This window comes from Acomys minous (genome assembly GCF_964271855.1).
Source record: "Acomys minous genome assembly, chromosome: 11".
NCBI classification, from domain to species: domain Eukaryota; kingdom Metazoa; phylum Chordata; class Mammalia; order Rodentia; family Muridae; genus Acomys; species Acomys minous.
Genome location: NC_140492.1, coordinates 98,917,027 through 99,205,384, shown reverse-complemented (window position 1 = coordinate 99,205,384; position 288,358 = coordinate 98,917,027). Strand labels below are relative to the sequence as shown.

Below are 288,358 nucleotides of genomic sequence, written 5' to 3'. Positions count from 1 at the left end.
GAGGGAAGAGGTGAGCATGCATCTCAGCCTTCTAGCCTGAGTTTTAGAGGATGTGGAATGAGATGCACTGCCTATTACCTAGCTGACGTCGTACAGAAACTATAAAAGCCAAAGGCTTTGCATTCCTACAACATAACTGCTTCGCTTGGCCACCACTGCCACCCCCCTGTTTAACAAAAACCAGTGGTTCTCAGCCATCACTGGGCCTCAGAATCTCCCAAAGAGAGTTTCAGAATCTGCCCTTTCTAGAGACATTATTTTATTTGGCTGGGGTCGGAATCCAAGCATCAGTACCTTAAAGGGAGTTCCCCAGTGATCCCAATAAACAACCAGGTTGGGGGGAGGGCCCAGACTTCTGTTAGTAATTCCGGCCAGTGGTTGTGAAATGCTCGTTGTGTTCCTAGAACAGGGCCATGTGCGTCACTCGAGCATCCTTTTGATGCTCAGAACAACCCCTGGGATGTTACTGCTAGTCTTTTCTGTACAGATGAACAAACCGGACGCCTGTGGAATTTGATTTGTAAATTGTTCAAAGTCATAGACCTCAACTAGTGGTCAAGTTAGTAAAAAAAAAAAATCTACCGGGGCAGTCTGACCCCTAAGCACAAACGCTTGAGTATGCAATCAAGCTGCTACCCGATAAACTTGACCTTCATCTTGCTATCAACCCCGGGGCCACTTGGTTGATAGTCCAGTTTCACTTCTTCAAACCTTTCTGTGCTTAATAGGCTTTTAAAAATACCACTCAAAGTTTTTTCTAGTTTATTAACTCCAAAGTTGTATATTCGCATATTTTAAATGCCCTCCCTCAAAATACATACATTGCTTTAGAAGCATGTATTAGCCCTAACTTCATCCTTTCAGAGTTAATTAGTCAGCCTGATCCTATTGTTGGGACCAACAAAAGCTGTATCCTGTGTCATATATATATGAGTACATAATGCTGTCATGTATACATAAGAGTATATTATTCTCTTGGATCCAATAATTAATCAGCCGGCACAATTGGTGTCACAGTTAGCTCCTGTGAAACATCCCAAGGACTGGCCCTGGGAATTGCCTCAGCATCTGTGTCTCAGTTAGGTTCCTGTAGCTATGATAAACACCGTCATCAAAAGCATTCTGGGGGGAGGAAGGAGCTTGTTTCCTCTTACATGTTACCAGGTCATAGTCCAACACTGAGAGAAGTCAAAGTGAGACCTCAAGGCAGGAACCTGAAGGCAGGAACTGAAGCAGAAGGCAGAGAAGGATGCTTCTTACTGACTTGCTCCCTTAGCTTGCTCAGCCTGCTTTCTTAAGCATCCCAGGACCACCTACCCAGAGATAGCACCACACCTACAGTGGCCTGGCCCCTCCCACGTCCATCATCAATCAAGAAACAGTCCAAAAGGCATGCCTGTAGGTGGTACTAATTGAGGTTCCCTCCTCTCAAAGAACTCTAGCATTTGTTAAGTTGACAAAACAAAACAGCAACAACAACAATAAAACAAAACAAAAACTGGCTTAACAAAGGGCCTAGGGCCACACTGGTTTATTAACTGTAAGGGAAGAAAATAATGCTAACCGTGGAAAGATCACAGTGCAAACTCATTACCAGAGAACTTTTGCTTTCCTTAGGGTGTGGCACACCTTTAAAGGGGCCTTTGAAAGGAAGAAAGGGGGGGGACCCCAGAGTGGATGTAAGCTAAACAGAGGGGTTTCATCTTTTTGGCCTTTCTTTCCCACTTTTAATAGCACATTTACAAGTGCTGACCTTGGCTTCCCGTCACATTTCATCATTATTGTTTTCAACCCCTTGGCTGTCTTCTCCCAGCCTGTCCCAGCCAGCAGGGCCATGTTCCCTGGGCATGAGATTCCTCCAGAAGAGGAGCCACAGTCAGAAACCTCCTCCAAGGTGCAATCGACTGACAGCGGCCCACACCAAACTGGTTTGTGCGGCCTTGCTGGCATCTCAGTAATCCAGAACAAACAAATGCTCAGCAAGTGGTTATTTCACTTGCCATATGGGTGCATGACTCAACTCTCAAGCAGGTCTAAAGAACATTCTAGGCAAAAAGCGCTAATTAACAGACTCGACGTTAAGAGCTGGTCCAGAACCGACTGTGCAGTAGAGCTGGAAAAAATTGCTAGGGACCGTGGCAGTGTGTCAGAAGTGGCCGTTGGGAGGATGGGAAGCAAGGAAGTGAAGGGTGAGGCCAGTAGAGAGGTTGCAAGTATTAGCTATCTATTCTTTGTTTTAGATCTTTTTTGGACTTTGCTAAAGAGTGATTTCAACCACAACGTCCAGAAACCTGTTCTAATTCAGACAGGCGGGTGGCCCAGTCTAACCCAAGGCCAGTTGTATATTACAGGCTTCTCCTACAGTGAGACCTTGCTCTGATCTGCCTACAGTTCACTCTTTGTGTTCTGGCGACATTCTATTCCTTTGGTCCCTATTCTTCTGTTTTGGTCCCCCCTTTCTAGCCCAGAGTAAGTGTTAAGGTATTTGAACCTAATCACTTGCTTCCTGTCCCTGGGGAACAGAGCAAACAAAATGTTGCGTTACATGAAAAACAGCATTCTTCACCCTTGGTACCCTGGACAGAAGAAGAGTCAGGGCACATACAAATTGATCTTGATGGGGCCAGCTTGCTGCTTTTAAAGGGTGACATGATCAAAGCCACTCTTTCCCGTTTCCGGCAGAGAGAATGATGGCTTAACCTTCGAAAGTTTACTATACACAAGACGATGTTAAAAAAACACTTAAAGCTGGGTGCAGTGACATTCAGACATGCTCCCTGAGTGTCAGCACTGACCTCCAGCCTAAGTCCTTTGATTTCTAAGTGCTGGTGCAAGCTGAATTCATTCATGGTTGGGAGACACCTTCCCAGGTCAGAAAACTCACCCACTGAGGAGAACTTACCCTGCTGCTCAGTCAGTGGATGCGAAGGCAGAAGAGAAACTTCTATCATTTTCATGTGATTTTGTGCTGTCTTTTGGCCTCTGCCTGAGGGATTGTGGACTTGTGTTTGCCTTGTTTCTTCTTTTAGAATCCCCCCACCCCCTTTTTTTTCTGTGTGAGTTGGCCATGCCTTGAGATATTATGCATTACAAGATACATTCTTCTGGCCTAATGCGGACATACAGGTTGCAGGGAGGTGGGGCTAAGGAACATCCTGAAGGCTTGAATCACCGTCAGACACCCGCCAAGAGAAACAACTAGGAAGTGACTCACACTTCTGAGCACACACAAGCCAAAGAGAAGAATTTGGTGCAATTAATGAGTGGTCCTGCAAAAGTTCCCTTTGTCTCTGCTTGGAAAAGATAGGGTGCCAGTGAGTGGTGGAGAGGCGTTGTAAACTATGGCCCCCTGACATCTCTGAAAAGTCTAACTTGGAGTCTTTATGACCAGTGGGCCTAGGGGGCACCTCCTTTTCTCGACTCCCTAGTGATTATGTCACAGTAGGTTCTCCTTCCAAACATTGGCAACAAGGTAGCAGCTTGTAATAGCCTTGACAGGTGTAGGCTTGGATTTGAACATACTCATGTTGAAGGGGGAAAAAAAAAAGAAAGGCCCTTTGGACCTTGTTTTGTGGGCTGACCCCACATCATGGTACCAACCTGCTGTGTGTGCATGCTTTCTATTGAGCTTGTAAGTCAGACCTTCTGGAACAGTCTTGCCCAGCTGTGCCCTGAATCTAAATTTTTCTAAATTGTGGGTTTAATAGCAAAATGTCTTTAAAAAAAAACCATGACCTATTACAATCCTTCATAACCTTTTTGTCTTGTTGTTTTCTTTTTCTCCCTGTTTCTAGTTCCCTCTGACGCATGGTGAAATGATAGGTTTCTGCTTTGGAGAAGGCAAGTTTAATGAAGAGAAAGAAAAACAGGAGAAGTTGCTCCGAGACTCCTCGAACACCATCGACTGCACCTTGTGAACACTCCGAAGTGGACATGAAGGAAAGGGGTGGGGGAGGGGCGGGTGTTTTTTTTTTTTTTCCCCTTCCCAATTGCAAGTAGCACATGGTTTAAATACGAATGACTGAACCTGTGATCTAGTCCTTGTCTGGTAATTGTGGATTAATGTCAGCGTTAATCAGCTCCTCAAAGGGAGAGAAAAGCTGGGCTTTTCCCTCGCTGTACCTCATTCAGCGTTTGATTTCCACGGCTCCACCATTTATGCGCAAGATTTGAAATGGTTGTCAGCTTCCTCTGAAGACTGAGCTTGAAGCCTCCGGGCCAGCTGCTGCTGGAGCCGCAAAGGCAAACAAGGGTCAGGAGGGAGGCTGGCCTAGCTGACTTAAGAATTGGGAACCCCAGGACTCTCTTGCACTCTTCTCGAAGGGGTTGTGGTGCCCCCAGGAACGTCTCTTGAACAATGGGGACATTGTTGGTAGCTGTTTGGGTAGATGCTCTTTTGCTATTTATAAGTGACTTTAAACCTTCTCTTGGCTGTTAAGAAATGTGTTCTAGACCCTAACTATTTATTGTTTGCGGCCTGCATGCTGAAACAGTGCTTGCGTTGTCTCCACGTGGACCGGCGTATGTGGATGGTCGTATGTTTTGCACAGTTTGTAGTTGTTGATGTGCTTTGCTGCACACACACACACACACATAAGGAGAAAACTGGGGGGCTATAGTTTTGAGGATAAGTAGAGGGTGGGTGGGGGAGGGGCACATTTGGGAGATGTTGGGACAGGGACAGATTCCAAGACAAAAAGGAAACTTAAATTACATCCCAGAGGCAGAGAAACCATGAAGTCACCGATTCTAGACGGCCCTTTCCTGAGGTCACACTGATGGCGGGTCTCCTAAGAGCAGGGTACTGCCCTGCCCTCCTTTCTCCTGTCTGTCTGATTTACCTAACTTTGGTCTCAGCTGCTGACACTTGGAAAGGACCAAATTACTTTGTAGCATTTCCTCCATTTGTGTAATATCCCGAAACCCTGGGGGAGATTCCAGAGTAGTTCTGTATATATAAGGCAGAGGTGACGCCATTGTCCAAAGCTTATTTATTTATCTATTTATTTGCCATAGGTGAATAACACCACCAATGGGGAAAAAAACTAAAGTGTGTCCAGTGTAAACAAAGTCACTGACCACACCCCTTAGCCTGCACATGGCTCTTGGACCTTGATTTAGAAAGGCTGGAAATTCTCCCAGGAAAACACCCATTTTTGATACAATGTAAACTTCAGCGTTCACCCTAAGATACATGTTGAAAGAGCTCTTAAGACGGAAGTGAGGTAGCATTGGGTCACACAATGCCAAAGTCTGTAAGCGGTGGCCCATGGAGAGGTCTTCCTGTCCTGTTGGAATCAGTTGTGAATACATTCTTTGCTCCTCCAAGTGTTTATTTACTGAACATGTGCAGTGGTAGGTGTTAGTGCTGGACCACAGTGGGCACTTCCCCAGGTGGCTGGGGAAGACCAGAGCTTGCAACTCTGCCTGCTTTGATTCCTAGTTCTCACAGTGTTGTACTTAAAAAAAAAAATAGGATTTAAGACAGATAACCACCTTTACATTGTGAGCGTGTTTGCCTTGTCTAATGACAGATAATTCCCTAATTTCTCTCCACCTTAGTACTTTAGGCTAATTGTATATGTCTGTCTGTGCCATGAGTAAGCGGACTATATTTGGACCAAAATAACAAGTGAGCCGTTGGACTGAAAGCATCGCAGACGATTCTGGTAGTCAATTTCTAGTCCCTAGGTGTATTCTAAGCAGCATAAGTGTCTGATATTACCCTCGTGGTATCTGTGTGGTTGTCTTGTAGCTGTCCCGGCTCCATAGTTGATGATGCAAATCTGTCTCAAGATGTGCCCACATCACTGCTGCTGCCAAGAGCAGGGAGAATTTTCTGCAGCTGTTTCAAAGTGGTGGCCTATCCCTTGAATCCTCTATTAATTACTGTGTGAGCCGGAGGGAGCTGCACCACAAGGGTGGGCCCCTGGCCCGCAGGGGGAACTTTCTAGACTCCTGCCTCTTTCAATTGATGTAAGCATTTGGGCTTGCTACTTGACCGTTCTCACCCTGTGAAACGGCCCACGCTTTGAAGCAAATACAATTCACAGCACAGCACACACAAAAACCTTGGCGTAAGACAGGGGAGGTTCCTCTTATTTTGTGAGCCGGTTGCCTTAGAAACGGATAACAAAGGGCAGCCTTCCACTTCTGGTATAATGGCAGAGCCTCTTTTCTCAGGCTTGACACCTGTCTGAATAAGAGCGATTAGAACTGCATAATATCCCTCTCTTGGCTATTGAATATGTGGTTCACGCACCAAACCCCGTAGAAGCTAGGAAATGTTCGTGTTTGTATGTTCTTGTTTGCTACTACTACATTTTTTGAGGTTTTGTAAAACTGTTATTATTTTTTTTTTCACAATGTGAAACTGAAGGTCAATAAATTATTAGAGATTTTCTCTTCATTGTATGTGTGAGTTTTATTTGACAGCAGTGTAATTTCAAGCATTGGAAACCTGTTTTCTCATTTAACCAAAATGAAGTTTATCTCAAGTGTTTTCTAAATGTTTCATCTCACCATTTAGCACCTATTTCATGAAAAGAGTTGTGAACATAAAAAGAATCATTTGTGTGTGTGTGTCTCCCTCCCTCCCTCCCTCCCTCCCTCCCTCCCCCTCCCCCTCCCCCACCCTTTCTTCCTCCTTCTCTCACTCTCTAGCCTTATCTGGCTTATAAACTCTCAAATGTAGACAAGGCTGGCCTTGAACTCTGCTCCTCCCATCTCTGCCCCTGTGTGCTGAAATCATGAGAGTGGATTCTCTTTAAGCAAAGCAGAGTGTGCATCATGTCTGTGTCACTCGTAACCGGAATATTAGAATCTAGACTTCGCCCCTTGGTGGGTTGTACTTTGGAGGAGAGCTGTTGGAGGAGAAAGGGTGGCGCCTGGTCTTCCCCCCCTGTGCTGACACTGACGCCCCACTCAAGTTGGAAGAGTGTGTCAGTCATTCTCTGAAAGGGGACAGAAAGCCCTGCGTGACCTGCAGGCACACACTTGGCTGCCTCTGCGTTGACAGCTGGCCCTGTGTGGAGCCAGATGATGCCTCCTGCCCTCACTTACCACGGCTTCATGTCACACTGATGACCCTTTATCACTTGGGCCAGGCCCCTGATTGTTCCTGTGTGCCCAGCAATGTTGGGCACAGTCTTTCCCTGGCCAGAAACTAAATGCTACCTAACTGGGACTCTATAGTGCCATGAGTAGGCATTATGCAGTCACAACTGCTGGACTTTGACCAAGGTGCCCGCAGAAGCTTTGAGTCGACAGAAGGCCCAGTTGGTTCCATGCTGGGTGAGGCTGGGGAACAGCCACGCTTTTGGGAACACATGTCCAAGCCTTCAGATTCCAAAGGCGTGGTGTGTATGACCTGGGAACCCCAGTGGTTAGCTCGAGTATGACAACAGATGACAGGGAGGCGGGAAAGTTGGCACAAATTAAGTGCAACTTAGAAGAGTAGAGAATAATTGCTCGGGAGACTGTTACGGGCAGCACTTTTAAAATTGTGGGTGAGCATGTGCGTGCATAAGCCTACAGTATGCACGTGTGTGTGCTGGAGGACAACCTCACATGTTGTTTATCCACAGGTGGCCACCACTTGGTTTTTTCCAGGTGGTCTTTCACTGGCCTGGGGCTGGCTCACTAGGCTTCACTGCCTGTCCAGTGAGTTCCAGGGGTCTGCCTGTTGCTGTGTCCCCAGCTCTGGGATTCCAAGCATGCACTACTGTACTTGGCCTTTGAAGAGGGTTCTGGGGGTGGAACAAGGACTTGTGTTTGTATGGCAAGCACTTTACCTACTGAGTCATGTCCCCAGCCCTGGACAGTTTTTTTTTTTTTTTTTTTTTTTTTGCTGTACCTCAGCTGGGACACACGGACTGTACCTCAGCTGGGACATAGATTGTACCTCAGCTGCAACATGGGGACTATACCTCAGGTGCAGACACGTGAGCTGTAGCTCAGGTGGGACACATGGGTGTGTCAGGTGGGACATGTAGGCTGTACTTCATGTGGAGACGTATGGGCTGTACCTCAGGTGGGACACGTGGGCTGTACCCCAGGTGCAGACATGTGGGCTGTACCTCAGGTGGGACACGTGGGCTGTACCTCAGGTGGGACACGTGGACTGTACCCCAGGTGCAGACATGTGGGCTGTACCTCAGGTGAGACACGTGGGCTGTACCCCAGGTGCAGACATGTGGGCTGTACCTCAGGTGGGACACGTGGGCTGTACCTCAGGTGAGACACGTGGGCTGTACCCCAGGTGGGACACGTGGGCTGTACCCCAGGTGCAGACATGTGGGCTGTACCTCAGGTGGGACACGTGGGCTGTACCCCAGGTGCAGACATGTGGGCTGTACCACAGGTGGGACACGTGGGCTGTACCCCAGGTGCAGACATGTGGGCTGTACCCCAGGTGGGACATGTAGGCTGTACCCCAGGTGGGACACGTGGGCTGTACCTCAGGTGGGACACGTGGGCTGTACCCCAGGTGGGACACGTGGGCTGTACCTCAGGTGGGACACGTGGGCTGTACCCCAGGTGCAGACATGTGGGCTGTACCCCAGGTGGGACATGTAGGCTGTACCCCAGGTGGGACACGTGGGCTGTACCCCAGGTGGGACACGTGGGCTGTACCCCAGGTGGGACACGTGGGCTGTACCCCAGGTGGGACACGTGGGCTGTACCCCAGGTGGGACACGTGGGCTGTACCTCAGGTGGGACACGTGGGCTGTACCTCAGGTGGGACACGTGGGCTGTACCCCAGGTGCAGACATGTGGGCTGTACCCCAGGTGCAGACATGTGGGCTGTACCTCAGGTGGGACACGTAGGCTGTACCTCAGGTGGGACACGTGGGCTGTACCTCAGGTGGGACACGTGGGCTGTACCCCAGGTGCAGACATGTGGGCTGTACCCCAGGTGGGACACGTGGGCTGTACCCCAGGTGCAGACATGTGGGCTGTACCCCAGGTGCAGACATGTGGGCTGTACCTCAGGTGGGACACGTGGGCTGTACCCCAGGTGCAGACATGTGGGCTGTACCCCAGGTGGGACACGTGGGCTGTACCTCAGGTGGGACAGGTGGGCTGTACCCCAGGTGGGACACGTGGGCTGTACCCCAGGTGCAGACATGTGGACTGTACCTCAGGTGGGACAGGTGAGCTGTAACCCAGGTGGGACACGTGGGCTGTAACCCAGGTGCAGACATGTGGACTGTACCTCAGGTGGGACATGTAGGCTGTATCCCAGGTGGGACATGTGGGCTGTACCTCTGGTGGGACACGTGGACAGGTGAAGATGCTTCATCTTACTAATTTTTCACTGTCAGACACTAGAATCAGCTCAAACAAAACCATTTCAACAACTTCTGGCTGCACGGCAGCAATCCACCCACAGTGGTGAACCGAGTGGTGCTTGGAACGTCACCACTGTGGACTGCCAGGAGTCTGACGCGCTTCTCTCTACTTTGTCTCCCTGGGCTTGGACCTTACTTCTCATGATCACAGAATGGCAGATAAATCTCTCAGAATCCTATCTGCTTTCTGGGGAGTCAGAGTGAGGCTAAAGAGGAGGAATATTGCTGAAGAAGTGCTCTCTTTTTCTTAAGATAGTAATGGTTTGTCCAATACGGAACACTTTTGATGTCTTGGTAAGAACCAGGTCACCTGAAATACCAGGATGAATGGCTAGAGAGAGAAGCCCTTTCTTAGGAGCCATTTGCACCATCTGATTTCACCAGCAAGGTACAGGGACAACAGAGAAATGACACCGTGAGCGCAGGTTACCCACCTGACTAAGCAGAGCCACTGCAAACTGCAGCGCTGTTGATAATGTCCTGTCTGGGTACCATGACAAACTGAGGATACTGCTAGCGATGAGCTTGATGGCCACGGAGTCATGACAGACATGACAGACTTAGAGACATGCAGCCATTTCTCGTCATCTCTCAGCCTCGGTTCCTCCGTCCTGACGTAAGCGTGACCAACTGTCGCAAACAGCAAAACAAAGCTGCACAGTATTTAAGAAAAGCGCCAAGCTCCTGCTCGGCACATGGTATGTTCTCAGTCATGTCCGGCAACACACTTGGGAGGAATACATGAGTGCATCTCAGTGTGTTAGAACTGGCTGGTGAGGTGAAGGCTCTGCACTCTCGTGGCTTGACCTGTCCTCACAGCTACCCTTCAAGTAGCCTCTGTGATTGCCCCCCTACCCAGTAAACAGGGGGAGAGAGAGAGAGAGAGAGAGAGAGAGAGAGAGACAGAGACAGAGACACAGACAGAGAGAGAGACAGAGAGAGAGAGAGAGAGAGAGAGAGAGAGAGAGAGAGAGAGAGAGACAGAGACAGAGACAGAGACAGAGAGAGAGAGACAGAGAGAGACAGAGAGAGACAGAGAGAGACAGAGACAGAGAGAGACAGAGACAGAGAGAGACAGAGACAGAGAGACAGAGAGAGAGACAGAGAGACAGAGAGACAGAGAGAGAATATGTAAACGAAGACTCCTAGGAGGTTGATCAGTATACTTAGTAATATACTAAGCCAGCCAAGCCTCTTTGCAAACAGTCTTGGAGGAAGTCAGATCACATTGTCCAGCAACCAGTCCAGAAAGCCAAACAACTCCCATAAAAAGTAGCCTCCAATGGGGCTGGAGAGATAGCTTGGTTGGTAAAGTGTTTGCTGTGCAAGCACGAAGACCTGAGTTCAACCCTAGTATTCAAGTAGGGGATACCAGATGCGCAAGCCAGTGCTGGATCCCCTGGAGCTTGCTGGTCATCAGCCTAGCATATCTGGCAAACACCAGGCTAGTTATGCTCATGAGGGATTACACTGAGGTTATTCTCTGGGAGACACACAGAGAGACAGACAGACAGAGAGACAGAGAGAGACAGACACAGAGACAGAGACAGAGACAGAGAGAAAGGCAAGAGAGAGGTGGCAGGGGAAGGAGGGAGGGAGAGAGGAGGGAAGGAGGGAGGGAGAGGGAGAGGGAGAGGGAGAGGGAAAGGGAGAGAACCTCTGCTGGCCTTGATTAATAACTGACAGGTTCAAAGTTTTCATCCTTCAGATGAAGAGGAAGAAGGAAGAGGAGGAGGAAGAGGAGGAGGAGGAGGAGGAGGAGGAGGAGGAGGAAGCGGTCGCCAAATGCTGGCATCTGTGGGCCCACCTGCTCCCTCCCAAAGCTAATGGGCTCTGTTCCACTCCTGCCTTCCCTCCCCCCACAATAAAGCCTTCCCACTTGGCTTCCTTTGAGTTTCTGCCAGGGACAGTGGCCTGGTCCCTTGCTGTGTGAGCCAGCTCTGAATGAGCTGTGGTTTCTTGTTCTCATCTCACTAGCTGGCTCCCCCCCCCCGCTTCTTCTTTTTATTTCTTCTATAGACAAATGTTTGTTCATTAAAATAAGTAACTATCTCAATGGATGGGTTCCCAGAAAAGAAGTGAAGACCAAATTGTGGGTTCCGGACATGCTAAGGTGTTCAGAAGGTTGCTGCTGTTGTCCTGAATGTCTGGGTATATATGAAGTGTACACAATTTGTACCACATGAGAAAAATGCATCTTGAGTTAATGGGGTTGAGAGGAGGGCATCTGGCCTGGCACAGGGAGAGTGGTTGCTTTGTTTGGGAGTGTTTTTGAATAACGTGCGAACACAAGTAAGTTTCACAGCCACATTCATGGTGTGCACGAATGTATGAATAAATGCAAAAACTTAGCAGCTAATTCCTGGTCTTGCCTGTCGCAAATCTTAAGTGCTTTGCCTGTCTGACACGTACTCAGACTTAGCCATCTGTCCCACACTTGAGTTTAATCAGACACAATGAATCTCAAAGCTCTGTCATTTGTTGGACATTGGAAAACTCTAGCTTTGAGACCTAACTTGGGGGTGGGGGTGGCGGTGGAGGGAGGTGGATTGTACACTGTGCCATGACTGAATTAAAAGCAATTTTACTAAGTAAACGATAAATCTACCATAAATCCACCTTATGCATGTTCAGCTCCGCTTACAACCCGGCTCTCTTTGTGAGTCTTCAGAAGCCAAAGGAGACAAAGTTTCTGTCTTGCTCCCTAGTCCCGTTTCCTTGGCAACCATAATCTTTATCTGGGCAAAGATGGGTGGCTGCGGTGGGGGAGCCGCAGCTGGGATTTGAGCAAGCCGCTCTCCACGGATCCTTCGCTGTGTTATCGGATGATTTGTTTTGCTCCCAAGTTATTTTACAACTTCTTGGGAGAGTGTGCTGGGAGTGAACTGGCTAGCTGAGACCCACCCCTCCCCAGCCCTGGAGATGTGCTAATATTGTGACCACAGAGGTGAACCTGGTGGTCTCTTGGTAGACATGACTAAGGAAAGCACCGAGAACAGCGTCGGCTCCCTCTGAGACTGCACAGGATGCAGGGCAAGCTTCAAACACCCACGGATACTCAGCGAGGGCAGCCATTTTGAGAGAACCTAGGGATTTTTTGAAACAATTGATATATTTGAAGAGTAGAATGAGAGAGAGAGAGAGAGAGAGAGAGAGAGAGAGAGAGAGAGGAAAGAGCTGATGAGAGCTTGGGGGTATGTGTCTGTGGGTGGTAGGCCTCTTGAGGGCCTTTCCGGGTGTTTCCTGAGCGCCCACCTATTCGAGAGACAGAGGAGGAGCCAACCAGGACCCTTGTTCAAAATGGAGGCAGCTACACTGTATATGAGGTCTACTAGTCAATCTACAAACAGCACTTGTCGGTTATAATATCTCAATAAGAGCGTCCACAGAAGTGAATGTCTCCGGATCAGGCCGTCGTGAAGGTAAATAAATAAATAAATAAATAAATAAATAACACAAAACCAAAGTACCATGAAAATGCGGAGCTAAAAGGAATCTTGCGGAGGTTTGGCATAAATTGTTTGACCGGGTAAGACAGGATGTGTATCTATCACCACTTTGTCCTGGAAAGAGAAAAAAACGCTCCCTCTGGCTTTCCAAAACTCATAGTGGATCTTCCACCGAAGTCAATGGACTCTCTAGTATGACCTGTGGCTCTTTTACGTGCTAGCGAACCACTTGGTAGTTTCAGTAATAGAGTCTGGTTCCAGGAAGACCAAGGCAGGATGGGAGGGCTGGGAATTTTCCCTTGATGTGTGGGGGAGTGGGGGGGCGCTGCAGGGGAGGTTGAGTAGCAATGGCCGACACGCCATCAATCCATCCATAAAAAAAGATGCCCCTAAGACCCCCAAACACTGGGTTCAGAAAGGTTTCAGGACCCCGAATCAGCACGGCACCAGAGGAAGCTCAAGAGACAGAGCCATGAGCTGGGGTGTAGGTCAGGAGTACAGTGTTTGCCTGGGCTCTGCAAAGCCGTGGGTTCTTAACGCTGTGGAAAAAGAAAGGGAAGGACACGAAGTCCTGATGGCTAAGAAGGAGTCCAGGCAGTGCTCAGGGCAATGTACAGCTCACTGTGAAGACCCACTCACAGCTTAGTGCTGGCCACGTTACTTATGCGTGAGGATCCGCACTCCAGCATGAGCGCTGGCCTGGAGGATTTTTGCATTGTTTTTTCTCTCACTGTTTAGTAATTGCAATATGCTGTGATGTTCCTTGGGGCAGAGGGCAACGGTCATAAATGCCATGGATTTGTGCGTCTGTTCATGTGTGCCTAGAAACCCACTTCTTCGTTTGGTTGGTTGGGAGAACGTGGCCCAAAACAATCAAGGGATCACTGCTGGTGCCAATTGGAAAGAACAGTGTTTTTTTTGTTTTGTTTTGTTTTTTTCTCCTCTCCCAAGAGTTCTGCTCCAGTTGTTAGTTCTCTTGGGACGTCTGGCCCGGGGCTGTTCAAACATTCAGTGAAGAAGCCCCTTTCAGCCATCCCCGACCCAGTTTGAGCATTTCTTCTATATAGGAATTCTTCATTTTCTGGTTTATATTTGAGGGGATGACTAAAAATATCTACCTATCTATCTATCATCTATTATCTATATCTATCTATGTATCTATATATCTATCAAAGCTATCATCTATCAATCAATCATCTATGTATCATGTATATAGCTAATCTATCTATTATCTATCTACGTATCTATCAAATCTATTTTCTATCTAATTTATCTATCCTCCCTGTATCAATCATCCATCTATCTAATCTATCAATCATATCTCTCTCTCTCTCTCTCTCTCTCTCTCTCTCTCTCTCGTGTGTGTGTGTGTGTGTGTGTGTGTGTGTGTGTGTGTGTTTGCTTGTGAGTGTGGGTACACATGTCACTGTGCATGTAGAAGTCAGAAGTCAACCTCGGGCTTTGCCTTCCACCTACCTCATTTGAGACACAGCTCTCGTTCACTGCTGCACTGGACAGGCTACATGCCCTGATGACCTCGGGATTCTCCTGTCTCCACCTCCCACCTTGTGGTAGGAGCATAAGGCTACTGATGGGCACTACTGCATCTGGCCTGTGTGGGGTCTGGGGGTCTGAAAACTCGTGACGTCACACTTGTGCAGGCAGCACTTTACCCACTGAGCCATCTCTGTTGAGCTGGGGTGACTAAACGTTAAAAAAAAAAAAAAAGAAACTTCTAGCATTTGGCACTGCCTGCCTGATACAGGGATTTGATTGCTCTGTTCACAACTAAGCTGCAATTCAAGCAGGATTTTTCAGAGCACCTCAGCCTCTAACAGCTCATAAAAACCTGGCAGTAATTTTAGAATGCATAACATCTGCTTATTTCATTTTGTTACAAGTCACCTGGGCAAAACCTCTTCCTAACTCTGTCCCATAAATGAGCTAATATCCAATTAGGACACGGTGAAGAGCAGTAGCAGGCACCCTGTGACAATCTGTGATGACGCTTGAAGGATAGCGGCACTTCTCCATGTTTACAGACCCAAAACATTATGTCGGGTCTCTTTTTGCTTCCCCCTTTCCTCCTCCCTCCCCCCCCCCCCCCCCCCCGCCCCCGTGGCCTAGCTGGGCTCTTTGCTAATAATATCTTGCCAGCTCTTACAGGGTAATGGCTGAAGAGGAGCTGGTCTTGGTTACTTTGAGAGGAAAGTCTTCTTTTTACCTGGGGGTTTGCAGTAATAGGATTTGGTGGTCATTTACTGTGCCTTTAAGCATACGGTGGCTTTTCGACTAGTGGCGCCTTCTGCCTAGTGCATCTGAATACGATTTTTCCATGAAGACCTTTAAGAGTTGTTATGAGCAGCACACTGAATTTCTGTCCTTTTCCTTTTCCCACTTATTTTATTTTAATTATTTTAAAAGTATTATTATTATTATTATTATTATTATTATTATTATTATTATTATTATTATGAATCTTGATAAGTGGCTTGAGCTTGTTTGAAATTGCTGGCCCCTCCACCTCAGCATCCCGACTGTTAGGATTACAGGTGTATTCCACCACACAGTTTCTCTCCTCCCATTTGGAAGAGCTATCGTGTTACCCATGAAAAACACGCTGATTGAAAGGCATTTTGCAAAAAAATGTACTTGCAAGGATCTTCCTGCTCTGGAGGCCATAGAAGCTTCCATCTGTCCTTTATTTCATCCTATATCCTAACCCCTGCCAAGGGTCTTTCTTCATGGTCACTTCTGTCTGTCTGTCTCTGCCTATGCCTGTGTGTGTGTGTGTGTGTGTGTGTGTGTGTGTGTGTGTGTGTGTGTACAGCTGCAGGTGTTGTTCCTCAAATATTATCCTTTAATTTTTGCCACGTCACCTAGAACTTAAGTAGGCTGATGGTCCAGTGAGCCACAAGGATCCTTACGGCTTGCAAGGCAAGCATTTTACCAGTCCAGCTATCTCTCCAGCTCCAGCTTTTTCTTTCTTATACATAGTTTCTAAGTTGGGAGGCAGGGAGCTCAAAAGCTCAAGGCCAGTCTGGGCTTTATGAAACCAAGCCAACACTAAAGCAAGGCCAGGATTTCTGAAGATGCCCAAAGGAGCAAGCCTAGGAGACCCACTCTGGTTCCATCTGGTAGCACGGGACGAATGACGCTGGCACTGCAGCCTGTAGTGCCTGCCTTGTCTCGGGCATGAAATGACTGCCAACAGTGAGAATCAGGTGTGGCCTGGTCTGAGGTAGAATCCTGTCTTAGGTCAGCTTCTGCTTCCAGTCACTGAGCTGTTTCCCCCCCCCCCCCCTCCAAACCTCTGTTTACTCCCAACACAAAGCTCTCTGCACAAGGTAGGACCTGCTGGTGTCAGGTTTATAGTTGACCTTGAATCCTGACTCTAGGCCCAGTGCTTAATTTTTCTGTGATGACAAAACTCCTTAAAACACAGACATATTGTTTGCAGCCTTTAGCTGATCATCTCTGCTGTTCACATAGGAGACCTAGGGAGGGTGAGGAAGAAACCATTTTAGCCCCAGAGGCAGTAAGAAATTGGAGGTACCCTCTTTTCTCCCAAAGCTGCTGTAATCTGATTTATTAAATGATGTTTACTATGTACTTATTCCTCCCATTGAAGTGTGAAAAAGAGATGAACTTAAAACTGCTGGTCTCTACCCAGATAAAATATTACTAAGGAACTAGAGAGAATCATAGACAGCCCGCACTTCAGTGCAAATTTATCCCCAGAATTTAACTGACGGGAAGAGTGACAGATGATGAAGAAAAAGTTATCTGAACCCCCCGAAAAAAAGTTGACTGGATCTTTTTCATGTTTTCAGTCCCATAAATATACTTTCAATCTTCTTGTTCTTCTTTTTAAACCAGAATTAAACTTAGTAACTTGGGCTGTTCCCTTTATAATGAGGTGCATAAAACTCCATTGATTTAAATAGTAATAGGCTCCGGCTCAATGTGCCACTTCACTTGACAGCTGAAGTTTCAAATGAGAATATTTCCCAAGAAATTGAGATTTTTTTTTTTTTGGTGGAGAGGTTTTGGCCTTTACATATCAGCTAGGGCCTGAGGGTTCATGAAAATGAGCTAAAAGACCAAATGCCAAATGATGAAAGCATGCCAGCTTACCAACAGGAGGTCTCTCTCTCTCTCTCTCTCTCTCTCTCTCTCTCTCTCTCTCTCTCTCTCTCTCACCCCCTCTCCTTTCCCTTTTAAAAAAATTTATTTTATTCATGCATGTACGTATAGGTGCCGAGTATGTGCACACATGTCTGTGCAGATGTGCACACCTGTGCATTTGAGGCGGCCAGAATAGGGTATTTCTCTGAGCTGGAGGTACAGGCATTTGCGGAATGCCAGACTTGTTAATGGGTGCTAAGATCTGAACGCTGGTCTTCAGGATTGCTAAGCACTTTAAACCAATGAGCCATTTCTCCAAGTCCATAGCAGGTGACTTTTCTTAATCTACTGAGACTTTTAAAAATAAAAATCACCTGTAATCCTACCAAGCAAGAGGCTGAGGAGGAGGGTGTTAAGTTCAAAGGCAGTGTGGGTGACATCTCAAGACCCTGTTTAAACAAAGGCAAGTCCTTTGCTAACCCTTGATATCTAATGGCACTTTGGGAAGTGCTGCTTTACCGGTTGGCAAGATTGATAAATTCATTGCTGCTGGTAACGCTGTCCCTCTCACATTGGCAAAGTCCTATATTAGGTCAACAGAGCTGCCCCTATGGCCTGTGTGACCAATAATTCTCAACAGCAGGGAGCTCCTGGCTGCACAGTGTCGCCTAGAGTCATCTAGGAACGAACCTTGACAACTGTTGATGGCTGCCTTCAGATCCCGAGCTCTCCTCCAGCCGTCATCCAATCCTGACTTCCTGGCCCTGCGTATATGCTTTTGAGTTTGTAAGTCAGCAGAAGGGCTTTGCTGAGCAGGACAGGTACGTGTCCCCACGAGCACCAACAGCAGTGAGGAGGTGGAATTTGTCTTCTCGCCTTCTCTCTGGGAGCCACTGCTAGTGCCCTGTGGTCATGACCAGACCGTTCACACGTGTGCCCGTGACTATGTGTGTGGTGGGTAGCACTGAGGGGTGCCTCGGGTATGTAGAGTTTAAAGTCTTCTCTCAGGCAGCTGGGGTGGGATTTTTGTTTGTTTGTTTTTTGTCATTTCTATATACTACAGAGATTGAACTGGAGTTTTGGACTAGCTGCTTATGGTCCAAAGACTGTGGAGTCCTGATTTCAGTGACTGTGTCACAGAAGTATTTTAGTTATGTTATTCTATGAAAATATTCTGCACTAAGATGGATGAGAAGTGGGATTTTTGTTGTTGTTGTTGTAACAAGCTTTTGTTTGTTTGTTTGTCTAAGTCTGCTTGTCTCTTATTTGAAGGGAGGGGGATTTCTTTGTTATTATTAATGATGTCATCTAGCCCGGGGTTGTGTGTTACTCAGCTCTTTGCTGATGTAACAAATACCCAACATGGCCAAATTAAGAGAAGGAGTCCTTACGGCTCGCAATTTCAGACTTCCAGCTCATGGTTACTTGGCTTTAATGTTGTATATTTTTAGACAGGGCGTTACTACGACGTAGCGTAGGCTGGCCTCAAATTTGCCATCCCCCTGCCTCCTACTCCCAAGTGTTGGGGTTACTAGTGTGTGCCAGCATACTTGACATGGCTTCAGGGCCAGGGGGCCTGTGCAAAGACAGAACATGCAGTGGCACTGTTTGGGGGGAGCGGCTTGTGGACTCCTTAGTGAGGAGAAAAGTGGCTGATAGAATAGTTGAGAATGAGAAAGATGATGAATGAGTGAGGTCCCACTGTCCTCTTCAGGAACAGGCACCCTGTGACCTCATTTCCTGATACTAGGTCCACAGGTTAGATACAGACCCTTTAGAACATGTGCATTTGGGAGGGGGACGATTTATTTCAACCATACCAGGCTGGATCTGCAGACTTCATGAGCTCAAAGTAGTTGCAATAGTTTACCTTCAGCTGTCAACTTGATATAAACCTTAGAGTCACCCAGGAAGAAGGAGCCCCCGTTGAGGAACCGCCTCCCCCAGATTCACCTGGGCATCCCTGTGAGTCATTTTCTTGATTCCTTAATAGGTCTAGGAGTGTCTGGCCCACCGCGGGCTGTTTAAGAAAAGTAGCTAAGCAAGCCAGAGGCAGCTACCAGTAAGCAGCCTTCCTCTGTGGTTTCTGCTTCAGTTCCCGCCTCAGGCTTCCTGCCTTGATGCCTCCCTCTGCACAGTTTATGGGTTGACTTAACTATGGACAAGAGGAACGAGGAAGAGATGGGTCGGGAAATCTCTGTAGGGGCAGGTTGAAGGCATCCTGGAGGAAGAAACCATGGCTCTGATGGTGTCTGCACACACTGGTTGTAGCTAAAGGCCAACCATTTGTCAAATTCATATCGGACCAGAGGAGGGTTTTACCAATCACTCCTCTGAACTTGACCTGGGGGAGGCCTTGCCATTCCCACACATCTGAGGCAATAGGGTCCTTGACATGGCTGTGCTCACGTCAATAATACACACTCAGGACTGTATTTGCTCCCCACACCTTGTTTTCTCACAAAGTTGGACTGTAACTTGTAAGCTTAATAAAGCCTTTTCTCTCCAGGTGTTCCCCACCCCCCACCCCCTTTCAGTGTTTTACCACAGCAAAAGAAAATGAACGAGGACAGAAATAGTGAACAGAGAGCTGAAGAGATCACTGCTCTTCCAGAGGACCTGGGTTCAATTCCCAGAAGCCACATGGTGGCTCACAACTGCCTGTATTAACATAAGTCCCAAGGGCTATGGCTTCCCTCTTTTTGATCTGTAGGCACATAGGTGGTATGTGGACATACATGCAGGCAAAATAGCCATGCATTTAAAATAAATAAATAAATAAATATTTTTAAAAAGAAATTCTGATCATATTATGGTGTCCATCTTTAGGAATGACTTGTGCGTCTGGGGCTCAATGGTAGAGCACTTGCCTAGCATATGTGGAGTACTGTGTAAAAAAGAAGGGCTTGTGAATTATTAAGGCCAGTATGTAAGGATTATTTGAAAAAGTGTTAAATGGATAAAATTCCTATGTCTGCCCCCAAAGTTTTGCGGCCCAAATGGAACTGATTGTGGATGGAACAAGGAGAATCAGTCATTCCGCGTGTAACTTGTCCCTTTAAATAAAAAGGTGTCGAATTCTCTCAATGTGATGCTTTTTTTTTTCATTGTTCCTTTTTCTCCTGAAGGAAGAGCAGACGTGCATTCCAAATATTAGGAAGAAAATGTATCCCCCCGCCTCCCAAGCCAAGACTATCTTTCCTGCAGTCACCAGATACAAGTAGAAACAAGCGTCCATTCTTTGCCCCCCAGTGCACACTGTATTCACTTCTAACCGACTTCTATGGTTTCTTGGTCCAGACCAGGGACTCCAAGCCTATTTGAACAGAGTCGCCAATTACAATCAGTGGTTTGGCTGTGAGCAGACCCTTCTCACACAATCTTTTGGAAGCGGATTTTATGGAAGTTGAGTCTGTTGGCAAACTGCTCAGCCCTCCAAGCCATGTTTCTTGAAAGTCACCTCATCAAGTCAAAGACATGATTGCAGTTTATAGACTTGGCTCTGCTGAATTTCTCGTCTTCAGGAGGTGGGGGAGGTAGCCAGTAGGTTGCTGTCGCGACAGGTGTCAGAGCAGGTATGTGACCAGACAGTGTGCTGACTACAGACGGGGAGAGAAGGTGACCCACTTTTCTCGGCGAGAAAAGAGCACGCGCAGCATTTCCTCGGGCTGACTGAGGCACCGCGCACAGCCTTCTTGTCTTTAGGAGCAACGCTAAGACTTTCATAAAAGCCTTCTTTGAACTACAAAGGGAGAGATGAACAAGTAAATGTACTATTTGTTCTTGAATCCATTCTTAGCTGTGGACTCAGCGACCACGGAAGAGATTGTAGACGTTTATAGACCATAGGAAAGCTGAGCGACGAAGGCAGTTCTTTCTTGACTCTGTGCTTGCTTTCCCAGTGTCTATGGCTTCTTCTTATAAAGACGAGACGCTAAGGTGAGGGAGTGAGCCAAATGGCGTTGCTTCCGCTGTGGAGCTACCTGGCTGTGCTCGTTGTGCTAATTTTTGATTCCATACACCTGTGCTGCGGAGACCCGAATGTGCTCCATCCCATAGTGACTCTAGAATGGCTCTGCACTTGACAAGCATTATGGCTTTGGTCCTCTCCACACCCCTGGGAAGAGCAAGTGAGTACTCTACCCGGCATCCCTGGAGAGCAGACATATGAAGGAAGACATTCATGTGGTGTGAGTCAGACTCCGTAGTTCTCAGACAGCTCGGAAGCAGTGGGCAGCGGTAAGGAGTAGGCCTCAAGTTCAGGGGCTTAGCTCTGTTGAATGCCCAGTGGCCAAAGTGGTTGGTGACGCTGCAGCACACTGAAGTAGACAGTCAGTTTGATTGGAGGGAGATGCAGAGTCAGGTGAGTAAAACTCACCCCAGCTTTATTGGGTATAAAAAGGCACTTTGAAGGCACGAAGGAAAAGGAAAGCATCTTCAAAGGGTTTACAAGCGCTGGACTATGTATCAGCCTGGCCAGAGAACAGGAACATTACTCACTGAATCTTGTGGTTTGAGTATAAAATATCCTTTATAGGCTCATGTAGTTGAAAACACTTGATCCCTAGCTGGTAGGTAGGGCTAATTGGGGGAGGGGTGTGGGACATTTAGGAGGCACAGTCTTGCTGTAGGAGGTGAGTCACTGAGGGACTGGCCTTGGGATGTTGAGAGCTGTGACAATCTGTTCTAAATGTTAACTGGGTACAACCCAGGATCACTGGGTAAGAGAATTTGAGTTGAGGAACTGTCTAGATCAGGTTGGCTAGTCCTCACGTCTATGGGGGACTGTCTGGATTGTTGACTGATATAGGAAGAACCTGCCCACTGTGGGTGGTACCATTCCCTGGGCCGGGCCCAGAAATGTTACCGTGGTTTTGAATAAGGAATGTTCCCCCGTAAGCTCAGGTGTTTGAACACTTGGCCTCATTTGGTGGCACTGCTTGGGAGGGTATGAACTAGTTTGATCCTGTTGAAGGAATTATGACCCTGGGGGGCAGCTATAGAGAGGTTTTAGCTTGCCCTACTTCCACTGTCTTGCCTTTATGTTTGTGGCTGAGGAGGTAATATCTCACTCTCTCTCTTCTGCCACCATACCTCATCTTGCTGTCATGTCTCACCTGACATGATGGCTTTGGAACTGTAAGCCAGATCAAGCTCTTTCTTCCACAAGTCTGCTTATGCTCTTGGTGCAACAGAAAAGTAACTAATACAAATAGGCATGAGTGAAGAAAGCTGGTTTAACATAATGACAAGCAAGCAGGCAGCATGGGCGCGTTTGTTTTTCTCTGTTCTTGACTATCTGCAGGAGTTCCTGCCTTGACGTCCCTGAAAGGATGGACTGTGATATGGAATTGTAAGCAGAGTAAGCCTTTCCCTCCCTAAGTTACTTGCGACTGTATTGCTTTTAAATGACTAGTATTATTAGTATTATCAGTAGGCCCAGCTAGTGACCAGTAAAGACACTGACACTTGTTATATTTTAAAATAGCCTTAGTTAAGCTGGGGCAGGGCAGACATTAATCCTGTAAACTACTTCCCACAGTGGGGCAGTTATACCATACCTGCCCCAATGCTATGCCGTCTGTTTCTAATAACTTCTATCAAGCTACCTCCCATCCATAAGCCCAAATACTTGTTAGTGTTCTTCATCTGGGCCTAATGCTCCATCCATGCTGCTGTGTTTCTCTTCCATCTAACCCACGGTGGCTTTCTTCTTTCTCCTCTCGGTCCCTCTCCTCTGGTCTCTTCTTCTTCTTCTCCTTCTCCTTCTTCTTCTCCTCCTCCTCCTCCTCTTCCTCCTCCTCTTCCTCCTCCTCCTCCTTCCCAGAATTCCTTCAAGCCCCACCTATCTCCTTTGCCCTGCCCAGGTGGGATAGCTTTTTATTAATCAAAAGGTGGGTCACAGAGACAGCAAACAGTAATTAGCATCAAAATACACCAGACTATCACCCCAGTATCACTGTGCTATTCTAATGCAACAAGAAACCAAAACAAAAGAAAAAAAAAACCAAACCCAGAACAATGGTTGTCTATTTCCTGTCTGCGCAGTGCTTCCTGATTGCTGAAGCAATGCGTCCCAAGCTGTTGGCACCGCACCTTCCCCTGCATGCTGTATCCCTTTTTAAACTGGAAGCCAAAACAAACCCTTTCTCCCTGAAATCAGGTATGGTCTTGCTTTCGGATTCTCCTCTATTGATCCTTGGCTCAGCCAATCAGCTCTCTCACATATACACAAGAGCACACACATATGCGGAAGCACACCCACCCACACACCACACTTTCAGATGTGTGCCCGTGTACTCTTCAGCAGCACCCTGGCTTTGTGGGTCTCTTCCAGTGGGCAGTTTAAGAGAAGCTGTAATTTATGATACCATGAATCTACATTATCTAAAAATGTCCAAAGGCCAAATTGCCTGTAATCAACCCAGCTTATTACCTTCCTTGGCATTTAATATCTCTCCAAGAGTTAAAGATCCACCTGGACCTTTTGGTGTGACTTTTCGGTCCCCTGCAGGAGAAGCACTGTTCTCTGGGCACGTGCGAGCTTCTGCTCGTTGTACCGCACACGGCAGTTACTTCCCTGGAGATGCACTGCACAGCGAGAGGGTGGAGGATCTGAGGGAGAAAACTGCTGATGCGCTCTGAAGCAGCAGAGGACCACTTATTTTATGCAAGTTCTTGCAAAAAACAGTTACATAAGGTATTATTTTGAGTCTTGGCTGATGTCAGCATCTAGCGGAAGCATGTTCTTACCCCGCAGGAGAGAATCTTAGGGTAAAAGAGACTAGAAACTATTTAGCCCAGAGGTTCTCAACCTGTGAATGGAGACCCCTCTTGGGTCCCATAGAGATACCTCGTACACAACACATTTACATTATGACTTATAACAGTAGCAAAGTTACAATTATAAAGTAGCAACAAAAATAACTTTATGATGGGGGTGGGGGTCGCTGCAACACGAGGAACTGTGGTAAAGGGAACCTAGGGGACATGCTTTCAGGGTCAACACAGGTGACTTCATCAACTGACCCAGAGGTTTGGATAGGGGGTGATCTTGTGGAATCACATCTAATTGGAGCCTTCTGATGCCCCAGTGTGCTGTCAGTGGATGACAACTCCTCCTGGAGCAGAGATGGGGCCAAGACCTTGGGCAAGCATCCCTCTCGAGGAAGGAGCAATTTGGGAGGAGGAGGTGGCTCACACCAGGCCTCTCTGAGGTGCACACTCCCAGCAGCTGGAGAAAGCAGGTGTCTGTGACATAGGCAGGGCCCAGAGCAAACTGAAATAGAAAGGAAAAACAAAAGGGAGGAGTTTTTTACTAAAAGCACGCGTGTTTTTGACACGACTAAACTAGATATGTGACGTCTTGTGATACAGCTATTTATAATGAATTAGTTTGAGCTTACCAGAAGCAAGCCCACTCCAATGAATGTTGTCAACGCTATATTTTTGCATTTTGCAGCAAGGGCTAAGTAAATCTATTTCTGTCAGAGCATGACAATGACAGTCTCTCCCATGCAGGCAGGTGTTCGCTGTCCTCAGAGGTTCGTCAGCGGCAGTGGTGGTGATTCCTGGCAAAATGACTAATAAAGTGAGAAGCCGGGGCCAATTGTGGCCTAAATTCCCCAAGTGAGGTGTTTAGACCCAGTGTTTACAAATACGTGTTGGTGTCTCCACTTCTACAGTTGTGGGAATGTGCTTTGCGCTTGCGTGACAAGCAGACGTGAGACACCGAGCTCAGATCATTACAGCAGCTTTTCCTGCTTGCGTCACTGCCTGGGCAGAATATAAGGGAGTGATGAGATGGGGACTAAATTTTGCTGGGTGTTCACTGTTTCTGGCCCCACAAATCAGTGTCTAATGGTGCTTTCCAATCTGAGCGGCATTCAAAAATCACCTCTACAGATCTTTGTACTTTGCCAGGGGCCAACTCCCCTCCCTTTGAGGCCTGAGCTGAACAACCCTCCTCTTCTACTTTGAAACTGTTTTTCTCAGGATTTCTTGAAGACTTTGGTGTGGGAACTTCCAGAAGATCATTTTTTTTTCTAACAGAGTATTGAGACCCCCTAGGAGCCCATGGGGCCACATGGTCAGGAACAAAACCCCATCCGGGACCCAGAGTCTTGGCTAGCTTTCCCATCAGGCCTGGGGATGTACCTTTCCAGTGTTTGACCTTGTTTTTTTATTGTGAAGTCCACAAAGGCCTTTGCTGATGACTAAGTAGCTTTAGGTTTGGACTGTGTGCTGCCCGCTGGCCTGCTTCTTGCTGTGGCAAAGCTTATTCGGCCTCTGTATCCTGAGGAATTTGCATTCAGGAGAGTTGGTGCTAAAAAGATGGGCGTGGCTTATCTGCAGACCTGAAAAACACACATGTCAGGAGAGACAGAGGCTTCAGGGAGGAATGAGTCTATGAGACATGCTTGAACATAAACAGGGGAGCTGGTGGATGTCTCGTGAGCCAAAAAGGGGGCACAGGGTCTGTGTCTTCCTTCACAAACACAGGGAAAGTGCCCGGCAGCAAGGAATGATGGGTAACGCCACAACTAAGGGAGTGGAGTTAGAAAGGGGAGAGACCGATCGCTGAACAGATTTGAAACGTAAGGCAACATCACCGATTTGAAACTTAGCCAAAGCCAAAACAAAAGAGCACAAACCCTCACCCTTTTAATATAGATGACTTCACATAGAATATTTTATGCTAATTCATAGCTTAGGGTTTGATCTTAGAGCTCTGGTGCAAGCAAATTGTCTGCATGAGGAATCACGGGACTCCAGGGGTGGCTGCCCCCACCCTGGGGTAATTTGAATTCACTAGAGTCAATACGAAGGAGATGGGAGTGCTGTGTTTGCACACCTGAATCCCAGACGGACCACTGTTAGTCTCTGCGTGTTTCCATTACCACTCGTCTGCCAGCATACGGCCAACATTTCCTTTTGTTTTGCTCTGCCCCCTCTTACAGACTGTGAGGGACAGCCTGCATATGCCCTCATGTCTCTGCTGTTGATGCCTAGGGTTTCCTCCTGGTGCTTAGAGCGAGAGCTTATTGATCTTTCGAAGACAATAGCTTTCTGATGCTGACATGCCCAAGAGCGGTTTGCAAATGAATAATCAATCCCATTGCTGGTTCTGCCTTTGAGGACAATCATCGTAGGAATTTATAAACAAATGTGTACTGACATGGGCACCATTTTAGTCAGAAAAGGTCACACTGTAATAATCTCTTCAATTGGGGTATTATACTTTGGCAGATTTTTCCTGTCCATGTTTCCTTAAAAAAAAAAAAAAAGAAAGAAAAGAAAAGAAAAAAGAAAGAAAGATAAGAAAAAAAAAGTGGTGCTCAAAGGTGGACAGACTGAATAAAAACACATGGACACTCATTCCAGTTTCAAAACTAAAACCAGTTTAGTTTTCATGTTGCCCAACTTTTCCAGGTTTTTGAAAAAAACAACAACAAATCAAAATATTTGAGTGAGGGGCTCAAGGTGGATTTCTCTGATGAATCTTGGGGAATTGGGGCTTTCACTTTGGGTATGCAGGCCATGTTTGCTTGCAGGGACAGATGTAGGCAGGTAAAGGTGGTCCTGGTAACACCTTTAGATGCTCTATGAGCATCGTCTTCACCTGCAGATCCAACCAGTGGGTTGAAATATTTAGGAAAAACCTCTGCACCTCTACTCAACCTGTATAGACTTTTTCCCCCCTGTCATCATTCCCTAAAGAGCACATTATGGCAACTATTCACTTAGCATGCCATAAGCTTTCCATTATAGTAGCAGAGTCCTGAAAGAATCAACTGAAGAACAGAAAAAAGAGCTGGGTATAAAACTCAATGACAGAGCGCTTGCCAAACATACATGAAGACTTGGGTTTGCTCTCCTCACCCTAGAAATGAGAAGAAGGATAAGGAGAAAAAAGAGGAGAACACAGAAGAAAGGTTTCTCTGGCTTTTTGGAGCCTTTCTACTCGCATTTCATTAGTCCAACTACGGTGGGAGCCTATGATGAAATGCTCAGCTCATAGAGGCTGGGAAGCCAAGAGCTAAGAGAGGCTTGGAGGTTCCAATGTCTCTTTCAAAAGAACACCTGAGCCAGCTGTGGTGGCGCACGCCTTTAATCCCAGCACTCGGGAGGCAGAGGCAGGCGGATCGCTGTAACTTTGAGGCACGCTTGGTCTACAAAGCAAGTCCAGGACAACCTACAACTAGAGTCCACTTCCTAAAGGTTCTACCTCCATCACCCACTGCACTAAGTATATAGATTTTTACTTTATTTATTTGTGTGTGTGTGTGTCTACACGTTGGTGTGGAGGTCAAAGGATAGCTTGTGGGATTTGAGTCTCTTAATTCCATCATGATAGTTTTGGGAGCTGAACTCAGGTCATCAGGCTTGGTGGCAAGTGGCTGTGTTACTCTGAGCTATCTCACTGCTCGGCACTAAGTACATTAAATGATGTGGAGGTGATTTCAAATGCTGTGTATGATCTCTAGGCAGCTGCAATGCCAGTTTGCATATGGAACTGAACATCCAAGGGGCTGTGTTCTTGTGGGTACATGGAGCCAGTGTGCTGAGGATAGCAAAGGACAGTTGCACTTTCCCCCCAAAATGCTTTTAGATTCATGCTTAAGGTTTTGAGAATACGGGCAAATGCAGACACGTCACACACATCATGGCAATTCTCTAAGCCTTGAAAGAAGGGGAAATTCACCATTGAAACCCTCCCAAAGTAGCTCAAGTCAAAACAGGTAAATAAAACCACCCTAAACCTGGGAAAGGTAAGTTAGGACAAACATGACGATGACTCAGAACTGATTCTGAAGGCAATTTGAAGCGAGGTCCCAAAGATACTGTCAGTTAAATCAAAATACAAGTTTCTAACTAGTTTTTTTTAAAAAGAGAAATAATTGCCTTTTTTAATGTGCTTGGGCTGGAGAGATGAAGTCAGCTCTTAAGAGCATGGCTGCTTTACTTTCCAACGCCTACACGGCAGCTCACAACTGTCTGTAACTCCATTTCCAGGGGGGTGATGGCTTCTTTGGCCCTCTGAGGGCAGCAGACATGCACGTGGCACACACATGTGTTTCTAGACAAGTATACGCAGGAAAAGAAATATATCATTTAAAAAACAAAATGTTCTCAGCACTTATTATGTTTATTCTACATTAATTTCATAATTTTCCATGTTTCTATGGGAAATATATCAAATATCTGAGTATTTGAAACCTACAACTTAACCAAATATTTTTATCGAACTGGTGACTAGATAAAAGAAAGCAATTTTATCTTCTTTATCTCTATTTAACTCATATTGTGTTATATGTGTGCGTGTTCCCACATATACATATAGATATTCATGTAGCTAAAATCAAAGAGGCAGCTGGGTATGGCTTCGAAGGCCTACCTAACACTCAGAAGGTAGAGGCTCGTGGAGCTCTGAGTTTGAGGTCAATGTGATCTACATAGTGGGTTCCAGGCCAGCCAGTCTAATAAAAAGTTATCTTATAAAATCAGTATAATAGGATTTGAATTATTTTGGAATAAAAATGAATTGTGTTACAGTATCTCACATGAAAATGGTATTATTGGTTGTAAGTTCACAGATCAGAATCAACACAATGATTCTCTATGTAAATACAGGGTCTTACTGTGTAGACCTGGCTGGTCTAGAACTCACTATGTAGACCAAGCTGGCCTTGAACTCACAGAGATTTGCTTGCCTCTGCTTCCTGAGTGCTGGGATCACAGCAAAAACAATTTTAAAAGTATAAAAGATGGGCCAGATGTGGTGGCACACACCTTTAATCCCAGCACTCCAGGAGACAGAGGCAAGTGATTGCTGTGAGTTCGAGGCCAGCCTGGCCTACAAAGTGAGTCAAGGACAGCCAAGGCTACACAGAGAAACCCTGCCTTCAAAAACCCAAAAAAATAAAAAGTATAAAAGATGGTTAACTAAGAATAGAAAAGGACATGCACATCAAAAAGGAAATAAAAATAATGCATGCAGGAGAATAAGCAGCATCACAGAATGCAAATTAAGACAAGATACCATCTTTTTCTCCCCCTTTTGCCTAACAAATTAGGAAAGGCTGAGAACATGCAATGCCATGCCCTGACAAGGGTGCGGTTACACCGGGGCTTTTGTACATTGTCAAGGGAGCATGAGCTGATGCTTATTTTAAAACAGGTGGCCAGTAAGCTTCAGACATTTATTTAAAAGGTTATAACTCGACCCGCCTGTTCAGCTTCGAGGATCCCTGCTGTAGAACTCACCTCGGTAACTGGGGTACTTCTGGATGAAAGGGAGGCTACCGGGTGCCTTAACCGTGTGCCCTGTCACACACACTGTGCCACAGGGGAGGGAATGTGATGACAGGGGCTTAAATGGAAAAGCAGTGCTCTGAATTGAATGTGCAGTAAGTCACTTACATTAAAAAGGTGGGCTGGGTACGGTGGCACACATCTTTTTTTTTTTTAAGATTTATTTATTTATTATGAATAAAGTGTTCTGCCTGCATGTATACCCAGAAGAGGGCACCAGATCTCCTTATAGGTGGTTGTGAGCCACCATGTGGTTGCTGGGAATTGAACTCAGCACCTATGAAAGTGCAGCCAGCGCTCTTAAACTCTGAGCCATCTCTCCAGGTCGGTGGCACACATCTTTAATATCAACATTTGGAGAGGCAAAGACAGTCAGATTTCTGTGAATTCAAGGCCAGTCTAGTCTACATGGTGAGCTCCAGGCCAGTGAGCTCACTATATAGTGAGACCCTCTGAAAAAAAATTAAAAAAAAAAAAAAAAAAAGAAAGGAAAAGAAGAAAAGGAGGAGGAGGAGGAAGAGGGAAGAAAACACGAGACTCTGGTGGCTGGGGATAAAGACTGAAAAAGAATAGAGCCAGATATAAACTCTAATCTTAAAAGCCTAAACCTACTTTCAAAATCATGTCATAGTTTGTATTTTGACTGTCCCCGAAAAGGTCCAGTAGGAAGGTGCTGGTTTCCAGGATGACCTATTGAGGCCTGAAAGGACTTTTGAGAGGTAGAGACTAGAGAGGACGTCAGGCCTCAGGGTTTGTATTGATTTCTTTCCCCTTGCTGTGGTCAGACACCTGACCAAAGGGACAAGGGATTCTTTTTACTCTTGTGCTCAGAAGTTTTAGCCTCATGGCAGGAAGGTGTGGCTGAGCGCATGGCCGTAGGACAATGTGACCAGGTCACTTTACATCATTGCATGTTAGGGAGGAGAGAGCTCAGAAGCAGGCTAAGCTAGTCTTAAAGGTCTCCCAGTGATATTATCTGGAGACACGTAGGCTTGGAAGGGGACACTCTGAACCCACATCACACTAGGGAATAGTCTCTTGAAGGAGAGAGTGGCACCCTTCCTTCTACCCTTCCTGATTTTGCTTCTTCCTCTCGAAGTGAATGGTTTTACTCCATCACGAGATACTGCACACCCCTGCTTGACCATGGACCGACACCTCTAACACCAGAAACCGAAGAAACCCTTTCTCGTTATATGTTAATTACCTTGGGTATTGGTTAGAATGCTACAATGCTGAGGGGTATAAATTATAAAATATGAAGCCATCACTCACCAAAACATTAGGGCTGTAGGCTATAGGATAAGTTGAGTGAACAACGAGGGAATAAGGATTCTGAAAAAAGATGATTAAAAAAAAAATACCACTAAGAGGAATGGGTGAATTTTCCAAAACTTTTAGACACTGACATAATTTAAGCTGAGTCAGGACAGTGAAGCGCGTGGCATATAAATGACAATTACCTAGTCACATTTGTCACGCACTTTCCCTTTTCAGTTGCCTGACAATCTTCTGACCATCACACACCGCTGAGCCACTTCTCAGACTTTTTAGGCCACCCCTGCATCATCCCTTTTTCTTTACTTAGGAAGCCAAATGCTTAGATCCCTCCTAGACCGGATGCTAGAAAAAAACCACCCAGGAACTCCAAGTATTAATTCTCAGAGACCCATCATTGCTTGGCTTACAGGGATCGGTGACATCAGAAGTTGTTATGGCTGGAAAATTTACAGATTTTTTATTTTATTTTTATTTTTATTTTTTAGCTAAAATGAGCAGGCTGGGCAGATGTAACGTCAAGGTCTGGAGCCAGGAAGACATTAAAAGACAACAATTAGGAAACACTGGGAAAAGGTTACATCTCCTCTTCTCTCCTTTCTCCTAGTTAATTCACCTACTCCACGTCTCTAAGCACCGTTTGCTCCTTAGACGCTGTCCTTGACTTCTACACTAGGGCCGCCTTACATCCTACGGGTCACCCTGTCCACAGCCCACAGCGTGCAGCACTTGCTTAGTCCCCTCTTTTCCTGTTAAATCCTAAACTCCCATGCGGGCAGAGGCTTTATCTATCTTGCCTCTCGGCATTTCTCCAGTACCTAGACCAGACAGAGGCCTGCTATGTACTGGCTGCTGAATAAATATTTGTTTAATGAATGAATTTTCTGGTGTGATCTAAAGCAGAGAAAGAACTCTTGGCACAAAACCAAATACTGGTAGCTCTGGGAACGCAACTACTAAACGCTTTACTTTTTTTTTTCTCCACCCTCCCCCCCCCTCAGCCCCCCTCCCCGCCCCGGCTCCTCCCTTAAAACGTTTCATTCCGGTTTCACGCGTGCACGCACAGCCTGCAGGTACAGGCGCGTGTTCTCGCATTTCTTTAGCGCTAAGTTCAAGAAGATCGTACTTGGCCTGAGAGTGGTGAAAACATACTCGGGTTTAGGCAGACATTTGAGAACTCCCCTCTAAGCACTCTCTAAAGCCCCTTAGATAACCAGACGCAGGCAAATGGTGCATTCCTGTAAACGCTGGCTAGCGCAAGCTAAGGGATGCCAGCGAGTCCTGTCCACATTCTGGAGGGACCCCCCCCAGCACCCCCCAACCTCCCTACCCCTGCCAAGTCTGTTCCCAATCAATGCTCCTACTTAGCATATCTGTCATCCGCCACCTCCACTTCCTTAACTTTTGTAAACTCAGGATTCTTGGAATTCAACTTAGAGGCACAAAACACCTTGTAATTCTTTGCACTTAACGGCTACTGAGCATGTAGCTACAGAGCTGCCCGTGGGCCCCTCTCTCCTTCTATTCCCCCCCCCCACCCCTTACCCCTTTAATCACACAGAGATTGTAATCTTTCAAATGAGACTCCACTCTGCGTCTCTGCTCTGAGGAAGCAAAGACAGTTTACCGAATGGTTAGCTCCTGCTCTAATTGGCACTGCTAGTTCTTGTGAGGAAATCCTTGGCCTGGTTGGTCTTAAGGCACCATTTACTTGCTTACTTATTTTATTTCGTCCCTTTCGTGAAAATGACTGCACACTGTCGAAAGGAAAGACGGGAGGAAATTTTCTCAGAAACTGAGGCAGTCCTCCTTCTGTGATGAGCCTGTGTACCAGATGGAGAAAGCATTGGTCTTCCAAATATAACAAGAGAGACAAGTGAAAAAAAAGTTTCTCTGTGTAGCCTTGGCTGTCCTGGACCAGTCTGGCCTTGAACTCACAGTGATCCGCCTGCCTCTGCCTCCCAAGTGCTGGGATTAAAGGTGTGCACCACCACTGCCTGGCCGACAAGTGAGAATTTAAAAGCAAGGTTTAAGAAAGAAAGAAAAGGAGATAAAGGTTTAAGGGTGGGGTGGAGTGGAAGATATAAGTTTAAGGAAAAAAAAAAGATATATAAAAAGAGATAAGGAAAGAAGAGACAGCAGAATTTGTGCCTACCCTTTATGGAACTTTGCAGGAGGAGGGGTGTGAGGCGCTCAGCTCACCCCAAGCAAGAGCGAATCCCCTGCTTGCAGGGGGGCACGCACACTGCCTTCCACCTCCGTGTTCAGTGGCCGCAGCCTCACGACATGAGATCTGCCACGCAGGTTCTAATGACACCATGGAAAGCCCCTGGAAGAATCCTGCATGTTACTGCCCTAAACCTACTTTAATGGGAAGATGGAGAGACAGGAGGAAGAAGAAGGAGAGGAGACAGAAAGAGAGAGCAGGAGGAGGCCCTCCTGGTCACACTCACAGCCCTGGACTCTTCTTTCAAACAGGCCTCACTTGCAGTCTGCGGGCCTCATGAACAATGAAGTAGCTCTGAGTGAGTCTCTCAATGCAAACTCATATCTCTTTCAGGGGTACCCCCTTCTCTCCCCCCCACCCCATGCTCATATAATAAACTTTCCATATCATATTTGTTGTATGGTACATATTTTTATATTTTATATTTCATAATTCATATCTAAAAATGAACCCTTCATGGGGACTGCAAAGCCACAGTTCTGACAGTAGCCTTGCGAGAGGACAGCAACAGCGGAAGAGAGTTCTGGCTCCTGGCTTCCGGTTATTCTGGCCTTGCCCGGAAGCTATATGTGAGGGCGTGACAGACAGGCACTTGGGTACCCCCGCTCCTCACCATAGTTACTGCCCAAGTCCTCTTAAAAGCCCCCCAGATTAGCAGTGCAGCGCACCCCACTTCCCGGCACCCACTCCTGCCCTTCTCTCTTACGCTTCCATTTGTCTATAAACCAATTTTCTCTACAACATACCCTCCGTGATCTGCGGTCTGTGAATTTCACTCCTCAAAATTTTCAAGACAAGACGCTAAAGGTCAGTGGCTTCCAGAATGGTGCTGGTGGGAGCCGTCAAGTTTTCAGCACCCTAGTTCACCAAGAGCCAGGAAAGGCTTGGCCAGGCTCAAAGGCAACCCCCAAGTTCCTGTAGATTGAAGCGCTCTCTTGGGCGCTTCCCCTCTGTCTGTTTTGTCCAGTTCTGATGTGTTAGACTTAATTATTATGTTATCCAGTAGGAGTCTGTTTGTTTCCTAATGAAAGACAGAAGGGGAGTGGATTCGGATGGGATGGGAGGATGGAAGGAGGCAGGGAAAACCTTAATGAGGATGTATTATGTGAGAGAAAAAGATTTTCAATAAAAGGAAAATAAAAAGAGATCTTAAAAGACAAAGCAAAAAACCAAAAAACAAAAAACAAACAAACAAAAAAATAAATAAAGAATTAAAGCACCGCTAAGGGGCCCGGAGTGGTGCATTTAATCCCAACACTTGGGAGGCAGAAGCAGGCAGATCGCTGTGAGTTCTAGACCAGCCTAGTTCTACAGAATGAGTTCCAGGGCAGCCAAAGCTACACAGAGAAACTCTGTCTCAAAAAAAGGGGGTTTGGGGGGGGGCACTACTAATGGAGATCTGCAAGAATAAATTCTTTATTAGGGTTACAGTCTTTCATACTTTCATACTTGGAGCTGTTTGCCAAGGCAGGGATATATGCCAAATATCTGGAATCTCTGCTTCATGCTCATCGAGACAGGTTCAGTGCCTCACCTCCAGAGTTTTTAGCACATCGGTAGCAGAGCCAGAGGGAAAAATAAACCACAATAAAACACAAGTCTCCACGTGTGGTCCCGGGTCCTGATAAAATAACGTGAAGACTACTCCAGCTTTGAACTGGACGTCAGCGTAGAGGATTCCCACAGTGCCCAGTGGGGTGAGGACAAGGCCCAGGGAGAGGCTGGCACCAGGCTTTTCACCTGCAGACCTACAGGTCTTATGTAGAGAAGTGGGGAAACCATAGATAGGGAAATTGGAAGTCAGGGTAAGTGAGGTGGAGGAGTTTGTCCAGAGTTAGGGCTCAGAAAGCAACTAGAGATGTTTCACAAGGCAGCACTGGGCAGGAGCCGGGGTTAGCGTTCCCCAGCGGGCACTTGACCCACTGGGCCATCTTCCATCTCCTACTGTTTGGTTTTTTAAAATAGCATAAAAGATAAGAGGTGGAAAAATGCAGCCATCATCATCTGGCAGAGTTTAGTAAGTAGAAAAAAACTGAAATTAAATATCAAGGTATAAAAGAAAACAAAATGAGCCAGAAGTAGCCCCAGACTGAATGGACGTTTTAGTCAAGCAATTAGCACAAGACAGTGTACATGTCTGAGTCCTGGAAATACCAGCGGTTGTCTAGGATGCTGTTTTTACAGATCAGTCTGATAACCAAAAGATAGTGTTGGGATGTTTCTGTGACTGATAAACCACTGCAGTCAAAAGGCAGATCCAGATTCTTGAATTCGTTCAGTCAGCATTTCACTCAAGCATGTAGCAAGCACTTGCTGAGGGTCCACCTTGCGCCACTCTCTATGCTGGCCATGGGAAATAAGGAAGACATACTTGGTGCGTGATTGCCCTTAAGAAAGCCAATGTCAAGAAAAGAGACCGTTAAAATGGGACTTTTTTCTTGGACTGCTGGCTCCCAAGTAGTGACACAAGACTTTTTATATTTATTTATTTATTTTTATTTTTTATTTTTTGGTTTTTTCGAGACAGGGTTTCTCTGTGTAGCCTTGGCTGTCCTGGACTAACTTTGTAGACCAGGCCGGCCTCGAACTCACAGCGATCCACCTGCCTCTGCCTCCCGAGTGCTGGGACACCACCACCCGGCTTATATTTATTATTAAAGCTTGGCCATAGATTTGGCTTGTTCCCAACTAGCTCTTATCTTAAATTAACCTCTTTATATTAATTAATTTATGTTCTGCCACGTGGCTCATTACCTCTCCTCGGTGTGTCTCATAGGTGAATCCTCTTAAACCTGATCTTTCCCAGAGTTCCTATCTCTGCCCGAGAGTCCTGCCTCCCTCGCCGGCTTTTGTTATAGGCTGTTCAGTTCTTCATTCAACCAGTCAGAAGGTGGCAGAGAACAATGTTTACAAAATACTGAGGCAGGTGATGCTTCAAAAATGACAATACCAAAGTCTGGCCTGTACTCCACTCTCTGGGTACAGAAACCAGCATTTGACTATTACAAGGGCAATCTCTACACAGTGCATAAGAAAATCAAGCCACCAGACAGTGGCTTGGAAGCTGCATAACTGCAAACCAATGCCATATGAGCTACAACAAAGGAAGCTCCTAGACTGCGGCATTGCATTTTGCAAAAGGAATCCTAGGTCATTTCTAAATGATGTGTTCATACACCGGGAAAGGACATTTTCCAAATTCTCTACTCTCGGGCAATGGAAGGCCATGTCAGCATCACTCATGGTTGCACAGAGAAGGCACGGTTATGACAGGGAGACAGGAGAGTGTGATGGGCAAGTGTGGTGGAGAAGCTCATTTCTGTAGAATTCAGCAGAACTCGATACTGAATAGTAACGCTTTTGTCTCCAGAGCAGCTCTTGACAGATGGCTTTCCTGTTTTGCACAATGACATGTTTTTTTGTCACAAAGGCAAAATACACAGTGGAAGAGCGAGAGGTTCGGTCAGTGAAGAGGTGATCTTGTTAAGCTGATATCAAAGACATTTAATTTTTGAATTGAAGCATCTTTTTTTTTCCCACAGAACTGGCTAAATTGGAGGTATTTAGGAGGTACTGTTTGCACAGCCGAGAACACTTTTAGAATCTTGTTTGAGAGGAGCAAAGAGAGACTGAGCAGACAGATTGGCTGGGAGAGGGCTTTCAGGGACATGTGCCTCAGAAGCCATGTTTAAAAAGCCAGGGGTGGTGGCACACATTGTAGTCCTAGTGGATCCCTGGGGCTCACTGGACTGCTTGGCCAGTTCCAGGCCAGTGGGGGACTCTGCCTCAAAAAATAAGGTAGATACAACCTGAGGAACAGTCCTGGATTTCACAGGCATGTGCACTTGTATACACACACACATTCATACTCACACACAGCCATACACACTCATACACACATTCACACTCACTCACACACAGTATCACACACTCACACACACATTCAAAAACACATTCATACATACACTCACACTCTCACACACACACACACTCTCACATGCGCTCACATAGTGTCACACACGCACTCAAACACATTCACACACATACTCATACACATTCACACGGTATCACACACTCATATGCACAGACATATGCACATGCACACACACTCACACACACTCACACACACTCACACACACTTACACACACACTTCCACATACACACTTATACACAGTATCATACAATCATACACATTCAGGTACACACTCACACGAATACTCACACACATTTGTACACACACACACACACACACACACACACATTCACACATACACAGACTAGCAAAGATAACATCTATAAGTGTTCTAGAGCGCTTGGGAAGCTATTCCACTAGTACACGCACAGTGCATAGGATTCCATAGCATGAATTCACGATAGATACATCATGAAGTTCTTTATCATGCATTTGTCTCAACTTCCAGCTCACGCTCCTAGACAAGTGGCTTTTGTCTACACACTTGGGGCTGTGAAGACCAAGCCTTGTAAGGCTCCTATCAGATGACCTCAGTGTTCTCTGAATTGCAGCTGCGCACATTGATACAAAATGAAGTTGAGAACAGAAACAAGTCACAAAGAATTCCGCAAGAAAATATCTGATTCGCACAGATGTGTATTCTGTTTTGTTTTGTTGGTTTTTCGTTTGTTTGGTTGGTTGTTTGGTTTGGTTTGAGACAGACTGTCTCTTCATAGTCCTGGCTGTCCTGGATCTTACCATGTGGACTGGGCTGGATTCCAACTCACAGTGATACACCTGTCTTGGCCTTCTGAGTGCTGGGGTTAAAAGCGTCCTCTACTGATGCCCAGCTACACATGGATAGTCTAAAGGAAATACAGAGACATTTCACAGGTCTAGTGCTTAATTTGTTCAGTGCTGGAGATTTAACCTGGGACCTAGCGCATGTTAGGCACAGGTCACTTTTTTGTTAGTAGTTAGAAAATACCAAACAACATATTATAATTTGCAATATAACAAGAGCTAACTATAATTGAAATATTCTATGATAGATGTGATCAAGTGGATTTTAAATACTGTCCTGAAACTTTTTTTTTTTTTGAGTAACAAAGAATTCAAATAGAATTTCAACCTAGAATGTTGACCTGTAAAGCACTGGTGACTGTAGAAAACATTGTATTTCAATGTCGCTCATTAATTTGGCCCCCAGGACTTCAACCTCACAGTAAGAAAACAATGTGATGGGAAAAATGGGAAGGGGTGGGTGTGAGGATGGTGGAGAACAGCTTGTGGTTTTCTGTTTTAAAGTGCAGGCTTTGTTATCTTGAAGTGTTATGGTAATATTTAAATATTTACCTATTTACCGTCATTGCTGTGTGTGGGCATGATGGCGGAGATTCTGGGTGTGTTGTGCCCTTGTGTGTGTGTGTAGGTGGGTCAGAGGATGTGTGTGTGTGTGTGTACTTTGTAGCAGCACTAGCCACACATGTGTATTTGTCTTCTTAATTGAGTTCTGGTCCTGAGCAAGGATTGCTCTAATACAGTCTCCCATGTCCCCTTCAGCACCTACCACAGGCCTGCTGACATGTCAAGTGGCTGATTGTCCTACCTTAAGAATAAAATAAAATAAAATAAAATAAAATAAAATAAAGGTTAAAAAAATAACCCCCCCCCAAAAAAACCCCAAAACATTAGATAGGAAAGATACAGTTGGCCAAAGGGTGTGTGTTTGTGTGTGTGTGTGTGTGTGTGTCCCATCTGTCTCTCTGTCTCCATCTGTCCATCTATCTGCCTGCTTGCCCAAGGAGTTTGACTTTGTCTCCAGTCACAGCTTGGGAAACCATAGGAACCAGACATCTGTGCCCCTTAGCTGCAAGGACAGTGGCCGTGTGGGTGACTTGCAAGCTGGCTTGTGTTTGTGGAACAGCTGTGAATGTACAGAGCCACCCTTTTGTCCAAAAATAAAAGAAAAAAGTCTCCATGCCCAAAGTGTTTGAGGTAAAGGGAGATTTTAGTTCCTTCTATAGGAATTTCAGAACTTCTAATCAATGATGTCATGTGGCTGGTCATTAATCTTTTCTTTTTCAATTTTTCTTCAAAGGATGATTAAGATGTCTTTAACTAACTATTAAAACTGAAGTGTTCTATTATAGAGGACAAGCATTAGAAAATCCTTTTAATTACTGGAACCAGATTTTCCTCCTGGTTTGTAAATACCAGTTTATTCCTTAACCAAATTTGGCTTTAATTAAGCTAGAGGTTGGGGGTGCTGAGTGCTAGAAAGTGCCTCAATTTGCATCAGCTCTGCTTTTAATGGAGCTGGCTTTACAGTGAGGATGGGAGGCTCGGATAATTTATTGTTGAAACTGGAAAATCGGGCAAAATGGGATTTACTTTCCATATAGGAACTCATGGAAATCACGCACAGCTTTGCTACTTCTGATTTATTTAAATGGCGTAGCAATGGGATTACCAGAGGGTCCTTCAGTCCTGTGAGATTAGGACTCACTCCCTCCCTTCCCCCCACCCCCTGACCCCTCCTACTCTCGAACTTTCTCTCTCTCTCCCTCTTTCTACATCTCTCTCTCTCTCTCTCTCTCTCTCTCTCTCTCTCTCTCTCTCTCTCTCTCTCTCTCTCTCATAGACACATACACACTCCCCACTGATGCATTGAAACTAACAACTAGGCCTTTTCTTCTAATGAAGAAAAAAAAAAAACAAAAACAGAAAACAAACCAGAGCTTCCTGTCCTTTGTTCAGTTTCATGTTTAATATTCAGTCCGATGCACAGTTTGTTGAGAAAATAAGGGCCATGTTTTGCCATCCCCTTACAGATTTCAGTCAACACGTGGAGGTGTCTGAAATGATCTGCTAAGCCGGTTTCCTTGCCTTGAACCATCTGGTTCAAATTCTACCTGCTCAGAGCGCAGCAGTTCTGTCTGCCTGTGTGTAGTACAAGGAAGTCACAACTCATTAACAGTTTAAGGGACGTCCCCGTGGAAATGTACAACCTCACTATTGTGGTAGGTCTCCCCCGGGGAGCAAATCTGATAAAGTTTTGATGTAAACCAAAGAAACTTTGGGCATTTTGGAAGACCTGAGAAAGATCCTGGGTCGGGGGTGGGGCAGAGGGGAACTAATCTAAAAGTTGTTGTTGCGGTGGTTGCTTTGTTTTGTTTTTGTTTTAAAACGAGAACAAAGTGGTTGTGTGTCATAAACTGACTGGTAACATAGTTCAGCTGTTTCGGTTTTGTTTTGTTTTGTTTTTGTTTTTTCGAGACAGGGTTTCTCTGTGTAGCCTTGACTGTCCTGGACTCGCTTTGTAGACCAGGCTGGCCTGGAACTCACAGCGATCCGTCTGCCTCTGCCTCCCGAGTGCTGGAATTAAAAGCGTGCGCCACCACGCCTGGCTACATAGTTCAGCTGTAAGAGGCCAAGTGAAGTGGTAAGCAGAATGACAGTTCTGTGACAGGGCTGTCAACCCAGCTCCTGGAAGGAATATCCCCAAACTGTAACTTACTAGCCAAGCTTTACCATTGACTAAGCCCTATGGCTTTAGCGACTTTTATCATCACATTTGACTAAACATCTGACAGGAAGCAACTTAGGGGAGAAATGGTTTGTCTGCTCTTTCAGTCTGAGGAACACAGCTCACCCTGGCAGGGTAGGCATGGTGACGTGGGGGGGTCTGAGATGGTTGGTCACCTTGTATCTATACTACAGAAGCAGAGAGAGGCTGCGGCTGATGCAATGGGTCCAGGCAGCTTTAGGGCACCCACACTGAGATTTCAAGGTTCTTGGGTTCGGGAACAATAAACTAAAATAGGGACACATGAATAGTAACAGAAGCAAACACATCGGATCTCAGTCTCCTACATGAATCAAAATCCAGATGGAGACCAAACACCACACCTGTTGAGTCTTCCTGTCTGCGTCACATGGCTTCACCCAGAGTGTGAAGTCAGAGCCCACTAGTGGTTTCTGGAAAACGCTTCTCTCGTTGCAGCTTGGAGGAGGAGAAAGACTGGGCATGAGTGTCATGTCAGATGATTGTCCGAGCAAGGTTGTACAACCTGCAGACACCAGGCCCTAAACTGAAGTCAGAGGCTGCCTCACACTAGATTTCTTCTCAGCTGATGGCTGAGAGCTGAGCTCTTCAGGTTCTTCATTCGCAGATCCAATCCACTATGGATCAGAAATAGCTGGCGGGAAAATGTGTGCCTATGCTAAATACGCATAAGTCTTTTTTCTTGTCACTGTTCCCCAAACAAAAGAGTATCATGACTACTTACACAGCGCTTAGATATACCAGGCATTAGAGGTCAACTAGAGGTGAAGATAGGGAAAATATACATAGCTTATATGCAATGTGTGGTGTATGTATGTGGAGGATGTAGTGTATGAAATGACTATAGCATTTTACATGAGGGACTTGAACACCTGCAGCTTTTGGAACCAGTCCCTCATGGACACCGTGGGAACATTCTGATCATGCAGGTCCCTTGAGAGGGACCTTGAGCCTCATAGCTTGTGAACTCCACTTCTGTGACCATGCTACCTGGGTTCTCCGTGAAGGCCTGGAAGTGGCTGATGATGGGATAAAGTAGCAAAGGATGGGAGTACCTTAGCCTGTACCAAAGTGTGCCAGCTAAGAAATGATGCCTCTGATGCAAGAGGTTTGTTAGGGGAGGGCGGAGAGCAAAAGGCCATTTAGGAATGGGGACATGAGGGAGAGATGGAAACAGACATGCAGACAGACAGACAGGGAGACAGAGAGAATGAACAGGATTGGGGGAGAGAGAGAGAGAGAACTAGAGAGTCGAAGAGGGGGATGGATGGATGGATGGACGGATAGACAGACAAGACAGACAGATCTGAGGTGCACAAGGGGTAGTGTTTATGCGCCATACCTGTTGTACCTGGCGGTGGTGGCAGATGACATAAAGGTGCCAATAGGTCCCTGAGGTAGGCCAGGATTAATGCCTGATGGCTAACAGTTGGGTCTTAGCAAATGCTGGTTGATGTGGGATTCCCTGAGTGAACAAACCAAAGATTCAAGAAGAAAGATGGAATATTCTTTTAGTGCCTTCATGGAGGCAATGATCCATTTGAGCAATTCCGTGCTATAGTGGAAAATGAAAAGTCAGCTTTTCCTCCTCGGAGGATGTGATGCACCGCCTCAGAGGCCCATTCTGACACCTGCTTCTCCCTCTACTTCTCTCTTCCGGCTTCTCGAGGCTGGTGCAATGATTTGTTAGTTTATCATTATTGTCATGGCTGACTACTGATGCCAATTTATACTCCTTTCCTGGTCCTCTCACCTTTTCATTGTTTCCTGGAGGCGACACTAGTTGAACACATCACTAGTTTAAAGGTCCGGTATAAACTCAAGAAGAAAATCATTGGTGACAAGGAAACGAAGGGAATCCATAAAAGCAGATGTGGAGGCGGATGTGGATGCAAATTTCCTGATGTAAAATTGGAGAGGATAGCACAAAGAAAAAGCTGCCATAACAGCTTTACTCTTTTCTGAATTGGATTTTGTTTGGGGGAGATAGAAAGGGAGAGAGGGAGAGGGGAGAGAATGGGGTGGGGGATGGACGGGGGGGGGGAAGGAGGGAGGGAGGAAGGGAGAAAGAGAGGGGGGCGGGCGAGGGACACTTTCCACTGACCTAATAATACACAGAACAGAATAGAAAATAAGGCCACAAAAAAGTGACCCCTCATTTTGGAGTCTCCCTAGAGGTGTCTTGCTAAAGAACAAGCCTTTTCTTTCCCCTTTGCCCTGGAAACAAGGCAAAAAAACAGAGCCAAGTCTAGCAGGTCAAAAGCCCTAGCTAGCTACAAGACTTCCTTGGGGTTTTGGACTCTTGGCAGAAAGTAGCCGATTTCCTCTCTGGTGGGAAGTCTTCCAGCAGCAAGCAGGTTGGGGAGGGAGAGGGCAGCCCTTCCTACCTCTCACATTGAGCATTTAAATTGGAAAGGACTGCTGAGAACTCAGGTCCTGTCCCTGGGTTTGTGGGATGGGACGTGTGCTGCCTCCCTTTACGCATGCCAAGGTGACTCTGACAGGTGTGCCCGGTGACACTGGAGGCTGCTGGGGAAGAAGGAAAGAGCCCAGGAGTGAAATGCCCAGGAAAGTGTGGGCAAAGGGCATGTTGGTGTTTCCTAAGATCTTAGACAAGTCCTTTTCCTATAGTGATTTGTTGAGACAGGGTTTCGCTATGTAGTCTTAGCCATTCTGGAACTTGCTCTGTAGTAGTCCAGGCTGGCCTCACAAAGATCTGCTTGTCTCTGCCTCACAAGTGCTGGGATTAAAGGTGTTCACTGCCTGCTCACAGCAGCCACCACCCCCCCCACACACACACACCACCACCACTCAACTCCCTATAGCATTCAGCATTCTCAGCTTGCTTGATGAAAAAACTGTATGACTTCTATTCTGCTTTTCACTGGAGATCAAAATGTTCCCCCAGGATGAGGAAATGGTACAGTGAGAACTCTGTTGCTTCCTTGCACAAAACAGCTACAAGTATGGGCCACCGAGACTTACCTGACTTGCCCCTTACAGAGTTCTCCAGCAGAGAGGCAACCCTTCTCAGCTTCCACTTAGGAGATGGACCCTTCAGACACTGAACTCGAAGACTGTGGCCTTACCCAGGGAGAACACAGAGACTGCACACACTGATCTGTGGCTACCTACTGACAATGCACAGTTCACCTTTCTGAGGTGGGGACGCGCTGCAGAGAGTGTGGTGGTGTTTGCTTGTCCACTGGAAATGATTGATAAAACTGCAGCTGCGTTTCCCAGAGCCTCATGAATTACCCACTGCATTCACAGAAAAAAGCTGCGTGCGTCTTCCTTTTCTGTTTGGTCTTGCAGCAAGACCTTGGATAATTCCTTTGTTGGGAGAGAAATGAATTTGAAAACGATTGTTCCTTTTTTTCTAAGAAGAAATTACTTTTTTTTCCTTCCTTTTCGCCAGCTGGGATAATCCCTGAGGAAGACATTTATTCTTTTTCATATCCTTAAAACACCCCTTCTCCCAACAGCCTGCAGGCTTTTTCTTTCTGAGCTCCAAACTCGTGTGTACAACCACCCACGGCACAGCTGCCCCAGGACACCCCAAGGAGACAGGGACTCATCAATGTGTATGAGACTCAGATAACACATCCCAAAATATGGATGCCTTGGTACACTGATTACTTTGATCTGAAAGACAAGGGCTCTTAAGCAAGATGATGATGATGATGATGATGATGATTACCTTTTCCTGCTCCCCTTTTTTCCACAGCAGGGCATAGAAACTAGACAGCCACAGACCCTAGAATAAGTTCTAAACCCCTCCCTCCTTCCTGGGACAGTGTCTATCAAATGGAGGTCTCCAACCTAAGTACATCTCTCTGGAAGTGTCCTGCTATACACTCAGGAAGAGGTAGTGCCATGTAGGGAGGCCAGGAAGAATCTGGAGGGAGGGGCTATCACCACTGGGCCCCTTTTGTTCCTTCACATCCCTATGACTGTCCATTCTCTGTGGAATCCGTGCATGAAACAGAAACTCCACCCCAGGTCTCTGGGTCTTTGTTTTCAAAAGCTCTCATGCCATTGGTTAAATTCCTCATGGCCCTCTTTTGCTGGCCTGTCCTCTGTGACAGGACTGGTGGCCGTCACCCAGAGGAGGGATAAGGAGTGTGCTGCCTCAGCTTCCTCCTCCACGTGTGTAATTTTGCACCTTGCCCTCCCCCTCCCTGCCCCTGCCATTCTGATGGCTGCTAATACTGTGATTAGCTAACCCAGGCCAACACTACAAATCAGCCTCATCTTTCTCACTCTGGCCTGTCCCACTTAATTGTCAAGTCCATTTCAATAGAGCCTGGGGAAATATTTCTGTCTTCTCTGTTGTCTTTGCCTGGCCAGCCCTGGCCTAGTGTGTCCTGACTCTGATCAGCTCTCCCTGCTCAGAATCAGAATTAGACTCCACCCCTCACTCCCAGAGCAGCAGTTACCAGAGCAGCCTTTTAAAACAGATGAGGTCGGTAGTGGCTTCCTAACTTCCTGAGCTCCTTGTTGCTGCTAGGATACAACTCAAATTCCTTATTTCTGCTTCTCAGCTTGCAAGGTCTGACTCTCCCAACCTTTCTTGCATCACCTTGTGGCATCACAACAGCCTCTGGAAAGCTCACCAGACCACCTTGTTTCACATCGCTTTGCATTCGACCCTTCATTTGTTTTTCTTCAAACAGCTGCTTCCTTTCTTTGCCTAATGAACTTGCAGTCTCTCCCTTTACCCTCCGAAGGCTCTCCCTGAAGTGAACAGACATCGGCTTGAGTAAAGGAGAGAGGAGATACAGACTCATTAACATGCTCAAAGTCACCACAGAAGTGGGACTCAAAAAGCGGATGAGACCGAGACACGTATAATGCCATCCTCATAGGGAAAAGAATGAGAGAAAGTTTACGTTAATTAGCTTGACACAATCTAGTGACACCTGCCTGGAAAGGGGAAACTGCAATTGAAGACTTGTCTCCATTAGATTGGCCAGTGGGCATATCTGCTCTTTCCTGATTGGCCCAGCCCACTGCAGGCGGTACCGTTCTTAGGCAGGTGGGCTTAAGCTGTATATGAGCAGGGAAGCTGAACACCTGTGCATAAGCAAGCCTGTAAGCATCATTAACCTCCCTCATTACTGCCTCCAGGTTCCTTCCTTCCTTGAGTCCCTGCCCTGACTTCCCTCAGCGATGTCAGACTGGGTGGGTGGGTGGGTGGGGGGGCGAGGTGGAAGTGTAAAATGAAATGAACTCTTTCTTTGGGTCATGGCGTTTATCACAGCACTAGAACTCAAACGAGGCCAGGAGGTAAAGTTAAGGAGTAGCGGATGGTTTTCAAGTTGAATGTTGAATGGATCTGAAGAACTAATAATGGTTTGTCAACGATTCAGGAAGCTGAGTGGGCAGAGAAGCAGACAAAGGCTTGTGACAATGGCTCCCTAGGTGTGGGGACTGCCTTCTCTCTGTCTCTCAGTTTAATTTTTCCTGGCTAATGGTGCCTGGGAGGGGGATAGAAGTGAACTTTGCCCTTTTGCTGGGTCTGGTAAGGTAATTTTAGAGAGAAACCCTTTGCTGAGCTTGGGGATCAGGGAGAAACAAGGGACCGTTAGGGAGGCCTTCCAGGGGCCTTTAATAAAATGCTCGGCGGGTCCTAAGGCTGTATTTGGGTGCTTCATTTTCTGAGGTCCGACTGACTCCTACTGCAGCTCTGAAACTTAGATCAAGTACTATGTGTTTCCTTCCCTCTCTCTCACCCAACCCTGACTCTCTTGAGACAGAATCTCTCGCTATAGTCCTGGTTGGCCTTGGGTGTGCAGGTCTCTCTCTTTAGCCTCCTGAGTTCTGGGATTGCAAGAGTGTGCTTCCTTAGGGTGACTCCTCTGAGAAAATAACAAATGGCCAGCTTGGAGTACCATTTGTACCTCTACTGCCCTCGCATCACAATCTTTGTTTTTGCCTGGATGTATAGCATTGTCAGATAAAATAAATGTTTTGTTTTGAGCATGGGGTATTACAAATACAAAGCAAACTGTTACTCCCATATAATAGGTCCTTAATACATGTTTAATGGACAAGTAGGCAATTCCTGAGTGTACCTCATTTGAAAGAATTCATTCTTTTTGAAAGTTATATTTGAAAGCGTATCTTATATGAAAGAAACGGAGATGTTTTAGGATGAAGTTCCCTCGCTTAGTGTTGGGGATTGCTGGAGGTTTAACCACTGTGACTTTGCCACCTGCAATTGTCCATGGGCAAATGGCAGAGGGTTGCCTGCTTTGTCAGCCTCTGCCGAACTGGGACTTGGGATGCTCTGAACTCCAGCCTCACAGAACTGGGACAAGATGGCTTTGTGGCCAGCTGGGTTCTTGTGACTTTTAAATGATCAAATAAATATCAAGGCACAAGTACAAAGTCTAATACAGATAGCACATCCTCTAAGTGCAAGTTTGCTTATCTTGTCTTTCTTTCTTTCTTTCTTTCTTTCTTTCTTTCTTTCTTTCTTTCTTTCTTTTGAGACAGGGTCTCTCTCTATAGGTCGTTGTCTTGGAATTCTCTATGTAAACCAAGCTGGCCTGCAACTCACAGAGATCTATCTGCCTCTGCTTCCCAAAGTTAGGAATCAAAGTTGTCTCAATCAACTCTGACCTTCTAATTGTCTAATCTAATTTGTATCTTGTCCTTGACACTACTTTGCATTCTTTTCGTTTGTTCTTGAGGAAGGGTGTTACTGTGTAGCCCTGGCTGGCCTGGAACTCAGTCTATAGATCAGGCTGGCCTTGAAGTGGGAGATCCACCTGTCTCTGCCTCCTGAGAGCTGGAGTTAAAGGTGTGTCCCACCATGCCAGAACAGTGCCTCTCTTGGAAGGTCCTCTAGACTGTGTGGGAACCTCTGTCTTCCTGTCCTGCTGTTAACATCTCCTCTCAGATCTTTCCTTTTTCTACCTAAGTATTGATATCAAAATCTACCGAACATTTAAAACGCAGCCCAATCTTTTCTCCTTTCACAGCATCAGAGGACACCTCTAGAGCTCTGACCTCTGACATCGTTATTATCCCATTTCTCTGTGGGTCATAGGAGAAGGCACTGCAGAAGGTGAAGATTCCATGTATGGATTTAGCATAGTGTTTGCCTTTGACTAACATGGACCATTATAAAACTGTTTTCTGATGGAATCAATATCTTTATCACTTTTCTCATGAATGAACATCTCTCCAGAGAGAAAAACCCAGAGGAGGCTGGGGAGGGAGTTGGTTTACCCATCTTTTTTTTTCCTCCTCTTTTAAATAGATAGAAAAAATATTTTAAAAATTTCATTTGTATGAGTGTTTGCTTGCATGCTTGGTGCCCACAGGGGCCAGAACAGGGTGTCTGATCCTCTAGTACTAGACTTACGGGTGGTTGTGAGCCACCACACGGGTGCTGGCAATCAAATTCAGGTCCTCTGGAAGAGCAGCCAGTACACTTAATTGCTGAGCCACCTTTCCATCGCAATCACAGCCTCTGGCATATTTCTCATATTTATATTTTTCTCATTCATAACCAACTCTGTAACAAGAAGTTGTGTGTTGGGTGAGAAGGTGATAGGCTGGACTTGGGTGTACTCGAGGAAGAACCAGTCTTTTTTTTTTTTTTTTTTTTTAGATTTATTTATTTTGTATACAGTATGCATCAGATCACATTACAGATGGTTTGTGAACCACCATGTGGTTGCTGGGAATTGAACTCAGGACCTCTGGAAGAGCAGTCCGTGCTCTTAACCACTGAGCCATCTCTCCAGCCCCCGGAAAAACCAGTCTTGTCATATAGAGTTCCGGTTAGGGCTGGAGCTAGCATGGGTACAGACTCACCCTCTTCGCTTGACTATAGGTTTGACTCGGTAGCTACAATATGGCTTCTGCCCTAGTGTTTGGTTTGGGTTGAGGCGTAATTCAGTGTGCAGCGATGGCCACACAATTTGTCAGCGGGACAGCTCAAGTCTCAGAGGCGAGCGAGTGTTACGTCATGTTTGGGTCAGCTTTGTCGCTTAATCGTTGCTTCTCAACCCTTCTTCTTCTTCTTCAAGGGCGGTTCTTTTGGCCAGATAGCCAAGCCGCCATGCTTACCGTTTGCAGGAAGTGTGAGACACATGCCCTCAAGTGGCTCTCCTGGCAATGAAAGGGAGTTGGGATTAGATGACCTCTAAAATCCTTTCTGACCCGGACACTTGGTGAGAGTATGACAGGAGTCTGAATTCCGGCGGTGGCATTGATGCTGGCCTGTTCAGCTGGGCCGAGTTAATCAGTAAACGGTTGCTAGGACAATATTTGAGAGGTGGATACTAGTGGATTAAAGTGGGGGTGGGGCAGAAGAAAGTGCTCTCTGAGAACAGCAGTCAGAGGGCTGTAAAGTAAGCCCAGGGGCTGCTCCACCTTCTGCTGGAAGCGCGTCATGTTCGCATACCAAACTCACCGGGGAAAAACACAGCCTGGACTTAGACCACCGTGGACCTCTGACCACACAGTTTCACTTGTGGTTTTGAACACAATGTGTATTTGTTTTATAGCCAGCATGGGGATTTTAATCAAGTACCTAGATTAGAGACCTTTGTTTTACACATTCTGGGCAAATGTTTCGCAGTGCATACTTTCACACTAGCGTGTGGATTATATGTTCCCTAAGAAAGGCAATTGGTCAGGAGCCTGAGAGTGAAACTTTCTGAGGCACTCGCTTAAGCCTTCCCTGTGGCCAGAGAGCACCTGGGCTCCCATATCTCAATGCAAGGATTGTAGAGGTAGCCTGGACGAGCTCAGGTTTGGCAGCGGTGTTTCTCCAAACTCTTGGGCCTCCAAATCCATTGCTACTTGGACTGAGGCCTTCCATAGTTGGTTTCCAAGAAGAATCAATCAAGCACAAAAGATGGATTGAGAGACTTTTCTTGGAGGCCAGGAGAAGAAGGGTGGGCAGAGCCTCTGTTTTTCCCTTGGGGAGTAAATGCTTTGTTTCCAGTCCCGATTTCCATTTCTGATCCAGGTCCCATGGATATGCTGGTGTTCCAGGATAAAAGTAGGCATCCTGATGTACTTAGTTTTCCAAAAGTGCATTCAAAGTTTTATGTTGGATAGTTTCTGTTAGAAAGAATGGGCCCATTGCTTTAAATATCACCATGTTAGCCTCCCCCCCCCATACTAAAAGCTATTAGTTTATCCACAGTTCTGCCACAGAGGCTTTGTGGGGAATCATCCATTTAGCAACACGTAGATGGCTCCCAAAAGGCAGAGGAGGGTGGGGCAGGACATTTGACTTGGAACCTCAAACTCAAGGGTGGGGCTCCAAAGTTAGCCTTTGGCAATAAACTTGCTACACTCACACACTCACACCACGCACTCACACACATGTACTCACACACTCACACGCATACAAACACACTCACCGTACAACCTGAGCCAAACAGGTAGTAGCAGAGAGTAGTTCTTTTGTTCCTAAGAAAAGAATTTGCTGTCCTCAGAAGGTCAGGGGTTCAAGAATTCTTGCATCATATGCTGTCAAAGTGTCTAGAGGAGACAAGAAGTTTACTTCTGTTTTCAAGAGTTGGGGCATCCTGACTATCGTGTAGAATGCTCCTGTGAGCAAGACATCCGAAGTTCCTGTGTTTGCTACCTGTGGGTTGAAGAGATTAGGAGAGAAAAAGATAAAACAAAACAAAACAAAACAGTTGTGTAGTAATGGTTTTAATTATCATTATCACCTTCTTCTTCTTCTCCTTCTTCTCCTCCTCCTCCTCTTCCTCTTCCTCCTTCTTCTTTCTTCTTCTTCTATAATGCATGCTAAGCAAGCTCTCTAAAGTACCAGAGTATCGTACTTTAAGAATGATAATAGATCATGTTACTATTTACTACAAGCTAGGTATAGTGTTAATTACTTCATACACATTAAATCTGTAGCTGTTACAGCTGTAAATGAAATGCCTCCCATAGGCTTATGTGTTGCGAGTGCTATTTTGGGATATTGTGGAAATGCTAGGAGACGCAGCCTAGGCCAGGGATGTAAGTCACTGAGAGCGACCTGGCTGCTTCCTGACTGATTAGGAAGTGGACTGTTCTCACCCCATGCCTACCTAGCAACGATGTTCTGCCCAAGTGCAAGGGCCAAGCGATGAAGGACTGACCCCCACGGACGTCATGAGCCACAATAAAGTCTTCTTCTTCAGAAGTGATTGCTGTCAAGTATTTTGTCATAGCAATGAAAAAATAAGTAGTTTAGTGGCTCCAACAAGAAGCTGAGAACTTGCCTAAGGGTGACAGCCTGTTAGTGACCTACACAGAGTCAATGTCTACTGATATCTTCACTTATAGTCCAAGATAATTTTTATGGAATCAAATTCAGGAAGTGAGAATGGGGTCCAAAGTCCTCCAAACAGAGGCCAGGAAGAGGATTAAGCTAATGACCTATTCCTTTCATCTTAAGTCTAGATTATTTAGGGGTGTGTGTGTGTGTGTGTGTGTGTGTGTGTGTGTGTGTGTGTGTGTGTCCCCTAGGTTAGTTGAAATAGGTTATTTTAAATAGTCTATTGGGAGGCCCTTCCACACTCATGCACTACAATCCCCCACTCCCCACACAAATCAATGGGCCCCATACACCAACGCACACAAGCCCCAAACACAGGGAAAGCTAGCGTGGTTGACCGCAGAAGCAAATCGCTTCCTAATCTATCTAATAGGCTTCGAAGCCTGAGCAAATACGGAGCCTTTGTGAAGCCGGCCTCCCTGCAGCCTAAGCAAACAGCTTCTGCTGTTGATTTTGTCCTCCAGGCTGAGGTGGGCTTTCCAATTGAGCCCTATGGCTAAGGGTTGTGCGGATGGCCCGCTGGACGGATGTGTGGAAGGCACTGAACAGATGCCTTTCTGGGATTCAAGGCCTAAGCTTGGTTCCTGGCCAGGATGTTTTCTTAGAGTTGGAAATACCCTCCCTCTTCTCCCTTACTTTCTTTTGCTCCCCACATCACTACCCTAAACTTGCACTGCTCAGGGTGGGGAGGTAGGGTAGGGTAGGGTGTGTGGGCGGGGCTGTTCTGTGGTGCTGAGACCAGCTTCCCTCTGCCGCCCAGTCACTGAGGCTGGTCCAGGGGAACATCACACCATACGACAGCAAAATGACTAAGCCAGTTTCTCATACAGGACAATTTTGTTTTTTTTTTTTTTTGTTAAGCCAAAAGGATTGCTTTGCTTGAAGTAATTTTAAAAGGATTTTGAGGCCAGGCATGGTAGCTCACGCCTTTAATCCCAGCACTCAGAAGGCAGAGGCAGGTGGATCACTGTGAGTTCGAGGCCAGCCTGGTCTACAAAGTGAGTCCAGGACAGCCAAGGCCACCCAGAGAACCCCTGTCTCAACAAAACAAAAAAAGTTACAATTCCAACTATAAATTCCATTTTTGGACCCCAGACTTTAAAAAAATATATTATTTTGAGATAGGATTTCCTCATGTGGCCACAACAACATCCCATCCTCTTGGCCCGGCCTCCCAGGGAGCTGGGATTGTAGGTGCGCGCCACCACCATTGCCAAGTTTAAGTTTTAAAATTGAGATGGCTGATTTTCTATCATGACACAGGCAGGGCAGCGTTACCATCTTCATCTCACAGCAACCTAAGGGGCTGTATGTAGCCTTGCTAAAGTTCACAACCAAGTGGGCTTAAACGCAAACTCTAATTTCTATCTCCACCCATATTACCCCCACTTCTCAAGGCTCAGGTAATGGTGTGTATGTGTGTGTGTGTGTGTGTGTGTGTGTGTGTGTGTGTGTGTGTGTTCGTGAGATAGGGAGGAGCCTTGTTAAATGTTCTCTTCTGGGTCTGACATAGCCTTTGCCTCCATGAACTCATTTTGGCTTCGGTTACCTGCATAAGACTTGCACAAGATGGATCCAACAAGGCCAGTCAGCTTTCCAATAGTCAGCACTAATTGGACTTAGTGGGAGGAGAGGACATGAAGGGTGGTGGGACATGGTGGGGTGCCTGGGAGGCGTGGCAGGGGGGACATTGGGGTAGATATGATCAAGACACACTGTTTATATGTATGAGATTGTCAAAGAATCAGTAAAAGCTAATCTAGTCAAAAATTCTTGTTTCCTGTTATCAACTCCTGTGTGCTTCCTATGAAAAGTTCTGCCCAACTGCGTCATCATAAAGTCCCCTTTCTTAGCTATTTCTTAAAACACTTCAAATGCCATAGAAGTCCCACTACAGCTGGCAGTGCCGTGGAGCAAGCGAGCCTTGGGTTCACCACCCTGGCGCTCATGCCCTGTGGCTCCCTGCTGATCTTTGACTAGGGGAAGTAGAGGGCGGGAGTCACCCCTGACTTACAGTTCTCAAAGAGACTAAGCCAGAGCTTCAATGATGGGAAATGAATTATGTGATTGCATTATATTAGTCACTTAAAGGCAACTAATTATAGTCATCTCTGTCCTTTGTAATCTTCTTAACCTCACGGTATTTCCTGACTCTCACATACTTGGTGCGATTATAACTATCAGCTGGGATGTGACTAATTCCTTCAAGCATTCTCCGTCTGCCTGTTGTTCTTATTAGTGACGGGAGACTGTCTCTTTGTAAAGCTTATCCCAAAGAGCAATTATTATTATTATTATTGCCTTTCCAGATGTAGCTTAACACAGTCCTGGGACATGGTTAATGCCCCATAAATGGTGGTTATGGTAATTAAAAAATCTAGGTCTGCCTAAGCACCTGCCGAGCAGGTAATTTTTGAAGCACCGTAGTTACATCATAACTTGGGAAATCTGTGAAGGATTTTCAAAAGTGGCCACATCCGAAACTCAGAAAGGTAGCTAGCAGATGAACTACTTCGTTTTAGTGACTCTTTAGATTTGCCTTCATCATCATCATCATCAAAAAGACAGACTGTCACTTCTCTAAATTTCCATGCGCTTCTTATAAGTAGCCATAATTTGGGGACAATTATTAGTGCGATATACCTGACGGAGTTTTTGGTAGGTTTTTTTTTTTTTTTTTTTGGTCATCATCTTGTATTGATCCAGCCCTTCCTGAAGAACATTCCAGGCTGGCACCTGTTTGCTCCTGCCCAACTTAATTCCAGAGATCAAAGAACTGTCATAGGAGGCCTGACCCCACCGCATAGGTCCTGAGCTGTCAGGACCAAAGGGCTGAAAATTAAATATCAAATTCCTATGAGCAGGTGAGGCATAGAGTGAGCTTTGCATGCCCACTGAGTTGTAGCCTCCCTGACTCCCACTGTGAACATTGCAGTTTCTGATGTCTATTTCCATCATTTTAAAGAGACTTGGAGACTTCTAAGCCCCGAAAATTACTGGGAATCTGCATTTAAAAATTCATTGTGAGTGTGTGTGTGTATGTGTGTGTCTGTGTACTTGAGTATACATGTGATATGTGAGTGTGGGTGCCTGAATGCCACGTGGGTTCTAGGCTTTGAACATGGGTCATTAGTCTTTCACGACAGGGACTTTTACCCTGGGAGCCATCTTGCTAGAGACAGCTGGATTTTTAAAGAACAGGGGATGAGTGAAAGGAAGTCAAACTTAGTCTTTTTTTATTTTTATTTGTTTTTTCAAGACAGGGTTTCTCTGTGTAGCTTTAGCTGTCCTGGACTCCCTTTGTAGACCAGGCTGGCCTCGAACTCACAGTGATCTGCCTGCCTCTGCGTCCTGAGTGCTGGGATTACAGGCATGAGATAAAGGAGATAAAGCTATCAATATCCACCTTCCTTCCCTATTTCTTAAACACATACTTTACTTTTATAGCACTGCACCATTAAACTATTCCCCTAATCAGACATGTTCTTACCTAACGTTCACAGGCAAGACCACATGCTTCCAGTCTAATAAATGAAAATTTTCACTGTCTGTTTCTTTTTTGGTCATGATTTACTAGACTTATTTCATGACTGTTACTAAAACCACTTTTGCCTTATGCAGAGGACAGTGTTAATTACTGAAGGATTCAGATACTCTGGATGCAACCCTGAGTCCGAGCTTCCCACAATGCTCGGACACTGTGATCTGAATTACAGGCCACATACCTTCACTAGTGTAAGGGGAAGCTTCTGTTTACATTGCTAGGCCCGCGGCCGAGGTACCGGTGCTAGCTAGCTTTCCGTCACTATAACAAAATACTCGAGGTACCAAGTTGTAAAGACAGAAGGTTTATTTTGGCTCACAGTTTTGGAGCTGCCAGTCTGTGACTGCTTTGGTCTTTTGGTAAGGAAGTGCATCCCCGGGGGAGCACGTGGGGAAGCAAAAAAAAAAAAAAAAAAAAAAAAAAAAAAAAAAAAAAAAAGGAAAGGCTTGGGATGTAAGAGCACACTCCCAGAGATCTAAAGACTTTTTTTAAGGTCTCAGTTCTCCACCACCTACAAAGAGCATTACCTTGGAGACCACGCTCTGGGGCTTTGGGAGAAATTCCGCATCCAGACACAAACACTTCTACAACAGAAGATGGACTAATAAGAGAAAAAGCGAAACATACACACCCTCAACTTTGAGCGACGCAAAAGACTTCAGAGACCGAAGACCAAGGCAACAGGGATAGCCGCGTGTCCTTCCTTGTGACGCTGATGGAGGAGCGGGCGGCTGAGCAGAAGTCTGACTGGGTGAAAAGCACATGACCTGAATGGGGGTCGGGGAGAGCTGCGTGTCCAGATCCTTCTCTGCATCTTCAGAGACAAGGATGTTTCCTTCTTCGGGAAACAGGATTCCTCGCATCTTTCGGGTGAAGCTCCCTTGAACTGCCTGCGAGGGAGAGGGTGAGGCTGCTCTTTTATGCTTCCGCCCTGGCCTCTCATGCTGAGGTGCTGTGTCCCGAACCCCATCACTGTCACGCGTATTAGTTACTTTCTCTGATTCTTAGCGTGCTTCTCTGCTTTGACACCAGCATGCCTTGTGGCAAAACTACCAGAGACGTTGGATTTATCTGTATCCCACGCTGGTCTTTAAACCTGATGCTCTTGCCTCGGTCTTCCCAGCGCTGGAGTTACAAGTGTGTGTACTACAGGAAACTGAGCGTCCTTACTAGGAATTAACATTTTAAAAAGTGTGTTTATGTGTGTTCTTATGTGTGTGTGCATGCATGTGGAGGACATCCTGAGTTTTTTTATTTTTTTAAAGGAATCCTCTGCCTTGGTTTTTGAGACAGGCTCACCTTTTTTTTGTTTTGTTTTGTTTTTTGTTTTTCGAGACAGGGTTTCTCTGTGTAGCCTTGGTTGCCCTGGACTAACTTTGTAGACCAGGCCGGCCTTGAACTCACAGGGATCCGCCTGCCTCTGCCTCCCAAGTGCTGGGATTAAAGGTGTGCACCCCCACCGCCCGGCGCCATTTTTTTTTTTTTTAAATGTGTGTGGGTGTTTTGTCTGCATGGAATGAAATCTCTGGAGCTGGAGTTACAGGTGGTTGTGAGCCACTATGTGGGTGCTGGGAACTGAACTCATGTCTCTTGCAAGAATAGCCAGTACTCTTAACTACGGATCAATCCTTCCAGCCCCAACCATGCTTTAGCTAGTCTGTTTTGTTTTGTTTGTTTTAACAGTGATGGCTTCAATAAGAGTGCCGCCGTCCTTCCCCCTTCCCCCCCTCCCACCCCCGCCCCTCCCCCGCCTCTGGCCTTTGACTACTTCATCTTCAGTAGATGGTGCTCCTTGGGGAGGCTTTGGAGGTGTGGCCTGGCTGGCGGAAATACGTCACTGGAATCCAGCTTTCAAGGAGGTGTGGCCTGGCTGGCGGAAATACGTCACTGGAATCCAGCTTTCAAGGAGGTGTGGCCTGGCTGGCGGAAATACGTCACTGGAATCCAGTGTTCAAAGTTTCAAAAGCCTGTGTGACTCCCTGCTCCTTGCTTGTGGTTGAAGGCGTGAGCGCTCAGCTTGCTGCAGTCACGGTGCCTGCCTGATGCCGTTCTAAGCTGGTGATATATTCTTTCTCCTCTGCAACTGAAGACCTACGTAACCTTTTCCTTTGGTAAGTTGCCTTGGTCGTGGGGTTTTATCCTAGCTAGAGGGAAGCAGCCGGTGCAGTCTCTCACTCGAAGCTGAGGCTTACAGTAATTCATCTGGGTCTGCCGGCCAGGGAGCCCTAGGATGCGCCCGCCTCTGCCTCCCCAGGGCCTGGATTTACCAAAACAAACTACCAGACCTGGCTTTTCACATGGAGACCACCGATCGGACTCGGGTTGTCATGACGGTAGGGCAAACGCTTTATCCACCGAGACGTCTCCCCATATCTCTACTAGAATTTTTTTGACACCGAATAGAATCAATGACCATATTTTCCTGTCAGGAGGTGATGGCATGGAACAAAACCCCCATACACCATTTGGATCCTTTGTGTACTCAAAAGGTTGGTTGAACACGTTTATCGGTGTAATGGCAGGGCCAACGACAGTCTGGCACAGCTTTCTCTTTCAATAAGACTACAATCATCATGTCCGTAGGATCCTGGGTGAGCTTCCTTTTAGCACCACAAGTTCCCAGGATCGCCTAGTTATACAACTGAGGCTCCGTGAGGCCCAGTTTTGTGGCAGTTAAAGAAACTTTTAGCCAACAGAAACATGTAACTGATATCAACTAGGTTTTTTTTTTTTCAGACAGGGAGTCGATATATAACATAGGTGGCCTTGAACTCATGAATCTCCTGCCTTAGACTACTGAGTGGTGGGATTACAGGCTTGTGCCACTATACCTGACTTTAACATTAAAAAAAAAAAAAATTAACATTCATTCTTTAGCCCAGGCTGGCCTGAACCTCACTAGGTAGCCTACCCAGGCTGGTAGGCTCCAAACTTGGCAATTCTCCTGGCCCAGTCTCCAGAGTGCCGACGTCATAGATGCAAGCCACAACACCTGGTACTCATTTCTTAACTCCTGTCTAGAGAAACTGCACAAAGAGAAAAGGAAATGTGCTCCAAATATATGTTTGAAAGCCCCGTCTTCCTATTTCAGATGTTCTCGAGTGCTGGCTGTAGGGAACTGCTGCCTCCTCCCGTCCCCGCTTCTCTCGCTTGTCCTCTCAAATCCTAACCAATACACAGTCTCAGGTCCTGACAGGACCAGGTGGCCCCGCCCCCTTCACCTGTCCGTTTCCGGTCCCTTCCATGCCTTCTGCTTCCCAGTGTGAGTCACACAGGTTCAGAGACTGCACTAGGATGAGCAAAGACCACTTTATATATATATTTATTTATTTTTGACTTTTTTTTTTAAATGTTGCCAGACTGGCCTCAGTCCGTGGCCCTGTTGCTTCACCCTCCCACAAAGCTTGAACTGCAGGTGTGTGCCATCAGGTCTACCTAAAAACCACTTCTTGGTAAGCCTATAGGAAAAGAGGGACGACGCGGACACATCCTAGCTACTTCTGTGTCGCAAAATGAAAACAAGCAGCCGTGGAAATTGGACCTTCCTGAGTTTAGTATCTTTAAAGGAGTCTGTTTACGTTGCCCCCTTAAATCTGGACATGGAGAACCGAACAGAAACTGTCAAACGCCAGGAGATCGTAGGCTGGAGCTCAACAGACTAAGACGCCTGAAAGAGTGCGGTGATTCAGGTCCACCTGAGCCCAGAGTCACGCCCATTTAATGGATGCCTGCACATGGCAGTTCTCTGGTCCCATTCGGCGGTTGTTGGTCACCTGCCTATGACCAGTGGCCCCTTTGTTCCATGGTGAGGGGGCTGGCTGCTGGGGTGTGTCCAGTGTCCTCTCCGGGCTGACTGTGAGCTCAGGTATTGCACAATGGCTGGGGGACGAAGTTTGGGAAGGAAAGGACATTTTAAAATGTGCAATTACTCTTGGCTATTGCGCGCGCGCGCGGGCGCCTCAGGGGACCAGAAAAACAAGTTCAACCAGTGTCAAACCCCAAGCGGTATGTGATTCTGTGTGTTCCTGTGCAGGCTGGGTGTAATCAACTGGCGAGAACAGGCAGTGTTTGCAGGTGGCGGGCTCCGAGGAAAAGCCTCCTGATCTGCCCGAGTCGGCTTCCTAACACACTTAGGAAATACACAGCTGCCCTCGCGCCAGGCTAATCTTCCCTAAGGGTGTCCAGTGTTGTATCTGGGGACAGTTAGGTTAATTTTACTGGCTGTGTTGGCTTTTTGATCAGCAAACTCCCCCTCCCTCCCCTATGCCTCCCCTTTTTCTCCAATTTCATGGACCGGTTTCCTAGTTGGCTTCCTCTTGCCTGTCCACTCTGTCAAACACAGTCTCAGATGACTGGCATTTTGTCTTCATCAAAGCCAAGGAGTGTTTTATGTCCCCTATGTTTTCTGGTTGAAAGTCACTGGGGTATTTTTTTTTCCTTTTTTTCCTTATACCAGTGAAACAGCTAGTCACACAAGTGCTTTCTTACTTGGAGATCAGGGAGGAACTGAGCTGTGGGGAGCCTCAGAGGTTCCAGGGTAGGCTTTATTAAAGGAATATAAATTCAGGATATAAAACGCAAGACTAATGGATACAAATTGTGTGTTCTTCCTGACAGAATGCTTAGCAACTTGCTTCAATAAAACTCCAATAAAATGCAGAGGAGATGCTTCTAGTCATTTTCCCACTTTTATTTTCTCTGGAGTCAGTGACCTGTCGACCCCTGGGTTGGAGGGACCCAAGGGCTGCAGTGCAGCGGCTCTCCTCCTCCCAAGGAGCTCTCCTGGGCCAATAAGCTTTCACTTCTGACCCTTTTTTCACCAGCTCTAGTGGGCCATGAAACTCTGAATGCCGTGCCTCTCAGATGCCTGGGAAGCTCCAAGCCTCTTGAATCAAATTCTCTAGAGGAGTTTTACTCCCAGATCTTCAGGTCACTGATCCTGCAGTAACAGCCTCCAGTCATCTGTGGGAGTCATTTCTCTTGGGGAGGAGAGACAGCTGAATGGGATGCTGGGTGACGTCACTAGACAACTACAGCTTTCTCTGAAGACAGGAAGCTCTCACTTCCAGTGTCTGGGAGGCTTGAAAAAGCATCACCAATAGGCATGCTGATGATTATCTCGGTGGGAAAATCTGAGCCAGTAATCAATCAAGTGAGTTACTAATTACTTCAGAGGCTTAACTAAAGGCTCTACCTCTGTGTGTGTGTGTGTGTGTGTGTGTGTGTGTGTGTGTGTGTTTTCCTGAGCGTGTACACATGGAGTCAGAAGTCAACCTTGAGTGTTACTCCTCAGGAGCATGCATCTTACTCTTTTAGTTTTCTGTTTGTTTGTTTTTGAGAGTCACTCACTGCTGGCGTAGAGCTCCCCAGGTAGGCCAAGCTGGCTTTGTGTCTCCAGTGCTGGGGTCACAAGCATGCAACTGTTACTCCTGGCTTTTTCATATGGCTTCTGAGGTTGAGACTCAGCCTCCTTACCCTCCCCCCCCCCCTCAGGTGGCAAGCGCTCTACTGACTGAGCACTCCCCAGGCCTGACCTACTGGGATTTTGGTCCTGGGATCTTATGGACAATACTTAGGTTTTATAACCAGAGAGCAGACCTTGCTTGCCCATTCTCTCAACATGCTTTTGATACCCACATGTTCCGATTTGATGTGATTTGCATGGCAACATGGCATGGGAGAAGCATGTGTGACAATGGATTGTCAGAGGCTGACTGTAATCCCAGGAGAGTTCAGCCTGCACAGGGACAGTTTCTCTTTGCCCCCTAAGTGACCGTGAAGGCTGTAAACAGGGAGCTGTTTTCTATAAGGTTTGTCTAATAGGAAAATTAAGTAGCCTTTTCTAATTGGGAAACTAGTAGTTTCCCAGTGCCTAGATTAGGAGTCAGCCTATACCTGGATTCTAGCCTTGACCCTGACAGTGTTTAGCTATACAGTCTTGACCTTGGACTTGCTATCTCCCAATTGCGTTGGTGTGATGGCAGCACTGCCATTTGCTAGCTTATTTTGTAGGGCGATTGTTACAACCGCATGAGAGGTTAAAATGTTTCAGAAGAAGTGAAGGCAACATAACCATTGCATTTCTAGGATGCAGAAATATTTTTCAGATAGGGTTTCACTTTGTGGCCCAGGCTGGCTTCAAACTCAAGCAATCCTCCTGCCTTAACCTTCCGAGTGTTGGGACCGCACACATACCTCACCCTGGTTGGCTCTATTCCAACTTTCTTGACAGTGTCTTGAGAAATGAGTTTCAAAAGTCTGCTACCCAGCATAGGTATGCAATGGGTCCTCACCTCTCTGCTCTTTGGGGTCGGGGAAAGGAGAAAATGAGGTTGCAAAGCTTTCTTGTGCTTTGTCAGTGAGAACTTGATACAAGATGCCTTTTTACCATCTCATTTCTCAAGGAGAGTTGTCAGAGGCAACATGTCAATTTGCAGCTTGGATGGTTGAAAAATAAGCTGATTGCTATAACCTTGATAACCTCACGGTTGTATCTGTGCTTCTTGACGCTTGAGTTACACTTCTGTTGTGCCCTACAGCAGGTTTTTGAACACGAAGTTAGAAGCTGTGAAAACCTTAGGTGAGCTGCTCGGCCTCCCTGTTGCACTCTCACTACCCTGCTGCAGGAAGATTACCTGGTAAAGACACCCTTGGTTGGGATGGGCCAGTGATTTGGGTTGATTCGCTTTGCCTGCCTGGTAGGTAGGTTCAGTTGTAGTAATGAGTTGAGACCCTCAAACAGGTGATGAGTTATCATTAATTTGACCAGCCAGGCACACCTGATTTCACTAGAACATGCAGCCACTGACTCGCTACAATTGTTGCCTTCCAGGCTTTTTTCCCCCATTATAAACACAATGGTCTCTTTATTGTTGAAATGGCTGGGAAATGCGAGGAGAATTCTATTGCTATCAGTGAACTTGTCTCAAGATACATTACTCTTCTTTAATTGGGAAGATACATCTCATGGGACTTTCTAGTCATTCCTTTAAAAAAATAAATCCACATTTAAATAGGCCATAATATATACTACATCCTTCTTTAAAAATACTTAAATAATACAGGGAAAAAAAACCCCTCTTCTGCAAAACCATCCTGTTCCCCCCACCCCCACTCATACTTTTGTGTTTGTGACTATGTATTTTTATATATGTAAGAAAAATATATCTTTTTGTCTGGTATACATGGGTATCTACTTTTACATAAGTGGGGTTGTATTTGCCATTACTTTTTTTTTTTTTTTCATTTTGTCCCCCTTGAAGCTATTTCGGGGTCTCTCCAAGTCATACTGTAAGAATCTGCACAGGCAGCATTCTAAAGTGCAGGTATATAATTCTTTAACCAGATGGTTACATACATTCTGAATTTGCAAGCAGAAGTTTTGGGCAGAAATGTATAAGGATTTCTGTGTCTTAGATGTAAATTTATTGTTTTATCTGACAAATAAGAGCATACAAACTGTACATTTTATGAAGTACTGTGTGATGGATAATTTTATTTGATGGGGCCAAGGAAAAGGTAGTAATAAGTTGCATGCTGGCCAAGGTGTATCTCTTTTGTTTGTGATAAAGACAGATTCTGGTTTCTGTTTCTGTTCTCATAATGGTTTCCTCCTGAGGCCCCTTCAAGCTGTATTTACAGTCATCTGATGCCAAAGAATATGTCCATTACTCAAAACAATCCTGTCCCAGGAGCATGTGGGTGAGAGTGTTGGACACTAAACAGTAAACACCCCCCCACCACCAACAACAACACACAGAGATTCCCACATGAAAAGTTTCTTTGGAAAGAAAGCTCCTTTGGTGACGTGACCTTGAATTTGATGAAAGCTTCACTCTCCCTGTTTGGAGTTGGCAGAGGTGGCTGACGACCAGGCAGTGGATTGATGTTCAACTCACAGGACAGCTATCCTCAACTCTACACTACGGAGTTTGATACCCAAGTCACCTGGCACTAGCCAAGGGGGCAGGATGGCATAGGCCACCTCCAAAAAAGAATGCATCCTTTCTCTCCTTGCCATATGACTAGATTAGTTTGCTATCCAGGGGCTGGAGAGATGGCTCATAGGTTAAGAGCACTTTGTGTTCTTCCAAAGGTCTTGATAAGGACATTTTTTGACTTTATAGAGAATCAGTGGGATTTACCTATTCTTCTTCTCCTCCTCCTCTTCCTCTTCCTCCTCCTTCTTCTTTTCTTCTTTTTGTTTTTTTGAGACAATGTTTCTCTCTGTAGCCTTGGCTGTCCTGGACTCCCTTTGTAGACCAGGCTGGCCTCAAACTCACAGCAATCTGCTTTCCTCTGCCTCCTGAGTGCTGGGAGGGATTAACCTCTTCAAGTGGAGGAATCATTGTATAATATAGAAATCGAAAGCAAGCCAAGAAGTGTCTAAAATAGAGATAGCAAAATCAAGGAAGACGCGACAAACACAATACTTGCATTTGCTCAAATGCGTTGAGCACATTTGATGAGTCAGATTCTGTGGAAGGCAAAGAAACAGACTGACAGAAGCTACTTAGCCAGATCCAGGTCAGCCACTTGGCTTGTGGTGGGCTTGCCTTTGCTTTTAGAGTGTGTCATCTCAACCAGACTCATAATGATGGTTCCCTACAGTTGGCTCCACTTGTTCTGAGAGACAATTTCCCCCTGCAAGGACTGTCAGCCCCAGGCACCTTTCTCTGCTGAACATGACGATCTTGGTAGATCTCTGAAGGTCTCCAGGTAGTCAACATGACAGAAAGAAAACCAGCCCTGGTCCACATGTCAGGCAAGTTCCTTTAGAGGAGAAAGAGGACTTCCCAAGTGGTAATATCTTGATAAAAACATCCCTCAACTTATACTCTCTTGGCAAGAACTCCTTTCACCAGAAAAGTTTCTACTTGTTTGACTTTCCAGATGGCAAAAGAAGAGTCCACCATGTTAAAATGAGATAAAGTCATCTTGGCCATCGTCTCCATCTCTGTGGTCATTAGGTCCATTGTTGAAATCAGAGTGAGGAGAAAAGGAAGAGTGTTTTCCTTGTGGCCTGAGACATAGCACGATGAGTACATGGATCCTTCCGGGCCTTGAGAAAAGAACTGACTGTCTATGGGCCCAGGCACTTCTCTGTTTCTGTGGGGGCAACTGGTCACTCTTGTATGGTAGCCTAGACTTGGAGAGGGACTCGTGTGCAGGTGCCAGTGGGTGCTCTGGTTTCCTGCCTCATCCACTGCGTTTCTGTTTCTACCATTGCTCAGCTCCCTTAGCCTCTGGCTGGTGTGGGAGGACCTGGTCATCACAGGTAAACATGTGTTTCTGCAGAGTCTCTCAGAGAGAGCTGCATTCCGGTGCACAGGCTGTCAATGACTGATGGCCTCAGGCCACCGTAAGGGCCACAGCATCCCCTGCTCATTTGTAAAGCGTACTCTCCTACCATTTTCCTGCCAGGGCAAATACGAATCAAAGATTCAGCTTCTTGACTGAAATAACATCTTCCCCTCTTCTGTGAAAAGAGATTTTCAGAAGCATTGGCTGTGGGCTCCAGGCTGGTAAAATAGCAGTGTGCCCTCTGACACTGTGGGAGCCATAAGGATGGCTAATCCTGACTAGCCCCTTCTGGAGCTGCACTTGACTGCATCCAGGTCTGAACAGAGATGAGATCTTTGCTGGCAACCCCTGGGGCACACACTCTAGAACTGTGTGGAGGAGGCCTTGAACCCTGGGCAGAATGACTCCAGCTGCATAGCTGTGCACATTAGAGAAAAGCCCAAACCTGGCTCAGGGGGATGCATCTGCTCATATTGGCCACACACACAGATATTCCCTCATATTGGCACACACACAACACACAAACACATACACTACATACACACATACACACACATACCATACACACTGTACACACACACTACACAAACACACCATATACACACATACACACACCATACACACAACACATACACACAAACATACATGACACATACAACACAAACACATACAAGCACACACATACCACATACACACACCACACACATCCACATGTACTCAAACACACATACACACATACAGGCACACACAGAGGCATACACACATGAAGGGCACGCACATAAATGTGCATGCACGCGCACACACACGTGCATACCTGCGTACACTTCTCTAAATAAGACTCTAAGGCACATTTGTGCGGGCGCTTGTTTTGAAGAGCCACTTGTGCTTCCTTTCATGCATGAGCTTGGCTTCTTTTAGGTGCAGAGGACACAAACAGGGTGGAATTTGCTGTCCTTGTGCTGCTCTCAAATCAAAGATCTTTCAAACAGGTGCTGTGGTTATTGTACTTTTCTAAAACAAGCCAAGCAACCAAACAGAGATTTGTGGGCTTTTCACTTTGTTATTGTTCAGAGTAGGAAAGAAACTGGCTACCTTAAATCAGTTCCTTCTCCCTGCCCCCAGTTATCATATGTTTATGATAGGCGGAAAGAGGGTGGGGCAAGGCCACTTTAATCTTCGAGCTGACCCTCTCTTTGTGATTCCTTCAAGCCTTAACAATTTCCCATTATGTCATCCTCACCAAGATAAATGAAGGTGAATTCCAAGTCTACAGGGGTTGAGCAATCGGGAGGTGAGCTGAGGGAGAAGGGAAGATTGGGACGCCTAGAGCAAGCCTGCAGGCTAACCTGAGGGCCTGCTGTCTCTAGCAAGGCCCAGTGATTTACAGTCCCAGTATTGCTACTCAGAGTGCACATCTCCAGGATGTGAGGAATGGGGGGAGGGTGAAAACACCATTTGTTCCTGGCTCTCTTGATGTATAGGATTTTAAGGAGGTTCTCCCGGACAGCAGGACAAGTCGCCCTTGACTGATGACTTTGCTACTGTGTTTGATTTCAGCTTCCCACCAAGGAGTGCCAAACAAAATCCATTATGGTTTAAATTGTCCTATAATTTCTGCCGGCTTCTTGTGACTCTACTGTGTATCCAATCAACGAGTAAGTCACACCCAAGGCTTGTCACCACACTCTTACGAAAATGAAAGAAACGTGGAAGTATTTTTTTTTTTTCAAGCTGACACTTGAACCTTTCTTTGGTTCAGGGAGATCCTTGCCAGGTGATGTTCAGTTTTGTTTTTTTTTTCCTGATAAGTCAGTCTTGTGAGAGCATTTTAAGGGGAGGGAGGTGGCCGCAAAGCTTCCTTTTAGCCTTGGCATAGACAAATGAATCCCACTGACATTACAAAGGACTTTCTAGCTATCTACCCACTTGCTGAGTGGATTGAACCATCAGCAAAGGTGCTGCCTCTGCTGAAAAATCTAAACCGTGTGGCCCCAGAAATAGCTTTCTCAACCCAAAGGATCAGAAGAAGAAAAGGAAGAGAACATCATAGAAACTGGGCTTCTTTTTCTCTTGAAATCTCTTTGTTAGTCTGTCCCAGAAAATTGATTTTTAGGAAACAGTATTTTCATGCCTGGGAGATATAGAAGTTCTTCCCCCGCCCCCCATTTATCCTATGTTCACCTTGAACTCACTTTGCAGCTGAGAATGACCTTGAACTTCTGGCCTTTCTGTCTCTACCTCCTAGGCCCTAGGATTACAGGCGTACACACCACCATGGTCCCCACTGGAAACGCTGAGACATAAGGACTGCCCTGAATTCCAGCCAGCCTGGGTTAACATTGTCCTGTCAGGCAGACTACATTGCAAGACTCGATCTAAACAAAAGAAAACAAACAAATATATAGCAAAACAAAACACTGGAGGCGAGAGAGAGGGTCCAGCTATTGAGATTATGTACTGCTCTTGTAAAGAACCTGGGGTTGGCTTCTGGTACCCATGTCCAGGAGCTCACAACTGCCTGCAACTCCAGGTCCAGGGACTCTGAAGGCCTCTGGCCTCTGAAGGCAATGTACTCCAACTCACAAACCCATACACAGGCATACACACACACATATACATACATATACATACATACATACACACACACATACATAGAAACAAAACAAAAACCTAAAAAAACCCCAAACCTTTCAAACAAACAAACAAACAAACAAAGAAAACAAAACAAAAAACAAAATAACAACAAAAACCAAATCAACCAAACAAAAAGGCACATAAAGAACATATACAGTAATAGTACACACACACAGATGGTTTCTTGGGTCAAGGAAACAGATATCTGAGAGTCAGTCTGACTTTGTAAGGGTCCCTGGAAAGGCAGAACGTGTTTGTGGAATTTGAAAACCTCTCATCTTAGAAATTTTCAAACACACACACACACACACACACACACACACACACACACACACACACACACACACTCTCTCTCTCTCTCTCTCACACACATGCTCACACACCTTAACCCTGTCCTTTCATTACCCTCTCAGTTATCAGCCCAAAGAGACAGTGCTTTGAATAGTCTCCCCTGTCTCTCTCAACTGGATTGCTGGGCATACCAGATATAATTTTTATCTTAAATAGCTCAGTCAATATGTATCCATGTAAAAGGCATGAACTCCTGCCCCTCTCTCCCTCCCTCCTTCCCCTTCTCCTCCCATCCTCCCTCCCCCCTCACACCCACCCCCTACAATATCACTACGACACCTAAGACTTCCACCATTTGTTTCTCAATATTGTTAGTATTTCATGCTTCTTCTTCTTCTTCTTCTTCTTCTTCTTCTTCTTCTTCTTCTTCTTATTCTTCTTCTTATTCTTATTATTATTATTATTATTATTATTTGGCTTGACTCGTTTGGGAACTTTCAGGCTGGGCTGGGGGCTGGGGGCGGGGCAGCGACACAGCAGGTCCTTGGACACCCTGCCCATACTGCTTTTCTCTTTGTCCATAGCTATAATAAGGCCATGACCTTTGCAGACCCCCACACAGTACTAAGCAAAGGGTGAAGCCAAAAAAGAAAAAATCCGCACAAAATCCCAGACTCCTTGGCTAAGGAGAATCTCCCCCGGCATGCTCTGACCCTGGGGCCTCTGGGACGGCACTGTCGATCAGCCTGCACTGCCTGCTCACGGCAGCTGTGGGCACCATTCGTTGTGTTCCTAGGCCTGCCACTTGGGTGGGATCCATGGCATTCTGGGAAAATTTCATATTGGATGGTAATTATGGTGTGGTGTTAGTCCCCCAGATTTGGGGGAGGATGCTAATGCTTAGATTGAAGGAAGGGACAGTGAAGACAGGAAGCCTTTGTCCTGTCCCCAACAGGGTCGGTATGGGGTGGTCGGGGGTGGGGTGGGGTGGGGGTGGGGTGGGGGTGGGCCGGCAAGACAGACCACTGAAACAAGAGCTTCCTCACATTTTTTTTTTCAACATTTCAGACGGAAGTTTTCGGACTGGTGCCGCATGGAATATTGAACTAAATTAGCTAATCAAAACCTCTTTAAGACCATTGGTTTAGGTTCATTTGTTTATTTTCTCCATATTTGGGCCTAGCCACTGATATCTGTCAGCAATAATGGCCACAGGAAGTGATGTGGCGATTTCTCTCGGTTGTGAAATGTTAACTTGAAATAAGGCCCTGTCTTAGTGTTCTGTGCTGTGAAGAGACTGACCATGGCAACTCGCAGAAAGCTAAGTGTTTAGTTGGGGCTGGCATATAGTTTCAGGGGTTTGGTCCATTATCAGCCAGTCAGCACAGTGGGGAGCATGGCGGCATGTAGCCAGACACGGATCCATAGGCTGCAGGAAGAGAGAGGGGGGGGGGTGAGGTGGTGGGGAGGGAGGCACTAGGCTTGGCTGGGCTTCTGACACCTCACAGCCCATCTTCTTTCAACTTCCTCCAACAAGGCCACGCCCACCCTCAACAAAGTCTACAAAAGTGAGTCCAGGACAGTCAAGGCTACACAGAGAAACCCTGTCTCGAAAAACAAAACAAAACAAAAAAAGGCCACCTCTCCTAATGGTGACTAAGAGTTCAAGTCTATGAGCTTCTGGGAGTCCCATTGTTATTCAAACCACACTCAAGCTCTCAGCAGGTGAAGCCATGAACCTCATGAAGAGTCTTAGGATATCTCAGGCTCAACAGGGGTACATCATCTCCCCCTAATCCACTGAGAGAATAAACATTCAATGACATTCCTAGCACAGTGGTTCTGCACAGGTGGAAGGTACCAAAGAGACAGAGTTCCCTTCATGTCTTTTTTTTTATATATATAAATATTTAATAAATGTATTTGCCTTTATTTTATATGCATTGGTGTTTTGCCAGCATGTATGCCTATGTGAGAGTGTCAGTCAGTGGTGAGCTGCCATGCTGGGCCTCTGGAAGAGCAGTCAGTGCCCTGTACCACTGAGCTGTTTCTCCAGCCCTGCCTTCATGGTCTTATGCTAGGCCAGGATGCTTCTCAGTGGCATCAACTTCATCTGCTCCCTCCTGGGACTGCCTGGCAGGGTGGGGTCCGCTGCCCACCCCTCCATTTCAGATAAGGTCTCTTGGAGCCCTGAGTAGCCTTAAGCCCACTATGTAGCTGAATTTGAACTCCTTTTTTTTTTTTTTAAAGAAAGCATTTATTGGCCTTACTGTTGCAGAGGATCAGAGTCCATGTGGCAGAGTAAAGCCAGAGATGGCCTCAGGAACAGCTCAGAGCTTGAATAGCAAGCAGGAGGCAGAGAGCACAGAGGGGATGCCACGAGTCCTTTGAAACCTCAGGCTCACCCTGAATGACAACCCACCTTCTCTATCAAGAGCACACCTACTCCTTCCAAACAGACCCACCAGTTGGGGACCATACACTCAAAAATTTTAGTCAGTGGGAGCCACTCTCATTCAAACTCCCAAGGACTGTTCTGTAGGGTGAAGCCCATCTACTTTGCTGGCCTGAGGCCAGGTGACAATTCTTGTTTTCTCTACTTTTAAAGTCTTATCTAGGGCCGGGTGGTGGTGGCAGCTGCAGCGGCACATGCCTGTAATCCCAGCACTCCACTCGGAGGCAGAGGCAGGCAGATTGCTGTGAGTTCGAGGCCAGCCTGGTCTACAAAGGGAGTCCAGGACAGCCAAGGCTAATACAGAGAGACCCTGTCTTGAAAAAACAAACAAAAACAAAACAAACAAAAAAGAAAAAAAAAAGTCTTATATAGGAAACCCACCTGTGCCAGTATCCTGAGGTGTTTTCCGTACATCTTATTTTGGTTCCAATATGATTTTGCTTAGGTTTCCTTGGCCACTTGAAGTCTTTTGTGCTCGCACATATATTTTGGGACGTTTTCTCCAGTTACACAAAATTATTCTTGGTATTCAAAGTCACCCACTATAACATTGCGGCTTAAATTTCCAGTTTATGTCCAGTGGTGTTTTGTTTTTATAAGATTGGATGCTGTTCCAACACTTGGCATATAAATTCATATCTTATTCTAAGTTTCCTCAAGTAGCTTGGATATATCTTGTTTATTTCTGTTCATCTGATAAATTTAGAATTATAGTTTATTATATTAGTATTTCTTAGTTTTCATTGTTGTGGCTCTGCTTTAAATTTTTGTATTTCATATTTTTTATTCACATTCTCGATGATATTTACTAAATTCTTTCTGTTCTGGCTATAGAATCCCCCTAAGCATTTTTTTTTTTTTGGTAATTCTGGTCTAGTTGTCTCTCTCTGTCTCTCTCTCTGTGTGATGGGTCCCCCTTTTCTCTCCCTTCCTAGCCCCCCACCTCTCTGCCCTCATGGCCCACTCACTCTATCCCTTCTCCAGACACCCTCTCCCTTTCCCATAATAAATCTCCTTTGTACCAGATCTGTTGCGTGTCCTGTAATTCCTCAGGGGGTACACCTTGGTGGCCTGCCATGGTGTCCCCACTGCCTTGAGTTATCCTCGTCCTGGAATATCTCTTCTTCTTCTTCCTCCACTGTGAGGGAGAACCTTGCTGGGTACAACACCTATCTTGTTTGTGCGCTATTTTCTTCTAGGACCCAGAATGCATCACTCCATGTCTCCTGGTATCTAGAGTTCCTCCTGGGAGACCTGCTGTTAGTCTAGGGTGCTGGATCAGTAAACAAATGCAAGGAAGGAGAAACCAGCAGGATTTCCTGGAGACTCTGCCCTATCTGTTGGCTCCTGCGGGTTGTTCAGTGAGCTCCATGACTGCCACATTCATAGTCCTCACGGTGCTGGGGTGGACTGCCTTTGAGTCCCCCATGCTTCTGAATGTAATCTAATGAACCGATGGGCTTGCCATACTGGACTCTAGTGGGTTTGTTACTCTTGTCTGATGTTGATGCGGTATCTTGGGTGAACAGACGTTTGTTCATATCTCTCCAGATAAAGTTAATGTATCAGGAACTTGGCAGCTGTTGGTGAGGGTGAGAGCAGTCACAGATGATCCAGTGTAGTCCAATGCAGTGGTCTACTGGCCTCTCCAGTATCTCCGGAATAAGTCTAATTTCTCCATAGCCATCACCTTCCAAGCACCATCTCTTCTTCCAGCTTCGTACAGTGCAAATCACTCTGTGAGGTGCCTGGGCTCACCCTCTCTTGTGCCTCATGTCCTGCACAGAAGTCAACAAAGCCACCTCTTCAAAATGAAAGGTGCTAAACCACTGCCGAGGTTAAAGGCTAAAGAGGAAACTGCTTCCTAGGTTCTCAAGGCCCCGTCTGTGTCCTTAGTCTCCATGTCTCCATTTCTAGCACAGACGCCCACTGTCTTCAGCCTTCCTCCACAGGCTGCTTCCGCCACAGTGCTGCCACCTACAAGAAAGTTCCTTCCCGGCTAATTACTTCCCGTGGTCCCTCAGCTTTCGGTTCATTCTTCACAGGACATTTTGGTTTGAATGTAGAATGTTAATTACAGGACAGTGTGCTTGGACGCTTGGTGACACGATAGTTAAAGGCCGTGGATCCTTTAGGAGCCTAGCAGGCACAGGTGGCTCTCTGGGGGGTGAGGGGCCTTAAAGATTCTACTGTGGTCTAGATTCTGGATCAAGCTCTTTCCTTTCAGGTTCCTGAGATGTGAGGAGATCCAGTGACATGAACTCTTCCGTGACTTGACTGCCAGATGTACTGTGAGCAAAAGTAAGTCCTCTGGTGTTTATGTCTGGGGTTTTTGGACACATCAAAGAAAAACTAAGAAATACTAGGGGCCTTACCAGACAGCCACATGGCACCGTGGGCCTCTCCTTTATAAAACCGATCACATCTCTAATTTCTACAGTGATTGTGAGGTTGTGTGGTGTATACCCATTTCTCCTCATGTGTTAGCATATAGACAATTGAGGCCCACAGACAGGAACCATGGCTACGCCGTTACTCTCTCATCCTTAGGGCTCAGTACAGTCACTGAAATGCTTTGTGGAGAGAGTGTTTGACTGGCACTCCATCTAGGGAGAATTCTTGCTGGCAAAGGTGGCACGTTGGCCACGGAAATGGATGGGAGACGAGGGAGGGGAGAGAGAGAGGCGAGTGGGACTTTTGTGGAGGCACAATCCAGTTGATTGGCGATGGCCGAGGGCGAGAAGAACTTGAAGCTATCTGTGGATTCCAGGATCGATGGCCGCCTCCCCTGCAGCTTGTCGCTCAGCCCACCAGTGCCAGGAGTCGATCCATTAAAGAAAAAAAAGCGAGCCGTAAACAAAGTCTGCCAGTCTCCTCTGGATTTGCATGGCAGAAACAGACGTGCTGAACTCTTTAAGGTTATGGGGAAAAAAGCTATCTGATGGTCAGAGGAAGAGCTGACTTGGGGTGGGAGCTCGGGGAAGAAGACGACCCCTTTCAACCCACCAGGTATGGTGCCGGTACCGGGGGACTCTCTAAGTGGGCATTTTAAGTACCACAAATGCAGGGCTGGGGATGAGGGTGTAACTGGTGAAAATGTACTCGCAGACGGCAAACTCCACCCTCAGTCAGAGCGTGCCGGTCTTTTATGAGAAGGCGCTTGGTGAACAGCTTTACCCACACGCTGAGTTGGAGGAAAGTTCTGACACGGGAGCAGATGTGTTTAGGAATAGGGAGGCATTCTGGTGAGACCCGAACTGCTCAGTGGAGTGCTACTACCTCCGCTGATTGCCTACCCAGTACTGCTCCCCCAACCCCATGCCTTCTTATTTGGGACATCATCAAAGATGTCTAGGTAGAAGGTTCCTTTTCTTACACTTCCTACCGCAAGAGGTTTCCACTGGGGGAGGAGCAGCCGAGTGACACATGCGACAAGCTCTTTGAAAGCGATACACCAGGGTTCATAGCACTGCCACACAGAGCAGATAAAGGGTGGAAACAACCCCAGTTCGTGTACAGATGAGTGGACCAAATGTATGCACGATAAAATATTATTCAGCCTTCAAAATGGGGGGAGGGGGAGGAATTGCAACACATACATACGGTGTGGATTGACCTTGAAACTATTATGCTCACTGAAGTGTCAGTCATGCAAGGGTGCCTGTCTTTGAGTCCACTTAGGGGCGGTCTCTAGCGAACTCACATTCTCAGGGACAGAAGGTAAGAGTGGTGGTTGCCAGGGGATGCGGGGACAGGGGAATAAGAGTTAATATTTAACAGCTACAGGGTTTCAGTTGGTAATGACGAGAACATTCTAGAAGCAAGTGGTGACAGCTCCGGAACACCGTGAATGCACGGTTTAATCTATTTATGTATAAATAGATGAAACAGAAATTTTTATTACTATTTTGAACCACAATAAAAACAAGACAAAAAGATGCAAGCATTTAGGCTGGGTACTTTACCTGACAAAAAGCATCCTAAGGGAGGGGTTATTTTGGCTTATATTCAAGCAATTAAAAAAAATATTCCTTTAATGCATGAGCGAGGGTGCAGTGAAGGGTGAGAAGGGCCAGGCCATGCTAAGACTCTTGGCCATTTTCTAGTGGCTATGAGAGCAGAGCTAAAGGGGCGCTCAGGACAAAACACTCGAGGAGGCGTCCATATTCATTACTGGGTGGAATGTGACAGCGGAGATGCCAGTGGCTGGATGCAGCTCCCTGGATGCAACAGATAATCATCTTCCTGTCTGGCATCATCCCCTTAAAGCAGAAGAATGACTTCACATGTCCTATCGTCCCTTGTCAAGATGCTCAGCGGAGGTTCTGCTCTGCGCTGGGCGGCACTGCAGACGTGGGGCCTTGCACTCATGCTGACCTGGGTCAAATCCCAGGCTCTTGGAACCTTGGCGGCTTAACTCCTGGGTTCCCAGTTTATTGTCTGTGGAATGAGGCTGACAGTGCCTTACCCTTTAGGATCATGGGAAGCCAATCACAGCCAATGACTTAGAATTTGTGAATGAAATGCATGTGTGCCTGTGATTTTTAAAAAGCAACCTCCTTCCCTACTAGACTAGAAGGTTCTATGGAGGCAACAGCTCTGCTTCTGTGCCTCTGTAGGTACGGTGTCTCAAATGGCACCTGACAAAAGATGCTAATGATGTGATGCTTTCTTTTCTTTTTTGTTTGTTTGTTTGTTTATTTATTTATTTATTGTTTTTTGAGACAGGGTTTCTGTGTGTAGCCTTGATTGTCCTGGACTTACTTTGTAGACCAGGCTGGCCTTAAACTCACAGCAATCCACCTGCCTCTGCCTCCAGTGCTGAGATTAAAAGCATGTGCCACCACCGCCCAGCTGATGCTTTCTTATAAAAACCTATTGGGTAATAAATGCCACTCTTTTAGGAAATATATATATTTCTAGCCTCCATACGGCCTCATAGGCAGTTGTGTGAGTTATGTGTATACTATTAAGTTCACAGCATCAGAAGGAGAGAGCCCTGGGGCTTGTTGGTTCATTTCCCAAGTTAAATCCATCCATCTATTATCATTGCAGCCTCCAGGCCTTGAGACTGATGCTCCTTCCATTATGGCTCTGTTTTCCTTGGAGACCTGTCTCTGAAGCAAAAATTTTTTTCCTTTTTAAAGTAAAGTTGGGATTTATTAAGGAAAAAAATAATACGGATTTAAGCATGAGCGTTAAGGAAAAGGGGTGGGGGTGCTTAAGAAAGGAACAATTGTACACACCGAAGTGTAAGTATAGAGTTCGAGCGTGAGAGAGAGTTTGCATTAATGTGTCTTAACAATAGAATTTTATAGGATTTCGGTGACTTTGAAGGCTACATTTTTCAGAGGCTTTAAAAGATTAAGTAAAAATGTTTTGGCATATTTATTTTTATTTGAGGAACTTCTCTTTGGTAGATGAGACCACAGGTGGTTTACAGTGCATTGTACGGGTTATTAGGCTCCAAAGAGAAAAGCATAGGTCGAAAAACCCAATCAAAGGAATCCCTACAATACATGTATCAGTAGCAAGTTAAGACGTATTTTGTGAGATTCTTTCTTGAGCAGTAGGGGTGTGGGGCTCCTCTCCTTTCCCATGTCCCCTTAATTTTCCATCTTCCCATCCTTGCTGAGACCTCAGTCACCTAATCTTAAGATAATGGCTGAAATTCAGTTTCCTGAAGCTTCTTTATTATGAACAGGGATGTAGATCCTACCTGTCAAGGGCAGGTCAGAAGTCTGAAACTCTGCAGGGAATTTCTGAAGCGTGAAGTTTCTAAAACTTGTACTGTTAGGGTCTAAGAGATGCTAGCATGAAAATAGCCACACCCAGATGTTCTCTGCACACTTGGAAGTTATAGACAGACTACATTTAATCTATCTCAAAGTTTGTTATTTCAGGCATCACTCTCATTAGGCTGTTGTCTTAGCTACTTATCTGCTGCTGTAAAGGGACACTGTGACCTTAGTTTATAGAAGAGATTATTGGGTGCATACAGTTTCAGAGAGTTAAAATCCATGACCACCATGGTGGGGAGCATGGCAGCAAGCAGGCAGGAATTGCACTGGAGCAGTTTCTGAGAGCTTACATCCTTATTCAAAAGCTGGAGGCAGATACATAGAGACACTGGCAACAGCATGGGCTTTGAAACCTTTAAGCCCACCGTCAGTGGTACACCTCTTCCAACAAGGCCACACCTCCCAATCCTCCCCAATGCACTAAATTGTGGGTGATAGAGAGATGACTTCACTTAATGCATAGGGCAGGTGCGAGAAGGCAAGGGAAGAGAGACTGTGATGGTGGAGGGTGTTGTCTTGGTTGCTGGGGTCTTTCTGCGTGTCCCCAAACACCACTCATTGCCACTCATTAATTGGATTAAACCCACCAAGTTGATGAAGAAACGAATGAAAGAGCTAATGAGAAGGCAGCATAGGTGAATGGAGAAACAGATGCCAGGAGATTCCATCCTAGTCCTCTGGGAATTGGAAGTAACAGAGAGAAGTACTTTGAATTTGCAGCCCCACCCCCCCTACCACCCCCTCTCCTGGACCCCCCTCCTTTTCCTTACTCTCTCCTTTCTCCCCTCCCCGGCACTGCTTCCTTCTCTCTTTCAGTTCCCCTCTGGCTCCTCTTCTTTCCATGTCCTCTCCTCCTCCTCTTGTACTCTTCCCTCCCCACCCCCACCTTCTCTCTTTTGTTGGCTTAGGAAGATCAAGTCAGGTTTCTTGGAACTCAAGGGACAAGGAAATCTACCTGGCCGCCAAGTCCAGCAGGCTTAGCGTCGACGCCACTAAAGCATGTATGCCTTCCATTGCTTTGCAGCCACTTCTCCATGGTTGCCATCTTTGTCCAAGCATAAACCCACAGTTGAGTAAGGTCTTTGTGGTTTCAGTGATAGGGTTGAGCCAAGACCAACTGAAGAGATGCCCAAAATAGGGGCTTTTCGTCCAGCCAGCCGTTCGCCTGCAGTGGGTAATGTCTACACCTGAGCCTAGACGTCAGGCTTTCAGGTGCTGCTCTCATGGTGACCAGCTGATGAGTCTTTGACACATCTTACAAAACTCTCAGCTTCAGTTTGCTTTGGTGGGGTTTCCATCTCTAAACAACGTGGCTGTGGGAGTGGGATGATGAAGACGAAGGTGCTTTGCCAATGAGAACTGACCATGGAAAGGAAAGGGTGAGTGATGGCATTGCCAGCCTGGCCACCCCTACGAGCTGTTGAGCTGTTCAAGGCCGTGGGCTGGCTTTTGTTCGAGGCCATATCACTTTGCTTAGGACGGAGCCTGGTGCAAAGAATATGCTCATCAAGGCTTTGCTGAATGAACACACACACACACACACACACACACACACACACACACACACACTCACACACACACACACACACACACACTCACACACACGTGTGAGTGTGTGTGTGTGTGTGCGTTGGGATAATCTCTTGTGCACTGTGTAAAAGTTTTCTTTGCATTACTCAAATGTTTTTTCCTATTCCAGCAGAGAGTTGAGAACAGGCTGGACTTTGGTTATTTTTTTATGAAGGATCACCTGTCTCAGCTTTTTGTAAACATCTTCTCCATCACTTTCTGATTGGAGAGGATAGGTGGGACATCCGGCTGAGATAGGAACTATGGGAAAGAAAAGAAAAAGCAAATTCGCCAGCTGGAGGATAGAAGAGAGTAAGAAACAGGTGCAGGCTGCGGGGGTGGGGTGACAGGGAGGGAATGACCCACCCTCTAAAAACAAAAAGGGAGAAGGGTCGTTAGCCACGTGGCAGAATGTAGATTAGTATAAATGGGCTAATTTAAGTTATATGAGCTAGGTGGGAACAAGCCTAAGCTAAGTCCCCATGTCATCACTTGGGTGGCTGGTGGGTGGAGACAGTCCTTCGAGATTGTGTGTGTGTGTGTGTGTGTGTGTGTGTATGTGTGTGTGTGTGTGTGTGTGTGTGTGTGTGTGCGAGCGCGCGCGCGCCCTCGAATTAGTGAAGTTTAAGGAGGAGGAACACAATCACATACCTAGCACTGCAGGGACAGCTTAGTACTTAGGAGCACTGGCTGCTCTTGCAGACGATTTCAGGTAGGTTCCTAGCATCCACACGTGGGTCACAAACATCTACAACTCACAAGGCAGGCATGTGGTGCCTATACATACATGCAAGCAAAACATACACATAAGATAAAAATTGAGAGAAATTCAATGGCAATGGATTTGAGAGAGGTTGATGGGCTATTTTGAATTAGCTGTTTAGTAGTGGATTTTCTTAAGAGGTAACAGTTAACCCGAGATCTGTCATAAGAAATGTCAGTGGTGAGAAGGTCTCGGGTAAACATTTTCTAGATGGAATATAATGAATACACTAGCAAGGTGAGCATCCTGAGAACGGATCAAAGTAAATGCTCCCTCAATTCAGAATGATCAGAAAGCTTGAGGTAAGGACCATGCCAGCTCCCTGACACAGAGCAGGGGGCTAAGTAGTTGCCTGATTAAGTATGTACAAGGGACACAGAAGGTCAGAGGAAAGCCCCAGAGAGCAGAGAGTGTTCCTATCCGCTGGGTAAGGGTGGAGCGACTGAGACCAGACACGGAGCATGCAGGTTGGTCCTGTGGCTTCGGCTAACATGTTTTAGATGTAAGTTTAGATGTGATGGAATGGAAGACCTTTGAGGGGTTTTAAACTAAGCAATGTACTCCAACTTATTTTAAAGTGATCAACTCAAGGGCTGGGGCAATGGCTCAGAGGCTAAGAGTGCTTATTGCTTTTGCAGAGGGTGTGGGTTCAGTTCTCGGCACCCACGTGGTAGTTCATAATCGTCTGTGATTCTGGTTCCAGAAGATTGCTGTCATCTTCTGACAGGTGCACATGGACATATATGCAGGCAAAACACTCATAGACATAAAATAAAAATAAATCTTAAAAAAAAAAACACCCCACAAAACAAGACACCTTGTCTGCTGCGCAGACAATAGGAAGACAATCAGGCAGAAGCCCCGGGGCTAGGTAGAGCATTGGAGTAGTCCAACAGAGTAGTGGTGATGGGGTTAGAAAAAGAAAAGGGTTCAAGAAGGGAATTTGGCACCTCCTCTGCAGATGGTGGTGGTAGCTGGGAGAGTGATGCTGCTGCAGAGAGGTGGGAGATGCAGGTGGAGTCTGGGTCTCAGCCTAAGACATTGGTGGTTAACTAAAGGGAGGAAGACAGACATGAAAGGCATGGGCTATTGCTCCAGACAGGGGAAATCAAAGCAGGGTGGGCTTGTTGGAGGTGCTGCAAAGAGCCACATCTGGAAAGAGGATAAGAAGGGAGGAACAGGTGTGTCAAACTCCTGAAATGGAGGGGCCACTGTGGACACGTTCAAGTTCATAGCGTCTATGAGATCTCCATGTTGCGTGGTATCTAAAGTATTTCCACTTACATATTTTTATCCGTACGTTTCTTGGTTTTGAGACTGGTGAGGAAACAGTGAGTCAGGGCTGTGACTGGTTTTTCTTGTGTCCCTCACAGTGCTGGAACAAAGCCTTCTGCGCATGTGGAGATAAGGAAAGATATTTGATTGGCAGAAGAACTAAGGGCAGGGAAATGAAAGAGACAGAAAGCGAGCATTTCCCAGTTAGCTGCAGCGATTTGCTAAGCTCCTGCATTAGGTTCTGGCACTGTTTGGCCCGGGTGAGAGAAGGGAGCTGAGAAGGGACAAGAGACCAGAGGCCGCAGCGAGGGGACTCCTTTCAGTCCTCTGACCCCCTTCCATCTCTTTTTTAAAAATATATTTTATTAATTTATTCACATTACATCTAAATTGTTATCCCATCCCTTGTATCCTCCCATTCCTCCCTCCCTCCCATTTTCCCCTTACTCCCCTCCCCTATGACTGTGACTGAGGGGACCTCCTCCTCCTGTATAAGATCATAGGGTATCAAGTCTCTTCTTGGTAGCCTGCTATCCTTCCCCAGAGTGCCACCAGGCCTCCCCATCCAGGGGACATGGTCAAATATGGGGCACCAGAGTATGTGTGAAAGTCAGACCCCACTCTCCACTCAACTGTTCATAGCAGCCTTGTTCATAATAGCCAGAACATGGAAACAGCCTAAGTGTCTTTCAGTAGAAGAATGGATAAAGAAACTGTGGTACATTTACACTATGGAATACTACTCAGCTATTAAAAACAAGGAATTCCCGAAATTTGTGGACAAATGGATTGAACTAGAAATGATCATAATGAGTGAGTTTAAAGGCCTCTTCTGTACATAGTTGTGCTGGGCTTGACTGCTGCCACCTTGTCTCTTATGGTATTCCTTTCAGCTCTCTGGGCTGCGTTTGTGACACCACTGACCTGTTTCTGTGTCTGAGGAACTCTCTTTCATCATCACGTGTAGTATTACACCATTAAGTTTTGGGTGGTTTTTTTTTCCTCCCGTTCTTAGCTTCTGGAGACTCATGAGACTCATTGAATCTTATACAAATACCTAGGCCATAGAGCTAGGCTTTTCTCTGGCTAGCTCATAATTTAAAAGAACCCATTTATACCAATTTGCATTCTGCCTTGTGGCTGGTTACCTGAGTTCAGGCACCATACATCTGTCCTCCTCACATCTCGCCATCTGAATCTTCTTGCACCTTGTTCTATCCTAGAGTCCCTTCTGCCAGCTGCTGGGAGTCCCACCTATTTGCTGCCTCAGCCATAGGCCATAATTGGTTGGTTGTTTTAAATAGACTGTTGATACATTTATACAATATACAAGAGAGTCCTTCTACAATCACGCACATTTAACCAGCTCTACCTAGTGCCCCATTTGTGTCAGGGAGTTAAACCAGTCCTGGCCTCAAACTTTTTGATTATCCCAAATCTTTCCTGTACTGTGCTTTTTTGAAGAAAATGCCATGTCATAGTTATTATTATCTTCGGTGTTTCTGGCATGTAGGGGTCTATAGCATCTTGGGAAACGGATGTTAATGGAAAGAGATGCAGGGCTCTTGGTGTCATGTACGTGTGGCAATGGGCCAGTGTTTGGAAGGAAGACAGGAACAGGGCTGGAATACTGTCTGGCACATTCTAGCTCCCTGAGTACTGGGATTAAAGGTGTGCACCATAATTCTCTGCAATTTTCTTTTTCTTAAAAAAGAAAAAAAAAAGTAGAAAGGAAGAAAGAAAGAAAAAGAAAAGAAAACCATTGTTGGGTGTGGTGGCAAACGCCTTTAATCCCAGCACTTGGGAACCAGAGGCAGAGGAAGAGGCAGGTGGATTTCTGTGAGTTCTAGGTCAGCCTGGGCTACAAATTGAGTCCAGGATAGCCAAGGTTACAGAGAAACCCTGTCTCAAAAGTCCAAAAAAATAAAATAAAAATCAAATGACTCACTGATTATGAGGGGTGTGTGTGTGTGTGTGTGTGTGTGTGTGTGTGTGTGTGTGTGTGTATGTATGTATGCACATGCTTTTGTATACACATCCATGGAGGTCAGAGGAAAAGTAAGTTCCTTTCTTCCACCACGTGACGTTGGGCATCTAACTCAGATTATCTGCCTTAGGATGAAATGTCTTCACCTGCTGAGCTATCTTTCTGACCCAGGAAAGATGTTCTAAAACTCTCCCATGGCTCTTTGCTCAAAGGTAGAGAATTCCCAGGGAAGCCAATGGAAGCTTTATGGTGCTAGTCTTGCAATTATTTCTTCTTCATCTATTTCTCTCAACAAAGGTGCCAGAGACCTTGGGGTTTGGGGTGCTGGGTGGAGGCCAGTAAACTAGAAAAGGACAAGGACCCCGCCTTCGGCTTTCACTTAGAGCTAGAGAATTGAGGGGCCCTGGAGAGCAACGAACTAGATTAGTCAAATAACGCAGATCTGTCCTCACAGACCCTGCTTGGTGAATTTGAGGCGGAAAAGATACATAAAGCGTGTGGGGCATCCATAGGAAAAGGCTGCCTTTAGCTCTACGTCCAAAGGAGTCAGTAAATTCAGCACCACTATGTACAGAGAGGAGGAAGGGAGGAGGAAGGGGGACTGACTGTAGAGTTGATGGAGGGTGATGCTTTTATCATCCAGTGGAAGTCCTGATTCCTGCACGTTCCTGTGTCTTACTGTGGTGCCCTCTTTACAGTACTGTCTGGAGAGCCATCTGGTCCTACTTATAAGTCTGGTGCAAAAGAGAAACCCAGGGCATATGATTTCGATTGTTGGGGAATAGCTCTAAACGGATGCTTGTGGCGCCCTTGCCACTGTGGTACCGAGTCAAGGGTGAGGGACTGCGGATTTAACACACACACACAAACACACACACACACACACACACACACACACACACACACACACACACACACACACTAACACAGAGGGTCCTTCGAGCTAAGAGAGCAGCAGCCACAGCAGCGGTTTATTATTCTCCTCCAGAGTTCCAAAGACCTTTCTTATAGGCAGCCAAACAGGAATCCTCCTCCCAGGTGAAATCCCTCAAGAAGTGATTGCGCACAGGAGGAAAAGTCTCAAGGAGTGGAGGGGCGCGCCCTCAGAGCAGTAAACATGACTAGCTAACCAAGATAAACACAGACATGGAAGCTGCTAGAAACAGGACATGAAACAGCAAGACAGGCAGGCAGCCCAGTCGGGCCTGGTTCCTACAGATGCTGCTCTTTGACAAAGTCACTCTACTTACATTCAAATGAGGCATTTAACATATATAGGTGGAGTGGTCATGGTTGGTGTAGTGCTTGTCTCGCATACGTGATGACGTCCTTGGTTTGATTCCCAGCATGGGGGCTCATGGCTCTAATTCCAGCACTTGGGAGGTGGGAGCAGATGGCTCAAACATTCCAAGTCATCCTCAGCTACACAGTGAGTTCCAGGCCAGGCTGGACACATCAGATTCTGCCTTCCAGAGAAATTAGTGATATATGGCAGAACAGAATACGAGCATCAATCAGTTGGCCACCTGGGCTATTCAAGTTGCATCCCCTTCTGTCTCCCCACAGCCTGTCTTCCGTTAGGGTTAGCGCGAGCCTGTCAACGTTGGAGGACACGGCAGGTGCTGCAGGAAGCTACTAGTGAGTGTTGAAGAGAGATGAGCTACGCATGTGCTTTTTCTTGATTAACAAGGGTACCCAGGTGACATCACTTTGCCTTCCTGTTTTAGGTCACTGCTAGCCCCAAGATGGAGGGACCTTCTAGAAGCCTCAGGGAATGGTAGGAGGTACCCATGGCAAAATTCTTCTTGGTGTCTCAACGGTTGCCGCTGCTCTCGCGTGCCTTCTATCAATACCCCTCCCCCACCCCACAAAACCCTTTCCCCACATACCCCTCCCCCACCCCACAAACCCTCTTTCCCCACATACCCCTCCCCCACCCCACAAACCCTCTTTCCCCACATACCCCTCCCCCACCCCACAAACCCTCTTTCCCCACATACCCCTCCCCCACCCCACAAACCCTCTTTCCCCACATACCCCTCCCCCACCCCACAAACCCCTCTTTCCCCACATACCCCTCCCCCACCCCACAAACCCTCTTTCCCCACATACCCCTCCCCCACCCCATAAACCCTCTTTCCCCACATACCCCTCCCCCACCCCACAAACCCTCTTTCCCCACATACCCCTCCCCCACCCCACAAACCCCTCTTTCCCCACACAAAAGGTGTTTAGGAAGCAGAAGCTAATTTTGCACAACGACTGACACTTGGTGGCAGGAACAAGCATTCGGCATGGTGTTTACTTTCCGGAAATTGCCAAGTGGTCTCCAAAGGTAGAATATCCATTACTAATTTAAAAAAAGAAAGAAAGAAAGAAAGAAAGAAAGAAAGAAAAAAAGGCTGAGACAAATACTGCATTGATGTTTGAATCTGGAATATCTCATCCTCTAAATTACCACTGGGCTAGCCTCGGAAGCATTCAGATACTACCATGGTTTACATTTTCGAGTCACCCTTTGTAATACTGAAAGCCTACAAAATACTCTTTCCTGGCTGGTGCAGGCCTATAGCATCAGCTATAGAGAAAGCCATGACAGGAGGATGACTGAACCTAGGAGCTAGAGACCATATAAAATAAAATAAAATAATAAAATAGAAGCAAAGCTAAAACTCCTAGGAAGAATTTGTCCTTCCCCATTATGTGAGATGTTGGGCTGGTTCTCAGGCATGCCAGAAGCTGAGGGTAGGGTGACGATGCACAAACGCCTATGTGAACGGCTGGGCCTGACCTTACATCCCAGCCTTGGAGGGCTGCCTTCAATTCCAAATATTTAGACCTGTGGTCGGACAAGTATTTTGATTTGGGGGGGGGGGTGGGTAGAAAAACGACGTCTGCCTTGGGGAATAAGCAGGTGGCTCATCTCCGGCTTCATTTGAACAGATCCCAGGCAACCCTCCAAACCTCAGAATATGGGTTATCTGCTTAAAATTAGGAGAATTACCAAGCTGGCCATGTCAGGTCTTTCTCCTGCTTCCCATCGCTAGTTTCAGTGACCTATTTGGCAAGCCTTTTCTGTCTCCCTCTCCACAGTGACCGATGAGCCACTGGTGACGGGTCCAGGCAAGGCTTCAATCATCTGACACCAACTGCTAGGTGTGACCTGGCTCTGAGCTGGATGTCAGGGACGCGGGTATGCTCCACAGACGCTGAGCTATTCTGTTGCAGCAAAAATGCTTCCCTTTTCTAAAGCAGAAACGATAGTTAATAAGTTCTGATAATAGCTCCTCCCACACACATCAATTTATCCCTTGGCTGGAGATCAAAATGAATTAGCCACGGAGCCAAAGGGCACGGGTTCAAGGCCTGACTGTGAGAACAAAACTTTAATTAGGAGTTTTGATTACTTCTCATAAGATATGCAGGATTCCAAGCTTTATCAACTTTTGGGAGGATCTAATGGATTGAAAAATAATTTTTTTTTTTTTTTTTGGCTAACAGGAAACAGAGTGAGACTGATTTTTTAAAAAATAACCTGGGGTCTGCTGTGAATTAGAATGACGCCACCGGTGCATTTCCCACGGGCGGCTAAACAGTTTCAGATAAAAATAACTCTCAGTGCCTTTTCCCCTCTTGTCCCAAGCAGGAGCATGTGTTTCCTGCTGATTAACAACAACAACAACAACAAAAAGCCACTGTATTTCCCAGTATCCCCGAGCCAGCCAACCCCTGTTTTCTGTATGCTTCAAACCAGTGTGGGGTTGGTCTAAGAAGGAAGCTGCTTAGAGGCTTAGGCTACCAACTCTCCCCAGTCTGGGGGTGGCACAGGGGCTGTGGTGAGCTGCAGTAGCCACGGAAGAATCCCCCAGGTTCCACCACACAAGGTGTTATAAGTATCTCCTCCTGTTCTCTCTCTCTCTCTCTCTCTCTCTCTCTCACACACACACACACACACACACCTTTTGCCTTCATAGTGAAAATGGTAGAAGAGTACACCAATGAAGTTTTGCATGAAATACATAGTTTCAAATGGTATGAAGACAAGGAAGAGTTTGTGACACTAGCAGGCTCAGTGAGTTCCAGTGCGAAGAGACAAATGTCTCATTCATGAGCATAAGACACCCAGAAAGATAAGGGAACGCAGGACAGCTTCTCCTCGCCCTTTGTTAGGTGGAAGCCAACCAGCTTTCCATCTCCTCTTGGTCCTCCCTGACAGTATTTAGAAACATCTTTTTTTGTTTTTGTGTTTTTTTGTTTTTTTGTTTGTTTGATTTTTTTTTTTTTTTTTTTTTTTTTTTTTTTTTTTTTTGGAGACAGGGTTTCTCTGTGTACCCTTGGCTGTCCTGGACTCACTTGTAGACCAGGCTGGCCTCGACCTCACAAAGATCCACCTGCCTCTGCCTCCCAAGTGCTAGGATTAAAGGCAACATCCATTTCTTTAATGTCCACATCTATCCTCCATGAAGCCCTCGAGGGCAGGGATGTGTTGAATTCATCATCCCCAACAAACCAAACGCACCGCTTCTTTCCACACCCATAGAAACGGTTCCCTGAGAATTTATCGAATGATTAATGCTGAGTACTTAAGATGATCTTTAGGGAGATGAACCATTAGAAAGGCTGGGCCAATTTTTGCTTGTTTTATGGCTTTGGCTCAATGGTTGGCTATAGGAAGCCCATAATTACTACTATTAATAACAACAACAAAAAAAATGGCCGTGGTAGAATCTTTTGCATCATTCCTTTGATGCAGCCTTTGGCCCAGTGACAAGAATATCACCGAGGCCTGGGAACCAATCGTCAAGCTGCTTGGCAGAAGTCACAGCGGGGAGCCACTGCATCACTCTGCTGTGATGTCAAGGAAAGCCTGAGCCTTGGGTTCCCAGTAGAAGGCAGGTGTCTCTGCTTCCAGTTCAGATGGTAACATAAGCCTTGTATCCTGTATCCTGACCTTTGCTCTAGAGGCTCCAGGCCAGTCCTACCAGAGGCAGGCAGGCCCATACGGAAGTATACGCAGCCCCAGAAGGTCTCAGAAGTGCAGGTTAGCCCTGTGTCTATCATGCAAAGCTTGGAGGAAAAGACTCCACCACTCAGCAAACCCCCCCTTTTTTTTTCCCAAGCAAAGAATAAGAATTGAAAAAGAAACTGAGCAGCAGGCGTGGTGATGTGTGCCTTCAATTCCAGTACTCGAGGCAGAAACAGGCAGATCTCTGTGGGTTCCAGGATAGCCTGGTCTACATTGCAAGTTCCAGGATCTGAAGGTCATTGATGAAATCTTGCACGTCAATCCTTGGCCTCCAAACCCAAAGCCGTTTTTGTCAAATGGTGGTAGTGGGTGGCACCCAAGGACAAGACCTTCCGGCATGGTGGGTTCTAGGGTAGCTCCTTGAAGTTTTACTGTGTTTTGCAGGTATGTTGTTACCCTTATAGTCAGAAAAGACTTGCTCGGTGGCAGGGAAACCTCTAGAATCTGACAGACAATGAGGTGGTTGTAGGACAGAAATGGGAGATGAGAAGAAAGATTATGAAAACAATCATTTGTCACTTGGCTCGCAGCCCTAGGTAAGCACTCAGCCAACACCCAGAGAAACTGGGCCGCAGTTAACTAGGTTTGGGGCCAGAGGCAGTAGGAGAATTTATTAGCTTATGGAACAATTTTGTGCTGAGGAGGAAGAGTTCAGGAGTGATAGAGAAGCTTCCTTCTTAGGGTATCTCTTTCTGAAGACGCCGTACGGCCTGGTCTACTTTGGGTGTCAGATGAAGTGAGGAAAAGACCCAGCATCCTTCGGGCTGTGTGCTTTCCCCTCACCCAAAACACAAGCTGCAAAGGGACAGGAAAGGGAAGGAAAACAAAACCCGATCTAATCAAGAAGGTCCCCGGACTTTGGACTCACAGGGAGGGTGAAATCTCAACAGTGAAAAAGAAGAAAACACCACAGTTTATCATGTTTGGCTTCAGAATCAACAAAGGCCCAATTAACACCCATTTTGGAGGTTAGTCATTTTGGGACTTGCAGATAGCTTTTTAAACAAGACAGCTTGGAGTCTGCAGTGCTGGGGTAGCCCAAGTGTTGATAAAAAGGAATGTCAGAACAAATAAAGATTTCTACAGTAAATGCTGCAAACTTGGTGAGCTCCCGAGTTTGGGTTGTCAGCTTAGCTGCTTTCACTGCTGGAGGGGCCCTTGCTTGCCGGAAGTCAGCCTTTAAGCTGAGGCCAGTTGCTCTCTGAGAATTATTTTGCTACCTGTTCTTCTTGCCAGTCTTCCTGGGGACTCGCATCTTCTGGGATTTGTAGTTTGGGGTTGAGTCCAAGATTTTTTTTCCAGCTTGGGAATCAAAGTTTTATTCTTCTTGCTTTCCAAGTGTTTTGACATCACTGGTGTGATTATGACGGTCACTTGCCAGGAGAGGAATTCTACCTTTACTCACCCTTTGCTCTATTTGCTAAGTTCGTTCCTTAGGGAACGAGTGAGCGCTGAACCAGGAAGGTGGAAACTGGTTGCGGAGGGGCGATTTGTTGTAATCCTTGCGTCTGCTGCTTGTGTTTGTGTGTGTGCGTGTACGTGCCTGCGCGGCCCTGATACTGCATGGTAGTCCCCAGACAGAATCCCGGCTGGGTGTCTCCCCAGGTTGCACCTCCCCTTGTCACTCCCAGGGAGATGAGGACAGTTTCTTTTTCACTCTGTCATAATGATGAAATTAATTGAATGTCCACGCTCCCATTACTTACTATGGAGCCTTATGGCCAAATGGGATTGATGCAGCCTTGTTTTATAGTTGAGGAAACTGAGGCCAGGAGAAGAAAATAATCCCCTGTCACCGTCCCCCCCCCCCACCTCCCCACCTTCCCTAGAACTAGACCACAACTATTTGCATTGTGAGACTCAGAGTCCACAAGTGTTCCCTCATTAATTAGGACTGTCATTGTTCCCAGAACATTGCCAGAGCCCGTGGCTCTAAGTCTGGTGGTCAGATCCCCCCAGAGCTGCCTGGCTCACTTTATCTTTGCTTTTCTCTTTCTCCATCAGCATGTCAGACATTTGCAGCCTATCACCTGAGTCAGAATGATCAGAAATGCCACCACCCTCTCTGAAACTTCAGAGGCAGAAGCAGAAACTTCAGATGCTACTCAGGATATGATATTTTTAAAAACAATTTTCCCCAGGAAAAACAATTTATGTATCCTGAGAATCACTCTAGCTGGCCCAACAGCAACTTCCGGTCTCTCATTGATTTTAAAATACTGACATGTTTTGTAAGCCAGGTGGGACCGTATAATCAATTGTTAATATGAAAAATGTGTTGTAAATGAATGGTTTATCTTAAAACAACTGGCATTTAGGGCATTTGAAGTCTCTCTTCCAAATCCTATACTTACTAAACAAGCCAAAAATTCACTGTTATGACATTTGTTTATTTCTGGGGTTAAAATCCTTCTAGTAACTAAGAAGAGATATTGGCGGTTTTGTGTTCTCTGGCCATGTGAATAGTAACAAAGTTACCTTTTCTGCCTTAAAAAAAAAAATCACTTGTCTTATGTTGTTGTGAATGATAGCTTATCTGGGTAGAGAAGCCCTGGCTGACAGCTGTTTTACTTCAAAGGGGTAAAAAGAATTCTCAGCTGTCTGCTAACTCACTGCAGGTGGGGGTTACCTGTCTCTTCTTTGGATGTCAACTCTCTTTTCTTTGGTAGCTTTTAAAATGTCCTCTTTGCAGCAAATTTGTTGTTGTATGTTCACTATTACGTGTTTTCTTCGGTACTCAAGGTAACTTTGAGAATCCATATAATTTAATTATATTTTCTTTTTTGTTTTTGAGACAGGCTCTCACTGTGTAGCTCTGGCTGTCCTGGAACTCACAGAGATCCGCCTGCCTTTGCTGAGATTAATGGCATGTGCCTCCACTCCCAGTCCTGTGAAGAGTTCTATGTCTTTGAATATTCACAGGTGGTTATCCTAGTCTTCAACTCCTTACGAGGCATATATCAATATCTCCTCTTACTCTCTAACCGCCAGTTATATTTTCATTTTATTTTATTGAGACAGGGTCTCACTATGTATCTCTGGCTGTCCTGGAATTTGCTCTGTAGACCAGGCTGGTCTGGAACGCACAGAGATTAATTGCATATTTGTTTGATTGTTTTCTTCAATTTTTTAATGCCACATTCTAAGTAAATTCTTTAATATCATGTTTCAATTACTGAAATTGTTATATTCAAGACAATGAATTTTACCTAATAAGTTTTTTTTAAATTCAAACACTTTTTCTTTGTTTTCTTTTTCTTTCTTTGCTCTTGTTAGGTCCTGCTGCACGGTGTGGCTGGCATGCCCTGCCCTCTACCTAGGGGCATGGCTTCCCCTCTCCCACAGACTCACTGTATAAACCAGACACTTTGGTTTCACCGCCCCTTTTTGTCCCCCTTGCCACCCTTGTCTCTTGCCCTTTTCCCCCACCCCTGCCCTCTCTCCTTCCCTTCCCCCAGCCCCCAGTGTGCGCTCCCCCTTCCCCTCTCCCTCCTGAGCTACTTCAAATGAGCTTTCATTTATGTATTATAGCTTCGTCACCATTAGCTCATTCTGATTACTTAATCAACCTCCCCCCACCCCCATATGACAGGTTCTCACTATGGAGCTGAGGCTGGCCTCAAATGTAATGATCCTCTTGCCTCAGCCTCCTAAGATTTACAGAAACCCTGTACTTTTCATCATTAGGATTTCCAGTTGTTTTCTTTTTATATCTACCTGTTTGTGTTTCATTTTTCACTTGTTTTATTTCACAATTTAAATTATGATCGCTTCGCCAAAAGTTTTTCTTTCTGTTTTTTGAGGATCCTAACTATGTCTATTTTAAATTCACTTTCAAGATCTGCTATTACTTTCTTTTATCCCAAACCTTGATTTCTTTGGTTCCAGTTCTTGGTTTTAGAACTTTGATTGCACAACATATATTTGAAGAGACGTCACACACTCTTTCTTCTCCTGTGCATTTTCCTCCTTGCATATTTTGTTCTGTCTAGCAGGTTTTGTTTTGTTTGGTTTGGTTTTTCGAGACAAGGTTTCTCTGTGTAGCCTTGACTGTCCTGGACTCGCTTTGTAGTCCAGGCTAGCCTCGAACTCACAGTGATCTGCCTGCTTCTGGCTCCCAAGTGCTGGGATTAAAGGTGTGCGCTGCCGCCGCCGCCACCACCCAGCCTGTCTAGCAGTTTTGAAATTGCTCCCATTTAGGCCTTGGGCTCCAGTCCACAGCTCGGCTTTATGTTGATGGGTTTATGTATATGTTTATGATGCCTGTCTTGTGATGATATGGAAATATTGCACACTTAGTCACCGAGTCAGTTTCCTGGTTAGCCCAATTCCTTGTCATATCTGCTGTCCCTAATGTTGTAGGTTCATTTTCATATAAGCCCCAGTCTCACTGGCAGCTGCAGCTCTTAGAAGGCAAGACTTCCTTACCATATTCAGAACCAGGCAATAAGCCTAGATTCAGCCTCCCCTGAGGTCATCAACTTTATTCCCCCTCTCTAGCTGCCTCCAGCACCTACTAAACACCACTGCCTTAGTAAGCAGATGTGTTTGCTCTCTGTTCATATCCTAATGCATAGAGATTTGCTTCTTCTTTACATATGTCAATGCATATGGCTCATTTTTTTAAAACTATGCTCTAAATTTACTCTTAAAATATTTTCTGTGATCCCTGTGTTCATATCGCAGAGGAGGACTTCAACGTGTGAGCGCACATGCCACCGTGATGCCCAGACTCTAGCTTTGGGGACCAGAACAGCATCTAGGATGCTGCCTCTGAGACATCACCTCTTGCTGCTCCTGCTGGGCTGACTCTCTCCTGAGTTTCCGACGTTACGTGCTGTTCTCCTAAAATGGCTCCATGCCTGGCAGAGCCCACTCACTATCGATTAGTTCTCTCCTAAATGACTTTATTAAGACCATCAATGATTCGCTTAGTGAGCTTTTGTAATAAGTTCGTAGTATCCTCTGAAGAAGTGGATCTGGAAAGGAGCCAGGCCAACCCGGCTAGAAGGAAACATGCTCAAAAGAAGTGGCTGGTTCTCTAAGGCACACAAGGTGGCTGTCGAGATAAATTATGTTCCTAGCTGGCTGCAGATTGCGTTGACGTTCTTTGCAGACAATGAGAGAAGTTGTAGAAACTTCCTATAGGTTGACACTTCAAAGGGTTTTATTTGTCTCAGTTCTGGGAGGGTCGCCATGACAGGCAGGGTGCTGAGTTAAAGCAGTGAGGAAGGTGGGCATGAGAGTGGGGATTTGGTTCTGCAATGCAATTTGCAAATAAAATACAGTCCAGAGCCAAAGATGGATCTGGCAGTATATATTGGACATTTGCAGAGAAGCTTCTATTTCCATGTTGAAAATGGGTTTATATAGTAGTTTCCCAAATCATTTTTAGTCAGCGACTATTTTAAAGTAATGTCTCTTATGGTCCTTTACAATTTCTCCCAGGTTTACGCTTCGTAGGTAGGCTTGTTCCTTTATTGATTCACAAGCCACCACTTCACCTGTAATTGTGGAAGAGAAAAAAATAAACAAATTCATTTTTATAAGAGAAGTGATGAAGAGATGCAGATGAAGGGTCTAAACACTACCCATGAAAGTCAAAGACGATTCACCAGAGGAGATGATGTCACATGGAAAAATCAGGGTGCCACAGGGATAATAGGGTAGTGCTGGGTGAGTGTGTGTGTGTGTACTTCCGGTATGAAGAAAAATGGCGGCCAAGACCTTTAGTTCTCATATGACCCTTTCTGTAGTCTTTCCTTATCTTATACCAATTACTTTTGGGGGAACACCTCTCTTTGTGCCTGCCAGCCCCCCACTATATTAATGGCAGGAAGGACTACCCATTGCCTTTTCTTATAGCAGGAAGCTGAAAGAGTCACATTCAACCTGAAGTCGGTATAACGATGCTGTAAGCTGCAGTCCACCGTTGAGGTATTTTCCCTGGAGCTTTGCTCTGGCCCCAGGGCTGGACAGCAGATAGGCAGGAAGGCCACCGCCACTGGCGACACACCTGTGGAACTGATGCCTCTTTACTCTCGGATGCTCCCCCAACACCCATGGATCCTGCCTCTCTGCCTTAAATACCACATCCTTCCAGTCACGTCTGTTTTGCTTCAACTGACTAAACCATTGCGTTTAGGGGATGGCAAGAAGCCTAGCATGGGGGGCGGTTACGGTGATGCAGGGTGGTGGGAGGTGGTAGCCCTCAGGTTTAGAGAGAAGGAGAGATTAGACAGTATCTCATTTGGGGCTGGAGAGATGGCTCAGTGGTTAAGAGCACTGTCTACTCTTCCAGAGGTCCTGAGTTCAATTCCTGGCAACCACATGGTGGCTCACAACCATCTATAATGTGATCTGATGCCCTCTTCTTCTTCTTTTTTTTTTTTTTTTTTTTTTTTTTTGTGGGGTAGACACAATTCTAGGCTTTTTATTTTTTAATTTTTTAGTATTTAATTTTAATTTTTTTGTGATGCCCTCTTCTGGCATGCAGATAAAGCACTCATATACATAAAATAAATAAATGCATATTTAAAAAAGAGAAAATGTCTCCTTTGATGCACCACTTGCTTCCCTCATGGCTGTAACACGTGCAGTCCTAAGGTTGGACCAGAATCTCCTCATTTCTTGCAGCAGCAGTGAGAGTGCTCCTGTTGGCTGTCCATGGTGTCTACTTGCCTGGTCCATCTTGGGGACTTTGGAGGGGCAGAGCTGGGAGCTTCATGGAGAGACAAGTGGACACAGAAGGGTGGGCCAGTGGGGAGCTCCAAGAAGCTCAGGTCTAAGAAGCCAAACATGTTGCCAACACACACACTGCTTCCTCCGATCCCTACCCTTACCCCACACCCCTGCCCTGGCACACCTCAGGGTCACCATGTCTTATTCTCTTCTCCATGAGCACATCTGTTGCCACACCAAGACGTCCCCCAGTGACTCCTGGGAAGATTCTCATGACGATGCTGAGTGGTTTCGAATTGGAATTGGACTTGGGCCCACACAAAAAAGGGTGTGGCTTTCTTGGTGACAGAAATAGGGCTGGGAAATAGACCTTCAGAGAGGCTTCTTGTTGGAGCTTGACTAACCCATGGGTTGGAGCCAAGTTGGTCTGAGGTGCCGGTCTGAGTGTCCGGGCTTTCCCACCTTAACAGCCTGAGAAATCCTTATGCTTTGGCAAACTGGCTTTCTGACAAAACTCAAGTTTGCAGAATAAGGCATTCTGGAAGCAGAATTTTATCATTTTATCACTCCAGCATAGTGGTGGTGGCGTTGTGTGTGTGGGTGCTTTCCTCTTCTCATGTTTTCTGAGAAGCAGAAGGCAGCATTGTCCCTTGTATTAGTCAGTATTCTCTAGAGGAACAGAACTTATAGAGTTTCTCTCTCTCATGACACACACACACACACACACACACACACACACACACACACACGAGATTTATTAGAATGTGTTACAGGCTGTGGTCCAGACAATGGTTGCCTATGAACAGAAGGTCTGAGAGTCTAGTAGTTCTCCAGTTCAAAAGGCTGGATGTACCAGCTGGTCTTTGGTGTACACCAGAATTCTAAAGAAGTTGGTGCTAACACAGTGGTTCTCAACCTGTGGGTCGTGACCCCCCTCACCAACCCCTCTAGTTCCAAAAATATATTTACATTACGATTCATAGCAGTAGCAAAATTACAGTTGTGAAGTAATAGCAAAAGGAATTTTATGCTTCGGGATCACCACAACATGAGGTACTCTGTTTAAAGAATCTCAGCATTAGGTAGGTTGAGAACCACTGCTCCAAAGCTAGTGAAGGAAAGGACTTGCTAGCAAGGGCGAGAGCTAGCAGCCAAGGAGAGAGCCCTCTTCAGTTCCAGGTCCTTTATACAGGCTGCCAGCAGAAGGTGTGGTCTGGATTAAAGGTGGATCTTCCCATTGCAAAGATCCAGATTAGAAGTGACCCTTCCCGTTTCAAATGATTTAATTAAGAAAAAAAAGTTCAGTCATTTGGGTTTTAGTTTAATTCCAGATGTAGTCAAATTGGCAGCCATCACATGCCTGAAAACAAAATATCAAGATATCGTTGTCTTAGACGTAACTGTGAGATGCTTGCTCCAAGGAGCTGGGGTTTTTTGTTTGTTTGTTTTAGTTTTTTTAAAAATGTGATTTGGCTTATGTGTTGCCATGGTTTTAATGGTGTCTGCTCTGGCCAACTCAAGTGTTGGGAACTTTGACCTTGCTGTGACAATACTGGGGGTCGGGCCTAAGAGGAGATGACTCTGTCTGGGGAGTGGGGTGTAATGGGTCACCGCTGCTACCACTCGGTGGCTTTGTTAGAAAGGTGTCTTCTCTCTTGTTTATGATCTCTTGTTCCTACCCTCTCGCTTCTCATGTATGATCTTATCACGTGACCCTCCGCATGCCATGGTGCAGCGAGAAGGCCCTCACCTGTGAGGTGCACACCTTCACCTTGAACTTTCCAGACTCTGGAACATTGAGAAGTAAATGTCTTTTCTTTATAAGTTTTCCAGCCTCGGGGATTTTGTTGTAGCAGCACAAAATGCATGAAGCCAGAGATCTAAGAGATGTGACGGGACGGGACAGATGGCAGAGTAGTGTTTAAAGTGGAGCAGTGCGGTCTACCAGGGGCGTGTGCTTTCTTCAAATAAATTCCTTTCTGGGCTTTCAGCCGCATAAGAACATGCTAAACACATTGGAAAATATCTGCCTGTCAGTTGTGTCTTTGCCTAGATTAAGAACTTTTGTAAGCCGGACATGATGGCTCACTCAAAAAACTAAAAAAGAAAAAAAAAAAAAAGGATTTGTTGTAGGCACAACCTCAATTTTATTCTTTTCTAGCACTGTCAGATTGAGTGTAGAGCCTGATATCCAATGAAAATGAATTGTTGGTGAGTTACGTGTGAGTGGTTTCCCCAAATGCTTCTGTTCTTTGCTTTGCTTTGTCTGGGGACAGGGTCGCATGTAGTCCAGGTTTGCCTTGAACTCCCTCTGCAGAGGAGGATTACCCTGACCTTTTTTGATCCTCCTGCCTCTGCCTCTTGAGTGCTGCCATTAGAGGTGTGTACCACCACACCTGGCTTACATGGTACTAGGGACAAAGCCAGGGCTTCCTACGTGCTGGGCAAGAGTCCTCCAAACTGAGCTGTGCCCCTGCCTGTGCTTTTGTTCCTTTTCCCTTCCCATTTCAGGAAGGCCGTGGCTCATCCACGGGTAGGGAAGGGAGCCGACTATAGCGGAGCTCTAATATTGCCTGTGTTTCTCCCTTGCCTTTGGCCCAGTGCCCAGGAACCTCTGTGCGATGAGTTAGCCTTAAGGCCCTGATAACTGCTAAGCATGCTTCCTATTAGCATAAGCCCTACTGTTAGCATAGGGTTCTGGCTTTTTCCCTTTCTCTTCTTTTCCTTTTCTGGTTTTTCTATCATTTCTGTCCATCTGTTCTCTGTTTCTTTCCCTAACCATTTAGTTAGCAAGGGCCCGAGCAACTCCCAGGCTTGGTTATTAGTAAACTCTCCTACAGGAGTGATTAGGAGAGACGTGATGGTGGACATTTATATGAACAAGCAGGCAGATGGCACGCTCTGTAAGTAAATTCGGCTTTCGAAGAAAGTGACGGCTCTCTGAGCACTAGAACTGAGGCAGGGACCCGTCACACACACCTGCATTTGCTGCCCTTATCTTAGAATCAGGAGCGAGCACACGCCTTTGATGTTTTTTTTTATGTGCTTTATTTTCCTCTCTAGTTTGTCCCGAGAATCTTTAGAGGAGGCCTGTCTGTGGAGGCCGAGCCAAGAGGAAGCCAGGAAAAGATTTTGTGCCTGTCCGCCTTTGCAAACAGAACTGGTGTGTCCTAGAGCAGGGATTTCTGACTTTGGCAGTTTCTGAACTCCTGCGGGACTCTGGGACACCAGGGGACACACATTTCTTAGAAGAGTGGGCACATGAACATATAAGTGCATGTTCAACCTTAGGGAGTGAGCCGGCTCTGGAGGTCCTGTGTTACGTACGAGGCCTTTGTTTGGCAGGAAGGGAAAGCTACAAGCGAGGGGCCCTTGTGAGTTGGGTCCTTCATCCCTTCCAACCTCAACCAATCCCTTGGTGAGTTCTGCTTCTCCTTGGGCTATTCTCTTCCATAAGTAGCACGATGGCGGAGGGCCCACGTTTATTTAGTATTTGTCAGCACGCGATCTCACCTGATCCTGTCACAGCCTAGAGCCGAAGCCTTGTGAGGGTCCAAATCCTGCCTGTGCTAGCATCTCCATAGTCCTTATGCTCTGTTGTATTTAAGGGTGAAATTCCATTAAGCACCCCGGTTATGTGGAATATGAGGCTATCCTTCCTGCCTTTTCTTTTTTCCTGTCTGGGTGCAGCCATGCACATTTGCATCCGTTACCATGGCTGCCATATTCCTAGGAAGACCAGCTCCTGTCTGAACATTTCCACATTCTGGAAAAACCCATCCTAAAAGTAAGCACAAAACGTCATCAGGTGCAAGGTTTGGTCTTTTTTTTGCTTTCATAGCTGTTAACTGGGCACCTACTGTACACCAGGTGCTGGTCTATGGCCTCGGCAGATCTGTCTGTGCGTTGTTCACAACTTAGTGTGCAAATAGCCAGTCTGCTGCTGCTGAGACCAAGGAAAGACTGGATGTATTTCACAGCGAGGCTCCCGTAAGGCAGTGGTTCAGGAAGCTTGGCCCTTGCACTCTAAATAACACAAACTGGGTGATCAGAGCTTGAAGGAGACGGTTTCTCTCTTTACTGGCACACATTTCTCATTAAGGAATAGAGAAATGTGGACTGCGGCCCGGCCTGGCTTTCCAGGCACTGTCATTGGTTCTAGCTTGTTAGCAGGGAAAGTCCTATACCCCCACACCATGGACGGCAAGCACGCCTGGCTCTGCAGGATGGTGCGCAGCTGCCATATGATGAGAGCTGGTACCAACCATGGGCCAAGCTATGTTGCTGATCATCACAGCGTACAAGTAAGATGTGTAAAATTCTAGGTGGGAGAGTGATATTAAGAGCAAACTAATATGTAGACGTCACCATTCAGATTTTTTTTTAGGAGCCCCCCTCCGCACCGGCCCTGTCCCTTTTCCTAAGCACGCATATACAGCAGTCTCCAACCTCGTAGAACATGGCTTGGAGGGGACAGACAAGTCTGCCCAGGTGGCTCTTTTAAAACAACCAATTAAGACTTTAGGTCCTGCCAAATACAAACACGAGGAGAGGGCGGTCTCTGTGAGCTAAGCCCTTGTGAAGAAGTAACTTCCTGAGGCATTTTATCTTGACAAGTGACTACACAGTTCCCAGGGAGAGCAACGTATTGGAAACGGCACATTTCCTTTTGATTGTCAGTGGTCCACGTCCACAAACATTATGTTCCTAACAGAACACAGAAGCACAAAAGGCAGGAATGTCACCAGACATGTGGATGTTGCCTCCTGTCTTCCAGGTTGACATTTGTTTTGCCAGGGGTGGGAAACAAGACGGCGCCAATTCCACTGTTAGCTTTTCTTGAATTCTGGGTTCAGCCGCCTGTGCAGCTTATGCAGTGAAAATGAAGGCTAATGCTGCCTTTGGATGTGGCCAGGTCCTTCCTACATTAGGAAAACACCAGGGAAGTGCTTTTCAAATGTTCAGGATGCAGCTGTTTTTTTGGAAATGCAACTGTGTGTGTGTGTGTTAGAGGAAAGCTTATAATTAACGATCCTTCGTGTCTTTTCACGAAGGGGGTCAACTCAACTCAACAAAACCGACAACCGGTTATGAGGCAGTCAGTGGACAAGGTAAGAGTGGGTTGTGAATGTGACGTCAATGTTCTACTCTTGTAGATTAAACACAGATTAGAAGGTCTCTCATGCTGAAGATGACCAGAGGCTCTCTGAAACGAGCTATGTAAGTAACTATAGGCGTGTTAAGCAGCCTGCCAAATTTTCATTTATAATCAGGTGCAGCTGATCATATGGCTTGGCCAGGCTGCATGCAGTTGTCTGTGTCGCGGTGTCTTTATCCATCAGACGGAGGCAACTATCGGCGTCTCCCTCATCGAGTTGCAAGGATTGAGAGGAAGTGGGGTCTGTGAAGGATGCAGCATGCAGGAAACGCTGTTTGCTCATCTTCCTCCTAGCTGTCCCCCTCCCCTTCCTCACAACAGGCAATTCTCGCTATCAGACCACAGAGGACAAAAATCTGCCAAACCCAAATAGGCTCAGCAATTTTCTACAGCGGGGAATTCCGCTGAGAACGGAAGAACCTAAGGAAGACAAGGGAAGGCACTGCCGGAGGGGGAACGGGAGGGGGGGAGGGCAGTGGGGGGCAGGGGCGGGGGCGGGTCGTTTCTCTTTAGAAAGGAAGTAGAAGCAGCAGTCCTCCATGTAAGGGCCCAGCCGGCCCCGCCTCTCTTCAGCCCCTTGCAGTGTCACGGAGCCTGAAGATTGGGCGCCATTTTCCTTCTTTCTGCCATGGAGACCGAGCTAGCACAGGGAGACCAGAGGAAGTGGCCTTGAGTGGAGGTGCAGGGTTTGGCTCTGGACGTTATTCTCACTAACTCTGGGCATTGCTGGATAAGCCACCTCCCCTCCCCGGGACTCATTACCATCCACTCCGAGACTGGGACAACTGCTGCATAGCGAGGTTATCTCCTGACCAGTTCAGGGTCTGTGCTTCCAGGGGTTGGCCCATCTCGGCAGCAGAAGCCGTGCCTGGCCCAGCACTGGGCTGCCATTTACCCTCAACCGTCTGGAGAGAGCAGGGCCTTGCTCGTCTCTGCTCTCCATACCTCATACCTCGTCGTCTCAGGTGCTTCCTGTATAATAGGTGGTGGTTGCCTGTAGTCACAGAGGGGACAAGGCCTGGGTGACTGTGAGGTGCTCTCCTGCAATGGAGCCTCCCTTTGGCCTAGGGCAGCAGCCAGACTTGTGGAGGGCGTTGCTGAAAGAAGCGCGTCAGTGACTCCATGTTAGCAATGGGGCTAATGAGTTTCCTGTAATTGGGGACCGGACTAGAACACATTCCTGAGCCCCAAAGCCTTGAGCCTTTCTGATTTGCTAGGACCTCTACAAAAAAGGAGAGAGCGCCTGAGAGCCTCTTATGGGGGCAGGGCAGCTTCTCAGAAATTGACAACCTGGGTGTGTTCATTCACCATGTCCCCTATAGAGTAAAGCACTTCACTGCTCGTAGCCCCTTCCAAGATCCTAAGCAGGCACTAGTTATGCTAAGGGGGCAGGGGCAATGCAGAGGAGAAAGAGGTAATGTTTGATCTGGAAGGATACAGAAATTGAATAAGCCTGGAGAACAGTGGATTCTGGGGAGAGAGGATGTGAGACCATGGCAGGGGTTGACTCAAGCAAAAGAAGATCTCTTCAGGCTTCTGTCGTCACTGGGGTGATAACTGCCTGTACTCTGGAGTGTATTCTTGGGGATTCCTACAGCCACGTGACCTGGATTGAGCCTGCCCAGGATGACCTCTTGCTCGCCCGTGTTTCTGCTTTCCTACCCTGGTTCCTGGTCCTCACCACCTGCTCCCAACTGGCAGGTTTCCTAAAAGTCAGTTTGGTTATGTTTGTTCTTACAGGCACGAAGCTGGAAGTCCACAGAAGGGAAGAGATCAGGGTCACACAGCAAGGCAGGACCGACATTCACAGTGACCTCTGGTTCGATGTTCCAGCCAAGGATGGCTTGGACATGCCCCCTTCCTCTGTGCTCAGCACTGTTCTCTGCTTATTTGGCTCAGCGATTTCCTTTCATTTTTCTGTGTGAGGGAGGAACTAGGGCTCCACTTTGCAGAAGAAAGCTTGGAGAGGTTAACTAATGCCCTGCTAAGCAGCAGCTGTCACCAGCCTCCAAGTCCTGCCTTTTGGACCTGCGTGAACTTGTGGTATTTCCTTTGCACCTTGAAATACAAACAACCAGCGCGTCCGTGGATGGTGAATGTAGCTACTGTGGAGCCTTGCCTTCACTGTGCTCCCATCAAAATACGACTGATCCCTCCTCTGCTTTTTTCCCATAGGTAAACGGACATGAGTGTTGACCAAATTCTCTGGCTTACGTTGTGACTAAAGTGAAAACCCAGTACGTATCCCTCCCAGGGATTTCATTTGGTTCATGTCTGCCCTCAGGAAACAGTTGTCAGTGTTTCTGGCTGTATAATAGGCCCATGTGGTAATTGATGGCCAGGGACTAAGGATGCTGAATATCACTTAATATCATTGTCCATCTTATGTCCTACTCGGAACCCTAGTTGCATTATCTATGTGGAACATGGTGCTCACATAAAATGAACCTGCTCTCACAAAGACTTTTATAATGTTTAGAGTAAAAAATTTGGCCACAAAGAGAATGGCTTTTGTACAGAGAACGCTGCTATATTACTGTGTTGCAGGGCATGATGGGAAAGTGTGCATAAAAGTCTGACTCCATGTAAATGTATCCTGCATAATGTGACTTGTTTCTGTAAGCCTTGTTTTCCTTATTTGCAAAATAACTAGTCACTACCTTATATGAATGTTGCATTATTTTAATGAATCCAGGTAGAGTACTCACAGCAGTGTCTCACACACCGAATCCCACGTTAAGATTAATTCTTCCTACAATAGGATCCATTATTTAGAATTAGCAAAACCACAGTAGAGGGCCCACTGTAGGGTCTAGGGAGATGGCTCAGTGGGGAAAATGTTCACCTTGCAAGCACGAGGACCCGAGTTTGATTCCCGGGAACCAGTGTGAGAAACTGCCAGTGTTGGTGGCAGGCAGCTGTTATCCTGGTGCCGGAGAGGCAGAGAAAGACAGATCCCCGGGCCTCATTGGTCAGCCAAACCGCGTGGGTGAGCTTCCGGCCAATCAGAGAGCCTGTCTCAAAATGTCCGTCTTCAAGAGGGAGGATAAAACAAAAGCAGCCATTTTTCTAGGTATGAGTCACGTCTCTGTGGTAGGCTTTTTTTTTTTTATCTGCTTGGATCCTGACTATGGGACCTGGAATGACACTAGCATTTCTGGAGACCTGCTTGTGTTTACCTTTTATTCTGTGGTTAGGAAGCTCTGGAATGATTCTAGATCTCCTTCAACCTTCAGGAAATTATTGTTGTTGTTGTTGTTGTTATTCAGTGCCGGGGTTAAACATAGAACCTCACGTACACTAGGCGAGTGCTCTACCACTTAGTTTCACCTCCAGGGCAGCGCCTTCACTCTTTGAGAGCACTAGGGTGGTCCTTCTAAATCCCTCAGCTGGACAGCCGCATTTAGCAATGGGTGGCTGTGCTTCAAAGAGCCAGGTCATTTTAAAGGAATGTGAGAAGTTCATCTTTGGGGACAGAGATTAAACAGTGGGAAAGTAGATAAGGGAGGTGCCGCCCCACAAGGAAAGGCTATCTGCAAGTTAACATTTTACTAGCTCCAGCTGAGAAGTTAATGACAGGGCTGCACCACACAGCTTTGCTTACAAGAGTCAGTGGCAAGTGGCAGAAATGAATTTATCATCACCGTACAAGCAGACCCTCCCTACACACTAGGATGTCTTTTTCCTCTCTCAGGCAATTGCTTGCCTTTCTTGGTTGCCACTACATCTGAGAGCCAATGTAACATGCGCAGTGTAAAAATAGGTCCACACTAAATGCCACTGTAATAGACTTTTTTTTTCCTATCACTGAATCGACTGAAGACCTCTTGTGTACTCAAAGCTTAAGGGAGCTTCAAAGAAGAACAGGAAGGGACTCCTGCCCAGAAGTTTGAAGTTTCTCAAAGAGCAGTTCTTAGAATCACAAGTTGATAATCAAAGATTTTTTTTTTTTTTTTAAGGATCTCACAATAGAGGACCACAAAGTCTACATTGAAGGCATTTGTGCTGTCCGCCGAGAGCTGAGGTTTATCTGCAGGCACCAAGCCTGGCTATGAAGCCTCATTTATATATATATATATCTAGCCAGGGGAGATGCTTCGGGGAATAAGGTCTGTGCAGCCCAAGATCCCCACCATGAGACCTCTGTGGCAAACACATAAAGTGGAAGGGCTGGAATGGGCAGGATGGGCAGTGGGGGGCCTCTGTGTCAACCAGAGGAAGGAGAGAATGTGATCCCAATGTTTATGAAGTGCCTTGTTGAGTTACTGATGTGCCCATCGTTAGGGCTTAGTCCTAACGCTTCCTAGTATGTGGTCAGGCCAGGAGGGAAATCCAGGGATTTGCCTTTCCACAAATATTTATCAGTAGACGTTTTGGGAACTAAAACAGACCCCCGGGGAGTAGGTGTGATTTACACAGGTGCTTGTCTTTGTGGGGGTACATAGACTGGCTATCTATGCACTAGCGTGGGCAGTGACCTACTGGTTGGTTCCAGCTGCTCCTCCTGGGATGCTGACAGCTAACTCCTAGGAGAGGAGGCCTCAACTGCAGAAAGAGAGTTTACTAAGGGAGGTGGGTAGACAGAGCTGAGCGTGCTGAGGCAGCTCGGTGGTAGTTTCAAACCCTGGCAACTCTCCTCTGTGGGTTCCCGGGCTAGAGTTTGGGGACTACTCCCTCAGCCTGGGGTCCAGAGCCTAGCCGTGGACCTGTAGTCCAGCATGAAGACCCTTGGTTTTTGTGACCAAAGAAGCTCAGAGAGCACTCAGGCTGAGCTTACAGTGAAAGTGCGTGTATGTGCTGGAAGGAGCAGGACAGTGGGGTGGGGGTGGGGTGGATGGAGTAGACCAAGAAATGGGTCTATTTGGAAGGCTGGATCCAGATAGCGGAATTGCTGAGAACAGCGTCCATTAGCTTAGTTAATGACCTTGAACTCTGAGCTACTTTCCCATTGTAGACAGACAAAGAGAGAGAGAGAGAGAGAGAGAGAGAGAGAAGAAGAAGAAGAAGAAGAAGAAGAAGAAGAAGAAGAAGAAGAAGAAGAAAAAAAGAAAGAAAAAGAAAAAAGAAAAAAAATTTACATCACTAGTGATGAGATGGAAAAGTCAAGCCCTAGAAATGGGCACGTGTTGGGCTGGGCTAGAATTCTTTGGGCGGTTCTTTCCTTGTTTCCTAAGTTGCCATTGGAGGAGGCATCAAGAAGGCAATGGTGAGAACCTGGTAAGGAAGAGAAGACATGGGTTGGAGATTGCTTTATCCCACATGAGGGGCAGATTTCCTGGAGGCGTGGCTGATGTTGCTGTGAATGAGCGGACCTGCATTGTCAGTCCTTGGGGTAATGGTAAATGCAGTGCTCCTGTGGCTCCAAAACAAAGCCATTCTATTTTGCTGTTTTCCCAGCCCTTGTCTTGACGTGTTAGTTAGTGTAGGGTGCACCAGGAAGGTTTTATCCAGGCCTGTCTTTACATTACTGTTAATGCTAATTGAAGTTAGAAAGGCAGACTCTTCAAAATGCACAGTAACTCTTGATCCACCTGATGGGCAAGGAGTCACCTCGTCAGTCTTCTCATTGGTTCTGGGTCCCCAGCAAGTGGGGCAGAGTCTATCATGTGAGGGTTCACCTTGCATGGTGAATAAACAAGCCAAGGACTGTTAGCCGGACCCATTTGCACAAAGCACTCCAACCAGGCTGCTCTGAAGCAGGTGGGGGTCTCCAAAAGCTCCATAGTGGTAGCATTCCTATAGGACACTCTCTAATCGGGGTAACACTCCTGTGTGTGGTGCTGTGGGATGGTAGCCTGTGGGAGGTGTGTTTCATGGGAGGTGTGTCTCATGGGAGGTGCCGCTGTTCACAGCTCCTTTACTCTCAACATAGAGAGAAGAAATCATATTAGCACATACTCACCCAAGTAAAGGAACCATTTCAGAGCACCTTCAAAGGAGATTAAAAAAACACCTAAAAGGTGGCTGGGGATATAGCTCAATGGTAGAACATTTCCCAAGCCTACACGAGGCTGTTTTCAATCAATAGTATTGAGATTCTCAATACTTGCCCTCCGGCATGTTCTCTGAACGTATCCAGTATATTCCTTGTTAATAAATCTTTATACCTGGGAGATGAATTGACTCTCATAAGCCATCAAAACGTCTTTAGAAGTCAGAGCTAGTGAGGAAAGCGTTTGATCAAACAATGCTCAGGGACAGCACGCAGATACTCTTTGCTTCGTTTAAAAATGGCCCCGGGGCTGGAGAGATGGCTCAGTGGTTAAGAGCATGTACTGCTCTTACCGAGGACCTGAGTTCAATTTCTAACACCCATTTTGAGCAGGCTCACAGCCTCCTATATCCACAGCTCCAGGAGCATCCACACCCCTGCCCTTGGCAGACAGCGGCACTCCCACACGTGTACATAAATGTTGTTTTTTAAAAAGTTGAAATATTTCAAATGTGGCCTTAAAACCAACTGAAATGAGGAACTAAAATAGGTTCAAGCCATAGTGATCTAAATGGAGCCATCTTTCAAAGTAACTGAGCTCATGGCTGCTACAAGCTCCAACAGATTTAAATGGATGTCCTATCATTATTTTTCTCACAAATACCATTCCTATACTTACTGTTATTTACTAACTCAGACTGGATTCAGTAAGAATTTTGTAATTATCAGTGAGAACTCTGTGTGTGTGTGTGTGTGTGTGTGTGTGTGTGTGTGTGTGTGTGTGTGAGAGAGAGAGAGAGAGAGAGAGAGAGAGAGAGAGAGAGAGAGAGAGAGAGAGAGAGAGCGTGCACACCACGATGCCTATGCGATGGTCCAAGGGCAACTTGGCAAGAATGGATTCTCTTCATACCATGTAGGGCCCAAGGGTCCAACTTTTAGGTCATCAGGCTTGAGGTAAAGTACCTTAATCTGCTGAGCCATCTTGTTGGACCCTATAATAATATTCTTTATATACACATAGGGTGCTCAAAAAGATTGGCTTTGAGTAAACAAACAAAAATGCATTATGATTTTATCAGAATCAGTGTTTTTGTTTGCACAAGTCTGATGAACTGATAGCTCTTCCTAGAAGCAGATTCAGTAGGAAGGATTAAAGATGAGGATAAGCTGCATTGGCTAGGACCATAGCTTTATCAGGGATAAATATAAGAAGGGCTCTATGTTTGAGAAGGTTTAAGTTTCACTTGAACAATTATTCTGCAGCCTAGTGGACTTTTTCATTGCTCAAGCATTTAAGTGAGTCAAAAAGATAACACTTATCCATTTCAGGAACCTTCTAAAATTTTTCCTAGGCATTTGAAAATTTCAAGCCATCTGTTCTTGCTCAAGTCACACACTCTTCAACTTGGGCAGTTCAGTAAAGTCCAAAAGATAAAGTGTCACTCCGTCTATCTGTTCATGCCATCAACTGCCGGAGCTCAATTGTTGGGCCATTGCATAAAAGGAAAGCTCGGCTCTCACTAAACGGCAAGAGAGTGTGACGGATCTTTAGTGGGGAGGCCGTTGAGGGACTCTCATTTCTTGAAAATTGCCTAGACATTTCTTCAATTTGCAATCTAGTTACACTTTCAAAAATTCTCGGCATTTGGAGCTTCTAAAACTTGTCTCCATCACTTTTGAGAGACCGATGCATAGTGTAAACATGAACCTAAGAGATTGCTGGTGGCATAGTAATTGAGGGCCCATTGGGATTCTGGGAAAATTATGCAGAAAGAAATAAGCACAGGGAGAGGAGTAAGCTGTCAGTTTTTACTTCAGTCATTTGAGGTAAAGTAAGTCCACCAAAGTGCATAGAAACAGTTTCAGTTTTCTCTGTAGTATATTGGAACTTTGAATGAATTTCTTTTTTAAAAGATTTATTTATTTATTTTATGCATATGAGTGCTCTGTTTTTATATACACCAGAAGAGGGAATCAGATTCCATTATAGATGGTTGTGAGCCACCATGTGGGTGCTGGGAATTGAACTCAGGACCTCTGAAGAGCAGCCAGTAGTCTTAAATGCTGAGCCATCTCTCCAGCCCCTTTTCTAATAAGCATTCAGTAATTATAAACAAAAGCAAAAGGCATAGCCAAATATATTGCCTAAAGTGATTGCCATAAATTTTATATAGATTGTGTTCTGTTAAGTTGCTAAGGTCTTTGTTTTCTATTAAATATGGATATGCGTGTGTGTGTGTGTGTGTGTGTGTGTGTGTGTGTGTGTGTGTGTATGTGTATGTGTGCATGTGAGTGCGGTGCCCTAGGAGGCCAGAGGAGGGCACCTTATCCCCTGGAGCTGGTGTTACAGGCAGTTGTGAGACTCCGGACTTGGGTGCTGGGAACTGAACCTAGGTCTCCCTCCTATAAGAGCAGTCTGTACTCTTAACCACCCAAGTCACCCTGTTAAATTCTTTCTTAAATTCTTTCTTAAAGATGTAAGTGGTTTAGGACCCATGTGTTTCTCCAAGATCTCAGTTTACTTCATCAAATCCTTTACACTTAGCATAGGATTTGTAGTTAATTACCCTCCACCAGAATTCTTTGAAGCATTTCATTATTTTACATACAACACCAAAGTTTTGAAACAAAAGTTACCAGTGATAACTGTTGTACCGAAGCACATTATTTTCATTTTACACACCTCCTTTCAATCATTCCCCATGCACTTCCATATTCGTAGGTGCTTTTACAATCATCATATGTACTATTTTATAACTTACATCTTCACTTAAGATATCTCTACTAGGTTTTCTACCTTGTTGATACTATTCAGATAATTCAAGAAAGGCAGGACATTTCAGTTTTGTAAGATATATTAAACATATTAAGTGAATAAATACTGTGTGTATGTGAGTGTGTATGTCGGTGTGTACATGGAGGTGCCATGGTATGTATGTAGAGGTGAGAAGACAGCTTGTGGAAATGTCTTCTCTCCTTCCACCCAGGGCTGGAGCTCATGTCTTCCAGCAAGTACACATTATTGTGCACAACTTAGTTAATATGGGCAAAACTCACTGGAATATTTTAGCCATGCAAAAAATGAGGAAGAAGCTGGCCACTTCTGAGAGGCAGGTAGACTTGATAAGAAATGCTAAACATAGGTGAATAGCCTGAAATACATATTAAAATTAGAATCTAACATATAATGAAAACAGACAAGATCAGTGGTTTTCAATCTGAGTGTCACAATGACCCGTAAGGGGTCCCATGTCAGATATCTTGTATATTAGCTATTTACATTATGATTTATAACAGTGGCAAAATTACAGTATGAAGTAACAGTGAAATAATTTTATGGTGGGAGGTCACCACAACATGAGGCACTGTACTTAAGGGTCTCAGCTTTAGGAAGGTTGAGAACCACTGTTTTAACAGATAAAGACGGAATGGAAAAATAAAGACATGTAGTTATCATGTTGGGTTGGCAGTGCCTAATTACATATGAGTTCTGATTTCTCCATGGATCTACATGTGTTTTGTCCATGAAACCCACTTGGCAAGGTATAGCTGCTAGGTTCCTTGTTCTGTGGTGGAGAAGTATGCATCTTTGGCTCTAGGTACACTTGCTCTGTTGGCTCTAATCTCAGCTCAGATCCTCATAATCTTATCATTGGCAGAGAAAACACATGGAGGCAGAGAAGGAATGACAGGACACATGAACATTTTATGTGAGAACGGTCCTTCCTCTTTGTTTTATAGAATGCCCTAAGTGTGTTGACATGGCCTCTTTTGATCCTATCAGGCGTTTGAGATAAATTTAATGCACTTGCATCTTAATTTTGTCTGGGAGTGTTTCTGTCCATGACCCTGGGATAACCTGCCTGTCCCTGTCGTGGGAGGTCGTCATAGGACAAGAAGGTTTTCATGGTCACTTATCAGTTAAAAACCAAACCAAAAACCCATTATGTATCTACTTCTGTGTAGGAGGAATTTATGTGGGTCAAAGACAGAAGCAGATTTAGCTACAAGATTGGGTCTTGAGGAGCACATTGTCTACAGGTGCTTGAGTAAATATTTGCTGAATAAATGAATGTATGCCAAGAGCTGGGGCTAGCAAAGGAGCCAGGCAACTGGAGGGGTGGGGAGAGAGGAACTTATTGGGGTTTAAAAGCGAATTTACAGTGTGGAAGCTGAGCAAGTAACATGAGACTGTTCCTGGAACTCATCTGTAGTCATTGGCCAAAGACCCCTGGCTCTGTAAAGCAGTAAGAGCTGCCCAAGTGTTTGCTCTCTTGCAAGGGGAGAATGCCCAAGAGAAAGAAGGAGGGAGGCAGCAGAGCTTGTGTCCTTAGAGTTGTATCTTAAAAACACCACATACCTCCATTAAAGAATTCATGTCTACTCCGCCTCACACCAAGGACTGGAGCTGAGCCCAGGACCTTACACATGCAAAGAGTGTGCTTTACCACCAGGCCACAACTCCCCTCTCCCAGTTTGTTGGTGTTAACACAGCGTCCTAACTGGGTTTATAGGCAGATGCATTATCACAGTCCTAACTCAACTAGTGACAGTCTGCCGGAACTGATTACTTAATTACAAGGTAGGTTAGAAATCCCTCACTATTTTTTGTAAGGGAAAGTGATTGATAGTCCATTGATGCACATTGGGTGAAAATATACACTTGCATGAACAAACATAAGGCTCAGGTTGAGCCCCTAAAGCTAGCATCTTTGGAGTGAGGACCTCCCTGGAGAAGATCTAACCCAGTCTAGTGTCCCATTTGATGTGGAAGTCTGCCACTCGATCCGAACAGAACGCTAGCTGAGACGTAACCACAAATGGCTCAGGGTGGACCTCTCGTGAAAGGTGTGTGTTGGCATGACTGAGGAGGATTTCAGCTTAGAGCAAGAACAAGTCTCAACACTGTTTCAGGCCGGTTGGGGACGACTATCTCCTGGCATGGTATTGCCATGTGCAGAGTGGAGAGGGCACCCAAATCACCTGGAGAAGCAGGACCTCCCATGACAGAGCAAGAGAACTGTAGAAAGCTATGGAATTTCCGGTCCCTCTGTGGTCCCCAAACAAAGTCAGCTGACATTTCCTGTAAGTGGTGAGCAATCCCTCCTTACACCGGTGTGTTTCCCCCACTCCCCAGGGTGAGAAGCCCCTCTCCAATGCAGCGAGTGGCTGGGGAGGTTGATGGGGGCTGGGGAGGCAGCTTCAGGGCTAACCTTAAGCAAAGCTGTGATGGGCAGCATCGCTGAGCAAGCTGTACCCTCAGGAGCATGAGCTGACATCCGGGCATTCTGGACCAAATATTCTGTAATCTGGTAAAAAGACAAAGTTAGGGTCATGTCATTGTCCCCGAAGAAGTGTTTACCTGAGGGAGCTACTTTTCTGAAAGGGGTAATGCAATATGCAGAGTGTGAAGAGAACCGCAAAGGTATGGGGGTGGGGTGAGGTGGGACTTAAGAGGAACTAACAAGCAAAAAAACGAAGCAAAGCTCCTTCTTGTCTGATCTCAAGGGATTCTTGTGTCCCCAGCAAAGCCTCAATGGGGCTATAGATGCTGTATAAGATAAGAGCTACACCAGGAAGCCCGAGAATTTTTGTTGTTGTTGTTGTTCTTGCTTTAAGCCTTTTGTTGCTATCTACCTCCTTGGGGATGTGTACCCCCAGAAGCAGCCAGCTGGGCATTTGCTGAAGTTACCAGTTTCTAGAGAGACATTCAATGGCTGCCATTGATAGAGACGAGTGGAGGGAGGAACATTCCACCTGAGCCAGGGTGAGATTAAGACACCGAGACCGAAAGAGGAACAGAAGACCAACCCCGTTAACACACCCAGCCAAGAGGAAAGAAACAGCAGTCTCTACCTGCTTCATTAACCACAAATCTGTAGGCCAAGCCAGGGGCAAACGGCAGGGGGCGGGGGCTCCCAGATCACTATTAAGCAGCTGCAAATTGAACCATTAATCTCTGTGATGCAGTTTAAAGGCAACCGGTTCTGTCGCTGATGAAAATGTCACAGGCTCCACGCTGGGAAAGTTGTTCTGGTTCCAGGGTGGTTGTCCCTTGGGGGAGTTCTAGGGATTGCTTTGGGAGATGGTAAGTCCGCCGGCATCACCCAACCATTTTATTGTAATCCTAAAGGGAACCAATGGGGCGCTCTTTGAAACACTCCCCTAGAATTTGCAAATGGTTTCAGCTTCACCAATTTGATGCCTCTTCTCTGGAGCACCAGATGAGGGAAAGGGACCTGCTTCTGCCACTTTGGCGGCAGCATCCATTCTTCCGGTGGTGTGCTGGGGGAGGGGTTACAACCCCTGTCACAGGCCACTAGGGTAGTCACAGGCCCCCTGCCAGCTCGGCCCTTCTCCCTCTGATCTGGGTATGGGGCTGTCAGTGAGGTTTCATGGCTTCCCACAGTGGACTTCACCTCTTTAAAATCAAAAGGATGGTACCGAACGCCAGGTCTGCTTCAGACCTGATTCTGGGCATGTCCCTAAATCTCACACTTACCGCCCACTTTCCGGGTACCACCACGATGCTCCAAAGTCTGCCTGTGCGTTAATTCGATCAGTCTTTAAATTTTCTCAACGTAGCATTGGACATTGACTCTCACAGTTCAAGTGACTTGCTCAGAGCTATGCAGCTTATGAAGGGAAGTCAAGTTAGGAGCTCCTCTGACCTCCAAGGTTGGTCCTTTCCTGCAATTTGGAGTGTGCTGTCCACCTGTGTCATTGGCTTAGCTACTGCCCCAACCGCGGTGGGGGAGGGGGAAGGCGAAGGTCTGGTGGGTGAAACCTCGTCTCTCCTGCAGATCAGCTATGTGAGGCTGAGAAAGTCACTTGAGTTTAAACCAGAGCTTCCCTTGGAAGAAAGGATAAACTATCCTTTACAGGAGCACTTAACGTAGGACTAGGCCTGTAGTGGGCTGTCACTCAATCTTAGCTCTTTCCAGGCCTCTTCCACATGAGATACAGCTGCTTGGAATGAAGAAGTTGCCTATTCCAGCTGCAGGCTTTTGGAATTTCATGTGTTTGCTTAGTCCCCCCAGAGGAGGTGCTGTGGTGTATGTGGGCTTGCTAAGTGAGTAGGGAGAACGGGGCAGTGTATACATCGAACCATTAATAATGATGTGGCTCATATTTTTGAAAGCCAAGGATGTGTTCATACAAGGCCAGGGTATGTTTTTACAGCCCCACCAACCATTCATCCACCTCAGCATGACTTTCTGAGGGCCAGTTTTAGAATTTTGATGTTTTCTCTTTTCTCCTTAAAGAACGAGTTACATTGCAGTGCAGTTTCTGCCTTGGCGAGCTGGAGAGTTGGTGCCTGGACTTTTTTTTTTTTTTTTTTGGTTGTTTCTTTAACTGTTTATGAAGGATGGGGAATCCAACTTGGAGAGATTTTTGGAGCCTATGAATTTTGTTAAAAAAAACAAAAAAACCTCAGCCTCAACCACCTTTCGAACATAAAAGGAAATAGTCGGTTTGAAAGTATGTACATAAATTCATATGTTGGGATTCCTGCTGAAACCTGGGAGGAGGGAATTGTGGGAAGGAAGCGGGAGAATTCCATGGATGCTGGCGTAGGGGTTCCTGGGCTCTTGTGGGAGGGCGGGCCCTGTTGAGAGTGTGGGCCTGGCATGGTGCTTGGGTTTCCAGGAAGAGAGCATTCTCTGCTGTGTTTGGCAGCTCAGAAAACTGCAAATTCATTCACAACTAACTTCTATCTGAACCTGAACACAAAGGGGAGAACAGTATGGCTTTGTGGGCTTTTTTACTTTCCAAAGCAATTTGAGTTCCGTTCAATTCTATTACAATGAAATTGCCCTCCAGGATTGGACTAAGGCAACATTAAGCGTTCTCATCATTTGCAGAAGTAGAAGCTGGCAAATTATGTTTTATTAGTCAGGGTTCTCTAGGGTGACAGAACTTGCAGAAAGGATCTCTCTACTCTAATCTATATCTATCTATTTATTTGGAAGTTTATCTATCTATCTATCTATCTATCTATCTATCTATCGGCTTGCAGGCTGTGGTGCAGCTAGCCCAACAATGGCTGTCTACCAGCAGAAGGTCCAAGAATCCAGTAGTTGTTCAGTCCACAAGACTGGGTGCCGCAGCTGGTGTTCAGTATATTCTGGAATCCTGAAGAAGTAGACTTTAATGCTAGTGAAGGAAAAGACCTACCTTCGAGGGTTGGGGAAGTAGGTAATGTGAATTTTTTATATAGCTTTCCCCCCCCCCCCATGGTTTTTTTTTATATAGCTTCCAGCAGAAGGCATGGCCCAGATCAGGGGTGTGTCTTCCTACCTCTAAAGACGTGTATTAAAGGTGTGCCTTTCCACCGCCCAGACCGGGATTAGAAGTAGGTTTTCCCACTTCAAATGGCTTAATTAAGCACAAATTCCTCACAAGTGTGTCCAGCGGCTTTTGGCTTTTAGTTAACTCCAGACGTTGTCAAATTGACAACCAAGAACAGCCATCACTATATTTTATAAATAATAGTGACTAACATCACAATAATGTGATATTAATGTTCTCTTTTCTTTATAAAAAATAGACAATGTTTGGGAATTGCCTGTTGTGGTCTACACATAAGAGGCTGACCTTTGGCCACTTGAGTTTTCATTTTATTTATTTCTTCATCTGTTTTTCCAGTCTTCATAGCTGCTGCTTACATAGACATCAAAGCCAATCATCTCATCACTGTCAGCCAACACGGCCAGCTACATGGGTGTATGATCTGTTTAGAAACACAAGGTCCCATGCTTGGAAGGAACCATATCTGGGTTTAACATTCTGCTGTGTTAGTCTTGGAATTCCCAAATACTGGGAGAGAAGGACCCATGTTTTCATTTTAAACTGATCCTCCAAATTGTATAACCAGTTCTGATATATCGGCCTGGATAGCTTGTCCTCCACCCCCTCCACCCCCCCCCTTGGGCTCTGCGTGTCAGTGGTGCCCATCCCGTGATGTATATACATGGCTGTTTTACTTCTGATACCCTGCTGTCTTGGCAGCTGACCAACTTGAGAAAGGCACACACACTTCAGATTTGAGCAAGATGTCAAATATTCTAGTACGTGGCCTCCAGGAGCACATGGGGTGTGTCTGGAGAAAACACTGTGCCTACGAGTGAAAGTGAATGCTACAAGTGACTGTCCTCCTCAAGAGGAGGGTTTGTATGGCCACCTAGGTCAGTGTTCATGTGGGGTGTGTGTGTGTGTGTGTGAGAGAGGGGCGGGGAGAGATCAGGGACATTATCTTGAAAGTAAGATGAGATAGTACTGGATTGGCCGTTGATGAGGAACAAACTACAAGACATAATGATCTGTCTTAACTAGGTTGTAAGTAAGTGTGGACACAAACATGACACCAGCCATCTTTGTATCTGTCCCTGGAATTCCCTGGATTTCTTCAGTGAAGCCCTTCCTATGGACTTCTGACATACAAATAAAATTGCTGTCCCAAGATAACTGTTGGCAGTGGCTTCTTCAGGCAGCATCTGTCTATCTGTCTGTCTATCTATCTATCTATCTATCTATCTATCTATCTATCTACCATTAATCAATCATCTATCTGTCTGTCTGTCTGTCTGTCTATTTTGGGCAACAAAGTCTCACCTTGTAACTTTGGTTGGTCTGAAACTCTTGTAGACCAGGATGGTCTTGAACTCACAGAGATCCACCTGCCTGTCTCTGCCTTCCCATTGCTGGGAGTTTTGAGGGATGTGTCAGGGCCAGATTAGATTCCACAGTGACCAGGAATTAATTCCTGCTCGGCGTATGAAAGAGGAGGAAGCAGGTCCCACAGCCACATGCAGGTACAAATGAGCTGAACAGCTTGGCTTCACAACAATCTGCGTCACAGAAGAACATCTGGACTCAGTCTCTGGAGTCCAGAGTTTGTGCTGCTAGTCAGAAGGGCTGAATGAGCAAAATACAGCCTGCCTGCCTGCCTGCCTGCCTGCCTGCCTGCCTGCCTGCCTGTCTGCCTGCCTGCCTGCCTGCCTGCCTGCTTGCCTGCCTGTCTGCTTGCCTGCCTGCCTGCCTGTCTGCCTGCCTGCCTGCCTGCCTGCCTGCCTGCCTGCTTGCCTGCCTGTCTGCTTGCCTGCCTGCCTGCCTGCCTGTCTGCTTGCCTGCCTGCCTGGGATAGGTCTGCCCACAGATGTTTTCTGTAAAACTTACACAAAGGCTAAAGAGAAGGGTATTCCATTAAAGGTTAAGCTCATAACCAGAATGATAAAATTCACATGAAACAGAGAGCTGCTTCTTCACCTTGAATTCTATTATAGGCGGTGGCGGCGGCGGCTGCTGCTGCTGTTGCTGCTGCTGCTGCTGCTGGTGGTGGTGGTGGTGGTGGTGCTGGTGCTGCTGCTGCTGCTGCTGAGGGTTGCACGGATTTGACTAGAAAGAGTGGTATCAAGAAGGACATGACGTGTCTGGAGAAGACCTCATGTGTACCCTTGAGTGAACATTAGACAGCCTTGTGCATCCACAGCCAAGAGGACTTGTGGCTTCAGTGCTGAGGAGCACAGTGTTGTCCAGCCCAGTTCAAGTGGCCATGCGAGTGCAGAAGTGATCCAGGGGAAGTTGGGGGTCCCCTCTTGGGGATCCTAGTCTCATGAATAGAATAATCTGAGAATGTACTCAAGTGGAAGCTCAGAGACAATTTCATTAGTTTAAAAGACAACCTTGGCCCCAGGCAGGCAAGCTGCAAACCTTAGCAGCTGCCTGGAGGAGGACGGTGGAAGAGAGGAGGGGAAAAAAAAAAGCCATACAATTTAAGTGGGCATGGTGGTCAGACACATGGAAGACGGGTGGCCATAGGGCAGGCTTTAGAGAAAGAGTAAGAAAGGCCCAAATGTGGAGGAAACCCAAAGTGTTAAGGGAAGCATGCTTTAAAGAGATACAGAATGTGGTAAAAAAGGAGTTCTTTTCTGGCTAGCTGAGGAAAGTGGGCAATGGCATGGCTGTAAGCTATTGCACCGGGGCCTAGGGACGGATAGGATAGCACAGTACCTCATAAGGTGCAGTTCCAGTGTCTTTTTAGCCTGGCTTAAAGTGAGTCTGCCTTCCTAGGGGTGGCCCCAAGGACAAGGGGTTGACACATCCAGCTGGAATGTTGGGTCTCCCACCCCGGCTAGGGAACCTATTCTCCAGGCCAAAAGGGGTTTTTCTACTCTAGCATAAGAGCCCCCCCACCTTTGTACCAGAACGGTGTTTAAGACAAGAGTGTCTCTGGGGTGTCTGGTTTCAAAAAAAACTCTCTTCATATTGGGTCGTTATGGGGTTTACAGCACTTTTCAACCCCCCCCCCTTTCTTTTTTTATTCATTAGGTTCGGTTTAAGCCCCAGGATCCTTTTCTGGGAGGAAAATGATTATCTAAGTATTCAAATGAGGCCTTAACTGAGTCACCAGACCCTCTCAGGCTTGTGGCCCTCCTGTGTTTGTCAAGCACACACACCCCTGTAGTGCTTTCCTGGGTTGCCTTTGCTGATGGGCCCTGCGGATAAAGATCTCACACACTTATTTTGATGGCCAGTATATTGGTGTTAGCTTCCCTGACAGAGGACTTTTTAAAAAAAATTCTTTGGTATTTCATACATATATGTAGCATGTTTTGATCTTTTATACACCGTGGTTTTTTCTTTGTTTAGTTAAAAAAAGTAATTGAAGACTTTATTGTTAGTATGACTTGAAAGACAAGGGGACCTATAGTTAACTTGAGAGTTAAATTATAACTTGCAGCCTTTGAACAAAGCCTCCTTTAACAGAGAAAGAAAGGAAGGGAAAATCAGTCTGTGAGGTCTGAGTGTGGGGACCTTTCTTTTCTGCCTTTGTTTTTCAGACAGGGTTCTCACACTGTAGCCCAAGCTAGCCTGGAGTTCATTCTGTAACCCAGGTTGGCCTGGAACTCATTGTAATCCTCCTGCCTCAGCCTTCTGAGTGCTGAGATTGCAGCTGTGAGCCACCTGGCCTGGCTGTTTTGTTTTGTTTTCTCCCTTGCTTTTATCTAACATTCATTCCTCATCTTTATACAAAGCAATTTGTTGTTATGAACATGAATGAAAGCAACCATATATTGTTTGTGGTTGGTGATTTGAAATGTATCCATTATAAATCACTATAATTCACCCATCATTTTGGCATTGATAGGCATCTACTTGTCGGGCCTGGGGCTGCAGGATCAAATCGCAAGCAGAGGCTCTGGGTACCCGATCTGGAGGTGACTAAACAGACTCCCACTGACAGATACAAGTGCTACATTTTTAAAAATTTCCTTAATTCAGTAGTATTTGGCAGGGATGGCGATAGCATTCAGGATCTCAGTCTTTATGCTGTTCTCTAAAGGCGGAAGCAAACTAGCCACCTGTTCCCCCCGGGTTCATTGAGACAACGCAATAAGGATCACCTTATCACCCTGGGGTTTTTGGATGCTGTCTCAAGTACTTTGGTCATGATGGGCCCCAAGCTCACGAAGACTGCTTTCCTGGAACTATTCTTTCTGAGTACGGCGGACACTTCTGGGACTGGGTGGGTCAGTAGCCACTCTAAGCCTGTGCCTGCAGACAGATCACAGTGGGCTGGCTGGAGCCATATAACTTCTGTTGCTCACTTTCAGACTTTCACAAAGGAAGAGAGCCAGGCGGCCCAGGCCATCACTTCAGCGTCTGAGTGCTTTTGAGCCCATTGGCTTGTGTGAGGGATGGTCACTAAATTGCTACCAGACAGAAGCTGCACTTCCTTCGGGAACGTTTTGTTTTGCTGTGTGTCACAGTCCTTTGGGCTAATAGTTTGCAGTTCAGAAGAAGTGAGACTCCAGTTACGTAACTGTCTTCCATCTAGATAAGACGTAAGGGTCTTTTGGGTTTAGTGCACAGGCCTTTCCCATCAGACACCTGTCCTCGCACCTGGTGTAGAATGTCTTTCTATCCTTATAGGTCTCCCCCACTTTTTCTTTCTTTCTCTTTTTTTTATACACAGGGCTGGGGATGGGACTCATCGATCATGCGATCGATGTTTTTCAGAAGTGTTCCACAGGAGAGCCGAGTTCCCTTGAAGGCAGCTCTCTTTCACAGCCAGGAAGCTTCTTTTGCGTTAAAACAATGAAGCTGTGCTGCGTTTTCTAAGGAAAAATCACAAGAGTTCATTCTCTGTTATGTCCTAGGTGCAGTCTTTTCAGAAGCCAGGAATTCAAATATTAAAAGTTAGGCTTAAGAATTACGCATAAGGATGATAAACATGGATCTGCTGGTTACGTCTTTCTTAAAACAAACCTGACCAGTTTTTTTTCTAAAGATCACAATCTTATCTTGAAGAGAAGGTTCTGCTTGAATGCCTTTGTGTGTGTATGTGTATTCGTGTGTGTTTCTATGTACCTGTGTGTGAGAATGTCTGAGTGCCTTTGTGTGTGTGTGTGTGTGTGTGTGAATATATATCTGTGTGCCTGTGTGTGTGCATGAGTATATGTCTGTATACCTCTGTGTGTGTGTGTGTGTGTGTGTGAGTGTGAGAGTGTGTATGTGTATGTGAGTGTTTGTATGTATGTGAGTGTGTGTGAGTGGGTGTGTGTATGTGCATGCGTATGTCTGTGTACCTCTGTGTGTGTATATGTGAGTATGTGTGTATGTGAGTATGTGTGTGAGTGTGTGAATATGTATGTGAGTGTGTGTGTGTCTGAGTATGTATATGAGTGTGTGAATGTGTGTATGAGTGTATGAGAATGTGTGTGTATGTGAGTATGTGTATATGTGTGAGTGTGTGTGTGTGTGTGATGACTTTCTTTGGTACGCTCGTGCTGTGATTGACAGCACTTTTCTATCATGTTCCATTTTCATATGTTAATCACTGGTCATTCCTCATGAACTCTCCACACAGCATCTGGGATATCAGGATGAAGTGCTGCTCGCTGGAACAATAGTGGGGAGGGGCTCTGGGGGCTGCAAGTGGCTCAGGGTCGAGTCCTGGGTCAGGAAAAGCTGAAAGGTTAGTCTAGGGATCAGCCTCTGGGCCCTGGGAAAAGGCGACCTCTAAAAGCTGCGAGGACTGAGAAGTTAGACTGTTGATGGTGACCCCGGCAGCCCTCAGGGAAGAGGAGTCTCACAGGCTCCCAGAACCTCCTTTGATTTGCTGCCATTTTGCGCGGTGTTTAGTAATAAACAGAGTTCAATGACCAGAGTCTAGACAAACAAATCACGGCCCTGGCAAACTCTGCCTTCTGATGACATGTTATGTCTTTGCAGAGCAGAGAGGAAGGAGCCAGCTTTGATATCCTAATACGCTGCCTTTGTGAGCTAGCAGCAAATAAGAGAGGCTAAGACATGGATTCAGCTGAACAGACCCACGCTGGCTAAATTAGAAGGTATTCCCCACTTTGTGGCTTGTGCTTTTCTTGCTGTGTCTTCCTCCAGGCATTAGGAAGCTGCCATAAGCTTCAGTGAAACGTTAGAGGTTTAAATATTAATATTCCTGAAACCCTCAGGGTACACTGTGCCACCTGCTCCCCCAGAGCAGCTGTCGGGAGAAGTTCTCACTGAAGGGGAACCGCTTTTCTCTTTAAACAAACTATTTCTTCAAAGTTGGATTTTAATTGAGCCAGGGTGCCTTTCTGGGTATTCACGTTCCCTGACTAGCCTTCTCTTTGTCATCTGGAACTGAGGCATCTCAGGGCCCTCTCATCCCCTTGCCCCAACCCCATTGTGTCTATAAAATATGTATCAAGCATTGTCACCTTGGACACATTTCTTGTATATGTGTGTATGCGTGTGTGTGCGCGCGTGTGTGCATGAGCATGTGCGTGCATGCGTGTGTTCACGTGTGTGTGTGTGTGTGTGAGATGAATACTTGTGACAAAAAGTAAAACCTCGTTCTGTTGGGACTAAAATACAAAAGATGCTCAGGAAGAGCTAGCATCCATGTAAAATAACGCCTGGAGTGAAGTATTACACCCTAAGGAAAAATAAGTCCCTAAAATACAGTCCAGCACTGTATATACAACACAGAGTGTTTAGACAATGAGCCTGGTAGTTTTCTTTAGGATTGTGCTCAGGTTTTCACTTGGAAACAGCTCGTTTTCAGCATCTATTTAGGAACATTCTCCTTCAGTTCTGAGTACATTTTTCTTTGCAGACATCGCATTGTTTACCTATTGTTAATGGCTCCTCACAAATATTTACCAAATGTTTCTAAACTGTCTGTTGAAGACTCTGACAGCCTCCCCTTTGGTACCCAGCCTTTTAAGGTAATCTCCCTGCTGCTGTCTGTGCAATTAGCCGGGAGCATTTTAATAACAGGGAGTAATAATTGCTGTTTGCTGATCACTGTGAGGAGTTTCCCGTGTGCATTTATTTTTAGGAAGACTAGATTGCTGTGTATCACACGGGGACACTGATAAAGGCTTTAATTACTGCCTGAGAGGGTTTGGTGGGTGAGGAGCAAGAACTTGTGTGTGTGTGGAGGGGGTTTCATACTTCGTGTAAATCTGAAGAGAACGTCCAGTTCCTATAACTGCTGAAATCACAGCACTTCTGGGGTGAAAGGCATTTACAAGGGGTGCTCAGTCTATAACAATGTTTATGTGTATGACCAAATGTGCAGAGCACAACAAACTGCTAGCTGACAAAAACTCAAAGCCTATGGATTTGCTATACTTATTTTTCAGAAAAAAAAGTGTTTTTTTTGTTTTTTTGTTTGTTTGTTTGTTTTTTGTCATGGACATAGATTAATTCTATAGGTTTTTTTTTTTCTGGAAAAAAAAATCAGCCTAACTCTGGTTTAATAGAGTTGTATTTGCATGTATATTTTGTCTAAAGGAATAACAAATGGCCAACTCTCTCTATACTAACTTAAATGTTAATTACAACATGATAGAATTATTTGTGCCTGGTCCTCCCCCACTATTAATCCCCGAGATGAAAATGTTCAGATTTTAAATAACTTTTGTCTGAGTAAAAATTAGGTTCAGGGATCAAGAACAGTCGATGAGTTCAAGTAATATATATATATATATATGTTAATGCACCAGCCATGCCAACCGGCTGCCAATGGGACAGAAACATTTAACTCTTGCAAAGAGTCTCCCTTTCAGCTCAGCTAGATTTCAGGGTATCTGGACTGCAAAGCAAAAAATATTTATTGTACTATTACTGTGTTTTTGTCTTGTTTTTGCCTAATTTTACACTTACTCTTATTTTGGTGAAGGCTAGCTAGCAGCTTTGGTGGCTTAATAGTTACATAATAGAAAGAGACTCACAGAGTTGACCGTGTCCCCCCACTCTATGACCTCACTCTCTCCTTGGCTGAAAGTTAAGGAGTGTGATCCAGTTAGTGTTGAAGTCAATGCAGACCTCCACCCTTCTCTTCTTTTGGAGGTGACACCTAAATTCACACGTGCGAAGATGCTGGCAAAGCTAGGGTTTAGAAATCTCCAGTTTCTGGCTTGGGGGCTGATATCTTACCGTTACTGACCTCAGTCCCTCTGAATTATGGTCCTGCGCCCTCTTGCAGTCTGGACTGCTGTAACAAAATGCAACACGCTAAGTGGCTCATGCCCAAGAAAGTTCTAGAGCACGGTTAGCCCAGGATAAAAGGCGCCCTCGGGTTTGGTGTCTATTGAAAGTTTCCACCTCCCGCACCCCTGAATATTGTCTGTTGTGTCGTGACGTGGTGGGAGGGCTTTGAGGGTCCCTCTCCTGGGCCCTTGTGATAAGAACACCATTCCACCCTGACTTAAATTCCACAGGCCTCCTACCACAATCTAGGATAGGAAGGGGAGCGCTTTCAGACCCCAGCGTGGCCGTCTCCTAACAGTCCCACATACTCTACACTCTGCTTGGTCCAGTCTGCAGAACCTTTGGATCCATGGCCCTTTTGCAAACTTGTGTGGGTGGAACTCCCCTCAGACTGGCTCCTTCTGTCTCCTTCTGTGACAGAGTGGCCTCTTTAGCAGCGGCGCCACTGAGACTTTCAAGCATGAGATACTCTGCTCAGGGGCTGACCAATGTGACTGAGGTGGGCTGAGGAGATTTCAGTAGGGACACACTGCTCTCCGCTCTCACCTGATTTCTCAATACTACTCCCTCTCAGAAATACGTTTAAGCCCTCCCAGGCCACCATGATGGTTAACTTTGACCGTCAACGTGACTGTACCTGGAAGCAACTGAAACACAAGCTGCCAGGCACTTCTGTGAGGAATTTTCTTGATCAGTTTATTTGGAGCAGGGAAGACCTGCCCTAGACACCAACACCTTCTGGTGACAGTCCAGATCAAAGGGCATAGAAGAAAAAAAGCTTTTTTTTTTTTTTTTGTCTTGTAACCATCGTTCTTGCTGGCAAGTTCATTCATCCTGTTGCCTTAGCGTTTCTTCCCCGGTGTGAGAACCAACTTCTGTAGGGTTCCAACACTGACTGAAGACCAGCCGCTCTCCAGGAATGCTCTAGGACTCCTGTGCCAGATTGGGACTGCTGAGGCATGCAGCCTTGTAGACTAAACAACTACCAGATTCTCCACCTCACAGTGAGAGACAGCCATCGTTGGACAACCCAGACTACATCCTATAAACTAGTCTAATAAATTTCTTTCTAATAGGATAATAATTTTAATATATATATATATACACTAATATATATCTTAATATTATAGTACATTATATTAGGATATATATGTATATGTATATATTTAGTATCTATAAAATATGTACCAATATATTGGTGTATAAACTATACTATTCTATTACAGCATATCTAATATATATATTATATCATATTATATAATATATATCAAATACATATATATTAATTCCATAATTTCTGTTCCTTTTAGAGAACCTTGACTTATGCGTTTTGACAGAAACACACACACACAAAAAAACAGCAAAAAGCCTCCCTGTGTTATTTTCAGATGGCTAGCTTGAATAAGTCACGTGCCTCGTAGCTTCAGGCATTGGGGCACTCGGCTCTCTAGCTGGTGGCGCCGTTTTGGGAGGTTTTAGAGTCCCAGCCCTGCTCAGGCAGCTGTCACTAGAGGCAGGCTCTAGAATGCAGCCTCGCCTTACTTGTCTTGTGCACACTCTGCTTTGTGCTTGTGGTAGAGGCGAGATTTCTCAGCTTCTGCTCTTGCGGCTTGTTCCACTCCCATGCCTCCCTGCGCGATAGGCTCTCATCCATCCCTAACTGTAAGCCCAGAAAAACCTCTCTTTCTATAAGTTGCCTTCATGGCGGTGTTTCTCACAGCAACAGAAAAGCAACCAGCAAGGCGCAGTTTTCCTGTTTTGATCTGCAGTCTCTCTGCACAGGCCAAGTAGACCTTGACCTGGGATCCTCCTGCCTCTGCCTCCTAAGTGCTCGTCCACAGCGACGCCTCAGCAAGTTCACTTTAGATGAGTTTTTAGGTATAGACTAATACAGGATCTTGGCTCTTGAGATTCCCAGGCAGGCCACTGGTCCTCAGAAACCCTCTGAATTGGCTGAAATCCCTGGCCTTTGGAGGTCCCAGGACTGGGTTCAAGATCCTAGTCTGTACTATGAGCTTTAAACAATGTCACTAGTAAATATAGTCACTTTACTGGCTTTCACCATGTTTTTGCCCTCTCCTCAGCCATAAACCTCAGAAATCTAGTTGTAATGCAGGAAGAATGGGGAGTAGCTGGGAAGAAGGACAAAGATGGAAAAGAAACGCAGGACGGGAAGATGAATTCACCGAGAAGGAAAGCCCATTTACAGCGCTCCGAATGAGAGCAGCCCACAAGACACCCAGGCTTTCTTTATCCAGGACTCGGCAGGTTTCAAAATCACCCCGAGGTACCAGTTTCTTTTGCTTATAACCACCTTAGCAAGCTCTTTTTTTGAAACTGTTCTGAGTCTGACCAAAATTTATGACCTAATTTGCCCTAAAAGACATTTTGTGTCTGCTCTCTCTGTCTCCACGGTGGTACTTAGCTTTGCCAAGTGTGAGCTCTGTTCTCCCTGCCCGCCCTGCAAGTCCCTGTCTTGAAAGTGATCCCTGACACTGAGGAGCAGATGATGCAAGATGCTTTTCAAAAGTCATTACACAAAATGGAGGGTGATGCGGGACAGGAATCGAAAGCCATGAAGCAGGGACGCGGTGCTGTGATTTTGTTGGGTCAAACAAAATAGCTATTACTAGATTTCCGCTGGGGTCAAATAGCCTGTTACGGGGCCATATTTCAAGTCCCTGGATGCTGTTTTCCACTGTCTAATACTACTGCTTATAGAATCTGGCCTGGCACACGGGAGGTATTCAGAAGTATTTATTCACTTTCCAGTGGCTTCTCACGGGCCTGGGAGATGTTCGGAGCTGTTGAGACGTTGTCAGCTTGGGGACCGCCATCACTGTTACTCAGAGAGGTACCTATGAAGTACATTGGCAAAGGAGGGGATGGGCCAGGGCTTCCAGGGTGACTAGGCAGTTCATTTTACTTCATTTTACTGTTGAAGTAAAACTTTGTTCAACTTATCATCTCCTACCAAGTTTTCTTTGAATCTCGAGGATTGGGAGAGAACCCTTCTGTTTTTAGAACAATCATGGAGACACAAAACCAGCACATGGCAGTTGTACTAGATGGCTCTGTAATTGAGAAATAATACGATACTATTGTTCGAATTCAAATCTTACCATGCCCTTTTTTTAAATTGTGTGCTTTAAGTAACAACAGCTTGTGTATTTTGTTTAAAATTTAGTACAAATATGTAAATTTATGTGATCCTGTGGAACATGTTCTTTCAAATCCCTGCTCCCTCTCATATGTTTGCGTGCTGGTCCTCCCATCCGGAGTTGGGGTGTGTAGAGCGCATTGCAGTATGTCTGAATACTATTATGAGCCTGCTTCATACACTGGGCTCTGTCTAGCTCAGCGATTCTCACTCTGTGGGTAGCACCCACTTTGGTTGAATGACTCATTCACAGGTGTCCCCCTAAGACCATTGGAAAACACAGATATTTACATTAGGATTGGTAACAGTAGTAACATTACAGTTACAAAGTAGCAACCAAAAGCATGTTCCAGCAGAGGCAGGCAGACCTCTGAGTTCGAGTCCAGCCTGGTCTACAGAGTGAATTGTGCAACAGCCAGGGCCACACACAGAAACCGTCCTGAAAAACAAAATAAAACACAACAACAACAACAACAACAACAACAAAGACAATATACAAAGAGTATAGTGCAGAAGACAGGTGGAGCTTATTTGCCAAGTTGGGTACTAACAAGGGTGAGAGTGACAATGACCAAAGAGACATTTGCAGAGGAAACATTCTCAAAATATGAGAGTGAGCAATAACCAGAGAGACTATTATACCAACCTACAGTTAGGGGAGGCTTTACACTATTTCTTTAAGTCCCTAGAAATGGTGATTCCCTGAGGGACAGTTTCCTGTGCAGGTGATTGACAGCCCCATGTGGATTAATTAACTCTTACGGGATAGGAAAATAGTATGTCTTTGTTCTTTACTAGATGCTAATCTATGATCTTTGTGGCAGTTTAGTTTCAACTCAGATTGCATTCTTAGACTAGTAACCAAAGTCCTGTGCTTTGCCTCCTGCTTTTGCAGACATCTAATTTTGAGGACGGGGCCTATCTTTAATGTCCTCCAAGCCTGCTAGTGTCTGACCTAACAGTTGGAGCTGTGATAAGTTAGTAGGGATTTTGTTTGTTTGGTTTTTGGAGGGGGGAGGGTGGGTGGAGGGAGAGAGGGAGGGATAGGGTTTCCGTATGTAGCTCTAGCTGTTGTGAAATTCTGTATGTAGACCAGGGTGGTCTTGAACCTGGGACGATCTTTGTCTCTCTGCCACTTGAGATCTGGGATCACAGGTGCGAACCATCAGGCCTGGTTCTAACTGGTTCTAACTGGTACAACTAAGCATCAATGGCTCCTTCCACAGCGTTCTTCCAGGCCTTCTGTGTGCCCAAAGGGTCATGTGCGAAGTTAACAGGACTCCCAGGGAGACTACTGGTGCAGAGAAGGAGGAAGAGGTCCCACCGGATACCACAGAAGACAGGAAAGTAGGAGAATCTGAGGCTGCGTGGGTGGGCTGGCTGAAGGATGGGTTCCTGTCTCTTGTTTCTCGGCTGTACAGTTGCTGGGCTCTGACTGTCTGTTGTATTGGGGGAGCCTAGACAACCGAAGTTGGAGACTGGGGGAAAAAAAGGTCTGTAACTGCCTGTCTCCACTTTCTCTTCTTGCCACTCTTGATTTGAGCGCCCTAACCAGAGCCGTGGACCGAGGGAAACACTGGAAAGCTCAGTGTGGCTAGGCCAGCAGTAATTGCTTGAGTGTGGTTTCTAAAAGACGTTTCTGGCCACCAGGGGTGGCCTTAAAGCAGTGTTCTGGCCAAATGTGCCTAAGGGAAACTTGAAAAGGGTGTCAAGGCAGTGACAAATACCCGCACTGTGGCTTTAGGGCTGGGTGTTCGAGTTGTACGAACTTAGATTCAGAGAAGGAGTTAGCCGGGAGCTAGGCTGCCCATAAATACCGTTCCCGTAATTAGATGACCAGAAGAGAATCTTAAAAGCATCCAATTCAATTTCCTTCATTTAGGATATTTCTTATTTAATTAGCCACGACCCCAAGGGATCAGCCTGAGATACTGTCAAAAGTAAGGGGGACAAAAAAAAGATGGGGAGAGTGATTGTATTATTCTGTTGCATAAGCTTTGGGGTTCTAGTCCAAGAGCTTATGACCATCATCGCTGATCTTCAAGACACCTTTCGATGGGTAATCTAGGAGCTCAGGGTCGGCTGAGGATCAAGTGCGCTGCGCCGAGGCCATGACAGCCCCTGCGGACTGGGGATGCTTCAGGAGTGGGCAAAGCCACATGAAGTGGGCCAGTCCCCACGAAGCGAAGAGGAAACAGGATAGCCCAGCTTCACCCTGACTTATTTTCTTGTACATGAATATAACCGGATTTCCTGGATTCACAACGGGGGATGCACATAAGATCGGAAACACACACAGACCTGCAGGGAAGTGGAATGTGGCCCAAGGTGTGATGCTTTCCCAGCGACACCTGGGAAGAGGAATTGGGGGAACCTGAGTGGCAGCATCCGTGCGACATAGTTGGAAGGGCCAGACAGAAAGCTGCCCCGTGTGTGTGTGTGTGTGTGTGTGTGTGTGTTTTCGAGACAGGGTTTCTCTGTATGTAGCCTTCGCTATCTTGAACTCGTTTTTGTACACCAGGGCTTTCCTCGAACTCACAAAGATCCGCCTGCTTCTCTTTCCCCGAGTGCTGGGATTACAGGCATGAGCCACTGTGCCTGACAAGACACTGTTTCCTTTTTCTTTCTTTTTTCTCCTTCCTTCCTTCCTTCCTTCCTTCCTTCCTTCCTTCCTTCCTTTCTTTCTTTCTTTCTTTTCTTGAGACAGAGTTTTTCTGTGTAGCCCTGGCAGTCCTAGACTCGCTTTGTAGACCAGGCTGCTCTCAAACTCATAGCGGTCCGCCTGCCTCTGCCTCCTGAGTGCTGGGATTATAGGCGTGCACCATTATGCCTGGCAAGACACCGTTACTTATGATGACCTCACTGGATGTCATGAGAGGGAAAAAAAATCTGCTTTCATCGATTCTCTTGGAAAGCTCCACGCTGCTTTATTTGTTTAACGTAACAGATGCTTTTAGTTGATTTTGGTTGCCTTATCTCGTTTCCTGGGTGATCCAACAGCTGAGTGTGAGTAAGCAGAGACAGGGCACCATTCCTGAGCAAAGCATTATTCATGTTGTGGAAGAGATGAGATTTCTAGAGAGCGGAGCTTAGAGCTTAAAGGCACATTTTGGTTTCACTTTGTTTTGGTTTTCAATTTTGGCTGCTTGAAAAGTGCATTTGCATGCGGTGTGTGTAGTCGTTTGGTGTGCTTATTTTGTGTTTGCCTCTTGCACACACATGTGTGGCGTACCTCAACACGAATGTGGGGGCCAGAGGATGACTTGCGTGAGGTGGTTCTCTCCTTCTGCTATGTGGGTTCTGAGTCTTGGCTTCCACTCATCAGGCTTGGAGGCAAGCATCTTTACCCACTGAGCTGTCTCCCCATCTCCTGGTCTGATATTTTGGAGATAACGTGTTGTAAATCGGGTACCACTCCAGCCTGCCTTCTAGCAGCTCAGCGCCAGCAGCTTGCGTTTCCACTGTTGCCAGGGTACCTTTTGCCACGTTATCCTAACATAAGGGGTGATTATGTGGTGCTGGGAGACCTGAAACTCCATATGTAGCCCAGGTTGGCCCAGGTGTGGCGGGCTAGCCTCAGCCTCCCAAGTGCCTGGAGCACAGTGTGTACTACCATACCCAGGTTGTGGCTCAAGTTCTTGAGATGGTAACCCTGATCAACTAGAGAAGAAAGCCATCCTATCTGTCCCTCCGTCAAGGACTTCCCTTGTTTAGTCTGGGATAACTTGTAGACCAGTTTTGCCAGGATGTTAATAATGTGAGTGAAGACTGTCAAGCAGCATCATGACAGCCAGTTCTTTCTTTGGAATTGAGTAACAGATTCCATGGTATTATTTCCACGGGAGGCTCCTGGGTGGTTAACATGGCCTGGCTTTTTAAAAAATACTACGTTGGGTAGCTTGGAAGTGGAGATAGTCTGTCTTTTTTCTTTGTTTATTTGCTGTTTTCTTTAGAGACAGGGTTTCTCTGTGTAGCTTTGGCTGTCCTGGACTCACTCTGTAGACCAGGCTGGCCTCGAACTCACAGAGATCCCCCTGCTTTTGCCTCCCTGAGTGCTGGTGGGATTAAAGGTGTGCGCCACCACGCCATGCCCATCTTTTGTTTTACTTAGAGGAATGAGCACGGTATCAGCTACAGTAAAGCACTGTGGGTGGGGGGTTTGTAGATGCTTGGTTCCAGAGATGACTCGCACCTGTTGCACTTTCGGCCAGGCTCACTGGCATGAGATGGCTGCTCCTTTTTAGCATCAGACTCTAACCAGGCTCGTAGCACGACTCAGTCCTCTGCTGGGGTAGCCAGCCTTGGTTCCAGAGTGTGTGTTTACAGCATGTCTGCTGTTATTTATATGGAGAATTTTACAGCTACTTGTCTCCTGTGTTTGAAGAGATTACCCTGCTTTTCGTGTATGTCTCTGTGTGTGTGTGTGTGTGTGTGTGTGTGTGTGTTTCACAGTATTTGCTCATATTTTTTTTAAATCTCAGAATCATTAGAAAGTTACACCTAAAAAGGTAACCAGGCTGAGTGTTTTCCTTTCCAACAGATGTTTTCTAGTGTTGCAGACACGTATCTTGTATGTCTTATCACAACAATCGTATTATTTATATTACCTACTCTGCCGCCTGTCAACTTGGCTTCCACATCTGTGCTTCTGGAATAAACTTAAGGTACTGTTCCATTTTCTATTATTGTTACTTTAAAATTCTATCTTTGCATTAAACTTTTAATGTAACAGAATTAAAACTTTTAGGGCAAAAAAAAAAAAAAGAAAAGAAAGAAAAAAAGATAAAAGAAAGACCTTTGTTTGTTTAGTCTCCATTTCCTAGGTTTTTGTTTGTTTGCTTGTTTTTGTAACTGCTGCTCACTGCAAAACTGTAACTTTACTGACCAAAATTTGCAGACCAAAAATTTAAGAACTTGGAACAGGAAGAGATTTCTTAAGTAAGTCATATGAGAAATGTAGCACAAGGGGGAGCATTTATACGTATGTCAACATTAAGACCAGCAAACGTAACGCAGGACCAGACAATTTCAATATACAACAATGTTTTCATGCCCTAGTAGCCTTAGGCAGCGTGCTGTGTGAAAAGGCAGTATAGGAGGGAGGGAAGGCAAATAGCCACCGATAACCAGAGAAACACCCAACCTTACAAATGACTGGGAGATGGAAATTCAAAGAAGATGGAGACACTGTTGCACAGCCACCAGGCAGACAAGCTTCAGAGGCCCGCGGACACCAAGTGTTCCCCGGCATCTGGGAAAACACAGAGTCCAGACAGTAGTGCTAGAGGGCAGATTTTGTTCTGTTACCTCGAAGAGCATGCTGGATGGCCAGGGAATGTGATGCTGCCCCTCCCCTGGACTTACTCATGTCCCTTCAAGGTCCTTTTTGGCTTCAGTCTTGAGGAAATTCGCAGGGCCACTCTGTGTAAAGACAGCAGTAAAGGTACCCAACACAGGCTGACGAGAGTTAGGGAGTGGCTAATCACATCTTCAGGTGATGGACTCTTGCAGGGTTTAGGGGAAATAGATTTGTTCTTTTGTTTTTAATTATGCATGTATGTGGGGTTGGTGTGTGGGTATGTGCATCTAAGTGCAGTGCCTGAGGAGGCCAGAAGAGGCCGCCAACCCTGCTTCCCCGGAGCTGGAGTTATGGGTAGTTGTGCGCTGATATGGGTGTTGAGAACTACACTTCATGCATTTTTAACCACTGAGCTATCTCTCCAGCTCCTGATTTTTGCAGTTTTATTTAGCTTTAACTGTTCTGGTACTGATGATCAAATCCAGAGCCTCCTTTATGCCAGGCAACCATTTCCCCCAGAGTTATGCCCCCAGCCCGATTCTGTGCATTTAAACATGCGCAAAGGTGTCAAAGACAAATAAGTAATGTTTTATATCTTGTAAGAATTATATGAAGGGGCTGGAGAGTGGGGGGGGGGGACCAGGGTTTAATTTTCCAGCAACTACATGGCAGCGCACAACCATCTGTAACTACAGTTCTAGGGGATCTGATGCCTTCTTTTGGTATTGTGGGTAGTGTACACACATAACACACATACATACAGGCAAGACACCATTTCATATAACATTAAACATGAAAATAAATGATATGACATACAAATGTTTCCACCCACAGTACGGTCTTATTAGACTATGACTCTACTCAGTAAAAATGTTGCAGTAGGACTTCCCTGTGTTCCTGGTGCATGCTGGAGTGGGAACCAGGGAGATAACATGTTACATGCAACATGTACATGTAATATGTAACTGTGTCACAATCAGTGGCTTATGATGGTATCTTAATTTGGTGATTCTCTACCCTGTACACACTAAGGTCATCAGCAGCAGTTGAGAAATCAGAGCCCTAGTCTTACCCAGAAGGCTCTACTAACTTCTTGGGGGGTGGAAGATTATAAATCTATATTTAAAAACAAACAAAACCCCTCGGAACTGATACTATTACTGTGGACTTTAATGGGAAGGAAAGTAATGTGTCATGTAGAAACCAAAAGCAACTAAGAGAACTAATGTTGATTAAAGTTTTAGGAGGATTCGACTGCCAGCATTTAGAGATGGTCTGTGTGCAGTCCTGGTGTTTGGAAAACAAAAACAAAAACAAAAAAGTCCCACTTGGGTTGGACTCAGAAGATTTATCTGGGACGTAGCAATGCCTGGTTCTCTGTTCTTTCCTGTCCTCCATCCTCTCTCATCCGTTGTCTCTTCTCATGTGCTATAGCAACAGACCTGCTTCACGGGGCTGTTCTGTGACGGTGGGATGGGACACAGCCTTAGCTCAGGGCACACTGTGGATGTCTCTACAAGTGGAGATTCAACTACAAATATTGTTAACTCCAACTGAACCAAGAAGAAAATCAATGGGGGCCCAGACTGGCTTGTTTTAACCCTTTGCATGAATTACTGGTGTTTGTGGCCGAGTGTACATAGGACCCATGTAAAAGTAGAAGTAATGCCGGGCGTGGTGGCGTATGCCTTCAATCCCAGCACTCGGGAGGCAGAGGCAGGCGGATCGCTGTGAGTTCGAGGCCAGCCTGGTCTACAAAGTGAGTCCAGGATGGCCAAGGCTACATAGAGAAACCCTGTCTCGAAAAACCAAAAAAAAAAAAAAAAAAAAAGGAGAAGTAACAAAGGTGTGAGAGCCAGGTATCTGTTTATTCCCCCACCCCCCGGAATAATTTAAAACACTGAGTGAAAGAACTTAGAGTAACATTTAATTTTACAATTTAAGAACATTTAAAAATGTTTATTTATCATTGCTCTTGCTTGCGTACATGACTTTGTGTGTGTGTGTTGTGTATGTGTGCATGCATGTGTGTTGTGTGTCTGTATGTGTGCATGCATGTGTGTTGTGTATGTGTATGTGTGTGTGTGTTGTGTGGGCATGCATGTGTGTTGTGTGTGTGTGCACATGCATGTGTGTTGTGTGTGTGTGTGTCTGTGTTCATGTGTTCATGTGCCACAGCGTGCATGCGTGTGGAGGTCAGAGGATACTTTTGGGGAGTCAGTTCTCGTTTTCCACTGCAGGATCTGGGCATTGAACTCAGCTTACTAGGTTTGAGCAGCTGGGACTTTTACTCGCGGAGCCGTTTTGCTAGTCCTGATTTCAAACCGTTTCAGCCTCCAACTCATCTAAAACTTCAGAACAGCACCAACCAAGCCAATAGTCATACCCGCTAACCTGAAATACGAGCAAACTCACGACAGTGCTAGCATGGCCTTTATCTCCGTTTGGGGTTTGGTAAATTGTATGTTTTACATTGCATTAGAGTTAATTTCTCTATGTATCATAATGTTTTCCTGTGTTAGCTGAAAAGATATGCAGCAGCGCAGACTTTTTCCACTATGAGAAAAAAAAATGTTTTCCAGCTGCATTGCATTTCTGGAAAAGGAGTCAAACCATAACCACTGGCACCAAATATTTAGCAGTCTGGACCCGGGCAGACGGCAGAAGGGAGGCGTCTGAGCTGTTCCCAGATTGCCTTTGCCACAGGGCAGATATTAGAATGTGATATGTTTGCGCCTGGAGTAATTGAGCTTGTGCGGAATGCCAACATGGACGGTGCTCAGTGTTAAGCCCCATCCAGAATCGCCATGAGCCCCCCCCCTTGCATCCTTTACCTTGGATTCGTGTGTGTGTGTGTGTGTGTGTGTGTGTGTGTGTGTGTGTGTGTGTGTGTGTGTCCTTCTCCAAGGGCAGCCAACACTTGCTCATCTGCTCATAGCCCCATTTCATTCTCAGCAAACTTAAGGCCAAGCTGGGATCTCTTCTTCCACACAGTCAGGGTGCTTGTTTTAAAAAGTCAGCTTTGGTGCCCTTGTGCTAGTGTTTATGGAATGCCTCACACATGACTAACTTTTTATTAGGTCGCATCGTCTTCACACACAACTGATGATATAAGTGGCATCATCTTATTTTCCAGATTAGAAAGCCAAGATAGCTGTCTTGCACACACATTTCAGTCCGCCGTAAGATGACATCTAGGCTAGCCACAGCGTTTAATAATTTGAGTCTTAGGAACTTCCGGAGGCTGAGACGAAGCTGAAATGAGTTTTCTTCCAGGTTGGTATGGCAAATGTTAAACTAGTCTCTTTTCATATAAGAAAGGCTGACTGTCATGCAATATTCGAAAGGATAAGAAATAAGTCTAATTCCGGCTGTCTGACACATAGTTTATAATTTTTTTCATTTTGCTCCATCCAGGGAATGGTACCACCCTAACTGAGCTTTTTCAACCATCCCCTCGACCCCCACCAGGCCTTCCTCTCAATTTCGTTCTCTTTTAAAAGTAATTTTAAAATTTATTTTAAAGATACATGCATTATAAACTTAGATAAACCTCAGTTTCTACTAAAAATCTCAATACATTTCTTTTTCTAAATTATTACTTGGATCTTAAAATCTACTTTTAGTAACTGTGCAAAATAATAGATATATTTATGATAGTTTCTTTTTTGTTTGTTTTTTGTTTTGGTTTTTTTGGGACAGGGTTTCTCTGTGTAGCCTTGGCTGTCCCGGACTCACTTTGTAGATCAGGCTGGCCTCGAACTCACAGTGATCCACCTGCCTCTGCCTCCCGAGTGCTGGGATTAAAGGCATGGGCCACCACCGCCCAGCTTGATAGTTTCACATATGTATATTACTGCATTTTGCCTGTTTAATAAATTTCAAAATAGAAAATATTAATTTGAAACAAAGGTGGCTAGTTATCTTTAATACTGGGTGTTATCATTGTAGGGTGGATTAGAAATGTAGCTAAATATGTATATTTGTATATTATACATATTATATACATAGTATACATATATATTTCAAAATATCTTGCCAAAGGAAAGCAATTTCTGTGTGCATTGCAGATTACCCCATTGTTAATATCTCTCTTTAAAGCCTGTGACTTCATCCCCTGTCCTACTGCATACCGTCATTTCCATAGCCGTCAGGCAGCAGTGGAGGGGGCAGCCATTGGCTCTTAACACGGCAGGCATGCATGGAACATTCCACCTTTCCTAGTGATGCGCAGATGACCTCAGCACACGATAAACAAAGAAAGCGATGCGGTGTTGAGGAAGCAGCTTATTCTGCTTTCAGAGTGTGTCCATCTTCCTGGCAGTGTCTTTTGCTGTCCTTCTGGCCTCTCCCAACCCCAGACCAAAATAAAAATCATTAGAAAACAAAACTTCTGCCTGATGTTGCATGTGACTCAGTGACAGATGTAGGAGTTTGTGCTGCCAGAGATAGGCCCAGAGTAGGACACGTGTGTGAGCTTCAGTGCAGAATGAGGTTGGATCCAGATGTAGTACACCTCAGTTGTCAGGGTGTGACTGAAGAGGGGGATGCTTCTTTGAAATGAAAAAAAAAATATATATATATATACACACACATATATATGTATATATACACACACACATATCATACATACATACACATGCATACATACATACATATAGATACACATACACATGTATCAAGGGCCTCTATAAGAGCAACATGGGTAAAAATGCAGAGCCCCCAGCCCTGACTCACAGATTCGTGTCTGGGGGAAAAATATGATAACCTGAGTTTTCAATAGATTTTTTAGTCATTACTGCTATTTCTAATGATCATTACCCTTTATATTTTCTAAACATTTATTTGCGAGCCCGTGTAACTATGTAGTCCTCCCTGGCTGGCCAGAAACTCTCTATGTAAAGTAGGCTGACCTCAGACTCACCTGCCTCTGCCTTCCAAGTGCTGGGGTTAAATATGTGAGTCACCACACCCAGCCCATGGTCCCTGCCTTTTGAGAAGCCTACCCTACGGGTCAGTGAGATGCTCTGTGGGTAAGGCTGCTCGCTTTTAAGGCTGATGGCCTCGGTTTTTGTCTCTGGGATTCACATGGCAGAGAGAGAAAACTGAAGCCTGCAAGTTATCTTTTTTACTTTTATACACTTGCAAAAAATATGCACAGAAATAAATAAATGTAACAAAACAAAACAAAACATTTTCTTAAAAAAAAAAAAAGCCTAGCCCATAAGTAATGTTGAGAGTGGTGCTGTCCCTGGTGCTAGGGAAGCCTTAGGGTGGGGGGTGGGGGCCCGGGGAGGGGGGGCTCTGCACACAGGGAGTCACACCAGATGTCCCTTCAGTTGTTTCTTCACAGACTCCCTGTCTAGCCCCTGTACTGAGCCTATCATCACCGTCCTAGTCAACCCTCAATAGACCATGTAAGTTGTTCCTTGTCATTCTTTTGCCCTTAAGGTCTTGAAGAAACAGTCTCATTTGTACAACATTGTTTAGGAATGGGTGTGTGTGTGTGAGAGGGGTAGGTAAGCTGTCGGGTTTTGTGTTTTGTGCTCAAGAGGTGTGTGTGTTTTATGCTCCATGGGATAGCCTTGACTACATGGCCTTGGGTATTCTTGGGGTATGGAGGGAGGCAAGACCACAGTGGCTGAGGCCCTGTAGACAAACCTTTCTGTTTAGTGATCTGCATGTGAACTGGCACCTCCTCAGGACAGCATGGTTAGCTCTCCGGTGGTTTAGTTCAAGCCTACACAGATCTCAGCTTTTCTTTTCATTTCATTTCATATATATATATCTCCACCAACAATCCTCAAGGGAATCATTCTGAGCTGGCCTAAAATAGTCTGGTTCCAACTTAGCCAACTGACATGCTGGAGGTAATGTCAGGGATCCAAAGGGCACACAATCTCTTTGCCGTTGTCAGGGAGTTCCAGATGAGGCCTGGCCCAGAATCCCAGGAAATGAATCTTGCTAACAGTTTCATTGGTTGAGGATGGAGAGAAGTCACAAGAGTTTGAAATCCAAATGAAAGGTGGTAGTCATCTTTATTTTCTCTAGGACAGGACTGGCCCTGGGCTAAGTCCTGGTGGAGAGTGGCATTGAGGACTCCCCCTGCCTTTGCTGAGCTATGACATTTGAAAAGTCTGGATATTCACCCTTTGAGTTCCTAGCCATCCAGTGCTGGGACTGAAATTGTTCTGGAGAACTGGGTGCCTCCTGGGTGCTCAGCAGCCCTGCTCCCCGGCACCAGTTCTCAGCTGTACCAGGACATGTTTAGCAGAGATTATACCAGTGGGGGAAAGGGAGGAAAAAGGGAAATGTTCCTGATAGAGAGAAAGACAGCAAGGCCTGTATGTAAGATTTGGTTAGGATGGGGCTGGTTAGAAGGAGGCTGGACTTTGGTACATTGACCAAGGGATATGAAAAATTATAGAAAGAAAACTAAGCACAATAAAAGGATACTGCTGATCTTATCCCTGGCAAGTGATTGTATGTATTCTTTCCTTTCAAAACCCGTCAGGATGTGGAGGTGGCTGTTAGCCCCAAATTACAGATGAGACTCAAAAGTATGGCCTTCTGTGTGGGATTATGATGCGGGTTGGCTGTCTCCTTCTCTTTTACTCTCTTGATGGATGAGCAGAGAGCAGTCCTGAGTTACCTGCCTCCTTCATAATTTTTGCCCAGGGTTAGAGTGAGAAGCGGAGTGGGGAAACAATGAGAGAAGAAGGCAGAGGTTCAGGAGACAGGTCTTTTTGTGCAGGCTGGCTTCCGATAAACGGAAGTCTACAGGCAAAGGTGTTTTGTTAAGCTAAACTGCATAATGGTTCCTGAATAAGAGTAAACCAAGACCTCCCAAACTCACCTTTAACCAAGGAAGCTGAAACCAGATCTGCAGAGGTGAAAGGTGCAGGCAGCAGCCCGGTGATAATGGAGTTCCAGATGGCGGGTCCAGCTCCGTCTCCGCCTTTGGACGGAGCAACTGACCAATCTCTGCTTTCTGTCAGTAGTTCCTGAGATACTGCACAGGTAAATGTGACACGAGGCAGATCACCATCGCTCGGGGCCATTTTATGAAAGCCACCCACTGCAGAACCATTCACCTCAGATTCTCAGATGGAGAATGTTCTGTGAAACCTGAAGTTGAAAGCAAGGCACACGATCCCTTTGCGGGGGCGGATAACACACACAGTGAAGTTATGAAAGGAAGGGTGGGGGGAGGGGAAAGGCATCCGTGAGCCGCTCTGTACACAGCTTGTGCCATCGCCTTCCCGAGCGTTTTCTCTCACAGACGTTATTTTCAAAGTGGTGTTATGAGTGACATCCAGAAAGGCAGGGGGAGTATCCTTGATGGTACTGTCATTGTCTTCTGGAGAAAATGGTTATTTTCTGCTCTGTTTTATGTAAATGTAGTTCTCTAAGGGTCTTGTGCTTCCTGGTGAATGACTCATCCATCTTAAACAGGGAGATGAGCCAGGATCTGTGGAAATTTTGACATCTTAGGATGTTTCTTTGACATTTGCTTTAAAGAGATTGAGCCAACAGAGGGTGGTAATTATGCCTCCTTCATGTGGGTGCGTGCGCACCTACATGGGTGGGGGGGATAAAGGACAGTGCTAGGGAGTCCTCTATTCAGGTGAACTCTCTCAGCAACTGCTGGAAGCACATCACGGACTTGTAGAAGATGCTCTTATGAAACACAGTACCAGTGTACAGTGCATGTACACCCTTGAAATCTCAAAAAAGAGAATTACCGAAATAAACAACGATCAGTTTTAAAATGCAAAGGGGGAGGGCAACAAGATGGCTCAGAGGGTAAAAACACTCACTGCCAAGCCTTTTCTTTTTTTAATTTTTAGTTTGTGCATAAGGGTGCTTTGTCTGAATGTCTGTCTGTGCACCGGGCACATGCCTGGTGCCTGAAGAGCGCAGAAGAGTGTCGGAACTCCTGGGACTGGAGTTCCAGATGGCTGTGAGCTGCCGTGTGTAGGCCAGGACTTAAACCCCAGGAAACCTCTGGAAAAGCAGCCAGTGCTCTTACCCACTGAGCCACTTCTTTAGCCTCAGTTGCCAAGTCTTTCCATCTGAGTTTGTCCCAGGACCCACACGGTGGAAGGAGAAAGGAGAGACTGGGTAGCTGTAAGCTGTCCTTTCATCTCTACGTGTGTGCTACGGCATGAGTGCACACGCACAAAATAAACAAATGCATAACACATGCAAACTTCAGTTATGTGTATGTGCACCCGTGTGTGGGGAATGGAGTATGTGAATGCACATGTGTGTGAAGGCAGGAAGCTGACCCTGGGTGCTCTCCTCAATTGCTCTTCTCCTTATTTTCTGAGACAAGGACCCTCACTGAACTTGAAGCTCTCTAGTCACCTAGACTGTCCAGCCAGCAAGCCCTAGGGCTCTCCTGCTTTCCCCTGCCATGTTTTTAGAAGGGTGCTTCATGCTTGTGTGGCAGTCAACTGAGTACCATCCTAGACCCATAGTCCCCTAGCCCCCCCCCCCCCCCCCCCGCCAGGACAATTTTTAACAAGAAAAGCTGCCTTGAGTGGCCTGAAAAGTAAATTGTTTGAATATCCTCTTTATATCAGAATATAGGACACTGCTGTGAAAAACAAAGCCACAAGTGGAGACAGTGCTCCTCTGAGATGCCAGCTCACTGGAGTGCTAACGCAAACAGTTTAGCGGGCACAAACTGGGTGTCCCAAACACTGCGTGCCTGTTTGGTCCCAGAGATGCAAGAGAGTTTTTACTTCTCCGAAAAGCCTGCAGCAGGACTTGGGATTCAAGCGGAAACGTGCAAACTCAAACACCGCTTTTCAGTTTTCAGGACAGAAAAGCTGTCACTCCCATCTCAGTTTGCCACGCCCATCTGCAGGAAGGCACTGATCTAAAGTGAGGGCAAATCAAAGTTGCTGATAGTATGTCGCTCTTGATTTCATAGCTTTCCTCTTGCACAGTCTGCAGCCAGACCCACGCATGAGTTTAAGGGGGCTATAAAAAGCAGTGGTGCTAAAATATTACAAATCAATTTGCCTACTTTCTTTTTAACTTTGTTCTCGCTATAATGTAGACAGAGAGGCATGTGAATAGTTGAGAGTGTTTTCTTAGCCTCTCTTGCTTCATAACTTTTACTGGGAAGAAATGCTAAGCAAGTGCCCTGCCCCCTTAGCCACCTGTCAGCTCTTGCAAACAGGACAAAGACATCCATCCTTTCAAATCAACAAATGGCCTGTGAGCACTTAGTTCATGCGGCCATATTCTCCGCTCTGGTCCTCCAGAGCCTATGAGATAGGACCCCAGTCTCCAGAAATTCAGCTCTGCAAGAGAACGATGAATGCAGAAAGTTTATTTAGGGAAAGCCTTTGGAATCTGCACCAGCCGGGGCTGAAGGCCAAGATGGAGATGGAAAGAGGGGGGGTGGGGGGGAAGAGGATAGGGTTGCAGTGAGGGTCTCCCGGCAGCACGGCTCTCTCTGCTGATCCCCACATTTCATCTTCAGAGCTTGCCCATCATGAGGCAAAGCAACTAGGCATTTTAACCCTTGGTGTATTCCATTGGTCACTGGATGCCAGGTAGCCCTGGGCTAGGTGTGATGCCGGACAAGGCTATCACATCAGCTTTGAGCTCTGCTGTCAGCATGCCCAGCAGGCAGATACATCGGCATTAAAGTGGGCTATCTGAGCATTCGGTGTAAGGGTTGTCTCATTTTAGCATCAGAAAATGGGGGTTCTTAAGAGTTTAATAATCCTCCTTTTGTAGTGACCAAATGGAGGTGCCAGATGAACTCCTGGTCCCTATGTAGTTTGGTTCCCTGCTCTAAAGTGTGGTTTTGCCTTTCAGTTACTACTAACGAGATAAGTCATGTCCATTTATGAAGTGACTAGTACATGATTGAGCTAGCTAGTTGGGTTTTTTTTGTCACCTTGATACAAACTGGAGTCATTTGGGAAGAGGGAACCTCAATTGAGAAAACACACTCATCAGAACATCTTGTAGGTAAATCTGCGGGACATTTTCTTGATTAATGATTGATGTGAGAGAGCCCAGCCCCCTGGAGGCTGTGCCACCTCTGGGAAGGAGGTCCAGGTTCCTACTTTGGTTTCCATCAGTGATCAGTTGTCATCTGGAAATACATACATACATACATACATACATACATACATACATACATACATACATACATACGCCAAGTACATCCCTTTCTCCTCAGGACACTTTTGCTCATGGTGTTTATTACGGCAACAGAAACAAACTAGGACAGTGAGTATGACAGTAAGACAGCTTTGAAGATAAGATTATATCACAGGGAATAAGTACATGTGTTCACAGCACTTTTTTCCTGCTAGCATTGAATATTGCATGAATGTGTGTATTTGTCTGTGTGTGTGTTAGAGACTATCAGCTACCCCACTCTTCTTCCTGGCTACATGGCTGATGCACATCTTCCTTCAGGCTCCTTCCTAAGATCTGGGAGCCTGGGAGCCCTCACTTTGACCTGGTTGTTCCCTGAGAAGGAAAGATTGTTCTTCATCTTTAAGACCCCGAGGTTTCCTGAGGGTGTAGGTACGTGTGACAGGAGCTTAGTCTCCTTGCAGTGCAGTGAGACAATGTTTTGTTTTGGTTTGGTTTGGTTTTTTCAGTTTTTGAGACAGGGCTTCTATGTGTCACTCTGACTGTCCTGGATTTGCTTTTTACGCCAGGCTGGCCTCGAACTTACAGAGATCTGCCTGCCTCTGCCTCCCGAGTGCTAGGATTACAGGCATGTGCCACCACGCCCAGCTATGACAATGTATTTTTAAAATGCAGCATGAATAAAAGCTTTAGCGCAGGGCTTCTTATTATTGGAGTAGTATAAAGTTACCTGGATACCAGACACAGTGTCTACAAAACAGTATTCCAAGTATTTCTGTGAATGTGTTTTTATTTTTATTTATTTACTTTTTGTCTTTTTTTTTTTTTTAGACAGTTTTACTTCAGACTAGCTGGGAAATGCAGGCCAGGCTCACCTTGAACTCGTTGTATTCCCCCTGCCTCACCCTTCAAAGTACTTGGATTTCAGGTGTACACCTCCATGCACGGCTTGCGGCCATGCGTTGGAAATGAGCTTGACATTCTAGACCTACTTTGAGTTAGCAGATACACCTCCATGATGTTGGTGGGACTTACCCAAACTGTTGAATGTCTCAACAGAACAAAGACTGATCTCTTCCACCCAATAATGGATCCAGATAGAGGACAGCAGCCGCTTTTCCTAGGCCAGTCAGAATGCCCTTGGATTTCAACCGCAGTGGTTTCCTGCGTCTCCAGCCTTCTGTGTGCCCTTGGCAGAGTTTTGAGCTCTGCAGTTTTCCCAGTCGCCTGAGAAAATGCCTTGTGGTTACCACAGTAATAAAACTTCCTTGTTGGTGCCTTTGTGGTGCTGTTTCAGAGCTGTAGATGTGACTTGTGGCTTGGTGATACGGGGTCAGCATCCTAGCACTGAGCTAGATCCCAACTCAACTTAGAACTAATCTCTCTCTCTCTCTCCATACACACACACATAGAAGCATGCACATGCATTCTCACATGCGTGCACGCACACACACACACACACACACATGCCTGTGTGAGTGCATTCGTGCACGCATGTGTGCACTATTTATTGTTTTCTCTGAAGATTCTTGAGCACTCACCATCATTTGGAGAATCTGAATGGATAGCAGCTACTCCAGAGATGATGATGTTTTTGTAAGACATTATAAAAAAAACTACCAAAGATGATTTGTTAATTAGCATAAAGACTACTAGAGCTAGTGTTTTAACTGATGTCATGGGTTATGCTTGTTGCTGGTTAAACAGTTTTTTTTTGTGTGCCCATTACCCTTGCAAGAAACAGACATAAGAACAAGTCCAGTCTGGTAGCCTTACACCTGGAGCTCTGCTGGGTTGCACTGTGTGTTTCTCCAGACACAGGTTACTCTACAGCTGTCAGCTTTTCTGCTGGAGTTGCCTTGTAGCCGACTCTGAGTGAGCCATTCATAGCGAGAGTTGGCTGGGACGAAGAAGAGGCACTTGGCCGGTTTCCAAGGACCACTGTTCATGATTCCCTAATCAATACCACGCGGGTGGCGCTGAGGTGAGCTGTACCTCATTCTGCCTCGACATCTGTGAGCCCCCTTTCACCTTCAGTGTCTCAAGGCCGTCACCATTTCACCAATAGAGCTTGACATAACTGAGTGGCTTTGATAACTCCCATGGGAAAAAGATTCAGTGATACAGGGCAGTGTGGGTACCTGTGGGATGGTGGCTTTAGACACCCAGATGTGAGTCCTAGACCTGTCATCTGCTCACTCTATGGTCTTCGTAAACATCATCTTCCTTCTCAGTCAGCCTTCATCATATCTGCTGCCAGGGACTCTTGTAAGCATCACATTGGCTAATGCCTAGGACTGCTAGCTCAGTGACTATGTATCCTGCTCAGTGTTACTGTTGTCCCCAAGTGGTTCTGCACAACAGAGATGCTTTGTGGGAAGCAAAGGGCAGTGTCAAGCACCATGACAAATGTGGGCAGTTCTCACCCATCTGTACTTCATTTGACTTAACAGAGTGAGTGTTGAGAAACAACACTATTTGATACGGGAAGAAAAGAAGCTCAGGTATTTGTGACCGATAGCTGCAGACTAAGTCTTTAAATTATCCTGGGCCACATCTGTGCTGTTTTGAAAGCTCGGGCGCAGTGCTCCCTAAATTTGGGAAGGTACTGATGCAATCACTTTCTTGGGCTGCTGTAACAGGATGCCAACTGGCTTCAGTAACTCAATTCCATCTTCTTCCCAGTGCCACAGTCTGGGGGTCTAAGACACGATGGCCAACATAGATGCTCTCTAGTTCTCCTGGGTTTAGAGACGACCTCTTTGACCCTGTATCCTCGGGTGGCCTTTTCCATGTGCACATGTACCTGGCCTCTCTTCCTTTTCTTACTGACACCAATCCTATTGGATTAGGGCTCCATCCTTCCAAGCTCATTTAGTTTTCAATATCTCTTTCAAGGCCTTGTTTCGCTGGTGCAGTTGACCTGACAACTGACCGAGAGATAAGGCTAAATGTGTTCTCTTGCTATTGGCACTTATTATCCTGAAGAGACTCAGGAGGGAGTGCATACTGTCTCTCATGCTTACGAGATTCCATTTTCATTTTTAAGAGTTTACTCATTGCGGATTTGGGAGAAACTAGTCAGAACTGTGGTACTCATGTGTGTGCCTTGTGTAGTTGCGGAAGAAGCTGACCAGGCAACACTGATATATACATACATACACATACACACACACACACACACACACACACACACACACACACATATATATTACATATAATCTCCTATGTTATTCTCATCTGTTCTGTGTGACTTTGGTGTTAATTTTCATCACTGTCCCAACTGGGCCAGTGACAGGACACCATCTGCCACGGCGGATGTGCTGCTCCTAGCCTGTCTTCCGTCTTCTCAGCTATTGTGATCACCACTCATGCTCAAAGATGCCCCTTCGTGGTCCCCCTCATCCCCACAAAGCTTAGTGAGTACAGCATCTAAATATTAATCAGTGGATGCTATTGTCATTAGAAGGTAAAAATCTCCCACTCCTTGAAAAAAAATGGCAATGCTAACCTATGACGCTCTTGGATCAACATTCCTGTCATGTGGCAGGCTCATTGGCATTCATGCAGTGCTTCCAAACAAGTCTGTGAGCCTGCCGACTCCTTTAATTAAATACCTGGGGAAACATCTACGGTTATCTTATTTGAACTTCTGGGACTGTAATTGCTGGTTTCCCCCACCTTTTCTTCTTTTTTTAATGTATAAATGAAGCCTTCGGTTTTTTAATTCTTCTATACTGATAAATCCTCCGATGCAGTAGTAAAAGACTGATTGCTGTAATTTCCCGTTATTAAGGAACTCTTACTAATAAATGTTGTGTCGGTCGTTACACAACAGCAGAGTGTACACTTTCCTCCCCTGTGTTAAGCTTCATGCTTTAACACATGCGAGGCTCTGGTATTGTTTGGTGGTTGGTCTCAGGAATCCGTGCTTTCCAAGGAAACCTGATTTGGAAACACGGTCTTTATAGTGGTAGAAACTGTTTCACAGGTGTCAGAATACAGACAATTTATTGATCACCTAGGAATCTCTCTCTCTCTCTCTCTCTCTCTCTCTCTCTCTCCAGTCCGTAAAACAATACTTCTTATTATAAATTTTTGGATTTGTATGGTTACAAGATGATTAAAAAGAGATTTTTGTTTCTTTTCCTTAAGAACCTACTGTTGGAAGTTGCTCTGGTTGCTGCCCAAGTGAGCAGACTCATGTACCCCCAAAATGTTTGTAACCTAAGCATGCCTAAAACCTTGTTCCTGACTGACCAATTAAAAGCCAGCACACCAAGGCAGGGCAAATGTGGTAGGAGTGGCTCAGTTTCCCCAGCTTTTGGGAGAGACACACAAAGAGATGAGGAAGAGAGGAGAAGGCAGGGCAGGGCACCGTGGGTTAGGTGAGGTGAGGAGCACATGGCTGGTGTGCATGGAAGATTCAGCCCAGATGAAGAGCATTAGCAAGTGTTTGGGGATTATGGATGGGAGGTAGCTAGATAGACAGTATTAGAAGCCGATGGCATGGGATGGGGGTAGGGTGTGGGCTACCTGCCCCAACATGGGAGGTAGTTTAGGGGATTAAATTCTGCCCTGCCCCAGGTGAACCTAGGCTATTTTAAAATATAACAGGTGTCTGTGTTTTTAATTGACCGATAGCAGGTTAGAAAGTACCGCCGTAATTATAGGGCTAATAATAAACATTTATTAGACCCTACTTCTAAACGAACCACAGCAACCTACTATTGATGGATTGGTTGTTCATGGCTGATAATAGTTGATTCATTCAAAAGCCGTGAATGTTTAATATAGTCCAAGGATTGTACTAGATACTGAGAATCACAGAACGGCCAAAGCCAGGCAAACAGTCTGGGCTCGCAGAGCTCAAGGAAGAGGAGATGGATGGCATTGGTGGGGGTTGAGGAGTAGGAAGGAGGAAGGACAGGGATGTTGGTACTCTCCATCATGCCTTTGTGCAAATAGGAAACACGTGCCCTCCCCAAGACACTTTGCTGCAGTGAAATGTCTCAGTATACAGATCTTTGATGGTTACCATGTGAATGGCGCCCCCTGGAGTTGTGCCCTGGTGAGAAACACACAGGGCGACCCTTGGAGGATGAGTATTGCTGTTGTTGAGAAGCCAGGCTTCTCCAGAAGGGGTGACATGTGAATAGGGATCTGGGTGGCAGGAGGAAAGGACCTTGCAGATGTTTAGGGGAGAAAGATCTGGGACAGAAGGGAGTACATGTGAAGGCTCTAGGGTGAGCGTGTGATACGGCATTCTAGGGACAGCGAGAGACCCTTATGGCTGGCCGAGAGTGGGCACCCTGAAGCCTCATGTGAAATGAGATTGGAGGAGTAGGGATGGGATTAGGGGTTAAAGAAGGGGGGGGGCAGGTGGGGCCAAGTAATGGAGGGCGTTGTGGGCCATGATAAGAACTTGGCCTTTTGAGGGCTATAAAAGGCACTTAGAGGGTTTTGAGCAAGAATGAAATGACACAGAGGCAGAAGTTCCACAGATAAGCCAATCAATGACCGCCAACACAATCCTCGCACTAGAGATGGCCATGGTCCAGGCAAAACAAGCAATAGCCACCACATCTGTCCCCTGGGTGAAGGCCAGACGAGAGTCAAATCAAAATGGAGTGTGTGAGAGAGAAGCATCTGGGAAGTCCTCAGCCTTCCAGACTGAGCATTTAAAGGGGAAGGGTGACCACAGATGAACCAGGGAGACTTCACGGGTGACAGACGTAGGTGGCAGCCCTAGAGTTTGCTTGTCAACACTGGAGAGCTGTCAATGGGACAGCGTCTAAATGGAAACTGCAAGCAGATGATTAGACACAGGAGTCTGGAGAACAAGGAAGGAGACACTGAAAGTGACTGTTGTGCTAACAACAATGTGCCTGGAGTTGAAGGCTAGCTGTGTGGTTAGAACTGGTTTCTGGTTTCGGAGCTTTCGCAGGACCAGCATCACCTGGGAAACCCCTGCCCCCGCCCCTGCTGAGGTGTTATTAATCTTCCTCAACCCACTGAAACACTCCTTGTTCACCTGAGAGAGAGAAGGGGGTGGTACCCAGGTTATCTTTACAACCGGGCGTGCAAGCTGCTGGCCAGCCATAGATTGGCTTATCTCTGCTTAGGGCCTGGTCCATCACCAATGGGGGTTCCGGGAGGTTGGCATCAGAGTGAAACTACAAGGTGTAAACATGGCTGCCTGCACGCATGGCGCCATAGACAGTGCAGTACCCTTTAGGAAAGGAATTGTTGAGAGACAGGGAGCCGCAGAGCACTTTTGTTTTGTTGTTGTTTTTTGTTTTGTTTTGTTTTAAGTCCCGTAGACACTTCTCTATAAAGCTGTTATAAAGGTAGAAGAAAATAACATGAGAACACGCCTCCTAAGTGTCTGACATGCTTCACAACTGAAGAAAGAAATTAACAAAAAATACATATATGCTTTCATATTTGAGAAATATAGTCTGTGATACTCTGTAATTATGGCAGAAGAGGCATTTATGGCTCAACATTTGCTTTATATGTTACAAACATTTTATTCTGGACCTTTCCAGGGAGTTTTTCCTGAGGGCTCTGGTGGTTCACACAGTTCCTGGATCACAGAAACACACACACACACACACACACACACACACACACACACACACACACAAAATTTAGGGTCTGGAGAGATGGCTCCCTGAGTAAAGAGCTTGTTGCACAGGTATGAGGGGGCCTGAGTTTGAATCCTGAATTTATGTAAAAGCTGAGAGCAGCAGTGTGTGTCTGTGATCCCAGCACTGACCATAAGACAGGAGGGTCCTGGGGCTTAATGAGCAACGAACGAGTGCAGGCCAAATGGCAAGCGCCAGGTCCAGCGAGAACTAGGGCGGAGCCAAGCATCATGGCATATGCCTTTAATCCCGGAACTCTGGAGGCAAGGCAGGCAAATCTCTGTGAGTTCAAGACCTCCTTGTGCTATGGTTCACATAGCAAGTTCCAGAGTGCCAGGCTGTCCAGGGCTAGTCAGTGAGACCCTGTCTGAACAAACAAACAAACAAACAAACAGACCAAGCAGGTGAAAAGCAGAAGAGGAAGACATTTGACCTTAATCTCTGACCCTCTTTATGTGCATACAGGGTAAGTGCATTTGCACATACACACACTCATACACACACACACACACACACACACACACACACACACACATGAATGCACACACATGAGCACACAAACACACATACACACACTTAAAAAATTAGCTACATATGTAGCACAAGCCTGTAATGCCAGTACTTGGAAAGCTGAGGCAAGAGGGTCATGAGTTTGGGGCCAGCCTACGTAACTTAGTGAGATCCTGTCTCAGAAAACTAAATTAAGGAAACAAACATTTATTTTTCACCTTGTCAGAGACACATGCTCATATTAATTTAGAATATACAGAGAATGTCTGTAAAAGGTATCTGTAACTCCATCATCCCACGATGGTCATTGCTTAACACGCAGTGTTCCTCCCTCTCTGAAAAAAAAAGAGAAATCGCCAACATGCACACACCTACGTCTCACAGCTATTTTGAAGTTCAGTTGATTTATCTATTTGGGGTAGTTAAATTGTTTCCAGGGGCTGGAGAGATGACTCAGCAGTTACAAGTGCTTGCTGCCCAGCTCCCAATTGGCTCATGACCATCTGTAACTTCAGTTCCGGGGGGATCCAATACCCTTTCCTGCCCTCCACAAGCATTAGGCATGCATGTGGTGAACAGATATACATGTAGGCAAACACATTTAAAAAATTAATTTGTTTCCAGTTTTGGCAACTGTAGATAATGGTATAATGGACTCTGTTTATAAGTCTGTGCTGGCTAGTTTAATGTCAACTTGATGTAAGCTAGAGTCACTGGAGAGGATCCAGCCTTAACTAAGAAAGTAGCTCAATAAGATCTGAGTATAGGTAGGCCTGTAGGGTATTTCCTTTGCTTTTTTTTTTCTTTTTTCTTTGTTTTGTTTTGTTTCAAGACAGGGTTTCTCTATGTAGCCTTGGCTGTCCTGAACTCACTTTGTAGACAAGGCTGGCCTTGAACTCACAGAGATCTGCCTGCCTCTGCCTCCCTGGGTGCTGGAATTACAGGCAGGTTATTTTCTTAATTAGTTATCAATGTTATAGGGCTGGTGGTCCTTGGTTTTATGAGAAAGCAGGATGAGCAAAACACGAGGCACAAGCCAGTGAGCAGCACCCTCCATGGCCTCTGCATCAGCTCCTGTCTCCAGGAACCTGCCCTGCTTGAGTTCCTGTTCTGTCCTCCTCCGATGATGAACAACAATACGGCAGTGTGAGCCAAATAAACCCTTTCCTCCCCAACTTGCTTTTGGTCATGGTGTTTCATTGCAACAATACAAACTCTGGCTAAGACAAAGCCCTCTCAAATTTATGATTATTTTTATATCCAAAAAGACAATCTAATGTACCTTTCTAATCAGGAATTAGGAGAGCAGACGTCTCTTCAGTGTTCTGCCAGTAAGCAATGTTGTTGTCTCAATTCTAACACCTATATCAGTGATTGCTAATTCCATGACATTTGTCTGACTACATACCCCTGTCTTTTGAACCACTATTTTCCTCTTAATTTGCACCAATTCTTTGTTTATTTTGTGATACATATAAACTCAAGTTTATTGCTGCAGTATTCACAGCAGGTAACATATGGACACCTTGAATGTCTTTCAGTAAGTGAATCGACAATGGAAATGTGGTATATACATACACATACATATATATTGGAGTATTATTCGGGCATTGTAAAGAATGATATTCTGTCATTTGAAGCAAAGTGAGTGGGAGTAGAAGACATATGCTAACCGAAGCAAGTCACATAGATGACAAACACTGTGTGTTCTCTTTTGTGTGTGAACGTTAGGAAAAAATTCATCTGAATATATATGAATGGTTAGTAGAGGCTAAGAAAGATGGAGAATTGAGTGACTTTAAACCATGGGTCCACAGACACAACAAGTTGTAGTATTAACAAGAACAGTTAAAAAAAGAGGTTCCAAACACAAAGTAATGCTCAGGAGAAAGAATTACTCACCATTATTTAATCAGTATGTATTATTGTTCATATTATATAAATGAATTGAAACATTACACTATTGTGTGACAAAATTTTTTCTGAATAGATACAACATACACATTTACTCACATTAGATAGGAATCCCATGACAGACCAAAGTATGGATACCACCAAAGTCCAACTTGGTGAACCAATGAATTGTCTTAGAGTTCCTTACAGAAGTATGGTGAGAAATTACTTACAGGAGCAGAAACGGCTCAAATCCCTGTAATCGCAGCACTTGGAAGATATGAGATGGAAGGATTATGAGTTTGAAGCTAGACTGTTCAACATAGCCAGACACTCTTAAAAAGTTTTTTTAAAAAGAAGTTTATGTGGTCAAATAACATCAGTGTATATTTATGAAACTGTTAAATGTGTGTCCTTGTTATGCAATTCTTTTGTAAAAAAAAAAAATAGACTGAAAGTCACACCTCAATAAGACATCACGGGTTTCACTCCTACGTAAGAAGTAATCCCACTCCTGGTACTAGTTCACAAACAGTGCACTTTCCCGTTGCTTCTTATGGGGACTATGTGAACTTTCTACGTAACTGCAACCAACATGTCTGCTTTCCTGCTACACTGCAGCCAGTCCTCAATGCTCTGCAATCCTCCTTCCACGTTTATCGAATAAAGAAGAGAGCAAGCTCTGGGAGTGGAGAGACCATAAGAGGGATGGATGCATAGAAGTGCTAGCTGGATGGTGGCCGTATCTTTATCCCAAGGATGTGAGGGACATCTTGGAAATGAAAAATTCTCCACACAGATTTCACAGCCCTGAAGCCAGGACAGTGAGGATGTACCTGCCCTTCCATTCATATGTCTTATTTCTGTGGCTTAAACGGCATGTGTGCTTTGATTATTGGTATGTTCAAACCTAAAGCAAGGTGTGTGTGTGTGTGTGTGTGTGTGTGTCCCCGGGTGTGAGGCACAGGATGAATGTGGAGATCAGAGGACAATCTGAGGTGCTGGCTCTTGCCTTCCCCCCTGTCTCTCTTTTTTTTTTTTGTTGCGTATGTGCACTCCACAGTAGCTGGCCTGTAAATTCCCAGGGGTTCTCTATCTCAGCCTCCCATCTGGCCATAGATATGCTGGCGTTACTGACGTGTGCTGCCTCATCCAGACTTACGTGGTTTCTGGGGAATCTGAACTCAGTTCTCACACTTGTGCAGTAAATGCTTTATGTACTGAGCCATTGCTGCAGCTCTTGGTCACACAGTCTTATGTCTGGCAAAGGCTTGGGTGTCGGAGGAGGTGGGGGTGGGGGTAGGGGCGCTTCTGAGTTCTGAACTGAAGGTGTATTCCTTGAGGAACCAGGACATGTCGATTTTATCTCATTACCTACAATGGCCAGACAATTTTGCTGAACAAATTGGAGATGTTCAGTGAATAGGAGTGGATTGTAAATGACTTTTTTTTTTTTTCAAGCTGTTATTCCGGACAATTTTGTCCAGAGTAAGGCTTTGGAAGATTTTCCCTCCATTTTCATTTTTAAGCTAATGCTTTAAAAAAATATTCAAGTCAAGAATAAATCTACATAGAATAGTAAATTTCCACGGACTATCCAGGTTGTTGTTAGTTACTCCTTTTGAATTCTCATTTCAGCCCTTAGTTCCCTTGCAATTTTTGCCTCACAATCAGAGCATCTGGAAGATTCCTCTCATCTAAAAGCAGCTGTTTCTCCTTGAGATCTACAAAGACGTTTGTTGCTATCTTTCCCAGTTTCAGGCTAGAGGCAGACAGCAGGGCATCAGCAGAAGGCCAGGGAAAGCTAGTAGCACAGCAAAGCACAAAAGCTAGGTAGCACAGCAAAGCACAAAAGCTAGGTAGCACAGCAAAGCACAAAAGCTAGGTAGCACAGCAAAGCACAAAAGCTAGGTAGCACAGCAAAGCACAAAAGCTAGGTAGCACAGCAAAGCACAAAAGCTAGGTAGCACAGCAAAGCACATTGGCGAAGCAACGTGAAACTGAAGGACACATGGTATTCACTAATGACATGGAGTCCCATAGGGTAGAAGGAGCTATTGGCAATGCAGCTCTCTGTGTGAAAGGGAGCTTTAACTGTGCTATCAACAACTGGCTTTATTGGCTCCCTTTTTTTTTTTTTTAGAAAAAAAGAAAAGATGAAGGAAAAGAAAAAAGTAGAAAAGGTCAAAAGAAAGATGTGTTGTATTTACTTCTTTTAGCCCTTCTTTTATCCAGTCTACTACATTTTTAGCCTGAACTATAACTTTTTGTAAATTGTTCCCCTATTTTTTTTTATTGTGGTGAAATACATAGAACACACATTTAACCCATCTGTAGGTATATATTTTAGATTTTGTGATGCTAAGTGGATTTATATCTTGCTGGATTTTAGGCACTGGGGTTTTCTCGTTATGTTTTCTGCCAGATTCCCAAGGCAGTTGGAGGGCAAGGAGCTGATGCTTGGTATCCTACAAATGAGTTCGCATTTCTTATCGAATTTAAAGCTTTTAGGTTAATTGACTTTAGAATTTTTAAAAGGACGTTAGTGGCGGTGGTGCAGCCAACCATGAGACATGCCTGTGTTATCAAACAGGATACTAAGGTATGAAAATTCAGATTGGACGTCTTTGAGCTGGGAACTAAGTGCCGCTTGTATACGGGAACTCCCTCCCTGCTGGGGTGTTCGAGCCTTGCCCGGGGTCCACTTCCGGCTTATCTGAAATGTCTCCGGACTGCAACATAAATCCCTTTGCCCTTGTGTTCCGGTCCATGCCAGTCTTCGGGGTCAGCCCCAGGATTTTAGGGAAGTCACTCTTATTCTGTACCGTCCTTTCTCCTGCAGATGACAGTAGCCTCCCCCCCCCCCCCCCCGAGATCTTCAAGGAGTTAAAAGGCATAATGAGCTTTGTGCTGGGTGTATGTAGGTCCAGAGTGTCTCTCAAAGGCCCATGTATAGAAGTCTTTGTCCAGGGCAGGATGGGACCACTGGGGGGTGATGGGACTTTTAGGAGGCAGGGCCTAGCGGGAGGTCTTCAGGTCCCTGGGAGTTTGTCCTCAGAAGCCTTGGTAGAGGGCTTCCTCTTCCCCTTTTTTCTTCGGGACTATGAGGGGAGCTGTTTTGTTCCACTCTCTAGTGGAACTAGATGCATTAAGGAACCCCAAATAGTGCAGGTTTTTTAAAGGATCAAAGCCAGACCAGGGCGCTGGTGGCGCTCGCTCGCCTTTAATCCCAGCACTGAGAGGCAGAGGCACGTGGATCTCTGTGAGTTCGAGGCCAGCCTAGAATACAAAGTGAGTCCAGGACAGCCAAGGCTACACACAGAGAAGCTCTGTCTCGAAAAACCAACCAACCAACCAACCAACCAACCAACCAACCAAAGAAACAAACAAAAGATCAAAGCCTATAGCTGCCTCATCACTAAAGGCTTAAAAACCATGTCTCCAATTCATGGGATGAAACCTCAAAAACTGAGAGCCAAAAGAAGCCTTTTCTCTTGGGCTGTAGAGATAGCTCAGCGGTTAAGAGTACCGACTGTTCTTCCAAAGGACCTGGGTTCAATTCCCAGCACCCACATGGCAGCTCACAACTGTCTCTGACTCCAAGATCGGACACCCTCACATACACATGCAGGCAAAACGCTAATGCACCTAAAATAAAGTGATTAAAGAAGCCTTTCCTCTTTGGAAGCAAACCACCATAGGTGTTGGTCAGAGTCGGGGGGTGGGGGGGGGGAGCTGCAGGGAGGGAGCTGGGGGGGGCACGTCTGTGGACAGCAGAAGACAATTGCAGAGGCTTCGGCGGTTTTGTGATGTGCACACGCCTGGCTTTGCTCTTACCCAGCGTCTCAAACATCAAGGGATGGGTATTTGCATGAGTAGGGCATACTTTATGTTGCTACTTTAATTGGCCGCTTCCCCCCTTTACGCAACTCCTCACAGGAGCATGGGTAGTAAAGCAAAGGGCGCTCACATTTCTCATTGCTCACTTGGCAGGAATCCGACTTGCCCCATGCGGATGGTATTTGCACAGCAATCGTACCAACTGAGCAATAAAAAGCTAAGGCAGCTCAAGGCTTGGCTAGACTTGTACCGTGTTTCGGCAAAATACCGTAGGAGATGAGGGCTTAGGTCCTTCCTCCCACTTCTGTCGCCTCCTCCTTCTCCTGAGTCCTCCCTCCTTTCTCTCAAGCAGAGCACTCACCCAGTCAAGCCCGGCTTTGATAAATGTCAATGCTCTTTTTGATCCCGCCCCCAATCACAGATGCAACTGTTTTCATGGCTGGAGATGCACTGTGATCAGAGCTGGGAGCCTCTGCCCTTACATCTGCCATGTTACTGCCACAACAAGGAAATTTGCTATTTAGATTTTTTTTTTTTTTTTTAGAAATTCAGTTTGTACTTTATAATACCCTGCACTTAAAGAACATGATTACTGCTAATTATCATTTAGAAAATTGTTTTTTTCGCTTGATTAGAGATTTTAGCTGTGTGTACTGAAATCTAGCGGGCCTTCATTACACGCTGTACTTTGTAGTGGATGCTGGCTTAAATATTAATATATGGAAATTCAGCCTCGTCTGCTGTACCTTTTGATGTCAGAGGCATAATCAGTATAATTGGCTTAGATTGTTTTTCTCCTATTTGTATTTCATACTAGCTAATGTCATTAGCGAGCTAACCACTGAGTGGGGGATGATCTGCATTGTAGGACTGCTTCCTGCGCACATTATTACCATTGATTTTGATTATTTTAATTCCCAGACACCCCAGGCAGGCCCTCAAGCTGTGCCATATTGTTCAAAGACCCGTTCCCCCTGCTCCTCGCCTCGTTCAGAGAACAAGACTTTTCTGTGTCTGAAAGCCCATCAGTGTTCTGATAAATGTTGACGCTTTTGGTTGGTCTGAGGCCAGTTTTTTTTTTAATTTTTAAATTTTTAATTTTTTAATAGCATAAGGCAGAGGATGCATAGCTCAGGGCATGTGTGTCCTGGCTCTCAATGGCTGTAGCCTGGTAGCCACTAGTGTCCACAAGAAAGCTGGTACCTGGTCTGGGTGGTCTTCAGAGATCTGCCTATGTGATTGGCTGGCATCTCAGAGCCTGGCATTGGGGTTTCGCCTCTTTACCAGTCCCGTGTAGCCTTTTTGCTGGCCCACAGCTGTCATCCCCAAGGCTTGCAAATCTATCTTTTGTACTTAGAAAACGATGGCTGAGTCTACTTAGGGATTGGAATCTAACTTCCTTTTGGGTTTTGATTGTATTCCAAAACCAACTGTAAAAGGAACCCCACATTAAAGTCTAAGTTTGGCTACGGCCAGCCACAGATCCTGCTAACCCTCCGGCTGGGGCACAGATGCTTGGTTTTTGTTGTTGGTGGTTATGAAGTCATTTGTACTTGTACAGAGCTTGAATATTAAGGCTGCAGGGGAACTTCACAGAGCCCATGTTCTGCATCTGCTTTTTTTAATGGGTGAAGAAACAGAGACTGCAAGCAGTAACTAACTGGCTGGGGACGTACAGCTACTGAGTGGTGAAGCATCGTCCCCTTGCCTGAGCAGGGCCCTTTGCTTCTTAAGTGGTACCTTGTTCCTGGAGGATGTGGTGTCGTAACATATTGTACACACTAGCTAATCCCTCTCTGTGTGATTGACAGCTGTTAGGTGCACATGTAGTCCAGTGAGGATTGGGGGCCAAGAGCTTTTATAAGGGAAATGAGGGTACAAAAGAGAATGTAATGAAATGCACGTGTGTCTGCGTTGACACACAATCTGCATGTTCAGGATGTTAGTGGGCTGATTCTGCCTGGATATGACTCATGTAAATCATTGGATTAGAGAGGGCTATGTTGGGTTTCTTTAAGGAAACAGGATGAGCAGGGTAAGGCGAGGTAGAGAAAGGGGTGCATTATGAGGGCTCAGCTTGTGGAGGCTGAGGGGATCTGCTGTCTGCAGGTTGGAGGGCTGAAGGAGCCACTGCTGCAGTTCTAGAATAAACTTGAACACTTGGGGACCGGGTGCCAATGGTGTGACTGCTGTTCTAAGTCCAGGAGCCTAAAAACACAAGCTCTGGTATTGGGGGGCGGGCAGAGAAGATGGATGTCACAATGAGGGTATATTTGCCTACACAAATTGGATGATGCCCTGGGACATTAGTGGCAACAGTCTGGGCACCCCACCCCCACCCCACCCCTGCCCCTGCACCCGCTCCCTGGGGTACAGCTTTCAGTACTAATCTCAGGAACACACTCACACCACACACAGAACTAATGATGTGTTGTCAGCAATTGACAGGTGACTTAACCATCGCTCTTTCTCTTAGGAGAGCAGTTCTCTGCATTTGTCAGGCCTGAGGGGATGCTGCTGTCTCGAGCTTCTCTGGGAGATGCCCTTGAGTGAGTCCCTAACCTAGATTAGTACTTTTCTTCATCGTCCAGTTAGAATCCATGACTTTGAAATGAACCCCTCCTCCTTGGTGGAGGAGAGGACAGGATCTGCGCAGGAATTTTCCATTTGAAATTTCTCTTATGTTTTAGAACCCACCAGGGTGTAATTGCTAATTAATGTAGTTATCACAGGGATTTTTCATTCCTGAAGGCACTTTGGAATTTTTAGCCGAGGGTGAGTAGTATTTTAGACTATGCAGCAGAGGCATTAATGGCTAGTAGTTCGTCTAACCGTTGGCTTAAGTTAATTTGGCTTCGTCAAAGGAAGCAAGTAAAATTAATCCGGACAATATTTTCCCGCCTATGTCTAGAAACAGGACTCTTAATCCTAAATAATCACTCCCTGCCGTTTCTTCTTTGAGCCAGCCCTCTTCTGATTTGAATTCATCAGGTTGTGATAACGGGGAAGTGAGCTAATGACTTTCCTCCTCGCAGTCATGGGCGAGGTCTGGTCTTCAGACTTGCCTGGCCCGTGCCCATGGTGTGCCACCTTCCTGTCCAAGTCTCTTGAAAATGTCAAGCGAGTGGATGACCTGGCACTGAGTCAGCCTCGGACACAGCCAGACACTTGGAGACAGGGTTTTTTGTCTCAGTTGCCAGGGGACTTTCCAGTTGAGTAGACTTGGACACATCACGGGCTACTTTTGTAAGATGAAAAGGGCCAAGGAAGGGCTGGGCCAGCAGCTCCAGGCTTCTGGGTTTCACCAATCAATGCAAGTTCTAGAATGATTTTGGAGATGAGCACAGGGTTATCAACGTTGTTTTCCAAGTAGTATTATGAAAAAGCACCAAAGGGCAGACTTCTGGGAGCAAAGTACATATGTTGGGGAGTGTGAGGTTATGTGTGTGCTTCATTTAAGAACTCCATGAAAAAAATGATGATGCGGTGACTACCGGGTCAAAAGGTCTCTTAAAGCCCTTTTAGAGGGAGACTTGACATAGATTTAGGTTGTGGTCCATCACGACCCAAACGTGTTTTTCTTTTTGCTTCTTTTTTTTTTTTTGTCTAGTGACTCTTGCACGGTGGACTCATTTTCTTCTCTACCTCTCCTGTCTCCTTCCCTGTCTGCCTCTTCTGTCTACTTTCTTTGCAATTTTCCTCTCTCGTTTGCCAGCTTCTAGGACGTTTCAGAGTAGCAGAAAGGCAATCTCTAGGTCCAAACCATTGTTTTCTTTTCTCTGCGGGAGTGGTGCTCCCAACATGTGACTGAGTGTTCCTTTATGCAAAATCTTTAAGCAATGGGTTAAATAACACAGTACCATCTGTTTGGGGCTGACAAGACAGCCCAATAGGTAAAGGCACTTGCTGCCAAACCTTATGACCTGAGTTCAATTCCTGGTATTACAGGTAGGCCATCATACCTCCCCTACTTTTACACGGGGACCTGAACTATGGCCCTCTTACATTGGTATCAGATGCTTTCCCCACTGAGCCATCTCTTCAGCCTCTGAATGCTTTTCTAATTAGTTGCTCTTACTATATGAAATCAGAAAATAAAACAATAACAACAACAACAACAACAAAAAGAAAAACCAGCAAGGGTGGAGAGATGGCTCAGCACTTAAGAGCACTGGCTGCTCTTCCAGAGGACCCAGGTTCAATTCCCAGCTGCCACATGGTAGCTCACAACTGTCTGTAACTCTAGGTCCAGGGGATCTGACACTCTGACACAGACACAATAACAATGCATAGGAAATAAAATAAAAATAAAACCAAGCAAATCATTAAAGAAACAGCAAAACAAAGAGAACCCTTAACCTTCCTCTAATAGAGACGCAGCAGGCCTTCTGTCTCTTTAAGGCTATTGGGTACATTCCTCTTTCATAGAAAAAGAATAATGAGTTGAAAACTTCACTGAGGTTGCTTTCTTGTGAGTTTTGCTGATCTTAATACTTGCCTTTAAAACAAAATTTATAGTATCCATGGATCTGGTTTGTTTTCAACATTTGGTTTTATAGTTTCTATAAAATATTTCCAAAGTACATAAGAGTGAAGGGCAAAACAATTTCTTATAGATTAGGATTAAGTAGAGAGTGTTTCTGACTCAAAGGACTAGCAGGGAATTTGTTTCTTCAATTAATATAAAACGAAGTGCTTTTAGAAACTATAGACTTGTATTTTAACCACAGTTGAACTTATACATGTACATTGACAACTTAGTTTATTTGTACAAGCTTTAATCCAAGGACTATATATCTTTTAGTTAATGAAAGGAAACACTGCACAAATTCTTTAAACTTTCAGGATTTTTAAAAATTTCTGTTTTGTCATTAAAAATACCCATGTTAGTCAGGTGCTAAGATTCCTTTAAAAGGGCATCTTGAGACACTTTGTCAATGATGGCTTTTGATACCTCTGATGTACTCTGAGTCTAAGATCTCCATGTAGAGATAGTGTTCTCTGCACCGTCTATGTAAGTGAACATTCAAATGAGTGGACGGCCACGGGGAACAACTGGCTTATCAGTTGGGATCACAGCTGCGGAGCTCTGAGAGTCCTCTCATGATCATGTCAGTGTGTGTTTAAGCACTGAGCGTACATCATGCCGTCCTGTCGGCGGCTGGGGCCTCCCTCCCCCTAAAATGATTCCAGCAATGTCGGCAGAGTCCTAAGCTTGGACCACTAGATTTAAGTCCCAACTATCCCTTGCTTAGCCACTACTGACTGGGGCACCTCCCTTCCCCACCACCACATTGAGTTTTATTCCCTCATCTGAAGAATGGGAATATTCACTCAGTCATCATGAAGATTAGATGACGTTATAGTTCCTTTTGTACGTAAACCGTAAGTAACTAAAATACCCGGCAGAAAACACCCAAGGGAGGGAAGATTTATTTTGGCTCATGGTTTCAAAGGGTTTCAGTCCTTACAGTGGTAAGTCCTAACTCTTGCGGTAAGAGTATGTGGCAGAGCCTGTCCATTGTGGTGGACCAGGAAGAAGAGAAAGCTGCAGGAAGTAGAGGCTGGGTCTAAGTTTTGGGGTCCCCCTTCCCCAGAAACCTACACCTGTCACCTACATTTCAGCTCCTAAAGGCCCACAGCCCCTCAAAATAGCACCTCCAGCCAGGAGACCAGCATGCCCACAGGAGCCTCAGGGGGACATTTCCAGATTCAAACCATAATGTGAGACGCGGGTGAAGATGTTTCACAAATTCTGGGTTCCTATTTACTATCACAACCAATAAATTCGACCGTAGAGTCGTGCCAAACAGCTATGGCTAAGAATTGGCAGGGACTCACCATGCACCACATTCGACCTTCTACGGTCTCAACTAACCAACTGTGACCGCAGTCTGCTTCCTTTGTTGACTTCCTAACAGCAATGGCTATCGATCATAGCACACAATTACATTAAAGCCTTGTAATGTCATCAGATGGACTCCAAGACAGGACAGATACAAACCTAGGATCCTCTGGGATGGATGATAATTCTTTCATCCCCACAGTGTGGGTTGATCTGCCCTTCAAGTACGAGGTTAAGAACATTAGACTCTGTCATCTGGTTTGGGGGCGGAGGGCGCACAGTTCTACCCTGCGGGATCTGAGTGGTGCTGTCGCCACAGAATGGTGGCCATGTGGAGACCCACGCTTTGTTCCTGGTGCTGAAGGGCAATCCACTGGCCCCCTTGGCAGGAGGGAGCTACAGCATCTGCTAGGGCAGAGAGGCAAGTTAAATGGAGTTGGTTTCAGTTTCTCAGTTTCTTGTCACCAGGGATGGGCAAACCCAGTAGTGGTCTATGTTTTCAGAAAAATCTTGACTTATTTTCCAAGCATTTGGGGCTTGGCTAAGTTTTACATGGGTTTTGCCAGCTTTCCTTCCTTAATTATTAATATTAAACTCATGTGCATGAAGTAGAATGGAAATTTAATAGCCATTTTTGTATTTATTTACATCAATGCATCCCATAGCTGCTCTGGGGAAAGGGCTGTTGTATCTTGTAAGCATCTTTGAAGATAGCTTATAAAAATTTCCCTTTATAAGACGTCACATCAATTTTTATCCCTTCTCTACCCACAGAGGCACTGGGCTTTGAGGATGATGAGGATGGCATCCCAAAGCCATGGTGCTTACGTCAGGGTTTGGACACTACAAAGTGAGACCTCGCTGTCCTAATTGCACTCGCCTCTGAGGCAGTCCTGTCAGCAAAGCCTTCAAATGCATTTTCAATAAAGCAGATGCTCTTTCAGCAAACATTATTCTCCGCCTCCAGGTCTCACATACAGCTGCCAGAGCCATGGAAAAACAATTGCTATGGCCCAACATTGTTTTTCCAAGCATAGCACCCGGATTCGTTCCAGGCAGTAGGAGATGGGGTAAAGAAAAATATTAATTTTCAAATCAATAATTCTCACTTTCTCAATACCAACTAATGCATCTGCATCCCTCTTATGCGCACACAGAGTCCTAACTACATGAGAGACACTGATTTAGAGGAACAGGTGTTATTTTGTTAATGACAAAATGATGGTGTTATTTCTGTTACTGTCACAAAATGCAGTAGTATGCGTAACCGTTTGCCCTGACAGCTGAGGTACGCCCTAGGCTTACAAATGCCAGGCTTGGGGGGGGGGAGAGGAGAAGTCATAGTGGTGACTAGTATGATGCACTTGTTGCCAAAGGCTCTGAAATATTAAATGAAACACACACACAAACATGGTAAGCACATGGAAAGTGCCTTAGAATGAAATTGTCCTCCATTGTCCGAAGTCAGGTTTTAACAGAAAAGGTTGCATTTTAATTAGTTTTGTATTGGAGGTGGAAAAGGTATTTTTTTTAAAAAAATTAGTTATATGACCATAATTTACAAAGTTATTTATCTTAGAATGCATATGGTTTACCATTTTAACTAAATATTTTATTTTGAGATAGTTACAGATGTACGTGCAATTAATTATAAGAAATGGTTCCGTGGCCCTATGCTTTTCTTTCTTAGTTTTTCTTTTCTTTTTTTTAACCTGGTTCTACCCAAAGGTAACAGTAAAACGATGGTACAAGATCATGACCAAGCTGTGGACACAGTGGCCATGTGGCCATTCCTCTCCCATGAGCATTACTGCATGCTGTCCCTTTATCTCCACACCCACTTCTCTCCCATGCTGCTCCTTCCTCAGCCCTCAACACTCCCAGGGTCACCGCGAATAGGTTGGCGTGAGACCTCCAGTGTAGCTGGCTTCCCTGCGACCTGCTGCTAGGAAGTGTGGTAGCATTGCTTTGTTCCCACTGAGAACCCAAGAGGTGAAGTAACTTAGGTGCCACTGTTGACAGTGGTCATGAGACACATCCTGCGCCCCCCCCCCCCCGCTGGTCTCCCTTGACAACATGACATCATCTAACCGAGGAGAGGTAGAAGTCCAGGCTCCCCATATCTGGAAGTGGATGCGGGGCTCAATGTCCCTCGGTAGGGATAGCAGTACAGGCTCCCTAATCAGGTGCCTGGGTCCATCCTCTGGGAAGGTAAAGGTCTTGGCTCCACCCATTGTTGTTGGCACAACGGAGGCAGTGCCATAACTTTTCTGTGGTTGGCTGGAGTGGGGAGTCAGTTGTTTAGCACTTTGCTATTATGCTCCTCTCCCCTGTTTCCTGGTTTTCTAGAGAGAGTTGGTACTTCTTGGAACTCACCTTTTCCTTCCTGCGTTGGATGTTGGATGGGATGAGTAGCTGCCTAGCATCTTCCACTGCACATCACGGAGCCCAACCCAAAGGAGCCCTCCTACCTGTTCTTCCTCTAGCCCTCTTGACAGTCCTCCATCATGTCTTCACGCCCTGCCTCTTTCGTCTGCAAGATCATGGTTTCTTTAAGCTCTGGGAGAGGAAGAGAGGACACAGGACAGGAGAGCTTAAACCCACACAAGAGGGAAAAGGTCAATTTTATGATTTCTAGGTACCACAACGAAAGGCAGATTTTTGTTTTGTTCTTAACTGTCATCCTTATCTGGAGCCAAACAGCCAAGGTGACTGTTATTGCCTCCTGAGCTCCCTCCACAGCCCCACAGCCTGCCAGGTTTCACTTTCCACAGACGTTGGTCATTTGTAACCATGGGTTTCAACCCGCTCTTCCAGAAGAAAATGCTGGAAGGCAAAGTCACAGCCCCTGGGAAAGCTCAGATTTCTGACAGCTCCAATTTCTTCCGCTGTCTTTCTTTATTCATCACAGGTATTGCAGCTTCTCAGCAACTTTGTTTTATTATCCAAAACTGGGAAAAGTTTTGTGTAGCTACATATATACCATGAATGAGATTTTGGGTCCATTAAAAATGATTCTGCCCACCAAAGCTCTATTTTGAACACTTTTTTTTAAATGATGTAAACTTTGCCTTGAAAAAAAAAACCTATGCTTATATTTTCACACACACACACACACACACACACGCGCGCGCGCGCAGAAGCTTCAACCTGAAAACTGGCTCCTAGCATTCATGTTTTATTGAGCCAATAAATTGTGAATTTAGCCTTTTAGCCAAATCGAACTCCAAGTGTTTCATTTCGGACCTTGGTGTCCATATTGACAGGGCTTTAAATCTGCGACTTGTGCATCTGGAGCTTGTTAGATGTTTATAGTTCGAATGGAGCCAAATGTCAGTGGCACCTCTGCTCTGCAGAGGGGTCCGGAAGAACGCTTCGCTACTCTGCTTCTATGAGGTAAGAGCATGCCCCCTGAGAACCAGGCTTTCACTGATCAGCTCTATGTGGGAAAGGCCATGGGTGGAGAGGTTGCTTGGGTTTATAGCTGCATGTTTTCTCATAATTCATCCCCAGAGTGCAAGTGACAGGCTCACAAAGACATGAAATGGTCTGTGGTGGCTGTAGCAGCCCGTTCTCTGGAGGAGAGTGCAGCCCAGTAGACGTTTCTATAATAGTGGGATGCTCTAGGTCTCTGCTGTTCGGTCCGCAGCCTCCAGCCATGTGTGGCTTCTAGACGTCTGGAAGATGATCCGTGCAACAGAAAGATTGGCTTTGTGAAATTTAATATTAGTTAGAACATTCAGTTTTCATAAGCACATGTGCCTATTACTAACTGTGGCTAATAGCCTGGTGATAAGACTGAGTGAGGTGTGAAGAAATATCAGGAATTGGTTCCTTTTTCCACCCATCATTCCCCAGAGTAGTAGCATCCTGTTCTACCCGTCCATCGCCCCATCATTTATTCCTGAAAGGTAAATGATGTGTCTATATGGTGGGGCCCTGGATAACGATGAGATGCCCAGGACCATATGCTACTCCAAGTCCTTTTCCAGGACCAAAATGTCCTATTAAAATGAATTTCCTGGCTCAACACGCCTCCCAAAACACATGGATTAGAGATTCAGACAGGCCTTGGCTTCATTACCATCTTGGCTATGACAAGATAATTTACCTCCCTCAGCCTCAGTTTCGCCACATAGAAAGTTGAATTAAAAATCCACCTGTGTGGATACTGCCATCGCTCTCTCTATAAATATTCTCCTATATGATCAAGAGGAACAACATTTATTTCTGGATCTCATTGAAAGCTGACATCCTTTGGCGTAACCACTGGTCTCTACAAAATTCTTCCAGAAAATCCAGGCTCCTAGAAGTCTTCCCTAATGGCCATGCCTCTGCATCACTTCTGAATGTGGAGGGGTTTTATGTACCAAAGACGAGGTGAGCATACTTGTAGTGACAATAGAATACATAAGCAAGGCTCTGGAACTTTTTGAAAGCATCTGATCTGCCCCACTCCAAATTAAATAAAATCCTACAATGAGCTGGGCGTGGTGGGCAGAGGCAGGCGGATCACTGTGAGTTCCAGGACACCCTGGTCTACAAAGGGAGTCTAGGATAGCCGAGGCTACACAGAGAAACTCTGTCTCAAAACAAAACAAAACAAAACAAAACAAAACAAAAATCCTACAGTGGCAGAGGATTCAAAATTGTGTGCTAAGCACTGCCAATAAAGTAAATACATTACCCTAGCAGGGAATATAATTTCAAGATGGTAGTACAGACTTCTAATATCATATTGGGGAGACTTTTATTATCAAAAGATCATCAAACATGAAATAAAGAAGCAGTATAAAAATAAACCCCACCTGTGATAACTATTTTTTTTAAATGTCTGTTTAACCCGGCCTCAGCATCCAGGTGTTCAATCAAGCATTGTTCTGTGGGAGTGTTTTTAGATGATGTTTACATTTAAGTCATGGGGCTTTGAATAGAGTAGAACGGCATGAAGGATTAGATTCTCCAATGAGTGGGAAGCTCAGCTAGAACAGAAGCTAGAGACTTCCTATAGAATGCTTGCAGTTTTCATGTGCCAGACTGCCTCTTCCTGCTCCCACAGTGCATTGCAGTTTGGGATTCATGCTGGATCTCTCTCCTGAGTATCTAGCCTGTGGCTTCCCTAAGAAGTGTCTCAACTGGTCAAATAAATCCTTAAGATAAAGCTCGCCTATACATTTTCTCATCTGATTTGGACTAAATGTCTGTATTCTCCCAAGAGTCCTATGGTGAAGCCCTACGTCCCAGTGTGATGGTGTTTGGATGGGTCTTTGGAAGATAATTACGTTAGGTTAGCTGGCTGGGGGAGAGGGGTGCGGGGTGGGGTGGGGTGGGGGTGGGGGATGAGGGGGTGTTTCTCATTTTGGGTTTAGTAAGTAAATAGGCCACTTCAAATAGACAGTCAATGGCTCAGAGGTTAAGAGCACTGTCTGTTCTTCCAAAGGTCCTGAGTTCAATTCCCAGCAACCACATGGTGGTTCACAACCATCTGTAATGAGATCTGGTGTTCTCTTCTGGCCTGCAGGCACACATGGGGGCAGAGTACTGTATAAATAATAAATAAATAAAATCTTTAAAAAAACAAAAAACAAAAAACAAACAAACAAAAAAGAAAACAAACAAACAAAAAAACCCCAAATAGACAGTCAACCATCTGCAAGTCAGAAGGAGGGGTTCTTACTGGAACCCAGCATCCGATTTCTGCCTCCCAGCCTCCAGCACTATGAGAAGATATATTCTTGTGGATTCAGTTACTTTGACGTGGGGTTTTGTTACCCCACCCCTAGCCGACGTATTTTTATTCCACTGGTTGTTTCCCTGAAAAACCTTGGCTTCTCTCTCACTCTACTAAAGGTCACTGGGGAACATAACCAAGACACACACAGTGTGCCTGGCCCACAGTAGGCATTTGCTGGACATCAGAATCTCAGTCTTTCCCACGGCACGAAGCAGCCCGTGGCGTAGACCGAGGCTGCCCCGCCACATGCTGTTTGTCCCAGTTTAGTAACTTCTCGTCCCTTCTCTACTGTTCAAATCCCAGCTACCCAATCCAGGCCAGCTCACATCCTGTTTGTACAGCGCATCTTTTCCAAATGATTCCAATAGAAAAACGAATCTCCCCTCCTTTCAAACTCTAGTCTATTTAAAAATATGTCATTAATATTTAACAGCTTTGTGTATATTTCTGTGTTTTGAATGTCTAACAATAGCCACCATTAAGATATATATGAATCCTTCATACACAGCCTGGGAGTCTGGCCCCTTCTTCTTGGCATGCTCCTTCAGAGAGCAATTCTTCGTGTATGTGTTTTACTCGTGTGTACCTGTTTATTATTGAATAGTATTTTATGCATGTACCACATTTTGTTTTCATCACTTTCCCCCCCACTGAGATGCATCTGATTGATTTCCAGTTTTGGGACAGGTATGAATAAAGCTGTTTCAAACATTTGTGTTTACAGCTTTGTGTGTATGCGCGTGTGTAAGTGTGTGTGAGTGTGTGTGAACACAAGCTCTTATTTCATTCAAGTAAATATACTACGATCGGGTTGATGGACCGCAAGACAAATCTATGTTTAAATTGAGGAGAAGCTGCCAAGCTGTTTGTGAAGTGCCTGTGCCATCTCACACGCATTCCAACTGGCAGCGCACCAGGCCTCCAGTTGCCCCATATCTTTGCCAGCAGTAGGTATGGCTGCGTTAATTTTTTTTTCAGCCTTTGAAATAGGTATTGGTAACTATCTCATTCTGCCTTTTACTTTCATTTGACTTGTAGCTGTTTCTGTATTCGAATGAGGAACAGCTTTCTGTGTGATCTTTTGCCATCTGTACTTCTATCTCTGTTGGTGAAGTCTCTGTTCAGTCTTTTACCAATTGTTAAAAAAAGAGAAAAGAAAAGAAAAAGAAAAAGAGTAACTAGTTTGTTTCCTATCATTAAACTGTGGGCATCGTCCATGCGTTCTGGATAGGAATCTGTAATCAGATATGTGCTTCGCAAATATATACTCTGAAGCTGTCTCGTCTTCTCATTCTTTAAGGAGAGAACAGCTTACTTTGATAAACCTCCATTTGTCAGTTTCTTCTTTTAGGCGCCATCCCTTGGGTATCATCTTGGAGCTTCCAGAAGTGTTTTGGTTTAGATTTTGCATTTAGGTCTCTGATCTGTGTCTTGTTAATTTTTGTGGTTGTCCAGTAGTCTGACCGCCATTTGTCCAGGGACTCTGTGTGTGAGTTAAGGTCAGCAAACAAGTCGAATGGTCCTTCAGCAAGAACAGCCTGAGGAGTGCCGACATTCACAATAACTGCTGCCTGTGTTCTGATCACAGATCACGGCCAAGATGCTCAAATGTGCTTCATGTGAACCGGGGCTGCTCACCTTTCACTACTGCGGCTCCCAGACTGGATTAACAAGGGGGAAGTGATCTCATCTCCGATTAATCAAAGAACAGCTTCTTAGGTCTTTTTATTTGGTACAAAAAAAAAAAAAAGGACATCTTTAGAAATCCAATACAGGCCTGGCTGTCTTTCTTCTTTTCTTTTTCTCCCACCTCTAATCTTTGAACAATAAAACTTATAATTTTTCTTCCCAATATGTTTCAAATCTCTCTGACTGCTGGAAACATTGGGTAAAGATTCCTCCTCTCTCCTCTCTTTTTTTTCTTTTTTAAAATTTATTATTATACAATCTCTCTGTTCTGAAGAGTTGGAAACAGCTGGATTTTTTCATTAATCTGTGGGAAACTTGGAAGTTGCCAGAGGCTGGCAAGCATCTCAAATGTATGTGTGAAATGCGACATCGGATTCCGGAAGGGAGAACTTTCCAGCTCACATGGCAGTGGTTAGCAGACTCCTGCAGAGGGGCATTTGGCAGCAGGGGGTGTCTTGTTTATCAGAATGGTCATGCTTACACTTCTGGGAGAGAAACTAGGCCTCCATCTCCTGCGTCGGCACCTGAATAATTAGGCCAACCCTTGTGTTGGCATAAGAACCGCTAACCCAGGTTGACATGGTAACCTAGTATGGGTGGGAATGATGTGGTATTGCTGGAAAGTACATTTTATCACAGGGAGGATAATCAGTTATTCTTGGCAAGGCTGTTTGTCCTGAAAATGAGGCTAACTCCAAGGAATAAAGGCGCGTTTCTCTCCCCTGGTCTCATCTGTAGTGTGCTAGGAACTGTGGATTAACTGCCTGCACTGCTCGGTGGAGGGCTGGTGACGCTGAGATGTGCTGGTTTGACTCTCTGTGAGGCCTCTGGAAATTCAGGAACTTGCTTATCTAATCTAAGACCATTCCCTAAAGTGGCAAGATGCTACATAATTGGGGTCAAAAGTAGGCAGGCCATCCTTTTCTTGGTCTCCGGGAAAGATAACAGCATAAGGATGAGAAACCCGAAATCACTGACCACCTGAGGGTCACATGCCCCCTCCCCCGGGCTTTTTCACTCTCTATCAAGCCCAGTACTTTCCTGCTGTTATCATAGGAATTCCTTCCTGGAATTAGGTGCCTTTAATAAAGGTCCACTTTAATAAAGCGGGGAATTGCATTTGGTCCTGGAACCCATTGGCATGTGGAGGAGGACGAGAGGGACCCTACTCTCTTTCCTTCCTGTTGGATTGATTTCTCCTTTACTTACACAATACCCCTTATTTTCTTTTGCTCCATGTGGCTACCCTAAGCCCAACTTGATATCACTTTCCAGTGCAGAGACTAAGCGGCCTCTGAGCCCTGTGTTTTTGAGATCCATCTCCTGGCCTGGGCCTATGTTAACTTGGATTTGTTCCTCATTTGATCTACATGGCTTGGAACCATGGTCACTCAAGGGGGCAGGATGGTCATATTCTCAAGAAAGACATGGCAAGACACGCAAGCTGTCTAACAAGCCCCCAGACCTGCTGCCAAACAGAGTTGGAAAAAAAAAAAAATGGAGGGAATGCTAAGTGGTCTGAACACTAAACTCTGTTTAGAAAGAAGTACAGAGTCCCATACAACTTTGCTATCTGTCACTGAGGCCAGACTAGTCTGAGATGATCTGGAAAGATCTAGACAGCTGCACCAGGTGACCCCAGGAAATGTGGATAGCAGAGGCTGGCTCCTTCTATATCGACTTTGCAGAGACCCACACAGCTGAACAAATCCAGTCATTGTGTGTGCCAGCCGAGCATGGCTGCAGAGTTCCTGAAGACCCTCAGGGAAACTTATTGCTACCTTCAAAGGACGAAACAGAAGCTAGAGTGAGGCTTGCAGTATGGCATGGGCCTTCCACAAGTGACCAGGGAAGTGTCCCCGTAGAGAAAGTGACAGATCCACAGAAAGTGTTTCCAATGTAGGTTCAGTTAACTGGTTATGTCTCTCTCAGTAAGTGAGCAGAAACAGCCTCCCCACGCACTCCCATTTTAACACATTAGCCTCTCCGTTCTTGTCTTTTTCCTGACTTGTCCTTTCCTGCTGCTTTGGGTTCTGATTGTATGTTCGACACGACAGGATTTCCTCTGCCTGCGCTTAGTAGGTGTCCCTGTCAGCCTGGATGTCTGTTCATATGGGCTACTGCACTATCCAAGACGTAAGGCTTATCCTCTCACTTTCTCAAGAGATACAGTAAGGTCAGATCTCCGTCCATCACTGAGGCCAGATCGCTTATGGAGGCACAGGAGCTTCCCGAGCAAAGGAGAGGCTGTTGTGAGGCGGGAAGAGAAGTCAGAGGTCAAAGATGGGCAGTGTGTACATGAGAAGCAGCAAGTGAGGAGCTCTGGGAGAGGCAGCAGGCAGGGAGAGCATAAACTCAAGGGTGAGTGGGAGAGGAGGAAGACAGGAGGGGAGGAGGAGGAGGAAGAGGAGGAGGGAGGAGGAGGGGAGGAGGAAGAGGAGGAGGGAGGAGAAGAAAGAGGGGGAGGAGGAGGAGGAGAGGAGGAAGAGGGGAGGAGGGGAAGAGGAGGAAAAGAAGGAGGGGGAAGAGGGGAAGGAGAAGGAAGGGAGGAGGAGAGGGAGGAGGGGAGGAGGAGAAGGAGGGGAGGAGGGTGGGAAGAGGAGGAGGAGAAGGAAGGAGAGGAGGGAGGTAAGGAGGGTGAGCGCACGCCTTTAATCCCAGCACTTGGGAGGCAGAGGCAGGCAGATCAATGTGAGTTCAAGGCCAGCCTGGTCTACAAAAGCAAGTCCAGGACAGTCAAGACTATACAGAGAAACACTGTTTCGAAAAAGGTCAACTTGTGTGTGTGTGTGTGTGTATGTGTGTGTGTGTGTGTGTGTGTGTACGCGCGCACGCACGCTCACGTGCATGTGTATGTGTGAAAATCTACCAATAAACTGAGCTGTGCTGCTTTTGCAGAGGGTCGTGGGACTGTGAGGACAATGTGCAAGCAAGGGTCTGTGTCTTATCAGCTCAAGGCACCAGGAGGACAGCGTGCCTACCTCACAACAGGACTCTGTTTATTTAGGATACAGGGAGGGTGCTTAAAGCCCATCCAGCAAATGTGGATGTTTATAAGCAACCCACTCCTTCCGGCTTCTGGGCTCCAAAGCGACATTTTTGATAAGATTGTGTGAAGTACTAAGGAGGTGAAAAGAGATGATTGCTTAAAAAAAAAAATACCAACAGATTCTTTATGTAAGAAATGTCATTTTTAAAAAAAAAAGTCAAGAAAGCAGAATTTTTCTCTGGGTGATGTACGGGAAGCAGTTTTTTCAAATCAAGGCTTCACTAACTTTAAGCGATTTTGATTTTGATTGTAGGCGGCCCTTTGATCTTCAAAAAATATTATTGATTGTAGAAATGCCAGATGTGCTATAAAGAAAATGCTGATCGATGGGTACAGTGTCTTCGGTTGCTTTCAGGCTGAACCTGAGGGAATAAGAGTTAAGGTTGGTGGAATGCTTGAGTGCTTATCCTGGATAGAGTGCCTTCAGATCACATAAGGCTGTGTACAGCCAGGGAACAAACAACCAGGCTGTGCATGCGGCTACAGCAGTGTTTTTGCTTCTGTCTACAAGTCATGGGAATCACCACATATTGTGGGCAAAATCAGAGTCCAGTGGCATTGCCAGATGGAGTCGTCTTGTGTCCAAACTCAGAGTCTGCGTCTCAATGTAAAGTGGCTTATAATATGTCTCCCTGGGGCATAGGCTTCCATAGCCCAGATGGCAGGGTCACCCTGGTGGAAGGAACATATGGTAGGCTCTATCTGTCATTCGCAGAGCAAGAGTGAGCACACTGCTCATGAGAGCCAATTAAACAACAGTCAATGCCACGGACAGTGAGTGGGCCTCCCTGACCACAGCTGAACAGGAAAGCAGAACGCTGAGAAACAGGGAAGAGGCCATTTCTCACAGGGAGGCTGAACATTGGCAGAAGATAGGGGCGAGGGGCGCGTGAAGGGATGAGCATGCCATGTTGCACCTCTGCGACACCATCATACGCTACAGGAGGAATGAAGCCATTCCCACGGACCAGGACCTATTGTGTCATGCCTATTACAGTTTTACGAGGCAGCTTGTTGCACTGAGTTATAAAGACGGACATTTAGTTATTGCATTGACTTTATGAGCCATTTGCTATAAAGGGGGGGGGGGAGTCTAAGGAACGCTTCACCTTGATGTTGACATAGACCTTTTCTATAGAACAACAAACGAGCATAAAGCAATATAGTCTCACAGGAGAGGGAAAGCGAGATGGAGGAGGCACATGTGGCCTGATCCTGGCATATATAAGAACATTAAAAGGATGCCCATTTTTATTGGTAGCACATGACTTCAAAGCTTCATCTCCCTCCTTCGAGGGAGAGAAATACATGGGTGAGCTGTCATAGTTTAGGACCTTGGTCAGAGGCCAGTAGGGCATCCCAAGCCCAGGATACACTCTCTCCTTGTTAAGATCTCAATGAAAAGAGAAGAAAGAGAAGTGCATAGCACATAAAAGAAAATATGGGCCGCATGAGCTGTGGTTGTTATAATTAAGATCTAAGCCATCTATGTGGGTGACTAAGGTGTGCGTGTACAACAAAGCTGGTGGCAGGCTTTGCTCACAAAGTTGACGCCTGGCTGTGGGATGGCTTCTTTGGGTTGGCTCTGTCTCTTCTGATATAAAGGATATGATATTATTCTGTAAGCTTAGAACATATATCATACAAATGTGGTGATGAGGAGAAGCAAGTCTTTAGGATGGAACCTGAGTGGGAAAGATTCTGAAATTGTACCTTTCTGGCGATAGATGGGATGCTGCTGTCAGCCTGGTAAGATGGCTAAGCAGGACCACTGTAGATTCCTCCTGTCCTCTTGGACTGGTGCTTAGTTCCTTTTCTCAGGTCCGTGTGACATTAGGCAAGGCCACATTGTCTCTCTGTTCGTTACTTCCTGATTGAAACAGCAGAATGAGCTAATTGCACAGTGAAATTATATATAAATGCAGGTTTATTGGAAGGAGATCTCGGTTGGAGAGAGAGAGAGAGAGAGAGAGGGAGAGAGAGAGAGAGAGGGAGAGAGAGAGAACGAGAACAAGGTGTCTGGGTTATATAGTGAAGGGAAGGCCCTGTCCCTGGGCTGGAAAGTTCAGGGGAGAGGGCAGGGAGTGCCAGCCTCAGCCTACAGCAGGTAGGGACTGAAGAATGACCCAAACCAAACACTTCATTCTGTGAAAGATGAGAACATTACCGTCCTTATTGCACTGTTACTTATAAAACACTTAAAGATTTATTTCACTTCTGATTGTGTTTGCATACATGTGTGCAGGTGTACGTGTGCACATGCACATGTGTACCTATGTGTAGGTGGCATGCATTGGGTGCAGGTGTATCTGAGGCCGAAGCTATCAGATCCCACTAGAGCTGGAGGCTTACGGCCCGCTATAAGAATGAAACGCCAATCCTCTGCAAGCACAATGCCTGCTCTCAATGGCTGAGTCGTCTCTCCATTTCCTCAGAAAATGCCTAGAACAACGTTGGGCACATATTAAATGCTGCAGCTGTTTAAGGACTAAAATACTAATACATACCCTAATGAGAGCCCTTCTGCTATGTTCTTTTGTAATGGGCAAAGTTAACTCGTAAGCCCCACTTGCCCAAGGACAGATATTTCTTGGAATGCTGGAGTCTACTGTTAAGGGAGATAACAAGTCACATATTTTTGCTCCCCTAAACAAACTTGTTTTGTACATCAACTGCACTGGATGTGCTTGAGCACTTGTAGACAGGAGGTACACTAGCAGGAAATAGTCAGGATGTACGCTTGCCCCTGATTGGATGTAGGAGGGAAGTACACAAGCAGGAAGTCCATCTGGATACATGTTTGCCCCTGATTGGACCTCATGGGAAATACGGTGGCTGTATGGTTTTGCCTTTTTAAGCCTCTGCAAAAATGTGACTTCTCGAACCTGGTTAGAATTCATCCTCCTGGCCAATGTTTCATTAAAGCTTGCTTCGAATTTGGCTCAGAAATTGTGAAACTGCCCTTCCTCTTGCAGTTTTCAGGTTTAAAGCATTCCATACTGCAAAGACCTTTTCAAACATATGATTTAGTAAACATTTACTAAGCACCTCAAACTGGGCATGAATCAGGTAGGCATCAGGTACTGGGTAAGAGTTAATTTCTACAGTCTTGGCTTATGCTGGTGCTCATGAGTCTACAGTCTTATTTTCTTATTTAAAATAATTTAACCAGGCACACCTTTAATCCCAGCACTTGAGAGGCAGAGTCAGGCGGATCTTAGTATTTGATGCCAACTGAGTCTACAGAGCAAGTTTCAGGGCAGCAGGGGCTACACAGAGAAACCCTGTCTTGAAAAACCAAAATAAATAAATAATAAAATAATTTGAAGCAATAGTAAAGTTATAGTAAGGCTGGAGTACAATGTAAATGAGTTTTCCTCACTCTTTTTTTTTTCAGAAAGATTTATTTTTATTATTTATTCGTGTGTCTGTGGATCTGTGTGAGGACATATGTTCTGTATGCAGACACCCTTGGAGGCCAGACCAGAGATTTCTTGTGTGACAGGACAAGACAACGCAGCGGTTCCTCCATCTTATATTATTGCTGAGGCCATTTCAAGTTTAATTAGAATTTAAACTCCATGATGGAGAATCCCATGGAAAATCTCCAAACTCTGTTCTAGGAACCCGAGGTCAAGATGGCCCAAGTAGCCTCTGTTAAACTGCCCGTGTGTGTGTGTGTGTGTGTGTGTGTGTGTGTGTGTGTGTGTGTGTGTGCAGAATGCCCTCTGGCTATCTTAGCTTGTGTTAAACTGCATCCCTCTGTGGAACACCTCTGCAGCTGCCCAGCAAGAAGCCTGGGTGGAGTTCTTGCTTTTCAAAGCCCCCTGGTCTAAGTGCTCAGGGCCACACTTAGTTGCAGAAGACATGAGGGTAGTCCCAGCCAGCTGGAATGGACATTCAGTTGGCTCTAAACTGTGTCTGAGTGGTCATCTCTGGCGGGCTGCCGGACACCCAACATGGCAACCGGGAAGCAGGCAGCAGGCACTCTTAACGGCTGAGCCATCTCTATAGCCACCACCCCTCACTTTTTGTCTTAGCATTCGCCTGCCCCTAATGTTGTGTTGTGTGCGTTTTCGATCAGATCTGGGTTGAACCTTCTTGAGAGGAACCTGTCTAGAAGTGACTTGTGTTCTTCTTCCGTGTCTTACCAGGTGGCACAGATTGTAAAGCTGATGACTCCCCCCCTCCCCGCCCCCAGGCCATTCCTTTAGCCTCCTGTCTGCAATGCTTCCCCACCAGAAAGTTATTCTTTGCTCTCTTGAATCTAAGCATTGAGCAAGGGAGGTCCTTGGCAATAGCTTTCTTGCCCAGCATCAGGCTTCCGATGGGTTTCCGAACGAACTCACACTGGCCTATCTCATTCAACAGATGGAAATCTGTTTATATTACAGTGTTTCGATGCTCGGATTGTCTTTGATTTGACCAGTGGGAGTCCAGTCAAACTGGTATTTGTCCCCTTTAACTTCATCCGGTGTTCTCTAAGCTTCCAAAATACGTTTTGGATTCAGTTGTTTGTCCAGGAGCCTCTGATTTCCTGGAATGGAGGATGGTGATTGGGCGGGAGTATCTGGGCGGGTAGGGTCGCAGCCCATTGGTCAAATGCTTGCAGGCATAGATCAAGTCCTACTTTTGGGCCCATCACAAATGGATGGTGGGGTAGTACATGCCTGTAATCCCAGCCCTCAGGAAGCAGAAGCAAGAAGATCAGAAATTCAGAGATGACCTTAGATCTAACGCTGGTTGCATGAGACTTAAAAAGAAGAAGAAGAAGAAGAAGAAGAAGAAGAAGAAGAAGAAGAAGAAGAAGAAGAAGAAGAAGAAGAAGAAGAAGAAGAAGAAGAAGAAGAGGAGGGTATATAGATAATAGATGTGCTCATTCACACTGTAGCATCATTTCTCCCAATACTTACTCTCAAATTACAGAGCAATGCTTATTTCTGTGTTTATCTGCACACGCATATGTACACACACACACACACACACACACACACACACACACACACACACACAAACCCTATTCATATCCAGCCTTTCTGTTATCTTTGAAATACTTCTCTACTTGACTGTCCTCTCCGGATATGACTCTGGATGTAACATCTGCCGTAACTGCTGCTGGTTCCTTTTATAGGCTCTCCCTAGCTGCCTGCGGGGGTGGTTACTTCCTGTTCTGGGTCCTAATTCTACTGAGGGATACCCTCTTTTGGTCTGAATGAACACGTACATCCCATCTTCCCAACTTCTTCTTTGTCCTATTTTGGCTCTGACTTAATACCTGGGGCTGTCCCCCATTTCCCGGTGGACCTACTCCTTACCTGGCTTGGGCTCTGTATTTCAATCTACAATCTACCCAGAGGGATACTTTTCCCACCTTGCTCAGGCTGCTCTGGTAAAAAGTCATTTGGTGAAATAGCTACTGGAAACCAGTGTGACTCAGCAGATTTAAACTTTAAGAGTGTTTTGGGTGTACAAAAATGGGGTGGAGTGGGATGGTGTTAAGCTCGGAATAAAACGACAAATAACCAAATCCAGAAAACAAAACAGGCAGACGTAGTTTTGATTTTTGAGTACGTTAAGAACCCAAAGATGAAATTCATTGTCCTTCTTTTTCCTCCATGTTGAGGCAAAGTGAAAGCCTGCCTGTGGGTGATCTGGCTAATAACAGTTAGAGAAGGAGGTTGTGACATCAGCCCTCTAGGCTCACTTACCTACCTATTAAGTTCCTGCAGCACTGGGGAGGGAGCAGCCACCGTCAGGGGTAAGGGGGCAGGTTTTTGCATTGATTTTGTGATTTCTGCTCTCCGGAGCTGGTAATCTCGATTAAGAAATAAATGAATAAATTGCGGACACGGCCAAAAGTTCAGTGAGAGGAAACTGGCAGACCAGGTGACTCTAGGGGGAAAAAAAATTAATCCAATTTCATGTAAGTGCGTTTCCTCCGGACCCAGGATCACAGGAAACGCAATCTCTCTGAAACGATGGAGTAGATTTCATTTTCTAGTCATTACTTTTCCTCCGCTGGTGAGACCCGTGTTACTTCAAAGGCCTGGGCAGAGCAGTGTTTCCTGCAAGGGTGAGCAGATTTGAATGGCTAGCCAGGCTGGACGTGCTTTATAAACTCACACCCCATGGGGCAGCCAATCTGGGCAATTGCTGCTTTCCCGGGCCCTGCCTGCTGGGCTGGGGTGAGGCGTAGGGGCTGGTGAGGGGGTGGGGGTGGGGCAGGGGAATTTCACAGTTCCCCAAGCTCAATTAGAAGACAAAGCAGGATTGTCCCTTAGCTTTGTTTCATGGAATTTCAATAGGGGGTAAATGAAGATTCCGGGAGGACACTTTATCAGTTCTTTTAAAATGGGTTGTGCATTCTTGGGCTGGAAGGCAAAGGAAATAAAGCTGCACCCCTATCCGACTTGCCCTTCCCCTATCTAGCTGCGTCAGGTCCCAAGTATTTAAGGGAGTTCTAATTACAGAGGAAACTGACTCCCTATCTGGTCTGGGCTCTTGTCAGGGTAGCAAGCCCTTAAATGTTCCACATGGAATCAGGGGAATACGATTTGGACAGAAGTGCTGATTTTTTATTGAGCATGACTTAACTCTAGCTGCATCTTTGTGTTTTTTTTTCCTCGCCCCCTCCCCCTTTTAAGAATAATCACTCCAAAATGATTAATGATGCTTGAAGCCACCGTCCTCACTTCCTGCGGTGAAACGCAGAACTTTTGTGCATGTCTGGGTTTGTACAAGGGTACAAGGGTGGGCTCCCAACTCCCTGTGACTGTTTCCCATCCCGTGCAGACAGTTGGGTTATTGTTCAGGAGAGCTGACTCTCTGGGGGTGGGGGTGGGGTGGGGCTGAAGAGAGGGGACCCTGTTCTGTCCCCTGCAGAGAGGGAAGATTTCGATCCAGTTACTGGGGAGTGAAATCGGTCACCCATCAAAGTACCAGGACAAACTTGGTGCTGGATTAGTTGGATTCTAATTCTCATCTCCTCCCCCTCATCCCCTCAGAATTAAGAAGAATACTACGGTGACTTTGAAAACCGGTGGGATTACTGAATGATCCCTGGTGGGGGGCTGGGGAGTGGATTGGGTAGGGGGAGCATTCGAAACAAAAGGTCACCACCCTGCTGGGATGTAGCCAGCTCTGGGCTTCCAGGCAGGGCTTAACTGTGCAACTAACTCCCCAGGGGAGCATCCTGCCTCCTTCCTAGGAGCATCCTGGGAAAGCTTGCTGCTGCCCCTGTGTTAGCCTAGAGATAGCAATGGCTCAAGCTGACTCCCACCCCTCCCATTTCTGCCAGCCCGGGAGATATGTGCGACAGCTGCAGGGGCCATTTTTATAACTCTTATTTAGTAAAGACTCTGAGTAGCTCTTGTAGATGACGAGTAAGTATTGAATATTGGTGACTGTCTTCCCTTCTCGATCCTCAGCGGCTAAGTCTAGTGCTTGTCATGCAAATGTTGTCCAACCTTCTTTCCTCACCCCTGCATTCTGTCTCTGCATTCCAGCCCTGAGGAGAAGGCCATTTGGTGAAATTGTCCACTTTCTAAAAAGTTTTCCTCTTGTGGAGCAGAGAACAAACAAATACATAGCTGAGCTTTGTTCAGAGGGCTGAGCACGTGGGGCTAGCTTTAAGAGAGACAAGAAGGCTAATAGAACTCTCTCCATGAAAGAGGGCGTGCCGGGCAATGAGTGTGCACACGTGCAACGAGTGTGCACATGTAGATGTGTAAGCTTCCCCCTTCAACAGATTCATCACAGTAGGTGTTGGTGTCCCTGGAATTCATCCCATTAGAGATGCGTGTGAGCCGAGATGGAGAACAGCATCTGCCCAGAAATAGGAATGCATGAAGTATCCCTTTAGGGAGCTTACACCTGCAATTGCAGCATTTGAGAGGCGGAAAAAGGAGGGTGCTCTTGAGTTTAAGGCTGGCCTGGGATAGATAGTGAGCTCCTGCTTTAAACAAACAGCAAGTCAAGTGTGAGACCAACAACAACAACAACAACAAAAATGAACTCCTCCCAGGTTCAAAAGCCTATAGACACAGGCTGCCCCTGAGTGGAGCTGACGTTAGGTTGCGTTGTATAAATCAAACTCTTGGTTTGCAGAACTATCCTAGCTAGCATTGACTGCATTAGAAAGAGTAGGCGATTTGGGGCAGGGTTCCCAGAGGGTTAGAGCTGGGAGCACTGATCTTTATGGTAATAGGGAGAGCACCTGCTTGAGCAATCTGGGAACACTGGTTTGCTTCCCACGGTGCCTTCTCCACGTGAATTAATCTGTTAGCTGGTATGTGTGTCAGTTTGTTTAGGAACACGTGTGCTGACAATTGGCTCCCGACTGTAAAATATGGTCTTGGGGGGAGATCGTGATTAATTGCCTGCCTTACAGTGTGTGTGTGTGTGTGTGTGTGTGTGTGTGTGTGTGTGTGTCTTCGATGACAGGCATTATCAGTGTCTGTACAACTAAAGGCAGACTAAAGGCAAGCAATCTTTAAGACATTTGGGAGTGTGACTAAACAGAAAAGCTCTTGGAGTTATCTGGACTTTCATTCTCCTCATGGACTTGGCGTCAGGGAGATCCTATTTCTCCTTGAATGCATCCCGTTCAGATAATAGAGCAGGAGACAATCCACGGCAGAAAAGTTTTCCCCGAGCACTCAGCATTACAGTGCTCTACGCCTTATTTAAAGAAACAGGGCTGCTGAGAATGGTGGCACTGGCTGGCTGTCCCAGCCCTCTGGAGGCAAAGCTAAGTTCAAGGCCAGCTTGGATGGCATAGGGAGAGTGTAACAGACCAGAACCACCTGCTCCCCCGCCCCCTGCCCCCCACCCCCCTACCCCCACCTCGCCAAGACCCAACAAGCAACAAAACAACAATGAAAGCAAACAAAAGAAATAGATAGGGCTACATCTCCAAAAGAAGATCTTTACAACAGCAATTTGCTTTTTGCCCTTTGTTTTTAATCTTCTGAAGCTGTGAATGACGGTCAACTTTGTATTCAATGTCATGACAAGGTGGAGTCCCGTTGGTCTCTTGTTAAAACTCAGAACAACAGATGCCTGGGTAATATAGTTCCCCCGCCCCCCCCCAAAAAAAAACCAAAATGGAGGCAAATCACAGGCATGGTTCCTGAATGAGATATTGAAACAAATGGCACAAAATGTAGCTTTGCTTCCTAATAAAACGGACACTGTATTAGGAAAACCTAAATATATTCCCCGAGAAAGTAAAACTTGAAGCTGAAGAACTGGGTGGTGATAAGAGCTGGCAGCATTGATGGACAGCCAGGAAGCAATGCATCATGGTCTCTGTTGGACTGGCATCCGGAAGAGTCTTTTTTTTTTTTTTCCCCTTGAGACAGGGTTTCTCTGTGTAGCCCTGGCTGTCCTGGAAGTCCCTCTGTAGAGCAGGCTGGCCTTGAACTCAGAGATCCACCTGCCTCTGCCTCCTGAGTGCTGGGATTAAAGCATGTGCCACCACCGCCTTGTGAAGAAATCCAGAAGACTCGAGACTTAGGAAGTCTTGGCATCAGCAGTCTTTGGACTGTTACTGTAGTGGTGTCAGCACCCAGAGTGACTTTAAGGGGAGGAAGACAGGAGGGCTCTGAGGTGGCCCGCTGGGAGAGCAGTCTCTCAGGGTGTGACAATCCATGGCAACCTTGTCCGAGGGCTGGACGCCATGCACACATCAACTCCTCTGGTTACTGTCATGTTTGAGAGGCTGGCCTTGAGAGGTTGCTTGAATCATTGTGTGGTACCAACAGTGAGCTTCTGAGGGAGAGAGAGAGAGAGAGAGAGAGAGAGAGAGAGAGAGAGAGAGAGAGAGAGAGAGAGAGAGGAGGAGAGAGGCCAGAGCGTGTACCTTCTTAGTAAAGCCTGAGAAAGGAGAACATTGTGGAGATGAAAAAGAGGAGCACAAAGGGCAGCGATGGCACACCATCTGAGGCTGCTGCAGCGAGACTAATCTGTCAGGAAATAACCCAGCATCGCCCTGGCAAGATTAGGGCCAGGGTTAGGTGGGCAGCCAGGCCAGGAGATAGGTGGGGAGAAAGTGAGTCTGGTGGTGACTGCGTACAGTTCGGAAAGGCGGTAGAGTGGTGGGCTGTTTTTCTTTCTTTCCCAGAAAGACTTGAAGATTCTTTCAATCACTCAGCAGATGTTTATTGGTGTCTGCTAAGAGCTAAGTGCAGAGGAGCTGGAAATAAAAGGGGTTCCGTTTGCTCTGAAGGAGCTCTCTCAGTCTGGGAGCTTGCTAAGGGAGTGGGACGGGTGAACAGCGGGGACACTAACATTGTGTGTCAAGAGCCCTGTGGGAGGGAAGGCCACAGCGCTTCTGGGGAGTGGGCAGGGGGTGAGGGGAGAGTATTGAGGGTGAGTCAATGGCCAGGGCTAATGAGGCATTCTCCAGGCAAGTGATGGAGGAACTGCTTTCCAGGCATAGAGAGTCTGGGGGGACTCAGAGGGTTGGAAAAGTGTCTCCGTTGTCTGGGTGCACTGGGGGTGCACAGGCAGTGTTGAGGCAGGAAGAAGCAATGGGTCAGCAGGCCATGGCTCAGGGAGTTTCTGAGCCACAGAGGGGAGCAAACGGCAGCCGAGGCTTGATGAAGACTGGCAAGTGAGGTCCTGAGGTGGGGAGAAAGGATGGCCTTGGCTTTCCTGGCAGGCTGGTGGCTGAGGCCATCTGCCAGTGCCCTGAGGATAGCCATATTGTCATTACTTGAAATTGACAAGGACTTTCATCAGCCATGTAACCGACTCTTACCCCAGCCCTACATCTGTTGATCTGCTTTGAAATGTGGGGCAAGCTTCCTTCCCTGTATCTGTCGAGATGTAAGTGCCAAGGCGCGACGCTCCTGGGCAGGAGCCAAGGAGTATTGATTACATACTGTCTGTCCTCTTGTTGAAACTTGTTTATATTCCAGCGTCAAACGTCACCCAACGGAAAGGTCTCTTTATGGAATTCCAAGTTGTGAGTCTTCGTGGGAGTTTTTCAATAAAAAAAAAAATCAGAAGTTGGCTTTGTACTCAGTGTGTGTGTGTATGTGTGTGTGTGTGTGTGTGTGTGTGTGTGTGCGCGCGCGTTGTTTGTTTGTTTTGTTTTCGAGACAGGGTTTCTCTGTGTAGCCATGCCTATCCTGGACTCACTTTGTAGACCAGGCTGGCCTCAAACTCATGGAGATCCACCTGCCTCTGCCTCCCACAGTGCTGGGATTACAGGTGTGCTCCACCGCACAAGGCTCATTACTATCTATTTAAAAGGGAGTCTCTTCTTTATAACTTTTAAAGAGAAGAATAATATGGAAGATGGTGAGTATTCTGATCTAAACTCTGGAGGCCACAGTATGCACTGATTTATAGAACCTAGTAACTCCTGGGTTGCAGCTAAGGTGATGATCCCTGCCCCAAAACACAACCCTACACACTACAATAATAAAAAGTTAGCTGTCAATGCGGTAGAAGACACTAGATTTTTGGACATATGAGTGCTTTAAGTTTAAAACGTGTGTGTGTGTGTGTGTGTGTGTGTGTGTGTGTGTGTGTGTGTGTGTTTGTGTGTGTGTGTGTGGTATATCTGTGCAGTGTATGTGCATACATGATATGTGTCTATGTGAAAAGACTGGAGGAAGACGCAGGATGCCCAGTCCTGTCCATCTCTACCTTCCTCCCTTGAGGTCTCTTGCGGAAACTTGAGTTAGGCTTGTATCTGACTGCAAGTCTCAGTGATCCCTCTGTCTCCACACTGCGCTGCACTGAGATTACAGGTTTGGTGTCAAGCTCAGCTTTTTATTAGGGTGCTGGGATTCTAACCAAGGCCTCATTCTCATGGAGCCAACAGTCTCAGCCACTGAGCTATCTCCCACATCACATCACCTTTTGGTTCCAAATGAGCAGTTTCGGACAATAATTCTGAAATGTCTTTCTGCGTTTAGCCTGCGTCGTGAAACTGGGTACTGTGAATTTCGTAAATTTGTGGAAGGCTTTGTCAGTTGAGGGGACCCACTAGTATCCACTGAGAGGGCAGAGGGGCCAAAACAGAAGAAAATCAGCACCCAGGCAAGGAGGGAGAAAGCAGAAATTGCAAAGAGAATAGGTTTCACATGACATGGCTGCTCTGCCACTTTATTCATGATAGTTCTACTGTGTAACCTAGATAATTTTTTTTAGCAGGGGTTTGAATAGAATACAATTTATTCCATTTATTTCTTTCTATACACACACACACACACACACACACACACACACACACACACACTGAAGGGAAAAGGTGATAGCTTTTTCAGAAGAACAGCATGGCGTATCCATGGAGAGAATTTTTAGGAGTTAACGTGACAGAGTCATGTCCCTGCCACCTCTGTCTCTCACCACTTCCCCATAGATACCCTGGACCTGTCACCTTACAAGGGAGGGCATAGAGACTGCACAGCTGTGACTAGGTGAGAATCAGGAAGAATGAATTTTATCTGGTGTTATCTGGCAGGGCTGATGCAGTCACAGAGGAGGAAGGGAGGAGGGAGGACGGTTAGGATGGAGAGGGAGGTGGAAGCCAGGCAGGAGCCATGCATATAGAAGCAGAGGTCAGAGTGACGTAATCGTAATCGCTGGAAGGGGGCCGTGAGCCATCCAGAAACTGGAGAGGACAGGAATGAGTCTCTGCAGAAGCCTCTGGAAGGAATACAGTTCAGCCGACATCCTTCCTGTGGCTCCTAGCACCCACTCTGGCCATCTGACCTGTACTATGTTAAAGTCATGCTGTTTCAAGCCATTAGGTTTGGAGGTCATTTATGACATCAACCAGAGGAAGCAAATATAAACCTAGTGCGTGGTCCTGACCACTGGATTTTGTATTCTTCCTGCATTCCAGATGTGCCCCTTAGTTTCCTATATAATCTTACCTCACTTCAAATGTGCTTTTTTCATAAGCCGTGTCTGTGGGGGTGGGGTGGGGGAGGGGCAGTTAGTGGGAGGTACTGAGGATGGAGCCCAGGGTCTCGCCTATGCCAGACAAGAGCTCTACTGTCGAGCTCCACCCTTGTCCTGTAATTGCTTTTAATCACTCATTTCTTTATTAGATGTGACCCCCCTAATGGGCAGTAGGGCCCTGTTCTATCTTTGTATTTCTGAGCTGGGCCCAGTGCTGACTGTGGAGTCAGAGTCCGCTCACTGGCTGAGTGAGCGAGTCAAATCGTGGCCTGAAGGTGAATTTTCAAGCGGATCAAAAGGAATTGTGTCTGCCCTTTCAGGCTTGGTAAGATTTGGGGGTGTGGGAGGTGGTGGAGGGTCATCCTTTGAAGACAAACAACCTTAGATAAAAAATAGATCACTATAGGGCCTGTTCTTCCAACCATTATTCCCATGGTTTCCTTCCTTTATACTGGAGGCTGCGAAGTCTGGCAAGATCGGTGGGGCTCATGTGGGTACCGGTAACTAGGAAGCCTTTGTGTGTGTGTGTGTGTGTGTGTGTGTGTGTGTGTGTGTGTGTGTGTGTGTGTCTAATTCTGAGTCTTATCCAAAACACAGGGCCTAAGTGTTTTTCTGGATTTGCCTCCAGTTCTCTGAGCCTCCTCAAGCTAGAGTTTCCCTTTAGATTTTGCTCACGGGGGCCGGCCTTGGCGCAGCCTTCACGCTGTCTGAGGTCTCTGGGATGCCTTTTTCTGTTTGGATGCTACGCGCCCTGAGAGCTGTGGGTTGAGCTGTGAAACTTGTAGTCTCCGTTGAATTGGATACCAACGGAAGGCGGATTCTTGAGAGAATTTTGCTTCTTGGTTTTTTTTTCTCTCTCTCTCTCTCTCTCTTTGATTCTTGATAAGAGTTCCTGTGGAAACTACATGGTATACTGTGAACTCATAATTTTGCTTTTTCTATGTCAGCAGTTCTTGGGGTCCTCTGCCTCAGAGTGCTGGAGAAAGTCTCTTTATCACCCCCCTTGTACTTCCCTGCACCTGAGAACCACTTTCTTTGTTTCTCTTCTTTCTCCTTCTCTGCTTATGGAATTCTGCTTTCTCTAGCATTTCCCTCAGGGCGTAAGCATCCCCCACGCCCTGCTTCCGCCGCCTTCGGATCCAGCTTGCCTGTCTTTGTTCCGGCTGCTGTTGAGTAGCTGTTCAGGAGTTCACACCATACATTTTCATGGTGAAGACAACTTCCTTTTCAAAGAGGTCCCTGGGCACTCAAGCGTTTCTAAAAGGAGGCAAGCCTTGGAGGAACAAGGGGAGGATGTGCAGGCTGTGTATGTTGTGGCAGGACCCCAAGTGGCGCCCCAAGTTGTTGGTGCTGGATCCCCACTTCCTCCTCCACTAGGGTAGTGACAGCTCTCTCAAAAAACACATGCTGAGCTGAAAGACTGGTTTTCCCTGACAGATGAAGGAATTTCCATAAAGATAATTAAAATAATGTGGAAGGCATGTATGGCCCACACAGTTGAAACCAGGGACTTGACGGATATTTATATGCCCACATACACAGCAGCATTAATGACCATGATAGAAACACCCCAAATGTCCACAAATGGAATGGATAATGTTTGAGTGGATAAACAAATTTGGAATATGCATACAATGGGCTATTAGCCTTAGAAAAGAATGAAATTCTGCTATCGGATGCAGGCCACAACATGAATCAAGCCTGAATACATTTTGCTGAGTGAAGTAAGCCAGATAGGAAAAGATAAGTTCTGTGTCATTCTGCTTGTATGAGAAAACTGTCAAACTCATAGACCGGTGGTGGCCAGAGGCCCGGGGAGAGGGGACATGCATTATCGTCTAAGTGGTCAGCCTTGTTGTTCAAGGTGACGGCTGTATACTTAATCACTAGGTGTTAATCATTAAGTCTTTTTTTTTAATTTGAATTATGGCTATTTAATTGTATAAACTCATAACCAACACTGCTATTAAGGCACAGAACAAGTCTGTTGTTCCAAAAAGTTCCCCCACTTCCCCTATAATAAATCTCTAAATTCCATAGGAAGCCTCTATTCTTTTTTTCATATTGTATACATATTTTAACATATACATTTATATTATTACACATATATACAATAGATTACCTTTAGCAAGAAGAACCATGACATAATCAGGAATTATATAAATGTTACATTCTTAGTGTTTTGTATTTGACAGTCTTGAAGAAAACATCGTTCCTATCTTGGTGCGTCTAAATTTCTGAATGTAACTCAATCTCCATCACATCTTGTCATTATCAACTTAGAACACCTATCTAGACCTAAAAATATCTTAATCTCTAAACAACAAAGCTTCATTGTAAAACTATGCTACCTGGTCTTCAACTCCATCAGAGACTTGAGAAGGAACAAACTTGATTACCTGAGTATGCTGGGAATTCAGGTTAGTAGCTTTCTAAATGAGAAGATGTCAGAGACAGTTTGCTACCTGAATAGTCACCCAAAACTATTATGTTGGAGCATCTTCTTCAGCCTTCTGGCCCAATATATCTGACAGACATATTTGTGAGGCAGGAACTGTTGAGGACTTGCTTACCCTGTCTTGGCAGAGTTTGGCAGTTGACTCTGCCTGTATCCAAACTTATACTTTTTTAGGCAGAATTCTGTCTGTGGTGGAAACGAGGACATTTTTTCCAGTGGCTTGTTTGCCACATTTGAAGTCATCTCCAAAAGGAGGTTCTTTGATGTTCATCATCCTCTTTGAGGTAGGCTTGGTGTTGCCAGGAGCTAACCTGTCTCATGGTCAGTGACTCTTTAAAATAATAAATGCCATATTCTGTGTGTCTCTGAGGTTTTTGAAGCCCTTATCTAACTTAATCAGTAAGTCTTAACTGAACTGCTCTGTACCCTTAAAATGGAGAGACTGGTAAAGCTTCTGTTGTTATCCGCCCTTTTACGGCAGTAGAAAACTGTAACAAGTAACGTGAGTACCATAGTTCCGTTGTTTTTTCATAATTCATTTTTCTTTTTGGTCAAGGGTTTGAGTAGAAGAATCAAAAGATGTAAAGTTGTTGGAGATTTACCTACCAACATATCTGTTGTTTGTGTGTGTGTCTGCTTTCTGTTGTTTACGTGTGTGTCTGCTTTCTATGTTGTGCTGCGAATAAAAACTTACTCCATAACACTGAAATACACTTTCCTTCTAAGTAATTGTTTCCTGTGACTTTTGTACACCAATCTAGGAAAAGAAAACTTACTTACCGAGACAAACGCATGTTTTCAAAGGTTACCAAAATAAACCCCGTGACTGTGGCAGCCCTTCGAACTGGGCTGAGAAAACTGCCTTTCACAATTCTTGTACACGCATTGAATGACACTTCTTGTCTTGGGTTCTCTGACATCATACAGGAAACACGTGACCTCCAGGTCCCCAAGCTCTCTGAGAGAGACCTTTGATAGAGACAAAGTGAGCAGTGGGAATTCTCTCGGTTCAGGAATTCTGTGGCTGATAGCTGTGTTAAAGTTTTGCAAAACAAATACCACCTGCTTGCCTAATCTTAGTTTGGCTAGAATAAACTCAAACTTGCCCTGAATGCTTGGCAGGCTTGTAGGGTGAGTTTTAGTGAGTCATTTGGACATTCTGGGGATGCATGCCACGGGGCTGGGGGTGGCTGGTGGTGGGGAGACTGGGAAATCAGGGTTGAAAGCAGTCCACCTCACACCTGCCAGTCTTTTTAAGGCTACCCAGGTGAAATTCCTCTCTACAGTTTGGGGAGCAGGCATGGTGGAAACAGATGCAGCACCTCTAGTGTAGCTTAAAAGATAAACAACAGTAAATCACAAATCCTGCAAGATCCTGCTTTCTTGGTCCCGATGAGTAATTCAGCAGTGTTTGAAATACAAAGTGAAATTTACCTCCTCCCTTTTCATGCTTTTTCTCCCCCCCTTTCTTTCCTTATGCCCATTTTCTTCCTTTTATTTTCCATCTTTTTTTTTTTTTTTTTGCAATTAATGCTCCCTGGGTATTGCATTTTTGCCTCTTATAGCATCCAGAGCTACACATGCATGCTGACACACACACACACGCAACACACGCATGCACACCAAATTACTCTCTGTCTTGCTTTTCTTCCATGTCTTCAGAAAAGAAATGTAGGTAGCTGCAAGATTGTGTAATGGGAAGTGGAGGCCGTTGGCAAATAGATGATTGATCAAAGTTGTTTGAGAATAGAAAAGATAAAGAAGGTTCTGGAGATTAAACCCATCCTTCGCATTTTTCTTTCCTATAGCTGTCTTCAACCACACACTAGAGCCAGGATCTGAGAGGATGAAGTACTACTTACTGTTCTGGTGCACGGATTGATCAACAGCTGGAAACATTTGAGGGGGGTGGGTAAACATTTGAAGCACTGTAAAGTATCAGCAATAATAACTAGAGTAATAATAATATTATTATAGTTAGGAGACCTAGGAATTTTTATGCAGTGTGTTTTGAATCTTGGTTTAACACAGTATAGACAGCTACAATTGCTGTAGGCATTATACAGGGCATCCCCTATGGAGAGATAAGGTGATGCATGGTAACGCGTTGAAGTGACCATTTCAGCAGAGATCCATGATTCACCAGTTGGGCAGCTCCACACTGCAGGTGGCTTACAGCTCCAGCCAGGCTTGGGAGTGTGTGTGTGTGTGTGTGTGTGTGTGTGTGTGTGTGTGTGTGTGTGTATGTGTGTGTATATGTGTATGTGTGTGTGTGTGTGTGTGTGTATGTGTGTGTGTGTGTATGTGTGTGTGTGTATGTGTGTGTGTATGTGTGTGGTGTGTGTGTGTGGTGTGTGTGTGTGGTGTGTGTATGTGTGTGTGTATGTGTGTGTGTGTATGTGTGTGTGTGTATGTGTGTATGTGTGTATGTGTGTGTATGTGTGTGTGTATGTGTGTGTGTGTATGTGTGTGTGTATGTGTTTGTATGTGTGTGTGTGTGTGAGAGAGAGAGAGAGGAGAGAGAGAGGAGAGAGAGAGAGGGTAAGTACTGCAGCCCTGTAAAGATGTGAAGTGTTAGAGTGGGGCAGTAGCCTTCGAGTCCCTGCTTAGGGGTTAGTGGCACTTTCTGACAGGTAAAACAAGTCTCAGTTCCCAGCTGAGGTCCTTCTTGCTGAGTTGACTTTCTAGGCTGTTTATATAGCATCCCAGGACGCCACAGCTGCCTCAGCTTAATGGCCTCCCATTTAATTATTGTAACACTCCATTTTACATAGGGAAGCAACAAGAAGCTATCTACCTAAAAACTGGATGAATAAGAGGCCAAGGCTCCATTATACGTCCACTTGTCAACCCCTCCTCGCACTCCTCCCCTGTTCTTGGTCCTTGTATTTCACTAAGATGTCTCTCGATCCACTGTAACCACCAGGGCACGAAGTGAAGTGTTACTGGAAAAACACCTCTAGCTGTGGAGAGAAGAGGGAGACACACAGTCTTCTATACTAATCTGGTGGCTGGTGAAGGTGGGAAGCTTTCCTTCCCATAGGCTGGTGGCTCTGACAACATGCAGCAAGCATGCTTTAATTTAATTGAGTTGACGAGGTAAGAAAGAGCAATTTTGAGGTGTGGTTTTTCTTGAGGTGGAGTGAAGATACGTAAAGGCATTTTTTTAAAATGGTGTTTTAGTTGGGCAATTACAGAGGTTGAGTAATTTTGTATTTTGAATAGGAAAAAATCAACATTACAGTGTTGGCATGGAAGACACAGCCAGGCACGGAGGAAAGAGACAGACAATTGCTGATGGTGCCGCCAGCTGGAGAGACCCAGCCCCTGACAGGCACCATCCTGTCACCGTTTTTGGTGATTCCTGCCCCTTCGAACTTTCCCTGCTAGGTGCCCTGAGCACTTGGCACACGATGACTTTATCTTCCATGCCCCTTCCTCTGTCTTTAGAGTGGGTTTCGCCAGCCAGCGGGAGATGCCAAAAAGAGTGGGAAATGAGGTGAAGGAGAGCGGGTGATTCTTCTCTGTTCTGTGTTGTGCTTCTGAAAATTGCTGTGATGTCTTGAAGACAGCTCCCGTGGGCGGCCCCCCCTTCAAGGGTATCAGTGCAAGATGGACTCAGGGATAACAGTATCTTCTTCCTGTTCCTTCAGTCCTGGATGCTAGCAACCTTTTCCAGTGATTCTTATTCGAAGGGCCTCCCCATCCCTGTGTGTTGACTGTGTGGAGCTCTGGCCTCATTCACCAAGCAGCCCTTCGTCGATGTTACGTACCCTCCATCTCACCTGTGGGTGCTGCCTACTTGTCAACAATGAAGCACTTTGGTGTTTCTCAAGTTGAATGTGTGGGCACATAACCCACGGATCCAGTTTAGGTGCAGATACTGAATGATTGAGGAAGAGCCCAAGAGTCCACACCTTGTCATGTGCCAGGTACTATGGAGGTTCCTGGTCCCCGGAGCACCATTCACCATATGATGACAGCTAGAAATCTATTCCTAGACACCTTTTGAAAGCCACATTCTGCTCGAGTGAAGTGTACACCCAGCCATGCATGTGCGACAGAGACTAGAAGAGGATTCCGGCGCCTTCTCCCCCTCACCCTGCCTTACTCATTTAAGACAAGGTCTTGCCTGAACCAGAAGCTTTTGTTTTGGCCATAGGCTGACTGACCAGTGAGCTTCTTTGATCCACCTCTCTTCACACCCTGCAGGGCCTAAAGGTATGATCAGTCCCATCAAGCTTTTTTTTGGGGGGGGGGGGCGGGTGCTAAGATTCAAGCTTAGGTCTTAAGACATGTACAGCAAGTGCTCTTACCCACTAAGTCATTTTCACAGCTCTGTCCCCCAGAACTCGCCAAAACAATCCCCTGGAATATTTAGGCTCATAGGACGACATTAAAAGCGAAAATACAGACCCAGACTCATCCTGAAAGTCAGAAAGGGGCTGATGTAAAGAGAAACTGAAACAAAGTAGAAGGTGTTTTGCTTTCCAGCTTTATCTCCTGTGCTGGCTGCTTTACTGATCTGAGAGAAGGAAAAGTCAGTTGAGAAAATACCTCTGTAAGATCCAGCTGTGAGGCATTTTCCTATTTAGTGACTGATGGGGGAGGGTTCATCCCATTGTGGGTGGTGCCACCTCTGTGCTCTGGTCCTGGGTTCTATAAAAAAGTAGGCTGAGTAAGGAATGAGGAGCAAACCAGTAAGCAGCACCCCTCCATGGCCTCTGCATAGTTCCTGCCTTCTGCTCCATTTGAGTTTGTGTTCTGAGTTCCGTCAGTGATGGCCTGTGACTTGGAAGTGTAAGAAAAATAAATCCTTTTCTTCCCAAGTTGCTTTTGGTCATGGTGTCTTATCACAGCAATAGGCCCTAACTAGACATTTCCCAATAGCAAGCTGCCCCCTTTCTCTACCCCTGTGTGTGTGTGTGTGTGTGTGTGTGTGTGTGTGTGTGTGTGTGTGATCTACAAAGGCAGCTGAAGAAATTCCAGGTCTACAAGTTGCTGAGTCATTATGAGTTGTTCCAGGGAAAATTATTCTGAACTCTGGACAGTGAAGATACCAGAAATACAGAATTTGATATTAGAAAATTCCCCCATTAGACCAGAGACCCTAGATCTAGCATCATCTGTATTTGTAAATAAAGCTTTATTGGCACCCAGCTGTGTGATCATGTGCTTGTGTATTGTCTAAGTCTATTTGCCTTTCAATGGCAGTTTGAATACTTACAGCAGGGACCATATGGCTTAAAGCCTGAATTGTTTGCTACCCAACTTTTACAGGAAGAGATTGTGGGTCTCTGCCTTTGACTATTATTACACAGAGTCTCTCAAAAACTATGATCTTTGAGCAAAAGCAACCATAGGAATTATGTCTCTTTACAGACAAGGATTGTTCTATTGCCCCAGCCAGTTTAATATTGGTTTAAAAAAAAGATAAGAGAAACTGGATGTAATTTTAAAAAAAGTCAACAGTTATTACATGTTCTTTAAGGAAAGCCAACCTTTAGAAAAGAGATTGAAAAACTAAAATGTGACATTGTGACAATGGCCTCTAGGCTCTTTAAAGTAGACAGACTGTTAGTATTTTCTATTTCTGTATAGGAAAGGTTTTTTAAATTCCTAATTTATATGGTTTATATGTTGGAATAGGGTTTCCAAGGTCTGGCAGGGCCTAGAGATCTCTTAAACAAGTTAGGAAGGGCCGTTCAAATGATAGAAACTAAAGCTGGCTGCTACTGCCAGGCAGCACCCCTACAGAACACTTGGGAGTCAGGTACAGGTATTGTAGGGGTACATGAGCACCCACAGTAGACTACATACAGAGTATAGTCTCTTATGCAGTCATCTGGAGGCTGGGCTCCTGAGCTGCCTGCCAAACATGGGTTGGAAGGGTATATACATTAGAGACGAAGGGCCCCTTGGTGCTTGGTGGTTCTGAAAGCAGTGATGGGTGATTACTTTAGGCTTTAAGGAACATCTTCAGCAGTAATTTCTAGCACTTGTAGATCCAAGGGGGAAAAAATGTGCAAAATATCGATTTGTCACAGTGCATGTCATGGCCTAATGCAGTCACTACTAATGGGAATCAGCTTCAAAATTGTTGGACGCTTCTGGGTGGAAGGTCATTCTTATCCTCAGATGCTACAAGCACCATTGTACACGGCCTGTAGACCAAAGCAAATAGGAAATACACGCTGCCCTTATTTTATCTGTGAGCTCAGAAGAGTAAGAACTAAGTATAGATTTCCCCACTTCCTGTTCCAAGCAGAGCCTTGCACATTGTAGATACAGAGAAAACAATCCATTCAGTGGGGTGGAGACAGAGCTGTTGTATCAGGTATGCACTAAAATGTACATTCAGGGAACAAAGGACCACTGTGAACTAAGTAACGCAGTGACACTGCCTGGGATGCAGTTGCTTCTCCTGCCCTTCCTCTGGCACTAGCAAGGTCATCCTAGTTTGGCTCTGCTGACAGGTAGCAATCAGGCTTAAGCCGCATATTTCTGCAAGTTCACACTGCGACCGGACAATAATGCCTGGAATTTATATTGAGCCTTTCATCTTGGATGTTCTGTGTTCTACCTCTAATCTTTATGACTTCTCGGTAAGGTAGGAACTGGGGCCTTGTTTTGATTTTAGTTTTACGGGGAGAGGTGTGGGCATGTGACGGACATCCGGGTTCAAGGGTCTGTTCAAGTGCCCTTGCATGCCTCAAGGCTGAGGTGACAACAGAGATGAACATTTTGTAACCCTAAATTAAAGTTTTCTCCATTTGTTCTTTTTCGATTCAAGGGCAATGTGTCATCCCCCTCCCCACCCCAATCCCCACCCCCTGTAGGAAAGAGAAATGCGCGCGATTCTAGCTCAATCCGATTTAAAGCCAGAGGTGGGAATCGAATTACAAAGTCTAAATTTTCTAAAATCTCTTCTAAAGTACTTCTAATGTCTTTGGTCCTACTATTGGCTTTAACTTGAAGAATACATTTTGAATGCAATCTCTGCTTCTCTCCCTCGGCCTGGCTAGTCTTACTTCCTTAAGAGAACTATCCAGCTGTGCCGGCTAGAACTCTCACAGGCTTGTTTTGCCCCTCGGTTACTATGCACACTGAGGCTTTAGGCAGATTACCTCCTCTCTGATCCTAACTGAGCAACTGCACTTTCAGACGCAAGACTTTATAATGAAAGCGTGATGATTGTTTGCAAGACAGCGTAGGGTTGTAATGCAGATTAAAAACAAGTCTCTAATAAATAATAATAAAACCTAAGGGGGTTGTGCAGGCACACCAAAGAATCCATGTTGGATGAACTAACAATAACTGCTTCCTTGAAGTATCTCATTAGCATTTATCAAGTAGTTAATGGTCTCAAAACACTTGACAGCTAATCCATAGCACATCCTTTGTAGATAATTAAATATTCTGATCTGAACTTCCAGGGAGCAGATACACCGAGCAGCCGTGAGACTTGACCGGAAGGACAAGACGGGAAGCCGGTGTTGAAGCAGGCAATCAATAACTGCCCGTTCCTCAGAGAGATGACTGTTTGTGCTGCTCTTCAGCGTGCCCTTTCAGTGTCACGATGAAAACCCAGTCAAGAACAAACTTACTTTCACTTTAACAAACATAAAAAAATTCAGCTAATTTACATAAAAAGTATTCCTCAGTTGCTGCCAGGCTTATTTGTGGAGGTTAAGGAGGAGGCTACCCACTCTCTGGTGAGCTGGGAGGTTAAGGAACTTTGGCCCCCTTGCCTCGTGCATTCTGAAGATGCTTGGGACATTCAAGTGTTTTTGCTGCAGGTCTGACTCTTTGCTCCAGCTCCGACAGCAGCAACGCCATTTTGGAAACTCTCTGTTCTATTGGTGCAGAAGAGACATCATCTCAAGACATTCTTTTAGGTGAAACAAAGGGTTTCATCCTTTTGTAAACTACTTAATATTCCTAGTACTTTATATCGATAATGCAGAAATCCAAGAGATTCTGTACAGCGTATGTACTGAGAAAAGACATAGCCAATATGTGAAGAAGAGTTTAGATTAATAACAACAGGGAAATATTTTCAACTTTAGAGAAAGGGTTAAAAACTTAGACTTTTTCTTATATTTAGTTTTACTTGAAAAAATTAACAATACCAAACACACACACACACACACATACACACACACACACACACATACACACACACACACACTTGCTCTGGAGGGAGCGGGGAGCCTTGGGCCTGCTAGGCAAGTGCCTTACCCCCAGCCACATTCCCAGCCCTCTTTTCAAGGACGGGTCTCACTGTGTAGCCTAAACTGGCTTTAATCTGCAAGGCTTCCTGCCTCTGCTGCCCAAGTGCTGGGATTACAGTACACACCATCATGGCGATTTTTACTGTTTTTCTTTCAGAATGGCTAAAACATGACATGAAACAACCTTGGAGACAGAATTTTATAAAAAAAGATGTTAGCCTTGAGAAGTGTTTTCTTTAACTGTTACTTTCTGATGAGCCATTTTTTCCCTTCTGAACTTTAATTTTTTTACATCAAAGAAAATATGCTATGTTAGTAATTTCTCACAAAGCCACAGCCATGATGATGTTAGCAAGTCCTTGCGTGTCAGCTGTGGCCCCAACAGCTTCGTTTCGCTAGACATCTGTGGGCCCATCCACGAAGAGGCTTCCTCGTGCCATCTCTTCACTTTGCAGAGCATGACAGCGAGGCTCAGGGTGGCAGATGATAAAAAGGCCGTATGCTAATCTTTGGGGGAAGTGAGGATCTGAGCCAGGGCAACTCAGCTCCAGCCTCTTAGCCAGTGTTTGTACCCGTCACCAAACCACCCTTTTGAACCCAGGGTGAAGTGGGGATGTTGAAGACAGGCCAGATGATGACAGGCTGTTTTAAGGAAGGCATTTGCAAGGGAGGAAAACCAGAATTGGCTTTGATTTCAAAAGTATTTCCCGCGTGAATAATGACTCACAGTCAGAGATGATGCTTTGACTCTGGCCTACTAAAAAGTATGAACGACAGAGTCTAGGGTCTTTTGTCCCAACTGACTTGGATAATAGGGAAGGGAAGGCAGAAGGAGAGTGAATCATAAAGCAAGAGGAGGCAGTAATGGTGTGGTTTCTGGTGGCGTAAGTCCTTCCTGGGTCTGATGCTTTGACTGAAGCCGGATAACATCCAGCCAAGTTCCTGTACATAAATGTCTACATGGAACATTTACGTGAAAGATGCCTTTCAGGTACCGCATGCTATGCATCCCTCGGGTGATGACGATCACGGCGTTTCGTTTGAATGAGTGTTGACCACTAAGAGCCTCTCTGAGTCAACCTCTTAACAAGCTGTGGAGATACGCCTTTCAAAGGGAGAGGGGATCTGTGAAGTGGAGGCTGCTGGGAAAAATCTAAAGCTTTGCCCAGATGGCCTCGCTGTTAAGTCTTATCTCTCCCAGCCAGGGACGAAAGGTGAGAGGCCAGTCAGCCTCTGTCTGTTTATTTCTGCCCTTTTGTCCTGTCTGACACTTTGCCTTCAGAGCTGACCTACTGTATTTCTTTTCCACCTCCTTCCTGGCCTCTCTGAAGTCTGAGGCAGCCTGCTCACCAGCAGGCCACAGTGAGAGAAGCACAGAAAATTTGTAGACTAAACCAAAAGCACTAGAGGCAGGCAGGGACCTGGAGCAGTAATATGCTAACACGGAGGCTAGCATCATAGATCCAGGGCTAGGAGAGGCTGAGGAGCAGACTTCTGGGGTGTCAGGCAAAACTGGGGCACCAGGCTGGAAGAGCTCTGTAGAGGGAAGGCTACTGGGGGCACAGCTAAATCCATTTCTGGGACCTGTTGGTTTATTTATTTTATCATTTAAAAATCAACTCTAGTGTTTTATTCCTTTCCTGAGGTACCTATCAGTGTTATTTACAGGAGATCTTATTGTTGGGCCCATCCTTTAAGAATAGCTTTTCCTTTCCTTCCCTCCTTTTCCCAACTTCTCCCTCTCTCCCTTTCTAACTTTCTTCTTTCCTTTCCTCTGGACCTCTTTAATTTGGCTGGTGGTTCTATACTTCTGTATATCACAGATCACTAAAGAAAAAGGAAGAAAGAATTGGGAGAAAGGTTAACTACATGCCTGAACATAAGGAGAGGCACCAGATCCCTTCTGGGTTGCCAGATTTTTCTTTTGTTGAAGGAAACTGTTGGGGGAAGAACAGCTCTCATTTCCTCTCATTGTTTCCCAGATGAAGGGAGGAAGTAATCACACGGGGGTGGGAAGCAGCCAGCAGCCTTCCTCAGCGACAGTGCCTCGCAGTGTTAAGCCCCACACAGCCATTTTACAAAGACGTGTTTAAAATGTACGGATGTAAGAAAATGAGCAAGGGGCGCAAGGCGTCGCATGGCGGATGCGGTGCTGTTCGAGTTTCTGCACAGTGAGACGGTGGTGGAACTGTGGACCCAGGATCTAGACCTTGGCAAGGGGGCGTGGGTGGGGAGAAGAAGAGCCCGTAGGTCCTGGAGGGCCCAGGATTCCACGCGGCCCAGGCTCTGGGAGAGTGGCTGCCTTCCCACCCCCCGAAACCCCCCAGACAGTAGCCTTTAGAGAGGAGCTAGAAGCCCTCACTGCAAAGATCTGTGGGCGGCCATGTTCCAAAAGCACACGGATGGACTCCGCACCAACCTCCAGGGGGACCTATGTGCTACAGGACAACAGGTTCCCCTTCCTCGTCACCAGGGGGGCCCAGGGCCACAGTACCTAGAGGAAGCCCCCCACCTACGGCCTTCTGTGCGGCACCCACCATACTCTGGGCTTCCAGAGCCTGGTCACTGTCTCCGTGGCTTCCCTGCCGGCCTGTAAATTCCAGACAGTAATCCAGAAGTCCTGAGGACCGCGGGCTTGTCCTTGCCTGACCTCAACCTCGGGAGATCCTGGCATCTTAGCCCTGCCAGAGTGCTCACCTTTGCGGGTGGCCTTGAACTGAGCTCACAGGTTCTGTGGGGGAATCACACGTGCTTCAGACATGGGACCGGAAGGAGCTGGGCGGTCCCAAGACTTCAGAATGGAGAATGGGCGGGAAGGGACGTTAATGATTCTTTATGTGGAAAAAGAAAAGAAAATGACCAAGTACAGTTTTAGTTCACCACACACCCTTCAGACACCTGTCTTTGTTGGGAGATTTTCAGAAGACTTAATCTACAACATGAAGAAGAGCTCAAATATCCTGCTTCTGGGACCCATTAAAAAAAAAAAATCATGTTCAATGTACCAGATCTTTTGCCCTATAGCATGCAAATGGAAATTCCACTGCTGGTGTGAATCTAGCCAATGTATGCTAGCCAATGTGATACTTGGTGCCCAAGGCCACCAGAGAATTTGGACCCATTCTCCCACTGATAGTTAGCTAGGCTGTACCTGGAGAGTCTGGGTGGGAACCAGTCCCTGAGTAGAGGAAAAGCCAAGAACCATGATGGTGTCACATCTCAGCCTTGCTTCGATCTGTCTAAAATGTTGCCCGCGGCCTTGGGAGCCCTGCTTCACAAACCCTAGATCCTTTAGTTAATGACTTCTGCTCTCCTGCGAGGGCAAGCGGGAGACATCTGTCGTTCTTTGAAAATGCTCTCAGGAGTCTGCACAGTTCCACTCGACCCGGTAAAGACAGTTTTGTTTACATTCTTCCATCCTTAACGCTCCTGAGGGCTGCTGCGCTATACTCACCCAGGAGTAGTGTACAGCTGGCCCTTAACACTTGCCCTTTGCTGTGAGCCTAAAGCGAAGAAGTAGAGCATTCCCCGGACCAGCTTCTCTGCTTTCTGTCTCTGCATCGTTGAGGAAAAGCAGCCAATGGCAAGGTCTGGCTGGTGGGAGAGATGCAAACAGAAGTGGGAGGACCCTGTGAGAAAGCCAGGTCTCATAGGATGGCCCGCATCAGGGCAGAGCAGACTTTGTCTAGGGGAGGTCAACATCAGACAGATGTTGCAGTTTCTGTCTGCTTCAGCTGGGAATCTGGATTTGAGGGTTACTACTTAGATGGCATCATGTCCCTGTCCATTTCCTAAGGCAACACCTTAAACTCAGGTACCTCAGAATGCAGACGTAGATACAATTAGTTGAGATGACCTCACAGCAGTTGGTGCTGGCTTCTAGAGGAACACAGCCACACTCTGTTCCCTTGTTTAATACAGGCTTTGCTGGCATGCCTGCACCACGCCTCTAGCTCAGCGGGAGGCTAAGGGGATTGTGTGTGAGAATGCACACATCTCTTTCTATTTCCCCGTCGAGAAGCCCCCTTCCTCATGCAGCTGTGCCAAGGGCCGCTTCTGACTGGCCTCAGGTTACCCAAGCCAAAGGGAGAGCGTTAGAAATAGGAAGATGGTGGGCGTTCCCTTGGTAGTCGGTCATGGGAGAATATTCTAGACCACAGCAGGGTGAACTAGAACGAAGTTCTCTGGAGTCTAGTAGAGATTCAGTGAAGGAGAAGAAAGGGCCACGCCTAGAGTTGCGCTAATTGGACTCCACCCAGATGCAAAAGCTTGTAAACTTCAAAGAGTGCAGGGAAACTCCTGTTGATTTCCTGAACTGTGTTTTGGGGGGCGGGGGAGGGGGAGGAACCTTTGCCATCCTGTTCTCTGGAATGGCACCTCAGGCAGGAAGGTGGGCATTTTACAACTGCAGTGTGCCACAGACCAAAGCCAGGTTTCCTCAGTGGGTTCCCCCCCGCTACCCCTCTACAACTCCACTGAGAGAGACATCTGAGAGCAGAAGTGGGAGCGGGAGGAAGGGGAAAGATGGAGGGTAGAAAGGTAAACACGAGAGGCAGGGCTTTCTAAATGTCCAGGGGTTGCTGTGATGCTGCTCCCTCCTTCTCCGAGGTTAGCATGTTTAATTATTAAACACAGAAGCTTCATCAACATTTGGGCTCCTTGGAGACGACCAGCAATTATCTCAGGCTGTTTCCCACCGCCATCCCTCCCAACTTCAAAGGGAACTCATTACCAGGCCCCAAATTCTTCAAATTACTTCCCCATCATCTCAAATGATGTTTGTAAGTAGTTCATAATGAGAGTCTAATCTCACTCTTCAGATTACTAAAGAAGCTCTCAGAAGATGGACCGTGATAAAATTATCCCAACTCGGGGCGATTATCTTTGGATCACCCTTCCCATCAAGATTTCAGTCACTGGTTTGTTAAAATTTTAGGAGATATTTTATGTGCATATATTTACAAGGATAATTTATACAGACTTCTCCCTGGCTCTTATTTGCAAATTAACATCCAAATGAGACTTCTCAAAATGAGCTATTTTATGTCTTGCCGATGAATAATTAAAAATGTATATTAAACTCAGATAGATGTGATGAGCCTGTCTTTGAGGTTGCCAGCAAAATATAGTTGCCTTTGTTTTATGGCAGGTTGTATTTCATAAGAGGAAGACTAAGCCATCCCAGAGCCCTTAAGCCTTTATTCATAGTCAGACAGCCTAGTTCATTAATTGGAGCCGTGTCAAGGTTTGCCCTTGACATCAACAGCAACAAAAGAAAGAAAAAAGGAGACATAGTTTTCACATCTTATGGATGTATGCATGTATGATTTTTCAATCATTACTTACATGATTTCTTGATAAATAGTAGACCAAGTAGAGTCTGTGGTAAGAATTTTCTGGAAATCATCTTTATATAGATTTAAAAACTCTCATGCGGCAGGCTATGCCTGCTCTTCTGAAGCTGTCTACTGCTTTCTTCTCAGCTACCTGGCCTGGAGAGCAGGCTCCCCTCTTTGTGGTGGTCGTGTGGGTAGCCTGCTCCTCATTGAGTCCTTACAGGTTGCAAAGGGGGGAAAAATAGGCTGGAGTGTAGTGGTGTGCCTATGGGAGAGCCTGCCTTTAGGGGTTCAAGCTTGGCTAGGACAGACAGCTACTGAGCCACGAGCAGCAATTCCAATGCAGAGTGATAGTGGTTGGGAGGATAGGCCACGTTTGCAAAAGCAGCAGGGAACGAGAGGACCCCAGTCCAACCCAACCAAGCAGCATCCATCACAGGTGCCAAAAACAAAACCAACACAACCAGGCATATAAATCGGCAGAGAGATGGGATGCGGGGTAAAAACTATAGCTCCGCTTTTTGTAGATTCCATAACAGGGGCCCTTTAGATCATGACCTGTTCCTCATTGCCTCTGCTTTACCTTCCTTGCCCCGCTTTTGTTCTGATTCTGGGCTAAAGCTAGAGATGTCCCTTAGGGAGATCAGTCAGGAGAGGTTATGTGTCACCAACTGTGGGAGAATCCAGCCTTTCCAACAAAGGTGTGAAAGGATGTCGTGGTAATCTCGGTCTTGTTCCTGTGCGTGCCTGCCTATCTTCCCTTCCCTGCGTGGGATCAGGCACCATAAAAATGGAAACTTTGACATGTGATCACATTAATTTTTAACTCTGAACTCTTGGCATTGGAGGCCAAGTCATTGAATTGGGGCGGTGGGGAGTAGGAGGCTTGTGAAAGGGAGAGAGGGCAACGCAGGTGAAAGGGAAGCCGGGCAGGCAGAGGGCTCTCTCATTCTTTCCTGCTCTTGGAGTGTCAGGTCAGAAGTAGTCTGCAGTGTCCTGGCCACCTGATTAAAAAGAAGGAGGACCAGATATATAGCATGTAATAGGAGATTATAGGGAGCAGATGAAGGCCCGAATGGTGTATTATTGACAAGAACATGGCCACGTGAGGGACCTCAATGCTTCAGACCCACGAGAATGGCAAGGCCTCCCCTGATTGACGTTGGCAGTGTGTTCAGAAAGCGCCAAGTTCAGGTTGCTGGGGTGACAGGAACCTGAGAGACAGCTCCCCTACAGAGACCTCCTGCAGAGATGAGCTAGCCCACGTCCTCAGCACTCCTGTTATCTGCAATGGACATGCTGACTTCCTAGGCTGTTGCTGGTCTGCATTGATCAGAGCACATGGCTTTTCTGTATGTGTGTCATCGCGCCATTGCTCATTGGCCAAGTTAGTTCAAAGCTGTGCAGAAAGTAGAAGGAAAGGAGGAAACTATTATTTGTCAAATAAGACATCTATCTGTAAAAGGACCAAAGCTTGAATCTGTGTCCTAATTGAGCCAGTCTTCCTGTGATTTCTGCTTTCTAGGGACCTCCTTTCAAAGTACAGAATAACAGCTGCCGCCACCAGTGCAGGAAGCAAGAGGAAAGTATGTTTTCTCTTGAGTGTGGGCTCCTCATCACTAACATCATTGTGTACAGAGGGAAACCATGTAGTGTAAAACTAAGTTGTTTTCAGTCTCCCTTCTGCTTTCCCTCAACGCTTTGCTCCTCACAGACCCTACCGGGTTCCTGTTTTGTTTGAAAACTACCGGTTTTCTGGCTGGCCAGGGAAACCCCTTGCAGCTTGTGAAGGTAGAACCGTCTAATGTCGTTTTAATGTCATCTCTCTGGTTCATCCAGATGATTGAAAGAATCTGGATCAAATCCCAAAAAGAGCCGGAAGAGCAGAGCACGTAGGATTGTATACGGCTTCACTGCCTATGCAGGAACTCAGCCAGTGGTGAGGAGATGTGACAATAGAAGGTCGGTCCGGAGTTGGAACGGTCATCTCGTCAGGTCGCCAGTGAATGCTCACATGCAGAGGTTTGGAAGAAGAGTCCATGGCCAAAGTCTGTACAGATGCGAATAAATAGTTTGATTGTTACGGCTGCCAGAACAAGGCTGTTGTTTCCTATGGGAAATTTGAACCCCACAACATGCACACACACCATAAACTTCTATCAGTTTTTAAAAACCCTTTTGAAGGGTCTTCAGGGTCTGCCACCTTACTGTTTTTTTTTGTTTTGTTTTGTTTTGTTTTTAAATGTAAGATCGCAACCTGTTTACCTTTTTCCAAAAGCCAAGTTTTATTCCTCCCCTCAGGGTTTGTGAAGTGGGTTTTGGCCTTACCTGTTTCGTTTGTTCCTTGAAAGACAAACACCCACCCACTGTCATTTACTGGCTTTGAGACAGATGGTAAGAGAATTTGTAACAGTGGGAAAATTAAAGCGCTCTGAAGTACAGAGTCACTGGATTAAAATTCCCAAATGTGCTGTTTTCTAAGTTTTCATGGGTTCTTTGTCTTCTTCATGCAGCGATCCTGTGGGCCTCCAGGGCAAGGTTCTGTCATGTCTCTAAGTATCTCTTTCTCTGTCATCTCAGCATGACCCTTCCACAGGGACCCTTCTGCCTCCTTCCACAGGGCCGCAGACATAGGCGCATCAGGTACAGTAGTGACGAATGGATGCCAAAGCTGGTAGGATAACGGTGTTAGCGCGAGTGTTAAGTGTAGGATACAGGCCCCAGCAAGCAGAAGCACTTTGAAACACCTGGTACAGGAGTTGGACAGATAGCTCAGTGGTTATAGCACATATTGTCCTGGCAGGGGACCTGGCAGGTGACCTGGGTTGTCAGCCTAGCACACATATCAGGCAGCTTACAACTGTCTGTAGCTCCAGTTCCAGGAGATTCGACATCCTCTGACTTCCTTAAAGTAGACATGTATATGCACACATAAATAAACAAACAAAAAGAAACACGCAGTATAGAATTTTGCTATGGTGCTGTTTTCCAGGGACCGGAACACAGAGCCACATATGGCCTGAGATGGAAGAGCTGTGACGGTGCTGGGTGTAGGTTCTGTCAGCCATCTTGGAATGCCTACACATTGTTACCCGGTGTGTTCAGTGTGCTCTCCAATCTTCTAAGCAGCTTTTTCCCAGAGGCTCCCAGTTCTCTGATGAGAATGGCCAGACAACACAGCCCCCCACCCCACGGGTAGAACAAGCTTGTTCCCAGGAGGCTCTGTGAGATTTGCAATTAGCTCAAACTATCAATTCAGCCTCAAAGAAAGCTGAAGCCCTAAGTAAGATGACCGAAAGTCAGGAAAGGTGAGGTCTTGACTGTCTGTGAAGGCCACAGCCTATAGGTGTGTGTTTCTGATGCCAGGGACCCTTGCATGGCTGTTGCCTTTGACTCCTGTCCTACCACATACATGACTCTCTGAAGGCATTTCCCACATACTCTAACAGAATAACTTATGAGTTTCTAGGTACTTTTATACAGCTTCAGAGTTTAGTGGGATCGAAACGAGATTTCCTGGTTTTTTTTTTTTTTTCGACTTTCCTTTTGAGCTGGAATATGGTAAATCTTAATGAGACTATTATTCAGAGTAGAGTAGGGTTTTATTTTGGTCACTGTAAAAATATAATGCATCTTAAAAAAAAAATTCTTCTCTTCTGAAAAAGGAAAGCCAAACAGCAGATGTCATGAGTGTGTCGGACAAAGATAAGAAGCAAATTGGCAGCAAGTAAAACATTTACTTTGTCAGCTGTTAAGTATATGTTCGGTTTTGGAAACACAGTTATCAGTTAGTGATCCACGGAAGTCGGTGCTGTAACTATGACTCTCTTTGTAACTATTTTTTCCTAGCTTCCTCTCTTCCAAACTTGTCTTGATTGCATACTTCCGAGTCTTCAGACACCTCAGAGATCCAGTGACGTAGTCTCCAATGGTGGCAGGAAGTGTTCAAAGCAGGCTCCTTGCCGCTAACTGTCGGATCCTGCCTGAAGTGAGTTGCTTTCTGAGTCAGTGTTTGGAAAATACTCAGAGCTCCTCATGTGAAACGCAAGATCTGAGAGCACCGGGCTATTGCTTCCCCTTATTCGTCTTTTGTCAAGCGCCTGGTACCACGACAATAGTCACTAAGTAAATAATAAGCGGAATGAAACGCACTTCCTTCTCCATTTTAATAATGCACTATTCATACTTTTTTTTTCTGAAACAAAGAATCATTGTACGACGTTGCTCTGCCAATATTAGCCTGATATCTTATTGCAGGCAGAATAAAGAGATAAAATGGCACAGCCCAGGAAGGCTGATAAAGTCTCTTTTCAAAACAAAAGGGAACAAGGCAACAGCACAAACTACGAAAAGCCAAGATATGGTTTAATGCCATTAAAGGAACGTGAATGTATGCGCTCGGCATCCCAGTTCTTGCCCTGGTTATAAAATACTGAGATGCCCAGAGGAAAATTGTAATTATAGTTTCCTGAGCAAGTCTCTGTTGTTTCTGGAACCCTATTGTTCTCTGGTGTGATCACGGCCTTAGGAGAGGCTGACAGAGATGTTTAACAGAGAGCAGAACCGTTGCCAACCATGTCCAGTGGGAATCGAGCTACCAAATATTTTTCTCAAATTATAGAAAATTGCCATTTGCAGAGTCCACACTGTATTTAACTTCTTAATTTAGGATTAGACATCTGTAACTTATTGTTAGGACATCCGGAGGGTTTGCAAAACTCGGCAATATGAACATCTCTCTCGGTTTTGTCCTATAGCATCTCTGAAGAAAATTGCTTTGGTCCTGTCTATAAAGAGTTGCTGATGGCCGAAAGAGCCACTCTGTAATTTCATAGCTGAAAAGCTAAGATCTTCCCCAGTGCAGTGTTGACATGTTTTCACCCAAATCCACCACCGCTTGACCAGGGACCCTTGACAGTGGTTACCCCTCAGGCTGCTGCCATCGTTCCAAGTGGCTCTAGTGGAGTGAGGAACAACCTCCTCTCTGGTAGTTCCAGCTTAGCTGGAGACTTGGGGAGTATAGTAGTCCAAGCTTTGGAAGCCGTGACTGCCACCGTTCCTCTCTCCCTTGCTATGAACCCTCAGGTGGTATGGATGAGATGCTTTTAAAATATGGGTATAAAGATCATTTAATGACTAATAACAGTTGAGAGGTTTAGGATGTTTGAAGCTGAAGGCAAGTCTAAAGAAACTAGGATCTTTTCTTTGTAATCTCTTCAGATTAGCTTCGGGTCTTTTCCTTCTGTTAGGCCAGAGATGGCTTCTAAGAAAAGGCTGCACCGAAGCTGAGTCTTGAAGGATGGTGAAGATGTTCCCACACTAACCTCACAAGGCCAAGAGAGAGGTGTGGGCAAAACAAGGCAGTGAGAGTTGATGGTGCTGCGTGGCCCAGAAGCAGAGAGGAAGCTAGAAAAGTTCTGTGAGAGCCGCTTGATAAGCAGTAAGCATTAGTGTAGCTCTTTCTGGAAAGCCGTCTCTGATGTGCGATACTGGACAGAGTGCTGATTCTCTACCCTTCTGGAAGGCTGTGCTGCTGTCGCAAGGTGGCAAAACATGGACTCATGTTCTTAGTGGCAGCCCTTCTCTGACTGAAGCTCTGTACAGAAAAACTTCTTATTGATCACTTTTGTGCTCTTGATCTTCTGCACAGTGTTTGATAGACACTTGGAAAATCTTGCCCTTCAATCAGCGGTTCTCAGCCTGTGGGTCACGGCCCTTTTGGGGTCAAGTGACCCTTTCAAAGGGGTTGCCTAAGACCATCTCTATATCAGATATTTACATTGTGATTACTGACAGTAGCAAATTATAGTTATTAGGTAGCAATGAAAATAATTTTACAGTTTGTTGGGGGGGGTCACCACAACATGAGGAACCATATTAAAGGGTCGCAGCGTTAGGAAGACTGAGAACCAGTGCCTTAAATGATGACTTCAGATATTTTTATTAACTTCAAAGACCTCAGAGTAGCCTAGGGAACTGTTCTAAAAGTACCAAGCAAACGGATAACAAATGTAGGTGTATTTTATAATTAAGCGTTGAAAATAAAATGTGTACTTTGTATTACGGATGGAACAGACTAATGTACCGAGTGAGATAGTACTTTTTGGAGTCACTTGAAAAGGAAGTTAGCTAGCAAATTGCTAAAAGAACCTCTTCATGAAGGAGTTGTGTCTGTTAGGTGACTTGTCAGCATAAGGTGTTATGGAGTGCTACAGCAAGCACAGGCAGACGCCTTGTATCTGTCTTACACAAAGACTATATTAGAAGAAACCCTGAACTTGGAGCCAGAGAGCATGGAACCTCACCCTGGTAATCACTAAAGGTGCCTAGAAAGCCTTTGATTGTCAGGCTTTCTATCTGCACTCTGAAAACCACTGCGCTCATTCGACTGTGAGGAACAGTAAGATAGTGGCGATGTGAAGTGCCACAGAGTTCTCTCCTTCTCCTCCTCTTCCTCTTCCTCCTCTTCCCCCTCCTCCTCTTCCTCTTCTTCCTCCTCCTTCTCTTCTTCCTCCTCCTCCTCTTCCTCCTCCTCTTCTTCCTCTTCCTCTTCCTCCTCTTCCCCCCTCCTCCTCTTCCTCTTCTTCCTCTTCCTCTTCTTCCTTCTCTTCCTCTTCCTCTTCCTCCTCTTCCTCCTCCTCTTCCTTCTCCTCCTCTTCTTCCTCCTCCTATGTTGTCATCGTTGTCCTCCTCCTCCTTCCCTCCCTCTCTCCCTCCTTCCCTCCCTCCCTTCCTCTCTCCCTCCCTTCTTATCAGAAGGGTGCAGGAAGTCAGCTGTTCCCCTGAATGCTTCACTATATTTTTTCATTCTCCAGTTGAGTGACAGGTTGAAGACCTTAGAACTCTTGATTTGACGCTCAGCTCATCGATCGTACTCTGCCGCTGCTTTCTAATCTGACAAGGAAAATAATTCAGATTGGGAGTTGAGGAAGGTAAGGTTGTAAAAGTCTGTCCTTGGCAGCATGTTTGATACCCTCTGGTGTTTAACACTGCTTCGTAGAGTTAGTCTCCAGGTTGTTTTGTTATACAGCTTTCTGGCAGCGCATGGACTGATCCAGTGACAGATTCTGGCCTGTGCTGCACAGCCAGGCCAGGCGGGCATTGTTCCCCAGCATAACTCTCTGCTCCTTTCCAGGTTGTGGGAGGCTGGCTTTGGCCAACACATTGGAAGGCCCAGCCAATTTTTTTTTCCCTGTGTAGTTTAGTCTCTGTGAAAGAAGGAAGGGCATGATTTGCCCTTAGTGTTTTGGTGAAATGCAAACCTGATAGACATTTGTCAGTCCTTGGTGGCCTTTTGTCTTGGTTCATGACAGGTTTATTATCTTTTATCTACAAAGCCCAGGGAGAGGAGGGCGGTGCTTGATATCATACACCAGGTACAATTCACTTTATCTTCTTGGAATTGACCTCACATTCAGGGACAAGGGTCTGTTGTCCCAGATCACCCTACATCTTGGGACAGCCTTAGAGCCACAAAGTGTGTGTGTAACTTAGTCATTCAGTATTCGTCAGGGAAGTGCCATATTTTTTGTGCTGAGTTGTGACTTTCCGATGCACTCAACTTAAAATTATTCCTTTGTGTGCATGGGGTAGACTTATACTTCTGACAGAGAAATAGCTATAGAATGTGAGCTGTATAACCAGCCAGGGCTGGGGCACACGGTGTATCATTCGCTCTGCTGAGATTGGTCACGCGTAAATCCCCTTCTTTGCGTAGTGATCTGTGAACGGAGAATGTGGAAGAGCAATGTCCAGCGTGAGTCAGCCACAGCGCACTGAATAGCCTCAAGAGTCAAAAATGCTTCCCTTAACTTCAAATCTTCCTCCCTAAAATCTGCCAACTGTCGCTGATGATGCGCTGTGTTTAGGGCATCACTCAGTTTATAAAACACGCAGGCCATTGTGGAATTAAAACTTGACAGAACCGACAAGCAGAGGCGCACAGAGCTAGGTAGCCTCACGGTTGTTCCAGAGCACAGGGATGCATGCACAGACGCCATCTATTCATGGCACTTGCTGCTTAAAAGGCCCAGCGGTCAGCATACAAGAGTGGAGCTTGGTACCCTTATGTAACGCAACAATACTTTAGAGTTTCTTTTGTGATCCTTTGAGAATTTATAAAGACGAGGACAGTCTCCTTGAAAACAATGAATGCCATTCAGTCGCAAGAGGCTCGTGAATCATCCATGGATTTTGGATTAGGAATTAATGTGGGAGAGATGTAGATAAGTGAATGTGTAGTTATGTTGGCCTAGTGTGTTCTCTGTCTCTGTCTCTGTCTGTCTGTCTGTCTGTCTGTCTGTCTGTCTGTCTGTCTCTGTCTCTGTCTGTCTGTCTGTCTGTCTGTCTGTCTGTCTGTCTCTCTCTCTCTCTCTCTCTCTCTCTCTCTCTCTGTCTCTCTCTACTCAGGAGAGGACCCTACACTCTTACCAAGGGTCTAACATGTGCGTTGACTGTTGTTCCTCAGGACTGGCAATGAGTGCTTGCTGTCTTGTCAGAGTCTTTGCTGTGGTGGACAGGGAAAGGCAGAAAAGGAATCTGTCAGCTGGCAAGAAGAATGCTGGATTGGAGGTTAGGAATTTAGGATTGTTCCTGGTTCATCAATTTTTAGTTGTGTAAACTGGACGTTTGTTAAACTTTTCAGGTTCCATGTGCTAACAATCTGTAAAGTCAGAGGGTGACATCTGAGCTTTGGAAATGTAGCTTAGTGTAGATGGGGGCATGAGCAAGACCTGGGTTCTGTCCCTAACGCTATAGAAGAGATGAGGGAAAATGTTGCATTTGTTATGTCAATCTCATGGTGGAGGAGGAGCATCTTATGCTGGAAGGAAAAAGGGGACAGTGTCACAAAACAATAAAGCTTTTCACAAGCCGTACTGTTCTAGAAATACAGTGCATTGTTGATCTATCTGCTACACCGGTATTTCAGAAACTGACAAATGTGATTTAAAGTAGGCCTCCAGTTATGTCTAGAGCATCCTGTGGTTCTTGGGAGGTGGGAGCATATCTACAGCCATAACAAGACAGCCCTATGGCACCTGTGACCTCAGTTTTGGAGATGAACCCAGCATAGGAAACCTCTTCAAAAATCTTCAATGTACTGACAAGAACCAAATTTATAAATTCAGAGATAGTGATTAAAAAAAAAAAAAAGAAGAAGATAAACCAGCAGTCTGATTATTTACATGGATTTATTTGCTCCACTCAGATACTGGCTAAGAAACAACTCAGGAGGTTACTTTGTCAGCATGCCTATCAGTACCTAGACCACACATTGAAATTAATCCATGTAACGATAATTAGTCCACCAACCAGTCCAGCTGGTCAGTTATTGGGGGATCGAGGGGGGTCGCAACCTGTACATAAAGACATGGGCGGGAGAGAGACAGTAGCTCAAGCGAACAATTGCTTGTCAAGAGCTCGTTTATTAAAGGTAAGGGCAGGCTTTTTAAAACCTGCTTTAGGGCGGGCGGGGTACGCAAGGGAGTAGTGGAAAAGTACAAAATCTTCTGGGTTGAGCCCCGGGAACATTTGCAAGGGGAGGGGTCTTCCAGGTGAGACAAAGCAGGATGTCTCTGTGAATATCTTAGGATCAGATCGCTGTCTTCTCAGGACTAAGCCGGATGCCTTGCATACCTAATGAGTGGCCCAGCAGGATGTTTGCTGCAAATACTGAATGGGTGGGAGTCGGCCTCAGGCCTTTTGGTCCCTGGCATCTTCACCCCTTTTGTTTACTTTGGCCTGAGGGAGACCTTACAGCCCAGCGAATGACCTTTAGGAGGTCACCAGTCATTGTTACAGGATGGCGGTATATTTAAGAATCACTAATGTCCAATGTTTCAGGACAACAGTTATTCTGGACCGGCCAAATTCCCAAGGAGAGGGGGCCTCGCGATGGCCTGAGCCTGCTAGAGGATCGATGCTCAATCTTACCACGCCTATGGTCTGTCCTCCCACCAAGGACCGACCGACGTCTGATAACCGAGACTTATTCGATCGCTCCGTCTCTGACTTACCAGGCACTATCGCGGGTCAGGTCAAGGTGGGCTCAGGCCAAAAGATATAGGGGAGGGCTTGCACAGGTTTACCAAAGGCACCGAGGGCACAACCAGGCTCACCATCCAGCATTCTGCATCCTCGGGAACTGCAAAGGCCGCCCATAGGAACTGCAAAGGCCGCCCGTAGTTAACCGACTGAGGCGTAGGTGAAATCTCCTGGATGGAAATAGAAGTCTCATTTGAGTCCTCAGTCTCCAGGCTGCGGTAGTGAACCTGGATATTCTTGGTGGCAGCTTCAACCTGACTTTTAACAAACCCTGTAAGACGGTTTAAAGTCCATGGGCCAAAGGATAATAGAAGGAGAACACCAACGAGGGGCCCGAGCAGGGTGAGGAGAAGGGTAGTAAGCCAGGGGGAGGCAAGGTTAGGGTTGGGGAAATTCCCCCTTTCAAAAAATTTAAAAATGAGTCGGGGTCATGAATAGTAAAACGGGGAAGAAGAATAACAAGGACACACCAGTCTTTGGAGGAAAGGAAGGTAGGGGCATAGACGATCGAGGTTAAACCAGAGGAACAAGCAAAATGGGTGTTATTTGGCGCGAGAATGTAGGGGAGGGAGAGGTCGGGAATGACAGTCTGGGCGCGAACGTCGCTGAGGGGAAGAGGTTGGGGGAGGGAGCATATGGGGACCCAGGAGGCAAGTACCTATGCCGGAAACAGGCTGGAGGGTAATGCGATTGTCGGGAGCTAAGCCGGTGAGGGTGGGGTAACATTAGTAAAGAGCAAGGTGGAAAGAAGAGCAATACCCTCGTAAAAGGGCGGGGAGGGGGAGAAACACATCCAACATTCAGGAAATGACAAGGAGGAGTCATTCATTTTTTTTTTTTTTTTTTTTTTTTTTTTTTTTTTAAGGCCCATATGGAGGCATTTGTCAACTGGGGAATGACATCAGCCGAAATGGGGGGGGGGGGCCCAGGGGGAGGGTAGGTCGGAAGGGAGGGGGTGGGAGGGGAGGGAGGCATGGGGGTGGCGGGTTTAGGCGGGGGGGGGGGGGGGGGGGGCGGGTCAGGAGCAGGAACGGGAACAGGATGATGGAAAATATGATTAGGCCCAACCACTGCAGCGCCCTTACTGGGTACCTTTTTTAGGAGGTGTAACCAAAACGTAAGTCCAAAATCGTACTCTGATTTATAAACACGGAGGCCCCATTTAAATCCACGACCCGTCCAAATGGCACGTTTACCGGGCTCAGTGAAGCGAATGGTCAGGGGGTTGCACCAGCCATTGGTGACTGAACGAGCTACATTGCAAAGGTCTTTAAGGGTCCCAAGAAGAGGATGGCTTCCAGTACGTGTCGCCAGTGGTCTCACACCCCCAAGAGGCACAGTAAAAATCTTGGGCCCCACCACAGCGATGAGAGGGTCCCGGGAAAACATAGAGCCCTCCGGCCCAAGCAATCCCATCTTGGTGTAAGGTTTTGTGGAGCATGATGCGCTCCAGGTCATTACAGCAGCCGGGACTGGGACCACCAACCGAGCGAGAGAAAAAAAATGTCTTCCACGCCCTAAGAAGAGGGGCCTCCCAGGGCCAGGGCACAGAGGTCAACCTGTAAATCGAGCCACTGGGGATTAATGCCCTGAGAGGAGGAGGAACTAACAATATCTCCCGCTTGGTTAATAATGACCCAGATAAAATTATAGATTGTATAAGGCTGAGGTTGGCGCAGAAATGCGGCGAGAATCACTTCAGGGAGGCAGAGGCAAAGGAGCGACGTGGTGAGTAGCAACGTGATGCATCGGCGGTATCTTTTTTATCCTAAAAAAGAGCACAATTACATCTTTTCCTCAGGGGAGTTCCCTGGGAGAGGGGGGTTAAAAGGTTTGACTAGGCGCTCAGGTAACCAGCGCGCATTTTGTTCTTTCTGATCATAAATGCAGGCATGACCTTTGCCCCAAATAAGGACTGGGTCGGGTCCATGCCATCGGTGGGTCAGTGGATCCTTCCACAGAGCCTTGGCATAGGTGGAGGAGGTGGAGGAGTGCCAAAGGCGATCGGCCGCCGAATGGCCAAGATCATCCTTTTGTAGAAAATTTAGGATGAACAATGCATGATTGAGAAGCAGGCGAGGCCCTGCTGTAGAGGGATATAGGATTCCTTTGGAAAACTGTAATTTATTAAGCATTGCTTTAAGTGTCTGATGGGCCCTCTCGACAATTCCTTGTCCTTGGGGATTGTAAGGTATCCCCGTAACATGTTTAATCTGTAGTTGGGCACAGAAGGACTTGAAGGCAGAGCTTGTATACCCAGGGCCGTTATCAGTCTTTAAGGTATAGGGTTTGGGGGCAACAGTAAGGCAATATAAAACATGATCAATAACATCTCTAGTAGCCTCTCCAGCGTGCGGAGAGGCGCAAATAAATCCACTAAAAGTATCTATAGACACATGAATATACTTAAGTTTCTTAAAAGAGGAGAAATGAGTAACATCCATTTGCCAGACCTGTCCAGGCATGAGGCCACGAGGGTTGACTCCCGTATGTGGCTCGGGAAGAAAGGTGACACATGCCTGGCATTCTTTAACAATAGCCCGGGCTTGTTCCCGAGTGATGGAGAACATGTGGCGGAGGCTTTGGGAATTAAGGTGGTGGAGGGCGTGAGCCTCCCTGGCCATAGCAACGGGGTCACTGGCGGATGGAACGGCCAGCCCTGAAAGCAGGGGGCGCGTGGCTGAGTCCACCTGGGCATTAAGTGTAGTCAGAGGCCCTGGCAGGGTAGAGTGAGCGCGAATATGACCAACGAAAAAAGGCTGAGAGCGCAAAAGAATAAGCTGTTGGATACGGGAGAAGAGAGGAGAGGCATTAGTAGCAGGCTTAATACGAGGAACCGTCTCGAGGAGTGGAACAGAGGATGCTACATAGGCACTATCAGTATATAGATTAAAGGGAGTATGGGGAAGCAATGTAAAGGCGTGTGCAACAGCTTCCAGCTCAACAAGCTGAGCAGAGGTATGGGGGGTTTGTTTTTGCAGGATAGCTCCGTCCACAGAAAGGGCAGCAACCCCGGTAGAGGAGCCATCAGTAAAAACCAGGGAAGCTTGGGGGAGGGGTCTGGAGCGGGTGACTCTCGGGAAGATGACAGGTTGTCGCTGCAGGAATTGAATTAGTTTATCTGGGGGATAATGATTATCTAATAGGCCGCAAAAAGAAATACAGGAGACCGCCCAATCATCTGAATTTTGAAAAAGCCACCTTATTTGTGTGGCCGAGTAAGGCGTGATAATAGAGTGAGGGTCCCTTCCGAAAAGCCTGGTGGCCGCTTCCCGCCCCTGTCGAATGAGAGACGCAACCAGAGTAGGATAGGTAGGAAGGACCTTAGTGGAGGAGGAGGGGAGATGAAGCCAAAAGAGAGGGGTCCGTTGCCAGAGCAGTCCTGTGGGGGCAAAGAGGGAAGGAAAAATTATGAGCGCGAAAGGCTGGGTAGGGTCATAATAGGAGATGGACTGGTGGAAGATGGCGTCTTCGACCTTTTGTAGGGCCACTGAAGCTTCAGCAGTGAGACTGCGTGGTGAAGAAGGGTCAGAGTTGCCTTTTAAAATATCAAAAAGGGGTTTAAGCTCTCCAGTAGTGAGCTTAAGGTAGGGGCGCAGCCAGTTTATGTCCCCCAAAAGCTGCTGGAAGTCATGAAGTGTTTTAAGGGTGTCTCGGCGGAGCTGGACCTTTTGGGTCCTGACTGAAGAGGTCCCAAGTTCATAGCCCAGAAAAAGAAAAGGGGGGTGTAGTTGTATTTTGTCTGGGGCAATTTTAAGTCCCAGATGACCCAAACTCTTAACAAGTTCCTGGGTGACGAGAGAGAGCTCAGCCGTGTTAGGGCCAGCAAGTAAGATGTCATCCATATAATGAATAATATATAAATGTGGGTACCTAAGGCGTAGCGGGTCGATGGCCTGGGCTACATATTTTTGACAAAGAGTGGGACTGTTGGCCATGCCCTGAGGAAGTACCCGCCATTGAAATCTGGGTGAGGGCCCAACATGATTAACAACAGGGAGGCTAAAGGCAAAACGTTTGGAATCGTCAGGGTGTAGGGGAATGCAAAAGAAGCAATCTTTAAGGTCGAGAACAAGTTTATGAAATCCTTTAGGGATAGCTACAGGAGAGGGGAGACCAGGCTGCAGAGCTCCCATGGGCATCATGGTCTTGTTAATTTCCCTGAGGTCCTGGAGGAGTCGCCAGGCACCATTCTTTTTTTGGATGACAAAAATGGGGGTGTTCCAGGGGGAAGTAGAGGGCTCAACATGGCCTGCATCAAGTTGCTCCTGCACCAGCCTTGAGGCTGCGGCCAGTTTACGGGAAGGAAGGGGCCACTGATCGATCCAGACAGGAGAATCAGTTCTCCAAGTAATTTTATCGGCCTGGAGTGCAGGGGGAGAAGTGGCCCTTATAAAAAATTTTGTTCATATCCCAGCCCTTGGCGACTAATCCTAGGCATAGGGACAATGGGCTTGAGACGCCCCTGTCCCAGCTTGCCGAGGCCCTGGCCTGGCAAATAGCCTTGATCCAAAAGCTGATGCGTGACAGGAGAGGAGGGGCTATAGATAAAGACCCCCATCTGAGAGAGTATGTCCCGGCCCCACAGATTAACGGGTAACCCTGGGACAATGAACGGTTGCACCGTCCCTGTCTGGCCATCAGGGTCAGTCCAGCGAAGGACCTTAGAACTTTGAAGGGTATTGGTAGATATTCCGATGCCCTGAAGGTGAGTAAGGGAGGGCTGACAGGGCCAAGACGAGGGCCAAGAAGATTGGGACAGGACCGTCGAATCTGCCCCGGAATCAATGATGCCTTCAAAGGGGCGGCCATCAAGCCTTAGTGTAAGATGGGGTCTATCAGAAGTTAAGCGTTGGACCCAAAAAGCGGAGGGGGGCAGGGAGGGAGTCGGGGTGGCGGGAGGAGAGACAACAGAGTCAGCCAGGGTTAACGGAAGGGCCCAGGCCAGAATCTGACCAGGAGAGATGGAGAGAGGGCCCTGGGTAGTGGCGGCAAGGAGGAGCGTAGGAGAAGGGAGCGGGTGTTTTAAAACGAGGGGATAGATGAGTAGCCCGATAAGGGCAGAAGAGGCACGGCCGAGGACCAGGAGGGGAAGAGGGGGAGGGTTTCCAAAGAGGGCGACAGGCAAGGACAAGGTTCCATCCTCGGGCGTCAGTATTGTAGAGGTGGTGGCACGGAAGTCCAATCCTGTGGGGGAGGGCAAGGGGCCGCCGCTGGAATGGGAGGAGGTTGGGTTTGGGAGGTGGGGTAGGAGGTCTGTGGATGGAAGCGGGTCTGTAAATTGGGGGGAGCCTGTGACACCGGTCCTGACGCAGGCTGGAATTGGATAGGGTGAGGGGCCCGGGACTGGCCCCCAGAGGAGTTTCCCGAACGCGGGGGGAGAGGGTTACCCATGGCATCAACAGTGGAACGGCAGGTGTTCGCCCAATGACGACCTCTACGGCAACGAGGGCAGAGCGTAGTAGGGGGGGGCCGGGCCACAGGTCCCCGGGATCTAGTGGGTGGCGGAACGACCGGCGGCTGTCCAGCCTGTGAGGGTGGGCGGTTACGCTCATTTGGGCAGGCGCGGGCAAAATGTCCCGGTTGGCCGCACCGGTAACAGGAGGCCCCGCTAGGGAGGGCTCCGACGGCCATAATGGCCTTGGTAAACTTATCAGTTAGGGGATCAACCTCTCGGCAAAGCTGAATCATCTCATCAAGATCCCTGCCCTTATATTTGTGTCTAAGAACTGCCTTACAGGCTGAGTTGGCATTTTCAAAGGCCAATTGTGTAAGAAATTTACTGTCTGTCTGGCCAGGACCAAGGGATCTTTCTGAAGCCTCCAGGAGGCGCGCAGCGAAGTCGCTGAAGGGCTCCTGAGGTCCCTGAAGAATCTTGGTAATAGGGGACAGGGCGGAGCCCGTGGAAGCAATAGTTCTCCAAGCAGCGAGAGCGGCAGAACTAGAATGTGAAAGTAAGGAAAAGGGGAGTGCACGCTGTTTTTCGTCAGTGGCATATTTGCCCTGGCCAAGGAGTTTGTCAAGAGACCATTCACGGGTCTCGCGATGTCCCTGCTGTACGTTTTTTCGGATAAGGTCACGGCAACGATCAGCCCAGTCCGCCCTCCAAGAAAGGAACTGTCCTCGAGTGAGGACAGTCTGTGCAGTGGTGATCCACTCGTTGGGCGTTAGATGACCTCCATCTGCCAAATCATCAAGGAGGGAGAGTGTGAACGGCGCATTAGGTCCGTAACTACGGACAGCCGTGTTAAGTTTTTCTAGCTTTTTAAATTTGAGTTTATGATAAGCAGTGGGGGTAGGGTCAGGAGCCGTTCCACCACCTTTCTGTTCTCCCTCCGAACCTGAGGAATCATGCTCACTATCAGAATCTACAAGGGCCGCGGACGACTGGGAGGGTGTAGGGGCAGGTGGGTCTCCCAAAGCAGCGCCTGAATCAATGGCCTCAGTTTTTGCCCCGCTCAGGGCGGGCTGGCTCTGGGAACGGGTGACAGGGAAAATAAACGGAGCTGTGGAGGAAATGCGCGTTGTTAAAAGCGAAAGCCGTTGTTGAAGCTGAAGAATCTTCGTCGCATGGGAGATCTGGTGTTGGAGATGAGCCTCCGTCTGGCAAAAGCAGTTTGGGAGGGAACAAGGTGGCGGGAGCCGGGAGGCAGGGTAGGGCTTAGTAAGGGGAGGGGGAAGAGTGAGCAAGGTAGAGGAGGGAAAGGTTGGCGCCGCGCGGAGGAGGCCATCATCGGAATGATGTCGAGCAGCCTCCTCCTCAAGGGTGGCAGCAGCATCCGGATCCAAGGGCTCATCTGGGGCCTGAGAAAGGAAAATGGCGGAATGGCGGGAGGCGCGTGAAGGGGGAACAGGAGAGGCTGGCGGACCGGACCGGACAGAGGGTGTCCTTTTTGGGGGAAAAACAGGGGCACAAAGTGGTGAACACCCGCGTTCCATAGCGGAAATGGGGTCCTCATGGGTGGGAGGAAGCGACGGATAGAGACGGCGGGAGGAAGGGGAAGGCTTGGACGCAGGCGCAGGGGAAAGATTTTTTAAGGGCTCCGAGGATGTAGGAAGAGAGGAACCCTGCAAAGAGGAACAGGAAGGAACACGAGAAGGAGGGAGAGATTCGCGCAGGCAGAGTTCAGCCACGGAGAGGAGCTGCCTCTCTCCGCTTTCGTTTTCGCCGGACTCAATTATGTCCCGTATAAGACCCCAATAAGAAAAAATACTGTTCGACACCGCTGTATTACCATCTTTTTTAATAAGTGCATTAAGCTCACGCCCCACCTTCTGCCACTTTTCAGAATGAATAGTAGGTCCATCAATCATGAACCAGGGACAGGTCTGGTCAATAAAAACAAAAAACTCAATCAAATGTTTCTTTTTTACCCTAATACCCCTCTCTCTGAGTACGTCCTTTAAGCCTCTTATGAACTTTGCTTCCTTGGACAGCGAATGGCCCATTCTTGAGATATGCGAACGGATGACTCACCTAATGACGAAGCCGGCCGGGCGAGCTCGGCTGGTCATGAAAACTCCTGTGGACCGGTCCCTTAATCCGTTCGGGGAGAAACCCGCACCTCGAGTCCCTTCGTGGTCGCCAGATGAAATTAATCCATGTAACGATAATTAGTCCACCAACCAGTCCAGCTGGTCAGTTATTGGGGGATCGAGGGGGGTCGCAACCTGTACATAAAGACATGGGCGGGAGAGAGACAGTAGCTCAAGCGAACAATTGCTTGTCAAGAGCTCGTTTATTAAAGGTAAGGGCAGGCTTTTTAAAACCTGCTTTAGGGCGGGCGGGGTACGCAAGGGAGTAGTGGAAAAGTACAAAATCTTCTGGGTTGAGCCCCGGGAACATTTGCAAGGGGAGGGGTCTTCCAGGTGAGACAAAGCAGGATGTCTCTGTGAATATCTTAGGATCAGATCGCTGTCTTCTCAGGACTAAGCCGGATGCCTTGCATACCTAATGAGTGGCCCAGCAGGATGTTTGCTGCAAATACTGAATGGGTGGGAGTCGGCCTCAGGCCTTTTGGTCCCTGGCAACACATCTCCTCTTTTTGGGCATCTTTCACTTTACTTGAGAAGTGACTGGGGCATGGCTGGCAGCCAGGCAGGGATCAAGGTGGTAGGTATGGGGAGAAGGGCTTCGGTCTTGAGAGCTAAAGTACTGAATTTGAGTCTTGGCTCCTTGTTTCACCCTAGTGGCCCTGAGACAGTAGACTGTCTTCTCAGTTAGTGCTTCAGGTTCTTTTTTGTTTTGTTTGTTTGTTTGTTTTTTGTTTTTGTTTTGTTTGTTTGTTTTCGAGACAAGATAGCTTTGGCTGTCCTAGACTCCCTTTGTAGACCAGGCTGGCCTCGAACTCACAGAGATCTGCCTGCCCCTGCCTCCCAAGGACTGGAATTAAAGGCGTGTGCCACCACGCCTGGCCTGCGAGTCAGATTCACTATTAGGAAGGCAGGAAAGCTCCATGCAAGAGCTCCTGGTAGGCTTGAAGGGCTCAGCCGTAGAAGGTACTGTTTTTAACCACCGTGTTCCTAAATGTATGTTTGTTAGTAAAATGAGCAAAGGGGAGAAAAGATCCCATATTGCATTTCTACAGATTTCCCGCCTTGTTTGCTTCCTGGTTAAGCTCGTGTCAGAGTGCTTGGCTGTCTGGTGATGGGTGGGAAGGGTATGCCCAGAAGGAAGGGATCAAGACAGAGTCAGGAGTTCTACTCCGGCTGCGGAAGGCAAGGCGATCTTCGATGGTGATTTTCCATACCTTATACTTAGCAGAAGGAAATTTTTTTCCAAAGCTCTGTGTGATTACTCAAGGAGCTTTCACATCTATTCCATCTTCTGCAGGGAACGATCACCCATATGTTCTCCCCCAATATTCTTTCTTGCCCTGGGCCCCCCCAGACTTCTGCCTATCCGATGTTCGCCGCTGAATTTTTTTTGTTGTTGTTTTTGTTGTTCAGATATGGCAGCTGCCCACGCAGATGGATCCCAGTGGGTCAAAAAAGGCATTGTATCCATAGGAACCAGAAAAGAAGCAGGCAGTCTCTGCTTTCCGAGCCATGTGTTGGCGATGTGTCCAGACTGGCTAATGAAGGCATTTTGTTCCAGTTATGACACTTAGGAACAGACAAGGCAGAGCTGTCAGCTTTCATCCAGACACTGGAGTGTAGACGGATGCCCAGAAGGAGCCATTGGGGTTGAACACTCTCTTTTAACCAGCTCCCAGAATCCTACCTCATGTGCCAGCTCCCAGGCAGGCTGGCTACATTAGGCAAACTGGAAAGCAAATCCTTGAAATGGGGGCTTGGGTTTTTCATCAGACAAACATGTAGTAAGTACCAGATACTCTGCTAAGTCCTAAAGGAACACCCAGAATAGGACACAGTTCCTACCGTTAGTGAGTTAATAGCGTAGTGAAGCAGAGCGAAGAGTTTGGATGGGCCTGAGAACACTGCAAGGGGCACTGGAGGCACGAAGGAATCAAGGCAGAGTTTAGAACGGCTCACAGTGGAAAACCACAGACCTGCGGGAAGCACGCCTCACCCGGCTGTGCTGGTGATTTATACTGTCATGTCTGTGGCTGGGACGGGTGCTCTCCGGGGCTTAGGGAAAGAAGGCTGATGAGTGAGAACGAGGAAGCTAAGGGGAGCAGGTAGGCCCATTAGATGGTGGTTGGAAAGCTTCGAGCCAGAAGCCCTTGAGTAGACAAAGTGGGGTGGGGTGGGGCGAGCAGCCAGACGAAGAGCAGCTTGCAGGAGAAGCGTGGAGGTGGACAGCAGTCCATACGCAGGATAGGTAGACGGGACAAGGAGGCATAGGGAGTGGGTGCAGTGGTTCGGACTTTTCCCTGTTCTCACAGGCTCAGCTATTGGGGGCTTGGTCCCAAGGACGACACTGTTGAGAAGTGGTGACACTTTTTCAGAGATGGCGTTGAGTAAGAGATCTTCAGGTCGTTGGGAACACACCCTTGAAGGCGGCTGTGGGATTCTAACTCTTCCCTCATTGTCTTTAGTTTCTTGGCAGTAACATGAGTGACTTTGATCTGCCACACGTCCTTGCCATGATGGACCACTGCCTTGTCACAGTCCAAAGCTACAGGACCAACTTACCATGGCCAAAATGGTGAGGCAAAAGACAAATCTTCATCTCCCTCTTTTTCTTTTTGTACTCCGTCTTTCTGTCTGTCTGTCTCTGTGTGTGCGTGTATGTGCGTGCGTGCGTGCGTGTGTGTGTGTGTGTGTGTGTGTGTGTGTGTGTGTGTGTGTGTGTTGTACATGCACCAGTGTGCATATCTGTGAGGAGGCTAGAGGTCAATGTTGAGAATCTCCCTCAGTTGCTCTCCATCTTAGTTTTTTGAGACAGGGCCTCTCAGCAAACCTAGAGCTTGCCAATTAATCGGGCTAAAACTGGCTGGCCAGAACAGCCCAGGGATCCTCTTGTCTCCACCCCCTGGTTTTGGGGTTACAGGTATGGGGGCACAACTTTTTACATGGGTATAGGAAGCCAGATAAGGTCCTCCCTTTACCAACTGAGCTGTCTTCCCATGTACTCCCCTCTTTGTAAGTTGGTCATCTCAAGTGTTTTGTTATAGTGACAGAAAGCTGACTAACACAGTGGGTTACCAGCCAACCTGGGGACCAGAGAAAGGGAGCAAAGGGGGGGGGGGTTATGACTCCCAGCCCTACCCCTCAGCACTGTGGCTCTTAAGCAGCATCTGATTTAATGGCTCTGAGTTGGGAAGAACTCCCCAGAGGAAGAGCCCTACTTATGTGACTGGCATAAAGAAACCCCAGTCTTCTTAGCTCACTTCTGCCATTGAGGGCTTTTCTCCCGACTGTTTTCATTATGCTGGGAATCTACTTTGATCTACTGAGTACTTAAGACTTTGGAAACTTTGGCCGGAAGTCTCTCAGTGATGAGGACCCTGGCACAATGTGCTCAGGACTGTGCGAGGGTGGGGGTCGGGGGCGAGGTACTTTAATAGAGGAAGGGTAGAGGAGGGAGATACTGAAGAGAAAATCATAATTGGCCATCTGATCCGCCATCTTTACATGAGAGTTGCCTGGTAGGTCTAGTACCTCAAGAAATGTGCCAGTAAAATAAATAATGCTACTTGTGGATATATGGAAGCCTCAGATCTCAGTCACTGGGACAAAACACTTATTTCTTGCCATATGACAGGCCAGTGAGGATGAGTGGGGTCGGTGGGAAATGCGGGTGGTGGTGGTGGAAGAGGCGTGTCTGTGTTCCATGTTGTCAGTCGGGGACCAAGGCTCCCTTGTTTTGAGTTTGCTTCCTCCTTGTCCCCGGGAGCCCCGTCCGTTTAGATGACAGATAAAAAGAAAGTAAGAGTCTCACATGGCAAACTATTATGGATTGGGTCTGGAAGAGACACGGCACACCTGGAACACGGTCCCTGGGTTAGAACTACTTCAGGTAATTGTGAGAGAGGCTGGCAAATGTGGTCCAGCTGGATGTCCTGGAAGAAGAGACCACGGGTGTCGGTGGCCAGCAGAGTTGGGATGTTTTGGCTCCAAGTGCAGTACTAATTACTCATGAGAATTACCAGGCACTTTCATGAGGTAATAAGCTGCTTGTCACTGGAATGTCGGTCGGAGAACAAATTCCTGCCATTTCTGCTGCGCAGTTCTATAATTACAGTCCCCCAAAAGCATAGCAGCTCTGCTTCCACTTTCCCTGTGGCACAAAATGCTTGGTTCATATTACTGCTCCTTATTCTGGGAATAGTCTTCTCTCTCTCTCTCTCTTCCTCTGCCCATCTCTCTCTTTTTGCTCCCCCTGCCCCCTTCTCTCTCAGTGATAGCAAGCTGGGGTGTCCTCAGAGGTGAGCAGGCAGGATCTGAGGAAGATTCTCTGTGGAGGCAGTTTTGTGTCTGTCGGAGAGGATGAGAGTTTGGCCCACTGCTAGTAGATATGACTCCGAGGACAAGATGGCCTCATGAAGTCATTTGTAGTAGGTAAGCCACGGTAAGAGGGACAGGCTTACTATCACAGTAGTGTTTTAGAATCCTAATCTTGTGACATTCTGGGGGCCCGCAGAGTCCTTGAGAGCTGGACTCTTGTTCTGTATGGATGAGCCAGCAAGTCATGCGAAGGGTTTATTCTAACAGAACCCAGCCAATACTGATATCTTATTAGGCGAACCTTGGCGCTCTGGATCCTTGCTCCAGGCTACTGTGGCCACCAGCCATAAATGCCAGAACTTCTGTCTTGCTTCTGTTATTCACACAGCCTTGTCCAGATCTACCGACAACCTGCCTTTTTGGAATCTTCCAGACAAGCTGTAGGAGGCAGGAGACAGCAGCAGATCAGGTTCTGCTCTTACCTCTGTGTGGCCTGGGGGTGGGGGGGGGAGGGGAGGGGGTCTGTGGATAGGCCTTAGGTCTCTCACTTAGAAGCTGAGGAATTTGCATCAGAGAAGCAGTTTATGGGGTTAGAGAGGGGGGGGGGTGGGGGGGGAGGGAGAGGCCTAGTATCTTTTGGAGGTCCTCCAGGAAATGCACTGAAGCGGGATAATGTTCAGCTATGTTGTACATGGGTTCCTGGAGAGTGTATATGTGCGAGCGCGAGCACACAGGCATACATGTGCCTGCGTGGTTTTGTGTCTACGCATGTGGAGGATGGAGGCTGTCATTGGCTATCTTTCCCAGTCACTCCTCACCTTGCTTGCCCCAGTGTTCTATCCTGTGACAACGTCACGTTCTATACTTATAATGTATATAAGGGATTAAGTAGCTTTGCTCCCTTCCTTCAGGACCCCTCGCTCACTTCTCTCTCTCCTGCCCAAACTCTTCTGCTCAAGAGTTTCCTTCCTACTTCCTTATACAGCGGCTCACCCATTTAAATTGTGAGACAGGGTCTCTCTGAACCTGGAGACTGCTTACTTGGCTAGCCTGCTCGGCAGGTGAGTCACAGGAATCCTCCTGTCTCTGCCTCCCCAGTATTAGAATTTTTTTTTTTTTCTAATGTGGGCCCTGAGGAAGGAACTCAGGTCATCCTGTTTGTGCAGCAAGTACTTTACAGACTAAGCTGTCCCTCGAGCTCCCTCGTTAATTTTTTTCTAGAAGGTTCTTTGTCTTAAAATGGCTTTAAAGTTTCCAGAGGAGATAATCTCCAATCTCCGAGTCCCTGTCTTTAAATGTTCATGTTCTTTTAAAACACGTTTTATGGACTTCATCCTTAAGATTCTTCATATGGGGCTTAATGGAAGAAGACACAAAGCTGGGGGAGAGGGGCGGGGAAAGCACACTATGAATCAAGGGTTGCTATCGCCTGGTGGTGGAGTCGAGCATTGTCAAAGTTAAGGAGCAATGTAATAGGAGGAGGGTTGTTTGCTAGGACTGTGTGGGCCAAGGTTTTTGTCGCTGTAACCAATGCCCGAGAGAGAGACTTTAAAGGAGAAAGCCTTAATCTGACTCCTGGTTTCAGTCCCTGGCGACACAGAGCATCATGGGAAGGGGGTGTGGCCGAGCGCAGTTGCTAACCTGGGGCGGGGGTTGGGGTACCAGGAAGCAGAGAAGGCTGAGGTAGCAGGCATTCTCCTCCTCTTACTCAGTCTGGGTCTCTGGGATGGAACTTCCTCCTTCAGTCAACCGTTTCCGGAAACACCCACAAACATGATCAGAGTGTGCTCCGCTCCTGTCTCCCATTCCCATTAAGCTGACAAGCGAGAGTGATCGTCATAGAGACGTCACAGGTGCTAACCCACGGCGTGTCCGAGGGTGACGTAGTTGGACACAAGGTCTTCCAGGAGATAATTATGAGAACAGAGGCTCCTGGAATGACTCTGATCCGACAGAACTGATAATCTTACGGGAAGAGGGAGCATGGATGCCGATGTACATGGCGTAGAGACCACAGGGAGATTAAGGGAGAGGGCGGCCATCTACAAGCAAAAGAGAGAGGCCCTCAGAAGGAACCCAGCCTGCCAATATCTCAATTTTGGATTTTCGGCCTCCAGAATTATGAGCAGATGGGTTTCTGTTGTTCAAGCCACCCAGCCTGTCGTATTTTGTTATCCCAGCCTGAGGAAATGAATGGAATGGAGAAAGTTGCGTGTAGGTCTGTGGAATCACCAGGCTTGGTAGAGAATGTGGCGCCGTGGAGTGAGCACAGTTTGGCTAGAATGGGGAAGCTCTCACCAGCCAGCTGGTCGTCGCCCGCGTGGGACTGCCGGCTCAGTGTTGCCAGCTGCTCTGAATTCTAAAGTGAGGTCTTTTTGCTTTTGGAATGTGAAATCGCTGGTTTTAGGATTCATCGTGGACAACGAAATCGGAGGGCAGAGCTTGACCTGCAGACCACAAGTCTGTGACCCCCAAGATGCCGAAACAGTTTCGAACTGATCTCATAATGCAGGATAAAGCTTAGAGAGGAAACGCTGAGAGACAGAAACAAAGTCGGCAGCCAGGACACCCGGCCAGCTTTCAGGGCCCATCCTGCTGCTCAAGTTGGAGCCAGAGCTCAAGCCCCACCAAGCCAGGGGCTAATTGATGCCTTCCAACACGGCAAACCAGAGGTTTCAAGTTGAAGTACCATCTCCCGTGACACCAGAGTTACATCTCCTTCCCACCTGGGCATTTCTTGCATCTGGCAACTGTGTGATCTTCCTAAAGTCATGTAGGCAGAAATGGAATGTAACTCACGGTTTAAGTCTAAAGATGTGGGTAGGATATCCCCATGTCTTAGAAAAGCTGTTCAGATGGGTGTGGTGGTGTATGCCTTTAATCCCAGCACTAGGGAGGCAGAGGCAGGCGGATCGTTGTGAATTGAGGCCAGCCTGGTCTACAAAGTGAGTCCAGGACAGCCAAGGCTAACACGGAGAAAGCCTGTCTCTAAAAGCCAAAACCGGGAAAGGAGAAGGAAAAAAAAAAAAAAGAAAAGAAAGAAAAGAAAAGAAAAAGAAAAGAGAAAAAAGAAAGCTGTTCAAACTGGAAAGGAAAGAAACAGGAGTCACGGACCCAAATGAATAGCATCAAAACTATGGGTGGCAGAGAGGAGGAAATTTTACTTTCTCACTAGCAGGTCTTCCTATGAGCAGTGGCTCATTTTTGCTCTTGCTTCTGGGTTTCTAGACTCCTTTGACAGAATGTCCAGGACACCGTGGAGCTCCACGACAGACCTGGACTAATTACAATAAATACTGAGCCCTTGCCATGTGCCAGGTGGGTCACACACACACACATGGCTGTTTCTCCTGTGACAGAGAAGGACACGTTCCAGAAAATTTCAGTCTGCAAAACTCAGTATGTTTATATAATCTATCAGGACTTAGGGGAAAAGTGGGACCAAGGTAGTCTATCCAAAGCCTGAGCAATTCTGATTAACCAAAACAGTCATGGCTTCCTGGGGGATTACTTGGACCAGCCTGGCAGCAGGCAAGTTGCTGAGACTCTGCCATAAGGGCTGTTAAGATACACAAAAGCATCAGAGATGAAAAGCTGGTAACTCCTTCATTAGGCCCTGGGAGGGACTTGATAGGGCAATGGACTTGGGGCTGTAGGTGGCGAGGCTGGTGTTTAAAGCTAGCCGAGCAGGGGAGGCTGGCTAGCCCGCATACCCCGAGCACCCCCAACCCCTCACCTCTCCAAGCTGCAAAGCCATGAGGCTGGGAGTGAGCCTGTCTGAAGGGGATGCCTTGGCTGCAGGAGCTAGCTTAAAATGTCTTGCAGCACCACTATAAAGGTCTTGCTGCTGCTGTAGGAAGAAAGCCCCAGCCTTTTCCCTGCCGTGAAGTTTGTGATTCTGTTTCTGCTCTTTTAGAAAACTTCCTCTGTGGCTCGAAGATGTCAGGCAGTAGAGAGTAAGCTCCCCAGACCCAGGTAAGAAAGCAAGTATGGTTGTGCATGCCCGTCATCCCAGAAAAACAGGCTCTGTGCTTGTTTTATTTTATTTTATTTATTATTATGTATACAGTGCTCTGCCTGCATATATATCCACAGGGCAGAAGAGGGCATCAGATCACATTATAGATGGCTGTGAGCCACCCACCATGTGGTTGCTGGGAATTGAACTCTGGATCTCAGGAAGAGCAGTCAGTGCCCTTAACCACTGAGCCATCTTCCAGCCTGTTGTTCTTGTTTTAAAGTTGGATGGTTTCCCTGAGGAACAACATCTGGTGTTGACCTTTGGCCTCCTCAACTATGGCCTGAATGTCTGTGTCCCCTACCAGACCATCAAGATCACACATTGAAAGCCTCGTCCTGTCATCTAGGAGGTGGTGGCGCACGTCTTTAATCCCAGCACTCAGGAGTCAGAGGCAGGTGGATCTCTCAGTTCCAGGCCAGCGGGGTCTACAGAGTGAGTCTCAGGACAGCCAAGGTTAGAGAAACCCTGTGTGGACAAACACAAACAAACAAACACAACCCAACAGAAACAACAGTAAAAACAATAAGAAAGCCCAGTCTGTAAGGCAATGACACACACATGGTGACTTCAGGAATGTGATTACAAGGACACAAGGACAGAGTCCTTATGAGTGGGATTACTACCCCTATTGAACAGGACCAAGGGAGTCCTTTTGTTCTTTACATATGTGAGGATACAAGTAAGTGCTGTTTCTGAGACAGGAAGTGGCCCTCAACAGACACCGAATCTGCTGGGACCTTGTTCCAGCACTTCCTAGCCTGTGGGAAGCGAACATTTGTTGTTTATAAACCACCCTGCTTCTGGTTATGGCAGCCACAGCATCCTCAAAGACTCTGTGAGAGGCACCAAGGTAGAAGTCCACTTGCTCTGCCTTTATGTGGCTTGATTCAGGGGGACATAGGATGAGGGATATAGCTGAATAGAGTGACTGGTTGAGTCTTGCTCTCGTATAGATATCAGACACCCCAGTAATTACTTTCAGACTTTAGTGTGGCACGGTGGAGGTGGGTCACAACAATAGAAACAGGAGCATTGTCCATTTCATCCCGGAAAAAAAATTGCTTGTTCGAGAGCTGTTTAACAGCTTGATAACTGTGACTCTTTTAAATAATTCTAACATTTCACCATCCTGACCGTGAGCTTTGGAGCCAGGCAAAGCCTGGGCTATGTCCAAGCTCCATCCCTGATTGTGTGATGCTGGAAAAGTTGTTACAGCCTAAACCTCTATTTTGCCTTCCATGTAGTGGCATCACGGTACTTCTGCAGGTTCTGGGGAGGACATGGGCACCAGTGATGCAGAAGCGTTTCAGATACTCATGTGCCCCACAGTGGAAACTGGTCTTGCCGTGTATCCCGATGGTCTTGGGTTGGCAAAATGTTCTTGTGGGTTATGCACAGTTTACCTTTGTTCATTCATTCAAATGTTTGTTTCTCCACACCACTCTCTGGATCAATCCCGACATTGCATTGTGATGTTTATTCTAAGTATCCCCCGTTTTCAAGTTTGTGTAAACATGTCACCATTTGTTCTCTGTGTTGCCAGTAAAAACCAACTGGCCAATGCTGAGCAATAACAGAGAATAGGGTGGGACATCCTGGTGAGTGAGGGGAGGAGAAAGAGAAGGAAGGAGAAGATGGAGCCATGAGGAGAAGATCACGAAGCACCAGGGGGGATGAGCTGGAGCTAAAATATGAGTAAAAAAACAAGTATAAAGTAGGAGATCAGAGTGGGAGGAAGCTATACTAGCATGGGATTTAGGATGGAGTACTTATTATGCAGCATTGCACTACAGGCTGGTTAAATAGATCCTGCTCTCTCTCTCTGTGGTTATTTGGGAATAAAGCTGGTTAAGAAGTAACCGCAGATTTCACTAAAATAAAAAAATTCAGTATTTAATATTAATAATCATTCAACAATCTTGAGAGGCTTGTGTTGCTCTTGATCTTGCCAGACAGGAGACTCGCCTTAGCAAGACAGAGGGGGCAGCCTGCCAGTTATGGCCTTGCTGGGTCACCCTAGGGGGAAGCTTGTCGTTTCCCTAACTTCTTCCGGGTCACCCTAGGGGAAGCTTGTCGTTTCCCTAACTTCTTCCGGGTCACCCTAGGGGGAAGCCTGTCGTTTCCCTAACTTCTTCTTACTAATACACACAGAAGACGTTAAAGAACAGGAGATAGGGCAACTCTAATAAATGACTCCCTAAATTCCAGAATTATAAAGGAACTGACAGCAACTCTGAGACAGATGGAGGTAGCTAAGAATAACCAGAGTAGCTTACATCATGCCCTCACTTTGCTTTCTTCTTTTTTTTTTTTTTTTTTTTTTTTGACAGAGTCTCTCTCTGTAGTCCTGGTTGTCCTTGAGCTTGCTATGTAAACCACACTGGCCTCAAACTCAGAGATCCAACTGCCCCTGCCTCCTGGTGCTGGGATTAAAGGTGTGCACCTATCACACCAGGCTCACTTCCCTGATTCCAAAAGCCTGTGCCCATGTCAGAGAACCCCCAAATGCCATGAGGCCAACGTTTCACAGGAAGCATCCATCCACAAACAACTAACACAGCAAACCTACACCATCTTAACAGGAGACTGGAAAGAAGCCTTCTTACCAAAAACGCTGAGCTCTGTGTCTGTAGAGCAATGTGCAAATAATATAATTCCATTAAAGATCTTAGTATAGATTTGTCCAGGATTTGACCGCATCCAAGCAATCAAAAAGAATGATGTAAGAAAAGCCAGGATATTTTTTGAAAAAGAACAGTAATAAAGGGGACTTTGCCTCATCAGCAAATATAGCACATCATAAAAGCCTAATAATTATAATTCAGATGGTGTTACATCAGGACTGGGTGGGCAGACACTATAACGGAAGTCCAGGAGACACCCAAAACTCTGGATGTGTGTTGTCCTTGTGTATTTTGGAACATGAAAAGGGTTTTAGTTCAGCTAGTAAGAAAAAAACAACAGGATTTTAGCCCAGCTAGTAAGAAAAAAACAGAACACAAAAAACAGGATAGTCTATACAATTATACTGGATAAAATGATTAACCTACTAGAGAAAATCCCTAACCTGCCACACGCACAGTATTCTGACCAATTTAGTATTTAATTATAAAAGATGAAATATATGCATCATATAGATTGAGGAGGAGTCACTTTGGTGTCTGTGGGTAAAATGGCATTTCTTCCTTTCCTCCCCCCGCCCCCCCTTGGCCTAGAATTCTCTAAGACCAGGCTAGCCTTGAACTCACAGCGATCTGCCTGCCTGTGCCTCCCAAGTGCTGCCTGGGATTAAAGGCCTGTGCCACCACACCCAGCCCCCCTTTTTTTTAAAGCATTTTTAATGCACTAGTCAGCTTTTCATTGTTATGACAAAATGCCTGAGAAACTCAAACAGTTTCAGAGCCATCAGTCCCTGATCACTGGTTCCACACACATCAGGGCTGGGAAGAGGGTGTTGGAGGAGGGCTGCTCACTTCATGGTGGTCTGGAAGGAAAGAGAGCAGGGAGGAAGGGCTGAGGTCCCAACATCCCCTCCAAGGTGCGCACCCCCTCCCCCACCCCATTTCCTTCTAGTAGGCTCCATCATTCTCTGACAGTGCCATAGGCTGGTGACTAACCCTACAGCACACAGTCTTTGGGGACCTTTATGATGCACATCATAACACCAAGAGACCAAAGTGAAGATTCGTGAAGAATACAGGATTGATAAGTCAGTCACATAAACAATGTGAACTTCCATACAGCAAATGATTTCACAAATAGTTTGAAAAATGAATCAAGTAAAAACTGTGTAATGCCAAACACTGGGAGTTTCTAGTCTGGGGCTTTTACAAATCAATTAGAAAAAAAATGCAATAAACTGAAAAAAAAAATGAAGTAATTCAAGAGAGAGGCAGCCACAAGATACACCACCCCGTGTTTTGAACTTTCTGTACTTTTTTGATTCCCGAAATTGTGATGTCCCAGGCTTCCAGGAAGAGCGATGCTGGGGCACTGTGGTCCTGGCCAGCATCAAGTTCTTTTCAGGAGATGTATCATTTTAATCATCTTTCTGTCAACCTCTATCTTTATCCACATTACCCAGGAATTTCCAGTAAAATGACCAGATCTTCTTATATTAAGCAATAGTACCAAGCGGGAATTTTTACACTTGTCTACATATTCGCTGTAAAGAATGCATCGACTGCAAAAGCCTACTTCATTAAAAGAATTATACATCCAGATAGCTGTGGCTTTATCTTTTTCTTCTTCTTCTTCTTCTTCTTCTTCTTCTTCTTCTTCTTCTTCTTCTTCTTCTTCTTCTTCTTCTTTCTTCTCCTTCTTCCTTCTTCTTCCTTCTTCTTCTTCTTCTTCTTCTTCTTCTTCTTCTTCTTCTTCTTCTTCTTCCTTCTTCTTCTTCTTCTTCTTCTTCTTCTTCTTCTTCTTCTTCTTCTTCTTCTTCTTCTTCTTCTTCTTCTTCTTTCTTCTCCTTCTTCCTTCTTCTTCCTTCTTCTTCTTCAAGACAGGGTTTCTCTATGTAGCCCTGGTTATCCTAGGACTTACTCTGTAGACCAGGCTGGCTTGGAACTCAAAAATCCGCCTGCCCCTGCCTCCCGAGTGCTGGGATTAAAGGCATGTGCCACCACTGCCCAGTGGCTTTATCTTTTTATGATCAGGAGGACAATTGATGCTTCTTATAAAAACACTCAGAGTGTTTGGAAAGATTAAAAAAAAAAAACCATCAAAAACACCCTGATTTGGCCATTCAAAGATAGCTTGTATTTTTTGTGTGTGAGAATGGGCATAGATAACTCTTGTGAGCTCATGAATTAGTTTATCTTGTTAGAAAAAAAAAATGAGTCCATCTAATTTTCCCAGTATAACAGTATATCACAAATCTCTTTCCATGCTAATAAATGCTGGTCTACGTCATCATTTAAGTGGTTTCATATTTTCTCAAAGTGAATGTATTATAATTAGTTTAACCAGGCCTCCTACTGATCAAAAACTTAGGCTTTTTCTTTTACCATTCTAAGGAGCTCTGTAATGGATTCCTTATGCAGGGTTTTGGCCACGCATCTGCCTATTTCCTAAGAATAAGTTCCTAGAACAGAGATGATTAGTCAGTTGTCCTAAGGGAAGAAAGAGCCAGACAAAATGGGCTGATGCAATAGCAGCCGGAGTATTCAGAGAAGAGAAACCAAGTCATCACAGCCACTAGCACCCGGGTCTGTCGCCAGCCCAGCCTGATGGACACGTGCAGAGAAAAGAAGGTTTTTAAGTAGCAGGGCTTCCAGACCCAGTGGAATGGGTTTGCAGAGGAGAGTGTTCATCCCCCTATGCTCTGAGTCAAACCATGTAGGGTGGTGACAGTCCAGAGCAATTGTAGCCCATGTTTGTGTGTGTGTGTGTGTGTGTGTGTGTGTGTGTGTGTGTGTGTGTGTGTGGACTTGTTTGTATGTACCCGTGAGAATTCCACAGGGGGAGTCCCTGAAGCAAGGAACAGGGGGATTTTCTGGTGGCTGGTACAGACGTGTCAGGGACGCTTGAGTCATTGCCCTGCCACGAGCCTATCTCTAGCCAGTGGCAGGTGAGGCCTGGAGAAACCCAGGTGATAATTGCATATGGGGGATAAAGGAACTCTGTATGCCTCACTCCTAAAAAATCCTAATTACACACTTTGCTTTTAAGCACGCACAGCAATCTCACCCTTCCGGGGCTTCGTACTCAAGGGACTGTATCTTGGGGAGGGGCGGTGTTTTATAGTCTAGGGACAGCGCTCTCCTTCTCACCTACTGTACGCACACAGCCACGGCCGTGTTCTTGCCTTCTCTTGGCAGCCATTTTCTGACTCAGCCATCTATCATTTAGATTAAAAACCCTTTCACCTCTCTAGTTAAAGCCAGCTGCGTAGTTGGTTTTCTCAACCGCTGCCGTGAAGTGACTGATGCTTATGGAGTGTGCCTGTTATCCTTACTCCCCTGTCTTACCTAGGACATTGCCACAGTTAAGCCAGGGAACGAGCGTAGAAGAATGACTAAAACCCCCAAATACAGGCGAGGGATGGGTGCTGTACCCACCTTTACACCATTTCCTCTGCTCTGCCAAAACAGATCCTGTCCACTCAGGAGTTAGGTAGAGGGTCACTATTCCATGCCCCTTCCAGGTCTGAAAATAGAATCCGTGCTCAGGCAGAGGCGGCCACGAGAATGTTTTAAGCTACCTTTTGGTTGGTTGGGGGCTAAGTGGGCAACCCTGTTGTGGCTTAGCGAGGTTAGGAGGCGGACTGTTGAGATGAGCTTAGATTTCCAAGCAGAAATGGCATCTTCGTCTAAGAAGTCACTTTGCTTCTGTCTTTTCTTCCACCCTGAACTGGGAAGGAGAGAGCTGAAAAAAAACGCAGGAACCCTGCAGGGATGCTAAAATGACCACCTAGCAAAATGAGGCAAGTCTGTCTGACTCTGAGGGCACTGGGGGAAATGTCATTGCTTATCTTCATACTGCTAAATGAAGAAGAGAAAAGGAATTCTTAGGTGTTTTTTTTGTTGTTGTTTTGTTTTGTTTTTTTTAAAGCCATACTCAGTGGTTTTTTTGTTTGGTTTTGTTTTTCTGTTACTTCTAACCAAACACGTTCCTATATGATAGAGCACGGACAGTATGGGCACCCAGGCGCACAGACCCTGGACGCAGTTTGCCCGGCTTTAGATCTGAACTTTTCTGCTCACTCTTTTTGTAACTGATGGAGTTAGCCTCTTGTGCCTCTGTTTCTCTATCTGTGAAATGGAAGCGGCAATAGGCTCTACTTTCTAGGCTTCTCCAAGTGACATTGCAGTCTCCCCACAGCGTCAGTGTACAGGTGGGCCAACCTGGGAGTAGTGCCCAGATAATGTTTAATAAGCAAATCTGAAACAATCTGCAAATATTTGAGTAAATTTGGATTGGAAATGGGTTTGAAGTTCTCTAGCCTTTCTCACATTATGGCCAAACGTAAAATTGGTAGTCTCCAAGGTAACCTAGAATAAATTGTTCATGATTTTCCACTCACATCAAGTAAAAGAATACGTTCCTTGTGCGCTGTCGGCCTACTCAGCCCCAAGGAGCAGAAGCCCCTGTTTCATATGGAAGGTTCTGTGCAAGTTTGCCTTTCTTCATGTGGCTGTCTTTTCTCTATGCTCTCCTCAGCTTTGCTCTTTCTCCTCTAGTCTGCACTTTTCTTGGCATTCTTATCTTCCCACCTCCAAAAAGAATGACTCATTATGTACCGCTTGCACCAAAGGCTTTTCTAGCCCAAACTACTACTACTTCTACTACTTCTTCTCCTCCTCCTCCTCCTCCTCCTCCTCCTCCTCCTCCTCCTCCTTCTTCATTTCTTGAGGTAGGGTTTCTCTATGTTAGCCTTGGCTGCTCTGACCTTACTTTGTAGACCAGGCTGGCCTAGAACGCACAGCCATCCGCCTGCCTCCGCCTCCCCAAGTGCTGGGATTAAAGGCGTGTGCCACCATGCCCAGCCTAGCCCAAACTTCTAAAGCAGCCAGGGAAGACTCCTCTTCCTTAAGTCGCTTTGATCTGATACTTTGTTGCAGCAAAAAGACAAGAAGCTGTTGCATCTCCCAGCCACTGTCCCTGGAAAATGTTTGCATCTCTGCCTCTTTTCCCAGTGCACCTTTGGAAGAAAGTTGATCAAGCAACAATTGATTCTCAGTTGACACTCAATTGAGTGTCAGGAGAAACCCATTCCGGTGTCTTTGCTCTGCTCTTGTTTGTAGTCTTCACATCCGGGTGTGAGGTTTACAGGGCGGTTTAAGGTGTAGGAGGCAACAGTCAATCTGGGTCATAATTGAACTGGAGACTCAGAGAACTTCTGGTTTTGTTGATGGGCAGGCGGTCACTGGCAACAAGGAGGCAAAGGCCCACTTACAATTGGTTGCCTAGTACCTATGCAATCTAACTTCAAAGATGATGTGTCTATTGTCAAGTAGCCTTACAGCAGTGGGAGTGCTACAGAAAGCAGTGATTCAATGCTCTCTCCAGGACTGCCTCCCTCTTGACTCAGCCGAGCAGGGAGGTGAGGATTTGGCACCAAGGAGAATTTGCAGAGGCCGGCTCCTCGGGGCTCCTGATCACAGCTTGCATGTTGTTTGCCTTGGGGAGCAACAAGGATTTATTAAAACCCCACAGAGAGCACGACACTGGATTAAGAACTGGATTTAGGCTCCGACTGTGGAATTCAACATTAGACTTTCGCTCGAGGTAACAAACCATTCATAGTCATCGTTCTATTTAGAGCCATGGCCCCTTTCTGCTTTCCAATTATCTGAAGCTCTGAGGATGACTAAGGAAGAATCATCCCGGTGAGCTAATATTAGACATGCTATCCTCCAGCAAGATAAACTTGTAGAGGAGTAATTTAAATATAAATACATCCGTCTGAAATTCAGAAATCTGAACCAGAGAAACATAGGACCCTAAAATCAGAGGCTAATTCAGTGGTGACTTTGACCGGACACTTCCCAACTTGCCCATGGGCTGGCGTCACTAGAAGGGCTTGCTCACCAAAACCTTGTACTGTTCACAGAGCGATAATGTAGTGGATGTATGCATGCTTTTGTTTTGATCCCAAGTGTGGCATGGGGAACAGACTTGGGAGAGAACAGGTGATGTTTATCCACTAGAAGACAAACCACCTCATGTAGGGTTTGGGGTTTGCCAGCTGAAACACATCTTAGTACAGACTCTGAGAGGATACTCTCTCTCTCTCTCTCTCTCTCTCTCTCTCTCTATATATATATATATATATATATATATATATATATTGGTGATATACCAAGCCTACTTCACACAATAGTTGTAAGAATTTTCATATAAGTATTATAGACATGTGGGTACATATCATACATATGTAAAGTTTTAAATTGTGCTTTACAGCATGCTATTATTATCAAATATTATTTCAAACTGTTACATTGACATTTTGTAGTAATACAATTTCATCCTGTTTGTCAAACTGGTTGCTACAAGGATAGTCACAGGGACCAAGCGAGAAACATTTCAGAATGTGGCTGATCCTACAGTGACAAAAGCAAGTAGCTCTGAAGGAAGGCAGACTTTTCTAAATGGTCTGTTCAGCTTTCTTTGCTAAGGGACGGAGAAGCCACAGGAGGGTTAAGCCAGGTGTCCAAGCTGCGACGGCTGACTAGCCATCCCCCCAGCCTAGAACTCAGCTGAACTCAATGCTTCTTTAGCATTGTCAATATGTTTAAACCTTTCTCTCTCTCGATGCTGTGGACTGAACCTGCGGCCTGTGCATGCTGGGTAAGAGCTCTTTTAGGGAGCCCTGTTCGTGGGCTGAACCTGCGGCCTGTGCATGCTGGGTAAGAGCTCTTTTAGGGAGCCCTGTTCAATCCTTCCGAAAACAGCGTTCTAATATTCTCAGTCAATGTCATTTCCTGTTACTAGGAATTTAGCTCAGTGATGTAAGTAACAGATCAGCACTACTTCGGTTCTTTCGTTTGCTCGTTTGTTTGTTTGTTTGTTTCCATTTCTTTTGATTCTCTTTGCTGTCATCATTTCTTCCTGGGGCAAACTGAAATGACTTCACTCTGTTTCATGGATACTGAGAGTTTGTGAATGTGTTCTTGCCTGCCTTTCTACAGCTTCTCCCCTGAAATCTGCCTCGTCATGAGATGAGTCAAAGCCATTGGAGGCACATGACGGTTCACGTGGTAAACCTGGGGCCCGTTTAAAGTATCTAAATTCCAATTTGGACAGCAAAAGGTTAATGGTGCATAAGGAAAAAAAAATCCCAGCAGCCTACAAATCTAAGCATAATTATGTATGAACATGAGGCTTTTATTGCTGTCAAAATTAATCACTTTTCAACTTCCAGCTGTTAAAACCCTCCTGGCAGCTCTCCAGGCAATTCCCCTACAGTTACTTTTCCTTCAATTAAACTCTGTACAGTTCACAGGCTCCTGTTACATAAGCAGCAGTTTAAAAATGGACTTCTTGGGTCTTCCATTTTTGCTCCCTCCCTCCTTCCCTCCCTCCCTCCCTCTCTCCCTCCCTCCTTCCCTCCCTCCTTCCCTCCCTCCTTCCCTCTTCTTCTCTGTCTATCTTATCTTTGCTTAAAACTAAAAGACGACAAAGCATGAAGCTTTGCTTTTTTCCCCCTCCTTTAGCCCAGCTTTTAATCTTAAAGTCTAAAAAGCAGGCTGCATGAGATTAACGTGCTAGTGTTTATTCCAAAGCACTCTGGGTGTGGTAAGTGTGCAGGCAGCAATCAGTTGTGTCAGCCTTTTCCTTAGGCTGTCCCCTGAGGTGTCTTAAACGTTATATGGCTGCTCTCCCTAGCCCCACCTACTCTTCTCCCCCTTCACCCCATAAACTTTACAGGGAATCCAGTTTACAAATCGTCTTTACTGGGCTTTGTCTGTGTGCTCTATACCACTTTGCTCTGTAGTGATGATCACCTCCCCCCTCCCCTCCCCCCTGCCATTTTTTGTTTTTGTTTTTGTTTTTGTTTGTTTTTAAGGACTGGGTTTTACTATGTTGCTCTGGCTGCTCTTGAATTTCCTGGCCCAAGAAATTTCTTCCCCCTCAGCTTCACTTCCTTAGCTGGACACACAGGTTGTCATGGTGAGGATGACCTCAGAAGATGCTGCCTTCTAAGGTGTCTGAAGTTTCCCAGTAGCCAGGAAGAGTCTTTCGGTCCCCCTCTTCCATTCTAGGAGGCTGTTGAGTCTTGAGGCCCCGATGCCCGAGGGCATGACGGTCTGTGTAGAAACCCTCAACGGGCATCACAAGTTGCTGCCGCGTGTTATTTATTTGGGCTTATGAATATTATGCTTGCACTTGTTCAGCATAGACTGAGTGCTGGCATGTGGGTAGCATGCTGGGCGTGCTGGCGTTTCTTGTGTGACTCTGAGGGAGCCTTCTTTATAGTCTTTCTCAATGCTCTGTGGAGGTGGAGAACAGTTTTATTTCCCAAGGATGGGGAATATTTATTTATTTATTTATGAGGGTTTCTCTGTGTGGCCCCTGGCTGTCCTGGAGCTCGCTTCATAGACCAGGCTGTCCTGGAACTCAGAGATCCCCCTGCCTCTACCTGTGCTGGGATTAAAGGCGTGTGCCACCACACCCAGCTGAGGATGGGGGATTTTAATCCTTCCTTCTTCTCCTCTGACATCAGGGCACAGGTGTCACCACCCGTGAGTTAGGGAGATCAGCTTCATTGTCACTCCTCTTTCTGAGTGGCCCACTCTTCGGAGTCCGGAATGCAAAGCATCTCTCCCAGGCCACTCCTGTAATCTTTGCAGCCACAGCCACTTCAAGTGCTACAGTGAACAGATGCCTGGAGTGTGAAGTCTCTGTCAGGAAAAAGTAATGTTCTTCCAGATGCTAATTGCTTACTGAGCCTCTCTGCCTGTCAGTGGCATATGGCGGAAGATCTGAACCTGGACGTGAGTGATAACATCTTTGAGGAAGAGAGAAGGGATATTATGCATACGAATTCAACAAACACCTGCTGCATTCTGGGTTATCCTGGACACCCCTCCCGCCCCCCCCCCCCGTTCTGTGCTCCCATGTGTTTATGTGGTTGGGAGGAGAGGCAGCATTCACAAGGTAGTCGGCACCCCATTATCATCATCAGACTCTAACTGGTATGTCACTGAAGCCCCAAGTCACCTTGGGACACTGAGCAAGACTCTTTGTGCCAACAGAAGTCTCTCTGGTCAGAGGGCAGGGAGTAAGCTGTGTGAGTTGAGTATAGTATGGTCCCCATGACTAGTTTCCAGGCTACCCTGCCACCAACAGGCTGCTGGTCCTGTGACATTCATGCTCCTATTCCGCCTGGAGAAATGGTCCAAGGCTTTCGTAAGCAGAAAGGGCAGATCCACAAGGCGCCATCAGCTCCTTCTCCCTCATAGCTTGCTCTAGAGCGCAAAGGTGTGCGCCAGCCTCCCCTCCCTCTCCTTCCTAAATTGGTGAGTTGATTTTTCCCAATCAGCATAATTTGGTCAAATCTTCGTGAATTCTAAACTGATGCCCTAGACTGGGGGCAGAGTCAAGATGAAAAATGGCTCTGACTTTGACAACTGAAGGCCGAGAACCTTCCATGGGGGAAGCTGTAAACACGTCTGAAAAACAGGCCCGAGGTCATGTTTGGGTCAAAGCCAGGAAAGACTCAGGGTAAAGCTTTTTGCCCTTGTATCTAGTACTTAATACGCCTCCTAATTGCAGGACATTCCTTAAACATCGCCACACACATAATTTCTGTTAATTGGCTTATGTAACATGTGCGTGAATATTACTTTTCAATGTAAGTAACTCTGTGTATTTCCTGTGTTTGTTTTCTTAGTTCCGTACTCGGTGGGTGGTTTGGCCATGATTTGGTGTTCCCTAGACCTTTCAATTCCGATTTTAACTCCAAACATCTCACCAAATTCTGCGCAGTGTAAATGAAAAACAAATAGATACGCAATCAACAAGTGGGAGAGGAGACGTTTTGTTTGGAGTTAGACTCACTTTGCAGTTGGCAAAATACAGTTACACTAATTTATAGTGCTCTTATTCCATCTGCTTTCTGGTTTAAAATGTCCTGGATTGCCTCAGACTCTGTATATGCAATATTTTCCATTTCGAAAAATGTCCTGCATCATCTAGTTCTTTTCTTCTTCTTTTTTAATTTATTTTTATTTTTTATTTTTTATTTTTAGCTTTTGAAAACTGATACTGGCTAGTCTGGTGTTCCCAAAGCCCAGTTGTATTCTGATGTGATTCTTGATCTTATAGGTAAAGCCTAATCAGAGCAGCTAGGGAGCCTACAAGGGCTGAAATGTCTGTGCTGCGGATTCACTGCAAGATCTACCGAGAAACGGAGAACTTGAGCTAGCTGAGCTTTGCAGCAGCACTCACAGATTATCCAGAGAATTCCTTCTGAGCCTACGTCTTTCTCCCACCGCCCCTTGGTTACGCTTTAATGCAAGCTGCCTACATGCCTCCATGGAACTGCTAATTGCTTTGGAGCCAGAGAAGCATGGATGTTTATGAATTTTTTTTTCCCTTCGTGACTCCGTTACAAAAGGAGGGGCCTAGGAATGAGTGAAAATTGATGATTACAGGAAAATATTATGCAAGCAACAGAAGTCTCTGGGATTCCTGGAGGCGGGTTTTTTTTTTTTTGAGGGGGTGAGGGTGAGGTATGGAGGTGAGGAGGTGGGAGCTCTGTCTGAGGACCTGGCACTTCATGGGGTGGTTGTGGAGGCAGGTGGGGTGGAGGGGATGAGGTGGGAGCTCTGTCTTCTGCCTGTTTACTTGCCAGCAGTTTGCTTTTTTTTTTTTTTTAAACAGTATTGGGAAAGGAAGGGAGGAATGCCACTGAGTCAGGGAGGAAGGGGGCTCATCGATTCCAGCTTTGCTGCCTGGATTTTCTTGGGATAAATTGGTCTGTTTTGAAGGCTAATTCGCAGGCCCCTTTCATGGTAATAAGCATTGTTTATAAGACAACTGGAATTTCTTGGTCTTAAGACACAAGCGTGAATTTCTGTCTTGCCTCTTTGAGCATAGCACTATTATTTAGTTTACATTTTCTCCTGCAAACCTTTCTCATCTGTTGAATGTGCCGATGCCCTACATTTGAATGCTACTTTCTAGTCTGTTGTGTCTCTCCCCCTCAGGTTTCACGGAGGTTATTTCACTTAAAAGTCTGGTGAGCAAGGCTCTATTAGAACCCATCACTATATAATCATTATTATCAATGCAGGTGTGGAAATTAAGAGAAAAGCAATTTATATGGGAAACAATTTGAAACAGTGGAAGTGAAGACCTAGACCCCCCAGCATCCTGCGTCAGAGAGGAGTATTTAATGGTACTTAGGACCTACTGATGTCATTCACAAAGAAAGCACTGCCTGGGGTCCAGGTTGAAGACATGTGGCCTTGAATAGCACCTGTCAGTTCAAGATACCCCTGCCTGGCCTGGAAGGTCTTCTGGACAAGCTTCCTAGGAAGGAGCCTGCCTGTGCCTTGTTGGAGACGTCTCACCCACCTGCTAGCAGAACTTGCCCCCCAGAAAGCACTTCATTGCTTCAAAGCTGCTTGAAGGCATGTTTAAGATGTCCTCTGTGAAGTGCACTGGGGCCTTCTAGCCACGCACACTCCCTGGCCGGGCTCTACAGGAAGACCATCTCATCATTTCTGTTGTCTCCTTACCAGCTTAGCCTAGGGAGGTGTTCAAAGATGGATATTACTCCCACATAGCAGCCTGGCTCTATTGTAGGGCCTTTAAGTGTTTCTGTATTGCTGGCTGACATTCTGAAAGATTCAGACACAGGCAGGTTTGATCGGCCTGGGGTGGGGATGTAGTGAACCTCAGGCTCGCTGTCTGTGTAGGGATAGTCTTGTCTTTGCTTTTGACTACCATGTGGACCACAATATTGGGTTGTTGCTACTACAGCCTCATACATAAGAAAGATGGGAATCCTTGAGTGTACAGAGTCAAAACCATCCTCATCTAATCTTGAGATATGCAGTTTTGTCTTTCCTTCCTGGGCAATTGCCAGAGTTTAATAGGAGGCCATAGGACATACACGCTTCCTTTTCAATGGTGTTTTTTTTTTTTTTTCTGCATTTGTGTAATCTGTGATTCTGAAAGATCAATACTGATTTTCTACTTTTCAAGCTGCTGTAGAGTCACTTAGGGAGATAAACCTCTGGGCATCTCTGAAGGGATTTTTTCTAGGCTGGGCTAGTTGAGGTGGACATACCTACTTTAAACGGGGAAGCGAGCAGAGCACTAGCACTCATCTGTCTGTTTCCTGGCTTTGGATGCAGTGTGACTCATGTTGCCAGCAGAAGAGGAGTAGGGTGGGGTGACATTTTGTGATGCTGCTCGAAAACGGTAGATATTTTAAAACTTAAGAATTGCTTCTCTACGGACCTTTTCGTTTAAAGATTTCAAAGTGTGCTTGCTCGCAGGCAACTCAGCCTGTTGACACGGAAATCTTTGACGAGAAGAGAGAGCTACCATAGCACAAGAGGTTGAGCCAGCCGGAAGGGACGGGTCCTGAGGACTCTACCTTCAGGAGTGGAATTAATGTCCGTTTGGATGACTAACCGATTCCATCTCACTTCTAGAGTGAGATGATCAAACATCGCTGGTGGGGAAGTTTTGGGTCCACAAATCCTTTGCCCAAGGTCCTTTCCATAGGTGAGTCAAAGACCCTTAATGTCATATCGTGTAATCATGCCTGTGTCTCTAAAATCTTAGCTCTTGCTCTTCTTCTCATCTTTTACCAGCTGGCGGTCCTGTAGTCCTCCAAGGACATTAAAGCCACACAGGGAAGCCAGTGTGGCCTTGCTCCTGCTGGGTATCCTGTAGGTATTAATGAAGCTCTCTCTGAATTATTCACACCCAACCCAAAATGCAGTAGAAATGATGTCTACAAGCGTGAGGTCGGGGCTCCTGCCAAGCAGAGGCAGTATGCAGTAAGATACACAAAGGCTGGAAGTCTCCTGCTCCTGTAAGACTTCCAGCTGGAAAATGAACCAGAGCCGCATTCCAGCTATGTTTGGGTAGCACCGAAACATGCAAGCTGTAATCATCTAGGTATGCTCACTACAGTTGAAATGATGCCGTGGTGCCAGTGCTGCATGCCTTGTGGGCTTCCAACGCGCATTTTTCCCCCAAGGACCAATTACTGGAAAAATTTGATATTTCTTCTCCTCTCACTCTTTAGCCATTCAAGGAAAGGCCGTTACATGCCAGCATGTCCGACTATTACAGTAAGCCATTAAGGCCTCAAGCACAAGTGTTGGAAGAGGTCAGCCCTTGAACTGTGGGTTAAACACTTAAAGGTTTATGGATGTTGTTTCTTATGTTAGTGCTTACCTGTTAGAGGGGTCCCTGGGGCGGATGAGTACGTACTCCAGTGCAGTCAGGATGCTTTCTCTGTCACAGGTGCTCTGTTTGGACCAAAAATTACATAAGCACTTTGCCTTGAAGGTCATCCAGTTGGTCTTTCACTTTAGTTCTTGCTTAACGAATAAAATAAGCTTTCTGGTTCTGTCTCCTTCTGGACAAGCGGCCATCTGTTTGCTGTTTAATATTACCAGCTATTAGAAACTTGCTACTTTTCAAGGGATTGCTCATGACTTCATGGTTCTGCATCAAAGTCTTCCTTTTTCTCCTTCTACTTTATTCTTCCATTCTAGATTCTTCCACTGAGACAACACCAAAGCATTTTTCCTGTCTCTTCTGGCTTATTTATGATTCACTCAGCCCCCTAAGAACACATTTATGTTACTTTAAGTGAGCAGTTCTCAACCTGTGGGTCACTACCATTTGGGGGGTCCCCTATCAGATATCCTGCATATCAGATATTTACATTATGATTTGTATAGGAGCAAAATGAGTTATGAAGTGGCAATGAAAAAATGTTATGGTTGGGGGGAGGTCACCACAATACAAGGGACTGTATTAAAGGGTCACAGTGTTAGGAAGGCTGAGAACCGCTGCTTTAATTCACTTTTTAACTCTTGAGATTTTCCAGATGATTGATCTGACTTGGGACCAAAGCACCTAAAAGATGGAAAAAAAAAAAAAAAGAATTTTGCTGAGCTCTTTCACAGACCTCTAGAGCAGACCTGTGCCAATGTATTTGGAAATTGTGGACAAATAGTAATGTGGGCATTAGCAAGGCCAGCATCCTGTGATGAGGAGGTCTTTAGATCACTGATAGTTTCATCAGTATAAGTGGATGATATAAAGAACATCTTCATAGGCAGAAAATGAGCATCCCATGAAGAAAACACACTCCCCCTGATGGACCATTCTAAGCTAACGGCAGAGGCAGGATCCATGGGATTAAAAAATGATTGTAACAATGATTAGACATTGGCTTTTTATGTCACCATGTTCTCTTAATATTCTGGCTTTCTGCTGCTCTCTCGTAGAAGACCCTCATTTTCAGCTCCTATTGAAGACATCAAATCATCCCATAATATTTTCTCATTACTGGGGGCTGAAAACCACTTTGAAGCTGTTCCTCTCCTTGATCTTCTGCGTTTCTCTTGAGCATTGTGACGTCTCCTTAGACCATCCATTTGGTTTACTGCGGACCAGTCCTTAGGTCATGTTCCCTCTGGGTTCTTGGTTTGCCAGCAGATAGATGGAGGCTGTGTGGTGCCGAAGGGGCACTTCCACGTGATGCCTGATTCTCTCTGACTCTGAATAGAAGGAGCTGGGGGAGTTGGCAGCCTCAGCACACACCACTGGTAGATGGTTTATAATCTGCTTCGTTGTTTCAATGTAAGAGCGATAATCACTTAACACAGAACATCATGGTTGACCGCTTCCACTTCCTGCTCATGGCTTCACTGCACCCATTCTATAGGAAAAGTGGGCGGGACACGGTTGATGGGCAGGCCAGCCTAGGGCCTAGGGCAGTGTGCAGACCAGGTGACTGGTGCTTTACTCTGACACCTTAGAAAGAGTCTCTTCCACAGTGGAGATTTTTTTTGGTTCTTACCTTGGTGGACAATGGGGAAGGACCAGGGCCTGTCCTATTCCTTGGTTGGTGTGACTTCTTTGCTCTGTCTCAGGCCTCCCTGCTGAAGCCTCCTCTAGCCATCTTGGAGTCAGTAGGACTCCTGTCCACATTTTGGCAATTGTAATCTTGGTTTTGCCTGAATTTTGAGTTTCATCCTTTAAGGGGTATCATCCTAAGTCTGTGTAGGGTGACAATGGGAGCCTATGCACAAAGGCGTGCCAATCTGGGAGCTTGTCACCCTGCTATTGTTTAGTCTCGAACAGTTCACTCTTAGACACTGAACCTTGCCTGCAGGAGTGTTAGTGACATCACCAGCATCAGGACCACTTTTCACAGCTGAACCTCTGCATATTAACGGCCAGATCTGTTCAAAAGTGTCTTGCCTGTGCATACTCCTTTACTGCCACTGCGTGCTGTGTGGGTGCAGGCTTTGGGAGCTCCCAAACTTCCCCTCTGTGTTTCATGTTTCCATTGGTACAACAGTCTTTTTTTTTTTTTTTAAATATTGTTTTATTTTGTGTGAATGAGTGTTTTGCCTACGTATATGTCTATGTACTATGTGTGTGCCTGGTGCCCGTGAAGGCCAGAAGAGGGCGTTAGGTCCCCTGGAAGTGGAGTTTCAGGTGGTTGTGAGCCTCCATGTGGGTTCTGAGAATTGAGCCCGGGTCAACTGCTGAGCCATCTTTCCAGCTCCCCATGGGAGAGTCTTGGGAGAGGTCTTTGAATCCTAAACCCCTCAGGGACTCCTCTTTGTTATTCTGGTAAGTTCCAGCTTCAGCTTGCCATTCTAGGAAACTCAGGACCCCAAGGCCCACCTGCCTTCCAGTATGAACGCATGGCTTTACTTCTGCAGCCTGTGTTCCTGCAGCGCTGTGCTAGTCCCGCCTACCACTGTCTTCCTTATTCTGTGCTGGGATCTCGCTCTCTCAATATCTCTGTCTCCTTCCTTTTCTCTTTTCTCCCCTCTCTCATTTCTTTTTGTGTCAGTCTTATTCATCTTAGAGAATTTTACTGAATGCAACCTTTCTTCATGAGACACAGGTAAAGTAAGTCCTTCCTTTGATCCTGGAAAGAGGAAATTACCTATTTAGTACATTGTGGCTTGTGTTGAGGTGTGTGTGTGTGTGTGTGTGTGTGTGTGTGTGTGTGTGTGTGTGCGTGCGCGCGTGAACACTACTGGCTTGTAAGCATTCTGTAGTCCCATCATCTCTGTGTTGGAGCAGCTACCCTGTCTTGCTAGATTTTTGTTCCTTTTGTTATGTTTTTTTGAGACACAGTTTCTCTGTGTAGCCCTAGCTGTCCTGGAGCTCTCTCTGTAGACCAGGCTGGCCTCTTACTCAGAGATCCACCTACCTCTGCTTCCCAAGTGCTAGGATTAAAAGTGTGTGTCTGTTGGGTGTGGTGGTGCATATCTTTAATCCCAGCACTCGGGAGGCAGAGGCAGGCAGATCACTGTGAGTTTGAGGCCAGCCTGGTCTACAAAGTGAGTCCAGGACAACCAAGGCTACACAGAGAAACCCTGTTTCAAAATACAAACAAAACAATAAACAAACAAACAAAAAGTGTGTGCCACACTGTCCAGCTCTTACTTACTTGATATAAAGAATAAATCTATGCATAGCGCTCACCTAGTGTATCTGCCACGTGACTCACTGGATAACATGTTAACAGTGTTGAGCAAGACCCATGCTAGGGGCTTAACGTGTATTGGTGGAAAAACCAAGCCAATATGTGCAATATTGCAAACCCAAGACCTTTTCTTTCTTTCTTTCTTTCTTTCTTTCTTTCTTTCTTTCTTTCTTTCAGACAGGGTCTCTCTGTGTAGCCTTGGCTGTCCTGGACTCACTTTGTAGACCAGGCTGGCCTCGAACTCACAGGATCCACCAGCCTCTGCCTCCTAAGTGCTGGGATTAAAGGCTTGTCCCACCATGCCTAGGCTTCAAAGACCTTCTCTTATGCTAAACTTCAGTAAATTTGCAAGGCTCTCAGTCCTAGTAGTTGCACTCTCGATATTTCCTGAGTGTTGCCAAAAAAGTTTAGGGGCAAGGAGGGAACAATCAAATGTGAATGGCCATGAGTGAAAACCACAGGCACCGAGCAGCTTAGTGTGCACAGACAAGTTCTGTAGAATCTTCAGAAAGGCGCCAATCACAGGATGATGGCAGCTTTGGGAGAAAGTGAAGAGAGGCCTGAGTAGGAGCCAGAAAACACTTGGTTTTCTAAAGCCAGAGCACGGATTATGGTCAGCACACCTAGAACAGGTGTGCGCGGAGATCACTTTACTCACTGCAAGACTTGGAACCTTGTGTGTGTGTGTGTGTGTGTGTGTGTGTGTGTGTGTGTGTGTGTGTGTGTGTGTGTTTACGGACTTACCTTGTTTGGCCTGATGTAATAATACTGGTGGCTTTGGGCATGGCGCCTGCTCTAGCTTTCCACATACTCTACCATTTTTCCTCTGGGTGTTGTGTGGCTGCTGGGGGCTCCCAGAGTGAATATTGCAACCACCACTGATTACGTTCCTGCTCTGGTAACATGTTCTGCTGTAAAATATCCTGGCTGAAGTGTAATGTGGTCACTGTGATAATTCCGACACATAATACCAGCATCTTAACTTCTGTCTTGGTTTCCTGTGCTATCAGAGATCCAGAACAATTCAGGATGACAAATGTTTATCGAAGGCAATGCAGATCCACCACGATGCTATGTGGGGTTATAGTATCTAGCCATCCTCAGGAGAGAAAGCATGCAGAAATGTACAGAATGCTGGATGGTGTCAGGATTCAGTCTTAATGCCGCAGGCAGGAGGGGAAAGCCAACAGGCTTGGGTCCAGCATGTAACCACTGTGGCCTTAATCTTTCCATTGAAAGGATCTCAGGCTCCTCCAGGCTTCGGACTTGTCAATTCTAGGATGCCTTATGGCTGGAAAGAAGTATGTCGTAATCATCAGATTTCAGTATCAGACAGCTTGATTTTGAAGTAGGAAGCCTCACTGTGGCTGGTATCGAGGCTAGTGGCTGAGCTAACCCCCTCTATGTCTCAATTTCTAGCTATGAGATGGGCATAGCGCTAACCAGCCTGTATCAGTTTGGATGAGCAGCGCGGGATTTGGATTCAGCTGCTGAACAGATGCGTTGGGAGATCCAGGCTTTTTCTGACAACTTCATCATCTATAATTCCATCTTCACATTTGTTGTTTCATCGTACGAGATCGCTGTGGTCCCTCCGGATCTCAGGTCTCTGCCTACTGACAGCCAGGACCATGAGGGGCCAGTGGGAGCGGATAGCAGGGTTGGAGGAGGAGGAGGGGGGGGGTGTCTGTATTTCCTTTTCCTCTGAAAATAAAAAAAAAATGCTTTCCCAAGAGCTCCCAGATGATACCCCACCCCTTTATACCATTGTTCAGAATGGGGCCACAGACCCCATCACCTGCAAAGGGGATTGACAAACATTTTTCAGCTCTTGTGATTAAGAAAGAAGGGGCAAAGGGTGATTTGGGGTCAGCCAGCCAACAGACTTCCTTACTGCACCCCCCCACCCTACCCCCCACCACTTAGAATGTAACGAAGGAGAAACAGTCAATTCTAGTTAAGGTGCTTAAGTAGGGGCTCAGAGCCAGGCTTGGAGGCAGCGCTACATAACTATGGGCTGTTGTTCCCTAAGATGCTATTAGAGCGTCTTGTATATTCTAGTTAAGGTGCTTAAGTAGGGGCTCAGAGCCAGGCTTGGAGGCAGCGCTACATAACTATGGGCTGTTGTTCCCTAAGATGCTATTAGAGCGTCTTGTATCCCGAGTCTGCTCTGCCACACTAGTTGTCACCTTTGTGATGTGTAAGTTGAGGGCCTTTGATGACGGGCATTAGAGGGTGGGCTGACTTTACAGGCTAACAGTAGCGCATCGCTCTCCCATGTGTCCCTGGCTATGCCAGCTTTAGTGTGGGGCCTGGAGTACTTTACACCTTAAATTGTGAGAGAAAACTGGGCAGTGGGGTTTATTATTGGTTACTTATTTTGCTGCTACATCAAACTACCTGGCACAAGCACTTTAAGGAAGGAAGGGAGGGAGGGAGGGAGGGAGTAATTTTAGTTTATTGTCCCAGGGGATATTACCCATTGTGCATCATGGCAGGCAGGGAAAGTATGCCAGTAAGAACAGGAGGCGGCTGGCCATGTTCCATCTGCAGACAGGAAGCAGAGAGAGATGAACACCAGTGCTCTGTGTCCTCTTTCCTTTTTCTCCATTTCTGACATCAGCCCATGGTGCTGACTACAGTTAAACCAACCCAGATAACCTACCTCAATTAATTCGGTCTAGATAATCCCACAAGCACGTGCCCAGAGGTTTTTTCCTATAGGTGTTTCTGGGTTTCTGTCTGTTGGACCCCACAGCTGAATCTGTCAGCCCTCTGAGGCCTTGAGGACAGAACTGAGCCTGGCCGGGTTTTCAGCAATAGTCTCTGGTGGGTACTTCTGTATAAAAATGACTCAGCATGGTCCATCCAGGCACATCCTGGTGTGAGCCCTGCCTACCAACAGCCATGTAACATGAACTGATTGGTCCTACACCTTATACCCTGCCCACTCCCTATACTCTATATAAGAGAAACCTGCCATAATAAAATTGAGACTTTGCTCCGACAAGACTCCCAACTCAGAGTATTTTTCCTCCAGGCATCATAGGAGCAGGCTGGGTCGTGGACACTCACCATCCTGCTCAACCCCCAGGGAGAGGAAATGGCGGGCCGTGTCCCCTCCCGTTCCAGCCCTACCTGCCGGGTAAGAGACCCGGCATCTGTCAAGCTGCTGAACAGTCCAAACCATCACAATGAGTAAGGAATGCAGAGATTGTCTTGGGTGAGGTGGTTAGCCTGCTCCCATTCCCTTCAGACCAAAACTACAGGTGCTCCCTGCTGAGTGCACCCCCATCCCCCCTCCCCTCGCCTTTGAGGTGTCTCCGTCGATCTTAGCACTTTGTGCGAGAGTCGGGTGCCGGACTCCACAGAGGCTGCCGTGGGAACTCCAGAGCTTAGTGTCACCGTTGGAATGGCAGGTTTCTGAAGTTTGTCCAGAAGCAAAGAGGACACCGAGAGGGGTCAAGTAATCAGGCAGGGCTGGCTGTGAGGGACAGGGCTGTGAGAAGGCGGAAGCCGCGAAGTAGGCGGTTTTATTTGCGCTCCTACATAGGCATTCTCTGCCCCAAATCAGCCTGAAGAAACTTCAAGAGAAAGACCTGAGGAGAGGAAGGCCGCCATGGGTTAGATGGAAGAGAAGCACCTGGCTGGTGTGGATGGAAAATCCAGGCCAGATGAAGAACATTAGCAAGTATTTGGGATTATGGATGGGAGGTAGCTTGATAGAAGTTATTAGAAGCAGATGGCATGGGATTAGGACAGGGATCCCATGCCTGCCCCACTATGGGAAGTAGTTTAGAGGATTAATATCTGCCCTGCCCCAGGCTAACTAAGACTATTTTAAAATATAACAGGTGCCTGTGTCTTGATTGGTTGCTAGCTGGGCATACTAATAATAATGATAATACAGATAAATAAACTATAACTAGCAGGTTTACTAAAGTAATAATAATTATAGGCCAAATAATAAACATTCTTAGGTCTTACTGATAATTTAAAAACAACAGGTAAGTTGTGAAGGAGGCTGTAAAACTTGAACACTGGTGGTGTGAGCATCCTGGGATCAACCACCTTTGTAGGGAGGACAAGAAGACCAGCTCCCTGGAGCAGCCTCACTCAGGTGGCGGTTATCCTCCTGTGTCTTGAGCACCTCCCCCATGGGGCTACCATCTTCCTTCCTCCTGTATCCCTATAAGTGCCCTATCCTGGGAAGGCATGGCATACAGAGGCCTCTCTTTGGTCCTCATAACCATGGAGCCTGACTCAAAGAACAGAAGAGAATTTAGGCATAGCAGTGAGCTGTTCTGTTCCTAATTAGAGTAAGAGAGGGAGGTTGACAAAGCACAGCCTCCACAGCTCTCGCCTACCCCAGCTGTGCCTCAGGAATGGCCACCCTCATGGTCGGCTGCAAAAACCTCCTCCCCTTTAGGACAAGATGGGATTCTGTCCCGTGCACAGTGCCCCAGTACCTGGTGCCAGGACTCCCTGCCCCCACTGCTTGCCGGCCAGACAGCCCTGGTCTGGTCTGCCGTCAGATAGCAGCTTTCTTTACATAATACTCCCTAGGCATAATTGTGGGCATAATTGAGTGACTTGGTTGACGCCTATGTATGACACCGGAATGATGTCCTTGGCTATACCTTCTCGCCTGTGCTGTTCTGTTTCGTTGGCTTTAAGGACTCATGAAGCTTTGTGTCTTTGGCCCCTGCTCCCCCGCCAGGTGTCCCCCAGGTAAGTGGCACCCTACTTACCATGTGCAGATCTCTGCAGAGTTGGATAGAAGTGCCCCAGGGACTTGATACGTTGGTCATTGCCATGTTGTATGTGTGTGTGTGTGTGTGTGTGTGTGTGTGTGTGTGTGTGTGTGTGTGTTGGGGGGAGGTTGTAATCAGGCGCCCTTCGATACCCTCCTCCCATGCTGTGGTTTGTAAGCTCTTTCTCTTTGCTGCCCGCCTCCCCCAGTCACAAGTGGCTGTATTTGTTCGATTGGAACAATCTCTTGGTGTCTGGCAGCTTGAACACAAGTCAACGCAGTTGAAAACGCCAGTTTCCCTAGCTTCTTGGCACGGCTGATTTCCCGGTATGGAACTGTTAAGCCACTTTTCAACGTCATTTCCAGACATGTGTCTTCTTTATTTATTAACTCAAGGGTTCTGCCATTTCTTATGCCGCCCTCCGGCCCCGCTCCCCCTGCTCCCTCACCCCTTCCCCCCTGCCTCTGACCCCTCCCCCACTCCTCTCTTTCCAGCTCCCCTCCCCCTCCCCCCATTCCTCTGTTACTTACTGTTGACAGTTGTTGCCCTTTTCTTTCAGCTTCCAATAAGAACTCCTTGACTTGCAAAGACTCAACTTTTCTGTGCATGACTGACTCAATGGTTCTTGCCACACTGGGGAGAGAATGTGGGCCCTTGGTGGGGATCCTGGAGGAGACACTCGCCCAGTGTCGTTGTCCCCCTACTCCCTCTGGCCATATAAATATTGCAGTCTGTGGGTTGGGTGGGTGGGACATGGGGTGTGAGGGCTGGTTTATGCCCAACATCTGGAGTGAAAAACCTAAACACATTTTCTGAAGAAACAATATTATTCATGAAGGGCGGGAAGCCCACTGTACTCTCACAGAGCCAGACACTACAGTTGAGTTGTATTAGAGGCTTTGGAGTCTAGCTGGACGTGAACCTTCCTGGGTATGCTGTTCAAGCCCCCAATGGGTCCCCGTTCTCAATAAATTTTGACACGAGTCTAATTAGGGCTCCAAGCACAAGTCCTTAAAAACTTTTCCCTGGAGTGTCCTTTAGACACACCAGGGCAGTTGCACGTATGGCCTTGGTGGTTGTGTCAGCATCCACAAGCCTCGTGCAAGCTCAAGTCCTAGCATGAGGGTGGAGGGTGGGGTCAGGCATGAGATCCCATCCTTAGCTGAGGATCTGTTGGTAACTGATAGCTGCTGGGAAAAGTGCTTTAAGTGTGCTGCCCCTGATAGGCCAGCCACGCTCCAGTGGAAGGTCACACATTCTTGAATAGGTGGATGGAATAAATTGGATTTGATGGATTAAAAAAAAAAAAAAAGGACACAAAGCTGGGTAGGTAGGGAGAGAGGGTAGATCTGGGAGGAGATGGAGGGGGATGATATGCTCAAAACTCATTATATGGAATTTCCGAAGGACTAGTTAAGGAAAAAAAAAAAAGGAAAAATGTTTTCCTGGAACTTCTCTGGTGTAGACAGGGGAAAGCCCTGTGACCCTTAGGGCCAAGGAAAGGACGCCAAGGATGGCTGATTTCCGGGGCAGGCAGGACCCGGCTACATTGGGGGATTTCCCTCTTTTCTTGTCCCTGCCTTCTTTTGAGCTCCTACAAAGCCAAGATGCTTTTTGCCCTTCCTTGCCTCATCTCATCTCTGAAGCATCTTCGGTTTTCCTTCTCTTCCACTTCCTCTTACCTCTGGTCCAGGCCATCATTTCCTGTGTGCTCTGACCCACCCTGCTCATTGTTTCCTCTTCCCTGTTCCAGGTGTTTTCCCCCAGTCCCCCTCCTCCCCAGTTTTGACACTGTCTCCTCCTCCCCTTGTCCCTCCCTCCAGCACGCCCACCCTGCTCCAGGCAGCCAAGTGTTCCAGCTGAGGCCAGGTCTCCCCGGCTTCTTCTCTTTACCCCAGCACTGCAGCTCTGGACCATGGTTGGGCCCCACTAGATACCAGATAGATTTTTCTAGTCAAGGAGGGCTAGGAGAGGTAGTTCTCAGGAATAAGAAATGCAGACTGGAAAGGCCTGAAGGATTATATCACCAATCTTGCTGCTCTTCCTGTACTGCCAACCTTATGTTGGGGACTAAAGATAGGCGGGCTTGTAAAGGCTTTTAAACCTGGAGTCATAGTGGCTTGGAGAGGCAGGATCCCTATCTCATCATGCTGTCTTCCTTTACACACACACACACACACACACACACACACACACACACACACACTCACACACACACACACACACAGTCACACACACACACTCACAGACACTACCGGGTCAAGACCTTCAGAATTGTGCCTGCTTCCTCTTTTTCTTCCGTGAGAAAATTCAGTGTAAAGAGAAAACCAAAACAAGATAAAAACAAAACAAAATACCTCCTAAACAAAGAGAGCCTAGAAACATCGAGTTCGAACTATTGAAAATGTTTCTTCTGGCAAAGCTTTGTCCAGACAGATGGGAAATGCACCAGTGTCGGGCATCAGGCCCTGAGGTGGGCTGGCAGAGGCTCCTGGGAAAGGAATGAGAGACCTGTTCCCTGCTCTGCTCTTGGATCCCAGGTAGCTGTTGTCATCCAAGAGTCTTGGCCCGTCTTCACTGCTCTCTCCCTACCTAGCTACCAAGAACTCGAGATAGAGAGGAGTGGATGGGAGCTGGTAGAATGCATTTGTATGTTTTCCGTTTGATCTATCAAAGTATCAACGACCAGGCACTTACAGAGGGAAGGGGTTTATTAGGTGTGTAGTTCTGGACGGTGGGCGTGGCAACTGTGTCTGCTCAGCTCACGGTGCTGGGTGCAGTAGAGGGTGAGACACATGGGGAGAGAGATATTGAGGGAAGGAAGGAAAGAGACAGGGAAAGAACAGAAGAGAGAAAAAATCTGTCTAACTAGCTACTAGTCCTACTGTGATGTTTCTGCCACTATCCAGTGCTTCCAATATTAACCTTTGAAGGGCAGCCCACACTCAAGGCACAGTAGGAGGCCTGGTGTAGGCCATTCACAAGGGAGTGCAGCTTGGGCTTGTGTTTGTGTGAGACTAGCCTTGAGCCCCACCTCTTAGAACATCCTGAAGTGTTAGATAGGCCTTCACAGGAGTCTGCACAGAGGACGAAATTGCCCACCTCATGCCCTGAACAGTGAGGGCTGAGAAAGTAGAGCCAGTTGGCACGGCCTGAGCTAGTCTCCTCAGGTAGAACGCAAAGAAGAAAATGGAGTGAATGATCTGTTGGACTTTCAGGCCTCATTGGGGTGAAGGGTGCACATTCCCTGGGAAAGAAGGTGATGCTAACAGCAACAGCAACAACAGCAGCAGCAGCAACAGCAGCATGTTTTGTTGTGTGTTAAACTTTTCAACTCATTTTCTCATACTGTAGCTCACTTGAGTCTGAGTATAAATACTGACGTACCCGGGCTCACATGACAGGAATTCCGCAGGGTGGGTAACTTCTCTAGAGTCTACACTTCAGGTAAATTGTAGAGCTCAGGTCCTTGAGCGTTCTGTTTAACTGCCGCGGTGCTGGGTCTGCCTTAGAGGTTGCCTCCGAGATCCGCACAGGCCTCTTTCAGCTGTTGACCCAGAGGGTGCAATAAATAGCCCCAATGCTGACTAAGATAAGAGGGGTTCAGGGTGGAGTATCTCTGGAGGTGATAGCCATGAGGCCTTGGAGCCTTTGGGAAGCAGCCACAGGTGCTAAGTGCTCACTCCAACCGGCTCTAGAGTTCCGTGTGAGCTGGAGTGCACACTGCAGGAGGGCCCCTGAGGGGCAAGGGTGGGTGGGGCAGGACCATCTCGGTGGTATTCGGCAGGTACGGAGTAGGCCTCAGGTGGTTCTTTGGGGCCAAGATGGCCACCATTAGGAGTAGCAATCAGCTGGGAATGCCCACCAAGGCCTAGGGGAGATTTGGAGTTTCAGACATGGTAGTAATGAGGACCTGGAGAGAGACTAGGAAATCAAGACCCTCTCAGAAGACAGAGTCAGCTCTGCCCCTGCCAATGGCAGATCAGATGATCATGGAGCGCAGGGGTGATCCTGAATTGTTTATTAGCGGGCCCTCCTTTTCCAGAGATACCATTCATTGTATTTCTCAAAGGGGGGCTGCAGTACTTTCTCCCACCCAGCACTGTGTTTTGTCCCCCCCGCCGCCCCACTGTCTCTGTTACAGCCAGCCCAGGGAGTGGTGGTCAACATGTACCTCTGTACCCTGACAACTTATAACTGCCCAAATTAATACTATGTAACCTCCAAGACCAGACCAGGCATGGCAGTTCTGCCATTGTCCACTAGTGCTGAGCTCCTGGTCATCACATGAGCCTCCACCTGCCCTGAGAGCGCCATGCCAGGAGAATGCCCAAGGTAGCCCATGAAATTACCACAGGGAGGCCCCAGACTGCATGAAGAGGACCATGCCTGTAAAAAAAAAAAAAAAACAAAACGGCTTCAGCTGTGTGAGCTTCCCCGGCTTACTGATTCTAACCTCAGGAAAGACCAGGCTATTATTTTCACTGGACTGTGTTCCTCTGGCCCACACGGGAAAGGTTTGGTCCCAGCTTGGAAGTACTGGAAGATGGTGAAAACTTTAAGAAGTTGAAAGCCTTGGAGTAGGTTTTAAAACATTAGAGGTGTCTCCTCAAAGGGGATTGTGAGACCCCAGTCTCTTTTCTCTTATTTTCATGTCTTTTCTGTGAGGTACACATCTTTGGTCTGTCCTCAGCGCTCACCATGATACTCTGCTGAGGACCAAAGTAAAGGGTCCAATTCGTCATGGGCTGAAACATCTGAAATCAAGAGCCAAAAATAAACCTTTTCTCTTTATAAGTTGCTTATCTTGGGGTATCTTGTTACAGTGATATCAACCTAATGCAATCTGTAAGCCAGAACCATCCTGCTGAGTCCTCCTTAAATTCCTGGTCTAAACAAAGCATGAAAAATGATTAAGTGGTTGTTGTGGCTTAAAGGCACTACCAGCCAGGCGGCCTTGTTACCGAGACAGAACTGGAGCCACTGGAAACTAAGTTCTCACAGAGAAAGATGTGCTTAGCTCCCAGGGGCCAAGGCAGCTGTTCTGAGTCTGGGCTTGTGCTTAGAGGAAGCCCCGCCCACCCAGGTTGCACAGTATGGCATCTTAAGGGGGCAGTGGAGGTGAAGACTCAGGACAGTTAGCGGACATTCAGGAAGTCCCACTTTGGAGAGTGGGTATCCCAGGAGGAATTAGACAATGTCGATGTACAGCAATCTAAGCTCAGTCAGTCCACGTAGCAGGCTGGTGTGCAGGAGCAGACCCTGGGTGTCATAGCGGTCTTCAGGAGACACGGGCAGCAGTGAAGGAAGAAGGCCTGAGCGCTCAGCCTAGCATCTGGCTTGTGGGCCCTGCCCATCAGATACCAAGTAGCCCTTGTTAAAGTATTAGGAGAAGCTCGGAAACTATTTTGCGTATGATTAAAATCTGCAACACAGCCTTTGCACCATGGTCCCACTGTGGGTGGCTCCTGTACTGTGCTCCCAGCTCTCGTTTCTGATGGTAAGCAAGCCCTGCAGTATCTCCAGTGAAACTTTCTGCTCACATTTGTCTATTGGAAAGGGCCAAGGTTTCTGGATCAACTTGTTCCTTCCACTCTTGTGTCCAGGGATGATGACCTCATCATGTTTGGTCAATTAACGTGCTGTTTTCAAATCAGCATATATGGATGATGGATGCACTGTTTGTTCTAGCATGACGATTGTGTGGCCAAAGATCACCTCTGGCACCAGCTTTTCCTTTGTTCCGAACATATTGTTTCTCATCTCAAGTTTGAGAACAATGGGCTCATTGATCAAATGTAAGAATTAAGGATGGACCTTGCCAGACTAAGGCTCGCTGCATGCCAACCTGAAAGCTAGTGCGTCTCCTTTCTGGGGCTGCATCTTGGGCGCGAGCCTGGGGATGAGAGGATGCGCCTCTCATTTCTTTGCTATTTGCTTCTCTGCTTTGCAAATGCCTTTCTCGTCTCTGACTGAGGAACAGCACGTGCTAAGTAGGTCACCAACCAACCAGTCAGAGCGGACCAGGTTGGCTTGCTTATATCTTCTTTGGTTCTCCCTCTCTGTGCACGCTACCCCACCCCAATTTCTTCCTGTTGACTTGTGAGGTAAGGCAGCATCCCACTTAGGTGAGACACCAAACTGAGGAAACAGTGGGGACTCTCAGGGAACTCCTCTTTATAGGGGAGCAGGTAGCACAGGAAGATTGTCACATTGGTTTGACCTAAGACCCCCAACTAGAAGGCTGAGGTGTGAGGACAGTTGAGATCTGGCTGCCATATTCTTGTCTTGGAGGGTCCAAGAATAACACAGTCCTTCTATCACTTTTTTCCCACTGAGCTAGAGTCTCTATTGGCAGCTCAGGTAGAGACCTTGAATTCACAAATTTCCTGCTTTCGCCTTCCAAGTGCTGGGATTACAGAGATATCATCTCATCCTGCCGCACCACTCACACATAGCTAAATAGTTCAGTCTTACTTATTATTTGTATAGCTGTGTGTTTGTGTGTATACACATGTGCCTGTAGGCATGCATGTAAACATATAGGCCTGAGCGTCATGTTAAGTATCTTCTTCTATGTTCTAAAACTTGGGCAGAGGCAGAGATAGGAGGATCCCTGGAGCTTGTTAGCTAGCCAACCTAGCTGAATTGGCAAGCTCCTATCTCTGCCTCTGCCCAAGTTTTAGAACATAGGTCCTGGGAATTGAACTTGGGTCCTCAGGCTTGTATAGCAAGTACTTCACTGATCCATCCCCTCACCCCTAAGTGGTTCAATCTTTAGCTGAACCTGTCCTGTGATGTGAGAGCCACCATCAGTGTTTGGTGGCTCCTTGCTTAGAATCCTTTAAACCTTAACTTTGTGATGTAGCCTATCAGCAGTCCCTATCTAAGGAAAATAATCAATCAAGTACTCATTTTGGTGACAAGGAGGACAGCAAGATATTGGTGTGTGACATGCAGTTCATCTCTCCCTCAATTTTGGTGGGCTGCAGGAAATCCACTCCATGTTTAATCTGCTCTCTCTCTCTCTCTCTCTCTCTCTCTCTCTCTCGCTCTCTCTCTCTCTCTCTCACCCTCTCTCCCTCTCCGTGTGTGTGTGTGTGTGTGTGTGTGTGTGTGTGTGTGTATGTTGGCCTTGGCTCAGCTCAGAGCCCTGAATGATGGCATTGTTGGACTTGACTGCCTCTGAGGAAGATCTGTCTGAAAGAAAAGAAGAGATAAAGCTGAAATGTTAAACGTCTCCAACAAAAGCTATTAGGGCAGAATTTCATGACTCAGCACTTCTTGACATTTTTTGAGGTTTTTTTCCCCCTCAGACAACATAAAGTTACTTAAAAAAAAAAATGCATGTGGTTTTCTTTATTTAGTTTCTTCCCTCCTAAGCTTATGGGTTTTCATTGATGAGATGGTTGTGCAATCCCAAGGCCCAGGCACTGCCAGGAAAAGCTGGTAAGTTGATGGTGACTGTTTACTCTCCATTTCAGGGGAGCCCTAAGCATGGCGCCTGTCTCTCCGTGGCAGCGCAAGCCACTCTCCCTTATGTATCTCCAGGCAGCTCTGGCTCTTGGGTCCTGTACCTTCACCCCCCCCCCACTGTGGAGCTCTGCTTTATTGACTTATGAGTCACATGGCCCTTGGCTTGTGAGATGGGTGTCTTCCCACAGTGGTGTGCTGATGCGGCGCCATGCCCAGGACGGCAGAATGTGACCAGTGGTGTTCAGACTGAACAAAGAGAATCCAGCCTATTGTGAAACATGGTTCCTGTTCAGCCTTTCTACTCCTGGGTGTTAATAATCTAATCGGAGGCAGAACGCCTTCATAAGAAACGGTTCAGAAGGCAAGGGGTTATATAATTTCAGGACCACTGGCACAGCCCTTGAGCTTCGCAGGCCCTGAGAACCCATCAGGGATTCTTTGAAATGAAGCTATTGCCTGGGCTCTCTTCCTAGACCAGTTTCACTGGCACTTCTGAAACCTTAAGTTAGCTGATGAATTCTCTGTGCCTCAGTTTTCTTTCGCTGCAAAATTATGTTTACTTGTGTGGATGGTTCCCTTGAAAAGTGAGTAAGCAAACAGTGGGAAACAAACTCTGTGGTATCAAGAGGTCAGGGTGCCTACTCATCGCCCAGGGAAGCTATGGCTGGTTTATGGCACGGGCTGACCAATACTTGAAGTCTACCAACCAGGACCTGACATCCACCTCCTAAGGATTAGCAAGGACTGCAAACGGCCTCTGACGTAAAGAGGCTTATTTGGCTGTAGAACCAAAGCAGGCTGGAGAGGAACGTATTCTCAGGCCATTTGAGACCTGCAATGTTTTGCTGGGTGTTAAAGAAGCACGAGATCCTGATCCTCCGTTGCCGATCTTACCCATCCATTTGCAGTTCTCCCCTACTCCCGGTGTGGCCCTCCTGTACTTCCGGTGCTTTCTTTTTCTTGCTTTTCATTCTTAGGCAAAGAGTGTCAAGACCAAGACCAAGACCTTGCTTCAGTCTGGCCCTGCCACGGATAGGCTGTGCAGCTGTTCGTGAGATTTCAAACTTGGTTGTACTCGGCATTTTTCATTTTCATAAACAAACAAAAAACCCAAAACAACAACAACAACAAAACAACAAACAAACTTGCTTTCAAATGTTTCTGGCCTCGGGTCTAAATGGAAGCCAGAACAGCATTTCTGGCGTAGTAGAGACTGACTGATAAGTGTCAGTTGTGTTCTCTGAGGTGATTTTTCACTCTGGTATGGGCATTTGGGGCTAATAGTGTCTTTTGGTAACTGGTGTTAGGATTCATTTCAGGATAGGTACTGTTCACGTTGTTAGAGTGTCAGGGGTGGCACAGAGCCCTAGAAGCTGGGCCTGAAGAAGAGTCTAGTCAAAGTATCTTGGCTTTCTCCAGAGTCCGTGGACTCAGGCTTAACCCAGCCTGCGCACTCACACTTGGCAAAGTGCACCAGCAATGGCTGCTTGGACCCACATTACTCCTTGTCTTCCACCACCGGCCTGAGCCAATACAACAGATTGCACCACAGTCCCACTTGGTGACCTGGAAACTGCAGAGGATCTATGACAACCCTTCTGTCATTTCTGAGGAGAGAATGAACAGAAAGACAGCCATGCGACACAGACAAGGGGCAGGCAAGTCTCCAAAATTTGGCAGAAAGAGTAGGGGTTTGAGGGAGGAATGGGAGGATACAAGGGGTAGGCTAACAATTTAGATGTAATATGAATAAATTAATAAAATATTTTTAAAAAAGAGTAGGGGTTTGGAAAGCAAATATAATTAGAAAGAGAATCTCTTCTTTCTCCTCCTCCTCTTTTTCATCTCCCCTTCCTCCTCCTCCTCCTTTTCTTCTTCTTCTTCTTCTTCTTCTTCTTCTTCTTCTTCTTCTTCTTCTTCTTCTCCTTCTTCTCCTCCTCCTCCTCTTCTTCCTCCTCCTTCTCCTCCCCCACCTCCTCTTTCATTTCTGGGCTCACAGTTCCAAGACTTCAAAACTTAAAGAAGAAAGTGTATTAATCTTCAAGGGCTCTCATTAATCACCACATCAGGCCCATTGGTGGTGGTGGTGGTGGTGTGTGTGTGTGTGTGTGTGTGTGTGTGTGTGTGTGTGTGTATGTGTGTGTGTGAAGAGAGAGGGGGGGCACAAACTCATATCTACAGTTGATTTCTTGGTAATGGAAGGTCAGGGTCTGCCCTTACATTTCCCCTTGGTCAAGCTAATTGAGAAAGCTCCCACTTAGAAAGCACTTATTCTTGAGCAATTTTTCAGTGGAAAATAGCAGACAGGAGTAGCCACTGACATGAAAATATTTCTCTTAAGGAAACAAAGTGAGTGACATGGCAGAATCATTAGAAACACAGACTCTGCCTTGGCAAGTTGTGGGGCTAACTGACAGAACTGAATCCAGCACACTGAATCCAGTAAACTTTTATTACTTCTCTTCTTGGTGCCAGGCACTGTGTTGAGGATCTTCTCTATGTCATTGTTTGATGCTTATAGTTTATGTGCCCTGGTTTACCAATAGGAAATCTGACATGTATGTTAAGTGACTTGTTATATAAATTACTTCTCACACTGCTGTAATAAAATACCCAACAAAAGCAACTTAAGAAAGGCAGGCAGAGGAATTCTTCTTTGGCTCACAGTTTAAGGAGATACAGTCTTCGCAGTGATATAAGGGTGAGCCAACTGGTCATATTGCATCTGTAGGGAGGAAGGAGAGAGAGATGCATGCTGGGATTCCACTCACTTTCTGGCTTGACTGCTCCTCTGCAGTTAAATCTCTGCGGAACACCCTCACAGAGATGCCCGGAGATATGCCTTCTAGGTGCCTCCAAATCTAGTCAAACCGACAATGAAGACTGACCATCACATTTGCCCAAGGCCTCACAGCTAGTACGAGGTGGAAGCAGGCTTCATACCCATATAGTTTGATGCTGAAATTGAAACACGTTTCCACGTACCATGAAATAGGCAACACAAGCTCACTTCTGTGAGCTACAAGCTGAGGAATGCTGTTATGGGGCAATGGAGCATTTTTCCATTTGCAATGGTTATTGGGGAGCTGTAAAAGAAATTAGTATGATGTCCCCCTACTTTCCCCGACTCCCTCCCCACCCCCACAGGTTTTTCTTTGAAGGTTTGGGGTGCTGCAGCACCAGTTGGTGAAAGGATAGTTGTTGTTGTTGTTGTTGTTGTTGTTGTTGTTTTAAATCAAGTGTGCCAGGTAGTCTTCAAGAAGTTAAGGATTTAAAAAAGATGTCACTTTGGTCCTGGCTAGTTTCATCAATACTAGATAAACTGTGCCAGCAAGCTGGCGGTCTGTGCCATCTCAGTGCCAGTGCTGAGTGCTGGGGGAGCTGAGAGCTGTTAGACGGTGAAGTGTTGTTCTATAGAGGGCCTGTTCCGCATGTGCAGGGGCTTGGAGGAGACTTTTCCAGAGCCTACGGTGGGAGGTAATGCTGGAGGTCTACCTCAAACCGTGAAAACCCTTGGAGCAGTTAAAAAGCAAATTCCCTCTCATAAGGTTATGTGGGAAGGTTTGCTGAGATGTAAGCCTAGCGGTTTCTACAAAATGTCAACATGCCCAGCTAACAGAACCTGGGCGAATCCCACTGGCTTGGAAGGGTTCAATTTGGTGACTCCCAAGCCAGGTGTTGGTCACCCTTGTAGCACTCCTGACTTGCCCCAGTTGCATTCTGGGGGGAGGCTGGAACAGACAGCATGTTCGGGAACACCTTAATGATGTCAAGATCCTTTTCATTGCTCGTTTATCACTTCGCAGCTCGGATTCGCAGTGTGTTCCCCGTGTTCGTTCTCCCTTTCACGCGGACAATGCATTCTTTCAACAGTATGTAGCTCCATGGGAAGAGCTGTGCTGAAAGCAAACACAGTGGTGCGTGCAGCCTGCTCCTTTGCGGGAGGAGGGGGTGGGGTGGGGGGGTGGGGCAGGTGGGGACCAGATGCCTGGCCACAGCCGAGAGCCGGGGGATGAGCACACGGAACAGCCACTTCTGGTTCCACTTACTCATTTCTCTGTGCTGAAAGGTGTCATATAAATGCTAAATAGAACAGAGAGAGATGGGGCCTATCTATTTGCATTTCGGCTAATGGGAGCAGATGTGGATAGCGCAGCAGCTTGGCTGAGAGGCTGTTCACCTGCCCTGCTGGGCCTGAGGTCCACCTCCAGTTCCTTCCCGTGCTGCCCTCATCAGCTCTGCTCCAGCCTTGCAGCAGACACCGTACTCGGTACAAAAGGGGCTCGTGTCTTCTGCCCTCGGAGGGCTGACAAACCTTGTTGACCAGACAATTTTAACCACATGAACCATCTGAGAACAATACGACCCAGCTTATGATGAAGTGGTAAGCCCTGGGGAGCAGATGGAGTGCTAGAAAAAGAGGTTGTAGGGGGAATAGGAAGCCATGATGGGAAGCAAGGCTTTGTAGGGGAGAAAGGCTGGACCACTGTCCTGCTGGCCAGCTAGCCTCTTCCCTTTGGATGCTCACTCAAGTCCATCTCACCCTTTAGGGCTTTGCTTAAATGCTGTCCTTCCATAGGGTCTTACTGGTCATCTTAAGTGGCAGCCTCTATCCACTTAGCACCCTGTGTAACAGATATTAACACGATTCTCTCTTCCTTGTTGCTTTGTAACCAGCCCGTAGGCAGCAGTCCATACATCTGTTTTGTTCCCTATTGAATTCACAGACAAGCACGATGCCTGGAGCCCAAGAGGTGCTCTGCAAAGACGTGCTGAACGAATGAGTGACATTTGAAGAAAGCCTCATTTAGCTAATGTTTCTGTTGGCCAACTGAATCCAAGATCTCATTTTTTTTTTCTTTTTGTATTCTAGGAAGAAAATCTGTGGAGTCCATAATTCCGGCATTGAGGTGAGTGTCTTTTAAGGCGAAGGGTTTGCATTAAAACATAAGAAGACCACAGTGAAGTGTGAGGAGCCGGTCATTGACACGAGCATGCCAGTCAAGTCTGCAGGTTAAGAACTAGAAAGAAGTAAACATTTATGGATAATTGAGCTGGGACCTTGGATAAATGGAACCCATTACTATGCAGAATACAATGCAGGCATTTCAGTCTTGGGTCCTGTCCAAGGTGATTCATTATTGAACGAGGTGGGAAAACCTTGTTCAGACATAGTTTCATCTAAAGTGTGGCTGCTGAGCACAGGCTCAGGATAACAGGAAAGCTCCAGTGGGATTTTTAAGTAAAAGTGTGTGTGTGTGTGTGTGTGTGTGTGTGTGTGTGTGTGTGTGTGTGTGTATGTGTGTGTGTGTGTGTTGGGGGGGCTGTCCTGTTTCATCCTCTAGCCAACTTCTCCCTTTGGATGAATGGGCATCTCCTTTTGAAAGATAATTGTTTTGTTTGGCTAACACTTCCCCCCACCCCCACCCCCACCAAGGCATTCGGCTCCACCACAGGAAAAGGACACATCTCAAAAAGCAACCGTCCTTGGGTATACAGCCGACTGTCTTGTTATTTGAATTCAGCTGGGTCAATATTTTGTTTTAGTTGTGGAAAGTAAGGCCAAGCAATCAGAAATATCCTCAAATTTCCTTGCATAATAAAAAGATCTCTCTCAAAAAAAAAAATAAAAAGATCTCTCTTAACTTATTCACAATTTAACTCAAGAAAAGTTATGGGAAAGAGAGGACGGACCATGTGTGGGCAGGTTGTTCTTCCTGTTGAGCGCATGCAGCTAATCTTAGTTTGTGAACCTTCGTGGTCCGCACCAGAATGACAGCATCCTTTAAGAGATTCGTTTCCCACCAACGAAAGTTCTACTGAAGGGGAAAAAAATCCCAGTATTGAAAGCAATCCCTTGAAGCTGCTGGAGTCTTTCATAGAAAATTTAAAATCCTACAGATAGGAAACTTACCATTTATAGGATATGAGAAGTGAAAGCGGTTGTCTGAATTGAAGGGCGTTAACTTGAGTTAGCCTGTGAGTTGCTTTGTAAATTGCCCAAAAATGTGTTCCTGCACCTTTGATGATTGCATTGCGTGGTGGTCAGGAGCTGGGTGCCCTGAGATAGCCAGTGCTGGCCTGTTCCCTTCCTCTTTACTTCCCTGTCGTCTGAGCTGAGGCCCAGTCTCACAGACAGAGGAAAGGAGAAAAACCTGCCATGCTTCATTCAGGCTTGCTGTGAGCTGCTTCACTTTTGCCCTTCTTTTCTTCAAGATGTTGTGTGGAAAACCTTGGACCAACTTTACATTGCTTACGTACAGAGTGAGAACATGTGTGTGAAGGGGACCTTTGCTGAAAGCCGGACTCTAAGCTGTACATAATGTGCAGCTGTAGTGTTGTGCTATAGGTTGGATCTGGGTTATACCTCTCAAAGCCCCCCAAGTTAAAGGCTTGGCCCCTAGACTGTGGAATTACTGGGTAAACACAGAACCTTAGAGGAGGGTGGACTCTTGTGAACGGAACTGAGTTATTTGGGAATCTGTTCTTGGAGGGGACATTGAGGCCCAGGACTATTGTCTTTCTTTTTCTGCTTTTCAGCACCAAAAAGGCAAGCAGCTTTTGATCCTTCATGTGCTCCTCATTACAATCCTCTGCTGTGCCACAGGCCCTAAAGCAGTGGAGTCTGGGGACCATGAACTCTCTGAAACCGTGATCAAAAGTAAATCTTTTCCTTCTTCTAAGCTGTTTATCTCAGGTGTCTTTTTTTTTTTTTTTAAAGATTTATTTATTTAGAATTTATACAGTATTCTTCCCAAATGTGCACTTGCACACCAGAAGAGGGCATCAGATCTCATTGTAGATGGTTGTGGGCCACCGTATGATTGCTGGGAATTGAACTCAGGACCTTTGGATGACCAGCCAGTGCTCTTAACCTCTGAGCCATCTCCCCAGCCCTATCTCAGGTGTCTTGGTCAGCTAACACGAACTCTGTGAACGCACTGTACATACTGTATCGTTATATAATGCGAATAGCAGGCATTTGCCGCAGTGTGACTTCGACTTTGCTTTGTCTCCTCAGCTCTGCAACTGACTCCCCACCCCCACCCCCCTCATCTTCATGCCCTTATATTATCAAAACCTGGGCTATCTGGTCATCAATCATCTCAGGTGATGATTGTGAATAATGTGTAGTCATTGGTGAGATATCAGAGAATGGATACCAGCGGTGGGGGTGTCTGCGTGCACGCACAGTTCAATACTTATTCCATCTTGTTCACTAGCTGTAGGGCTTTCCTTCCTGTTGCAGAGGATCCAAACAGCTAGACCCCTTAGCGGTGCAAAGACTCTTCAGCTTGGAAGCCAGAGAGACCATATGCTTTTTTTAGCCTACTTTGCTGAAGAACTGTCAGACACTTATCAAATTTTAGGTTGATGTTTAGCACCAGGACAACATAAATGAAACGAATAGATAGAAGGCATCGGTCTCAGACTTATATTATTTTCAATGTAAAGCAAAACAAAACAACCACCCCCCCTCCTGCCCCCCCCCCCGCAGCTGCCGCTGCCGCCGCCGCCGCCGCCACCGCCACCGCCGCTGCCGCCACTGCAGCAGCAGCAGCAGCAGCAGCAGCAGCAGCAGCAGCACTGAACTAAACTGAACTGAAAGAATTTCAAGAAGGCTTAGGAGAGAACTCAGTAATTAAGAGCATGAACTGCTTTTGCAGAAGATCTGAGATGGATTCTCTGTGCCCAGGTCAGGTGGCTCAGAACTGTCTGTAATTCCAGTTTCAGCGGATCTGATGGCCTCTGGCCTCTGGTCTCTGGGAGCATTTACGCATGCATACCCACACACTGATACACATGCATATACATAATTAAAAATAAAAAAAAATCTTAAAACAAAAGACAAAAAAATGAGTAGCAAAATAAATCAATGAAATAGCATTGGAGGCAGAGAAATGTATGAATACATGTGTGACACATGGCCGCTATACAATTACATTATTTAAAAAAAAAATCAGTGGAAGATCAGTGGTGCGCGCCTTTAATCCCAGCACTCTGGAGGCAGATGCAAGAAGATCTCTGTGAGTTCAAGGCCAGCCTGGTCTACAGAGCGAGTTCCAGGGCAGCCAGGGCTACATAGAGAAACCCGGTCTTGAAAAATAAAATCAGTGGAAAGTTGGGGCTACAATCAGTCAATTAAGTGCTTGCCTTGCACACACAAGGACCTGAGCTCAAAGTCCAGAACTCAGGTAATAAAAGCCAGGCAAGGTGGTGTGTATGTCTAATCCCAGTCCTGGGAGACAACAATAAACTGATCCCTGGGGCTCCCTGGCCAGCCAGCCAAGCTTGCTTGGAAAGTTTCAGGTCAGTGAGAGACCCCGTCTCAAAAACACAGGGTACCTAAGGAACGACAGCCACACTGTTCTCTGGTCCCTAGACACACATGTACATGTGTGTGTGTGAACTCTCCATATGTACACCTGCACACACACACACACACACACAAACAGAGTAGAAAAGATAAATTATTAAATTTATAGTGTCGCTCCAGAGCAATTTTGAACTGGAAAGCTTTCCCTTACATAATGTATAAAAATAAACACAAGAAACAAAATTCAAAACAGTGAGAACAAAAATATAGATTTTTCTCTAACATCATTTAGACTTTTTGTCTACCTCAGGAATGAGAAGGCTTTCTTTGAAGTAGCAAAAATTACATACTGTAAAAAAAAAAAAGGCTTGAATATTTGACTATATGCCTATATTAAATAAAGAATCTTCATATCACTATGTACACAAAGGAAGGGAAAATGCATATTAGAAAACAGAAGCAATTTATAAATGATTAAAGAGAAGAAAAAGGCAACTCAAACAAGAAATTCTAAATGTCAAATGAACATAATTTTAAACTCTCTACCTAGAGCTTAATCAGTTATCTTGGGCCACAGAGTGAACTCAAAGATACAAGCCATGAGCCGAACAGTCAAGGAGAGAGATAAGGTTCTTCTGGCTTCTTAATGACTGAAATTGCCATGACAACCTAATGCATTTTTTTTGAATGGGAAAAAAAAACCAAATGGACTTTGTATGTCTTCAAATCCATTGTTTGAGCTAATATTATATGTAATGAACGTTATCCTTACTGTGTGTGTGTGTGTATGTGTGTGTGCGTGTGTGTGTGTGTGTGTGTGTGTGAGAGAGAGAGAGAGTGAGTGTGTGTGTGTGTTACTGTAAAGACACTTTCTTTCTCTTCCCTGTGTGCTTTACATAGTAGGTCATCTAGGAAAAACAAACTGGTGTTGATGACACGGTCTCCTTACTCTGTGAGATGAGAGCAGGCTCCCTTTGCCTTCCCAACTTCCGTGCTGTCTTGAGCATGTGAATTCCAGAGAAGCGCCTCCAGGCTTTGCTGTACACCAGCACAGGCCCAGCCCTGGGCTGTCTTTGCCTCCCGTGGTACTTCTTGCCCTGTTGTCGAGTGGTGGAAACCTGTTTCCCTGGAGTCTGACAAGGCCAGCCTGTGACCATCCGCAAAGGCTAGACAATAAAGAGAGACAAAATGGCTCTTCCTGTAACTGGAGAGAGAAGAGGTTGATGACAGATTTGCTTTCTTTGCCAGATCTTCCACTTACTATACAACCCAACGCTTTCTGTGGTCTGATGCTGGAAAGTGGAATGTGTGCTTTGCACGGAAACCATTACACCAGTTGCAAGCGAGTACCGATCGATACTAACAAGTAGGCAAAAACCTCACTCTCAAGCTCTGGCCATATGGAGGGGGTAGATTTTCATTTTTTTTTAATGTCGCGGGGAGGAGACAGAGAAACACAAGATGTTCCCCAGCTTGTAGTAAAGAGGACATAAAGGGACCTGCCAGCCCTTTAGAGGTGCATGTTGTACTTGAGGTCTCAAATGAGAAATGATCGGGAACGTAATGGGATAGCTCCAGCAGTCTCATCGAAAATGCAGACAACGTTAAATGCAGACAAGGTTAAAAAGGAAGTAACGGGTGGAGAGATGGCTCAGTGGTTAAGAGCATTGCTGCTCTTCCAGAGGTCCTGGGTTCAATTCCCAGCATCCACATGGTGGCTCACAACCATCTACAACTGCAGTTACAGGGTGTCTGATGCCCTCTTCTGAACTCCGCAGGCACGAGGTACACACCTGGCACACAGACATACAGGCAGGCAAAACCATCCATAAACAGAAAATGAATGAACGAACGGGTATTTAAAGAAAAAAAAACAATACATGGAAATTGAGGGAAAAAATATCCTATGAAGGATAAAAGTGAGAAAGGGGGAGGGGCATCCAGAAATCCTCTAGCGAAACTCGTTCCAGCTCCCAAGTCATATGACAGCTCCCAGCTTTGACTCAGAAAGCATCCCTGGGGGTGATCTGTTCAGTGCAGAGCTGTGGGCCCCTCAGCATCAGGCCAGCTCCATGGCTGGTACAGGCCCTCTCAGGCTCTCATCCGGTCTATCAAACAAAGCTCTGGAGTAGATGAACAAATAGAAGTCTACGTTATCGAAAGGGATCTGCTAACATGACTTACAACTGACAGAGGCTGGGCAGTACACGGTGGCCTTCCGCACGCTGCACAGGCTGAGATTTCAGTAGTACCTTGGCCCACAAAACTCGGTGTTTTAGCAGTCCTAAACCGGCACTGAAGGCCAGGGAGAGTCTGGAGAGCTGATGGTCCTCAGTCCATGTTGGAAGATGAAGAGGCTGGATTCCGGTCCCAGCAAAGGAAGGACACAGCGGCGTCTGCTGTGGCAGCAGCGTTAACAGACCCAAGCCACCACCAGACATGAAGGCGGAGCAAGCAATATGGCTTTCATGCTGTGATTTTTTTGTGACTGGGCCGCTTTGCGCTTTGCGTTTGGCACACCCGACTCTGGGGACCAGTCTTGTCTTATCACCTCAGTCAATCCTTCCTGGAAATGTCCCAAGACCTACTCAAAGACACGCCTCTTAGGTGATTTAGAGCTTATCAAGTTTATAATCACATCTGGGTTTTAAGCTGGATCCTGCCACCGGAAAAATCCTTGGGGCATTGGACAAGTCATTTCGGTCTTGAAGTCAATTTTTTTCTCATTTCCAAATATAAGCGTTTTAACTCTTCCTCAAAGACTTAGGGAAATGTAGAAGCGCCTTCTGGCCAGATCCTATTAGCCTCCTCACTCCACTCAGGTTGCCAGAGGTTGCCTGGGCTGCTCTTGCTGAGACTACCAATGAGTCTGGGGTCACCAGCAAGAAAAATATGTGCATTCACAGTAAGGACAGGGCAGCCGAGGGGTCTGTGCAGCACCAGCATGAAGAATCAGTCTATTCCTCATGTTAAAATCATGTGATACAGGATTTGCTTATTACCAATTCTAAACAGTGCAATAATATTATTCTTTGAGGCTGGCGAGGTGGCTTAGTAGTTAAGAGCACTTACTGCTCTTTCAGAGAGGACTCTTGTCCAGTTTCCAGCACTCACATGATAGCTCACAGCCATCCTTACCTTGAGTTCCAGGGGACCTGTCACCCTTTTCTGACCTTTTTGGGTACCAGGCACACTTGTGGAGCACACACATACCCGGAAGCAAAACTCTCATACTCACAAAATAAAAATTAAGAAAAATCATTTTTTTAAAGAAAAAAATTATTCCCTTGGGGAATAATTTCCTTGGAAATTATTTCCCTTGGGAAAAAATTTAGTGATTTAAATACCATGCAATAGCTATAATTACTGCTGAGTTTTAACGATGCATAGATGGCTATACATAAATGCCCCAAATTAGCACATATTACTATAAATCCTTGGAAAAACATGATATTTTTAATGGACATTAATCCAGAGGCGGCCCGCTTGTATAGAAATATGCTTTAGTTTGAACAGTTTTTTCATGATGGCTTGAATGCCATTGTGTGGTGTCCTGTTTACTCCTACATTGTAGCAGTAGATTTGAAACAATGATACCAAAGGACAAAGAAAGAATGGGAACAGCCTAGTTTTGTTTGTTTGTTTTTGGTTTTTTATTTTTTGTTTTTTTGTTTCCTAGGTGAACAGCTCATTTGAGTTTAAAACGGAAACCAACTTTCAAGTTGTTAATTACATTCTTGCTTAGTACATGATGCTTTTGTTAAGGATGGCTGATACTATGGCTAATTATGTGGTACATTTATGGGCTATGACAGGTTTGTTAAGTGCGAGCTAGTCCACATAGGAAGTGTTTTACTGAACTTTGAAACAGTATCTTTAAAATGGAATGTGTTCTTGCATTACAATTATAGTCCTTTCAAAACCAAAGAGTAAATCTGCTAAATATATTATTATGATTGCATAAATTAATAGTCTGATTTATAATTTTATGGTTATTTTGGTTTTATTAGAATTTGTGACTTTATAGACAACTCTTAACATAAAAGATTATATTGCAATGAAGAAGATCAAAATTCAAATTAAAGGTAGATGTGAAAATCTAGAAGAAACAGTTGTGCACTTTTACATAAAACACTAAGTCACACATGTCTCCTCTTTGGCAGTATTAAATATATCCAATGGGATAAGGGAAAAATTCTGAGGCCTTTTCTAGTTCCACGGTTTTTAAGAGTTTGATTGCAGAGTTATTGAGGCAAATGACGTCGCTGAGTAGAGGAGGGCACTAAGAACGGCCTCGCTGGCTGTCAGAGGCATAGCTAGGTATAACACAGGTCTCTGTTCAAAATGCAGATGTGCAAGAAGGCAGGCAGCACCCAAAGGAGACAGAGACAGCAGACGCTCTGCTCAGGCCACCGGCTTCCCGGTCCTGTGATCTTCAACCTTAAGGAAAAAAGCAGCAGTAGGAGTCAAAACAAATTCGTTCTCCACAGGATGTGGTGGGTGGGGGTGGGGGGGTGGGTGGGTGGGAGGTGGGGGGGTGGGCAGTGAGGCAGATATTTCTATAGTGCTCCCTCCCAAATGGTCCAAACTCAGGCTTCCTTCAGTCTACAGACATCCAACAGTCTCCCTGTAAAAATCCACCCACCCTGCAAGCCGCGCCGGACAGAGCAGTATGTCATATCCATCCTCCTGGAAGTGCCTTCATTTCCCCTGCTGTCTCGTGCAGCGTAGTAGAATTCGAATGCCCTGCTGACACAGAATTAGACTTGAACTCCTGCTGAATCGGAAGCTCTGGGCAGTCGGAAGGCCTGCTGCACCATGGCTGAGCCCAGCCCGGGAGTTAATTACACTGTAACTCCTCTGCTGCCGGGAGCCCATAGCTGCCCTTCTGTTTGCCCCTTCCCTTTAAAACTGTTTACTTATTTATCAGTCCTGAGTCGCTGATGGTAGGCTGGAAAGAGTCCCCAGGGCTGACCCTGCTTACCGCGCCATAACTGGAGCTCTTTTCCTTGTGTGCTTTGTTTTCCAGGCAGTGTTTCTCAGGATCATAAAAGCCTAGATTTGCATATAGCCCTGGCGCTGTCCGCTATCACGCTGGAGGAGGCCAGACCAGGTCAGTGGTAAAACGCTCACTGTAGCGAGTCACAGGCAGACAGGCAGCTAATCTATTTCCCTGGCATGTCATTAACATAGGTGAACACCGATCCACATCAAACCCGGGTTATTTTTTAAAGGCCGTATTTACAGCCCATTAGCAGTTAGGGCGAGTGAGAACAAGGCCACTGGTGGTATGTGTGCAATCCATCATGGTAATTAAATGTGGGTAAGAACAGTATCAACCCAGAGAGGGCGGAAGGCAGCGTAACCCAGAGATAAATGAGCAGTGGTGGGGGAAGCTCCTGTCTTCCCAGCTTCTCTTTCAGTCTCTGCCTTCAATATCTGAATTTCTGTTTTCCTCCTCACTCTGTGCCCCTCTGAGTAACCTTCCCTTTCTGTCTGTCTGTCTGTCTGTCGACCCATTCATCCATTTGCTCCTCTCTTTCTCTGCTTTCCAAGCAGATTGTTTTCTCTCTCACCCTCAAACTTCTTTAATTTAGCATTAAGTAAATTCTTACAGAAATATTGACATATAAAACAAGTCTTTACTTCTCTCCCTATTTCTTCCCCCCCCTTCCTCCTCTCTCGTCCCCCCCTCACCCCCCACCCCGTCTCATTTTGTCAACTCAAGTCAGAATAATAATGACATTGCTCAGCAAGTTTTTCTGCTACTTGTTTTTCCTGAGGCTCCTCAGTTCACCAAGGTGGGCTGGGGGCTGACACAGGTCACTGAGCCTATCAGGCGTGCCCCTGCCCTTCAGATTCCCAGAATCTGGGCTTCTCTGTCAAGATGCTGTTCTTAGGTGTTTAGGAAGAAGCGACCAGAAGTAAATAATCACCCCTGAGGAAATTATTTTTTTCCCTGCTACCGGAGCAGACCTTAGACTGCAGAGCCGAGATGCTGAGGGGCCAGGATATGGGACTCTTTTCAGACAGATTCCAAAGACCGCTGTTTGTGGCGGGCCCTGGCCGCTGTTGAAGGCCAGAACAGTGGTGCATGCTGGCTTAGGATGGGAGAAGGGCGCCTACATCCAGTTGCATCACGGAAGTAGGCAGGATGTAATTACCCGTGGTGCATTTCTTTGCCTCCCAACCTGAAGGAAGTTTATAATTCCTATGCCGGTCAGTGCCGGCTTCAAGAAACATCTCTATGGGAGGAGGGAGGAGACGAGCAATGTAAGACACACTGCAAAGGTAAGAGTGTCTAGGCAGAGGGAGCAAAGCAAGAATTCAAGCTCATCCAAAGCTATTCGACCTATTTATTTTCCATAAGCATATGTGTGATGCCACAGTAGCCACGGTCCAGCTTGCATGCCTCAGGCTTTAACTGTCTAATAAATGACTGTAGGAAACACCCTTATGGTTACTGAAACAGCTCCTTTTGTTGCTATTGTTTTTAAGATTTAGTTTTTATTTTTACTCATGTGGATGCGTGTGTCTTCCGTGTGTACGTGCATGCCATACGTGAGTGGGTTCCTATGGATTGCCCAAGAGCTGGCGTTACTGAAGGCGGTTGTGAGCTCCCCCCCATGTGGGTGCTGGGAACAGAACTGCACTCCTCCGAAACAGCAGCAAGTGCTCCTAACTTCTGAGCCATCTCGTTCGTTAGCCCCTGAGATGGATTCTCGAGTCGGGGAGACAACGTCTGTGTTTTCAATCACATGTCTTACCCATGCGGTTCTGTTTAGACTGTTTTTCTCCTACCTTTCATTTTCCTCTTAAAAGTCCTCAAGTAGAGGATTCATATGGAAAAGCACACTATGGCAAAATGAACATCACGTCACACCGATCCCTTTGAAGAAGGGCTCTCAACCTGGCCTATCAGATCTCCTACAGATCAGATGTTTACACTACGGTCCATAACTGTAACAGAATTACACTTATGAAGTTGCAACGAAAGAATTTTCTGGTTGAGGGTCACCACAACATGAGGAGCTGTGCTAAAGGGTCTCAGCATCGGGAAGGCTGGGAACTGCCCCCTGCCTTTGAAGAATATGCCCAGCACCCAGAAACTCTCATCTTACCCAACAAGCCCCCCCCCCAACCTCCCAGGGGATGCTCCATCTGCTCAGGTCTTGTATTGAGCACAGCTTTCCTTTGCACGAGAATTTGAGCACCTGTGCACCCTGACACCCTCTTTCCCCTTCTCCAGTGTGGGAGCTTCATATAAAGAAAATTCTAATGTAGGCGTCATTCCCACCCTTGCCCCCTTTGGGCATTTTAGTTTATGCGTTTCATTAATGTTTAGTGCATCTTGTTTTCATTCCCGGTCACGTCCCAGGATATGAATGTGCCGCAATTTGGTTGCTCAGCACCCCCCACACACACACACTGCGTGTTTTATTTATCCTTCGATACCAATATTTGGGTGTGCTTCTGAAGCACACATATTTCTCTACAGCTTTAAAATAAAAAAAAAAATACGCTAATGTGTTTATTTTATGAGTGCATGCACACATACGTACGCCTGTGCCTGCATGTGCCACCATTTACATGTGCAGGTCTGAGGACCACTTGCAAAAGGCAGTTATATCCTTTCTGCCCTTCAGGTCCCAGTCAGTCACCAAGTTCAGGTCGTTGGCCTTGGCAGCAGGCACCTTTTACCCTGAGCCATCTCCCTCGCTCTCTATGATTTTGACCCGGAAGTTCAATAGCTGTCTCCAAAGGATGAGCATCCTCCACCTGAGAAGGGTTCTGGACTCTGTTGGATTGACATGCATGGCTTTGCTCACCCGGGGCTCTGGCCAGTCCTAGTTTCTGCAGTTTTGATGATGAGGCATTGACACACATTTATAGGCCTGCAGTGATTCTGCCTTCCCAGAGGTGCTCATTCTTGGAAATCACAGAGGGCTTGCCTGGGAGCACGGTTTTCACTTTTTGCTTCTCATGTGCGAGTGAACCCCCCTAGAGTTCATGCCCTCGAGTGCGCCTCATCAAACTCTCCCACACAAAGCTAATATTCTCCACACCCTGAATCATCCCTGAGCTAGGTTCCAGCCCATCCCCCACCCAGCCTCTCACAGAGCTACGAAGATGGCAGGTCTCAGGGTGCTGGGCCTTTCCCCGGGAACCCCCAGGACAAATTGTCCTGCCCCTTGCTTCAGTCCCTCAGCTCTTCGGCATTGTGATGCTTTCTCACCAAGTAATGTGGTAGAGAATAGCACTGTCCTCCTTCAGCACGACGCGCTTCAAGTGGTGCCTCCCTAAACGACCTCTTAGGTATGTTTCCGGGGCAACCAGTTCATGTTAAACGGCCTTTCAAACTGAGGGCATCAATTTCTACTCCCAGTACTAGTGTATCTGTGTCCTTCTAGAGCTCTGGTTCTCAGTCTTCCTAATGCCGCGGCCCTTTAATGCCCTTCCTCATGCTGTGGTGACCCCCAACCATAAAATCATTTTTGTTGCTACATCGTAACTCTAATTTTGTCACTGTTAGGAATCATAGTGTAAGTATCTAATGTGCAGGATATCTGGTGAAAGGGTTGTTTGGCACCCCCCCAAAGGCCGGGGTCACAATTCAAAGGTTGGGAACTGCTGTTCTAGAGGGTCTTCTTCAGTGGCCAGGGTTTTTCATTGTACTTTTAAAACACTGAGATAGTTCCTAAATTGCTGATGCCTGAATTGCCTGCCACATACCTCATCCTTTGTTCTTCCTTACCCACAGAAGTCTGGCTTTGTGAGGCCACCTACTGAGCATCCCCTGCTGTCACCCCTCTGCCCCCCCCCCCAACCGCTCCTCTACCCACCCTGCGATGGCTCACGCTTGGCCTGAATCAATCATGACAATTTGTTCTAGCTTTCTCACGCTATCTCATCGGTAGAGCTGGGAAATATTACTGATCATGGGATATAGATTTGGTAACGGAGATAGAAGCAGAAGTCTAGAGGAGAGACCGATGTGGCTAGAACCTTCTTCCCATCGTTAGTATCTGTCAGAGCGCTGATTTCAGCTTCGTGATTTCAAAGCATTCATGTCCATTACGGCAGTGAAGACATGGAGGCTTTGGAACTATTTAACACAGAATTAAAGCCCTGGCAGTAATGGCCTTCAATCTTCACCATCAATAGCCAATTTTCCCCCCACGCGCCTCCTCTCAGAAGAGAAGTCTATGCTTGCTTAAGGTGGTTGGCTACGTATTTGCTATTGCAGCCAAATGTTTTCATGCACTAAGGGTAGCCCAAAGTGACCTGATTAGAAATTTGTTATTTAAAGGGCCATAGGGCTAGAGATGCTGTTATTGAACCAACGACTTGAACACATGAACACGAGGAGACTGCATCTGTCTTTTATTCTGTACACACTTACTATAAATAATTATCATCCTGTACATTTTATTAGGCATCTGAATATATGCTGGGGAGGTCCCAGGATAGATTAGACAGTTGTCCTGTTTTAAAGGGGCTCATGGTTTATTGAGAGACAGCTGCAAAAGCCGCGATGGGACTGCGATAAGCCGACAAAGAGGACTGAGGTAAGGAAGGGCTTTGCTAGCATGGAAAGGACTGGCCCACTGCGCTGGCGAATAGTGTCAACCTTACAGAATCTAGCATCACCCAGGAGTCAAAGCTCTGAGCATATCACGAGGAAGTTTCTAGATTAGATCAGGGACACAGGAGACCTATAGTATTGTTGCATGGGCTGGAGTCCTGGACTGATAAGCAGAGGGTAGGATTTGAACGTAGCACTGGTCTATACCCGCCCCGCCCCACCTCCCCGGTTTCCTGGCTTGGGCGTGGGGAGGCCACGTGACCAGCTGCCTCGTTCACTATTCTTTCGGTCTTGACTTCTTCACCGTGGAAGGTGAGGAAGGTAAAATAAACTCATCTGTCCTAACTTGCCTTTGTCAGGTGTGTAACCATAACAAACAGAAAAGTAACTAATACAGCGGCTTTCCCTGGGGGGCGCCAGTGTTAGGAGTGAGTAGCCCATAACTCAAGGGAGAAGAGCGCTGTGGCCACCATATTGACTCTTGAAACCTTCGGGGAGCTTTGTTAACCGCCTTCAGAAGAAAGAACACGACAGGGAGAGAAACAGCCTGTAGAGGCCCAGAGTTACAAGAGCACCTGTTGTGGCAACCCCAGTCCAGTATCCCTTGAATTGGCACTTGAGTGACTTTCATTATTGCTCCCAACAGGATGAAGCAATGAGAGTCAAGTGCGCATTCACGGCACAGAAGGATGGCTTCTGTGTTGTTAATCTTCACAGTCAGCTTAACCAGCTTTTGATGAGGTGCATCTCAGAGAAGATTAAGTAAGACTGCCCTGACTGCGGGCAGTTCTGTTTTTTGGGCCAGAGACCCAGTGGAACAAAATGGAAAACAGCAAGAAGCTAGTATTTTCTTTTCTCTGCTTCCTGGTCTGCCATGATGTGTGACCTGCTCATCCGTACCTTCCGGACATGTTGGACTAAACTCATGGGACACTGTGAGCTGAAAGAAATGGGGTCTAGCTGTCATAGACCAGTTGTCTATTGTGAGACCAATCATCATGGACCGAAGATCAATCCTGGGCAGCCTAATCGATGAAGGAATCTTCTAAGTGTTTCTCAACCTGTGGGTTGAGACCCCTTGAGAATCTAATGACCCTTTCACAGGGGTCACCAAAGACCACAGAAAAACAGATATTTACATTATGATTTGTAACAGTAGCAAAATTACAGTGATGAAGTAACAATGAAAATACTTTTATGGTTGCAGGGGTGACCACAACATGAGGTCATAACATAAGGAAGGTTGAGAGCCACTGCTCTAAGCGATAAATGGCAAATAATTTCTGTCTTGTATTCAGACCTGACTAGTATGCAGAAATCCAGAACACCATGTTTGGAAGGATATGCGTCAGATCCCCTATTAACTAGGAATCCTGCATGGAGAGCATGGTGTTGAGGGCCTGAAGAGCCTCTCTCCACAGCTGCCTGACACCACAAAGGAGTCCCCCAGATTTCAGCTCATTCTGTCTTTCATACTGTTTACTTTCCTTCATAGGCAATGCCAGTTTAGTCCCAGAGTTACCATTAGAAATTGCCTCAGCCATCTGGGTGCCTGGGAGGAACAGCTACTGGGTCAAACAAAACTTACACTCCTTTGGTTTTCAAATGACAGAGAGATGAGGGAGTGAATGTCAAGTTCTTGTCTCAGAAGTGACAAAACAAGCCGTTTCATGTGCTATCATTAGAAGAGCAAGCACATTTTATTACAGATTTAAATAAAATAAATAAAACAAAGAACACGCTATATTTTGAGTTTCTCAATAATAATCTCAACATTCTGTCCCGCAAACTGCAGTGCATAATGTAATTTATAGCAGGCTCGTTAGGTCTGCAGCTTTGAAACTATCAACTTCTTGGTAATAAAAGAAAACAAGAAAAACCAAGTCTCTATTAATGTCAGCTGTCTCCAATGATGTGACACTTGCATGCTGCATATCAATCACACTCCAGGGCAGGCCCCAGGCCACGAGCAGTGGATCAATACAAACTGGACTCCAGAGAAAGAAGGGGTGGGGTGAAGCTGGCTGGGCAGGGAGGGTGAGGAGGAGAGGAGCTTGGAGGCATTGGAGGAGGGGAATAAACACAATCAAAAACCGCTATCACACTATCACAGAATTAATAAAGGCATTTTTTAAAAGCCCTGTATTAAGCAACGCTTTGCCTTAGCCCGTGGGTCCTGGAATATACCTTTGTAGAGTTAAATGGTCAGGAAGGAATAGGCTTGTGTGCTGAATTAATATCAGCTTTAAATTACCAGCTGAATTCATAGAGCTTTAAACAAATAAACAAACAACCAACATTTCATGTAGACAGCAGTGGTCAAGGTTTTCCTGACTCTAAAGAGAGAAAACAACCAAATGTCTTGGATATCAGCTCTGACCTGCATGCTCTCAGACGTTAGCATCCACCCTTCTCGATTCTAATTAGCAATCTCTGTTGCTTAGGAACTAGAATATTGACTTTGGTGGGCTATCTGGCTTAGCGGTGCTGAGGTTTATGGATGGCTTGTGCGACCTTTCCCTTCCCCCAAGGGCTTGTGTGTATGTGAGGCGTTTGATTCCCAATGTTGGGACGTTGAGCCATGTAGGAAAGGACCTTTGGGAGGGGCATCCAAATGTGTGGGGGGGGGGCATGACATGGAAGGTGCTGGTTTGGGAAAGATTAAGGTCATGAGACCTCAGTCCTTGCAAGAAAAGCTGTCAGGGGGTGATGGCGTGTTCCTGTAATCCTAGCACGTCAGGAAGCCAGGCAGAGGGAAATCGAGTTTAAGGCAAGCCTGGACAGCCTAGAGAGAGACCCTGTCTATACAACAACAACAACAACAACTCCTCACCAAAACCAAACAAAGGAGCAAAAGTCAGTCTTGTTTCCTGTCAGGCCCTGTAAGCATTCCTTCTTGAATGGGCTCTCACAGAACTGAATGAATGAATGAATAAAGAGAGAAAAATGAGGACATGATGCTCCTAGGTGCGGTGGAGGAGAAGGTTTATTGTAGCTATGAGGGAGAGCACGAGCAGAGGCATCCGGAAGGGTTCCGAATAAACACGACCAGCTCTTCCCTGTATAACATTCGGGCCACTGTTGTGCTCACAGGCACATCCTGTCACGAGGATTACAGCTGGGTAAGATTCTGATGATCCCCACTGTACCCCCAAACCCCTGCAGCCCGTAAGGGACCTTTAAGAACTACGAAGACTAGCCAGCAGGCAGGAAACTTCCTGGTCAGTATGGTTCATGATCTTGGACCTTCAAAACTGAGAACTAAATAACCTCTTTTTTTTTTCTTTCTCTCTCTCTCTTTATATATTTTTATATTACCCAGCCTCGGGTAGCCTGTTCTAGAAACAGAAAATGAACTAATACACAAAAAGTATGTTTCAGCCTTAATTTTTTAAAAATTTAGTCCTGATAAGAAGTGAGTGAGAGGTGATGCCTAGAGAAGTCAGGTGATCGGCTCAAGTTATAGAAAGGTCCAGTTGTAGAGTTTACACTCAAACTGGATTTCTGACTTCAACTAGGAGGCGTTTTTGCCACACTGGCGCTCCCCAAGCCGACCTGGTACTTGGGAGGGTACACTGTACAATGCCCAGGTGTTGGAGGTCTCTACTCCTTTCTGAAGAGGACCAGGACACAGAGACCCAATGTGTATGCCTCAGTGTGACTCTGTCTTGCGCAGGATGCTGAAACCCGAGCCCCGGTCCCCACTCGCTACTCCTACTAGGCATCTTGTGAGTCTGCTTCATGCCCACTACCTACCTGTCCTGACAGGGACAGGACTCTGAGCTCCTGAGGGGGTTGAGTAGAGAGCTGGGATATTTTTGTACCCATGCCTGTGGTCTGGACTTTTGACATTTCCTGAGGAGCCCAGCACGTCATGTCAGGGACTCTAGGCTCCTTGTCATTACAAACCAGTGCACTGCTTACCAAGTTCCGATTTTTCTCAGAATGAAGGTTGCTAACGTATGAGAGATTAATCATTAACAATGTATTGACTGCTCCACTTACAACTTGATAGCTTTTATTTCTTAGATGATGACCAAAGTGGCCCTGACAGTTGGCCACCCATTCTGAAACAGTCTTGCTCACTGACGTGCTCAGAAGAGCTCTGTTGGTACCTGTAATTGGTGACTTCTCGTTTCTTTTGTGTTTGGAGATGTGGTGGCAAAGAGCATCTCAGGATGCCATCCAGCATCTAATTTTACTGAACTGGGGATAATGAGATAAATGAAATTATGAGTGAAAAGACAGATTTTAAATGAACCCAGTCAGAATTGTGGGGAAAGGACCTTTGCACAAGTTGGTCATCTGGACAAGGAACATTCCAGGATCAGGCAGAGGAACCTCAAGAAGAGGGTGGTGTGGGTTGGAATGGGGAGTTATATGCGTGCACAGAAATGCACCCCAGATGCCTACATATCCATATGCTCACATGCACGCAGAAGTGACTCCCAAGACGTTAGCTTCTTTCTGAACATTTCTGAATGTGCTGACGTGTTTGTCTGATCCAACAGAGAGTTTAGACTTTTCTCATTATCTTCCCACAGATAAAGGATGAGGTGGGGGAAACTTTGCTGACTGAACAAACAGCACCACAAACACTCTTGAGCATGTAGAATAGATAGCAAAGTAATTATCGTTGCTATCGCCACCGTCGCCATAACCTCTCTGGGGACAGCAAAGGCTTCCGCTGTTAGCCTTGGCTATCCCTTGTTGCTATCTCAGTCTCATTTTACTTAGGTTTGTCTTTTTTGTGTGGTCTTCGTTGTCATCGTCGTCATCGTCATCATCATCATCATCATCATCATCACCATCATCATCATCTCCCTGTCAGGGCCTTGGATAAGCAATTTACCACTGAGCTCTCCTAACCACCCCTATTTTTGGAGACTCTGTGAGAATTTTTTGAACTTTAATAGAATGTGAAATATGTAGGCTTTTCAAGTTTTGGGTGTCCTGAGACAGGTGTGAGCCTGTCAAAGAAAGCACTGGCCTTGTCACATGGCTTAAAGGTTTCCTGAGTCATTCCACAGGGTCTGAGGACTTGCAGGCTCTTCACCCCTCCTCTGATGATTTTTATTAAACTGTGATTAACACATGGTGGCGAAAAATGGCGCACCAAGCTTGTTACAGGGACTCTGTACAGGTAAACCAGGCCATGACACATGTCTCCCATGACAGTTTTTATTTTATTATTTTATTTTATTTTATTTTTTGCACAGTTTCCAAGAGTGGAGGGAACTGTCCTAGACAACAGATGTGAGAGCCTCCTTTTTTCTCTTTCTCCTTGTCCTGTGGCTAGGCCTGAGGCTCCAGCCGGGTGACTCACGGTTGTGGTATTATATACCCCAAGATTAAGTGTACGCTGTAGAAAGTGTGGGACAGGATTTATCAGTGCGAGCTCTTCCTTTGAAGTATCAGGGCAGGCTACTTGGTTGATGGCTTCTGGCACCTGGCCAAGTCCCAATATGCTGTGAAAATAGCCGACTTAGGTTTTCTTGGCACATGAGCACATTTGTACTTGATTCTCAGGCCTCCGTGGCTTTCTGATGTTCTCAAGGCAGTGTTCTTGGGGCTGAGGGCCGGGGGCCAAATTGTAATCCTGCCTGTTTGTGCTCCTTCAAATGCTTTATCCTGACAGGGTTTTGATGGCTGGAGATACAGGCTATAACACCAACCTGCACTTCTCAAAGACTGTCTGGCTGCAAGCTGGTCCTACCCACGTATATGTATAGATTTATCTGTAGCCCACATTTCCTGTTGTCCTGGGCCCCCAAACAAAATGTTGACCAGTCAGGCTTGACTGAAACCTGCAGTCCTGCACCCTTCCAGCTTCCAACTAAAGCGGTGTGTATGTGGAGGAAAGCCTCTGTACCAGTCAACCAAAGAGTACATAGACACATAAATAAAATCCAACCTTTTCTAGCAAAAGTTCCACCACCCACTTGCCTCCGTCCTTCCCTTTCTGCACTTACCCATCACCTTACTGTTAATAATTTGGGGTTATATTAATTATAACTTGTATTAAACATAGAAGGTTAATTATGTTGGATTCCCAGACACCCTTCCAGAGACAGGTTGGGCTATCAGCCACATTCCTCATCATGCAACTATGTATAATAAATAGCTTCCTTGTAAATGCGTATTTCCCAATGGGCTCTCCACTTTGGGTTTCCCCACTAGCCTGGGAACGAGACTCTTTCCTGATTTAAATCTTGCCAACTAGTGTTAGGGAACCATAATGTAGCCTTCCTGAGCATCCTTCCCTCTCTTTATGCTTATTAAGGTATCCTGAGGTAACCGAGTGGTTCCTCAGAGGCTGTGAGCTCTGAAGGTGTAATTGAGTATGCTTGTGGGGTGGGCTCTGTTATGGGCTTGAGCTTTGTCCCCAAGATCATATACTGATGTCTTAGCTCTTGGTAACTCAGACGGTCTAGAGACAGGTTCTTTCCAAAGATACCCAGTCTACAGTGAGGTCATCAAACTGAGCCCTGCTCTAATACGGCTGGTACCTTCTTTTAAAAAAAAGGGGGGTGGGGGGTGGATTTGAGGGTAGGTGAGATGGTTCAGCAGGTAAAGGTACTTGTTACTGAGCCTGACAGCCTGAGTTCTATCCCTGGGACCCCCGTGATGGAAGGAGAGAGAGCAGGTTCCTGAAAACTGTCCTATGACTTCCACAAGCTTGCAGTGGTATTTGTATTTGCACATGCACAGTCACACATGTGCGCTCACACAAGTAAATAAGCATAATTTAAAAATTTTTAAAGAGGGTATTTGGAAGCAGATTCTCCACTCGTGGAGAACAGGTGAGAACATGAAGACAGATATTTTCAGGTCAAGTGGAAGATACCAGGGGTCTTTCTCTCGCCCTTCAATCCTTCAGAAGGGTCCGATGGTGCCTATACCTTGATTTGGATTTCCAGCCTTTAGAACTCACAGCAAACACAGTTCTGTTGTGTAAGCCACTGTCTGCACCACTTTCCTTGAGGCAAGCTTAGCAAGTGACTATAGGCCTGCCTCAGTCTGTTTGTGTTTCTACAACAAAATATCCAGCTGTTGGCAATTTATAGAAAATGATTTTTTTCCCCCTATACAGATCTAGAGGCTAGCTAGGAGTCCAAAGTGAAGGCCCTGGGAGATTTGCCTATCTAATGAGATTGGGTAGCTTCTGTTTCTTCATGGCAGAAGGTGACAGCGAGGCTCAGTTCAAGCCCTGACACCTCAGAACAAGAAAGCAGTCCAAGAGCTCGGGGATACAGGCGTTGCTGTCATGGAGTCCAAAGTAGAGTACCCGAAGGTCTGATACCCATGGGCAGAAAGAGACTATTTCTGCTGTAAAGCAGTGGGTTTGCCTTTACTCTGAGTTTTTTGTCCTGTACAGGACAGGCCGGGTGCTCATACAGAAGGCAGGTCTTCTCTCCTCGGTCTGCTTTATGCACCAGCCCCCCACTTCCATCCCCACCCCCACCCTCACCTCTACCCCCCACTCCTCCACCCCTACCCTACCCCTGCCCCACCCCTACCCCCACCCTGTCCCACTCCTCCACCCCCACCCTCACCTCTACCCCCCACCCCTGCCCCACCCTTCCACCCCAACCCCTACCCCCACCCCTCCATCCTCACCCCCACCCCTGCCCCCACCCCTCCACCCCCACCCCCACCCGACACACCCTTCCACATAGTCATCAAATACCAGATCACCCTCGTTCTCCTTTCAGCAGAAGCATGGATAACAAACACCGTTTTGCCAGCGCTCTTGGTATCCTGTAGTGACTGTTTGGCCGTAGAACCAACCGTCTCCATGTCCTTTGTGCACCGGACTATGAGAAGAGGGCAGAACGGAGGCGGTGTGTGAGGGCATGCTCTCGGGCTGGACTCTGAACAGGAGAGGGGTGAGAATACCAGGAAGGGGGTGAAGCTGAGCTGAGCTGGGGGTCCCAGCAAAGGCTACAGAAGCCACAAGTCCCTTCATAGTTAAATATGGGGATTTGGGCCTTTCGTGCCCACTACGTGGTGAGATGCTTCTGGAAGGAGGTGTGACTTCTGGGGTGGCAATTGGTTTCAGATTCTGAAGAGAGGAGATAGTTGGGGGGGGGGTCCTTGGGAGAGATCCCAGAAATTAGGACAATAAGTGCTTTGTTTCCTTGGGAGAGATGGCTATTGATGGCATACTATAGTACCTACCATTAATACACATCATAAGAACATTATGCTGTTGCTGTTTTTCAACTTAAGTGTGCCTTGTCAAACTCATGACTTTCTAAAACTGAGTTGAGTTTAACCAGGTATGGCACTCTGTTCAGGTCTCTGTTCCCACGCCGTTGACAAAGCAGACTCCCTTTGCTCTCCGTGCCTGCCCCAGAGAGGCATGGGGACTTGTGGCTACCTCGGGGCATCCAGAGTGGCCGGAGAAAGTGTTCTGGCTATGTAAAAGCAGGGACTTATAAGAGGCAGAAGTGACAGGAGTGCTGGACAGACTGATGAAGCACAGGAAGTGATCGGAATTCCTAGACACAGGAAGCTGGGGGTGGGCTGGGTTGGAAGTTACAACAAGCCCATCTCCCCACTGAGCTGCTGCTGCTGCTGGCTCATACCTCCACTGCTATTCCTGTGGCCGGATCTACGGGATTCCCCTTGAAGCTAACTCCAGGACATCATGTTGAGTCCTGGTGAGGCCAGGGCTGCCACTACTTTCATCTTCGAGACTGCTAACATGCCATCTCTAGTGGCTGTCAACTTAAGATTCAGGCTCACGCCTCTCATTATTCTGATAATAAATTTGTTCATGTTTGTTCCAACGCTGCTTCGAAGCATCGTCATTTATCCTCATGAAAGTGACTGAGCGAGGCTGTTTTTTCCCCCCCAACACCGCCGAGCTCTGTAGATGCAAAGTAAGCAACGTATTGTATTCCTTCTGTCTAAGCATGTGGTTGGTGTAATTTTTCCACAGACAGCTGAACGCAACAGACTGTGCGTGGTAGTTCAACACAAGTGAGGACAAAATGGTAGGCAATAAAGGTTACCAGAAAAGACACCTAGGACTGTACTAGGCTCTGTTCCCTCGGCCGGGCGATCAGCTATAGCTACTGAACCTAATGATCAAATTCTTTGCATCTGGGAACGTGAGCCACTGATTACCTATTACATTTCTTCTAAAGTCAAGACTTGCTGAAGTTTTGTTTTTTTTTTTAAATCGAATGAGAGCTGAAGTCAGTGATGGATACTTACCCCCTAGTGTATTATAGTAGCCATCCTCTGGTTTCTTCCAATTTTGTATATGTTTTCCCAAATCATACTTCCAATCTCAGATAACAAGCTAAAGCCATATCGCCCTATTGAGAAGTCACTGTGCTCTACAGAGTCCTGTTGTTGCCATGGTTTCCTAAGAGACAAAGAAATGACAAAGGAGAAGAGTATGGTTGGATACAGGAAATATGAAAGGGGAAGGATGCTTTCATGTTCCTTATGGTCAGGGTGCCAGCAACACTTCCTGTTCATGTCAGGGACAGTCATCTGCCTCAGGAAAGGTTGTTGACAGTGTATAAATGCTTTGTTTAGCTCACTTAGGGTTTCTAAAGTATGTTCTGGGCATGAAGTATTTTACCATCCATCTCAACTCTCAGGAAAAAACAGTCGATTTTCCTTCATGCCTCTGGAATGTTCCCCCACAAGCAAAAAAAAGAGAAGGCGGTTTTGTGGTGCCACAGTTGTGTATGGGCTTAATTTGAAATGATTAGTTTCAATGGCTTGATATCCTAATTATATCTCTGCATTTTACCATGCAACACTTCACTGCTCAGACAAGTTAGCTCAGAAAATAATTGTCATGTTCATGCGCAGAGAATACACAAAACAAAGGGTTATTGTGCCAGGGCTTGAAGGAGTGTTTTTCTATTGTTTCTCACTCCCCTCTGTGTTTTCAACAGAAGTCGATCTGGAAAGTTCAGTAAGACATGTGAGCAACTGAGAGTCATCTTCTAAGCAGAGCCCTATCAGGGCGTGAGCGTTACTTGGATGAATTTTTGACTAGTCAGTCATTTACTTGTGTAAGGATGTAGGGACAACACTAAGATTCCTCCTGTTTAAGAGAGAACCCATGTCTAGTTTCTCAGGAGTTCTTTTTGGGGCACATATGTAATGTCCAAAATTAACCTATACGCCCCACCAGCCCGGGAATCAGATAACTTCCTGGAATGCTGGGAATTGTAGTTCTTGCGTAATAGCAAAGCCACATGGGAAAGTACGGTGGCCTATAGGTTTGCCATAATAAGCCCCTGCAACATGTGACTCGGAGACATTCTAGCTGGGACTTTCTGGGTAACAGTTTTGACCAAAGTCCATCTCTTGGTCAGTATTCAATATTTAATAAAGCTTGCTTCAAATTTGGCCCAAAAGGGTGGAGTCGGTTTTTCTGGCGAATCTTGGGATTGACATACAAAGTTTATGGAGTTTGGACCTCACCAGATTTGAATTCATTTCCATTTCAGCTGATAAAACAGAGTGACAGGGCAACGGTGTAAGAGATTGTTGTTCACGAAGTGATGTGACTTAGGAAAAAGGATTTGTTATAAGCTAATGAATCTTCACAGAGATCTCAGTTGCTAGGGAACCCCAACTTAGTCTCCTTTGAAATGTGAAAATATAATAAGAAATAGAAGATTAAGTTTCTGGAATTCTCTGGTTCATGCTTCAGTACAGATAGAGAGTTCCAGAATGATTCTAACCTGATATCAGTCATTTCTTAAGGTTGGAGAGAGAAATTTTGGGGGAAATATATGTTAGTAAAAGGAAAATAGAGATGGCTCCTTGAGATGGGCCATTTCTCCTTGGAGTTCCCCGTGTGTCTCTAGAGGATAATCGTCAGGCAGTGTCTTTGTCTTAGTGTCATGTTTCTGAAGACTGTAGGGTCCTGACTCCAGGTAGAAAAATCATGGTGTTTCTTGAGTGCTTGTGCCCATCCTGTCTTCCTAGAGCCGTGGCAAAGGCAGAGGATGCAGGCAATCTGGTTCCTAACCCTTCCGCGTATTTTCAGTCTGGTTGGGGATACAGTGAGTAAATTCAGGGATGTTATCAAACTGTACATAAGTCGGTGCTCCGTGTTTGTAGGTCGGAGGTTCTTCTCTTGTTTGGGAAGGGAGAAGACAAAGCATCAAGTTTCCGAGCCACCCGGGAAGCTTCTGGAACAAAGGACAGCTTAATTGCAGAGAAGAAAAAGGTCTAATAGGCGCCAGACCTTTGTGAGTTCCGAGTTTCGTCAACAGCACGCTGCTACTTCGTTTTCCCTCATAAACCACACTGAGCATCGAGGTTTTGTTTCAGCAGTGACGAGGGAACCGCAAGGCTGTGGTGAGAGGTCCCCGACGGAGCCGTGCTCCCTCCCAGCTAAGTGACTCAGCCTTTACCCCAAGATACAGGACTCCGATTGACGGCAGATAGGGACAGGCCATGGGACCTACGGCCTGCTCTCAGGTAGATAAAAATCAGGATTCCGTTCTGTTTCAGGATCAGGAGGTTTGGCCCGAGGCACAGAGGCGAGTGAGATTGGCATAGGGAGTCAGATCCAGCTGGAGATGAGACTCATGGGAGAGAACATCAGAAGACAAGGCTTGCTGGGAAAGTGTGTTAGTTAGGTTTCCGTCACCACGACAAAACACGGAGACCAAAAGCAACTTGGGGAGGAAAGGATTTATTTCAGTTTGTCGTCCGTCCGTCCGTCCCGCGTGGCAGCCCATCCTCTCTGGGAGCCAGGACACCGACCTGGAGGCAGGAACTGAAGCAGAGACCACGGAGGAATGTTGTTTACTGCCTTGCTCTTCGTGGCTTTCTCAGCCTGCTTCCTCATAGCTCCCAGGAGCACCAACCGGCCCAGGGGAAGCACTGCCCACAGTGAGCTGAGCCCACCAGACATCAATCATTAATCAAGAAGATGTCCCAGGGGTTTGCCCTACAGGCCAGTCTCACGGGGATGTGGGGTGTGGGGGAGAGAGTGTTTTCTCAGTTGATTCCCAGATGATTCAAGCGTGTGTCAAGTTGACATAAAACTAGCCAGCTCAGAAAGAGTACAAATGTTACACCCAGCACAGTAATTAAGGAGGAACTATTACATATACGCTTGTACTTAAGGCTTTATTTATTCTTTGAAATTTTCATGTGTATATAAAATGTATGTTGGTCATATTCACCGTTCACTCCCCATGTCAGCTGCCCCCAGGATCCCTATTTAATCTCCCTCTCCACTTTACGTCCTTTTCTTCTCTCTCTCTCTCTCTCTCTCTCTCTCTCTCTCTCTCTCTCTCTCCTTATTTATTCAATCCGCTGTATGTGATGAGTGCTGCCTGTATGCACACAGGCGTTAGGGTCATCCCCTAAAGCACTCTTTCTAAAGGAAAGGGAATTTGCCTACCCACAGCAGCCTCGGTCAGCAGCCCCTCGCCGTAGGTTGCATGCTGGGTCTTTGAGCTGGCTTGATACTGTGCAGGCATCGCGTAGGTACCTACTGCTTCTATGAGTTCACGTGGGCAAGAGCCATGCTGCATCCTGCAGAGCCCCTCCCTATGCTCCAGCTCTTACATTCCCTCTGATAGTGTTCCCTGAGCCTTGGGAGGGGAGAGGAAGGGAGGGGAAGGGAAGGGAGGGGAGGGGAGGGGAGGGGAGGGGGAGGGAGACTGGTGTTCCATGTATGGTTGGGCACTCACAACTGCTTACTGGAAGCACCTTGAATAATGTGCTCCTACGTTACTCATAACCTCCACCCCCAACAAATCCAAACAAAGCAGCATCTTTTGACAAAGGTTGGGAGCAGCACAAATCTATGGCTATAAACATAAATATTTAGAAGGCTTGACAAGACTATTTAGAAAAACAGCATTAGTGGTGCCTCCCCTATAGTCTGTTCAGCTGCCTAGATATGGGTTTTGGTTACTTCAAACCAGACACAAAATTCCTCCTATGGAGCAGGGCCCACACTCATCTCCTTGGCTGCTTTTCTCCTCCCTCTAATCATTTCGTATTCTACTTTTATCCAAGTATTTCTTTATACACAAAAACAAAAGCAAAAACCCTGTATCAGTAGCATGCCCAATATAATAGTAAATATGGGTGAGCGGGGACAGAAGGTGAGAAATGGAAGAGAAGCAGGTTTGTCAGTAGCCTATGGTTTCCCAATGGCTTCTCCATTGATCGTGTGTTCTGGGTGAGGCTTTGTGTCCACCCATGTCCATGGGCCCATAGCTGCATTTTTTAATTAAGAAGTTTAAGGATGATAAAATAATCACAGCAGAAAAGCTACTGTCTTGACAGTAGTGTTTCATACATGGACATTCTTGTGTAATCTGCCTCCAGAGCTTTCTTCATCTTGCAAAACTGAAACTCTGAAGTCACTAAACACCACCCATTCCTCCTAACTCCCGTCAATCACTCCACTGTCGCTTGCTGCGGATGTCTGTATGATGACTCTCATTGAGCATTGGACTTTTTTTTTGTGACTGGCTTATTTCATTCAGCGTCGTATTCTCAAGGCTCATTGATGTGGAGTTATGTATCAGACTCTCTTTCTTTCTAAAAGCTGAATACTCTTTCGCATGTAGAGATATTTGATATTTCTTTTTCTTCTCTAAGCACGGGGTGCACTAATATCTCTTCAGAACATCACTTTCCAGTCTTTTGGTTATATTTCAAGAAACGGAATTGCAGGATAACGGGTGATTTTATTTTCGGTTTAGTGAGTAAATTGCCGTACGATTTACCGCAGCAGCCGCCTAATTTTGTATTCCCACAGTGGTATGCAGGCATTCCAGTTCGTCCATAGCATTGACACAGTTTTCTGTTTTGCTCTGTTATTATTTGCTAGTCGTTGTATTAGTTACTTTCTTATTCCTGTGGCCGAACACCTGAGAGGAAGCGAAGGTTCATAGTTTGCAGCTATACAGACCAAAAAGGCAGGAAAGACATGGCAGCTAGGAAGAGAGACAGCGAGTCACACTGCATCTGCAGTCAGGAAGCAGAGAGGCACGCGCCAGAGCCTGTTCACCATGCCCCTTTTTCTTTTCTTGTTCAGTCTGGCACTCCCATCATGCAATGGTTCCAGTAGATTCAGAGTGACCTCCCCAGACTCACTTAAGAAGCTCTGCAAGCTGAGTGTGGTAGTGCAGGCATTTAATCCCAGCCCTCAGGAAGCAGAGGCAGGCAGATTGTTGTGAGTTCGAGGCCAGCCTGGTCTACAAAGCGAATCCAGGACAGCGAAGGCTATACAGAGAAACCCTGTCTCAAAAAACCGGTAAAACCAAAACCAAAACCACCAACAACAACAAAAAAGCCACAGAGAGCGTTTATTCGGTAGAAACAGCCTGCATGCAGAGGTCAACCATCCATACAAAATGGCATCGATGCCAAGGAGGAGCCCATGGGCTTTTAAAGGCTTCTAGAGGAAGCCTATTTATGGCTATGTGGACTCTAGCTGGAATTGGCTGGGGCGGGGGTGGGGGTGCGTGGGAAGGGGTGGGTGCTCGGTGCCCGTGGCAGCTCTGTAACATTGGGTCCTCTCCCAAGTACCCGTCCCACGGTAGACAGAGTTATCTGTTACAATAGGAGAAGTACAGGTGGACATAATTGGCTATAACGTTGAGAACCATCATTGTCCAGTATAGTTCTTTCTGTATTGTAATGCTCTACAGTAATCAGAATATTAATCTCAGAATGCATGTTAGCTTTTGGTTATATTTTCTCTGCCGGCAATAAGCCTACACCCTGAACCTTCTAAAACAGTGAAATTACTTTCTTGATCGAGAAGCCAAGTAGGAAAAGTGACAGTGGGCACTAGGCATCTAGTGACCCTGGGTAGTTCACTTACATGTTAAACTTTAATTGTGCTGGCTAGAATTTACTTTGGTGGTGGGGGGAGGGGGTCAATTTGACATAAGCTAGAGTCAGTTGTGAATAGCGAACATTATTTGAGAAAATGCCCCACCAGATTGGCCTGTGGGGCACTTTCTTGATTAATGGTTGACGTGGTTCTGCGAGTGGTGCCACCCCTGGGCAAGTGGTCCTGAGTTGTATAAGAAAGCAGACAAAGCAAGCCATACAGAGTAAGGTAGTAAGCGGCAGCCCTCCATGGCCTCTGCATCAGTTCTTGCCTGCAGGTTCCTGCCTTGAGTTCCTGCCCTGACTTGCTTAGGTGATGGACTGTGTTGCAGAACTGTGAGCAAAAATAAACTCACTTCTCCCCAAATTGCTTTTGGCCATGGTGTTTTATCACAGCAATAGAAACCCTAAGACAACAGTAATTCTTCAGTGTGGATTCAGGAGCCTCTGAAGATACCAAAATTGTCAGACGCTTGAGTTGCATATATGGTCTAGTATTCGCATATAAACCATGTATACCCTCCCCCACATCGTAAATCATGTCTAGATTGCCTATAAAACCAAGTACGATGTAAAGAATTACCACATTGCTTAGGGAACAGTAGAGTCTGTACATGGTCAGCACAGGACATATATATATATATATATATATATTTTTTTTTTTCCTGTTCATTTTTGATCCACTGCTGGTTGAATCTACAGCCACAGAGGGCCAATTGGACGCTTGGCCACTGGCCTTGGTATATGATCTGAGGCTCAGTTGTAGGTTTTTCCATGTGCAGAGAAGGAAGAGAAGCTTCTGAAGGGAGCAGTGACTGGAAGAACGGCAAGTGCTCTGGGAGCACACTGAGCAAATGCTGGCATCGCACTTTGCATACTTGAAGACATGTTTGTGCGGCTCTGGGTCACAACCGTGTAGCTGCTCTTTCCTGCTTCTGATGATGTTGAGGAAAGCTGAGGAAATCGTCTCCTCTTCTTTCCTTCCTCTACCTCCTTGGATGAACCATTTATTATTTATTTATTTATTTATTTATTTATTTATTTTTAGCCCAGGCTGTTCTTGAACTCACTATTCTCTTGCGTCAGCCTCCTGAGTGCTGGGATTATGGGTCTGCAGTCACCCACATCTGGCTCAAGTTTTGAATCAATTACTACCACTTGACCAGGGCAGGATTCTTAATTTCTTGGTATATCTGTTTGTGTAGTGCGGGAATATACCTACCTCATGAGATGGTTATTGGCTTCTAGTGAGATATTGTATATGATTGACTAAACATAGAACTGGCCACGTAGTAGGTACTCAGTAAACAACAGATCTGTTAGGACCTCCAAGCTTTGCACAGTTGGGAAGTCTAATGCGGATAACAATTCCCTCTTCTTCCCAAAGAGAACACACAAAACCGAAGACCATCATTGGACCAAACCATCCAGCCAAGCAGAAGGTATGACAGCAAACTGGGAAGGGAGGGCATCATTTTAGGAGACACCCCCGCTACACCAGAGAGCCATTGTATTGAGTTATTAGCATAATCTTCTCTTGAAACTTCTGCTCGTAGAGAATAGCGCCCGACTTCAAGTTGGCAAATAAGCTCAGAGGAATTTAATTTGCCCTGTGAAGTGTGGGTAATACTGCTTTATCTTTCAGAGAAGACATACTGCCGCCTCCATAACATCCGTAATGAGGCCATTACCACCCCGAGAGCGACTCCCTCCTGAGTTCTGACAGGGCTGCAGGCCGCACGGTCGTGATTCATCTGTAAATCACGCTCTCTGTTTAGAAATCTTGGCGACTTCCTCCTTGTGCCCCTGCTGTCTCTGCGGAAGGAAGAGGCACAGGAGGAAACCGAGGGGAGGGTGATGGGGGATGTGAGCCTTGCCTCTGTAGTCTGTAAAACCATTGCCCTTCTCCATTTCCACTAGAGTACCCCCATTTCTGCATGGTATTTTATACTCAATTAATTCCCGGAGATATTGCCAGAGACTAATGTGTTCTGTGGGCACACTGAATAACCGTGGGGATTTTTTTAATGTTGTTATTTGTTTA

At 46.2% G+C, this 288,358-nt stretch overlaps 1 protein-coding gene, 5 long non-coding RNA genes and 1 pseudogene across 8 annotated transcripts in view; 6 read left to right on the top strand and 1 right to left on the bottom strand.

Moving 5' to 3' along the window:
* The window catches only part of ENC1 (ectodermal-neural cortex 1), a 12,353-nt gene extending 5,944 nt beyond the window's left edge, over positions 1 to 6,409 (top strand). Inside the window, exon 3 of the mRNA XM_084802722.1 lies at positions 3,795 to 6,409. The gene's annotated coding sequence lies outside the window, so the exon portion shown is untranslated. The remainder of the gene's footprint in view (positions 1 to 3,794) is intronic.
* Positions 6,410 to 56,083: 49,674 nt separating this feature from the next.
* Positions 56,084 to 190,913, top strand: LOC311609544. Its single transcript, XR_014783417.1, has 6 exons — positions 56,084 to 56,232; positions 64,982 to 65,198; positions 71,032 to 71,105; positions 184,490 to 184,593; positions 185,907 to 186,902; positions 190,118 to 190,913. It is a non-coding gene; the product is annotated as an uncharacterized lncRNA (long non-coding RNA).
* LOC311609549 lies at positions 82,423 to 88,228 on the top strand. Its single transcript, XR_014783424.1, has 3 exons — positions 82,423 to 82,534; positions 83,293 to 83,392; positions 88,024 to 88,228. It is a non-coding gene; the product is annotated as an uncharacterized lncRNA (long non-coding RNA).
* Positions 190,914 to 193,052: 2,139 nt separating the features above from the next.
* Positions 193,053 to 193,539, top strand: LOC311608482 (trafficking protein particle complex subunit 6A-like; annotated as a pseudogene). Its single transcript has one exon. The product of its transcript is annotated as a trafficking protein particle complex subunit 6A-like (transcript).
* A 9,507-nt stretch (positions 193,540 to 203,046) lies between these two features.
* LOC311609551 lies at positions 203,047 to 273,201 on the top strand. The gene is made up of 4 exons (XR_014783426.1): positions 203,047 to 203,183; positions 258,429 to 258,465; positions 266,902 to 266,985; positions 272,105 to 273,201. It is a non-coding gene; the product is annotated as an uncharacterized lncRNA (long non-coding RNA).
* Positions 220,013 to 224,477, top strand: LOC311609550. The gene is made up of 3 exons (XR_014783425.1): positions 220,013 to 221,466; positions 222,065 to 222,123; positions 222,474 to 224,477. It is a non-coding gene; the product is annotated as an uncharacterized lncRNA (long non-coding RNA).
* On the bottom strand, positions 265,456 to 281,581 carry LOC311609548. 2 transcript variants are annotated; one of them, XR_014783422.1, is made up of 5 exons: positions 281,466 to 281,581; positions 280,684 to 280,837; positions 279,149 to 279,275; positions 266,518 to 266,621; positions 265,456 to 266,312 (listed from the first exon to the last, which is right to left on the bottom strand). It is a non-coding gene; the product is annotated as an uncharacterized lncRNA (long non-coding RNA). The 2 variants fall into 2 exon arrangements; XR_014783423.1 differs by having other exon boundaries at positions 266,518 to 266,618.
* Between the last annotated feature and the right edge of the window lie 6,777 nt (positions 281,582 to 288,358).